This window comes from Silurus meridionalis, chromosome 4 (assembly GCF_014805685.1).
Source record: "Silurus meridionalis isolate SWU-2019-XX chromosome 4, ASM1480568v1, whole genome shotgun sequence".
NCBI classification, from domain to species: domain Eukaryota; kingdom Metazoa; phylum Chordata; class Actinopteri; order Siluriformes; family Siluridae; genus Silurus; species Silurus meridionalis.
In genome coordinates this window covers 10,929,029-11,217,386 of record NC_060887.1, presented here as the reverse complement: position 1 = coordinate 11,217,386, position 288,358 = coordinate 10,929,029, and the positions used below count along the sequence as shown (strand labels likewise).

The 288,358-nt window shown below is 39.6% G+C and overlaps 8 protein-coding genes and 1 pseudogene across 17 annotated transcripts; 2 read left to right on the top strand and 7 right to left on the bottom strand.

The window, feature by feature from the left end:
• Positions 1 to 89,204: 89,204 nt before the first annotated feature.
• Positions 89,205 to 97,047, bottom strand: LOC124384252 (annotated as a pseudogene).
• Positions 97,048 to 114,774: 17,727 nt separating this feature from the next.
• chrnb2 (cholinergic receptor, nicotinic, beta 2) lies at positions 114,775 to 141,489 on the top strand. Its single transcript, XM_046846913.1, has 6 exons — positions 114,775 to 115,102; positions 129,844 to 129,989; positions 133,207 to 133,251; positions 135,994 to 136,103; positions 136,588 to 137,626; positions 140,460 to 141,489. The coding sequence occupies exons 1-6, from the start codon at positions 115,057 to 115,059 to the stop codon at positions 140,607 to 140,609; spliced, it is 1,536 nt and encodes a 511-aa protein (XP_046702869.1). The 5' UTR covers positions 114,775 to 115,056; the 3' UTR covers positions 140,610 to 141,489.
• Positions 141,490 to 143,338: 1,849 nt separating this feature from the next.
• On the bottom strand, positions 143,339 to 146,891 carry s100t (S100 calcium binding protein T). Of its 2 annotated transcripts, none has more exons than XM_046846938.1 (3): positions 144,964 to 146,891; positions 144,055 to 144,228; positions 143,339 to 143,952 (listed from the first exon to the last, which is right to left on the bottom strand). In XM_046846938.1, the coding sequence occupies exons 2-3, from the start codon at positions 144,214 to 144,216 to the stop codon at positions 143,785 to 143,787; spliced, it is 330 nt and encodes a 109-aa protein (XP_046702894.1). In that variant the 5' UTR covers positions 144,217 to 144,228; positions 144,964 to 146,891; the 3' UTR covers positions 143,339 to 143,784. The 2 variants fall into 2 exon arrangements, with proteins under 2 accessions (XP_046702894.1, XP_046702893.1); XM_046846937.1 differs by having other exon boundaries at positions 145,738 to 146,891.
• Positions 146,892 to 147,025: 134 nt separating this feature from the next.
• On the bottom strand, positions 147,026 to 156,932 carry si:ch211-105c13.3 (uncharacterized protein LOC325758 homolog). Its single transcript, XM_046846935.1, has 3 exons — positions 156,777 to 156,932; positions 148,473 to 148,594; positions 147,026 to 148,071 (listed from the first exon to the last, which is right to left on the bottom strand). The coding sequence occupies exons 1-3, from the start codon at positions 156,883 to 156,885 to the stop codon at positions 147,919 to 147,921; spliced, it is 384 nt and encodes a 127-aa protein (XP_046702891.1). The 5' UTR covers positions 156,886 to 156,932; the 3' UTR covers positions 147,026 to 147,918.
• A 7,777-nt stretch (positions 156,933 to 164,709) lies between these two features.
• On the bottom strand, positions 164,710 to 173,213 carry LOC124384212 (toll-like receptor 13). Its single transcript, XM_046846886.1, has 4 exons — positions 170,416 to 173,213; positions 170,043 to 170,251; positions 165,474 to 165,582; positions 164,710 to 164,925 (listed from the first exon to the last, which is right to left on the bottom strand). Exons 1-4 carry the CDS (start codon positions 172,948 to 172,950, stop codon positions 164,914 to 164,916), a joined length of 2,865 nt encoding a protein of 954 aa, XP_046702842.1. The 5' UTR covers positions 172,951 to 173,213; the 3' UTR covers positions 164,710 to 164,913.
• A 121-nt stretch (positions 173,214 to 173,334) lies between these two features.
• pbxip1b (pre-B-cell leukemia homeobox interacting protein 1b) lies at positions 173,335 to 188,358 on the bottom strand. The gene is given in 11 exon segments (XM_046846887.1): positions 173,335 to 176,106; positions 176,108 to 176,621; positions 176,745 to 177,006; positions 177,097 to 177,213; positions 178,767 to 178,813; positions 180,832 to 180,855; positions 180,952 to 181,176; positions 182,428 to 182,737; positions 183,487 to 183,618; positions 184,957 to 185,042; positions 188,260 to 188,358. Coding segments are annotated over 10 exon segments (2,514 nt in total). The 5' UTR covers positions 185,017 to 185,042; positions 188,260 to 188,358; the 3' UTR covers positions 173,335 to 175,283.
• A 5,465-nt stretch (positions 188,359 to 193,823) lies between these two features.
• Positions 193,824 to 197,323, bottom strand: LOC124384250 (lens epithelial protein). Its single transcript, XM_046846945.1, has 2 exons — positions 196,855 to 197,323; positions 193,824 to 194,268 (listed from the first exon to the last, which is right to left on the bottom strand). Exon 1 carries the CDS (start codon positions 197,076 to 197,078, stop codon positions 196,887 to 196,889), a length of 192 nt encoding a protein of 63 aa, XP_046702901.1. The 5' UTR covers positions 197,079 to 197,323; the 3' UTR covers positions 193,824 to 194,268; positions 196,855 to 196,886.
• Positions 197,324 to 200,625: 3,302 nt separating this feature from the next.
• On the bottom strand, positions 200,626 to 235,441 carry shc1 (SHC (Src homology 2 domain containing) transforming protein 1). Of its 7 annotated transcripts, XM_046846900.1 has the most exons (14): positions 235,106 to 235,440; positions 219,010 to 219,054; positions 209,834 to 209,998; positions 208,398 to 208,468; positions 207,629 to 207,692; positions 206,510 to 206,629; positions 205,029 to 205,082; positions 204,645 to 204,696; positions 204,265 to 204,391; positions 203,795 to 203,954; positions 203,233 to 203,290; positions 202,999 to 203,112; positions 201,822 to 202,054; positions 200,626 to 201,604 (listed from the first exon to the last, which is right to left on the bottom strand). In XM_046846900.1, the coding sequence occupies exons 2-14, from the start codon at positions 219,019 to 219,021 to the stop codon at positions 201,476 to 201,478; spliced, it is 1,359 nt and encodes a 452-aa protein (XP_046702856.1). In that variant the 5' UTR covers positions 219,022 to 219,054; positions 235,106 to 235,440; the 3' UTR covers positions 200,626 to 201,475. The 7 variants fall into 7 exon arrangements, with proteins under 7 accessions (XP_046702856.1, XP_046702861.1, XP_046702857.1 ...); XM_046846905.1 differs by lacking the exon at positions 205,029 to 205,082 and having other exon boundaries at positions 235,106 to 235,441; XM_046846901.1 differs by lacking the exon at positions 219,010 to 219,054.
• Positions 235,442 to 240,032: 4,591 nt separating this feature from the next.
• flad1 (flavin adenine dinucleotide synthetase 1) lies at positions 240,033 to 253,730 on the top strand. 3 transcript variants are annotated; one of them, XM_046846911.1, is made up of 8 exons: positions 240,033 to 240,362; positions 241,006 to 241,146; positions 242,502 to 243,261; positions 244,278 to 244,425; positions 246,725 to 246,823; positions 247,054 to 247,243; positions 253,073 to 253,146; positions 253,280 to 253,730. In XM_046846911.1, exons 2-8 carry the CDS (start codon positions 241,030 to 241,032, stop codon positions 253,413 to 253,415), a joined length of 1,524 nt encoding a protein of 507 aa, XP_046702867.1. In that variant the 5' UTR covers positions 240,033 to 240,362; positions 241,006 to 241,029; the 3' UTR covers positions 253,416 to 253,730. The 3 variants fall into 3 exon arrangements, with proteins under 3 accessions (XP_046702867.1, XP_046702865.1, XP_046702866.1); XM_046846909.1 differs by having other exon boundaries at positions 240,981 to 241,146; XM_046846910.1 differs by lacking the exon at positions 240,033 to 240,362 and adding an exon at positions 240,678 to 240,771 and having other exon boundaries at positions 240,981 to 241,146.
• Positions 253,731 to 288,358: the final 34,628 nt, after the last annotated feature.

Genomic DNA, 288,358 nt, shown 5'->3' with positions numbered 1-288,358 from the left:
CATCAAGCATGCAAACATGGGGTGTATTTCTGGATGATAAACATTTGTGTGAGGCAGGTGGATTTAAGATCCCATAGCTTAAATCAAGTTTTAATCTAATTGAGGACAAGCACATTTTTAGATTAACATTTTGTACATGTACATTTTGTACAAATCTGTTATTTTCTATATAAGAAAACACGTCATAAGAAACCATACTGATAGCAAACATAAATATATAAAATTTACTATTTTTTCCACAGTTTTAAACACGTAAACGTTCCAATTTGTGTATATATATATATATATATATATATATATATATATATATATATATATATATATATATATTTACATTTATGTTCATATACTATTATCCAATTATGGAACTGAATATTATGATGCAAAACAAGTATGAAATGTAATCCAGAAATGTAAAAATAGACACTTCAGAAGATTAAGAGCTTTAATATGATATGCAGACAATTAACAGTTTCATTCTGTTGTACTGAACCTGTTTTTTTTTTCTTAATATGTACAATGTCCCACGATCAGAATAGTGCTTACAGTTAGTTTTTATTTTATTTTTGGTGAAGCTACAAATAAATGCATCACCTCTGGTTCGACTTCCAGCAACTCCAGAGCGAAATGGATGTGTGTGTGTGTGTGTGTGTATGTATATATACATGTGTGTGTGTGTATGTATGTATGTATACGTGTGCGTGTGTATGTATGTATACATGTTATATTCAATTGTTGTGTCATTTATATTAATCATTACATGGAGAGTTATAGATTTACATGTAAAATGAACAATGTTCTGGTCCACATCAGAAAAATAAACACCAGCATGATAATCCCTCGCTGATGTATGCATGCGTGTGTGTGTGTATGTATGTATGTATGTGTGTATATGTATATATGTATGTATACATGTATGTGTGTGTATGTATGTATGTATGTATGTATGTATATATGCATGTCTGTGTGTGTATGTATACATGTGTGTGTGTGTGTGTGTGTATGTATGCATGTCTGTGTGTGTATGTATGTATGTGTGTGTGTGTGTGTGTGTGTGTATGTATACGTGTCTGTGTGTGTGTATGTATACATGTCTGTGTGTGTGTGTGTATACGTGTGTGTGTGTGTATACGTGTGTGCGTATATGTATGTACAGTATGTGTGTATGTATATATGTTATATTCAATTGTTGTGTCATTTATATTAAATCATTACATGGAGAGTTAGAGATTTACATGTAAAATGAACAATCCACATCAAAGAAACAAACACCAGCGTGATAATCCCTCGCTGATGTATGCATGTATATATGCGTGTATGCATGCATGCATGCGTGCGCGCGGGAGAGAGAGACCCGCCCCTCTGTCAATTTTTTTAACCCATTGTGGCCCGTGAGTCAAAAAGTTTGCCCATCCCTGGGCTAGATATTGGGACCAGAAGCAGGTCTCCAATTTTTAGATTTTCTGTTAACTCCTGATCCTCCTGTTGGATGACTTCAAACCCTTCAGGTACACGTCCAAGGCCGATCCCAAGCGTGTTCTACAAAAGAAGTTACCCAACACAGAATATTGTCAGCTAAAAGTGTAAAACTGCGAGTAAGGATTGTGCATTAACACAAATATATAATGTCTAATCATTTTTTTTTAATGAACTTTATTTTAATTCATATTTATTTTACTTAAAATGTTAAAATCTATAATGTAGCATTCTGTACTACACTGAAAAAAAGGTTCATAAATTTAACAGTAACAGTATAAATGCAACAGGATAAAACCATATTTAAAAAAACTTGCATTAACCATAGTATTTACAGTGAAAACTGTAATTAGGTTTACAGAGTATAAAGACCATAAATTTAACAGTTAAAAACATTAAAGAAAATTATAATTTTGTCTTTCTATTTTACAAAAGGGAATTACCTTTGGTACATTTGGTAAAAACTTACATTTTTTCATTGTAATGTTTCATGGAATTGCCCTCCTAACAAAGGAAAGACAAATACAATACCGAAAAAAAAAAAAAGTAAAAAAAAAAAATCAAAGCCAGCAAAATTAAAAGTACTGGGAGGAAACACAAACCCACCCCAAAAAAATAAAAAAATTAAATAAAAATAAAAACGGCAGCGTTCAAACCGGGTAACGCGGAAGCAGAATGGCGCCGGAGAGTCAAGTTAACGTCTTTGGTGTCCTTAAATACCGGGAGGTGCGGGAAAAACGCCAAGATGGCCGCCGACCCGGAAATGCGCGTGGCGGAACCGGAAGTGCGCGCTGTGTGCCCTGAAGATCCTGACACTTACTACATAATATATCCCACCCACGACAAAGAGATAATCACTGCTCTAATAATGTCATAATTTTAATAACTTGTCGGTGTAAACGCCGATGCTATGTTCTGTGATACCAGGTCTCCTAAATAAAATCTCTAAATAGCTTGTGCAGTCATGTGAAAAATAAACATTAAAAAAATCATAAAAAAATCATAAAATTACAGTTTGTACATACAGTATCACACATCAAGAAAAATACAGTTGCATAAATTATAATATCATAAAAAATGATGATTATGATCTTCACACATATGCATTCTGTGTATTTCCTTAGAGATTGTTCTTGGTCTAGAACATGTAGACCAGATAATACAGTCACGCAGGTAAGGGTTGTTTCCTTTCCTTTGCTAGATAGATGTTAGTGTTAACACGGTTCTCACACTGCTTTGCACACATTCCTTTGTCTGTTCAGTATTTACGATGTTAGTATGTAAGGTATACAGGGAGTCTTTATCTGGCTCACACATCTCCAGCTAGTATATCCTCTTGTCTAAACAGGAAACAACTTTAGGTCAGCTTTCTCTCTAATGTGTGTATATATACGTGTCTGCTGCCTGCAATAAACCGAAGAAGAACATTTGCTGTGTGCTGTGTGATTCTTCCCTGATATCAGAAAGGCAATACAGGCATCGCAGGTCATATGGAAAACCTCTCCAAGAATTACGTTTCGTTTGGGCATGATAAAAATCTAACAGTTTTGGTGTCAGAAGCGAGATACTTGCAATATCCGAAAGGAGATCACACATCAAGGTAAGTTTTAGGATACTTCCTTGTTTGTCCCATTTGCCAGCCAATAGGGCTGCATATGTGTTCGGGTCTTGGTTATGCATTAATTGTTTAATTAATGATAACAATTTCCTTTGGTGGGATGATTCCGTCGCGACATTGTTTATCTCACCTTAGACGTAATATGCAAGATTAGAGGACGTTTTTTACGGTCTGTCTAATATAGGCGATATTGTCTGAAGTATCCAAAAGAATCCACGATAATGTATATGCCCGAAAAAATAGATAAATGAATAAATGAATTGATAAAAAAAATAATAAAAATAAAATAAGAGAGAGAGAAAAGAGAAAAGGAACTAAAGAAAAAGGGACATTTTGAAAAGACTTTCAAATTTTTCAAAAGTCTTCAATCTTGTTTTGGCTTTATAGTCTATTTTTTTCTCCTAACTTACAAAATATGTGATCCCCCCCCCGTGTGCCTAGCGCAGCTGTATTGTCTGAGTGTTAAGTGTTGTGTGTATTGTCTGTGTATTAAGTGTTGTGTGTCTGTTCTTTGTTCTGTGTTAAGAAGTTGAGTCATGACATTTCTCACTTACTGCCGGAAGAAAATCCCAAAGATTGGATGTATAGGAATATTGCTGGTTATTGGATTAATCCTTAATTAGACCATTTGGCATTATGGAGTGAAATTGTGTCACATCTAAAAACTTTTCCCTAGAGATTTATATGCTGCTAGAGGTTTCTACTATGCTCCAGGTTAAGTTAACCTGTTATGCTCTTCACTGCAACAGGAAGTGGTGCATTCTCAGCACAAAACCCAAGGAGAAGGGCCTATGAGAAAGGGAAAGTTCATCTATTAGGGAATAGATCGTTTTCTAATTTCATGTCCTGTAACTCACCTTTTGCATGTGGTGACACCGACTAGTACTAATTTTTATCATAGCTTTACAATAATTCCAAACTCGCCTTTAAACCTTTTAGGAAGAGATATGATGCACAAAATGGGAATGGAAATTCTTTGGCCTCAGAGACGCAGACGCTTTTTGCATTTGTCTATAGGAGACGTCAATTCACCTGGGCCCGTCTTCCTGAGGGATTCGTTGACTCGTCAGCCGAATTATACTAAAACTTTTTTTACCTAGATGTGCACAAACGTGGTCGTACGGCTGCAGGGATCCTAGCCCAGGAACACGGTGACAGATATCGCCCTGTTGCGTATCTTTCCAAATCTTTAGACAACATAGCGCAAGGGTTGCCCTCGTGCTTGCGTGCAGTGGCTGCTGCGGCTCTGATGGTCCGGGATGCTGAGAAAACGGTGCTGTCACATCCTTTGGTACTGTACACCTCACATAAGGTAACAGCTATTTTACACAACCTCAACACACAACATAGATCTGGTTATGCCTCATTCAGCTGTAGTAGCTCTGCGTGATCTGCTAGACAATATTGACTTAGATGGTTTTGATGACGCACATGATTGCCTTAAACACATTGAACAAGAGACCTCTTGTAGGCCCAATCTTGAGATATGGCCCTGGAGAATGGGATTGCCCATATGTAGATGGTTCATGTTCAAAACCTTCTGATGGTGTGTATTTATGTGGAAATGTGGTTGTAATATTACCTGATGTAATAGTTGAAGCTAAATCATTACCATACACATCACCACAAGCTGCAGAGTTAGTGGCACTTACAAGAGCATGTCAGTTGTCTGAAGGTAAAGTAGTGACTATATACACTGATTCTAAGTATGCTTATGGTGTTGTGCGTGATTTTGCTAAAACATGGAAGCAAAAGACTTTAAAACAGCTGATGGAAAGCCCATAGCCCATTTTAATCTCATAGGCGACCGTTTAAAAGCTGTTCAACTCCCTGCCAAAGTGGCCATAGTTACACATATGCCACCTGTAAAACATTTAAGATACCTGTTGTTTATAGTTGACAGATTTAGTAAGTGGCCAGAAGCATTTGCATGTGCGACAGAGAATCCTAAAACGGTTGTCAAAATATTAACGAAAGAGATCATCTCTAGGTTTGGTATTCCTAGTGTGATTGAAAGTGATAACGGCACACCTTTTGTTTCGAAGGTAACACAACTTTTGGCTAAAAGCTTAGCAATTGACTGGCATTTTAATATTCCCTATCACCCACAGTCAGCTGGAGTGGTAGAGAGAACAAACAGAACTATTAGGGAACATGATACTGATACTAAAGCCTGCATTAAAACACGCCAAAATTGGACTGTTGTTCTCCCAGCAGTACTCACAGAAATGAGAATGACCCCATTTTCAACAAAACTAACCTTTTGAAAGTTTTATGTTCAAGCCTTTCCCGACCCCATGGGTAAGAGGACGCACTGGCATTTCTTCCTTAGGTAACCTGGAAGTGATGGTGGACGACTACGTTTCTGCCCCGGTTGAGAAATTGAATTCTATCAGTGCTGATGTTTCACTAACCCTTCCTCTGCCTACAGATAAGCCAACACACCCTTTTGTGCCTAATCAGCAGGTCCTGATATGAAGTCTTAAGCCTACCAAGGTCGGTGAGCCGAAGTATCTGGGTCCAGCGACTGTTCTAGCTGTAACCAGAACTGGAGTTCTGACTGATTATCAGCCACAGTGGACACACTCAAGCAGGATCAAAACAGCACCCACCTAATCTGTGCACTAATTGGTCTGTTGGCCTAAGAAGCCTGCCTAAGTGAGTATTCAGGACTGAAACAGTTGAGAGCCCACAGAAAGATCCTTAATTTATAGTAGAAAGGGTGCCACCTCCGGGGTGAAGATCTGACTCACTCGACTGTTTGCTTAGCTTACCCTGATACCTGCTCTAGGTCTAAATTATATAACTATATGTGCATAGTTGTAATTTCACTCCGAACTTTTCTTATTCTTTTTGAAAACATAATTCAGAGAGGAAACTGTTACGTATACCTGATAATACTGCTTACAGACATATTGAACAAGCACTGAGAAACAATTGTCTCATGACGTCTTGGAGAACGTGAAACAACTGCTGAACAAAGTTTTTTTGAAAAGATAAAAGTTTGTTTAGGAGTGTTGAACACTATTTTGTTTTAGGATTGATTCTTGTATTAATTGTTGAAATTGTACTTTGTATGTTGCCATGTTTGATGACGATGGTAAGACAGGCCATAAAGGCCTCGATTGGAGTGGTGATGATGAAGAATTATATGCATGTAGGGACCGAATGAAATGGAATCTCTATGTTTTTGTTTGTCTTTATCTTTTCATTTGCAGTTTATGTCACCGATTCTGTTCCCAGGAAGAACGTCCTATGTTTTGGTGTGTGATGCTAAATCATAAATGATTTAAAGTGGCCATTGTTAGTGTTAAGATGGTTCTCACACTGGTTCACACATTCCTTTGTCTGTTCAGTGTCTATAGAATATTTGCGATGTTAGTATGTAAGGTATACAGGGAGTCTTTATCTGGGCTCACACATCTCCGGCTAGTCTTGTCTAAACAGGAAACAACTTTAGGTCCGCTTTCTCTCCAATGTGTGTATATATACGTGTCTGCTGCCTGCAATGAACCAAAGAAGAACATTTGCCGTGTGCTGTCTGATTCTTCCCTGATATCAGAAAGGCACCACGGGCATCGCAGGTCGTATAGAAAACCTCTCCAAGAATTAAGTTTCGTTTAGGCATGATAAAAATCTAACAACAATGAAGGACTGGATTTGAACTAGGCAAGCCCTACCCTTCCCTCTGAGGCCAATCTCTTCAGTCCACCATGACTGAGAAATGCTACAAAGCAGTAGCCACATAACTTACAGCAAGCTCTATAAAATGTGGTATAGCCTTTTTTGTAATAAACGTGTGTCGAGTGTAGTTTGTATTACTACTAAGAAAATGTGAAAAAACGATTGCACAAACAAGTCTCCAAAGCTTAAATTGGAAGATTACACCCATGTTAAAAGTAATAGTATTTAGCAGGTTAGTGTTACCAAATATAGCACTGTTAATATACAGTCAGGTCCATAAATATTGGGACATCGACACAATTCTAACATTTTTGGCTCTATACACCACCACAATGGAGTTAAAATGAAACGAACAAGTTTTCCTTTAACTGCATACTGTCAGCTTTAATTTGAGGGCATTTACATCCAAATCCGGTGAACGGTGTAGGAATTACAACACTTTGCATATGTGCCTCCCACTTTTTAGGGGACCAAAAGTAATGGGCCAATTGGCTTCTCAGCTCCTCCATGGCCAGGTGTGTGTTATTCCCTCATTATACCTATTACAATGAGCAGATAAAAGGGTCCAGAGTTCAATTCAAGTGTGCTATTTGCATTTGGAATCTGTTGCTGTCAACTCTCCAAGATGAGATCCAAAGAGCTGTCACTAACAGTAAAGCAAGCCAACATTAGGCTGAAAAAACTAAACAAACCCATCAGAGAGATAGCAAAAGCATTAGGCGTGGCCAAAACAACTGTTTGGAACATTCTTAAAAAGAATTAACGCACCGGTGAGCTCAGCAACACCAAAAGACCCGGAAGACCACGGAAAACAACTGTGGTGGATGACCGAAGAATTCTTTCCCTGGTGAAGAAAACACCCTTCACAACAGTTGGCCAGATCAAGAACACTCTCCAGGAGGTAGGTGTATGTGTGGTAAAGTCAACAATCAAGAGAAGACTTCAGCAGCGTGAATACAGAGGGTTCACCACAAGTTGTAAACCATTGGTGAGCCTCAAAAACAGGAAGGCCAGATTAGAGTTTGCCAAACAACATCTAAAAACAGTTCTGGAACCACATCCTATGGACAGATGAGACCAAGATCAACTTGTACCAGAGTGATGGGAAGAGAAGAATATGGAGAAGGAAAGGAACTGCTCATGATCCTAAGCATACCACCTCATCAGTGAAGCATGGTTGTAGTAGTGTCATGGCGTGGGCATGTATGGCTGCCAATGGAACTGGTTCTCTTGTATTTATTGATGATGTGACTGCTGACAAAAGCAGCAGAATAAATTCAGAAGTGTTTCGGGCAATATTATCTTCTCGTATTCAGCCAAATGCTTCAGAACTCATTGGACGGCGCTTCACAGTGCAGATGGACAATGACCCAAAGCATACTGCAAAAGCAACAAAATAGTTTTTTAAGGGAAAAAAGTGGAATGTTATGCAATGGCCAAGTCAATCACCTGACCTGAATCCGATTGAGCATGTATTTCATTGCTGAAAACAAAACTGAAGGGAAAATGCCCCAAGAACAAGCAGGAACTGAAGACAGTTGCAGTAGAGGCCTGGCAGAGCATCACCAGGGATGAAACCCAGCGTCTGGTGATGTCTATGCGTTCCAGACTTCAGGCTGTAATTGACTGTAAAGGATTTGCAACCAAGTATTAAAAAATTGAAAGTTTGATTCATGATTATTATTCTGGCCCATTACTTTTGGTCCCTTAAAAAGTGGGAGGCACATATGCAAAGTGTTGTAATTCCTACACCGTTCACCGGATTTGGATGTAAATGCAAATTAAAGCTGACGGTCTGCAGTAAAATCACAACTTGTTCGTTTCATTTCAACTCCATTGTGGTGGTGTATAGAGCCAAAAATGTTAGAATTGTGTCGATGTCCCAATATTTATGAACCTGACTGTATTATTAATATAATAATATTATTGCAGAAATATTACTATAAAACATTTAAAATTAGTAAACCATTAAATGTAACTGAAATTGACTAACTTGAAATTTAGAAATCTTTGAACTAAGGAAGAGTTTCTTTACTTTTAACTGATTACTAACCTTACATTTATGTTGCAAAAATTGTTTCCAAACCTTTTTTTTATTACATAAATCAAACTTACAATGAATTTACAATGCACCCACATAGAAAAATGCATTCATACAGTAAACTAAACTTATTTAGGGAAAAAAAACCTGGTCTGTCTGCTTGTCTCAGATCATCTCTTCCTACTTCTTTAACAGGTGCAGACGTGTTAGATGGCATTCATTTAGAGCCAAAGCTTCAGTCAAGTGAATCAGTGTGTCAACTTTAACTAGGAAGTATTACTGGACAAAGAGAGAGTCAGAAAGAAAGAGAAGAGATGAAAGAAAGAAGGACGGGTTGAGATGAAAGGGTGAGAGGTGAGAAACATATTGTACATCAATTCAATTCAATTCATTTTTATTTGTATAGCGCTTTTAACAATGAACATTGTCTCAAAGCAGCTTTACACGTGGTGATTAAACGTAAATATGTTCTTTGTAAGTATGTTTGTCCCTGGTGAGCAACTGTGGCAAGGAAAAACTCCCCGAGATGGCATAAGGAAGAAACCTTGAGAGGAACCAGACTCAAGAGGGAACCCATCCTCATCTGGGTTGCACCAAATGTCCATTTGAAGCAGATATACAATGTTGCGGGGTACAGTGATGACGATCAGAACCAAACTGCACTCCCGAGTCAGTGCAGCAGACCGCCGACACCAACTACAGTCCAATCCGTCCTCAAAGCACCCGTTCTACTCCGGAATTACATGGAACCACCCTAAGTGTTGATGAGATACCGTCCCAAGCTGCACAGAAGTGTAAAGATCCACGGAGGGGAGAGGGGCCGGAACAGTGGTCACTGGAACCTTAGGAGCATGTTTAACTCGACCGAGAGAGAGAGAGAGAGAGAGAGAGAGAGAGAGAGAGAGAGAGAGAGAGAGGGTGACGGGAAGAGAAGGATATGGATTATTAAGTGTCCCTATTGGTGTATGAAAGTTAATGTCACTGTGCAGTTTGGACTCCGGCAAGACTCGCTATGGCAGCATAACTAAAAGAGAGAACCAGAAGGTAACACAGACATGAGGGATCTCTGGGATAAGAGACGACCCACCACACCACCGTCAACAAACCCGAGTGAACGTGTGAATGTGAGGGGACGACAGCATACAAATATCCCAGTTCACCAAACACTCTACATCCATGTTCCCTCCAGATCTGAGCCTTTACCTAAGAAAAACCTAATGATAAAAGGCTTGACTAAATAAATAAGTTTTCAACCTCGACTTGAACACTGAGACTGTGTCCGAGTCCCGAACACTGGTTGGAAGGCTGTTCCATAACTGTGGGGCTTTATAAGAGAAAGATCTGCCCCCTGCTGTAGTCTTCATTATTTGAGGAACCAACAGATAGCCAGCACCTTTTGATCTAAGTAGGCGTGGAGGATCATACTGGTACAGGAGTTCACTCAGATACTGCGGTGCGAGACCGTTAAGTGCTTTATACGTCAGTAGTAATATTTTATAATCAATGCGAGATTTGATTGGGACCCAGTGTAGACTGATTAAAACAGAAGTGATGTGGTCGTATTTCCTAGATCTAGTGAGGACTCTTGCTGCTGCATTCTGAACTAACTGAAGCTTATTTATGCAATTACTCGAACACCCAGACAGTAAAGCGTTACAGTAGTCTAATCTAGAAGTAACAAAAGCATGAACTAGTTTTTCTGCATCCTGTAACAACATCATATTTCTAATTTTAGCAATAATTTCTAATTTTAGCAATGACATCAGAGGGGTCATAAATAATTTACCACCGTAAATAATTTACCAAGAGCACATTGAAGCATGGTGGAGTTCTTCTGACCAGTCAAGTCAAGTCAGAGGAATTAGAGGAAAGACTGAACAAGAGAAAAAAGGAAGGTTGCTGCTTTGTCACATGACTCTCATTCATTTTCATTTCTATCTTTCTGCCTCTGCCTCTCATTACATTGCCTCTTCAGTCATGTGACTTGTGTATTCATGCACTGTGTTTTTTTTTTTTTTAAAAAAGGTTCTAAAACTTCGCATCCAGTGGATGACTCACTACTAAAATTATAGCTGCAAAAAATCTATACTGAACAAAATTATAAACGCAACACTTTTGTTTTTGCCTCCATTTTTCATGAGCTGAACTCAAAGATCTAATACTTTTTCTATGTAAAAATAAATAAATAAATAAAAGCCTATTTCTCTCAAATATTGTTAAGAAGTCTGTCTAAATCTGTGTTAGTGAGCACTTCTTCTTTGCCGAGATAACCTCACAGGTGTGGCATATCAAGATTCTGATTAGACAGCATGATTATTGCACAGGTGTGCCTTGGGCTGGCCACAATAAAAGACCACTCTAAAATGATCAGTTAAACTGTATTGTAGGGTCCGGAAGCGGGGTCAGAAAACCAATAAGTATCAGGTGTGACCACCATTTGCCTCATGCATGTGGCTCTGTACAGTGAAAACCGGGATTTATCCATGAAGAGAACACCTTTCTAAAGTAACAGACACCATCGAATTGTGAGCATTTGCCCACTCAAGTCAAACTGCAGTCAGGTCGAGACCCCGAAAAGGATGACAAGCATGCAGATGAGCTTCCCTGAGACGGTTTCTGACAATTTGAGCAGAAATTCTTTCTTAATGCAAACCGATTGTTGCAGCATCTGTCCGGGTGGCTGGTCTCAGACAATGTTGGAGGTGAAGATGCTGGATGTGGAGGTCCTGGGCTGGTGTGGTTACACGTGGTCTGCGGTTGTGAGGCCGGTTGGATGTACTGCCAAATTCTCAGAAATGCCTTTGCAGACGGCTTATGGTAGAGAATTTACCATTTAATTCATGGGCAACAGCTCTGGTGGACATCCCTGCAGTCAGCATGGCAATTGCATGCTCCTTTAAAACTTTTGACATCTGTGGCATTGTGCTTTGTGATAAAACTGCACATTTTAGAGTGGCCTTTTTTTGTATTGGATTATCCTGGCAAAGCAGAAGAGCTCACTATCATGCTCTCTCTCTCTCTCTCTCTCTCTCTCTCTCTCTCTCTCTCTCTCTCCTTTTGTTCACCTATTTCATGATATAGTACACAATGGAAGAAACTCCCGACTCTAACTTGCCATAACATCTGTGACCTTATTTCAAAGATTTTCTTGAAGTTGTTAAAAAGAAGGTTTTGGGCATAAGATAATTTATTACATATCAATTATTGTTTGACTAATTAATATCATTCAATTAAAAGATTGGTCTGCTGAGGTTAACATAAACTGAGTTGATTAGGTAAGGGTCTTGTGATAAAAATAATAATAGGAACATTATAGCCATAATAAATTATAGTACTTTGGATTCTTAAGTACATTTGAAGGCAAATACATTTGTACTTTTAACCTAGAAAAAGTGCTCCCTTTAAAACTTCACTTGAGTAATATTTCCCCTCGTGTATCTCTACTTTAACCCAAGTACGTGGTTTGTGTACTTCATTGTCAGGGAACCACCGGCCACGTCTTCTCTCAACACACAGCACGCTCGCAGCACCTCTCCCACCTACTAACTACATGCACCTGGTTCCCATCATCTCGCCCCTTACTTAAGGCCCTCACTTCCAGGCATCCATCGTCCGATTCACAGTTAACTCTGGAAAGCACTCGCGGACTAACTTTCTTAGAACTCTGCCTGTTCTATGGACTTTGCCTGTTCTATGGATTATACCCATTTTCCGGTTCGGCTGCTTTCTTGCTTTGGGTTTTCCATACTACACTGGTAAAAACCTAATTCTATATTAGTGTAGGATGTAGCTGTGACATATCATTCCAAGAAAGACCAAAGTGGTCCATTACACTACACCTTCATATATGGCAACACATTCTCAATGTAGGAAATGCTATTGGCCTGATTAAAAGTCTCCCTAAGTACAAATGGAGCTCCATTTCAGATTATGAAAATCCTTTCTTAGTTGCACAATATTGGCTCCACCTACATTTGTCAGCTGCAAGTGCATACAATGACATTTAATATAAGTCCTATTTTTTTGCATGATCAGCTATAATTAACATAGCATTTTGTACCGCCAGTGGCAGAAATTATGGCTTATGTACAGCCTAAAACAAGAATGATCCGTTAGATTCACAGAATTATATCAGACCAAGTAAGTAAGTAAGACACTTCTTTGTTTTAAATCTGTAGTTAATGTATGTCTGAGGCCTGAGTATGCCATATTAGAGTTCAAAACAGAGCGCACACTCTAACCTGATTGGCGGCTTGCTGCGTGTTTTACCAGTTAAGCTGTCAAAAGTAAAATATTTGATTTTGAAATGTAGTGAAGTTGAAGGCAAAAGTCTCCTTAAATGAAAAATACTTCCTTATATTATAGATACATTTAGAAACTGCTTAAGTACAGCAACAAATTTGTTAGCAAAGGCATTGTCAGGTTTTAGTTGTGGGTGAAAAGGAAGCAGGTTGTACTGCAAGAAGAAAACTCTGATTCTAACCTGTGTGTGATGCTTTTGGTGATTGTTGTAACCAGTGTTGGGCAGTTACTTTTGACAGTAACTAATACTGTAACGCGTTACTTTTTAAATAAAGTAACTCTGTTACCGTTACCGTATGGTGCGTTTGTGCGTTACTTTTTTAAATGAATGCATTTCGGCTGAAGTGTAGACTACAGTCTAACCTGTTTACAGCAGCAACGCATTGTAGGATTGGAGGATAAACCACTGTAAAAACGAAAAAAAGACGCGCTGTGGGCGTGTCTCCGTTTATTCAGGTGTGTGCAGCAGTAATGGCGAGTCGAGGCGAGAGTAAGACGAGTTTCTCAAAGTGGAAATATGCTCATTATTTCACTTTAGTTGAGCATAAAGACAAATGTAAGATGTGTCTTTCTGGTTCGAAGGTCGTAGCTACTACGATAAACAGCAACTCCAATCTGTCAAAGCTCCTCCAGAAACTCCATGCCTCGACGAAGCTAGAAGCTAACCCGGTGTTATATTTTACATTGTTGATAGATTTCATACTTAAGCTGTGAAATTAACATTTTTAAGAACACAACAGCCGAAGCCACTTTAGTTTTTGTTTCTGAATTTATTATTTAGCTTGTTTTGTTATTTATTTCAGAAATACTTGTGATATATTCAGTTTTAATCTTATCGAGCCAATAAGTGCAGGATTCTAACGATATTGGTGGATTTTATTCCCCACGTGTGTGATGCTTAGTTTTATTACTCTTTACAAACTCTTACTGGTCGAAGCAGCACACGTGCACAGAAACCAAGAAGTGATGCAGGTCTCAGTTCTCCAAAGATATCCAAATTGTGTATGCAGCACATTTTTTGTCAGGAACTGTTAAATTTTAAAGTTAGGTAGACCCCTAGCATTTCAGCTGTAAGTCCTAAAATTTGGGTGAGGCGAACCATAGTCTCAGATAAATGTTTGTGGGAATCCCATTTTTAATGATATCTTTATTCAATTTAAAATATAAACTCATGAGACACGTGGCTTTTAACCAATTACCAATTTTCTGGATTGCTCCAGGACTGATTTCATGTATTTATATATGAAGAAAAATTTAATTTCAATTCAGGATTTTTTTCACGGTACTTCATAATCTATAACTTTCTATAACTTATCTTTTTGAGCACTATCAACTTTGAATAATGCACAGTGAAGCTCAAAGTGTCTTCTTTTTAAAGATATTTAAATTGTGTATGTAGGACATTTTTATCAGGAACTTAACATTTAAAGTTAAGGTAGGACATTTTCAGCTGTGAGTCCAAACAGACCAAGATGGCGGCGCGTCTCTCCAGATTTTGCGAATCGGTAGAAATTTCTCCACTAACTGCAAGTTGATTCACTCAGAACAGACTTGCACAACTCTCATATAGCCGATAAACATTACTAGACATCGGTCACAACTACAGAGAGGGACTTTCAACTCCCTCGGGAAATCGCTCGAACACCGTGGACCGCTGATCCAGCTCGGCCAGCAGCGAGACCCCTGCGCCAGCGCCCAGACTGTAAACAAAGGAGGGGTAAGCGAGGCGCCATTATGGATAGGCTAAGGCTAAATCCACATCAACAATCTCTCCCAAGCTTATTCCTTGCTAATGTACGGTCTCTGGTGAACAAAATGGATGAACTGCTGCTCCGGATAACATCACACAAGCGAATTAAGGAATGTAATGTCATGATTTTTACGGATTTTCGGGGATCGCAGTGTTTTTTCCGGGCGGACAGGACGGCAGGGGTGGAGGTCTGTGTATTTATGTTAACAAAGCAAAAAAGCTTTTGCGAATTTCTGGCCAGAACTCGTCAGGGAGCTGCTGCAGGTTTTACTGAAATGATTGGTGGAACCCATTTGCTCATGGTGAACTCTATTATGTGCAAAAAACTGTTGAACTGGAACATTGGATTGGGTTGGAACATGGAAGGCAGTGGATTCCCCACCCAGTGGAAACTCTTCACAAAAGTCCACCATGTGACTGCATCAGGCCAAACCTTCTAAGTCCAAAATCTCTATTCCTCCATTCCTGACTGAGAAGTGACATAATATTACTAAATAGATTTGGGCAATGACTGCTAATAAAAACACAAATAATTAACTTTAAACGAGTTATTTAAAAATAACAAATACCATTTAATTTAGTAAAAATGTAACAAAAAACAAAAAAACTCCATGACGAATCCCCCTAAAAACAAATACAAAAAGAAAATACATTTAAATATAGTAATAAAAATGTTTCCCTCAGTATGTGGACAGCAGCAGAGTCACTGCACTACAACATACTTACATTTCTGTAGATTAGTTTTCAGAAATATTCATTTTTTACGAAATCTGTTATTTTCTTTATAAGAAAACACACATTTCATAACAAACCATACTGATAGCAAATATCATATAATATATAAAATGTACTACTTTTCACACAGGAGTAAACTTGTGAAATTGCTAATTTGTGTGTGAATTTATACACACAGTGCATATATATTTTTCACATTAATGTTCATATACTATTATCCAATTATGGAACTGAAAATTATGATGCAAAACGAGTATGACATTTGATCCAGAAATGTTAAAATAGACACTTCAGAAGATTAAGAGCTTAAATTATATGATATGCAGACAATTAAGTTTCATTCTGTTGTACTGAACCTGTTTTTTTTTTTTTTGTTTTTCTTTTTCTTAATATGTACAATGTCCCACGATCATTAGAATAGTGCTTACAGTTATTTTTTATTTTTTATTTTATTTTTGGTGAAGCTACAAATAAATGTATTACCTCTGGTTCGACCTCCAGCAACTCCAGAGTGAAATGTATGCAGTTGTATTTAAGGAGATCATACTTTGGATTTCTCCTCAGTGCTGCACTCACTCTTTCTAGGAAATCATGGGGAATCCCCGCTACTTTTAGAAAAACAATGTATCTGTCGCCTTCACAGAACACGTTTATTTGTTCTGTCAACACGCCTCCTATACCTGAAGGGGAGCGGGAGGATGTGTGTTGTTCTGCTGTAAAAAAAAGATATGGTATTTAATGTTATAGAGTATTATAAATAGTTGTTTGTTTTTCTATGTTTATTGTGATGCTACAGGAATGAAGGCGGCTGAGATAGACAGAAGCAGTTAAGTGTTAAATGGCCACATAAACATGGAATTCAGTACAAGGGCAATAATCTCTACATTGTGATTTTTATGATTAGACTTTAGGTGTTAAATGTTATTAAAAAAAGCCTGAGATGCTTTAATGTATACACCAATATATTAAGTTAAATAAACATTAAATTGTTGTGTCATTTATATTGAACATTACATGGAGAGTTAGAGATTTACGTGTAAAATGGATGATGTTCTGGTCCACATCAGAAAAATAAACACCAGCGTGATAATAGCCAGTGGCTGACACCATGCATTGGCTGTGTCTTGGGACCAGGATCAGGTCTCCAATTTTAAGTTGTTCTTTCAGTTCCTGATCCTCTTGTTTGATGACTTTAAACCCTTCAGGTGTGTTTCCAAAGCCGATCCTAATCGTGCTCTACAAAAGAATTTACCCAACACAGAGAATATTGTCAGCTAAAAGTGTAAAACTGTGACTAAGGATTGTGCATTAACACAAACATTCATAATATGTCTAATCATGTCTACTTATTTTTTTTTTTTAAATGTACTTTATTTTAATACATATTTATTTAAACAAATCCTGCTTTAGATACGTTAACAACTACGGCAATAAAATGTTATAATGTATAAATAATAAAATCTATAATGTAGCATTCTGTACTGTCTTCTTAACATCAATAAAACAAAGTATATTTTCATACTGAATTTGAATCGAGTCTGAATTACTAGTTACTGCCAGTCTATTTGTGTGAGTTTGTGGTTTCAGGGGCTGCTGTAACTATAAAGACAGGGCTTGGTAAGTTTCCACACAACACACACACATTTACATGGCCGTAGTTTTTGCAGATTATAAACGTTGCAATTTTTGACCCTTAATTATAGAATAATACAATTTAATTAAATTCATTTTAAACTGATTTGTAAAAACAAAATCATGTATTTTTAATATATAAATATGTGTAATAGAGTATTTGGAAATGTATTTATATTAAACAATTTAAAAGTTTTATCAGCCAGGATAAAAATAATAATCTACAATGGTTGTACCTCACTCTCCTGGGTGTTCTTCTGGAATATTTAAAGTATGCTCATTCTAAATAAAGTTCTGAATCAGAGTAGTGCAGTTGTGGGCCGTCAGTGCCAGCAAGTTCTTCTCTGCTGGCCTAAACATTATCAGAAGCACTGATCTACAATTAAAACCTAAATTCTAATATTTGTTCGATGAAATTGTATTAATTTATTCCCAACAATTTATTCTCTTTATTTCATAGAGTTCCTCTTGACTGCACTGCTTCCAGTATGTGAATGTTAGGTTTTTTATTTTTTTTATTTTTGCTGCCATGTCAATCTAATCTGGCCAGGGCCTTCAGAATCAGTAGTGTTGGCCGATGTACCTTAGACTATATTAGCAATGGGTCTGTTTCTTTAACCAATCAGATTTCAAATTTGCCTCACAGGGCAGCTAGCTGGCCCAGAATAGCATCAGCATTTTTCTGTCCTCTGATTGGTTCGTCAGAGCGAAACTGTTACAGCCAAGTTCGATTGGCAAAACACGTCTGTAGCGATCTGCACACATTAATACCTCAGTTAAACTGATGTAGGATGAGAAATTGATTTGGTCTCGGACGTTCTTAAAAATCCATTTTCAAGAAAAGCTAGACATCTAGAAAAGCTAGATCGCCCAACCCTGAAGCTAGCTAGCTTGTCTCAGCCCAGGAAAGGGTTTGTTCGCTACCTCCAGACCAGTGATTACGAGCGGTACCACTGGCTTACAGCCTCTGAAGAGCATTGCAAATTATGAGTATGCATTATGAGTATGCATCTCTGGAGAGTAAGTTGTATTTTCTTTACATTTTTCATGTTTTTGTCATGTTATTAGACAAATATTGATTTTAAACTGCTCCAGATGATGTAGGTGGCATAGTTACGGTTGTAGTGTAAAGGTTTGGAGCTTGCTTTAGTAAATTGTTATTCACCCTCCATATGTAAAATGTCTCTCTCTCTCTGTAATGAAACATGTTGTTATATTGCGTTTTTGTATAGTATTGATGTTTTCTATACTTGCGACATGATAGTGGTGGTATTAAGTGGTGTATTAAGTCAGGTAAGTCCCCCCAGGTACCGAATGCACGGCCCGTCACTGGAGTAGTGTTAACACAACAAAGAACACAGACACTCAACATTGCTGTTGTTCAACACCTTCACTGTAGAATCTTTATGGAAATATAGTTATGTTGTAAATGACATTAGAAGTATGTTTTAAATACCGACAGCAACATCTCATTACAAACAGTAATGATACTCTCAGTTCACAACTATATTGGTCAAGTTTCAAGGTGAAGTTGATGAGGAGATGCTGCCTGAGCTTTAACACACCATATGAATCCCCTCTCCACCATTCTCATCTGTTGATCATGTTCTAAAAATAACAAATACAAAGCAAAATCCAAGCACAATCTTTGAATTGCACACAGTTTAAATATTCGTGTTGTTGGTTGAAATACATTTTATTAAATTTGAATTAGGTTTTTAAAAATGCTTACCTATGTGTTTTCTGACCAGATGTCTGACACCTTTTTTCCAAGCGCCAATCAAACTCATTAATTAACCGGCTCAGTTTGGTAGCTAGCTGAGTACATGAAAAAAGTACCAGGAAATGCAGCTGAGATGCTCTGACAAACAGGAAAGTGGGCAAGATTGTCCTGTTTCACTTGGTACATCCACAAATCAAGTGTACGCTGGAAAGCTGTGATCATGTCGGACATCTGGGTGATGACTTGTTTGCGTCCCTGCAGCTTCTGATTCAGTTGGGCGAGATGCTCAGTTATGTCCAGAGGTGGGAAGTAACGAAGTACAAAAACTTTGTTACTGTACTTAAGTAGATTTTTTAGGTTTTAGTACTTTACTCCACTATTTATTTTTCAGACTTTCAGGACTTTTTACTTTTACTCATTACATTTTTACACAAATATCTGTAATTTCTACTTCTTACATTTTCAAAACAGACTCGTTACTTTAGTTTTAATCCATTGATTTGGTAAATTTTTTATTTTTTTTTCACTGCGTGCCAATTTCAGCCGAACAACCGATTTCCTGTCATTGCATGTCTTTTTTTCAATCCACTGGTGTACAAAGTCCTGTCTCTTACTCACCACAGATGTAGACTAGTTTATGGAGCTAAGAATCAGCAGGCAGAAGGCAGTAAGAAGTTTAGGGTTAATGTGGATGAGACAGAGGGAGTCAGTGATGTAAACATGACTGAGAACAGACACATTCCTGATCATCATCATCTTTTCTCTGCTTGTGTTCTATATGTGGATCTTCAGCCTGGACACATTAATTCGGTAACAACATTTTTAAATCCTTTTGTATATATGTATATAACACTGGTTGGAAGGCTGTTCTATAACTGTGGGGTTTATAAGAGAAAGATCTGCCCCACTGCTGTAGTCTTCATTATTTGAGGAACCAACAGATAGCCTGCACCTTTTGATCTAAATAGGCGTGGAGGATCATACTGGTACAGAAGTTCACTCAGATACTGCGGTGCGAGACCGTTAAGTGCTTTAAACGTCAGTAGTAGTATTTTATAATCAATGCGAGATTTAATTGGGAGCCAGTGTAGACTGATTAAAACAGGGGTGATGTGGTCATATTTCCTAGATCTAGTGAGGACTCTTGCTCCTGCATTCTAAACTAACTGAAGCTTATTTATGCACTTATTTGCACACCCAGACAGTAAAGCATTACAGTAGTCTAATCTAAAAGTAACAAAAGCATGGACTAGTTTTTCTGCATCCTGTAACGACATCATATTTCTAATTTTAGCAATATTTCTAAGGTGAAAGAAGGCGATCCTGGTGATATTATTCACGTGAGACTCAAAGGAAAGACTAGGGTCAATAATCACACCAAGGTCTTTGACAGCCGTACACGCTGAAACAGAAACACCATCCAGAGATGCTACGTAATCTAGCTGCATGTGGTCCTAGTAAAAGTACTTCCGTTTTATCTGAGTTGAGCAAAAGAAAGTTATTAAGCATCCACTGTCTAATGTCCTTTACACACTTCTCAACATTGTTAAGATGATCTCTCCCATCTGGCTTTGCTGAAATATACCGCTGTGTATCATCAGCATAGCAATGGAAGCGAATCCCATGTTTATAATTAATTTCACCAAGAGGCAGCATATATAAAGAGAAAAGCAGAGGGCCTAAAACAGAATTTTGTTTGATGCCAATTACGTTCTAGTTTCCGAGTGGTCTGTTTTAAGGTGTGTGTACGATCATTATACCACTGTGCTAATTTTTTTCTCCCTGATCATTTTGGTCTTAAGGGGAGCTACATCATCTAGAGTATAACGTAAAGTTGATTCTTGGTGTTCAGTGGCCCAGTCGAGCTCTGCGGGGTCAGACGGAGATTTATCAATATCGTAATTTCTGGAAGATTATTGATAAAATGCGCCAACGTGAAAGTACGCTTAACACGGTAACGTGGTGGGGTAGAAATGCAATGACTGAGGCAGATTTTAAAAGAGATGAGATAATGGTCTGAAATAGCTTCAGACTGTGGAATTATGACTAAGTTTTTTATTTTTATTTTTATTTTTAATCCAAACAACAAATCGAGAGTGTGTCCACCACTATGAGTGGGTCCTATAACATTCTGATTAATTCCAACTGACTCTAAAATGGACACAGCTGCTGCTCTTAAGGAGTCTTCCTGATTATCAAAATGAATATTAAAGTCACCAATAATTAATGCTTTGTCTAAAGAAGTAGCTAAATTTGTGATGAAATCTGCAAATTCTATGAGAAAATCAGAGTAGGGCCCTAGGGGTCTATAAATAATAATTAGTGGAACTGACTGACTGGACTTGCTTTCAGACACTGAATATTTTATGCTGGTGAGAGATCTAATATTCAACAATCCTATTTTTTTAGATCAGAGGTGCTGGCTGTGCGTTCAGTCCTATTTAATTTAATGTTAATCAGGTTACTAAAACAGACTTTCGGATAATTCCAATATTTTGGTTTCGCCCGGGGGACAGACACAGTCTCAATATGGTGGATCCTGAGTGACGACTTTAGCCTGTCTGTCTGCTCACTGGCCTTGGCTCTGGACAGTCACTTGTTAACTAGTGCTGTTCTGAGACTATTATCTATACTACAAGAAATGAGAGCAGCACCTTCCCGGGTGGGATGGATACCCTCCCGCCCTAACAGGCCAGCCTTGCCCTCAAAAATGCTCCAATTATTAATGAAGCCCACATTGTTTTTGGAGCACCACTCGGACATCCAGCAGTTCAGCTACCATAACCTGCTGTAGGCTACATCGCCATGTCGCATTGGGATGGGGCCAGAGCATGTTACTGCATCGGACATTGCCTTCGCTAATTTACACACCTCTATATTATTACTCTTAGTAACCTCTGACTGTCGAAGGCATATATTATTAGCTCCTGTGTGAAAAACTATCTTAGAGAACCTGTGCTTTCCTAAGAATCTAAGCTGACCTGCTATGTCCGGTGCCCTGGCTCCCGGTATACACATAACCTGTGCTGCTGGTGCCCCCTAAAGGTCTAGCTAATTTTACTTGCCTCAGAATGGAGTCTCCTAAAACCAGAGCTCTTTCAGGTTTCTCAGCGGGTGCTTTACTGAGGAGAGCAAACCTGTTGGACATGTGAATCGGAGAGAAATGGTGCTCCCTTAGCGTTAGCTTTGGTTTTGTGAGTATGCCGCCGAGTCGTCACCCATTCGCCCCGCTGCGAGCGCTCTAATGCCGGAGTCGGGGGAATATTAACTTCACATAGGGTATACAGACTTTCCCGTGCAGAACCATGACAGCTCTCGCACTCACTACTTCTCTCAAGACTCTGGATGCACTCTTCTAATGCTAAGATCTTCTCCGTCAAAGAGCAAACTAGCTTACACTTCTCACAGATAAAATTATCGCTAACAACGGAGAAAGACCGACTAAACATGTCACACTTTAAACACTGAATGAACTGGATGTTCGCCATAGGAGAGAAATTACGTACCTTAATATGATTACTGTAGTGTGTGTTCGTAGTTCTGTTGAATGTCCTCCGCTCACTGCTTTCAAACCCTCAAACAGGGAAAAAAAAAAAGCGCTCTTCCGAAAGCAAAAATAGACGAGATGGAGCCAACGGAAAGTGAAGGATGCAGGATACATTAGACAGTTGATGCTAGATAACTTTCTTCTGCTCAACTCAGATAAGACAGAAGTACTTTTACTAGAACCACATGCAGCTAGAAGCAAACTTTCCGATTACGTAGCATCTCTGGATGGTGTTTTTGTTTCAGCGTGTACGGCTGTCAAAGACCTTGGTGTTATTATTGACCCTAGTCTTTCCTTTGAGGCTCACGTGAATAATATCACCAGGATCACCTTTTTTCACCTTAGAAATATTGCTAAAATTAGAAATTTAATGTCGTTACAGGATGCAGAAAAACTAGTTCATGCTTTTATTACTTCTAGATTAGTCTACTGTAACGCTTTACTGTCTGGGTGTGTGAGTAAGTGCATAAATAAGCTTCAGTTAGTTCAGAATGCAGCAGCAATATTCCTCTCGAGATCTAGGAAATATGACCACATCACTCCTGTTTTAATCAGTCTACACTGGCTCCAAATCAAATCTCGCATTAATTATAAAATATTACTACTGACGTATAAAGCACTTCTCGCACTGCAGTATCTGAGTGAACTTCTGTACCAGTATAATCCTCCTACTTAGATTAAAAGGTGCAGGCTATCTGTTGGTTCCTCAAATAATGAAAATGGGTCATTTTAAATTATGAAACAGCCTTTCAACAAGTGTTCGGGACTCAGACACAGTTTCAGTGTTCCAGTCGAGGTTGAAAACACATTTATTTAGTCAAGCCTTTTATCAGTAGATTTTTCTTAGGTAAAGGCGCATTGGAGGGAACATGGATATACAGTGTTTGGTAAACTGGGATATTTGTATGCTGTCGTCCCCTCACATTTACACGTTCACTCAGGTTCGTTGACGGTGGTGTGGTGGGTCGTCTCTTATCCCAGAGATCCCTCATGTCTGTATTACCTTCTGGTTCTCCATTTTAGTTATGCTGCCATAGCATGTCTTGCCGGAGTCCAAACTGCACAGTGATATTAACTTTAATACAACAATAAGGACACTTAATAATCCATATCCTTCTCTTAATGTCACCCTCTTCTCTCTCTCTCTCTCTCTCTCTCTCTCTCTCTCTCGGTCGAGTTAAACATGCTCCTGAGGCTCCAGTGACCACTGTTCCTGCCCCTCTCGCCTCTGTGCAGCTTGGGATGGTTTCTCATCAACACCTTGGTTTGTTCCATTAAATTCCGAAATCAGAACGGGCGCAGTCTGCTACATTGACTCAGGACTACTTTTCGCTTCTGATTATCATTACTGTACCCCGCAACATCGTATATCTGCTACAAATGGACATTCGGTGCAATCCAGATGAGGATGGGTTCCCTCTTGAGTCTGGTTCCTCTCAAGGTTTCTTCCTATCGCCATCTCGGGGAGTTTTTCTCCTTGCCATAGTCGCCACCGGCTCACTCATCAGGGACAAACGTACTTATAAAGAACATCTTTTAATCACCACATTATCTGTGTAAAGCTGCTTTGAGACAATGTCTATTGTTAAAAGCACTATACAAATAAAAAATTAATTGAATTGAATAATATACCATGTTTCCTAAAGGCATTAAATGGTAAAAAAAAAGGAATTTATGTTCATCTGCAAATCTGTTGTCTCACAAGATGTTCCAAAACAAAATGGTCCAAGCCATTCTAAAGAGAATTTGACGACAAACCTCAACAAGGTGATTGATGATGTGCTAATGAGAGTAGCCTACCTGATGTTGCTCCAGTCAACAGAGTATCACAGAATACACACCTGGAAATGAACTTGTGGAAATAAAATACCTACCTGGAAGTGAATCTGTGGAACGAGAGACAAACTTATCTGACATGGTAACCTTGTAAAAGGCTTGGATGAGGACTGCCCTGAACAACTTCCAGTCCCTTCTGACATGCCAGAATGTGATGAGACAAATGTTCTTGAAAATGAAGGAGAAGAGGAGATTAATGAGACAGAGGAACAAGCTGATACTGATGACCTAGTCAGGAGATCTATGAGGAATCGTCAGCCACCTAGGCGGCTGGACTACACTGAACTGGGAACCCCCTTAGTCACAGTGGTGAAGTCATTCTTTCAAGGGCTGACCACTGTGTGGAACGACCTCATAAGTGAGAATGATGCATCAGCTTGTCCCCCTGTTTTGTCCCATCCGGTGATAACTGTTTGAACATTGACATGCACAGGGACGTGCATAAGTTAGGAGGGGAGAGTGTAACCCACCTAAGGTTACTGGAGTGCAACTCTCTACTCTGCCTGTGGGTGGCCCATACACCCCAGGTAATTCACTTAAAAAACAAACACGGTGAAGAAGTTGCTCGAAAGCAAACAAGGACTGGTATGAGAAATATTATTTAAAGGACAGAAATTAAAAGAAAAATCTTCTACTATTCTTTTAAAACCAATCAGAGTTATGAACCTGATTCTTGTTGTTTGATACCATATAGACATAGATTCAGATTGTTTTATGTTGTTTAAGATGCTTATAAAAGATCGCTAATCGTGCTAGCTGCATGCTAATTGTTAACATTTAAATGCAACTTCTATTTGGTTTGTCATGCTAGCTTAGCTAAGCTAGACACCACTGTAGGAGATCTTTAATAGTGATTACACTGCTAAAGGTGCCTTTATACTGTTTTGTTGACTTAAAAGTTAATATACAGTGAAACCTCGGGTTACGAATTTAATTCGTTCCGGTACTTTATTCGTAACCTGAAAAAGTTCGTATCCCGATACAAATTTCCCCATAATAATGAACAGAAACTTCGGTAATTTCGTTCTGATCAACCAAAAATATTATTTAAATAAAAATAAAGCCAATATTCACTAATATTATTTACTTTTAACATGTTATATTAAAATCATAACACATAAAAACATACAAAAGAGGAAAACATCTTTACCGGTACTTTCCTTTGAGAAGACTCGCTGCAGGAGACGGCGTTCGTAGAAGGGGAGGAGGAGAGTTATTGTTTGAAGGAGAATCTTATTATATTATATTATTTATATATTACTATATATTATATTATAGAATATTAAAGACAGTGTTATTAACACGAACGCTGAGACAATTGTTGCATTAGAGGGAAAATGAGAGCTGTTTCTTTAAGGCTACTATCAGTTGGTATTGAAGTCCAGAGTGAAATTCATTATGGGTATTGTACTTCGGAAAAGACTGTAACCCTGCTAATCTATCTTCATAAAAACAAGTAAAGTGGTTATGCATCGGCTAATGTTGTCCATCTCATCATTCCACGAGCATCAACTAACGAGTTGTTACGCTGCCGCCGGGAAAAGTTCAAGCGGATAAGTAACACGATGCTCTCGCTAGGGACACAGGACGCTAACTGATGTGACGAGCTGCGTGGATAGAGCAAAAACAACCAACTTGCCTGCGATTTTTTGGTGAGCGACGTTCGTATCCCGATATATTGTTCGTAACCAGGGGCAAAAATTTTGATGAACTGCTATTCGTAACCTGAATTATACGTATGCCGGGGCGTTCGTAACCCGAGGTTTCACTGTACATGTATTTAAAATAAGGGTGATTTAGTTCATTTAATTGTGAATATGCATGTTTGTGTATGTATATGAGGAGCAGTTTGTCTTAGCCGTTAATAAAAATAAATATATTAAAATGTGATGATTAAAATGTTATTAAGATGCAAAAACAGGTTTAAAAAGTAAAAAAAAGTTATCTGGTTTCATAAAAAGGTTTCTGAAATCCTATGATTTATTTTTGTACTATGAGATGGAAGTATATGAGTGATTGTTGTTCATTGGAACTGACTTATGTTATGTGTTGTAATGTGTGACTATTCATTTGCATAATGATTAAAATATTTATTACCTTTACAATTGGTTATATTTGATTTGACATTTGAATAGAGAAGTTGATTAGATTTGAACCGAAATGAGGCAATTGTAATTAATGTATTCTGTACTGTATGTATAGATTGGTTTTTAGAAAGGGATAGACCATCTGAATCTGACCCTAGCGGTCAGTGGCGAGCCAACCGCAGTGAACGGATCAAGAGCCTGATGTGGCCAGCCGTGGCATCTTTGGAACCAGCATCATCCTGTGCCTTCATTTGTGATACAGATAAGAACATACGTAAACCTACCCAGGTAGTGAAAAGAACATACTCTACGAAACAAGTCAAGTCAAGTCAAGTTTATTTGTATAGCGCTTTTCACAACAGACATTGTCTCAAAGCAGCTTTACACAAATCAACAGTCAAGGTGAATGGTGTGCATTTATCCCTGATGAGCAGCCGTGGCGACTGTGGCAAGGAAAAACTCCCTTAGATGTTATAAGAAAGAAACCTTGAGAGGAACCAGACTCAAAAGGGGAACCCATCCTCATTTGGGTGATATCTAGAGTTTGAACATAAATCTTTCAACAATACAGAACACTGGAGAGTGAGAACTAACATGAGTACAGGAGCATAAGATTATAAGTAAATGTTCTTTCTACAGTCTTTGGTATAAAAGTAGGAGCTACTGAGCTCAACATTTGTGATCATCACAGATCCAGAAACAGCTTCTGCATGCCAGAGCCTTTAAACACTCCCGAAGGTCCAATGTCAAAACTCCACACATGTAGTGGTAGGGCTGGGCAATAAATCGATTTTAAAATCGGTTTTCTCTTTAATGTCCGCCGACGCTCCCCTCTGGGCTCCCATAGTTTTGAACGAACTCAGCCCCGCCCCCCTCCCCCCGCGCATTTGCCATAAAGATACACAAACAACATGGCAGCGAGCAGAGAAGAACTCGTTCCCAAGAAAAGTTAAGCAGCCGCATGTTGAAAATACACGGTTAAGCAGCCGCACTTTGTTTAGTGTTGCGCATCCAATCGTACACTTACGGTACGGGTGGTGAAAGCGACCAAAATACATGTAAAGGTGCTTCAGAACGGTGTTTCCGTTAAGAAACAGAAAAATCTGATTATTTAATTCACCATTTTCAAACACTCAAACAGTCATTTTACTGTGGAGTTTTGGAGAAAAGTAAAGGCAAAATCACTCAAAACCTCAGGTGCATTTTCAATCATGTTCGACATTTAAACACTCATAAAACATTTTTCTTTGTAGGTTTGCTCATTTTATGTTATGTTACGTTCTATTTTCACAATTTACAAAGGCAGGGCCTGCATCTTGTATTTTTGGCTTGTTGTTTCTGATTGCACTTTAACCCAAAGTGGGTTATAATCCCAAAAGGGTAAATAAACTTTATTTAATAAAGTTAAAACTAAAAAAAAATTTTTTTTTGTCATATGCAGATTGATTTTAAGCAGGGGGGGAAAAAATGTATTTAAATCGCAAATCGGATTTTTTGTGAAAAAATCAGGGATTTTTTTTTTAGGCCATATCGCCCAGCCCTATGTAGTGGGATCCAATTGGCACTGGTACGTCTCTAGATGGTTCAGGATGTTTGCGAGTTCGGCATCTACTTCTTTAAAGTCCATAATCTTCACGAGGTGGGACGTGACTGGAGCTGGCCAAACCTCAGGATGCCTCGGGATGGGGAGAGAAAGAGAAGCAGTGGAGAGAAATTAGCGTAGCTGCTGTTCATGATATTAACAGCACAAGTTGATAATGTGCATGTGATCAGATGTTCTGGAGCACAAGTGTAGTGGGGCAGTCTAGGTACCGCCCTTGTAAGCGTGACTGTCACCTGAATGACTGGTGTGACAGCCTATTGGCTGCCATTCCAGGCATATTTAAAGACGCCGGGTATGTCACCTGAGCGTGCATGATCCAATCATTGTCGTTTGTGGGCGGGTGCACGCGGCTTTGCGGGAGGTATGTACCTAGCTGTTTGGCTAATGCTGCTGCTACTAGTGTTTATGCACTATTAAGTGTGTCTATTGGTTTGTAGCCAGGTTGTGTTTAGGATTGGCGTGACGTTGCTGTTGGGTACAGGCTGTCTTTCACTCCAGGTATGTTAATTCTAGTGGATTAATGTTTGTTGCGGTGTGACTCGTAACTTATGCTTCGATTATATTGCAGTCTGTGTATGCGCTGATGGAACACCCGCATATTTGCAGCTCATTTTTTTTTGGATAAAACTGCGAGTAACTGAACCTGTTTAACAATCTACTTCTGGGTATGTATATCTAGTCCCTTGAGCATTATTTGGATTGGTGTCTCTGAATGATTTGTCTTTATTTTTGTCTATTTTAGTGGGGGTAATTGTTCACGAGCATTTTGTCACTGTGGACTGCCGGGGGCAAATAAGTTACTTCTGATACCATATTAAGACTGCACTGTTTGTCCTGCTGCTATTTTTATCCCTCTGTGACCATTGGTATTGGATTTGTCAGTTTTGTTCCCTGTTTAATTGGACCAATTTGAGTATTCATGGATCTTTTTTTCAGTTTCTTCTTTGATTAATTTGTTGTTTTTGTAATTTGATTTGAATCCTGTTTGTTTGTTTTCTTTCATCTTGTTTTCCTCTTTTGTTTTTGTTCTTTTCTTGGACCCTTGGTCGAGCCATTGTGTCTAGGTTCATGAGCTTGTGATGCCAACCTAGCAGAGCTCCTGTCTCTTTGAACCTGTGTGGCCAGTAAATGATCCAGATTTGTCATTCATGGTTTGAACTTGATTCAATGTAAATTGTTTAACTGTATGTGTGTTTTGATTGTTTTTATATTCTTGTTTTTGTTTATTTCAGGAGTGTTTAGTGGAAACGAACCTGTGTGCTTTATTTCGAGTCTAAATTTCCCCGTTTATAGAAACGGGGTGGCGTAGTCTGCTTTCCGTTCTAGTTGTATACTAGTGTCGACTTTTACCAACCACCGCCCCGCCACACTTTGGCGTAGTCGGCAGGATTCCACATTTGACAGAGACGTGAATGTGTATACAGTTGTTGTTTTTTTTCTCTTTCTCTTTGAATATTGCAGGATTTTGTTTTCCTTGGTGTGGAGTGGCAGCAGGACAGCAGTGCACGTCTTGTTTTGAACCTAGCCCTTATTGTGGGTGTATTCTTCACCTTTTCTTGGTAAGTGCTTCTATCGTTCAAGTATGGAAGAGGAGTTACACGAGTTAAGGGAGATGATTGCTCAGCTAAGAGCAGACAATGAGAGGTTGCGTTAGGAGCGTACCTCTGTGCCCTTAGGTCCTAATGACTTATCTGCTTCTGCCCCTGGGCCTTCTGTTTTGTCCCAACTCAGTAATGTAGATGTCCCTAGACCAGAACGATTTGTTTTTGTACCACGAGACAGAAAGTGTCCAAAATTTAATGGCAGGGTCGGCCTTAGTATTGAGGAGTGGGTTGAGGAGGCCCAGGCTTGCATGCGTGCCCGTCATCTTTCTGATACTGACAAGGCGTTCTATTTATTCGACCACTTGGAAGGGGAAGCAAGGGACGAGATTAAGTACCGCCCAGAGGTAGAGCGTAAAGACCCAGACAAAATAATTTCGGCTTTGCGGGAACTGTATGGTTGCGCGCAGTCATGTTTCTTTGCAGGATGCCTTTTTCTCGAGAAAGCAACAGGAGGGTGAGAGCCTGTTGGAGTTCTCTCTCGTCCTGATGGGTCTCCTTGAGCAAGTGAAACAACGATCACCTCATGGTATGCCAAATTCACATGTTTTACTACGGGACCAATTTGTTGAACATGTTTTTGATAGTGCTCTGTGTCGTGAATTAAAGCAGTTGATACGTCATCAACCTACGTTAACATTGTTGGAGGTGCGTAGCGAAGCCATTAGATGGGAGCGGGAGGGCATGCCAGGAAGTACAAGGACCAGAAGTCATTCTGTTCCATCAGTTCATGGGCTTCAATATGGGGTACAAGGGGATCCATTTGTTGGGGTGAGTAGATTATCTGGGAATTCGGAAATGGATGAATTGAGGGATATGCTCCAATGCCAGCAAGCACAGTTGACTAAACTTGCGCAAAGCTTTGCCCGTTTACAGGCTCCCTCGTTTCGGGGTCAATCTTCCCGACAGGGACCAGTTATTGTAGGAGGTGTCAAAACCTGGGCATTTTGCCAGAGACTGTGACGAGGTACGTGTCCCTTCTCGCCCTCAGTTTTCCTCACCCTCTATTCAATCGAGAGATGGAGGTAGACGGCCTGGCCCATCAGCAACGTCGGAAAACTAGCCCCCACCGTGCTTCAGGGCCATAGCACGGGTGGGGAGGTAACTGGCTCAAACGGTTCAAATATGTCGCATTTAATGTCATCGTGCCCACACCTTGTCGTTTCAATTGGCGATGTTCGAGTGCCCTGTCTGGTGGATACTGGCTCCATGGTAACTACGATTACTGAGAGTTGTTTTCGTAAACACTTCGAACCATGGGGCCAGGATCGACTCAAATCGTGCCAGTGGTTGCAGCTTAGAGCCGCTAATGGTCTTTCAATTCCCTATATTGGTTATATGGAGTTAACTATCGAACTATGCGATCAAGTAATAACAGAATGTGGTGTGCTTGTTGTGCGGGATCCTCCTGGTGGCTTGTGTACACGGGTCCCAGGTGTTCTGAGAATGAATGTCCTTAGTCGATGCTACCAGGGGCTTTTCGGACAACATGGCCCAGACTTGTTTGATTCACTCTCAACCATAGATGTTCCAAATTCTGTTTTACAGGCATTACAACATTGTCGTCGAGTTGATAATCAGTCACCTGGGGTACATTTAGGAAGGGTTAGAGTACGAGGGCGGAGACCATGTCGCATCCCAGGTGGCATGATGAGGTTTGTGGCAGCAACTTGTTCCGAGCAATACGCCAACAGTACTGTCCTTTTTGAACCCCCAGACGCCGGGTTACCAGCTGGTCTGTTGGCTTCCCCTGTACTGGTGCAGGTTACACGAGGTACTGTTTATCTACCTGTGGTAAATGTGGGAACCACTGATGTGTTGCTTTATGCTAACACTGTCCTTGGTACCCTGACTAATGTTTGTGTGGTTAGTTTGCCTTCAGGAGTTAGTGAGGTCCGGTCGGTGGCGGCCACGGTGCATTCTCCAGCTGGGGAAGTCGTTCTTGGCGTTAAAGAACAAATTGACGCACTCGACCTGTCTGTTTTATCCGAAACCGAACAGGGTCAGGTAAGGGACCTGCTTTACAGGTTTCAGTCAGTGTTTTCCACTCATGAGGGTGATTTAGGATGTACCAACCTGATTTCGCACGATATTCCCCTGCTAGATAACGTTCCCGTCCGGCAGCGATATAGGCGTATACCTCCGTCGGAATATGAAGTGGTGAAGTCCCACGTTAATCAGCTGTTGGAGGCTAATGTTATAAGAGAGAGCTGTAGCCCATATGCATCCCCAATTGTGCTTGTTAAAAAGAAAGATGGTAGTCTGCGTATGTGCGTTGACTACCGCCAACTGAACGCAAAGACCCGTAAGGACGCTTTCCCGCTGCCGCGCATCGAGGAGTCGTTAGACTCTTTGACGGGGGCCTGCTGGTTTTCCACTATGGACTTGGCCAGTGGGTATAATCAGGTCCCTGTCACTGAAAGAGACAAGCCCAAGACCGCATTTTGCACTCCTTTCGGATTGTTCGAATGGAATCGTATGCCCTTTGGGCTTTGCAATGCTCCAAGCACGTTCCAACGTTTAATGGAACGGATGTTTGGGGAAATGTGCATTTTTCCAACATGAGGTAAAGTACCTGGGACATGTTATCTCAGCTCAGAGAGTATCCACGGACCCCAGTAAAATTGAGGCCGTAGTTAATTGGCAACGCCCCACTAGTGTGCAGGCGTTGCGTTCATTCCTAGGTTTTGCAAGCTATTACCGGCGCTTTGTTGAGGGGTTCGCGAAGTTGGCAGCCCCTCTGCATAGGTTGGTAGCTGAATGGGCTGCCGCTAAACCTAGAACACGAGCTGGGCAGGGTTTTTCTAGCTCCTGGACTGAGCAGTGTGAGCAGTGTTTTGATGAGCTGAAGAGAAGGCTCACGTCTGCCCCAGTACTCGCCTATGCTGACTTTTCCTTGCCTTTTATCCTGGAGGTAGATGCCAGCCATGGGGGTTTAGGAGCTGTCCTCTCGCAGGAACAAGGAGGTAAAGTACGGCCAATTTCTTATGCTAGTCGCAGTCTTAGGCCCACTGAGCGCAATATGTCCAACTATAGCTCCATGAAGTTGGAGTTCTTGGCGCTCAAGTGGGCCTTGACTGAGAAATTTAGGGAGTATTTGTTGGGGCAGAGGTGTGTTGTGTATACAGATAACAACCCTCTCAGCCACCTGACCACTGCGGGGCTTGGGGCTGCCGAGCAGCGTTGGGCTGCTCAACTTGCAGCATTTGATTTTGGTATCCGGTATCGGCCGGGGAGGAGTAACCGGAATGCTGATGCCCTTTCCAGGCAGGACCCTGCTAATCATGGTGAAGTGAGAGGTTTGTTGCCAGGGACTGAGGTTCCAGAGGTCCTGGCACAAGTATCCGGGTTAGATCTAGTGATGCCAGCTACCCAGTCTGTAGTCTCTGTGTTTCCTAGTCTGGTGGGTGATATGAAGGCATAGCAGGAGGCGGATCCTGTGATCGGGGAGATTTTGGTGTTCTGGAGACTGGGAGTGCCTCCCAGCTCTGAAGAGCGACGCCAGCTGTCCAAAGCAGCCCTAGTTTTACTGCGTCAGTGGGATCGATTGCTGGAAAAAGAAGGGGTTCTGCATCGCCGTGTGTTTCGTTCTAACAGTGGTGAAGAGATTCTCCAGGTAGTCCTGCCAGCTGTTTTGTATAGGGAAGTTTTGTCACAAGTGCACCAGGGACATGGACACCAAGGGGTCGAACGGACCACTGAGCTAGTGCGACAGCGTTACTATTGGCCGGGACTGACATCCGATGTAGCCCAGTGGTGTCGGGAGTGCGAAAGGTGTCAGGAGCCAATAGCTCGTAGTTTCATGGGTCACCTGTTGGCCTCTAGGCCAAATGAAATCTTGGCCATTGACTTTACACTGCTGGAACCATCTCGCTTCCGGCTGGAAAATGTTTTGGTGATGACTGATGTCTTCACAAAATACACCCTGGCGGTCCCCACTCGGGATCAGCGAGCCAAAACTGTGGCCCGCACGTTGGTATTGGAGTGGTTCTATAAGTTTGGTGTCCCTGGGCGCATTCATTCTGATCAGGGCCGCGGCTTTGAGTCGTCCTTGATACAACAGCTCTGTAGTCTCTATCAGATTGAGAAATCCCGCACTACCCCTTACCATCCGGCAGGTTATGGGCAGTGCGAACGTTTTAACAGGACCCTGCATAATCTCCTGCGTACCCTTCCTCCTTCTCGGAAGGCAGATTGGGTCTCTGCTCTCCCTCAGGTGCTCTTTTGTTATAATACTACCCCTCATCAAGCGACTGGTGAGTCACCCTACTTCTTGATGTTTGGCCAAGAGCCAAGGCTCCCTATCGATTTTTTGTTAGGCAGAAGCCAGGAGATGGTGGCGGGTGAAGTGAATGAGTGGGTGTTGGAGCACCAAACCCGCTTACAGGTGGCCTTTGAGGGGGCTCGAGAACATTTGAAGGTGACGGCCGAGCGTCGTAAGAACGATCGGCAAGTTCGTGATACACTATTGAGGGAGGGTCAGCTGGTTTACCTTCGCGATTATGGCCTGAGAGGGCGCCATAAGATCCAGGACCTGTGGAGCCCAGTGGTGTATCAGGTGGTGAGAGCGCCTCAGGTAGGTGGGTCAGTATACACGATTGCACCAGCAGATGATTTGAGTAAGGTAAAACGGGTTCACCGCTCTTTGTTAAAGACCCGCATACAAAGAGACTCTCCTGTTAGACCTTCAGATGGTTCTGTAGTAGTGGAGGTTCCACCATCGGAGGACTCTCCATCTGAGGAGGTCGATCTGTGGGTCTTGGTACCTGAAACTCCACAGGGTGTTGGTGGGTCAACACTAAGGGACCCAGTGTCTTCACCTGCCCGTGTTCCTCGATGCCTAACCGAAGATACTGCCCGTACAACTTCAGTGGCGCCTGGACCATCTGGTGTGGTATCTTCAGATTTGGGGTCAGTAAGGGAACCTTCACCTGTAAGTCAGTCTAGTAATGGTGAACTTGCCTTGCGGCGGACGAGGCGAGCTAACGCTGGTCATCATTCTAATCTGCACCACCTCCCTCAGGCAGTGGAAGCAGGGAGGAGCGGTGTCTCTACGATAGCTCCTGTGTCTAATGCTGTTTCTGCCCTTTTCAGGCCCTGGTGTTAAGTCAATTCCTGGCCGTAGTGGGGTTTTGTCCATCGTCGGGGCGACGATGCAAGAGCCAGGGGTAGATTGTAGTGGGGCAGTCTAGGTACCGCCCTCGTAAGCGTGACTGTCGCCTGAATGACTGGTGTGACAGCCTATTGGCTGCCATTCCAGGCATATTTAAAGACGCCGGGTATGTCACCTGAGCGTGCATGATCCAATCATTGTCGTTTGTGGGCGGGTGCACGCGGCTTTGCGGGAGGTATGTACCTAGCTGTTTGGCTAATGCTGCTGCTACTAGTGTTTATGCACTATTAAGTGTGTCTATTGGTTTGTAGCCAGGTTGTGTTTAGGATTGGCGTGACGTTGCTGTTGGGTACAGGCTGTCTTTCACTCCAGGTATGTTAATTCTAGTGGATTAATGTTTGTTGTGGTGTGACTCGTAACTTATGCTTCGATTATATTGCAGTCTGTGTATGCGCTGATGGAACACCCGCATATTTGCAGCTCGTTGTTTTTTTGGATAAAACTGCAAATAACTGAACCTGTTTAACAATCTACTTCTGGGTATGTATATCTAGTCCTTTGAGCATTATTTGGATTGGTGTCTCTGACTGATTTGTCTTTATTTTTGTCTATTTTAGTGGGGTAATTGTTCATGAGCATTTTGTCACTGTGGACTGCGGGGCAAATAAGTTACTCCCGATACCATATTAAGACTGCACTGTTTGTTCTGCTGCTATTTTTTATCTCTCTGTGACCATTGGTATTGGATTTGTCAGTTTTGTTCCCTGTTTAATTGGACCAATTTGAGTATTCATGGATCTTTTTTTTCAGTTTCTTCTTTGATTAATTTGTTGTTTTTGTAATTTGATTTGAATCCTGTTTGTTTGTTTTCTTTCATCTTGTTTTCCTCTTTTGTTTTTGTTCTTTTCTTGGACCCTTGGTCGAGCCATTGTGTCTAGGATCATGAGCTTGTGATGCCAACCTAGCAGAGCTCCTGTCTCTTTGAACCTGTGTGGCCAGTAAATGATCCAGATTTGTCATTCATGGTTTGAACTTGATCCAATGTAAATTGTTTAACTGTATGTGTGTTTTGATTGTTTTTATATTCTTGTTTTTGATTATTTCAGGAGCTGAAGGCCTCCAGTGAGGGAAGCTAGCTGTTTTGACCTTTGTGGTGGTGGTGCTTCTCTCACAGAGTGTTTTGCCGTGTCCATTGTATCTCCCTCACTTAGTGTGTGTGTGTGTGTGTGTGGATGTTTGTGCGGAGCATACTTGGGTGAGTGGGGTGTCTTAAGATACTCACTGTGCAGCTAGCCACCCTACTGGTAAGCCTCAGCCTGAAAGTATTTTATTTCTTTTTGTTATTCCTGCCTGGTCAACAGTTCTTTTATATTTTAGCTAATTCTTATTTGAGAAATAAAAGCATTTTTTTTGTATTTACATTCACGTCTCCTGTGTTTAGTGGAAACGAACCTGTGTGCTTTATTTCGAGTCTAAATTTCCCCGTTTATAGAAACGGGGTGGCGTAGTCTGCTTTCCGTTCTAGTTGTATACTAGTGTCGACTTTTACCAACCACCGCCCCGCCACACAAGGTTATGATGTGATGTGTGTTATGTGTAGGCTTTGCTAAAAAGATATGTTTTTAATCTACATTTAAACTGGGTGAGTGTGTCTAAACCCCGAACACTGTCAGGAAGACTATTCCAAAGTTGTGAAAATGCTCTACCGCCATTAGTGGACTTTGCTATTCTAGGAACTACTAGAAGCCCAGAGTTTTGAGATCTCAGGGAGGATGACGGATTGTAGCGTGTTAAAAGACTGGAGAGATACATGGGAGCCAAACCATTTAGTGCTTTGAAAGTGAGTAGCATTGTAATGTAGGGACGATAAGATTGGGGTTATATGATCATATTTTCTTGACCTAGTAAGAACTTTTGCTGCCCCATTCTGAACTAACTAAAGCTTGTTTTTTAATGATGCAGGACATCCACCTAGTAATGCATAACAATAATCTATTCTGGAGGTCATGAACGCATGGACGAGCTTCTCTGCATCGGATATAGACAACATATTTCTTAGCTTAGAAATATTTCTAAGGTGAAAGATAAGTTGCTGTCTAAAATAACTCCCAGGTATTTTACTGTTGAGCTAGTGGTTACAGAGCATCCGTCTAAATGCGGGTTGAGATGCTGGTGCTTCTGTATACTAGTTTTTGGGCCAATGAGCAAAATCTCCATCTTATCAGAATTTAAAAGTAGAAAGTTATGGGTCATCCAATCTCTTATTTCCTTAACACACTCAGTAATCCAAGTTAATTGAGCTGTATCGCCTGGTTTAGATGAGATATATAGTTGGGTATCATCAGCATAACAATGGAAGCTAATTCCATGCCTTCTAATAATATTTCCTAAGGGAAGCATGAACATTGTGAAGAGCAGGGGTCCTAGAACTGAACCTTTTGGCACGCCATAGTTCACTAGCATTAGCCTGAAAAGCTCTCCATTTAAATCTACGAAATGGTAACGATTGGACAGGTAGCAAACACACACACATAAACAACTTCCATGGACTCTTTCTTCATTTGAGTTTTTTTTATTTTGAGTTTATTGTGTGCTGTGCACTCAGGAAGCCTTCTTAGGTAGGCAGGGAATGTAAATGACTGCCAATTTATTTTGTATAATAAATCTTTTCAAATTCACCTGTTTTGTGTTGTCTGTTCTCTGATGACCGTTTACTATTTTAGGCTCCATAGTCGTATCTAGAGCTTCTGATACTAGCCCAGCTTTAATTTCTTAATACTTAAATTAGGTATTATTTACATTAACCTGACAAGTTACATATATCTTTCTGTTTTCTTTGAAGGTTCCAACCCAACCTAACTGAAGCTAACCTAACTGAAGCGAACCTAAACGAAGCTAACCTAACTGAAGCTAACCTAAGCTAAGCTAACCCAAGCTAAGCAAACCTAACCCAAGCTAAGCTCAATGAAGTTGGATGGAATTAATCTAAGCTAAACTTCTGCGCTAGGTGATGCTTGTTGGACAACTCAAGTGATTAACTCAGGTTCATCATCTAGCATTGTTTTTTTAGTGATTGAAGTTCATCTGTTGGAAAACTGGCTGTAAATGTACTTACAAACAACATGATGAGTCAATCGGAGCTTGACCAAAAAAAATGATCAGTGAGAACTTGACTTTGTCTCCATGTACGTCGTCTTATAGATTAATAGGCTGACTATATCACTTAAAGTGAAGAGCTGTCTGGCCGCCCCATGAGCAGGAGATTTGGGGTCATTGGGTCTAAGTCTGCTACATTGGAGGAGACATAACCTAGAGGTTTGCTATTGAGAATTTCCTCTATCTCGATAAGTACTGTTTGAAGAACTTCTTCTGTTACTGTTTGTGCACCTACTACAGTACAGCATTTTTAAGAGATCGAATCTCTCTTTCCCAGCTGCCACCAAAGTGAGGGGCATTAGGTGGGTTGAACCGAAATGCAATCTTTTGTTTGCCGAGATGTTGAAGTTCCTGGCTGCAATTCATTAAGGCATCTCTTAACTCTCTCAATCTTTCCACCCTAGAAGTAAGTGCCCTGGTCGGATAACAGTTCTGAGGGAGTGCTATTAATCTCCTCAGAGCCATGAGGAAGGAATCAGTGACTATAGCTGTGAGGAGTTCGATTTGGAAATGCCCAAACAATCCATACCAGTACTGTAGAAGGGTGGTTTGTGGAGTCTCAAGCGTGCTTTCACTTACGACATTTCATGCAGTTATGTTAAGATTTTTTTAATTGTCTCACGACCTCTGGAAGTGAGGAAATCCACACACATCTCATTTCAGCAAATACTCATTCCGGTCCTGGGTGACAACTTGCTATCATATTTCTGAATGAGTAGTTTGGTGGCTCGATGATGAGGATCTAGAATAATGGGGTGAACTGTCTGGAATTCCAAGCCGGGAAAACCTGGTAATCTAGATTGATTTAAATCACTTTGACGGTGTTGAACTGTGGCTTCAACAAGGCCTTTCCAAGAACTCTACTCACTGGGATCTAAGGAATTTGATGTTTGTGTGACACCGCAAAATACAATGGCTCTTCCTCTCACTTTATCTTGAGGATGGAAAATTTGGCTGTAAAGGAATGCTTTTCAGGTGTTGTTATCTCTGCTGGAGTGTTGCAATGGGATAATAGTGCTCCGCCAAACCTAAGTGTTCAGGGGTAAAGGCATTCTTTTACAGCCCTTGACAAAGTGCAACCCCTCCTTTTAATAGGAGCAGACCATACTCACTTTATAAAACCTATTAAGCCTGTACGCCTAGGACCCCATGGAGGTCCAGCAGCTATCAGAACTAGACTAGGTTGTACTGAAATTGACTAACTTTAAATTTTCTTCTTCAACAGGTGCAAACTTGTGAGATGTCCATCAGTAAGAGCCAAAGCTTCACTGAAATGTATCAGTGTGTCAACATTAACTAGGAAGCATGTACAGAGAGAGTCAGAAAAAAGAGAAGAGCTGGAAGAAAGAAGGACGGGTTGAGATGAAAGGGAGAGGTGAGAAACATGCTGTACACTGGACAGAGAGAGTCAGAAAAAAAAGAGAAGAGCTGGAAGAAAGAAGGACGGGTTGAGATGAAAGGTAGAGGTGAGAAACATGTTGTACATTAGAGTTGTCCCACACTGTAAATCATTTACCAAGAGCACATTGAAGCATGCTGGACTTCTCCTGTCAAATCGAATCATTCTGTTCTGTAAGACAGCAAGAGAGAAGCAAGAGAGCCAGAGGAAAAACTGAGCAAGAGATCAAGGAAGGTTGCTGTATTGGCATGACTCTCATTCATTTTCATTTCTCTGTTTCTGCCTCTGCCTCTGCCTCATGTCGCTCTATCTATCGCTCCATCCCTCCATCCATCTATCCTGAACAAAACCATAAACACAACATCTGTTTTTGCCCCTATTTTAAATGAGCTGAACTCAAAGATCTAAGATCTGACAAAAGGCCTACTTCCCTCAAATATTGTTTACAAATCTGTCTAAATCTGTGTTAGTGAGCACTTCTCCTTTGCCGAGGTAATCCATCCACCTCACAGGTGTGGCATATCAAGATGCTGATTAGACACCATTATTATTGCACAGGTGTGCCTTAGGCTGGCCACAATAAAAGGCCACTCGAAAATGTGCAGTTTTACTTTTTTGTGTATTGTGGGTTCCGAAGGGTCCGGGATGTATCTGGAAACCAGTCAGTATCAGGTGTGACCACCATTTGAATCACGCATTTTGCCCTGTACAGTGAAAACCTATCCAAAGTAAAAGACGTCATCGAATGTAAGCATTTGCCCACTCAATTCAAACTGCAGTCAGGTTGAGACCCCGATAAGGATGACGAGCATGTAGATGAGCTTCCCTGAGATGGTTTCTGACAGTTTGAGAATAAATTATTTGTTTATGCAAGTTGATTGTTGCAGCATCTGTCCGGGTGGCTGGTCCCAGACAATCTTGGAGGTGAAGATGCTGGATGTGGAAGTCCTAGGCTGGAGAGGGCAGCTGAACAGATGTCTTCCTCTCCTCAAATTAAAGAGATCTCAGATTAGAAAGTTTATTGTTTTGTTGCATGGCAGTTCTCGGGGTCTGACCTCATGGAAAGATCTGACTATGCTTACAACTTGCTTAATAATCAATGGGGAACAGGAAATGGCAGCACTGGAGAGCAAAAATCTGCAAAGCTCTGGGCAGGTTTAGATTCAGCATATGAGCACATGCCATACATATAATAAAGTACAAACAAAATCTATAATTACTGTAATGTTTAACAAAAATTTAATATTTTTAATTGTGTTGTGTTTTGTTTCTTCATTTCATTCTTAACTACAAATTCAAAGTTTAGTTAAAATGCAGCCTTATAACATTTACTGTTAAAATAGAACTTTTAACAACCTCAGTAAGTTAAAACATCAGAAATCACACTTTGGCATTCAAAACAATACAAAATAACATTTTAATTTAATAAATTAATTTTATCAATCTATTCAGTTTTGTTTGGTTAATCAAATGCAACAACGTAGATTCAGTTCAAGTAACTCGGTTCAAAAGATTTCGGGTCAATAAATTCATTTAAAAATAATAAGGTCCAGAAGAGTCGGTTCACTGGTTTCGGTACAATTGAGTCTGAATCGATAGATTCACTGGTAAATGACTCGATTCCACAGTTCTAAAAAAATCTGTAACATAAAACATTGTGTCCTTAAAAATATTTCTTTCAGCAGTTTTACTCAAGAAAAATAAACTTTTGTTCTGCTTGTGCAAAACCAGCAGGTGGTCAGAATGTTCCTACTCTGTTCCTGGGTTAGTTTGAGGGGTTCACCTCAGTCAGCTTCGTCTCTGTGGTTTGGCTCGCCATATTACATCATCGTCTTATTGTAATGAACTGTGTTTCAGCATGAAAAAACTCTGACCTGCATATATACAGACAATAATCAGTTCTCAAACATATCAACATTCACTGTTTCTAGTTCAATAACAGAACAAATAGCATTCATACATTTCAGAATCTAATTTGAGGTTTGATCAAGTTTACATTTTATTTTAACAATATGTTTAATTGAGTTCTTGCATGTAGATGATACTTTTAATACATTTAGTACTAACTTAATGCAGCTTCTCACCAAAAAGACTGGATTTTATATAAACCTTTTGACAAAATACATTGTTTCAATGTTATTAAATCTGTACTTGTTATTTATTATATTTATTTTAATCAACTTCATTTAACTTCTGATTCATTTATTTATATCACAAAAATTCAGCTTAAAAATTAAACATGAACCCCCTGTATGTAAAACAGTAAACAGTTTAAATTCAAGACAGTTTAATATTATCTAGAAAAATATCTTGCTTTGTAAAAGATCAACATTACATATAACTAGACAACAAAACACGATTAATAATATTTATACAGAATTAAGTAAAAACTAAGTCGTGACAGGGCCACTAGAGGGCAGTGTGAGACTGAAATTTGACAACCAACTGCAATTATTATTATTATTATTATTATTATTATTATTATTATTAATATTATTATTATAGGGTTTTTTATGGGGGGTATGAATGTTCCTTGCTTTTATCAGCAAGATCAATCAATTCAATTCAATTAATTTTTATTTGTATAGCGCTTTTAACAATGAACATTGTCTCAAAGCAGCTTTACACAGATAATGTGGTGATTAAAAGTAAATATGTTCTTTGTAAGTAAGTTTGTCCCTAATGAGCAACTGTGGCAAGGAAAAACTCCCCGAGATGGCATAAGGAAGAAACCTTGAGAAGGACCAGAATCAAGAGGGAACCCATCCTCATCTGGGTTGCACTGAATGTCCATTTGAAGCAGATATACAATGTTGCGGGGTACAGTGATGATGATCAGAAGCGAACTGTATTCCTGAGTCAGTGTAGGAGACTGTTGACATTAACTACAGTCCAATCCATCCTCAAAGCGCCCGTTCTTACTCTGGAATTTAATGGAACCACCCAAGGCGTTGATGAGAAACCGTCCCATGCTGCAAAGAGTGGCCTCCAGTCGAAGAGAACACTATCCAGAGGCAGGGCTGGATGAAGTGGGAAGATCCACAGAGGGGAGAGGGGCAGGAACAATAGTTACTCAGGAGCAAGTTTAACTCGAGAGAGAGAGAGAGAGAGAGAGACAGAGAGACAGAGAGACAGAGAGAGAGAGAAGAGGGTGACAGGAAGAGAAGGATATGGATTATTAAGTGTCCTTATTGTTGTATGAAAGTTAATGTCACTGTGCAGTTTGAACTCCGGCAAGACTCGCTATGGCAGCATAACTAAAAGGGAGAACCAGAAGGTAACACAGACATGAGGGATCTCTGGGATAAGAGACGATCCACCACACCACCGTCAACAAACCTGAGTAAACGTGTGAATGTGAGGGGACGACAGCATACAAATATCCCAGTTCACCAAACACTCTATATCCATGTTCCCTCCAGATCTGAGCCTTTACCTAAGAAAAAAATCTACTGATCAAAGGCTTGACTAAATAAATAGGTTTTCAACCTCGACTTGAACACTGAGACTGTGTCTGAGTCCCGAACACTGGTTGGAAGGCTGTTCCATAACTGTGGGGCTTTATAAGAGAAAGATCTGCCCCTGCTGTACTCTTCATTATTTGAGGAACCAACAGATAGCCAGCACCTTTTGATCTAAGTAGGCGTGGAGGATTATACTGGTACAGGAGTTCACTCAGATACTGCGGTGCGAGACCGTTAAGTGCTTTATATGTCAGTAGTAGTATTTTATAATCAATGCGAGATTTAATTGGGAGCCAGTGTAGACTGATTAAAACAGGGGTAATGTGGTCATATTTCCTGGATCTAGTAAGGACTCTTGCTGCTGCATTCTGAACTAACTGAAGCTTATTTATGCACTTATTTGCACACCCAGACAGTAAAGCGTTACATTAGTCTAATCTAGAAGTAACAAAAGCATGAACTAGTTTTTCTGCATCCTGTAACGACATCATATTTCTAATTTTAGCAATATTTCTAAGGTGTAACAAGGCGATCCTAGTGATATTATTCACATGAGACTCAAAGGAAAGACTAGGGTCAATAATCACACCAAGGTCTTTGACAGCCGTACATGCTGAAACAAAAACACCATCCAGAGATGCTACGTAATCGAAAAGTTTACTTCTAGCTGCATGTGGTCCTAGTTAAAGTACTTCCGTCTTATTTTAGTTGAGCAGAAGAAAGTTATCAAGCATCCAATGTCCTTTACACACTTCTCAACATTGTTAAGCTGATCTCTCCCATCTGGCTTTGCTGAAATATACAGCTGTGTATCATCAGCATAGCAATGGAAGCGAATCCCATGTTTATGAATAATTTCACCAAGAGGCAGCATATATAAAGAGAAAAGCAGAAGGCCTAAGACAGGTCCTTGAGGAACACCAAACTTTACCTCATAGAGTGTGGAGAACTCACCATTTACATCAACAAACTGATAGCGATCAGTCAAATAAGACCTGAGCCAAGAGAGAGCTGTTCCCTTTATTCCAACAATGTTCTCAAGTCTAGCAAGTAGTATAGCGTGATCAATGGTGTCAAAAGCTGCACTAAGGTCGAGCAAAACAAGTAAGGAGACAAAACCCTGATCAGAGGCCAATAACAGGTTATTTACCACCTTAACTAGTGCCGTCTCTGTGCTATGATGAGGCCGAATTCCTGACTGATACATTTCAAAAATGTTATCCATAAGTAGGTGTGAGCATAACTGCTGTGCTACAGCCTTTTCTAAAATTTTGGATATAAAGGGGAGATTTGATATTGGTCTGTAGTTGGACAGCTGACATGATTCAAGGTCAGGTTTCTTAATAAGGGGGTGGATAACTGCCAGTTTGAAGGATTTTGGTACATAACCAGTGCTCATGGAAGAGTTTATTATTTTTATTATTAAAAAAGTTCATGAAATCATTACTACCTAATGATGATGTGCATGTTAGTGCAGTGCATTTATTCCCTGTTAATTTTGCTACCGTGCTGAATAAAAATCTAGGATTATGCTTGTTATTTTCTATGAGGGTGAAAAAATATGCTGATCTAGCAGCACTAAGAGATTTTCTATAATTTAGGAGGCTCTCCTTCCATGCTATTTGAAATACTGTTAATTTTGTTTGACGCCATTTACGTTCTAATTTTCGAGTGGTCTGTTTTAAGGTGCGTGTATGATCATTACACAACTGCTGCTCTTAAGGAGTCTTCCTGATTATCAAAATGAATATTAAAATGAATTAATGAAGCTATACGTATGTCAATTCCTTCATTGTGTAAGACACCTTTCAAAAGTAATTTCATTTTGTCAAAATCTGTGACTGGTCAGAGTTTAGACAGTTTAGGGACTATGTCTGTCTCTATAAGATTGAGTTCTTTTACATTTCAGCATGAAATGCAGGTTGTTAGAAATGCTAGTCAGGGTATTATACTTGGCTGGGATTTCCTGAAGCAGCATCAGGCGGTTTTGGATCTAGGCAGAGGATTTTGTTGCCTATATGATCAAACCTTACCACTACTAAGCACAGCCCAGCTTGTCCCTGCTCACAGTACAGCCCAAATTTCGGTGGCTACAACTATTCCCCCTTAATATGAAATGCATTGTACAGCCACGCTTATATCTTCTGCCCTTGAAGCCGGTTTAGCAGATGGGTTTAAAGAATAACTTAAACCTTACTCATTTTGTTTTCATTTCTCTCCGTCATGTCTATGTGCAATATGTCGTTGTCATCCATTAAAGATTACTACAAATATAACTTCTTAGTATTGTTTTATTTACCGTTTACATCTCAATGCACTGGCATAACATCAGTGCACGAGGGAGCAGCGCCAGGTTCACTTGACCCTAATCAAAATAAAAGTCCCATTAATTAACACATGCGCACAATGAACTCTTGCACATATTTGGGTATACAACAGTCTCATAATCTAACATAAAAGAAAAATAATAATAATAATAGTACGCAACATAATATAAGATAACTGATGAGAACATAACACCCCCACTTGTTCTCATTATCTCAAGCCATGTATAATGACATCACAAATATTTAGTTTCCAAACAGAAAACATTTGAACTTGAGAATTTGAATTTTTGATACAGATTTTGTCAAAACGTCTGCCACCATGTCTTCTGTTGGGCAGTACACAAATATATTTTTCTTTCACTGACAGCATCACGGATAAAATGATATTTCACATCAATGTGCTTAGATCTAGATCTATTCACTGGATTTCTACTCAGTGCAATGGCCCCCTGATTATCACCATACATCATGGTGCAAGTGTAAACACTACTGTCCATGCCATTAAGCAGTTGAGTTAAGTACATGCTTTCCTGAGTTGTGTTTGCTAGACCAATGTATTCAGCTTCGCAGGTCGACAGTGCCACTGTCAGCTGTTTCTTAGACTTCCATGAAATAACAGTGCCTTGTTCTGGCAGGCTGAAACAGTATCCTGAAGTGCTATGCCTATCTTCTTCAGAAGATTCCCAGTCAGAATCACTGAATGCTATAAGACTTAATGTCTTGTCTGTTTTCTTGAAACAAAGCTCGTAGTCAGCTGTACCTTTTAGGTATCTCAGGACCTATTTTTTCTTCAAAGCTGTTGAGTTGATCTTCACTGCTTGCTGTAATCATCAAATCATCTACCCAGATGATCACTATACTTGTCTCATTTTCAATCTGCTTTCTATACACACAGTGATCAGACTGATTTCTTTCAAAGTTGTTTTGTTCAAGATGATCATTTTAAAGTTTGTACCAGTTCCTTCCAGACTGTTTTAGACCATACAGAGATTTTTTCAACTGGTATACTAACTTGTCTCCCATGCTAGATGTTTCTTCAAAACCTTCTGGTTGTTTTAAATATATGTCTTCCTCTATTGGAGCATGCAGATATGCTGTTTTGATGTCCATCTGATGAACAAAAAAATCATTCTGAGCGGCTATCTGCATTAATACCCATACAGAGGTGAGATTTGCTGTAGGAGCAAATGTCTCATGGTAATCTATGCCTTCAGTTTGGTTGTATCCTTTTGCAACATACCTAGCCTTGAAGGTTTTTATTCTTTCTGCATTTTCTTTAAGGGCATATACCCATCTTGCCCCTACTGTCTTTCTGCCCTCTGGTAGAGTTGTCAATTCAAACGTGTCATTTTCTTTAAGTGAATCCATCTCTTCCTTCATAGCATGTTCCCATCCAGGAGCATCAGGTGATATAAGGGCTTCTCTATAGGTTTGGGGAACTCCACACACTGCCCTGTAACAATAATCGACGCTCACATTGGTTACATCGTCTTTAAAGTCTGTCAGGTAATCTTGTAAATACTTTGGGGCTCTCTTTTCTCTTTTTGAGTGATAATGTTTTTGATTAGCATTGTCTGTTGGGCCTGTATTGTTTTTGTTGTTTTCTGTGTCTACTTTTTCCATAGTTCCATCATGTTCTGACACCTCTGTGTTGTCTGTGCTTTCCTCACTTTGTGGGGCATCGCCGCTGTTCTCACTATCCTGTGTCCTGTCTCTGTAGCTTTGGATTTCTAAGTAATCTTCATTGGTTTGTATCTGTTGTTCCACACTGCTCTTCCTAATGAATTTCACCAATCTACGTTTTGACACATTTTCTGTCTGTGGATTGTATATCAGATAAGCTGGGATATTTTTACTAGACCCCACAAATATTCCCTTCTCACATCTAGGGTCCATTTTCTTTTGATTGTGTTTGTACGCATAGCATTCTGATCCAAAAACCCACATTTTAGAAAGGTCTGGCTTTCTTCCTGTCAACATGAAAAGTGGAGTATTCTTAATTCTGTCATTATAGCATCTGTTTCGGATATGAGTAGCAGTTTGGACAGCATAAGGCCACAGAATCTTTGTTAATCCCTTCTTTATTAGTAGACACCTTCCCATTTCAAAGATGGTTCGCCATTGTCTCTCAGCTGTACCATTTTGATGAGGAGAGTACGGAGATAATGTATCATGTCTTATACCCTTTTCTCGTAAAAGTGACTGAAATGCATTGCCTGTGTATTCTGTACCATTGTCTGATCTTATTCAATTCAATTTAATTCATTTTTATTTGTATAGCACTTTTAACAATGAACATTGTCTTAAAGCAGCTTTACACAGATAATGTGGTGATTAAAAGTAAATATGTTCTTATGCATTTGACTCTACCGTATGGTGCACAGTCTGCAAGGAACTTTTCTGTCGCTAGAGTAGTGTCACTCTTGTTCTTAAGGAAGTGAACAGATATTACCCCTGAAAAATCATCTGTAAATGAAATTGCATACTTATATCCATCTTGAGAAATTGGTTCAATGGGAACTGCTAAGTCAGTGTGTACTAACTCTAGGGCCTTGCCAGCTTTTGTGTCAGTTTTCCTATTTCTGCTGTTGATTAACTTTCCCTCGTTACAGTTATAGTTTGGTATTACCTGTAATTTTCATACCCTCTACCACTTCAGGTAATTTCAACACATCACTAACATTACAATGTCCCATGATCTCATGCCATGTTTTAACATCACAAGTTAGATTCACTTTGTCCCTGGACATCATATCAGTAACTGATGTAGCAACACAGTGTTTGTTGTCATTTACCGTTTTCAGATAGTACAGTCTCTCATGCTCTTCTATGCGGAACACAGCTCCATCCTTGCTTATCAGTTCATTCTGTCCTTCCTGGAAGATCACCTTGGCACCATCTGTTGTAGCAGCTTGAACAGAGATGATGCTCTGTGGATATGATGGTATGAAAAAGAGTGAGTGATCCTGATGCATTTCTAGTTGAGGTCAGTCATAGTCCATGGGCTGCCCCTGTTGTTATAGTGCGGAAAAAAAGATGGCTCTTGGCGTTTTTGCATAGATTATAGGGGCCTCAACTCTGTCACTATCAAAGATGCCAATCCTTTACCCAGAACTGATGACACCTTAGATGCACTTAGGGGTTCGTCTGTTTTCAGCACAATGGATCTGTCATCTGGTTATTGGCAGGTGCTGCTTCATGCCACAGACAAGCCAAAAACAGCCTTCACCACCGGTCGTTCCTTATACCAATTTACGGTCATGCCAATGGGCTTGGTTAATGCACCCCCAACTTTTCAACATCTGATGCAGCTTGTGTTGCAGGGCCTTTCCTGGAAGACTTGTCTTGTGTACTTAGACGATATTATTGTCTACAGTAAGAGTTTTAAAGAGCACATGCTGCATTTACAGGAAATCGTTGATCGTTTAAAAGCAGCTCACTTGAACCTGAAACCTTCAAAATGTTGTTTTGCCCAACCACAGGTAACATTCTTGGGCCACATAGTGTCCTCAGCTGGTTTGCAGCCAGACAAAAAACATTCAAAAGGTTAGGAATTGGCCTACTCCTGAAAATCCTACTGAATTCAATTCAATTCAATTCATTTTTATTTGTATAGCGCTTTTACCAATGAACATTGTCTCAAAGCAGCTTTACACAGATAATGTGGTGATTAAACGTAAATATGTTCTTTGTAAGTTAGTTTGTCCCTGATGAGCAACTGTGGCAAGGAATAACTCCCCGAGATGGCATAAGGAAGGAACCTTGAGAGGAACCAAACTCAAGAGGGAACCCATCCTCATCTGGGTTGCACCAAATGTCCATTTGAAGCAGATATACAATGTTGCGGGATACAGTGAAGAAGCAAACTGCACTCCCGAGTCAGTGCAGCAGACCGCCGACACCAACTACAGTCCAATCCGTCCTCAAAAACACCCGTTCTACTCCGGAATTACATGGAACCACCCAAGGTGTTGATGAGAGGCCGTCCCAAGCTGCACAGAAGTGTGAAGATCCACGGAGGGGAGAGGGGCAGGAACAGTGGTCACTGGAACCTCAGGAGCATGTTTAACTCGACCGAGAGAGAGAGCGCGAGAGAGAGAGAGAGAGAGAGAAGGATATGGATTATTAAGTGTCCCTATTGGTGTATGAAAGTTAATGTACTGAAGTCAGAGCATTCCTAGGCTTGTGTTCATATTACAGACGTTTTATCTGTAAGTTTGCACAATTGGCACAGCCACTGCATGCACTTACTCAGAAAGGCAAAGTGTTTGTTTGGACTGAAGTAGAGCAGGAAGCTTTTGTTTCGCTTTGCCATGCGTTAACCAATACTCCTATCCTTTCGTACCCTGACGTTTCCAAAGAGTTTTTGCTCTTTACTGATGGGTCAAACACGGCAATTGGATGTGTTTTGGCCCAGATAAATGATAACAGAGAAAATGTTATTGCATATGGCAGTCACATTATGACACCCACTGAGAAACAATGGTCCACCTACTATAGGGAGTTTTGGGCCATTGTGTGGTCCATTCGTCATTTTCGCCAGTATCTGATAGGCCATTATTTTCGCATTATTACAGACCACAGGCCACTGCTTAGTCTTAGGCAGATGGTTTTGGATGGTGATCCTCAGGCCGCCAAGCAAGGTGGACTCTGGAAATTTACTTGTACAATTGGACGATTGAGCACAGACACGGTCCCAAACATGCAAATGCAGACGCAATGTCTCGTCGGCCTGTCAGAAATGTTTCGATTGACTCTACACCTAAAGTTGAAGGTGTGAACTTTGTTTTGGCTTGCACCCAGACTGATATAGTTGAGTCACAGCTTACCATACCTCCAACCGCGAACCAGTTGGCTAACCCTGATACCACATCTCAACATGTCTCACCAACTACAGCTTTTATGGCGAGGGCAGAACCGCATTGCTCAATCTCTGCTTCCCCTAACATTTCACTTTTGGAAATAGATTGGGAGGATATTGCTCAGGTTCAAAAGGCTGACCCTTTATTGAGCACAGTGATTGATTGGGTGTTAGCTAAGTGCAGACCACCAAGCTAAAAGGCACCTTACCTTTGATTAAGCAATTTTGGAAAGAATTTCCCAGACTTGTGTTGGTTGGTTCCATGCTTTGCCGCAAAGTTAGACACCCACCAGGTGTTGTAATTTTTCAAGTTGTGGTTTTACAGAACCTTCAGCTGAAGGTATTTGAGAATTTACATGGACACTCTTTTACTGGTCATTTCAATGCACAGAAAACCTTACAGCGGGCCCAGGTTAGATGCTTCTGGCCTTACATGTCTAGAGACATTACAAAATAGTGTCTGCAGTGCCGGGCTTGTGAAGCAAGAAAGCCACAAACACCACATCAGCAGGCCCCTATGCAAAACATAGTTACAAGCATGCATTTTGAGAAAGTGGCAGCTGATTTGACAGAGTTGCCTGTTACACAACAAGGTAACCGGTACATTCTTATGGTAATGGATTATTTTACAACGTTTTTGAATGTATATGCACTTCCTGATCAGTGAGCAACTACCGTGGCTAAATGTTTGTTTGAGGATTATATAAGCCGTCATGGTTTACCCAAAAGTTTGCACACAGACCAGGGTCGCCAATTTGACTCTGATCTAGTTGAAGAATTGTGCTCTCTGCTTGGAGTACGCAAAACACGCACTTCACCCTATCATCCTATGTATGACGGCATGGTAGAAAGTGCTAACAGGTCTGTCAAAGATCAACTTGCTAAATATCTGTACACAAAAGGTAGTGAATGGGATGAAAACTTGAGGCAAGTTGATTTTTCATATAATACAAGTGGACACTCTTCCACTAAACATTCACCATTCTTTTTGGTTCATGGAAGAGAATCTCCTCTCCCTGCTGATTTTCTTCTTGGGGACACTCCAATATTTTCCAAAGCTACACCTGGATCCCCAAATGAGTATGCACATTCTATGCTCATGCGATTGCGTTCTTTATTAGGGGTAGGTAGATCCTAGGGCCAAGTCAAGAATACTACACTACAACTGTCTTAATCCTTATCGGTCCATATTGCCACCAAACTCTAAAGGAAACAGTACTAATGTGCAACCCCCATCCATGGTTGGAGCCCCACCATTCACTGTGCTTTCAGGCTCTCATCCTTATTTGTACCAAGAACCTAGCATGCATGAACCTTTGATGCCACCTACATCTATTCAAACAACACCATGCTCCTAGTGTTGCTCCTAGTTTTGAGTCTCCGGGTCGGTATCGAACAAGGTACGGGCGTTTAGAGCATCTTCCTCAGCGCAATAAAGTTGGGGTCTGAATGTGGACAATGGCGCTAACACTATTAGAACCATGCTAGTAATGAGGTTGACATATTCCACAGTATGGGTGTTTTGAGCAGTTTGAATTATTTCATTCTTAAAGTGTTAATGTTCACTGCATGATATTTGTTACGTTTGTGTTTACGATTGTGGTGATGCGATCAACCAAATTGATTATTTGTGTGGAAATGGTATGTTCCACGGGTATAAAAGGGGATGAGATTGATAGGCAACCAAGCGCATGTCACCAAGCGCGTCATCTGGGGTTCCGGAAGTGACGTAACTTCCTGTGCGCCGTGTTTATGTCTGCGAGTGTGTGGCTGAGGAACATTGCGGATGTGTTGAGTGACACTTTGTCAGCTTTTCACTCGTACACGTCAAGTGTGCGGAGCGGCGTGAGTTCTATTGGCAGTGTCACGGAGGTGTTGCAGCAGGCTTTTCGGGCGTCGTTGAGCTTTGCGTCCTTTCTGCATAATCGATACTGACTACTGAGCAGCTGCAGTAATGAACGCATGAAAAGGAGTGCGATTGTAAAGATTGGGTTGTTTTATTTCTTCATGTTGGTCCAGGCTTGACCCGCTTTTCACTGCCTCTTAACGGATGCATATAATATGAACTAACTATCATATCTCTACAAAGGGGAAATTGCCTTCGCGACCAGACTGACAGCGCTTCCGGCTAGTGAGAGCGCAGCTAAACTTAGCGTGTTGAGTATTTAAGGTTTTGACTGAGGTGGGGTATTTGCATCGTATATCTTTGTATTGTCAGCCCTGTTGTGTTATTCTTTGTTTGTTTGATGTTCTTTCGTGGTTTTTCTGAAGTTGTTGTTTGTAAACTCCTATTTGGGGTTTTTGTATGATTTGATTTGTTTTGTAAATGTGATGTTTTATATGACGCTTTGGTGCTGCCTATAATTGTTAAGGAGAGCCGCTATTATTAGGTGATGCTAACTCCTCTGGCAGCGGCGTTCTTTTATAAATCATAGTGTGCTGTTTGTATGTGTGTAGTTGGTGTATTTGTCTAATGTTGTTGTTCTTTTCCCTTCAGAATTGGGGTACCAGTGCTAGCCAGTGTCTGCGGTGTGTGGTGGTGGTACAGCTGTCGACTTGTAGTGATCACAATTGGGTTTGTGGTGTGGTGTTGTGAGAGAACACGAGTGCGTGCTGTGTTTAGCTAAAAAGGCAGGACAAAGTCCCCAGTTCTAAAGTGGTAAAACAAGAGTGTGCATGGATGGATGATGTTGTGATTTATTGTACTCTTTTAAATTTTTGCATATTAAAATGAATCATGTATTTTTAATGTGTTCTGAATAAATTGTATGAAATATTTCCTGTTGTCTGATATCTGTCTCAGCCACTACGTATTTGCGTGCTTTTTAGTACTTTTGGGTCCCATTTCCAGGGTGGCGTAGTCAATTTACTGCCATATTTGGTATTGGTTAAGCACCTCCCCCCTCACCATGCCACATTTGGCGTAGTCGGCAGGATTTTTGTGGCTGTTGTACAGACTCAGACACTGTGAAATTGTTCGTTTGTGTTTTTTTTTCTAGTGGTGACAATAGAGTGGAGATTCGGTCGGTAAGTACCCCTTATAGTATTTGGCAATGGAGGCTGAATTACAGGAAATGAGAGATCTTGTGGCCCAATTGAAGGCTGATAATGAGAGACTGCGACAGGAGCAGGCGCTGGTTGGAGTGCCTGATCCTGGCGCAGCCTATAGTAGCGCGTCACAACCGGTAACGCCTCGTTCGACTGGTTTAGATGCCAGTGCTGTCGAGCGTTTTGTGTTCGTTCCTCGAGAACGGCGCTGTCCAAAATTTAACGAAGAAGCTAAGGCATGTATGCGTATGCAGACCATGTCTGTAGCCGAGAAAGCTTTCTTTTTGTTCGACCATCTGGAAGGAGAGGCTCGTGACGAAATTAAATATCGACCGAGTACTAATAGAGACAATCCAGAAAGAATTATTGAAGCATTGTATGAAGTATATGGTTGCGTGGACTCCTATATTGTACTTCAAGAGGCTTTTTATTCACGGCGACAGCTAGAGGGGGAAACGTTGCAAGAGTTCTCCCTTGCGCTGTTGGGTTTATTTGACCGGCTGAAACAACAGTCACCGCATGGCATTCTAAATTCAGATGTTGTAGTAAGGGATCAATTTATTGAATGCGTGCTAGATAATGCGTTGCGCCGTGAATTAAAGCAGTTGGTAAGGCGTCAGCCTGCTGCAACACTGTTGGATGTGCGAGGGGAAGCTATTCGCTGGGAACGAGAGGGGATGCCAGGCGGCGCCAGGGGGCGAAGCCAGTCCGCTCCCCTGGTGCAGGGAATTCAATGTGGGGTCCAAGGCGATACTGGGGTGGGCTCTGCGCATGGGGGTCGTTCATCAGAATTGGGTGAGTTACGGGAAATGTTATGTCAACAGCAGAAGCAGATTGATCAGCTTACCCAAATTCTAGCCCGTAATCCTAGTCCCCATTTTCGTAGTCCTTCACCACGCCCTGGTTCTGTGATTTGTCGACGATGTCAGCAACCAGGGCATTTCGCTCGGGAATGTAATTGGCAACGTTCTCCAGCTCCTTTAGTTCCTTCCCAGGTCGATTTGGAATCCAATGACGTAAGGCCGGGTAGGTCCAGCTTTCCTAACCAGTCGGAAAACTAGTTCCCACCGTGCTGCAGGGCCACAGTTCGGTTGGGGGTATGCGTGGCTCTCGTGTTTATGATGACATATCTGCGTCTCGTTTAATTTCCTCATGCCCGCACCTTGTTGTTTCTATTGGAGGCGTCTCGGTGCCCTGTTTGATAGATACTGGCTCCATGGTGTCGACTATTACAGAGAGCTGTTTTAGGTCTGGGTTCGAACCATGGGGCCAGGATCAGTTGCAGTCATGCCACTGGTTGCAGCTCAGAGCCGCCAATGGATTAGAAATCCCTTACATAGGGTATATAGAATTGGATGTTGAACTGTGTGGTCGCATCGTATCCAAGTGCGGGATACTGGTGGTTCGTGACCCTCCAGGTGGAAGCACTAGTGTTCCCGGCATTCTGGGAATGAATGTTCTTAGTCGCTGTTACCATGAGCTTTTCAGACAGTACGGACCCACTTTATTTGAGCTACCTCTAGTGACGCAGGACGCAGAATTGGCTCAGGCTTTCCAAACCTGCCAAAAAGTAGATGGCGTTCTCACGCGTGGAGGTAATGTTAAAATTCGTGGGCGGCGAGTGTGTCGTATTCCAAGGGGCACTCTAAAATTTGTAACCGCAACTTGTGCGTCGGTATTCAGTGATAAGATTGTGCTATTCGAGCCACGTGAGACCGGGTTGCCGGCTGGGTTACTAGCCTCTCCGTCCTTAGTGCGTGTGAATGGTGGTACCGTTTGGGTACCCATCGTTAATGTTGGTGCTCTCGATGCCGTTTTATATCCCACCACTGTTCTCGGGACGTTGCGAGAAGTGTATTTGGTGGATTCCCCTACCGGGCTGACCGAGATATCACAGGTTAAGGCTCAGATCGCAACCTGTGATACAATGTCGGCGTCGGATGTGGGGCACGTCGATAATGTAGAACTGAGCGGGTTATCCGATGAGGAGCAGAAACAGGTGAGGGCACTCCTTCGGGAGTTTCAGAGTGTGTTTTCCACTGGTGACGGAGATCTGGGCTGTACTGATCTCCTGTCTCACGAAATTTTCTTAATCAATGAGACTCCAGTCTGACAGCGTTATAGGCGGATTCCACCATCTAAATACGAGTTGGTTAAGACGCATATTAGTCAGCTTTTAGACACTCAAGTGATCCGGGAAAGCTGTAGTCCATATGCGTCTCCAGTCGTATTGGTAAGGAAGAAGGACGGTAGCCTGCGCATGTGCGTAGACTACCGTCAGCTCAATGCTAAGACGCGGAAGGACTCATTCCCACTGCCTTGCATTGAGGAGACATTAGATTCCTTAACAGGGGCCCGCTGGTTTACTACATTAGATCTGGCCAGCGGGTATAATCAAGTCCCGGTTGCTGAATCTGATCGCCACAAGACTGCTTTTTGCACCCCCTGGGGGTTATATGAATGGAACCGTATGCCTTTTGGCCTTTGTAATGCATCAGGTACCTTCCAGCGCTTGATGGAGCGGCTCTTTGGTGACCAGCAACACCAGTCAGTGTTATTATATCTTGATGACATTATTGTTTATTCTTCTTCTGTGCAACACCATCTGCAGAGATTAAGGATGGTGCTGGATCGCCTACGAGCCGCTGGCCTCAAGGTTAAGTTGGAAAAGTGTGACTTTTTCAGGGAAGAGGTGCATTACTTGGGCCACGTTATATCATCCTACGGCGTGTCTACGGACCCGGGGAAGGTTGAGGCTGTGGCCCAATGGCCATGTCCTAAGACTGTGTCGGAGCTTCGAACCTTTCTGGGTTTTGTGAGCTACTACAGGCGGTTTGTAGAAGGCTTTGCCCAGGTAGCAGCTCCATTGCATCGGGTAGTAGCGGAGGCAGGTAGAGGGAAGATGAGTAGCCGGAGACAGGAATTGGGAGCGTTGTGGTCTGAATCGTGTGAACAAGCATTTCGGACATTGAAGCAGAAGCTTACCACTGCGCCAGTCCTCGCATATGCTAATTTTAAGCTTCCATTTATCGTGGAGATTGATGCCAGCTATGTAGGGCTAGGGGCAGTGCTTTCCCAAGAGGTGGATGGTAAGGTTAGACCGGTGGATTATGCTAGCCGGAGTCTTCGCCCAGCAGAGCGTAATACAGCCACATACAGTTCTATGCGGCTCGAGTTTTTGGCCCTAAAATGGGCTATGGCTGAAAAATTCCGCGAATACTTGTTGGGTCATCGCTGCATTGTACGCACCGATAATAATCCATTGAGCCACCTGGCAACTGCAAAATTGGGGGCTACCGAACAGCGTTGGGCGGCTGAACTCGCGGCCTTTGATTTTGAGGTGCAATATCGGTCAGGTAGGGCCAATCAAAATGCAGATGCTTTATCGCGGTTGCCTTCTGGCTAACAGTTTGTGGAAAACAGTCACCCGGGGAGAGTAGTTCCTGAACTACTGAGGCGGGCTGAGGGAGTTAGTCTGGCAGGAGCTACGGCTGTGATGGCCATGCAGGCTATGCCCGGTCGATCGGGGTCAGACCTTGTGCGACTGCAGGAGGAAGATCCCATTATTGGTGCAGCCCTTAAGTATTGGCGCCGAGGGCGAGGCCCAGGGCCCCAAGAGCGGCGACAGTTATCCAACTTGGTTTTAGTGTTGCTACGGCAGTGGGACCGTTTGGAGGAACAGGATGGCCTGTTATATCGACGGGTCTGCTGTTCAGATGGTGGTGAGAAGGTGTTGCAACTGGTGTTGCCAGCCGACACAGCCCGAGGTTTTGACTCAATTACATCAGTGTCATGGCCATCAAGGTACGGAGCGCGGTGCTACTGGCCGGGGATGTCAGCTAATGTAGCCCACTGGGTACAGCAGTGTGAGCGGTGTCAGCAGGCCAAGGAGGCTACACCAGTGGCTCGGAGCTATATGGCGCACCTGATGGCCTCCCGTCCGAGCGAGATCGTGGCCCTGGACTTCACAGTCCTTGAGCCTTCGCACTGGGCAAGAAAATGTTTTGGTAATGACGGACATTTTTAGTAAATTCACTGTGGCAATCCCTACTCGGGATCAACAGGCGGTGACGGTGGCCCGTGTCTTGGTGGAGGAGTGGTTTTATAAGTTTGGGGTTCCGGGGCGGATCCATTCCGATCAGGGCCGCAACTTTGAATCCAGGCTCATTCAGCAGTTGTGTAGCCTTTACCAGGTGGGTAAGTCACGCACCACTGCATACCATCCAGCCGGTAACGGCCAGTGCGAACGGTTTAACCGGACAATGCACAATTTGTTGCGGACTTTGCCCATTGGAAGGAAGAGGGACTGGGCATCTTGTTTGTCCCAGGTGGTGTTCTGTTATAATACCACTCCCCACCAAGCCACTGGAGAAACACCTTACTTTTTAATGTTTGGGCAGGAGCCTAGACTCCCTGTGGATTTTCTGTTGGGCCGCGTGCAGGAGCCAGTGGCTGGTAGGGTCCATCATTGGGTGGAAGAGCATCAGGCTCGCCTCAAGTGGCCGCTGAGTGCACGGAGAGGCTGCAAGCGGCCGCCCAATATCGTAAGGCTAAGCATGACCAGCGGGTAAGGGAGCAGCCATTGACAGAAGAGCAGTTGGTCTATCTGCGAGAACATGGGTTCCTAGGACGTCATAAAATCCAGGACCTATGGAGCTCAACTGTATACCAGGTAGTTCGGGTGCCACAAGATGGTGGGTCAGTGTATACTATAGCACCAGTGTATGACCTCTCTAAAGTCCGTCATGTTCATCGGATGTCCTTAAAACCCCGTATTCAATGTACTCCGGCTCAATTGAGTCTCCTGAGGGTCAGTCTAAGCTGCCCACACCCTTAGAAGACGAATCTGAGGATGAGGACTTGGTGTATGTGGTAGAATCCCCGCTGGTTCCTCAAGGGAATGTGGAAATGGTTCCAGCTCCCTCAGAAGTAAGGGTTAGTCCCACTCCTGGGGTTGAGGAACCGGGTACTAGGCCCACAGCATTGGAAAGTGAGGTGTAGGATCGCAGTCAGAGCCGGGATCCATTGGGTTGGGACCGCCCAATATATCTGGAAGAGCCCCAAGACGAACTGGGCGCGTTGGGGCAGGTCAGCACTCAAACCCGCACCGCTTACCACAAGCTGTAGGTGGTGAGGCTAATCAGATTTCTGCCAGATCTACCTTGGGGTCTAGTTCTCTGGTTGCTTTGTTTAGGCCCTGGGATTAGTGTTCATCGTCGGGACTACGATGACTAATGGGGGGATAGATTGTGGTGATGCGATCAACCAAATTGATTATTTGTGTGGAAATGGTATGTTCCACAGGTATAAAAGGGGATGAGATTGATAGGCAACCAAGCGCACGTCACCAAGCGCGTCATCTGGGGTTCCGGAAGTGACGTAACATCCTGTGCGCCGTGTTTATGTCTGCGAGTGTGTGGCTGAGGAACATTGCGGATGTGTTGAGTGACACTTTGTCAGCTTTTCACTCGTACACGTCAAGTGTGCGGAGCGGCGTGAGTTCTATTGGCAGTGTCACGGAGGTGTTGCAGCAGGCTTTTCGGGCGTCGTTGAGCTTTGCGTCCTTTCTGCATAATCGATACTGACTACTGAGCAGCTGCAGTAATGAACGCATGAAAAGGAGTGCGATTGTAAAGATTGGGATGTTTTATTTCTTCATGTTGGTCCAGGCTTGACCGCTTTTCACTGCCTCTTAACGGATGCATATAATATGAACTAACTATCATATCTCTACAAAGGGGAACTGCCTTCGACGGACTGACAGCGCTTCCGGCTAGTGAGAGCGCAGCTAAACTTAGCGTGTTGAGTATTTAAGGTTTTGACTGAGGTGGGGTATTTGCATCGTATATCTTTGTATTGTCACCCTGTTGTGTTATTCTTTGTTTGTTTGATGTTCTTTCGTGGTTTTTCTGAAGTTGTTGTTTGTAAACTCCTATTTGGGGTTTTGTATGATTTGATTTGTTTTGTAAATGTGATGTTTTATATGACGCTTTTGTGCTGCCTATAATTGTTAAGGAGAGCCGCTATTATCAGGTGATGCTAACTCCTCTGGCAGCGTTCTTTATAAATCATAGTGTGCTGTTTGTATGTGTGTAGTTGGTGTATTTGTCTAATTTTGTTGTTCTTTTCCCTTCAGAATTGGGGTACCAGTGCTAGCCAGTGTCTGCGTGTGTGTGGTGGTGGTACAGCTGTCGACTTGTAGTGATCACAATTGGGTTTGTGGTGTGGTGTTGTGAGAGAACACGAGTGCGTGCTGTGTTTAGCTAAAAAGGCAGGACAAAGTCCCCAGTTCTGAAGTGGTAAAACAAGAGTGTGCATGGATGGATGATGTTGTGATTTATTGTACTCTTTTAAATTTTTGCATATTAAAATGAATCATGTATTTTTAATGTGTTCTGAATAAATTGTATGAAATATTTCCTGTTGTCTGATATCTGTCTCAGCCACTACGTATTTGCGTGCTTTTTAGTACTTTTGGGTCCCTGGCCCATTTCCAGGGTGGCGTAGTCAATTTACTGCCATATTTGGTATTGGTTAAGCACCTCCCCCCTCACCATGCCACACAATGATATGTTTATGATTACAGTTTGTGTAATATATTTTTTTCTTATTCTTCTCTTTGATTTATTTTTTCCCCTTCAGTTTTGGAAATGAGGACGTTTCTTTTTCCTAAGGGGGATGTAGTGTAAAAGTGAAAATGTATGTGCTTTGCCAGGTGCTTTGGAAGCGTGAGTAGAGGAGCACGGGAATTGTTTGGAAAAAAAAGAATAAAATTGGAAAGAAGAGCTTGTCGGTGTCCGTGAATGTTATTAGAGAAATAATCTCACTTTAGTATCCAAGCACAATTCTTACACTAGCTTTATTGTGGCTGAAGAAATTGCCTGTGCTGCAAAGTCTTTTTCAGAGGGTGCATTTTTAAAGCAGTGCATGCTGAAGGTCTGTGAGCAGGTGTGTCCCGACAAGATACAGACTTTTAAAAATGTCAGTTTATCACGAAACACCATCGCGGACCGAGTTAAGGAACTAGCAGGAAACCTGGCAACACAGCTGGCCGAAGAGACACGCAGCTACATAGCTTTTTCATTAGCTCTTGATGAAAGCACAGACACCATGGATACAGCGTTTATCAGAGGCATCAAGTCGAACCTTTCTGTCACTGAGGAGCTGTTGGATGTAGCTGCCATGCATGGGACCACAACAGGACGGGACATTTTTAATGCGGTGAAGAAGTCTGTAAGTAAAAATGCATTGCCATTGGAAAACTGATGGGATTAACTGCAGACGGTGTGTGGTGAAGGAAAAGCGGGCTTTGTTGGACTAATGAAGGAGACACGAACATAAATTACTGTCTTTATTGATCGTACAGTACCATCAATAAACGTACAACCAATACATCATTCAAATCTGTAAAATGTCTATGATTTTATATATATATATATATATATATATATATATATATATATATATATATATATATATATATATATATATATATATATATATATCCGTGTGGAAACATAGCAAAGGCTCTTAATGATGTCTACACATCTCTGCACTGTTATAGCCTTATAGTATTTTAAAACATGAGTATCTGTACTTCTACTTAAGTAATGGATTTGTGTACTTTTGCCACCTCTGATACTGTTATTATACTATACTGTTTACATGCTGTCTTATGCACCTCTTGACTGTTGCTGTTTTTTTGCACAAAATTTTGTCTGTTTATATTCACTCCCAGGTATAGTTTTTACAGTTCTTCTCATACAGTACTGTATATTCAGAGTATACAGTAGGTTTACTAGTTGGCGCTATCTCAGGTTTGTGTCTTGTTTTGTGTTGTCTTGTGTTTTCTGTCTGACTTGTCTGTCTGTATTGTTTTTTGTCTGCACTGTTTGCACTCGATGCACTTTATGTAGCTTGTTGTTGTTTCGTGTAGTACCAGGGTTCCGGAGGAACGTTGTCTCGTTTTTACTGTGTACTGTGTACCACTGTGTATAGTAGAAATGACAATAAAAGCCTCTTGACTTGACTTGACATGATGGTGAGAATCAGGGTTTGAATCCTGCTTTCTGCCTGCTAGTTGCGATGTAGGTTATGTTCCTGCTTCCTAAATCTTTCTTTAGCTTTATATTCTTGTGTTGTTGGTTTAAAGGTAGATAGACCCGCTCTAAACAAACTTCCCAACCTGTCTTCCTTGATGGTTCAGTGGGTTATATCACGTGTCTTGCTTTTGGTGGGGTTCAGGGTTCGAATCCTGCTTTCTTCCTGCCATTTACAATGTGGGTTCAACTTGTGCTACTTACATCTGTATTCGCTTCCTACATCTTTCTTTAGCGTTGAATTCTTGTTTTGATGGTTTGAAAAGAAAGATAGACCTGCTCTAATCAAGCTTCCCCTCCTGTTTTTTTCTGATGGCTTAGTGGGTTAAGGCCTGGCTAACCTGGCTTTCTGTCTGCTAGTCATGAGGTAGGTTAAATTCCTGATTCCTACATCTTCATATTCTTGTTTTGATGGGTTAAAAAGAAAGATAGACCTGCTATAAACAAGCTCCCCAGCTTGTCCTTCCTGATGGTTCAGTGGGTTAAATCAGGTGTCTTGCTTTTGGTGGGGTTCAGGGTTCGAATCCTGCTTTCTTCCTGCCATTTACAATGTGGGTTCAACTTGTGCTACTTACATATGTATTCGCTTCCTACATCTTTCTTTAGCGTTGAATTCTTGTGTTGATGGTTTGAAAAGAAAGATAGACCTGCTCTAATCAAGCTTCCCCTCCTGTTTTTTTCTGATGGCTTAGTGGGTTAAGGCCTGGCTAACCTGGCTTTCTGTCTGCTAGTCATGAGGTAGGTTAAATTCCTGATTCCTACATCTTCATATTCTTGTTTTGATGGGTTAAAAAGAAAGATAGACCTGCTATAAACAAGCTCCCCAGCTTGTCCTTCCTGATGGTTCAGTGAGTTAATGCTGGTCTCTCGCTAATGGCGTGAATCAGGGTTTGAATCCTGCTGTATCCCTACGAGTCACGATGTAGGTTTGCTTCCTACGTCTGTCTTTAGCATTATATTCTTGCGTTGATGGTGTAAAAGAAAAGATAGACCTGCTCTAAACAACAGTTGCAGCCTGTCCTTCCCGGTGGTTCAGTGGGTTAAGACTGGTATTTCGCTGTTGGTGGGGTTCAGGGTTCGAATCCTGCTTTCTGTGTTTCTGTCTGGTCTAAATTTCTTGCTTTGAAGCATGAAACGAAGGATAAACCCCCCAAAAAAAGAAGGTGATTTGTGGGACTTGATGGCTTTGTGGTAAAAGCCTTGCCTCTGAGCTCAGGGGTTGCCGGTTCGAATCTGACTTGTCCCCATGCTGGGTAAGCTGTGTGGTGAGCAGTGGAGTGGTTGACTGTGAACACTGTCTGTGAAGACCTGCTGCTTCACAGTCTCAGAAAAAGTGAGGGTGATAGGTTTTTGGCAGAATCTTTCCCTATATATGCAAAACTAAGTCGATACTTTTTTGGACGTTTTTGCTTCATAACCACCTGTTTCAGCTTCTCAGATGCCCGGGGGGGCAGATGCCCGGATATTGCCCCCCTGCTTCAGGATACACTCTCAGAAACCGTCCACATCCAACCTTCCACGCACCCATTTCTGGCACCTTCCTCACTATGGTCACCGGAACCTTCCACGCTCTTATCTTCGAGCCCTGGCCGGGGTTTGAACCGGCAACCTCTCAACCCAGAGGCAAAGCTCTTCCATTTGAGCCACAGGATCTCCGCCAAGCACCTGATTTTTAGGTCCTTTTTTAGTTCTTTTTTTAAAACTTTTTAAACAATTTAAAGGAAAGCTCAGCAGTAGGAATCGAACCGGTGAGTCAGATAGCAGTAACCACTTCACTGACCATTACACCAACACAGGAGAGGCAAACAAGCCTTTGCTTATTGGACTCTTGGCTTTTCTATAATTAGGAGACCACTGTTTTCAATTAGATCATGATGGTAGAGGGTAAAAACTTCTCCTTCCTGTACATTCTCTCAGTAACAGGAAGTCTATGAGAAGTAACTCGGGTACCAGAACCACATCTCCAACACCTGCACCACTGATATACCATGATTTACCAGCAACCAATTTTAATGACCTTTCATTGTTCTGTTTTTAAAAACTTCTTATAATGTTCAATATGAAACTAGAGGTAAGAATCGAACCAGGAAAGTCTTACATCAGAGACCAAGACATTAACCACTACACCACCACCGGGCTGGGAGCAACAGGTTTGCTTATTGGACTTTTGTCTTCAAGAGTCTAAAAAGATACGAGAGGTGATTTTTCTTTTTTCTCCGTTCACGACGTTAGCATTTAGACCGCAATTAGATGTCCATTTAAGGCATTGGGCAGAGGCCCTTTTCCAGTGTAACCTACAACCAAACAGACGAGAGCTATGGGCCTGGCACGAGCGCACTATGGCAGATTGCTACTGTTGGGATTGGAACTTGTGACCTTTTGACTCACAGACCAAAGCCTTAACTACCAAGCTACTACCACCACCCTACGAGAAATGAGTCAACTGTACAAGAACCACAAGTCCAACACCTGCACCACTGAGGTAATTCTTGTACCATGATAAAACACAGTCAACCACAAGACTCTCTTGTCTACCCTCGTCACATCTCGCACTGCACCACACTGTCGGAGATCCTCCAGCACTGCTCGACTGGTACCACCTTCTCTCAGGATGAGAGGTAAGTATACTTGAAGGCTCTTCTATCTCCTGGCACCGGGGTGGTGGAATGAACGTCCCCTAGATGTATGAACAGCGGAGTCTCTGGCTTTCTTCAAGCAACAGTTGTAGACCTACCTCTTTCTGAAACACTAAACTAACACTTTTCATGTTTGCTTTGTTCTTACTCAACAGAGTTGAACTTTTTTCTACAATAGTTTTGGCTCAGTGGGTGTAGGTACGTACCTCCCTGATGGTGCCAACTGGAGTTAATTTTGTGGTCTATTTTCTTCCCCTGTCTATGTTTAGAGAAAAGCTTTGCTGATATTAAAAAGGGGTGGGCTGCTCCCAGCTATGATGGCTCAGTGGTTTATGGCCGTTCCTCTGTAAAAGAGGGGATCAGGGTTCAAGTCCTGGTCTCTTCATTCAGCTATGATGGCCTAGTGGGTTAAGCCCAGAACCTCCATGATTGTATTATTCAGCTTTTGAGGCCTAGTCTGGGTGTTTTTTTTTTTTTTTTGCATTAGGTGCTTGCTTTGCTCAGAGGAAAGATAAACCAGTACAACAGGAGGGTTTGCACTCATTGGCTGTGATAGCCTAGTGGCCTAATGTTAGTATCCCCACGAGGATGAGTTTGAGAGTTCGATTCCTGTTCAAACTGGTTTCTGTGTTGGTAAATTAAACTCCTGAACCAAATGAAAGGTTACCCCACCAAAAAAAAACACTTCTGTGTTTTGTCTGTCCTGGCTCAGTGGGTTAATGCTTGTGCCTGAATATAGACTACACTGATGATAAGATTTTCAATCCAGTCCCACATGCCTTCTTTCTTACTGCGCTGTCATTAAACAAAGGATGAGCCCTCCAAAAAGCACACATGCTTGTCAGCAGTGGTGGCTCAGTGCGTTATAAGGCTTGTGCCAGGCTTCCCAGCCATTCCTTCCTGATGGTTTAGTGGGTTAACACATTTACCTCAGTTTTGGTGGGGATCAAGGTTCAAATCATGCTTAGTTCCTGCTAGTTACGATGTGGGTTTAATGCGTGCTTCTTACATTTTTCTTTAGCGTTATATTCTTGTTTTGATGGGTTGAAAAGAAAGATACACCTGCTCTAAACACATTTTCCAGCCTGTCCTCCCCGATGGTTCCCCGAAAGCTAGTGCCTCCCTGATGGAGGAGATCAGGGTTTGAATCCTGCTTTCTCCATACTAGTCATGATGTGGGTTAACTTCTTACATCTAACTTTAGCGTTATATTCTTGTGTTGATGGGTTGAAAGTATACATAGACCTGCTCTAAACATGCTTGGCAGCCTGTTCCCACTAATGGTTCAGTGGCATAAGACTGGTTTTTCGCTGTTGGTGGGGTTCCGGGTTTGAATCCTGCTTTCTGTCTGTTCTGAATTTCTTTGCTTTGCTGGTATGAAACGAAGGATAAACACCACAAAAAAAATTTTTAGTTGTGGGACTTGATGGCTTTGTGGTAAAAACCTTGCCTCTGTGTGCAGGGTTTGCTGGTTCAAATCTGGCTTGTCCCCACACTGGGTAAGTTTTGTGGGCTGTGGTGAGCAGTTTGGTGGTTGACTGAACAAAGGTTGTGAAGACCTGCTGCTTCACAGCTTCAGAAAAATGGAGGGTGAAGTTTTGCATATAGGGAAAAAGTCAATACTTTTTTGCTTCATAACACCCTGTTTTCACCTTCTTAGACACCATGGGGGCAATTGCCCAGGTATTCGAACCAGGGAAGGCTTTTCTTGATAGATTTGCTAATGGCATTACTTAAAAACTCAAAACTATGTTAAACATGTAAATAAGCAGGAAAGACAAAGAGACACAGACACAGCTTTAGAAAGAGTGAGAAACAAATAGAGAGACAGCAAGAGAGAGACATATACAGTGAGACAGAGACATTTACTAAAAGAGACACAGAGACAATTAGATAGAGAAAATAGAGAGACAAAGATAGCAAGATATACTCAACACCAGCTCCATCACCAAGAAAGCCCAGCAGCGTCTCTACTTACTGAGAAGGCTGAGGAAAGCTCATCTCCCTCCCCCCATCCTGACAATGTTCTACAGAGGGACCTTTGAGAGCATCTTGAGCAGCTGCATCACTGCCTGGTTTGGGAACTGCACCGTCTCGGATCTCAAGACCCTACAGAGGATAGTGAGGGCAGCTGAGAAGATCATCGGAGTCTCTCTCCCATCTGTTATGCACATTTACACCACACACTGCATCCACAAGCACACAGCATTGTGGACGACCAGACACACCCATCACACACATTTTTCACTCTCCTGCCATCAGGTAAACGGTTACGAAGCATTCGGGCCGCCACATCCAGACTGTGCAACAGTTTTTTCCTGCAAGCCATCAGGCCACTCACTACACAGAACTGAAAGGAAACTCTCACACACACACACACACACACACACACACACACACACACACACACACACTCATTCAATGTGTGTTACTGGACTGTATAACCTGGATTTAACACTCGACACACGCTCATTACTCATCTCAGCCCATTCCACCATCATTTATTTATTATTATTTATACTCTACCGTACTACACTGTTTACATGCTGTTTTTTGCACCTTTGACCCTATTATACCGTTTACATGCTGTTTGTTGCACCTTTACTGTTTCTTATTACACTAAACTGTTATTCTACTATACTGTTTACATGCTGTCTTTTGCACCTCTTGACTGCTGCTGTTTTTTGCACAACAGTGTGTCTGTTTATATTCACTCCCGGGTATAGTTTTTACAGTTTCCTCATACACTACTGTATATTCAGAGTAAACAGTAAGTTTACTAGTCGCCGCTGTCTCAGGTTTTGTGTCTTGTCTTGTGTTGTCTTGTTTTCTGTCTGCACTCTCTGTCTGTATTGTTTTTTTGTCTGCACTGTTTGCACTAGGTTGCACTCTATGCACTTTATGTAGCTTGTTGTTGTTTAGTGTAGCACCAGAGTTTCGGAGGAACGTTGTCTCGTTTTACTGTGTACTGTGTACCACTGTGTATAGTAGAAATGATAATAAAAGCCTCTTGACTTGACTTGGAAGTGTTTATCCACGAGCGACTCTTAATGATCTCAGTTATTAAATGAGCAGTAGTAAGTTAAGGGCTTGCTCAGGTGCCCAAAACTGGCAACTTAGAGTTGTTAAACATGTATCATATTTACAGCATGTGATATATATGTAAGAATATGTACAGTGATTAATTATAAAGGCTATATCAGTGCATAGATGTGTAAACATTAGAGATGAGCTGGATACTCGGCTGAAACGAGTATCCGGTACGAATAAAGCACTTCTGCCGAGTACGAGTATTATACGAGTAATACGAGTCAATATCTGTGCTCGGATTGAATGAAAATCATCATTGGGTAGCTGATTGTGTCAGCGTTCTGTGATAGGCTAGTCACAGCGCCCCTCCTCTACACACATACAGATGTACTGTGTTCCTCTGTCCCGCGCTGCTCACTCACAGTCACACACAGAACAGCTCTCTGTCTCTCCCTCAGTCACTCGGGTTTGCGGGTCTTTTCCGTTAACGTTTATGGTTTCTTCAGCTTTTTACTTCGGGTTGTAACGTTAATAATACGTACTTACTATACAGTAGAGTTCTGGTAAACGTGTGTTCGGTCAGACGTATTGCTTGCTTGGTAGAATGCGACTCGCATCGCGTCTCTGCCTGTCGGAGATTTTTTTTCTTTTTTAAACCTTCAGCTGTCTGAGTGTCTGACACGTTTTTGCTGTATTTCATAAAAAAAAAATAAAGGTAGTAAGCTAGTGTTATAAATATTACAAATTAATTAAGCTACATACACACTAGGGATGAGCGAGTACAGCATTATCTGTATCTGTTAACCATATGAATTATCTGTATCGTGATCAAAACCATTGATCTGAAGCTCAATCCTGATGCTGTCCTGTAAATATTTTTCTAATCAGCAATAAATATAACAATTTCTGATCCACCCATATCAATTGCATGCTTAAAATTACATAGCGGTTAAAGCCCCGCCCATTTCACGACAAGCTCCGCCTACTTCCGGGTTAGGCCACACACACACACACACATACACACACACACACACACTCCGAGTACAGATACAGATAATTCATATGGTTAACAGATAATTCTGTACTCGCTCATCCCTAATATATATATATATATATATATATATATATATATATATATATATATATATATATATATATATATATATACACACACACAGTATATTTATATATACACATACATACATACATACATACACACTGTCAACAGATTTAAGGTCAAGGCAATTTCACTTACAAAGGTGTTATGCCAACACATGATGCCAAAAGATTTTTCTTGGTATATATTTTTCGTCTGTGGAACTGTAATGAAGAAATGAACATCTCCTTCCAAAAAGAATACCATCAATCAGTGCTTTCATGATGAACACTTTGTCCTAAAAAAAAAAAAAATCCTATAGGTGTTCAATTGGGTTGGTTCAATCTCATGAAGCCATTCAGCCGCACTGTGGATGAAGAGGCTCACGACAGGATAGAAACGCTTCACCATAGCAGCAGTCAGATGAAGAATATTATTCTATCGATTTGCAGTGATGACTCTTTTTAAACAAAGTGGAGCCAAACCAGACCTATGAAATGCACCCTGGAGTATAACAAAGCCATTGTTTGTGTGTTTTTTCCTTTAATTTGTCAAACATCTGAATTTATATGTTTGTGGGGTTGTTAGATGTTAAAAGTGACCTGACTAAGCATTTTTAAATAAGCTGATCTAGATGATATAAAGTCCTCCTTCTTCATCCCGCTCTCTTTCTTTACTTCTCTATCTTCAGGACCAGCCAGGGTTGTGTGCACATTATTGTAGCCCAGACCAAAGAGTGCAGTTACACACTGGACCAGAGCAGCTGTGTTTCCCAGCATCCGTGAAGTGGTGCACCACTACTGCACCCAGCGTCTGCCCTTCACCGGAGCTGAGCACATGACCCTCCAACACCCTGTACCCCGTACACACTGATCATCTCATACACAAACACACATCTTAAATGTCCCAACCTAATACTCATCTTTCCTCCCTGTATGCATGTGTCTATGTTTTTTTTTTAAGAGAATGAGACTTCCAGTAGTACTGTGTTCCCAAACACTTATAGTAAGTCCTTTACTAACTTTTAATGATCCAAAAATTTAATTTTCTTTTTCCAAATTGCTTAAGTTTAGAAACTTCATTTAGTTTCTAATTTGTTTGGGAATAAGTTTCCTTCACATTCTTTTTTTTTATCTCCTCTTTCCAGTGCCTTCTGGACCCTGCAACTGTCTTAGGCTTCTAATTGTCCCTCTACTTATAGTGGCGCTATTCTAATGACACTCCCGAGGCAGCAGAGGCACTAATTAAACTCATTAGCTCCCCCCGATGACTGCAACCACACACTGCAAAAAATTGACTCCGTAATTATGATGACTACAGAATTACCTCCTAAAATATTACCTTGATGACTGTGCGTATATAAGAACCAAATCTTGTTTCTGTTGCTCATTTGTCGAGTCATTGTTTCCTTTGATGTCTCGTTATTATAAGAAATCCTCAAGTATTGACAGCAGGACAATCGAGTTGGCTAATGTCAGCTGTTTGCTCAGTGAACTGGCTCAAGTGATTGGCCCATTTGCTTGTATGTCCTTTTCTGTTGATTGAGCAGTCATGTTTGTGTTGTTAAGGTTTTGTGTTGCATATGCACTCAATGTTGACTAGTGCCAGGGGCCGGTGGCTGCTGCTGGTGAGTGCACCCCTTCAAATGATTTTACACATTAAATATACTCGATATGGATGTTTTCCCCCAAGCAGGAACGTGCCCATGAAGTAATGATGCAATTGCAAGTTTAGAAAATTGTTACCTTCGTACAATTTAAAATCATGCAAAGCCTTAAATAAAGATATTGTGATTGAAAATATGACTGTTTCATATATATAATGTTACGTATAAGGCTGAATATTAATCTCTCTTTCTCACACACTACACTGTCACCCAACCTGAAATGCCTCACATGCAGAATTGGTTGTGGGCATCCCCTAGAACTGTGAAATCAATGACACTGAAACAGGCCGTTTCTATCTCATGTGTGTACAAGATCACAAACACACAAACACACCTCTCCACCCAAACACACACACAAAAGCTATGTTCACAGATGTCCAGGAGGCATGAGATGAAAGCCTAATTGAAACACAGTGTTTGCGTAAAAAAGCGAAGTGTGTGTATGTGTGTGTGAGAGAAAAAGAGCCTGCACACGTCAGATTGTTTTTGCTTCATTAGAGATGACAAGGTTGCAATGCTGAAAAAGTGAATGAAAGCTGTTACTACACTGTAGTAGTGAATAAGAGAGGAACAGATATGTGAAATACACTGAAGAACTAGCGATGTTTTTCCATATATGACCTTATTGACTAATTGTTTTTAGACACTTGGACTCTCTTTTTTTGTCTCATCCTGCACTCAAAGCTAAAATTGGAGTTCAGGATTCTTGCTTTGATGATTTACATTTGTAAATCATCGTAGTCTTTTTCTTTCAGTTTCCTTTACTGATAAATATTTACTTTTACTACAGAAAAGTAGATCCATTTCAACAAAACGAAAATAAGAAAAGACCTTGGCCAATATCTCTATTTCTCCATTCTCTGTCCTTAGTTTTATTACACTTTAGAAACTGTTAGTGGTCAAAGAATGGAGCACGTGCCCTGTGACACACCAGGAAGCGGACGCAGATCTTGGTTCAGCACAAACAGCTGTTTTCAGCTTGTGCTAACAGGGCTTTGTTTACAAAAAAAAAAAAAAAACAAAGAAAAAAAGAATTTGACAGTCAAAAAGTTGTTTTGCACAAAGCAGCGATGAGGAAAATATTCTTGGAAGAGTAACCACAGAGACTTGGAGATCTGCACAGTGTACAGTGTTGTTATCGTCAGTTTGTTTTTATAAGAGAAATGCTTGAAAGGTGTGTGTGTGTGTGTGTGTGTGTGTGTGTGTGTTGTTGGGATTGGAATAGCCACACATTAATATGAGTGGCCATGACTGTAAAACAATAGCTTGTCTGGCTACCTGGCCATCAACATGAATGCCAAATCAATAGCCAAACATGTATAACGAATAGCTAAAGGTCAGCTATTAATGTGAAAAGAGACCGTGTATGAAAAGAGTGTGGCCAGGTAGCCAAACAAGCTATTGCTTTACAGTCATGGCCATTCATATTGATTAACAGGTAGTTCAGTTTATTCTAAATCAAGCAGTAGTTCTTAATCCTTATATGGAAATACTTCATACTTGCACAAACACACAAAGCAAAGTGTCCGAAAAAACTTACGTCCGCGATGCCGAGGGGGAGATAAGCTGAGAGAGAGAGAGAGAGAGAGTTTGTAAATGGAAAAATAGGGAAATTAAAAAATACCGCGACCGGCGGCACGGCACGAAGCCGGAAAAAAAACCCGGAAGATCCAAAACCGAACCCGAAACCAAAAACGACAGAAAAGTCTCAAACGTGAACGGCCGAAGGGGGCGTGGCAGGTGCTTTCTCGGCCGCTTTCTCTGAAGCTCACGGTTTCAACTCCTTACCGAGAGAGCCGTGCTCCTTACCGAGAGCCGTGCTCCTTACCGAGAGCCGTGCTCCTTACCGAGAGCCGTGCTCCTTACCGAGAGCCGTGCTCCTTACCCTGCTCAGTAAGGAGTTGAAGCCGGGAGCGCCGCGCTCCCGTTCATCGCATAACATTTAAAAAAAAAAATGCATATGTGCACTTACTAACAGCAGAGATTCACCAGTATACAATACAACACCTGTAGTATCTGTAAGGTTTGATTTTTCCACCACTTTCGCGAGTTCTTCTGCGGCTGCACAGTGCCGATCGACATAACTGACGTTAAAATTTCTATTTTTCCCCCCTTGTGCTCGAGATATTAGGGTTCCGCGACATAAAAAAAGTCGACATAACCGATAAAAAATGCGTAGAAAAAGAATTTGGCGGTTCCACTTCAAAAACGTCGACTTAATAGGGTTGTCGAGTTAACCGAGGGCGAGATAACCGGGTTCCACTGTACCTCTGATTCGACCTCCAGCAGCTCCAGAGCAAAATGGATAGAGTTGTATTCAAGAGCATCGTATACTGGTACTTTCCACTTTGCTATTTGAACCTTTTCTGTAAAGTTTTCAGGAATTCCTTTGTCCTTCCTGTGAACCACAAATGTCTCTTCTCCACAGAACACCTTCACATCTAATTTGACCACTTGTTGTCTACCACTTTCAGGCTTGAAACCTTTGGGTGAGACTGGAAAACATATATGGTATTTAATGTTATATAGTATTATAAATAGTTGTTTGTTTTTCCATGTTTATTGTGATGTTACAGGAATGAAGGGGGCTGAGATAGACAGAAGCAGTTAAGTGTTAAATGGCCACATAAACATGGAATTCAGTACAAGGGCAATAATCTCTACATTGTGATTTTATGATTAGACTTTAGGTGTTTTATGTCATTTTAAAAATAAGCCTGAGATGCTGTAATGTATACACCCATATATTAAGTTAAATAAATATTAAATTGTTGTGTCATTTATATTGAACATTACATGGATATTTAGAGATTTACGTCTAAAGAGAATGATATCCTGGTCTTCACTGCAGCAAACACCAGCCTGGTAGTATCCTAGACTGGATCCATCGCTACTGCTCGCTTCTTTCACTAGGAACAGGTCTCCGAGTTTTGCTTCTTCTGTTAATTCCTCGTTATAGCCTTTGACAGTGGTGAAACCTTTTGGTGCACAGCCGAGTGCAATCAAAAACTTGTCCTACAAAAGAATTTACCCACCACAGAGAATATTTTCAGCTAAAAGCATAAAACTGTGACTAAGGATTGTGCATTAACACAAACATTCATAATCTGTCTAACCATGTCTAATTTTTTTCAAAATGTTCTTTATTTTAATACATATTTATTTAAACAAATCCTGCTTCAGATACATAAACAACTACAGCAATAGAATGTTAATAAAAGCTAGCTGGCCCAGAATAGCATCAACATTTTTCTGTCCTCTGATTGGTTGGTCAGAGGGAAACTGTTACAGTTCGATTGGCAAAACACGTCTGTAGCGATCTGCACACATTAATACATCATAGTTAGACTTTTTTTACACCCACAATGGCTGATGTAGGAAGATAAATTGATTTACGTTTTTAATGGTTTTGTCATGTTATTAGACAAACATTAATTCTAAACTGCTCCAGATGATATCGGTGGCACGGTTGCGGTTGTAGTGTAGATGTTTGGCGCTTGCTTTAGTAAAATCTTTTTTTTTTTTTTTTTTTTTTTATAGTATCAATGGTTTCTATAATTGTGACATGATAGTGGTGGTATTAAGAGGTGTGTTAAATCAGGTAAGTCCCCACTGAAGGCCCAGGTACCAAATGCACGGCTTGCCACTGAAGTAGTGTTAACACAACAAAGAACACAGACACTCACCATTGCTGTTGTTCAACACCTTCACTGTAGAATCTGTAGGAAAAGTACTAGTTATGTTGTAAATGAGATTAGAAGTATGTTTTAAATACCGACAGCAACATCTCATTACAAACAGCAACATTTCATTACAAACAATATGAACACAATGATGAATTTAAAGTACACTTAAGTAGAAACCGTATACTTTACCTTAAAATTTAGTAAAGTTGTTTTGCTTCTCTTTCAGGTAATTGGAACGGAAAACAGGAAGAAATGCACTGAAGTTTTCATGTAGGAGTAACACAACAAAATGTAACTGCTGGCAAAAACCCACATCCTCTCCTTATGCTGCTACTACCAAGAACAACAGAGGTAATAAAATGACCATTAACCATCTTCTTTGTTACTAAGGGTCACAGACATAAAATTGCAGAATACAAGTCCGATCCAGTAAATAATTCACAAAGAATCTCTCCCAAGGACAAGTGAGCATTCAACTGGGTTGACATTGAAGGACTGGATTTGAAATAGGCAGACCCTTCCCTCTAAGGCCAATCTTTTGATTCTGCCATGACTGAGAAATGCTACAAAGCAGTAGCCACATAACTCACAACAAGCTCTATAAAATGTGGTATGATTTACTATTGATTAACATTATTAAGAAACATTGAATATGTGGGCTTATCGAAATTAAATTCAGATTGAGTTCACACTTCTCGTATTCTTAAGAAACCATAAAATGTGGAAACCACTATCGGTGTGCACTGATCAGGAGATTGTACGCACCCCAGCGTGTCAGTAAAAACGCGGTACAGAATTCAGAACACTCAAACTATACTGTGTTTAGAGATGAGATACTGCAAGTCATCCAATCTTGCAATCCCACCACCTGTCCTCTGGATCCAATCCCTTTCAACTATGCTTCAGACCATCACACAAGATCTCCTGCCCTTCATCTCCACAATCATCAATGGGTCATTAACATCTGGCTATGTACCAAATACCTTCAAGCAAGCAAGGGTCAGTCCCATCTTTAAGAAACCTGCTTTGGATCCATCAGACATCAACAACTACAGACCGGTATCACTTCTCTCCTTTCTTTCTAAATCTCTGGAACGCACTGTTTTTAACCAACTCTCTGTCTATCTCCCACAGAACAACCTCCATGATCCTAATCAGTCTGGGTTCAAAGCAGCACATTCCACAGAGACTGCCGTTTTGGCTGTTTCTGAGAAACTGCATGCTGCTCGGTCAGCCAAGCTGTCATCTGTACTTATCTTCCTGGACCTTTCTGCAGCATTTGACACAGTCAACCACAAGACACTTTTGTCAACCCTCAAGAGCCTCCTACCTGGAAGGTCGCTCATACCAGGTAACATGGAGGGGATCCACATCTGCCCCGTGCAGACTCACCACTGGTGTCCCACAAGGCTCGGTACTTGGTCCCCACCTTTTCTCCCTCTATACCCACTCCATTGGTGAAGTCATATCCTCATATGGGTTTTCTTATCACTGCTATGCAGATGACTCTCAACTAATCTTTTCTTTTCCTCCATCAGATACCACAGCTTCCGCTTGGATATCAGCATGCTTGACACCAACTAAAACTCAACCCCAGCAAAACAGAACTGCTGGTCATCCCAGGTGATTCATCTCCAGGTCAAGATCTCCAAATAACACTTCATGACTCTCTGCTCTCCCCTTCAGCCACTGCTCGTAACCTTAGGGTAACTATGGACAATGAACTGTCCTTCTTCCCACGTTGCTAATGTTGCTCGTTCTTGTCAATTTTGTCTCTATAACATCCGAAGGATTCGACCATTTCTGTCCACACAGGCTGCCCAGGTGCTTGTTCAGTCTCTTGTCATTTCAAGACTTGACTACCGCAACTCTCTGCTGGCAGGTCTTCCCCTGAACGCTATTCGTCCACTGCAAATGATCCAAAATGCAGCTGCACGACTCAATCAGCCCAAGTTCTCCCACACCACCCCACTGCTGCGCTTCCTTAACTTGCTTCCAGTAGCTGCATGTATAAGATTTAAAACACTGATGCTTGCCTACAAGGCCAAAAATGGACCAGCACCATCTTATCTCAGTGACCTCATCACATCTCGCACTGCACCACGATGTCTGAGATCCTCCAGTACTGCTCGACTGGTACCTCCTTCTCTCAAAATGAGAGATATAGTCCCTGACTATCTTTAAGCGACGACTGAAGACCTACCTCTTCCTGAAATACTTAAATTAGCACTTCCAAGCTTGTAGAATTCAAGGGTTATATTTATATTAAGTTTGTAATCTTGCGTACCAGTGTAGATTTATTCATTACTAGAGACTCAAAGCACTTTTGTACGTCGCTCTGGATAAGGGCATCTGCTAAATGCCACAAATGTAAATGTAAATGATTGTGTGTGATTCTTGCTGTCAATTGCTAGCTGCTGTTCGGTAGGCAATGGTTTTAGTGTCTGCATGCCATTTGTGTCTTATCTGGAGATTAGGTAAGGTGAGTTTAAAGTTATTTAGGTGAGTTTAAAAGTTATTTTGGTTGCCTGAAAAGAAAACGGTAATCCTGAATGCCGAACTGAAAACATTTGAGGAAACAGTACGGAAGAGCACCAGAAACAGCCGAAGTCACGCCGGAGGGTTGGTGAGCTTTTGATTTGCGCGACTGAATATGAGCATGCGCAGAAAGCGGTAAAGCCATTCATTCAAAGGATTACCGTGACTAAAGAGTTACGGCAGGATGAGGACATTGTGAACCGGAAAGCATTCAATGATCGGTCAACTCAGGACGCTAATGGTAGGATGGAGGTGCTTTGGAAAAAGTTTGATGCAACTTGTGTGCTAGTAAGACTGTTTGAACTGTTAGACTGTTTGGTAATTTAAATAATAATGTCGGTGTATTTAAAGTGTACGAATTGTGTATATTTGTGTTAATGCACAGGATGAGATTTGTTTGTAATTATGTATATCTTTCTGTTTTCTTTGAAGGTTATCAACCTAACCTAACTGAAGCTAACCTAACTGAAGCTAACCTAACCGAAGCGGACCTAACCGAAGCGGACCTAAGCTAAACTAACCCAAGCTAAGCAAACCTAAGCTAACCTAAGCTAAGCTAAATGAAGTTGGATGGAATTAAGCTAAGATAAACTTCTGCGCTAGGTGATGCTTGTTGGACAACTTAAGTGATTACCTCAGGTTCATCATCTAGCATTGTTTTAAGTGATTGAAGTTCATCTGTTGGAAAACTGGCTGTAAATGTACTTACATGTTGAGTCAAATGTACTTACATGTCGAGTCAATCGAAGCTTGACCAAAAAATTATCAGTGAGAATTTAATTTCGTCTCCATGTACGTCGTCCTATGGATTAATTGGCGGATTAGATCACTTGAGGTAAAGAGCTGTCTGGCCGCCCCATGAGCAGGAGATTTGGGGTAATTGGGTCTAAGTCTGCTACATTGGAGGAGACATAACCTAGAGGTTTGCTATTGAGAATTCCCTCTATCTCGATAAGTACTGTTTGTGCACCTACTACTGTACAGAGGGCATTTTTACGAGATCGGATCTCTCTTTCCCAGCTGCCACCAAAGTGAGGGGCATTAGGTGAGTTGAACCGAAATTCAATCTTTTGTTTGGCGAGATGTTGAAGTTCCTTCCTTAAATCTCTCTCTCTTTCTGACTCTGTCTGGAGTTCCAAGCCTGGAAAATCACTGGGATCTAAGGAATTTGATGTTTGTGTGACACCGCAGAATACACTGGCTCTCCCTCCCACTTTATCTTGAGGGGGTTTTAAGGGATGGAAAAATTGGCTGTAAAGGAATGCCTTTCAGGTGTTGATATCTCTGCTGGAGTGTTGCAATGGGATAAGAGTGCTCCGCCAAACCTAAGTGTTCAAAGGCATTCTTTTACAGCCCATGACAAAGTACAACCCCTGTAATAGGAGCAGACCATACTCACCTTATAACACCTATTGAGCCTGTACGCCTAGGACCCCATGGAGGTCCTGCAGCTATCAGAACTAGACTAGGTTGTACTGAAATTGACTAACTTGAAATTTGCTTCTTCAACAAGTGCAAACTTGAGAGATGTCCATCAGTAAGAGCCAACACTTCACTGAAATGAATAAGTGTGTCAACATTAACTAGGAAGTATTACTGGACAGAGAGAGTCAGAAAAAAAAGAGAAGAGCTGGAAGAAAGAAGGACGGGTTGAGATGAAAGGGAGAGGTGATAAACATGCTGTACATCAGAGGGGTCCCACACTGTAAATTATTTACCAAGAGCACATTGGAGCATCCTGGAGTACTCCTGTCAAGTCATTCTGTTCTGTAAGACAGCAAGAGAGATGCGAGAGAGCTAGAGGAAAAACTGAGCGAGAGATCAAGGAAGGTTGTTGCTTTGTCACATGTTTTGTCACATGTTTTGTCACGTTTTTCATTTCTCTCTTTCTGCCTCTGCCTCTCAATCTTATGCCGTTTCTCTTCAGTCATGTGACCTGCGAGTGATACACTGGTGACAAAGCTGCTCTATCTATCTATCTATCTATCTATCTATCTATCTATCTATCTATCTATCTATCTATCTATCTATCTATCTATCTATCTATCTATCTATCTATCTATCCTGAACAAAACTATAAACGCAACACGTGTTTTTGCCCCCATTTTCAATGAGCCAAACTCAAAGATCTAAGATCTAACAAAAGGCAATCTTGGAGGTGAAGATGCTGGATGTGGAAGTCCTGGGCTGGAGAGGGCAGCTGAACAGATGTCTTCCTCTCCTCAAACGAAAGAGATCTTCTCCTCAGATTAGAAAGTTTATTGTTTTGTTGCATGGCAGTTCTCGGGGTCTGACCTCATGGAAAGATCTGACCATCCTTACAACTTTCTTAATAATTCATGAGGAACAGGAATCTGCAAAGCTCTGGGCAGGTTTAGATTCAGCATGTGGGCGCATGCCATACATATAATAAATTACAAAAAACATATATATAATTATTGTAATGTTTAATAAAAATTTAATATTTCAAATTGTGTTTTGTTTTGTTTCTTTTATTAAAGTGTTGGACTTCAATTAAATCCTAACTAAAAATTAAAAGTTTAGTTAGAATGCAACCTTATAACATCTACTGTTTAAATAGAACTTTTAACAACCTCAGTTAGTTACAAACATCAGAAATAACGCTTTGGCATTCAAAACAATACGAAATAACATTTTAATTTAATAAATTAATTTTATCAAAGCTATTCATCTTTGTTTGGTTAATCAATTTCAACTCCGTAGATTCAGTTCAAGTAACTCGGTTCAAAAGATTTTGGTTCAATAAATTAATTTAAAAATAATAAGGTCCAGAAGAGTCGGTTCACTGGTTTCGGTACAATTGAGTCTGAATCGATAGATTCACAGGTAAATGACTCGATTCCACAGTTCTAAAACAAATCTGTAACATAAAACATTCTGCCTCCTTAAAAATATTTCTTTCAGCAGTTTTACTCAAGAAAAATAAACTTTTGTTCTGCTTGTGCAAAACCAGCAGGTGGTCAGAATGTTCCTACTCTGTTCCTGGGTTAGTTTGAGGGGTTCACCTCAGTCAGCTTCGTCTCTGTGGTTTGGCTCGCCATCTTACATCATCGTCTCATTGTAATGAACTGTGGTATAGCATTAAAAAGCTCTGACCTGCATATATAAAGACAATAATCAGTTCCCAAACATATCAACATTCACTGTTTCTAGTTCAATAACAAAACAAATAGCATTCATACATTTCAGAATCTGATTTGAGGTTTGATCAAGTTTACATTTTATTTTAACAATATGTTTAATTGAGTTCTTGCATGTAAATTATACTTTTAATACATTTAGTACTAACTTAATGCAGTTTCTCACCAAAAAGACTGGATTTTATGAAAACATTTTGACAAAAATTGTTTAAATGTTATTAGATCTGTACTCGTTATTTCTACATTATTACATTAATTTTAATCAGCTTTATTTAACTTCTGTTTAATTTATCACAAAAGTTTTAAGGCTTAAAAAAGAATGAAGTTTAATATGATCTAGAAAAATATCTTGCTTTGTAAAAGATCAACATTACATATAACTAGACAACAAACCACGATTAATAATATTTGTACAGAATTAAGTGAAAAGAAAGTCCTGTTAGAGCCACTAGAGGGCAGTGTGAGACTAACATCTGACAACCAACTGCAGTTATTATTATTATTATTATTTTATTATTATTATTATAATAATAATAATAATAATAGAATGTTCCTTGCTTTTATCAGCAAGATCAGTCCAGTCCTATTTTATAATATGTATAAGATGAGGGTGTGCTGATTTTTTTTTAACACCCAGATAACATCAAACCAATTATTGGGAATTTAATCATTTTATCTCTTTGGGTTTAATATATGTGTAAATCTTCATATAATAAAAATAAAAGTTAGGTTCTATATTTGTTATTATTTGTTCGGACTTTTCCTTCCTCAGCATCGCTTGAATTTTCCTCCTGTAGCTCAGAGAGACACCATGTTCCAGGTGGATGATGAAGACCCTCTGCCGGGATGAAGCGAACTGTACGACCCCTGGAACAGTGAGTTTCCGAGCTTTATGGATTTTATTCTCTTTAAAACACAGAGTTTATCGTGTATTATAATTATAGTTATTATTCTTTCAGCTTCTCAACCCAGCCATTAGGGGGGCACAAGCCAGTGCACTCTTAGTGCCGGTCCCAAGCCCAGGTAAATGGGGAGGGTTGCGTTAGGAAGGGCATCCAGCATAAAACATGTGCCAAATCAAATATGCGGATCACAAAGGAGAATTTCATACCGCATCGGTCGAGGCCCGGGTTAACAACGACCGCCACAGGTATCGTTAGCCGACAGGGTACCGGTGGAAATTGGGCTACTGTTGGCCGAAGGAGGAGAAGGAGAGGAGGAAGACGTCTACAGAGACGGCAGGAAAAGGAGCAGTGTAGGAGAGTAGAGGTTCGGGTTGGTACTTTAAATGTTGGTACTATGACGGGTAAAGGGAGAGAGATTGCTGATATGATGGAGAGGAGAAAGGTAGATATGCTGTGTGTTCAGGAGACCAAGTGGAAAGGGAGCAAGGCCAGGAACATTATAGGTGGATTTAAACTGTTTTATCATGGTGTGGATGGGAAGAGAAATGGTGTAGGGGTGATTCTGAAGGAAGAGTACAGTAAGAGTGTAGTGGAGGTGAAGAGAGTTTCTGATGATCGTGAAGGTGGAAGTTGAAGGGATGATGATAAATGTCATCAGTGCCTATGCTCCACAAGTTGGCTGTGAGATGGAGGAAAAGGAAAGATTCTGGAGTGAATTAGATGAAGTGGTAGATGGTGTACCTAGGAAAGAACGATTGGTGATTGGGGCAGACTTTAATGGGCATGTAGGTGAAGGAACAGAGGTGATGAGGAGGTGATGGGTAGGTATGGTTTTAAGGAGAGGAATGTGGAAGGGCAGATGGTGGTAGATTTTGCTAAAAGGATGGAAATGGCAGTGGTGAACACGTATTTTAAGAAGAAGGAGGATCATAGGGTGACGTATAGGAGTGGAGGAAGGTGCACACAGGTGGACTATGTGCTATGCAGGAGATGCAACCTGAAGGAGATTGAGACTGTAAGGTGTTGGCGGGGACAGTGTAGCTAGACAGCATCGGATGGTGGTCTGTAGGATGGTTTTGGAGGCGAAGAAAAAGAGGAGGAATGTAAGGTTTGAAAGAAGAATAAGATGGTGGAAACTGAAGGAGGAAGAGTGTAGTGTGAGGTTCAGGGAAGAGGTCAGACAGGGGCTCGGTGGTGGTGAAGAGGTGCCGGATGATTGGGGAACTACTGCAGGAGTGATGAGGGAGGCAGCTAGAAAAGTACTTGGTGTGACATCTGGAAATAGAAAGCAAGACAAGGAGACGTGGTAGTGGAATGAGGAAGTGCAGGAGAGCATTAGGGGAAAGAGGTTGGCAAAACAGAAGTGGTGAGAAAAGTAGGCAGGAGTACAAGGAGATGCGGCAGCAGGTAAAAAGGGATGTGGCGAAAGCCAAGGAAAAGGCATATGAGGAGCTGTATAAGAGGTTGGACACTAAGGAAGGAGAAAAGGAGTTATACCGATTGGCCAGGCAGAGGGACCGAGCTGGGAAGGATGTACTGCAAGTTAGAGCAATAAAGGATGGAGAGGAAATGTGTTGACTAGTGAGGAGAGTGTGTTGAGAAGGTGGAGGGAGTATTTTGAGCAGCTGATGAATGAGGAAAATCACAGAGAGAGAAGGTTGGAGGATGTGGAGTTGGTGAAGCAGGATGTAGATAGGATTAGTAAGGAGGAAGTGAGAGCAGCGATTAAGAGGATGAAGAATGGAAAGTCGGTTGGACCAGATGACATACCGGTAGAGGCGTGAGATGTTTAGGAGAGATGGCAGTGGAGTTTTTAACCAGATTGTTTAACAGGATTCTGGAAGGGAGAGGATGCCTGAGGAATGGAGAAGGAGTGTGCTGGTACCGATCTTTAAGCATAAGGAGATGTGCAGACCTGCAGTAACTACAGGGGAATTAAGTTGATCAGTCACACCATGAAGTTATGGGAAAGAGTAGTGGAAGCCAGGCTGAGAGAAGAGGTGACCATCTGTGAGCAACAGTATGGTTTCATGCCGAGGAAGAGCACCACAGATGCCTTATTTGCTTTGAGGATGTTGATGGAGAAGTATAGAGAAGGACAGAAGGAATTGCATTGTGTATTTGTGGATTTAGAGAAAGCGTGCGACAGAGTGCCAAGAGAGGAGTTGTGGTATTGTATGAGGAAGTCAGGTGTGTCAGAGAAGTATGTGAGGGTGGTGCAGGACATGTATGAGGACAGTGTGACGGCAGTGAAGTGTGCAGTAGGTACGACAGACTGGTTCAGAGTGAAGGTTGGACTGCATCAAGGATCGGCCCTGAGCCCTTTCCTGTTTGCAGTGGTGATGGACAGGTTGACGGACGAGGTCAGACAGGAGTCTCCTGGACTATGATGTTTGCAGATGATATTGTGATTTGTGGTGAGAGTAGAGAGCAGGTTGAGAAGAGCCTGGAGAGGTGGAGATATGCGCTGGAGAGAAGGGGAATGAAAGTCAGTAGGAGTAAGACAGAGTACATGTGTGTGAATGAGAGGGAGGGCAGTGGAGTGATGCGGTTGCAGGGAGAAGAGGTGGAGAAGGTGGAGGAGTTCAGGTACCTGGGGTCAACAGTGCAAAGTAATGGAGAGTGTGTTAGAAGTAAAGAAAAGAGTGCAGGCAGGGTGGAGTGGGTGGAGAAGAGTGACAGGAGTGATTTGTGATAGTAGGGTATCTGCAAGAATGAAAGGGAAAGTTTATAGGACTGTGGTGAGACCTGCGATGTTGTATGGCATAGAGACAGTGGCATTGAGTAAAAGGCAGGAGGCAGAGCTGGAGGTAGCAGAGCTGAAGATGTTAAGGTTTTTGTTGGAAGTGACGACGATGGACAGGATTAGACATAAGATTATTAGAGGGACGGCCCATGTAGGATGTTTTGGTGACAAGGTGAGGGAGGCGAGATTGAGATGGTTTGGACATGTGCAGAGAAGGGACATGAATTATATTTGTAGAAGAATGCTGAAGATGGAGCCACCAGGTAGGAGGAAAAGAGGAAGGCCAAGGAGGAGGTTCATGGATGTGGTGAGGGAAGACATGCAGGCAGTTGGTGTGAAAGAGTCAGATGTAGAGGACAGGGTGGTATGGAGACGGATGATCCGCTGTGGCGACCCCTAATGGGAGCAGCCGAAAGAAGAAGAAGAAGAAGATTCTTTCAGCTTCTCCCATTAGGGGTCGCCACAGTGGATTATCCGTCACCATACCCCCCCTCCAAACCATCTCAATCTCGCCTCCCTCACCTTGTCTCTAAAACGTCCTACATGCGCTGTCACACAAATAAACTAATTTCTAATCCTGTGCATCCTCGTCACTCCCAACGAAAACCTCAACATCTTCAGCGCTGCTACCTCCAGCTCCACCTCCTGTCTTTTACTCGATGCCACTGTCTCTAAACCATACAAACCATCGCAGGTCTCACCACAGTCCTATAAACTTTCCCTTTCACTCTCACAGATACTCTTCTATCAGAAATCACTCCTGTCACTCTTCTCCACCCACTTCACCCTGCCTGCACTCTTTTCTTCACTTCTCTAACACACTCTCCATTACTTTGCACTGTTGACCCCAGGTACTTGAACAACTCCACCATCTCCAACTCTTCTCCCTGCAACTGCACCACTCGACTGCCCTCCCTCTCATTTACACACATGTACTCTGTCTTACTCTTACTGACTTATTCCTCTTCTTTCCAGCACGTACCTCTAACTCTCCAGGCTCCTCTCAACCTGCTCCCTACTCTCACCACAAATACCAATATCATCTGCAAAGATCATAGTCCGTGGAGACTCCTGTCTGACCTCGTCTGTCAACCTGTCCATCACCACTGCAAACAGGAAAGGGCTCAGATCCTTGATGCAGTCCAACCTCCACCTTGAACAAGTTTGTCATTCCTACTGCACACCACTGCTGTCACACTGTCCTCACAATGTCCTGCACCACCCTCACATACTTCTCTGACACACCTGACTTTCTCATACAATACCACAACTCCTCTCTTGGCACCACTACTCTTTCTCATAACTTCATGGTGTGACTGATCAACTTAATTCCTCTGTAGTTACTGCAGGTCTGCACATTCCCCTTGTTCTTAAAGATCGGTACCAGCACACTCCATCATTCCTCAGGCATCTTCTCACCTTCCAAAATCCTGTTAAACAATCTTGTTAAACACTCCACTGCCATCTCTCCTAAACATCTCCATGCTTCTACCGGTATGTCATCTGGGCCAACCGACTTTCCACTCTTCATCCTCTTAATTGCTGCTCCCACTTCCTCCTTACTAATCCTATTTACTTCCTGCTTCACCATCTCCACACCACTCAACCTTCACTCTCTCTCATTTTCCTCGTTTATCAGCTTCTCAAAATGTTCCCTCTCCTTACTAGTAAACAAATTTCCATCTCGACCCTTTATTGCTCCAAATTGCAGCACAACCTTCCCAGCTCGGTCCCTCTGCCTGGCCAATCGGTTCAAATCTTTCTCCTTCCCTAGTGTCCAACTTCTCCTACAGCTCCCAACTTCCATACCTACCCATCACCTCCTCATCACCTCTGTTCCGTTCACCTACATTCCTAGTTACACCATCTTCCACTTCATCCAACTCACTCCAGATGTTTTCCTTCTCCTCCATCTCACAACCCACTTGTGAAGCATAAACACTGACATTTATCATCGAATAAAGATCTATAACATGGTATGCTTATTATATACTGTCTTCTCATTACAAGTCAACCTAAAAAAATTGTCATTGCAGTTAAATTGAGCCTTAATAAAAAATATATATATTGACAGGCAAATTGTACATTAATGTAATAATTAATTATTTATTGATTAACAGACATCTGTGCTTGCAGTTTCTTTTTAGGCCCATTTACACTCTTTCCTAATAGTGTCTTTCATTTTGTAGCATTCCAGGCAGTTTGTGTGATGAGCTACAGATTTACACATTTACAAATTAATACTGAAATTACACTACTACTACTACCACTACTACTAATTCTTCTTCCTCTTCTTCTTCTTTCGGCTGCTCCCATTAGGGGTCGCCACAGCGGATCATCTGTCTCCATAGCACCCTGTCCTCTACATCTTCCTCTTTCACACCAACTACCTGCATGTCTTCCCTCACCACATCCATGAACCTCCTCCTTGGCCTTCCTCTTTTCCTCCTACCTGGTGGCTCCATCTTCAGCATTCTTCTACCAATATAATTCATGTCCCTTCTCTGCACATGTCCAAACCATCTCAATCTCGCCTCCCTCACCTTGTCACCAAAACATCCTACATGTGCTGTCCCTCTAATAAACTCATTTCTAATCTTGTCCATCCTCGTCCTCCCAACGAAAACCTTAACATCTTCAGCTCTGCTACCTCCAGCTCCACCTCCTGTCTTTTACTCAATGCCACTGTCTCTAATCCATACAACATCGCAGGTCCCACCACAGTCCTATAAACTTTCCCTTTCATTCTTGCAGATACCCTACTATCACAAATCACTCCTGTCACTCTTCTCCACCCACTCCACCCTGCCTGCACTCTTTTCTTTACTTCTCTAACACAATCTCCATTACTTTGCACTGTTGACCCCAGGTACCTGAACTCCTCCACCTTCACCACCTCTTCTCCCTGCAACCGCATCACATCACTGCCCTCCCTCTCATTCACACACATGTACTCTGTCTTACTCCTACTGACTTTCATTCCCCTTCTCTCCAGCGCATATCTCCACCTCTCCAGGCTCTTCTCAACCTGCTCTACTCTCACCACAAATCACAATATCATCTGCAAACATCATAGTCAGGAGACTCCTGTCTGACCTCGTCCGTCAACCTGTCCATCACCACTGCAAACAGGAAAGGGCTCAGGGCCGATCCTTGATGCAGTCCAACCTTCACCCTGAACCAGTCTGTCGTACCTACTGCACACTTCACTGCCGTCACACTGTCCTCATACATGTCCTGCACCACCCTCACATACTTCTCTGACGCACCTGACTTCCTCATACAATACCACAACTCCTCTCTTGGCACTCTGTCGTACGCTTTCTCTAAATCCACAAATACACAATTCCTTCTGTCCTTCTCTATACTTCTCCATCAACATCCTCAAAGCAAATAAGGCATCTGTGGTGCTCTTCCTCGGCATGAAACCATACTGTTGCTCACAGATGGTCACCTCTTCTCTCAGCCTGGCTTCCACTACTCTTTCCCATAACTTCATGATGTGACTGATCAACTTATTCCCCTGTAGTTACTGCGGGTCTGCAAATCTCCCTTATGCTTAAAGATCGGTACCAGCACACTCCTTCTCCATTCCTCAGGCATCCTCTCCCCTTCCAGAATCCTGTTAAACAATCTGGTTAAAAACTCCACTCCCATCTCTCCTAAACATCTCCACGCTTCTACCGGTATGTCATCTGGTCAAACCGACTTTCCATTCTTCATTCTCTTAATCGCTGCTCTCACTTCCTCCTTACTAATCCTATCTACATCCTGCTTCACCAACTCCACATCCTCCAACCTTCTATCTCTCTGACTTTCCTTATTCATCAGCTGCTCAAAATACTCCCTCCACCTTCTCAACACACTCTCCTCACTAGTCAACACATTTCCCTCTCCATCCTTTATTGCTCTAACTTGCAGTACATCCTTCCCAGCTCGGTCCCTCTGCCTGGCCAATCGGTATAAATCCTTTTCTCCTTCCTTAGTGTCCAACCTCTTATACAGCTCCTCACATGCCTTTTCCTTGGCTTTCGCCACATCCTTTTTTACCTGCTGCCGCAACTACTTGTACTCCTGCCTACTTTTCTCATCACTCTGTCGATCCCACTTCTGTTTTGCCAACCTCTTTCCCCTAATGCTCTCCTGCACTTCCTCATTCCACCACCACGTCTCCTTGTCTTGCTTTCTATTTCCAGAGGTCACACCAAGTACTTTTCTAGCTGCCTCCCTCATCACTCCTGCAGTAGTTGCCCAATCATCCGGCACCTCTTCACCACCACCAAGCCCCTGTCTGACCTCTTCCCTGAACCTCACACTACACTCTTCCTCATTCAGTTTCCATCTTATTCTTCTTTCAGTCTTTACATTCCTCCTCTTCTTCTTCGCCTCCAAAACCATCCTACAGACCACCATCCGATGCTGTCTAGCTACACTGTCCCCGCCAACACCTTACAGTCTCAATCTCCTTCAGGTTGCATCTCCTGCATAGCACATAGTCCACCTGTGTGCACCTTCCTCCACTCTTATACGTCACCCTATGATCCTCCTTCTTCTTAAAATATGTGTTCACCACTGCCATTTCCATCCTTTTAGCAAAATCTACCACCATCTGCCGTCCACATTCCTCTCCTTAAAACCATACCTACCCATCACCTCCTCATCACCTCTGTTCCCTTCCCCTACATGCCCATTAAAGTCTGCCCCAATCACCAATCGTTCTTTCCTAGGTACATCATCTACCACTTCATCTAATTCACTCCAGAATCTTTTCTTCTCCTCCATCTCACAGCCAACTTGTGGAGCATAGGCACTGATGACATTTATCATCACTCCTTCAACTTCCACCTTCATGATCATCACCCTATCAGAAACTCTCTTCACCTCCACTACACTCTTACTGTACTCTTCCTTCAGAATCACCCCTACACCATTTCTCTTCCCATCCACACCATGATAAAACAGTTTAAACCCACCTCCAATGTTCCTGGCCTTACTCCCTTTCCACTTGGTCTCCTGAACACACAGCATATCTATCTTTCTCCTCTCCATCATATCAGCTATCTCTCTCCCTTTACCCATCATAGTACCAACATTTAAAGTACCAACCCGAACCTCTACTCTCCTACACTGCTCCTTTTCCTGCCGTCTCTGTAGACGTCTTCCTCCTCTCCTTCGGCCAACAGTAGCCCAATTTCCACCGGTACCCTGTTGGCTAACGATACCTGTGGCAGTCGTTAACCCGGGCCTCGACCGATCCGGTATGAAATTCTCATTTGTGAATCGCATATTTGATTTGGCACATGTTTTACGCTGGATGCCCTTCCTAACGCAACCCTTCCTATTTACCCGGGCTTGGGACCGGCACTAAGAGTGCACTGGCTTGGGTTACTACTACTACTAATAATAATAATAATAATCATCTTCATAATAATAAGAACCGTGTTTTGATTGGCGCTTTATCTGCTTATCACCAACATACAGTTTCAGAAATTATGATTACGTGACATAGCCTAAAGCAACAATGATCTGTTTGATTCACAGAATTATATCAGACCAAGTAAGAAAGACACTTCTGTTTTAGAACAAACTCCGACCCCATATGCACAGCTCTCACAAAACATCTGAACAGTCTGTAGTTAATGTATGTCTGAGGACAGATTATGCCATATTATAGTTACAAACAGAGCGCACGCTCTAACCTGATTGGCGGCTTGCTGTGTGTTTGACCAGTTAAGCTTTTATCCATTAATAAATAAAAAGAAACAACTGATTTCACAAAATATAGTTGAGTCAAAAGTAAGATATTTGATTTTAAAATGTAGTGAAGTAAAAGTCTCCTTAAATGGAAATACTTCAGTATATTACATATACGTTCTGCTCAAGTAAAGCAACGAAATACATTTACTTTGTTACTGTCCACCACTGGTTACTACTTCATAGAAACGTAGCAATGTAGCAGCAAAGGCATTGTCAGGTTTTAGTTGTGAGTGGAGAGGAAGCAGGTTGTACTGCAAGCAGAAAACTCTGATTCTAACCTGTGTGATGCTTTTGGTGATTGTTGTAACTGTAGAGACAGAGCTGGCTGAGTTGACACAAAGCAAACAAGCATGCAAACATGGGGTGTATTTCTGGATGATAAACATTTGTGTGAGGCAGATGGATTTTAGATCTCATAGCTTAAGTCAAGTTTTAATCTTATCGAGGACAAGCTAATTGTTAGATTAACATGTATGTGCATAATAAATTGGGTTTTCTTTTTAAAATAGGCATTATTTCAAAATATATTTTGACAATAATAAGTTATAATTTATATGAAAATAGTTTTGCTAACGGTCATTAAACCTTGTGTTGCTACAAATGGGAAAGTTTGCAAACTTTATAATACTTATTTTCCATTCATGCAAACTATTTAATCTGATATTGGATTTTGCCATCAAAAGCATCAGAAAGCATGACAAACACCTACACTGGAACACTGTTTTAAATATTTTTAACCTCTTAGTCGTCAGCACCGCACCAGCACGACGATATCCCATTGTATGCATTGTTGCTGTTCATGTTGTAGAAATGGACTAAGAAGTGACATAATATTACTAAATAGATTTGGGCAATGACTGCTGATAAAAAAACACAATTGATTAACTTTAAACGATTTATTTAATAAACAAAACATTTAATATTTTACATTAAAATTTTAAAAATGTAACAAATTTAAAACAAACAATTCCAGCAAAACAGCAAATGGGTGTTGGGGATTTTATGGTGAAATCTCCCTAAAAACAAATACAAAAAGAAAAGACATCTAAATGTAGTAATAAAACAGTTTCCCTTAGTATGTGGACAGCAGCAGAGTCACTGCACTACAACATCATTACATTTCTGTAGATTAGTTTTTAGTTATATCCAAAATTCTTTTAATAAAATCCATTATTTTCTATATAAGAAACATACATTTCATAAGAAACCATACTGATAGCAAACATAAAAATATATAAAATTTACTACTTTTTACACAGGTTTAAACATGGGAAAGTTCTAATTTGTGTGTGTGTGTGAATTTATACATACAGTGCATGCATATATATATATATATATATATATATATATATATATATATATATATATATATATATAATATGATATGCAGACAATTAACAGTTTCATTCTGTTGTTCTTGATTTTTTTTTCTCTTCTTAATATGTACAATGTCCCACGATCATAACAATAGTGCTTACATTTAGTTCTTATTTAATTTTTTATTTTAAATTTTGGTGGACACACAAATAAATGTATTACCTCTCGTTCGACCTCCAACAGCTCCAGAGCGAAATGGACACAGTTGTATTCCAGGATATTGTATGCAGGTCTTCTTTTCTTCGCTATACACACTTTTTCAATAAAGTTACCCGGAATCCCATTCTCCTTCCTGTAGACCACAAACTTGTCGTCTTCACAGAACACCTCCAGATCTAATTTTCCCACTTCTCCATGACCAACAAGGGACTGGGAGGAAAATGTTTGTTGTTTTGCTGGAAAAAATATATGGTATTTAATGTTATATAGTATTATAAATACAGTGGAACCCTGTTATGTCAAGGGCCTAGGGCAGGGGTGGCCAACCCGCGGCTCGCGAGCCGCATGCGGCTCTTTGGCCGGTTTCATGCGGCTCTTACGTTCATATCGATTTTTGTGTGTTTGATTTTTAATGTGCGTGTTCACTTTGCTTAAGTTCAATACGGTATTTTTAAGACTTAAATGAGCTTGCCCCTACTGGGAAACTTTGCGGTATATCAGACCTTGGCATGAGGCCAATCATAAATTACAGGGATGCACCGAGAATTTTCAGAAATACCTAAATCACCGAAACAACACGGCAGAAACACAATTGTAATGATGCAATAAAAAAGCGCAGCCAGCACACGGTTATCTGGAGAAGAGCCAACATGTCTACGGTGTGCGGAGAGCGATGTGCAAAACATGCAATGCTGAAATTTCAAGAGGGGGTGTATCTGCAAAGAGTTTCTCCAAGTCGGGTTAAATTTATCACCTGAAATCCAAACATCCCGATTGCCTTCTAAATATGAGAAGAACGCGGCGCAGAACAGTAAAGTCAATCCGAGCATGCGCACTCCGTCTGTAGTGGACGTTTTTAAAAAGGCAGGAAAGTTTTCCAGTGATGGTGCCAAGGCAAAAGGCATAACAAAAAAAAATATGGATTTCAATGCCTTTTGAATTGAATTTTCATTTCGGTGCATCCATGAAATATTATCGTTGGTGTGGCCCTCTGACACATTTCAGGTTTCTCATGTGGCCCCTTGTAAAAATTAATTGCCCCCCCTGCGGTATATTCATCTCACGCACATGCGCATTTGACGAAAATACCGTATTGAACCCAAGCGAAGTGAACACCCACATAAAAAAAAAACACAAAGTCTGTGTTTTCTACCCTGAAACACGTGAAATCAAAGCATCAATCTGTTCTGACTGACACCCATGTGAAAGAATTGCTTCGAGTGGCAACAACAGAATACGAGGTAGATTTGAAGGGGATTGTTCAAGGCAAGGATGCCAAAAGTCCCACTAAGTAACATGCATAGTCAAAGAAAAACACTATTGTAAATTATTATATTTTTGTTTGTGGACTTGGTTAAACAGAGTTTGTGTGTGTGAGACAGTGCACACAATGTTCATTGTTGAAAATGACTGGCCTGTGGTCTTGGAACTTTAGGATTCAATTTCTGTCATTATCATGTTGGTGTGTGACATTTACTATAAATTTGGCTGGGCAGAGGTGTGTGTGTGTGTGTGTGTGTGTGTGTGTGTAAGAGGAAGGGATGGGTGATGTTCATGTGTGCCTATGTGTATGATGTGGCTCTTTGCGGTAACACATTAAAAAATGTGGCTCTCGGTCTCTGACTGGTTGGCCACCCCTGGCCTAGGGGGACGCCAAAATGCGTCGAGATAACCGATGATCGAGATAATCAAAACCCAATATGGCGGCAATATATTAACGTGCTTGAAATTTCTTTATGTACATGATGTGCGTTATTAAATGAGAATGTGCATGCACGTGTTTTTTGAGGTTTTTTTACACAACAGCGTTGCCGCGATTTGATTGATTGGTCATGCGGATCGAGATAACCTGTAATGCGGCTAAGGAGGCGGAAGCCAAAGTAAACGTAAACAGAGTTTATTGAGAATACTTAGGAGATAATCCACCAATACTTGTAGCGAAGCAGTAATATCAAGTGGTGCGCTCCGGGTGCGCGGTCCACGAAGTTCTGTGAAAGCAGAGACAGATCGTGTAGAGAATCCACGGATCCGCGCTATGGAAAGCGCAGCGCTGGGCAGCAACGGATAAACGTGGTGCAAACAGCGTGAACATGGAAAACACCAGGATCGGGGTAATCCGGGGTGCCGTTGAGAGAATGCGGAGTCAGAGCAGAAGGGTACGTAGCGGGATACGTATACGCGATTACACAGACCGCCATGAACCAACACATACGATCATGCACAAACAATAACGGGCCGCGAGTGTGTGGAGGTGAGGGGCTTAAATAGGAGATAGGATAAGTGAGCGAATGAGAGTCAGGTGTGTGTGATCAGCATGACTGCGACGAAAAGAAGCAGGGTGCTTCGGGGAATGCCACCGCCGAAGGGGGCGTGGCAGGGGGATTCCTGACATAACCGACGTTAGGTGGCAAATTTGCCCCCCCCTTGTGCTCGAGATATTAGGGTTCGGCGACATAAAGGAATCGACATAACTGATTAAAAAATGCTAAGACAAAGTGGGAATTTGCCGGTTCCACTTCAAAAACGTTGACTTAATAGGGTTGGCGTGTTAACCGAGGTCGAGATAAGTGGGTTCCACTGTAGTTGTTTGTTTTTCCATGTTTATTGTGATGCTACAGAAATGAAGGGGGCTGAGATAGACAGAAGCAGTTAAGTGTTAAATGGCCACATAAACATGGAATTCAGTACAAGGGCAATCATCTCTACATTGTGATTTTATGATTAGAATTTAAATGTTTAATGTTATTTTAAAAAGAAGCCTGAGATGCTGTAATGTATACACCCATATATTAATTTAAATAAATATTAAATTGTTGTGTCATTATTTATATTGAAAATTACATGGAGAGTTAGAGATTTACATGTAAAATTAATGATCTCCTGGACCACTTCACAGCAGTAAACGCCAGCATGATGGTATCCTAGGCTTGATCCCCCGCAACGGCTTCCTCTTTTTACCAGGAACAGGTCTCCAAGCTTTAGGTCTAACGTCAATTCCTGATCATGCCGTTAGATTATTGCGAACCCTTCCGGTGCACATCCAAGGGCGATCAAAAACGTGTCCTACAAAAGAATTTACCGACCACAGGGAATATTGTCAGCTAAAAGTGTAAAACTGTGTCTAAGGATTGTGCATTAACACAAACATTCATAATGTCTAATCATGTCTACTTATTTTTTCAAATGTACTTTATTTTAATACATATTTATCTAAACAAATCCTGCTTAGGATACGTAAACAACTACAGCAATAAAATTTTTATAAAATCTATAATGTAGCATTCTGTACTATCTTCTTAACATCAATAAAACAAAGTATATTTTCATACTGAATTTGAATCGAGTCTGAATTACTAGTTACTGCCAGTCTATTTGTGTGAGTTTGTGGTTTCAGGGGCTGCTGTAACTATAAAGTCAGGGCTTGGTGAGTTTCCACACAACACACAATCATTTACATGGCCGTAGTTTTTGCAGATTCTAAACATTGTTGCAATTTTTGACCCTTAATAAGATAATACAATTTAATTCATTTTAGTTTTTAAACTGATTTGTCAACATTTAATAATGTATTTTTAATATATAAATATATGTATAATAGAGTTTTTGGAAATGTATTAATATACCTCACTCTCCTGGGTGTTCTTCTGGAATATTTAAAATATGCTCATTCTAAATAAAGTTCTGAATCAGAGTAGTGCAGTTGTGGGCCGTCAGTGCCAGCAAGTTCTTCTCTGCTGGCCTAAACATTATCAGAAGCACTGATCTACAATCAAAAAATAAATTCTAATATTAGTTCAATGAAATTGTGTTAATTTATTCCCAACAATTTATTCTCTTTATTTCGTAGAGTTTCTCTTGGCTGCACTGCTTCCCGTATGTGAATGTTAGATTTTTCTTTTTCTATTTGCTGCCATGTCAATCTAATCTGGCCAGGGCCTTCAGAATCAGTAGTGTTGGCCGATGTACCTTAGACTATATTAGACTATATTATTATATTAGACTATATTATTAATCATTAAATTGCACACAGTTTAAATATTCTTGTTTTTGGTTGAAATACATTTTATTATATTTGAATTAGGTTTTTAAAAATGCTTACCTATGTGTTTTCTGACCAGATGTCTGACACCTTTTTTCCATGGCCAGTATGTCAATGTCTGGTTTTGGGTCTTGTGCTGAGGCAATCCATAGAACAGCATGGAGGTTGTCATCAGTGATTCTTAATCTGTGCTTGGTCTTGTTTAGATTCATGATTGAAAACATCTGCTGGCACAGATAGGTGCTCCCAAACATAGACAGAACACGGGCAGCATGAAGTCGAAGCTGTGGCATCAAACCAGGGGGCAGGTGATGGTAAAAGTCCTGGATTGCAGCATCCTGGAACTTTGCTCTCAGGCCACTATCGCTTTGAAGCTCTATCAACTCCGTCTGAAGATGTTGGGGTGCAGTGCAGACGTCGGTGGTGAAAGGATTGGGAAAGATGGCAAAGCCTGAGTGCTGTCCTCTAAAGTCAGAGAAGCGCCAATCAAACTTATTAATTAACCGGCTCAGTTTGGTAGCTAGCTGAGTACATGAAAAAGTACCAGGAAATGCAGCTGAGATGCTCCTGACAAACAGGAAAGTGGGCAAGATTGTCCTGTTTCATTTGGAACATCCACAAATCAAGTTTATGCTGGAAAGCTGTGATCATGTCGGACATCTGGGTGATGACTTTCTTACGGACTTCTCCACCGCTTCAAAAATGTTTCGTCCTGTTGTCCCATACATGGCAACTACATCCAACAGCTCCTCAGTGACAGAAAGGTCCAACTTGATGCCTCTAATAAAAATGGATAGCTGCGCTGTATTGATGTTGTCTGTGCTTTCATCAAAAGCTAATGAAAACTATGTAGCTGCGTGTCTCTTCTGCCAGCTGTGTTGCCAGGTTTTCCTGCTAGTTCCTTAACTCGGTCCACAATGGTGTTTCTTGATAAACTGACATTTTTAAAAGTCTGTATCTGGTCGGGACACACTTGCTCACAGACCTTCAGCATACACTGCTTTAAAAAAATGCACCCTCTGAAAAAGACTTTGCAGCGCAAGCAATTTCTTCAGCCACAATAAAGCTAGCTTTTACTGCCGCATTGTTTTTGTTTGTGGCTCTCTTGAACGCATCCTGCGATCGAAATTTGCCTTTTAATTATTGCACAATTCTTTTGTTTTTCTTGAAGTCTCACTTTGCCATACTTCGCGTGTTTGGTGTCAAAATGCCACCGTAGATTGTACTCTTTGACAACCGCCACTGCCTCATAAAACAAAAGGCATACCGGTTTTTCTCCTTGAAGCACGGACATATATTCGCCTTCCAATCTTTCTTGAAACAGCCTTCCATCTGCATCAGTTTTTCTCTTCCTGGACATTTTGGAATCGTTGTATTTCTTAATTCGGAAAATGGCACTGATGTGGAAACCCTGCAATCTAGAGGTGGGATGACATCACTTAATGGGTAACATGATCAGCATGCATTATGGGAAATGTAGTTTATAAATGTAGTCAATGCACCCTTTTGCACCCAAAGCAGTAGCCACATAACTCACAGCAAGCTCTATAAAATGTGGTATGATTGACTAATGATTAACATTATTAAGAAACACTGAAATGTGAGCTGATCGAAATTAGATTCAGATTGAGTTCACACTTGTATTCTTAAGAATCCAGGATGTAAATATTTACCTTACAAAAGCTGTAGTACTATTAAAATATCATTAAATGCAGTTTTAAAAATTCTTATTCATACAATATCCATTTGACTACTTTTATAACATAAAATGATTAAAGGCTCTAGAAATAATGTAAACCTACAAAACATCAACACACAACACTACAGCAATCTTTTAAACATGATTAAGTACTGCCCTGAAAAAACTATTTCACATAATAGATTTCTACATATTCTACAACACAAATTACTAACTCCATTTACTAAAATAACCTAGTTAAAAGGTTTAGATACCCCAAATGCTTAATACTGTCTGATGTTACATGAAAGATGAACGTTCTGTTTTTGTTGTTCATTACTCTCATTTGATTTGAGACATTAAACAAAGTCCACCAGGTCCTGAACATGCTTTGAATTTTCAGCATCCAAATATCTGACCATGACCCTCATCTTTTAACACTAAGGACAATAATAAGACTCATACACAACTATTACCCGAGTCTCTCAAATGTCCACATTATTTAAAAACAAATTTCCAAATTTATTCAGTCAGTGGTAGAAAGGGGATAAATATGCAGAACATGTCAAAAAGCAAATAACGTGCAAGAACTGGTTTAATTTTTTTATACGTTTTAAATTTCAGATTAAACAAGACACTTGTGAACAATAATCACAAAACAGAAATGTTTATGATTTATGTAATATCATACAGTAATTAGCATCTAAGGTATCAACTTTTGAACTGGACTATTTTTGTAAACTGAGTTATTAGTCTGTGTTGTGGAAAATATGTAAAAACGTATACTTACCACACACAATAATGCAAGGTGTCACAGGCAGGTTTTCCAACTCTACATCCTTTGCGAGGCTTGTCTCTTCTACATAATGAAGAAGCTTATCTTTCTCATCAAAATAGGAGAGAAGTAGAAGAATCATGTCTTTCACATTCTTGGAGCAACCATTTTTCTGTCCTGTACATTTTTGTGATAGCCTGTGCGAGATGCTTGTTCTTGATTGCACAAACATTCCTCATGAATGATAAAATCATCTTTGCATCATGCTTATGCGTCATGAAAGCAAGGACCGGATACATGCTACTCGTGTTTAAAATCACACACTGATTAAAAAACAGTTTAATCCAACTTACCAATGTGCCCATACACATTTATCTTAAAGAATATTTCTACCAATTTGTAGTTCAGCCCCAACAATGCTTCGCAAGTATTGCAATTTCGCCACTGCTGAAAAGCGCGAAAGCAAATGCTGCCTGGCGCCAAGGTGCAACGTTTATTATGATTGGATGATTCTTAAAGGTTACCTTTTCTAATGCTTGTTGAATTTTTCCTACCTTAAAACACACTCCTGAGGACAGAGACAACTTCTTTCGGCTGCTCCCATTAGGGGTCGCCACAGCGGATCATCCGTCTCCATACCCCCTGTCCTCTACATCTGTCTCTTTCACACCAACTACCTGCATGTCTTCCCTCACCACATCCATAAACCTCCTCCTTGGCCTTCCTCTTTTCCTCCTTCCTGGTGGCTCCATCCTCAGCATTCTCCTTCCAATATAATTCATGTCCCTGCTCTGCACATGTCCAAACCATCTCAATCTCACCTCTCTCACCTTGTCACCAAAACATCCTACATGGGCCGTCCCTCTAATAATCTTATGTCTAATCCTGTCCATCGTCGTCACTTCCAACAAAAACCTTAACAACTTCAGTTCTGCTACCTCCAGCTCCGCCTCCTGTCTTTTACTCAATGCCACTGTCTCTAATCCATACATCACAGGTCTCACCACAGTCCTATAAACTTTCCCTTTCATTATTGCAGATACCCTACTATCACAAATCAATCCTGTCACTCTTCTTCAACCACGCCACCCTGCCTGCACTCTTTTCTTCGCTTCTCTAACACACTCTCCATTACTTTGCTATGTTGACCCCAGGTACCTGAACTCCTCCACCTTCTCCACCTCTTCTCCCTGCAACTGCACCACTCCACTGCCCTCCCTCCCATTTACACACATGTACTCTGTCTTACTCCTACTGACTTACATTCCCCTTCTCTCCAGCGCATATCTCCATCTCTCCAGGCTCTTCACAACCTGTTCACTAATCTCACCACAAATCACAATATCATCTGCAAACATCATAATCCAGGGAGACTCCTGTCTGACCTCGTCCATCAACCTGTCCATCACCACTGCAAACAGGAAAGGGCTCAGGGCCGATCTTTGATGCAGTCCAACCTTCACCCTGAACCATTCTGTCTTTCCTACTGCATCTCACAGCCGACTTGTGGAGCATAGGCACTGATGACATTCATCATCATCCCTCCAACTTCCACCTTCACGATCATCACCCTATCAGAAACTCTCTTCACCGCCACTACACTCTTACTGTACTCTTCCTTCAGAATCACCCCTACACCATTTCTCTTTCCATCCACACCATGATAGAACAGTTTAAACCCACCTCCAATGTTCCTGGCCTTACTCCCTCTCCACTTGGTCTCCTGAACACACAACATATCTACGTTTCTGCTCTTTATCATATCAGCTATCTCTCTCCCTTTACCAGTCATAGTACCAACATTTAAAGTACTAACCCGAACCTCCACTCTCCTACACTTCTCCTTTTCCTGCTGTCTCTGTAGACGTCTTCCTCCTCTCCTTCTCCACCGTCGGCTAACGATACCTGTGGCGGTCGTTGTTAACCCGGGCCTCGACCGATCCGGTATGAAATTCTGATTTGTGATCTGCATATTTGATTTGGCACATGTTTTACACTGGATTCCTAATGCAACCCTCCCCATTTATCCGGGATTGGGACCGACACTAAGAGGGCACTGGCTTGTACCTTCCTAATGGCTGGGTTTCCTAAGGACGGAGACAAAACAGATAATTGAAATTTCAGAAATATCATTTCACACACCCTAAAAATGTTTAAATCAATTTTAATTACAGCAAAACAATATTTCAGTTCTCAAAATCAAATAGACAAATGTCAAGGTGGACATTTTTAAGCGTTTTAGGCAGACAATTTAAGCAATCAATTTTTTTTAGAAGTCGTTATATTAGAACTTTACACAGACAAAGATGATTTTATCAGACATATGTTAAAAATTTTTTTATGTCCTCTGTCCTGCATTGTGGTTTTCAATTGCACACTGCACAGGGGTGTCAAATATGTTTATGTATTTGTAATAAGATATGTTAGGAGGGCAATTCCATGAAACATCCTTACAATTAAAAAATTTAAGTTTTTACCAAAGGTGTTTTGACATCCATAACATGTTTTTTTCCTTTTAGTAAAATAGAAAGACAAAATTTGAATTTTTTTTAAATGGCAAGTAATACAGTATATTGTTAATTTTACTGCAATAAACCATATTTTTATATGTTTTTAACTGTTAAATTTATGGTCTTACTCTGTAAAACTAATTACAGTTTTTTCACTGTAAATTCTAGTTATTGCAAGTTTTGTGAAATACGGTTTTATCCTGTAGCATTTATACAGTATTTTACTGTTAAATTTACGGGCATTTTTTATACAGTACAGAATGCTACATTATATATTTTATTAACATTTTATTGCTGTAGTTGTTTACGTATCCAAAGCAGGATTTGTTTAAATAAATGTTTTAAAATGAAGTACATATTGAAAAATAAGTAGACATGATTAGACATTATGAATGTTTGTGTTAATGCACAATCCTTAGTCACAGTTTTACACTTTTAGCTGAAAATATTCCCTGTGGTGGGTAAATTCTTTTGTGGGACAAGTTTTTGATCACCCGCGGATGTGCACCGGAAGGTTTTACAACAATCAAACGGCATGATCAGGAATTTAAAAGAGTCAAAAGAGTGAGCCGTTGCAGGGGATCAAGCTTTGGATATTATCATGCTGGTGTTTGCTGCAGTGAAGAGGTCCAGGATATCATTCATTTTAGACATAAATCTCTAACTCTCCATGTAATGCTCAATATAAATGACACAACAATTTAATATTTATTTACCTTAATATATGGGTGTACAACATTACAGCATCAGGCTTATTTTTAAAATAACATTAAACACCTAATTCAGGGGTGGCCAACCAGTCAGAGATCGAGCGCCACATTTTTTTTTTTACAGTGTTACCGCAAAGAGCCACATCATACACATGGGCACACATGAACATCACCCATCCCTTCCTCTAACACACACACACACACACACACACACACACACACACACACACACACACACACACACACACACAGCTCTGCTCAGCCAGATTTATAGTAAATGTCACACACCAACATAATGACAGAAATTGACTCCTACAGTTTTAAGACCACAGGACAGTCATTTTCAACAATGAACATTGTTTGCACTGTCTCACACACAACTCTTAGTTTAAATAAGTCCACAAACAAAAATATAATTTACAAGCGTTTACAGCGTTTTTCTTTTACTATGCATGTTACTTAGTGGGACTTTTGGCATCCTTGCCTTGAACAATCCCCTTCAAATCTGCCTCGTATTCCGTTGTTGTCATTAGAAGCAATTCTTTCACATGTGTGTCAGTCAGAACAGATCGATGCTTTGATTTCATGTGATTGAGTGTAGAAAACACAGACTGTTTGTGGGGTTTTTTTTATGTGCGTGTTCACTTCGCTTGAGTTCAATACGGTATTTTCGTCAAATGTGCATGCGCGCGAGATGAATATACCGCAAAGTTGCCCAGTACGGGTAGGGGCAAGATCATTTAAGTCTTAAAAATACCGTATTGAACTCAAGCGAAGCGAACACGCACATTAAAAAAAACACAAACACAATACAACTTCAGAATGAACGTAAGAGCCGCATGAAACCAGCCAAAGAGCCGCATGCCACCCCTGACCTAAAGTCTAATCATAAAATCACAATGTAGAGATTATTGCCCTTGTACTGAATTCCATGTTTATGTGGCCATTTAACACAACTGCTTCTGTCTATCTCAGCCCTCTTCATTCCTGTAGCATCACAATAAACATGGAAAAACAAAACAACTAATACTATATAACATTAAAAACCATATTTTTTTCCAGCAAAACAACGCACATTTTCCTCTCAGTCACTTGTTGGTCATGGAGAAGTGGGAAGATTAGATCTGGAGGTGTTCTGTGAAGACGAAAATTTTGTGGTCTACAGGAAGGACAATGGGATTCTGGATAACTTTATAGAAAAAGAAGAAAAGAAGACCTGCATACAATATCCTGGAATACAACTGTATCCATTTTGATCTGGAGCTGCTGGAGGTTGAACCAGAGGTAACCTCATACTGTCCACATACTGAGGGAAAATGTTTTATTACTATATTTAATGTCTTCTTTTAGTATTTGTTTTTAGGGATTTGTTTTTGGCCTGATGCAGTCACATGGTGGACTTTTGTAAAGTGTTTCCACTGGGTCAGGAATCTTCTGCCTTTCATGTCAACCCAGTCCAATGTTCCAGTTTAAAAGTTATTTGCACATAATAGAGTTCACCATGAGCAAATGGGTTCCACCAATCATTTCAGTAAAACCTGCAGCAGCTCCCTGACGAGATCTGGCCAGAAATTGGAAAGCTTTCCTGACACCTTGTTGCAGCAGTCAGGTGCTGCAGCCATCACTTCCTACACTGAGTATTTTATACTGTTTAAAACAGTGTTTCAGTGTAAATGTTTGTCATGTTTTGTATTATTGCAAAATCCAATATCAGATTAAATAGCTTGCATAAATGGAAAAGATTAATTAAAAAAGTTTGCAAACTTTCGTATTTGTTGCTACATATGGTCAATGACAGTTACAATTAAAATGAAAATAGTTTTGCTATTATATTATTGTCGTAAGATATAAAAAAAAAAATGCCTTAAAATTGAAAACTAAACAATTTATTATGCACATGCATGTACAAAATGTTAATCTAACAATTAGCTTGTCCTCGATAAGATTAAAACTTGACTTAAGCTATGAGATCAAAAATCCACCTGCCCCACACAAATGTTTATCATCCTGAAATACACCCCATGTTTGCATGCTTGTTTGTTTTGTGTGAGCTCAGCCAGCTCTGTCTCTACAGTTACAACAATCACCGAAAGCATCACACACAGTTTAGTCATAGTTTTCACCTTGCAGTACAACCTGCTTCCTCTCCACCCACAACTAAAACCTGACAATGCCTTTGCTGCTACATTTCTATGAAGTAGAAACCAGTGGTGGACAGTAACGAAGTAAATCTAATTAATTGCTGTACTAAAGCAGTTTCTTCACATATCCGTAATATAGTGAAGTATTTCCATTTAAGGAGACTTTAACTTCACTAAATTCCAAAATCAAATATCTTACTTTTGACTCAACTATATTTTGTGAACTCAGTTGTTTCTTTTTATTTATGAGTGGATAAAAGCTTTAATGGTCAAACACCAAGCAAACCACCAATCAGGTTAGAGCGCGTGTGACGGTCTTGCCCGGGCAGTCGTTTCTGCTGAGCTGCACAATGGAGAACAGGAAATAAGGGAACCCGCATGGCGAATTAAAAAAAACCTTCCACAGCATAGTCTCATTATATCTGCTTCCTATAGCTTTTTTTTTATCTTTTTGAATCAATTAAACCTTTATGCGTTGTGATCGTATAGTGTACAAAACATTTTCAATGAATTGATCACAAATGAGTGAAAAACTTAGCAATTCAATTCAATTCAATTGGATTGGAGGGTAAACATCCCCACCTAGCGGCGAACACAGTTCAATTTTAACAATTAGCGAATACATTAAACACATTAATACAACACATCTTACAACATACCTGCACAATGGAGAACAGGAAATAAGGGAACCCGCATGGAGAATTAAAAGAACAACAAAGACAATGCACAATCAATTATGAGTGCACTTCCTATGCACAATCAATTATAATTAGGCCTTGTAACACAAACTAAAAATAACTAAATATAAAACACCACATTTGACGCCAAACATAAACAGTTCACAAACAGTTAATTGCAGAATAAATAAGCAATAAAGCAGTTAGTTATGTGTTTTTCATCAATTTAACATTTAATTCTCCAGCTGCTGAAAACGTGCGACTTACCCACAGCATAGTCTCATTATATCTGCTTTGGGCGGTCCCTATTTCACGTGCTAAATGCCATCACGCAACAGACAGATGGCGCTGTCCCTATTTATGCATTAATGTAACTATTTTACACACCGTTACACATGCGCTCTGTTTTGAACTATAATATGGCATATTCAGTCCTCAGACATGCATTAACTACAGACTCAGGCTCTGTTCAGATGTTTTGGTGAGAGATGTGCATTTGGGTGCAGAGTCTGTCTAAAACGAAGAAGTGTCTTACTTTCTTGCTTGGTCTGATATAATTCTGTGAATCGAACAGATCATTCTTGCTTTAGCCTGTCACATAAGTCATAATTTCTGCCACTGGCAGTACAAAATGCTAAATTAATTATAGTTGATCATCCAAAAAAATTTGACTTATTATATTAAATGTCATTGGATGCACCTGCAGCTAACAAATGCAGGTGGAACCTATATTGTGCAACTGAAACATTTTCAAGGATTTTTATAATCTGAAATGTCGCTCCATTTGTATTTAGGGAGCCAATAAATTTCCTACATTGAGCATGTGTTGCCACAGGGGTAGGTGTAATGGACCACTTTGGTCTTGCTTGGAATTATATGTCACAGCTACATCCTACACTAATATAGTATTAGGTTTTTACCAGTGGTGGATGAAGTACACAAACCATGTACTTGAGTTAAAGTTGAGATACACGAGGGGAAATATTACTCAAGTGAAAGTTTAAAGGGAACACTTTTACTGGAGTAAAAATACAAATGTATATGCCTTCAAATGTACTATAATTTATTATGGCTATAATATTCCTATTATTTTTTTATCACAAAACTAACAAATCAACTCAGTTTATGTTACCCTCAGCAGAGCAATCTGTTAATAGAATGATATTAATGAGTCCAACAATAATTGATATAAAATGAATTATCTTAAGCCCAAAAACTTCTTTTTAACAACTTCACGAAAATCTTGCAAATAAGGTCACAGATGTTGTGGCAAGTTGGAGTCAGTAGTTTCTTACATTGTTTATTACTCTCAAAATGTTCTGCTTGTTGTCGAACTGATGCTGTATGTTGGTGATAAGTAGATGCCACCAAGCGCCATTTAAAACAAGGACCTTATTATTATTATTATTATTAGTAGTAGTAGTAGTAGTAGTAGTAAACGCATATAATAACCCAGCCATTAGGGAGGCACAAGCCAGTGCACTCTTAGTGCCAGGCCCAAGCCTGGATAAATAGGGGGGGTTGAGTTAGGCAGGGCATCCAGAGTAAAACATGTGCCAAAGCAAATATGCGGATCACAAATCAGAATTTTATACCGGATCAGTCGAGGCCCGGGTTACCAACGACCGCCACAGGTACCGTTGGCTAACAGGGTACCGGTGGAAATTGGGCTACTGTTGGCCGAAGGTGGAGAAGGAGAGGAAGAATATGTCCACAGAGATGGCAGGGAAAGGAGAAGTGTAGGAGAGTGGATGTTAGGGTTGGTACTTTAAATGTTGGTACTATGACAGGTAACGGGAGCGAGGTAGCTGATATGATGGAGAGGCGAAAGGTAGATATGTTGTGTGTTCAGGAGACCAAGTGGAAAGGCAGTAAGGCCAGGAACATTGGAGGTGGGTTTAAACTGTTCTATCATGGTGTGGATGGAAAGAGAAATGGTGTAGGGGTGATTCTGAAGGAAAAGTACAGTAAAAGTGTAGTGGAGGTGAGGAGAGTTTCTGATAGGGTGATGTAAGTGAAGCTGGAAGTTAAAGGGATGATGATAAATGTCATCAGTGCCTATGCTCCGCAAGTGGGTTGTGAGATGGAGGAGAAGGAAAGAATCTGGAGTGAATTAGATGAAGTGGTAGATGGTATGTATGTAAGAGTGGCGGAAGGTGCACACAGGTGGACTATGTTCTATGTAGGAGATGCAACCTGAAGGAGATTGGAGACTGTAAGGTGTTGGCGGGGGACAGTGTAGCTAGACAGCATCGGATGGTGGTCTGTAGGATGGTTTTGGAGGTGAAGAAGAAGAGGAGGAGCGTGAGGACTGAGAGAAGAATAAGATGGTGAACACTGAAGGAGGAAGACTGTAGTGTGAGGTTCAGGGAAGAGGTCAGACAGGGGCTCTGTGGTGGTGAAGAGGTGCTGGATGATTGGGTAACTACTGCAGGAGTGATGAGGGAGGCAGCTAAAAAAGTACTTGGTGTGACATCTTGAAATAGAAAGGTAGACAAAGAGACGTGGTGGAATGAGGAAGTGCAGGAGAGCATAAGGGGAAAGAGTTTGGCAAAACAGAAGTGAGATCGACAGAGTGATGAGAAAAGTAGGCAGGAGTGCAAGGAGATACGGCAGCAGGTAAAGAGGGATGTGGCGAAAGCCAAGGAAAAGGCATATGAGAGAATGGACACTAAGGAAGGAGAAAAGGATTTGTACCGATGAAGAGTGGAAAGTCGGTTGGACCAGATGACATACCGGTAGAAGCATGGAGGTGTTTAGGAGAGATGTCAGTGGAGTTTTTAACCAGATTGTTTAACAAGATTTTGGAAGGTGAGAAGATGCCTGAGGAATGGAGAAGTAGTGTGTTGGTACCAATCTTTAAGAATAAGGGAGATGTGCAGACCTGCAGTAACTACAGGGGAATTAAGTTGATCAGTCACACCATGAAGTTATGGGAAAGAGTAGTGGAAGCCAGGCTGAGAGAAGAGGTGACCATCTGTGAGCAGCAGTATAGTTCCATGCCGAGGAAGAGCACCACAGACGCCTTATTTGCTTTAAGAATGTTGATGGAGAAGTATAGGGAAGGACAGAAGGAATTGCATCGTGTATTTGTGGATTTAGAGAAAGCTTACGACAGAGTGCCAAGAGAGGAGTTGTGGTATTGTATGAGGAAGTCAGGTGTGTCAGAGAAGTATGTAAGGGTGGTGCAGGACATGTATGAGGACAGTGTGACAGCAGTGAAGTGTGCAGTAGGAACGACAGACTGGTTCAAAGTGAAGGTCGGACTGCATCAAGGATTGGCCCTGAGCCCTTTCCTGTTTGCAGTGGTGATGGACAGGTTGACGGACGAGGTCAGACAGGAGTCTCCCTGGACTATGATGTTTGCGGATGATATTGTGATTTGTGGTGAGAGTAGTGAGCAGGTTGAGAGGAGCCTGGAGAGGTGAAGGTATGCGCTGGAAAGAAGGGGAATAAAACTCAGTAGGAGTACGACAGAGTACATGTGTGTGAATAAGAGGAAGGGCAGTGAAGTGGTGCGATGCAGGGAGAAGAGGTGGAGAAGGTGGAGGAGTTCAGGTACCTGGGGTCAACAGTGCAAAGTAATGGAGAGTGTGTTAGAGAAGTAAAGAAAAAAATGCAGGCAGGGTGGAGTGGGTGGAGAAGAGTGACAGGAGTGATTTGTGATAGTAGGGTATCTGGTGACAAGGTGAGGGAGGATTGAGATGGTTTGGACATGTGCAGAGGAGGGACATGAGTTATATTGGTAGCAGAATGCTGAGGATGGAGCCACCAGGAAGGAAGAAAGGAGGAAGGCCAATGAGGAGGTTTATGGATGTGGTGAGGGAAGATATGCGGGTAGCTGATGTGAAAGAGGCAGATGTCGAGGACAGAGTGGTATGGAGACGGATGATCCACTGTGGTGACCCCTAATGGGAGCAGCCGAAAGAAGAAGAAGAAGAAGTTGGCCAGGAATGGAGCGGAAGCACCGGCGAAGACCAGAGGCAGGGCCAAGACCGGAGGCAGGGCGAAGGCCGGAGACGGAGAAACGGTTCCAGCGGCGACCGGGGACGGAGAGATGCCTGTAGCGGAGACCGGGGACGGAGGGACGTCTTCAGCGGAGGCTGGAGGTGGAGAGACAGCTCCGGCGTAGGACAGGGGCCAAGCTGGGCCAGGCGGAATCCCGAGGCTGAGCGACCTCCACGGCAGTGACCTGAGACCGAGTGACGCCCTTGGCGGCGATCAGGGCCGGATTGACGCCCACTGGGAGGTCTGGAGCGGAGCTACGTCCGTAGCAGAGATCGGAGTACGAGTGATGCACTCGGTGGAGACCAGGAGCAGAAAAACGTCTCCGGTCGTCTGACGCCATGATGACGCCTTCAGAGGAACTCGGGAGTGCTTTGTCATGCTCCCAAGGACCTGGAGATGTTACATCACCCGCAGAAGAACCCGGAGGTGAGACGTCGCTTGGAGAGAAACGCTGAGGCATGACTTCGCCTTCAGATGGTCTAGGAGGTGTGGTTTCGGGAGACTCTGGGCTAAGATGTCTTCGTCGGAGGAGTTCAGAGGCGAGACGTCGCCGACGGAGGAGCTCGGGGGCGAGCCGTCGCCAACGGAGGAGCTCGGGGGTGAGCCGTCGCTGGCGGGGGAGCTCGAGGGCGAGCCATCACCGACGGAGGAGCCTGGAGACCTTGGAGTGGAACTGAGCTCGCCTGGAGACCTTGGAGCGGAACTGAGCTTGCCTGGACACTGGAGCTGAGAGAGCTCTCAGAGACATGCTGGAGCTAAGAGGAGCTCTCTGGGACTCTGTGGCGCTGAGAGGAGCTCTCGGGGACTCTGTGGAGCGGAGAGGAGCTCTCGGAGATGCTCTGGGACAAAGAGGAGCTCTCAGGGATGCTCTGGGACAGAGAGGAGCTCTCGGGGACGCTCTGGGACAGAGAGGAGCTTTCTGTGGAGACCTGGAGTGGAGCTGAGCTCTCCTGGAGGTCCTGGAGCGAAGCTGAGCTCTCCTAGACACACTGGAGCGGAGTCGAGCGCTCTGAGGAGCCCAGGAGCGGAGTGAAGCTCTTTTGGGGAAACTCTGAAGCGGAGCGGAGCTCACCGGGACATTCTGGAACAGAGAGGAGCTCACCAGTAGGCCCTGGGGCGGAGCTGCCCTCACCTGGAGGCCCTGGGGCGGAGCTGCTACAGCAGAAACAACTCACCCACAGCAGGTCTCCATTACTCACACAATGTTTTTAATGACTAGGAAAAAAAAATGACAGTGTACAATACAGCTGTCAATCTATAGATTCTCCCATAATGAGTACATAAAGATTAGAGAGGTGCCTAACCCCAATCTTATAGTACAGTGGTCCCCAACCTTTTTTGCGCCATGGACCGGTTTAATGTCGGACAATATTTTCACGGACCGGTTTAATATTGGACAATATTTTCACGGATCCGGCCTTTAAGGTATGGCGGATAAATGCAACAAAATAAAATTATACGACTGGCATTTTCTAAATATAATAATAAACGTGAATCCACTGTGTTGTTTTTTGTTAATTTTGCCAGCTTGGGGGTTTGAATTAAGCGGTAATGTATTATGTGTTAGCTGCCTGAACAGAACCTTTAAGAAGGTAACGGATGAAGGTAAGACATGTGAACGAGGCATCATGACATGCATCAAGAGTGAGTCATAGACAAATGTGTCTATGACGGTAATTTTCCAAAATAAAACATTGTTCAGAATCAGATAATAAATAAAACGGAAATAATCTAAGTTATGTATTCTTTCTGTGCGGCCCGGTGCCAATTGACCTGCGGCCTGGGGACCACTGTTATAGTAGACCAAAAACATGCCTGTTACACCACACACATGCCGAGTACACACCACAGGTGCAATTGCAAAACCTTTTGTGACCTTCTACTCCAAGCAAATCAACATCATTTGTCACAAGTACATCACTTTTTTCATTCAGGTTCCCAAAGTCCATACTCGTGGAATCCAGCATGTCTGGCACACAATTTGCCACATCAGGTAAGTTTGTACAGTTTATATGATGATCCTATTCAACAGAACCATCAGGATTACTTAATAACCAATTAGCAATTCTGTCATCACTGTCAACATCACCTTGAACATCGGTTTCATCATTCACATCATCATCGTTTTCAACCTTTCCCTTAGGGTCATCAACCAGTAGGAAGCTCACAGATAACAAAATATGTCTATGGACTGCCCTCACTTTATCCGAGTTAATGTCCCGAATCCTGTAAACATTGATATCAGGATACACAGTGATGACCTCATATGGAGATGACTCCTATTTGTCAGCACCTTTCTCGTACCCTTTTAATCTCTGTTCGCAACCAGTTAATTTAGAAGCACGTTTTGAAACAGGACGTAAATTGGAAGGCGAGGAAACCTGCCAAACATAAGAAAGAACCTGTCATCTCATGTTGTAACAGAGGGAAAGTTGCTGTAGCATCTATGGCCATTTAGAGTTTGCTTTAGGGGGAAATGTCCTGATCATGTTTCCAAGAGTCCTATTGAACCTCTCAGCAATGCCATTGCCCATGGGGTGGTATGGAGTTGTGTGTGGCTTGTCTACACCTTCCATGGTCAATAGTTCCTTGATTAGTTTGCTCTTAAAATTAGCTACTTGGTCAGAATGTATTCTCTTGGTAAATCCATAGACTAGAAAGAAATCATATCAAAGCTTATTCTCAACTTGTTTGGCAGACTGGTTCTGGCATGGAAGTGCATGAGCCATTTTTGTAAAATGCTAAGTCACAATCAACACATCCATAGACTATTACTGACCTCTCCTAACCAAAAGTCAATGCAGACTTGTTCCAGGGGTTCTGATGTACGGATACTTTCTAACGGAGCATTGGGTTCTGAGGTTTTACCAACCACACATCGATGACATTCTTCACATAATCATCAATATAATATTTCATGCATATCCAGAAGAATCCTTGCCTTGCTAGCAACAGTGTTCTACCACATCCTTGATGGCCTGCTGCATCATGAATTCCATGAACAACTTGTGCTTTCAATAAACCAGGCACAACAAACAGGTACAGTTTATTGTTAAGCTTAGGATCTCTTTTCACCTTATATAGCACACCATTACGGACAACTCGTTTCCAAAGTGTTGGGATGCAGCTTGAGTTCCTGAAAGAGGAACGTCTCTAGGTTATGTATGTAACCCTAGTTCCCTGAGGGAATGAGACACTGCGTCCCCATGCCACACTGCCGGTGTCCCTGCAGTACTTCATTCTCCTTTACGGAAGCTGGTGTGATTACACATGTGATTCAGAGCGTGGACAATGCGGAAGGGTTCCCAAAGAGCTGCGATGCAGCATCTCGTTCCCTTCGGGAACTAGGGTTACATACATAACCTAGAGACATTCTCAGTCATGTTTACATCACTGACTCCCTCTGCCTCATCCACACTAGCCCCATATTTCTTTTTGCCTTCTGCTTTGTCGGCTACCTAGGTACTTAAGAGCCAAGAAATTATACACCAGTGGTACATTGAAAAAGATTGCAATGACAAGAAAAAGGTTGATGGGCTGAAAACAACACACAATTAAAAGATAAAAGATTGATCATGTCACAAATAAAATAATAAAGTAAAGAGCCTGCTTTAAAAATGTAAGAAAAAAAAATACAGATATTTGTATAAAAAAATTGAGTGAAGTAAAGTACTAATAGCAGAAAAATCTGCTTAAGTACAGTAACGAAGTATTTGTATTTCGTTACATCTCACCTCTGCTGGTCACAGTATATTCTATTTGTATAGAATCTTCATAACATTTCCAGTACTGCTTCCTTCTGTTTAGAATCCAGATGTAGAAGGAGACTTCAATCAAAGTGATGTTTGGCCTTCTCACAGTTTTAAATCAAGATATGCCTGCAAACATTCAACATGCCCTTAGTGTTAACCCCTCATGGGCAAATCATTCTGCATGAAAATATTGTCATGGAACACCTTAAAATCAGCTTTAAGTTTTCTTTTCTGCCTTCGATGCTGATCTGTTAAATGTGCTTAGGTTGTTGGCATACAGTTGTCCCTCATTTATTGCGGTAGTTATGTGCCAAAACCAATACATGAATGCCACCCCAAAAATCTAAAATACTTTGCTCTTCCTGCCGTATAATAATTTTGTACACAACACAATGTGTTCTTTTTCTCAGGTAAATATATGATACAATGTCCAGTATTTTATGTATTCTTTTTCCTTCATTTTGTAATTAATAATAATATTTTTATTACTAAATTACCTTATTTCAACACAAAACTCCATAAAAACAATTCACTATAAGTTTAATTTTTTTGTGAAAAAATCGGGACCATTCGCGAAACAAAATAGATATATGCCAAATTGAAAATCGTGATAAAGTGGGACTGCGAGATTCAAACCGCAATAAATCGAGGGACGACTTTAATTTGTTTTAATTGACCCATTTTAAAAGGCCAGCAGTTTAAATAATTAGCAGCATCAACAGCGGGGTGATGTCATGACCAGAAAGCTTAAAAGCACATGGAGTGAAACCAGCACTAGCTTCTGTTGTTCAGGAAATGCTCTGTGTGTTTATCTGGAGAGTTTTTCCTTCTTTCAGCATGAAAGCGACCGAGAAGACAAAGCACTGCTTTCGTCCCGGCATTCATCCTCATCCCCGATATTTCACGGGGGGATACGCACCAGCTATGTGTTGCTTGTCTGGAAGCAGAGCATGCTAGGTCGGTCCTCGAAGGAGCCGACTGCATAACAATGCAAATGCTCAGCTCCTGGAGAGCACTCTTTGAGGAGGGTGCTCCCGCTCCTTGTGATTCTTTCGACAAGACAAGACAAGTAAACCTCACAGAGGGGTTTGAGACAGGCTCTTCCCTTTCACCTCCTTCACCTGCTGGGTCCAGTGCCCGATTGCAAGGTTCAGAAACACTCCGTTCGGCGGTTTCTTCCCCTTGCGAGGAGAGCACTCAAATATAGTTGGACTGAGGTCTGTTTTAAAAGACTGATTCCTTTAAGAGACTATCTGGCAGGCTGGCAGGCTCTGCCAGATGTGTCTCGGTGGGTCCAGCGCACTGTAGACATAGGCTATACAATTCAGTTCAGGTCTGGCCCGCCACGGTTCAACGGGTTGTTAACCAACTGTATCCAGTGCAAGCACTGGACATATACATCCACAGAACAGAACTGTGGAGGAAGTTGAAGCAACTAGTTGTCTGCTATGGCCCTCCGAGGAGAGGTCTCCCTGCGAATAAGCAGACGCTCAGCAGATGGATTGTGGATGCTATTTCTTCTTATGATCCTCTGGTCTCCCCGCTCCTTTCGGGTTCAGAGTGTGCTCCACTTGAAGTGTAGCTGCCTCTAAGGTCTTGTCCTCTGGAGTTTCCCTCCAGGTTATTTGCAACTCTGTGGGCTGATCTTTTTTAGGTTTTATAGCCTCAGTGCCACTTCTGGCCCCTCTGTCCTTAACCCTAGCTGTGCCCATACCCACTAGCCAGGGATTGGTCAGTCTGGCTTAATTGGACTCTTGTTCCCAAAGTGTTTTTTGACGCAGCTCGAGTTCCTGAAGGGGAACGTCTCTAGGTTACATATGTAACCATGGTTCCACAAGACAAGAAGCTGCATCTTTATGCCACACTGCCTGCATCCCTGCAGTGCTTCCATCCCTTTTGAGAAGCTAGCGCTGGTTTCACTCCATGTGCTTTTAAGCTTCCTGGTCATGACGTCACCCCACCGGTGACGCAGCACTTTCCATTGGATTGATTATACACGTGATTCAGAGCGTGGACAAAGCAGAGGCTTTCCCAAAGCATTGATGCAGCGTCTTGTTCCCTCTGGGAACCATGGTTACATACGTAACTTGGAGACTTTCAGTTCAATTTCAGTACAGTTAGAGGGAAGAAATGCAAAACATAAAATTGCTTGTCGTTTTTTATTAACATAGTTTATTATTATTAACATTAGTGAACATTTTTACAGTTAACATTTTGGAAACAATTTTAAATAAAATGCCTGCTTGGTTAATGCAATACACTTTTTTTAAATATTGATTAACTTGAGTAATTAATAAAAAAGAAATCCAATCTAGTTTCAGTTCATCTCAAAACTTAATGGTTCAATGGTATTTGTGGAAATTTGTGCTCATTCAGCCACAAGGGTGTTAATAAAGTCAGGTACTGATGTAGGTGAGGAGGCCTGGGGTGCAGTCAGCGTTTCAATTAATCCAAAAAGGTGTTCAGTAGGGTTGAGGTCAGAGCTCTATTTTGTATTACTAATAAAAACACACCCAGTTTACTTAAAACTAAAATGTGGAAACCAATTACAATAAAAAAACAAAAAAAAAAAACTCTATAGCTTTCTGCCTCTACCTCTCATTAATATATGTCGGTTCTCTTCAGTCATGTGACCGGTGTATTCCAGCATTGTGGTTTATTTCTAAAAGGTTCTGATACCTCACTCCACCGGCTGACTCACTGCTAAAAGTGCATAGCTGCAAACATGTGTGCGAATAGTAAATGGACATGTGTAACTGTCTAAGAATGAGTCACTGGTGACAAAGCTGCTGTTTACCAGTAACCCCCTATGCCCAGTATCTATCTATCTATCTATCTATCTATCTATCTATCTATCTATCTATCTATCTATCTATCTATCTATCTATCTATCTATCTATCTATCTATCTCTGACAATCTCTCTCCCCTGCTCTCTTTCTCATAAGTCATAATATTTTATGTCTATCATATTTCTCTTTGTTTGTCCACCTATGCCATTATATAGTGCAAGCATATCAGATACTTTGAAATTATACAAAATAAGCACGATAGTTAGAAGAATAATATCATTGAATTCAGAATATGATTACAGAAGAAAAGGCCATGTGACAGAGAGAGAAAGAGAATGTGAATACATAATTTTTCCAGGAGCTACAGTTACTTATGGTACACTGAACACACCATTTTGGATCCAGCAACTCTAGAGCTGCTGAGTGAAAAGCAAGAGGCATGGCCATGCTAACAGGCACGGTGCATGATATGTGCATCCGTGCCCAAGCCATTATGAGAAAGATACTGATGTAATCCCAATTACACACAATTCACAGCGCAGGGGGAAACTAGATGTGCTGCTTGAGGGGACACAGCTGAAATCTACAAATGATGTTACTGATCGAACACATTTTAGAAACACTCAGGGCTAGTCACCAGATTATATTGTGATTCATAAACACAAAACAGGTGCCAACAATGGGATATTAATGAATGGATTCTACACCATTTGTTTTCAAGGAAGTTATTGGAAATGCAACATGTAATCAATATTTTTATAGTCATAGTGGAAAGTAATGGACAAAATTGCACTGTATGCTGTATAATTGTATATGACTATATACTGTATAACTGTATATGACTGTATACTATATATCTGTATATGACATCCATTCTTTACCTAAATATTTACTCTAGCAACCTGGAATACAGCATTTATTTTTTTATTTTTAGACATCTAAGAACCACTGACTTTCCAAGAAAAAAGCTCCAATTTTCTCCAGTAGCATAAAGCAATTTGAATCAGCAAGCATAATGTGGTCTTTAATGGTTTCTCCAATGGATTAATGACGACTGTTTAAGATTTAAATAAAGCTTGTGGGTTCTTGTTTAATGTTGTGCTTTCGTCAACCAGAAATGTTCACAGAATCATTGACGGCAAACACAGCAAATGTATTACGTTGGTTTAAAAATGTTTTTGCATCAGAGACAGTTCGAGTCCTCAGAGGAAACCCACTGGAGAGGCAGAGCTTGGGACATTTCTCCATCTTCACATCCACATCTCAACCCCCTCCCTGTTATCTCTTCATCTATCTGTGATGGACTGATTTGATGCTTTAGCAATGCCTGTTCTTTGAGGAAATCGTGAGAATCAGTGTGCTTTGATTTCTTCGATTTCAGAATTGAATCATATTTAGTGCCCAGGAATGCAATAGGCTGTAATTCACTTCCTAATCATAACACCAGGGAGCTGATTAATGTATATAATATACCACAACCACAATATGTAATATAACCACATCCAGCCTACAGTTTCTAAACAAACAAACCTTTCTTTTAAACGCATTTTTATTCACATTATTTCTCCTCACATGATTTGTTTATTTGTTGTTTAATTTCCCTTAATGAATTATATCTGATTTTCTCCCAGGAATAAATCATTTTTAAATATATTTTTTTCGCATGCTCATGTATACTTAAGTTCCCTATGCAATTTTCATGGCATGTTAAAATGCATCATCATGTGCTTTCCATATCTCATTCATCCTCCTCCTCATCATGCTCATCATCAAAAAAAAAAAAAGAGTCGACTCATTCATATTGAACCGACTCGTGCATAAAACGGTGCACTTCTCGCGCGTCACGATTAACCAACCCATCATCTATACTATACCTGGCTTCTCGGAAAACACTCATCTCCCTGGTGTTATAAACTATGCTAAGTCCAGGGTCGACCTAAAGCCTTCTGAATTAGGATAAGAAAGCTGTAGAGGCATCGACTCGAGCTCTGTCTCTTTATACACCGCAATCGCTCACCGATCCGAGCGCGCGCGCAAAAAAAAAAAAAGAAAGAAAAAAAAGAAAGAAAAAATTCATCCCCATTCCTGCGACCGATGTCTTCCTCATCCGAGCCGACATGGCTGTATGGACGGCGTTGTGCATACTGCTGGCTACTGCAGCAAGTAAGTCACAATCTGTTATTTTACAGATTAAAGAGATAATACTAGGAATAACAATAATAATTAAAAAAAATACGTGCGTGTCCTATTTTATTTGCGCGCGCTCACGTCTGTGCGTGTATGTGTGTATGCGCGAGTGCGCGCCTTCGAGCTTTTCGATGCATAGATTCTCACACTGATCGGCTTTAATGTCATAAAGGGGAAAAAAAAGAAAACGACGTGAAACAAACATATCATTTACATGGGAATTTAAATGAACAAACAAACAAACAAATAAATAAATGCATGATTTATATCTTTGCATGCAGGCCTGGAGGAAGAAAAATGATTTCCTAAGTTGTAAATTTCTTTTTTCAATGAATATTATTCTGTGTGGTGAATTGTATTTGTTTGTTTGTTTGTTTAATTTATTCATAAGAACCATAATGAACCATAACGTCCTGCTGTGTGATCCAGTGTGTGATCTCTCTCTCTCTCTCTCTCTCTCTCTCTTTTGTGTGTGTGTGTATGTTGATGAGAGGCATCCTCCAGGCATCCTTCAACCAGACGTGTATTAATGACTTGGACAGATTAGATCACGTCTTATTTAGGCATGTCTAACCCCCTCAGTGGCCTTAAGAGTGTGTGTGTGTGTGTGTGTGTGTGTGTGTGTGTGTGTGTGTGTGTGTGCGGGTGTGCCTGTGAAGAGTTCGATATTTGGATGTTGGCATAGACGTGTGTCTATGTGTGTGTGAGTGCGTTCACACATCAGCTTGTGTTAATCAGGGATGTTAACAGAAAGTCATTGGCAGTATTGAACAAGACAATGAATAATTACTTGTGCAGTGTGAATGCTGCAGATGTGGACACACACACACACACACACACACAAACACACACACACACCAAAAGTCCAGCTAATTTACAGATTTGGTTAATTGAAAGAACGACTCAGTAAACAGAGGGAATAAAGTAAGAGCATCAGTGTACATCCTGTAGGCCTTCATCGTGCATTCATCTTCATGAGTCTTTCTCAGAGAGAATTTAAGGAGGCAACAGAGGAGACAACCTGCGAGGTTCATTAACTAGCAGACTGAGTGCAGCTATATTCTCATTAACTAGCATCAAGTCAGCAGAATTCACTTGATGGGGTTAATGAGCTCAGCAGAGTCATGAACATGCATGGAGGTCTATATTCTTGATTATTCACAGAGACAGTGCCATTCTGTCTCTAATCATCCATGTTTGTATGACAAAGAGACAGAAAATCACTATTTACTCAATTCTTGTTTTATTTCCTTTATTTTGACCGGTTCTCATGAGCACTCAAGAAGAAATGGATCCATCGTGACAAAACAAAAAGAAAAAGAAAACGTGGGTTTTTTATATGAAGCGGCCCACAGCACCATTGCAATATCTCTTCTACATAAACAGTACACTTTGCATAATAGATGGCCTTGTATGGGCCTGCATATCATCATCCATTTCATTTGCTGCTAAGCCCTTTGAAAGGAAATTGCCTAAAAGATTGCTGTGCTTCATTCTTATATCTGTACAAGGCTTCTTTTTCAGCTGCTACCGTTAGGTCTCGCCACTAGAAATCATCCGTCTCTATACCACCCTGTCTTCTCCATATGGCTCTTTCAAACCAATAATATCTGTACATATATGACAGATATACGAATGGTTTGTTGCAAAATTTACGCAGGATTTCTATACACCAACGATTCATAGAACTGTATAGATTATTGTACCACTTTGGAACCATGATGATAGCTTCAGACTGCAGTTGCCTAGAACAGTTTTGCACTCAGGTCTCCATCAGTGGACATTTGATGAAGTAGACTTCATGATAAGACTGAAATGCATTTCCCGGTTGCAATCTTTGTAACTAATGAGTACACAGTTATAGAAGAGAATTATTTATAGTTGCACTGTCACCAAAAGGAGGATTTTGAGGGAACTGGTACCTCTCAAGGTTCCTTCCTCATATCATCACTGCCATCAACTCTGGTATTCTCCTTTAGGGATAATACATTTATATGGATAAATGCATTAATTCAAATGTTATATATTGTTCTGAAATAAAAGTGCTGAGTTAAGTAGAAATATGAAATGACCTCCATTCTAAATCAAATCGAATCAAATTTTATTTGTCACATACACATACATGCAGAGTACGACATGCAGTGAAATGCTTTTTACGACATGCTGTACTTACACATTTTGTATTGGCACACACGTTCAAATCCGGGCTTATGTCTACAGTAGATAGCAATAAAGCACACAGAAGAAGTCTATAATGACAGCTCAGGCAAACAGTAGAAACACTGCAAAACTCCAAGTGCTCTATCAAGTGCCAAGAAAGACAAGACAATCTAAGAGTGGTGTCTTCACAGCCAAAGCAGGGATCAATACAGACTTCCTGTCATCTAAATTGCCATCTTTAAGTACTCTCATTAAGAGCAATTAGCATCAGTGTTTCAGTTCTGGCCCTGCCGCGAGGGTTGTGTGTTTTCCGTATGCTTTCTTCAGATGAAGCTATGCAGACTGGTGGGGGTTCTGGGTGGATTCTGCCTCCGGATGTAGTGAAGATGAATTGCTATGGAGTGACGTACAATCTTAATCCATCATAAATCAATAACAGGGGCAGACAAGGTCAGCACTTGTGTACCACCCACGGTTTCGTCCATCATCAGTTCGGCCGTTCTCTCCACACATCATTCTTCTCAGAGACAATCAGAGTGCAGCAGCTTTTATCTGCTCTGTATCTCTGAATCTTTGCTCTGTGTAGAGCGCATGTGTTTTCGTACTGCACCAGATAACACTGCACATAAACACCACTATGGTAAATGGACACAAGTTTGTGGACACCTGACCTTCACATTCATTAGCGCTTTCTGCAATCTCTCAACATTCCACATTTAGTCCCCATGTGGTGTTCAATTAACCCTCACTCTTCTGGGAAGATATTCCGCTAGATTTTGTAGTGTGTTCACGCAGTGTTGCGCTATTTCAGCCACAAGGGTGTTAGTAAAGTCAGGTATTGATGTAGCTGAGGTGAGGAGAATTGGGGTGCAGTCAGCGTTCTAAATTATACCAAAGGTGTTCAGTAGTGTTGAGGTCAGAGCTCTAAAACTGGCCAATCAAGATCTTCCTCTCTAAACCATGTGAAGCATTTCTTAATGGCTTTGTGCACAGCAGCATTGTCATTCTGAAACAAGTTTGGGTCTATTAGTTATAGTGAAAGGAGAATTTTATTCTACCACAATCAATGACATCCTAAACAATTGTGTGTCTCCAACATTGGAGTATTAGTTGGGATAAGAACCACATAAGGCTGTAAAAGTCATGTGTTCTGATAATCTTTGTCCATATTTTGTGAATACAGAGAAGACCAGGAAATACCATGAATTGGACTTGATACACTGATAAAAAAACAAAAACCCTTGGCATTCATCACACATATTTATTCATTTAGGCTTTTCTGATTTTGTGCATATTGACAGTTTCCAAAAGCATATTTAATGTGTTTTTCAGTAGAACGGTTTTGATCTGCTTATGCTCATGAAAACTGAATTAGTACTTTATGTGGAAATGATTGAAACTGCATTACTCTTTTATATTAGCTGTAAGTTGATGAGTTTTGCTGTTTCTCTCCCACCGGAGATGGAGTTGTTTTATCACAGGTATAAACTGGAGATGTACTGATCCAATACTGAGTGTCAGCAGACTCATACTAGCTTATACTGAATACACTTAGGACTGCTTGCCTACAGTATATAGTATATAGCAATTTTTATAGTATATATAACTTTTAATAATTCTTCCTGCTTGTTAGGGATCTACATCTAAATTAGAATGAAGGGACATCAGGTGCCACCCACATAAGGATGGGTTTCCTTTTGAGTCTGGTTTCTCCCAAGGTCTTTTTCCTCATACCATCTCAGGTTTTTTCCTTGCAACTCTCACTGCTGGTTTGCTCATTGAGGATAGACTTATTAGGAACTAAACTTACAGCCACTAAAATTTTAATTACAGTTTAATAACCTGTTTATCTCTGTAAAGCTGCTTTGGGACAATGTTTATTGTTAAAAATTTAGATTCTTCTAAAGCTGCTTATCTTTATAATGTTTATTGTTAAAAGTGTTACAAAAATAAATAATTGATTAGCATTAGGGCAGATAGTTGCCTAGAACTCAAGATCGCTATCATGTTTATTGAGCTGCTCAACTAACGTGTTTTTAACATTAATCACGCTTGAGAACAAGAAACAATTATTCCTCAAACATGCTACTAAAAAGTGTTGTACTGCATGGTCCATGATAGCATTATTGTATACTACAGGCCTACAGGGTCATTATCTGTATACAGCTGATGCAATTGCACTTTGTGCATGCATTTAATTCCAACTGTCTCTTCTTCTGAGAGGAATTCAGAGTTACTGAAGGTATGGGGGGGGATAGGTCACCTTCTGTTCTATATTTAGCCCCTATTCCATACACAAGAGTGCACAAACACATACACACTCATACACACTCACAGACACACACTCCTTATTCTCTTATGTACACCAAATCTGCTCTTTCAAAGGCATTTCTTGACTCCCTATACTGCAGCTCTGCAGCTTTTAGCTCTGATCAAAAAGGAACTTCCTGTCAGCTAATCTCAATTGACTTTCCTTAAAGATCTGTGAATAACTGTAAAAAAAAAAAGATCAGAAATAATGAAGGTAAAAATTCTGTTTACAGTTAATAGTGCTGTTTAACCATTACTTTATGAATCAAAGAACATTTTATTAACAATGTTAAAAGTGTTATTTTTGAAAAAAATATACAGATGTTTAAAGAAGCCTGATTGTAAGATGTGTAGAGGGTTTGGGGCCTTGCTTAAAGGGCCAGGAGTGGGACCTTGGTGGTGCTGGGTTTTCGACTCATGATCTTCTGATCAAAAGTCTAATGTCTCAACCAGCATCTTTATATACTGTTGAACAAAATGTTATGGAAAGGGGTTGAAACTAGAAATAGTCTCAACCCGCAGTCATGTGTCCTATAATTAAATGGTCAGGTGTAAAATAGAAAAAAAAGGCAAATTTAGAGATACTGAAAACTTTATAAGGAACACTACAGTAATACCTTTTCTCTCAAAACAGCCACAATGTTTAATGGCACTTTATCGATTTTACAAGCTTTTGGAGAACTTCTTTGGAGATTCTGCTCCATGCTGAAATGATTACATTATGGAAATTCCTGCTGATCTTTTAGGTGCTCTTTCATGCTGTGACTCTCTTCTACCAAAATCTCAAAAGTCTTCTACTCGATTAGGACCTGGCGATTGGAAGGCCACTGAAGACAACTGAAATCATTGTTAATGTTGTGTTCATGAAACCAGATTCAGATGGCTTTTGAAATGGATTTATCCATTAGAAGATAAATTGTGGGCATATATGGATACACATGGTCAATTTATTTTTATTTGTATAGCGCTTTTAACAACAAACATCGTCTCAAAGCAGCTTTACACTGATAATGTGGTGATTAAAATGAATAAGATGTTCTTTAGTGGCGACTGTGGCAAGGAAAAACTCCCAAAGATGGCATAAGGAAGAAACCTTGAGAGGAAGCAAAACTCAAATAGATTGTAGCATTAAGTCCAAACCATTCCAAAAAACACTCCTCATACTATTACACAACTGCCACCAGCCTGGACTGTTCACACAAGGCAGGTTGTGTCTATAGCTTCAACTGTCTTTTCTTTGCTGACAGAAGATATACCAATGTAATAATTGACTGTCTTAACCCAGCCACTTTGATATATTGTGCATTCTGAAATGTTTTATTTTCTGCTCACCACGACAAGAGTTGTAATCCGAGTTACGATAGCATTTCTGTCAGGTCAAACCAGTCATTGGAGAATGGCCATACTTCTTTCATCAATACAACATTTACACCTGAAGACCACCTGCTCACTAAATGTACGTTTTGAATGGCACCATTCTAGTTAACTCTAGAGACTGTTCTGTGTAAAAAAGGAGATCCCAGGAGATCAGCAGTAGTAAAAATACTCTAAAGAGCCCACCTGGTACCAACAATCATGCCACTGAGATTACATTTTATCCCATGCTGATGGTTGATGTAAACATTACTTGATGTTACTAGTCTGCATTTGCATGATTTTATAAACTGCACTGCCACACATGATTGGTTCTTCAAATAACTGCATAAATACGTAGGTGTATCCACCTTTTTAATAAAATACTGTGTATATGTACACAATTTGGATATTATTGAATAGCTTATGATTTAAGCTGGTATATGACTATTGTACTGAACATGACTCTAAATCACATTAATTTACAATAAGCTAAATTTGAATACTCTTTGATTCCTTGTTGATGTGATACTAGTTTTTGTTTAATGTGCTAATTTTAAAATAAATTTCCCAGCACTGGGACAAATGAACTGTACAGGAGATTAATAAGTCTGTTCTGCCATGATATATGCTACAAACACACTCTTTCCAGAAACGTAGCTCACGTTTAGAAATGCTGGCACTGATATGCTGTTACACTGATGGCAATAACATAGGCCATGATAATGATTAAAAATGAATGTGTTTTATTTAATGCTGCGGTTGGCATTTAAAGCTCAGTGAAGAATGTCAGGGAACAATTTGATCTTCGAGGGGGTGGGGAAGCTACACTGCTCACATCCTTATTTAACCTTTTTATGCATTTGGTCCCAACCGGAATGAGCCTTTTAATAATATGTGCACACAAACACATTAATCTAACCAATGTATCAGATTGGGAATGATGTGCAGACTTATATAGTTTAACTTCTGTTTATCAGACTGATATACAAAAACCTACTCACTATTATCTTTTTTTTTTTTGGTCACTTAGTTTTAGTTTTTTTTTTAACATTGGACTGTTAAACATGATAAAAAGTAATATATGCAACATGAGGTCATTTTAAAGATAAAGTCAGAGTTTAAAGTGTCAAGAATCTTCTGTTGTGGTCACTATATTGGGGAATGATTTTCTTACTTTGCTGCACAACACAAACATAACTAGAGCTAAAAGATGGCAAAAAAACCAAAAACTCTTACTTTGAAAGAAAATACACGGTACTTCAGCAAACCCAATAACATACAGATGAACCTTTATGTCTTATCTTCCCCCAACCACACTGCTGATTCGACTTAAACCGACAGAAAACAGATCCAATTTCTCATTCCTGATTTGCTGTCCCTGCCCTAGAGAACATCTAAAAAGCACTTAAGAGGACATAAGTGTGGGTAGAGGATATCAGTGTTTCAGTGTTTAGTTTCATCAGGAGGAGAAAATCTCCACATTATTATAGGGACATTATGTTGATTAACAGCTAACTAACATTTGCTGTACAGCTATGTTGATGCATGACAGACAGGAATTAAAATGGTGCCTTCTTAGTAAATGCTATTACAGGTAGACTCCAACTTACGACGTAGATAGGGACCGAAAAACCGGTTGTAAGTCGATCAGGTCACAAGTCTAGATGAGTGACTACTCTATGATGCATTCTGAAGCAGACATAAAGAGGCACTGTAAACACATTTACATTTTTTTTACATAGCACATAGCAGAATTTTTCAATCTTTAAAACATCAGTGACACAACACAAGAATATTTAGAAATTCAGCTACTTTACAATACATAACATGTTTAGTGGTGTGGCATCTTTTAGGGTTGAGTGAAGACATCGATTTTTGTAGAGTACTGATTTATGTATGCTATCATACATTATAACTATAAATTAGGCAGTTAGTTAGCAAGCTAGTACAATGAAACCTGTTTAAAAGTATATGACCTAAATCCCTTGAAACACACTGTACATGAATACATTATGGAAAGACAGAGTTTTTCTTATCAGCTTTAATATCAGGTTACAGAAATAGTCTTTTTTTTCCCCGTGCTAAAACTAGCACTAGACCAGTCATTTCAGAAAGGCCCAAACAAGCCCACACATGCCATATACCAATTTATCTCCCCTTCCCAATTCCAGCAAATCCAATATCTACACATTTTTTTTTTTCCTATGGCACATACAATCCGAGCACATGTGTAGACACAACCAGATGCAGGAGAAGTGAGTGCCCCACAAAAATAAATCATGTCCAAAGTGCTATCGATCTAAAACCTTTTATAGTGCATTTGAAAAGGGGAAATCGCTTTAGAGGGGAAAGAAGAAATGGACATGTCAAAGGTATTTGGTGGCTATCCCTCAAAGTTGCTGTCATCAATTTTGTAAGAACACTTTGGGTTAAACTGTCCCGATATATCTATCAATATATTGCATGCATCGATCAATAAAATAATAAATAATAAAAACAATCAGCTAGCAATCAGTCTGGCCCTGTTAGAATATTATAAAGTAAGCTGAAAAGAAAGTTGCACAGTTTGATGAAGAAAGGTGTTAGAAGTCTATGGTGTCATTATAATGTAATGGCTTGATGTTTGTAACATGTAGTGTACAGCACAGTGAAATTCTTTCTTGGGGTCCGAGTGCAGAGTCAGCCATGTTACAGTGCCCCTGGAGCATGGAAGGTAAAAGGCCCTAAGAGTGTCCACTTGGCAGTACCAGGGCATGAAACCCCAACCTTTCGATCAGTATCCCAGAGCCTTAACCACTGCGCTACCATGGTGAAATGAAAAAGTGAGTATCTAAAAAGAAGGAACCAAGAGTGAACAACAGTGTCACTTTTCAGCCCTGAAGAGCTTTTGTACTTTGTTGCTCTGCCTAAAAACTGTCATCCTCACAAACTGTAACCTTACACACAACATTGTAAGTAGAAGAAAAAACAGTGCTTTCCAGCATCAGTTTGGGTAGAAAGCTGTGACTGCTTTAAAATATTTTGAAAACCAGTACTGATCCTGCTAAATAGCTAATTCTACCAATGTAACTCTAGTGTCATTTCAACCTTTATGATAACATTAACCTATATTTTTTTAAATAGAAACCTTTTAAGCAATTTCTGTTGCTGATTTGTTTTTCTTTTTTGAATGTTCAGACTTAAATTGTTTTTAGAGACCAACAACTGGACTAAGAGAGACAATTCAAAATATAACCCATCCATCCATGTTTTTTTACTGATATTTTGTACAGCCTGACAAATATGCCCATAATGTGGTTAACCAGCATTCATAAGAATTGCATGAGGAACATTCTAATAATTTATTTTCCATCTATAATTTGGGTAAGAAGCTGCAGATGATCTTTAATTTCCTGTTATAGAAGCAAAACTGAAGGGTAACAAGGGTGAAATGTGATGGTTAGGTCTTCATGAACTTTTAGACATGTAGGTTCCATTAATGTGTTATGTTGTTAACCTGAATCATACACAGAGATTGTTTAATATACATTTGTATAATTAGCTTTCATCTTTGCTTCATATAAACTTGTATGAACATAATATCATAACATCAGCAGGACACAAAGGGCAGACAATTTTGTAATCACTTCCTTAAAAGCTGACCAAAGAGTTCATGGCTGAGTAGTTTTAAGTTTAATGCAGGTTTTCACCTGACTTTTAGAACATTTTCATTGTAAGCCTTAATGGTGTTATTAGCATTTTTTTTTATTAGGAATTTTTTATAGAGAATAGGACGATGAGTATGATTCGGACACATTCGAAGATCAGCTCAATGTAATGCTTCTTTCAACCACTGTACATTAGGGTGTAAATGAGGTGCTGGTAATTGTTTAAGCTAATGTCCAGTAGTTGACTAATGCAATTTTATTTTTAATAGAACACATTCACATAAATAATATAGCCACTAAGCAAATGTAAACGCTATCAAGTCCGATTATGAGGATTCTTCCCAAAGGTAAGTTTGACACAATAATTAAATATTAACACTGATACTTCAGGCATATTGTGTGATATACTGCTTGATAACAGAAACATTTAAATTAGGTTAAAAATGTTCTTCTTGGACTTGATACAATGTTACAACTGTTCTGATATGTAAACTATTTTTGCTTTGACATTTTGTACTCTCTGCTAATCATTCGTCTTGCATATTGTATGATAATTACCATGTATGACTAATAACTACAACAAAATGAAAATGGCTAGTTGTTTAGGGTAAGGAACATCATTCTAGACCTAGCGACATGCCAGGAAGCTTAAGAGGTTGTAAATCTTGAGGCATACGGCAAGGGACACATTGTATTTGGAAACATTTTTATGTGACCTTATTATCTATACCGGTATAGCCTTATGTTGATGTATAACCTTTTCAGGTTTATAGTTAGAATTGATTAGAGTATACTCAATTCAATAGCAATAAGCAGGTCAGGAAATGAGCTCTCCTTCTCGTACGCCTTTGCTGAGACAAGACAAGGCATGATGTAACACAATCAGTTGTGTGGTTCAGATATTTTTGGCCTTTTGTTTTTCTTATTAATACTTATATATAAAACATATATATAAGCCCCCTTCCAACAACCCTGTCTTCTTCTTGCTGATTTAATTTTCCAGTTTTACTGTGTGAGTTAGAGGAACTATTTTATCACTAGATTCATCTTTTCTTTCCTTGTTTCTTATATATCCAAATGTCATATGAGATGACTGAAAGTAAATGCAGGTGCAGATTATTTAATTTATATATGCAAACTATCAGGGAACCACCAGCCACGCCTCCCTCCAAGGCTCAAACTCTCACTCAGTCTCTCCCTGCTCTAATCACCTACACCTGTTCCCCATTACCCTTCCCTTTAATAAAGTTCCCCCTCACTCACTGTTAAATCTACTCGTTGCTATCATAGATCTACTGGACTACCGAAAACAACATGAAACAATGATCACAGAGATAAACATGTGATGCAGAGATAAACATGAGAGCGGCAAAGTGAGACTTGCATACATGTGCCAGTTAACAGTGAAACAGAAAACAGGTGCTTGTAACAAGTGGCATTTGATTTGGTCATGTGATGCAGGCATGGACATGCATTGGCTGCTGGGAAAGATAGTTCATGATCTATAATCTTGGTATACAGTTTGCTTTAACAGTGTTTTCTTGTAGTGGTGCTAATGCAAATTGTATGGCAAAGTTTAAAGCATTTTCACTGCATGTCATTTTATTTAATTTCATTTCATGAAGAAGTCTTACTTAAGAATGTGATACGTGTACATTACAGGACATAAGTTACATGTCCCAGCTAGCAAAAATTATAGTATAGTGCCTATTTATCAGAGACAAAATTGGCATATTGAACCCCTGACCTATTCAGTAACCCAAAGTCTTTATTTGTAGTGTTTTTTGTTTAGTTAAAAAATAAAAAAAAGAACTTAATCATACTCTATTTTTTATTGAAACTAATTCTTCTAATGCAAAGTGTGCAAAAGAAAACCTTTTCTGGTACTTGGGCTCCACATACTCTATTACTCACCATATTACTGCAAAGCCCAAACATTGCAATGCAAATAGCATTCAAAATTGTAACATTTTAAGATTTTATAGTAATAGTAATATGGTAGACTAATGTTTGTGATTATTGTAATTAAAACTGCTATTGCATTAAGTTTAAATAATAATCACTGCTTTGGATTCATTTAGGCTAATTTGCATATGATACAGAATGGTTGTATAATAGCACATGCATGACAAATTTTAGTCTGTTGCCTAATAGATTTCAAGTCAAGTAGGCTTTTATTGTCGTTGCAATCACATACAGTACAGTACACAGTGAAACAAAACAACATTCCCCCAGAACTAAGGTCCTACATAAAACAATATAGATTAACACAATGTAGTGTCCTAGCAAGATTTTTTATTTTTTTTTAAGTGCATGTGTGCAGCATTTAATGCAAAACAACACAAGACAGTGAGACGGTAAACATTGCAGCAATGATCCTTATTATATTTTTTTATGAAGATCCCATTCCTCATTTGCTAATATAATAACCACTACTTTTCTGGGAAGGATTTCCACTTGAGTTTGAAGCATAGATCTGATGTCAGGGACTGATGTCAGGTGAAAAGGCCTGGGGTGCTTTTAAATTCATCCCAAAGGCATTCGGTAGGGCTGAAGTAAAGGCTCTGTACAGGAAAACTAATATTTTAATGAAAATAACTTTCTGTACACGTGAATTGTCAGGCTGGAACAGGTTTGGTCTTCATAGTTCCAAAAAAGGGAAATTGTAATACTACAGCATGCCAATTTGGGGGCCACATTCTTTTGACCATACAGATCTCTCACTCTGCAAATTAATATCATAGATGTTGACCAATAGGCCTTTTAGCTTTTATGTCTATCCAGTCTAAAGTGTTGGAAAACAGATGTTAAAACATATGGATTTATTACATTGTGCCTCAGTCGCATCCTGTCTCTAAAAGACAACAGAACAGGGCAAGTTGAAAAACACAGGGGAAGACTAAAAATACAAGAAAAATTGTGTTCATAGACTCCAAGAGTTATAAATAAAGCTTGCACCATGCACATATTATATAATTTGAACTAGTAAAACACACACACACACACACACACACACACACACACACACACACACACACACACACACACACACACTTTTGTCACTGCATACAAACACTCATAAAGGTGGTAGGATATATTCTATCCCCAGGACCTTAATGCAGAATACAATACAGAAGCTCCATACAAATACTGACTTCTTGAGGTGCAGATAGTATGACAAATTAAAACGCTGGCAAATGATAGGTGCGATAATTAGGGATTCTGTGCAGACTGAACATGACAGCCATCTGAATCTGGGTCTGAGAAGCTGCTGTAAGCTGAGTGTACAGACGGAGAACATGACAGCAAGAGAGGCTAGTTTATGGTGCATGATTAGGCTCTTCATTGATCTGCTGTGTTAAGCCATCACTCATGCATACTGGACAGAGAGAGAGGAGAGAGAGAGAGGAGGAAAAGAGAAAGATTGATGGTCAGGGAGAGAAATGAAAGAGGTAGGATGTGCACTTTATATCGACTCTGAGCATGTATAAGCCTTATATGCAAAAGACAGAGTGAGAGAACTGTAGCGTGGATACCCCTGGGACTGGACCACATGCTGCATTCTGCCTTGACAAAAGAGGTTTTAGTTGGGGTGGATAAAAAAAAAATAAAAAAGGGAGAGATCCAAACTCATAGCTCATATTTAGTAAGAATTGTACAATATAAAATGCTTTACAAGGTAAAATACTTCACAGGTGTACCCACTGACACTACTGTATTTGGCTTTCCATGATTTTCAGCATTTCAATAAATGTTATTACAGTGGAACCCGGTTATCTCGCCCTCGGTTATCTCGACAACCCTATTAAGTCGACGTTTTTGAAGTGGAACCGCCAAATTTTTCTAAGCATTTTTTATCGGTTATGTCGACTTTTTTTATGTCGCCGAACCCTAATATCTCGAGCACAAGGGGGGAAAAATTTGCCATTTAACGTCGGTTATCTCGGTGCAGCCGCAGAAGAACTCATGAAGTGGCGGAAAAATCAAGTCTTACAGCTGCTACAGGTGTTGTATTGTATACTGGTGAATCTCTGCTGTTAGTTAGTGCACATATGCCTTTTGTTGTTAAATGTTATGCGATGAACGGGAGGCGAAAGCCGCGATTGGCGGCGTGGAACGTGTGATGACCATCCAAAAGCATAGAATGAACACCGGCAGGATCGGGGGGGGGATCCGCGGTGCGCTTTGGGAAGAAAAGAGCAGCCGTTGAGAGTGTCGGTGGGAAGACACGTACCGGGATACGCATGCGCGATAACAACGACCGCCGTGAACCAACATATACCAACAATAACGGACGGTGAGAGTGTGGAAGTTTAAATAGGAGCTGGTGATGATGATAAACGAGCACCATACGTACGATTGAACCCGGGAGCTTCAGAAGAAAGTGGCCGAGAAAGCACCTGACACGCTGAAGGGGGCCGAAGGGGGCGTGGCAGGTGGATTCCTGACAGATAAACATGTACTGTATGTATTTTTATAGCATGCCTTCATCAAACAAATCGCGGCAACGCTGTTGTGTAAAAAAAACCTTCAAAAACACGTGCATGCACATTCTCATTTAATAACGCACATCATGTACATAAAGAAATTTCAAGCACGTTAATATATTGCCGCCATTTTGATTTTCGTTTATCTCAATCATCGGTTACCTCGATGCTTTTTGGCGACCCTCTAGGACATCGACATAACCGGGTTCCACTGTATTATGCCTGGTATATATTTTATGATTTTGGGCTGCCCCAGATTGAATATGACCAAAGTGAAACAATTGTAACAATTTCTTTGGTCCTAAATGGTGGCCCTATATCATACTATGAGAGAGGTTTAAAGATGGCAACTGTCTTAGACTTGCAACCAAGAATAGGCTGTAAAAACCTTAGGATGACCATCTCACAGTTTGCTTCAACCACCTACATCTACTGACCAGCCAATAAAAATGCAACATGATATACTGATTTATGTATGCTTACCTCAAGCGCTCTTTGCACATTTGGTATCCCAAGTTGGATTCTTTTTCCCAGCAATGAAAATGGGGGTGGGGTCAATATTCTCCTTCTCTTTCTGCATCTTGCTCTGTTTGTTTACCATTGCTGACAATTGTATATTGACAGTATATGTTGACAATATGTCATTTTTATAAACCAAATTTGAATAAAATAATTGTTAGCAAAGAATGATGGATGTAGTCTTGCACCTCCGAGGTTTCTTATTCAATGTTAGTTGAGATGTATTATCTATTCATAGGTAGCAAAGGAGCTGACACAGAGGAGCGTCTGGTTGAACATCTCCTAAATCCTGCTCACTACAACAAACTGATTCGACCAGCAACAAATGGCTCAGAGTTGGTAACTGTGCAGCTGATGGTCTCACTGGCACAGCTAATCAGCGTGGTGAGGACAGCTTTCCATTTCCTATTGTAAAATGTCCATATTTTTTCCAAAAGTTTCATATTGCATTAAATACCAATATATTTGGTTATATTATATACAAAGCAGTTTAACTTAATTTTGGGTACTTTAACGCAACCTAACTTTACTGAACTTTACACTACAACTAAATAACAATTGAGTATAAGTGAGGTCAGTATAGAAATTTTGCAGTCATCTAATCTCTACTAACCAGCAAATATAATAAGAAATTCCTGTATATAGTCATTTAAAAACAACAACAAATCAATACAACAAAGAAGATCCAGGACTGTTGAGCGACTGAATCCTGTATCCGACACAAATGGGACAAAATTACTCTCCCAAAAATTCAGCATCTACTCTCCCCAGTTCACAGACATATACAGACTGTTGTTAAAAAAAAGAGAGAATGCTACAGAGTGATAAACATGGTCCTATTGCAACCTTTTGGAGACATGTTGTGGCAATCAAATTCCAAATGACCTTACTTTTATCTAAACATGGTACATTTTCTCACTTTATAAGCGTTTATGAGGTTTGCAACTCATTGCATTTTGCTTTTATTTGCATTCTTTCCAACTGTTAAAAAAATAAATTAATAAACATTAAACACTAAGAAACAAAAAGACACAAAACCCAACATACACACACACATACACACAAGTATTAATTACTGTGAACATGAAACAGGTGCACGAACACATGTTAAACACAGGAAACGTAGTCTCTACACAAACTTGACAAGTAACATATAAATCTGAGTTTAAACTGGAAAGTTGCCTTTCTGGAAAAAACTGTGATAACCTACAATGACGCATAATTAAAGTAATGAATGAATTATTAGGAAGCTACTGATCTATTCAATCTATTTCATTGTTGGTTGTTAGTCTCATCATCATCCCTCTTATTAGGACAGGGCTTTCTGTATATATTTGTTTCTACAGACACACTGACATGCTTGGAAGTTAGAACTATTACATAAGATAATTAAATTAATATTATTGTATTTTACCCGTAATTGACGTCAGACTCCTCGGGTTACCCTTTGGGTGACCTTAGTTTGCAAAAAGTATTTTCACACATAATCGCCCAAATGGATTAAAATCAGCCAAGGGATAAGAGAAAAAGGATTTTGCATCTAGGACCCAGGGTTTTCAACACCTCGGACTAAACCATAAAATTTTGTGCTTTAGTGCCACCATCAGGCCAGTTAGCTTAATCTTGATTGCCTGAGTCGAGGAAAGAAGGTTGGTTTGCACAATTTGATAAAATACAACAGGCTTTTGTGTTTTGTGAATAATTATCAAACAGTATATAAAACCAAACTGTTTTAGTATAGGTATACAGGCCCCTGCTTAAACCCTAAATAGATCCCCATTAGTTATTGTCAGACTTTTTATTGGCCTCGCATGTTTTCGATCATGTAAAAACACTTCCATTAATAGACTAGAAACTCTAAATAGTTCACAATCGTATCACACCATTATTCACACAGGAAATCCAGCAAACACATGGCAGTGTTCTTCTCAGGCAAGCTAGCTCTCCTGCTAGCTCTGGAACAATGAAGGCATTAGCTATTAAGGACTTCATTAGTATTCACATATCTATATACAATCTTAATTAAAATCCCTAGAAACCATTCTTCTCAAATCTTGATTTATTGCAGCCATCACCTGGGAGATGGACCAAAAAATCAATCAAGCTAGGGCAAATCATTCATCATCTACTCAGTGCCCCAAGAGTAAAATATGTAAATGCCCACATGTCTGTGGCAACCTCATCACTTGGCCAGTAACCATCCTAAAATCACCAAACACAACATTAGTATAAATACTGGTAAGAACTCATGCTGGACAATATTTTAATATGTATTAAGTCTCACACTACAGAACTCCAGGAAGAAGATGAAGGACCCAATCCTTATTAGCAATTGTTCTATTTATCCATCAAAAAAACTTCCCTATTTTATTACACTTATCAAAATCTCTATCTGCTATTGATGTTGGTACTTTATTTTATAACGTGCAGGAGATTATTATTTGATTTTGAGTGAAATTCACACACAACAGTCTCCAGGGTTTATACAGAATGGCGGGGAAATAAAAAACTGAGACATTTTTGTCAGTTAGAAAGGCATATTGGTGTAAAGTGCCAGAAAGAACTTTCAGCATGTAGACCCTTTGCTTAAATATTTTTTTTATGGTTTGGGTGACCTCGTGTCCAGTGCAGCCTTCTTAACTGACAGAAGAGGAACCTGACATGGTCTGCTGCTGTTGTAACCCACCAACCTGATGGTTTAAACATTCTGAGATCCATTTCTGCTCATCAGAATTGTACAGAGTGGGAATCTAAATTACAATAGCCTTTCTGTCATGTCAAACCAGTTCAGCCATTCTCTAATAATTTCTCTCATTAACATGACATTTCTATCTGCAGACGTGCTGCTCACCAAATATTCTTTATTTTTCGCACCATTTTAAGTAAACTCTAGAGATTGTGGGTAAATATCCCAGGAGACTCACACTTTCAGAACAAAATCAAACCAGACCACACAAGCAACTATGCTAATTTAAGGTTTTTTCGCATTGCACTGCTGCAACATGATTGGCTGATTAGAAACCTGCATGAATGGCTACAGCCAGTGTACAACAATGTCAAAAAACAATGAACAAAATTACTGTGGATTGTGTTTACATAAATAAGGATCCACATTGGTGTGTAACAGAACACTGACACAGAGTTGGCTTCACTTCTTCACCGGCACTTTTACTTTAATGCTTGCTGAACACTGTCAGGCTAATTGCATTAAATGTTGTATCCTCTGTACCTTTAGTGCACTGTAAATCACAAGGTGTGTTACCTAGGATGCAGGCTTAAAGCTAATGCTCTTTAATGGTTCTCTAGAGGTTTAATCGGCTCTAAAAGGGGAATGAATTGATATTTTAAAATGTTGCCCTACTGATTCTATGCTTAAAACTACACCGTCAATAATCTAATGGATTTTGTCCCTTTCTGACCTTATTCATGCTGTTTTAATGTAATTATTGTTAGCAGGATATCATACACAATATATACATCTAATTAATGTGTCTTTTAGATTTTGTTAATGCAGTTTTGCTTCCTATTTTACAATAATTGTATTGTTGTACTGTGACATGTTTACGGAACGATTTTCTTACACGTCTGTGTGTGTTAACAGCATGAGAGAGAACAGATCATGACCACTAACGTCTGGCTCACTCAGGTCAGTCTCTACTTACAAACACATCAATATTCCTTCACCTTTACCACTGTTCATTGTTTGTGCTCACAAAAATACACACACACACACACACACACACACACACAACACACACACACACACACACAACACACAACACACAAGCATGCATGAATTAACCAAGTGTCAGTAGCACCTGAGCTTTGGCTCACACACTTCAAATACACACACACACACACACACACACACACACACACACACTTAGAGCTAAACAACTTGATTATGTTCTTCATGGTTAAAAATTCGGCTTGGCAGGATTGTTGCCTGCTGTCAATAAAGCACTGCTCCACTGCCTCATAGCAGTGATTGTCATCTATGCTGCTCAGCTCAGATCTGTGTGTGGGTGTGAAAGCTAAAATCAGATTATTTTAATGGCTCTTTTCTGACAAAGGACAAGCAGGCTGTATGCTAAATGATTACTAAGAATAAATTAGTATTAGTAATAATAAATGTTAATAGACATTCATTACCACCCCCAATTCCAGAGTATCTATGACACTATTGCTTCAGGGAGTTTTGTAGTCAAGAGAATATGATCATCACTTTGTAAAAAAAACAATACTGATCATATCAAGATTAGATACAATTTAATATAGTTAGTTTAGGTATGCTTAGATTAGATTAGATTTGATTTGTTTAGATTAGATGATCATTACAAAGCCAATTTAACATAATAGACAGTGTAGCATTGGGTTATGTAGAATTGAATTGGATTAGATTAGATTAGATTAGATTAGATTAGATCAGATTGGACAATCATTACAAAGCCAACCTAACATAATGGACAATATAGCACTGGGTTAGGTAGTGTTGAATTAAATTGGATTATATTAGATTCGTACAGATTGGGCAATCTTAGCAATGCCAGCAAAATATAATAGACTATGTAGCACTGGGATAGATGGTGTTGATTAAGATTATATGAAATTAAATCAGATCAGTGATTTGGATTAACATTACAAAGCCAGGAAAACAATAGATAATATAGCATGGGATTAGGGCGTGTTGAATTAGATTAGATCGTTTACATTTATGGCATTTGGCGGATGCCCTTATTCAGAGCAACTTACATTTATCTCATTCATACAAGTGAGCAGCTATTGAATTAAGGGCCTTGCTCAGGGGCCCAAAAGTGCCAGCTTGGTGTGGCTGGAATTAGAAATCACAACCTTCGGATCCAAAGTCCAATGCCTTAAACACTTAGCTACCACCACCCTGGTTAGAGCAGATCAAATCAGACAGAAATATTATTACAAAGCAGAACATGATTACAGCAAAACATTAAGTATTGGGTTATGTAGTGTAAAGAGAGAAGGTAGGATGGCAAACATGTCAAGTGTACAAGCAAACATGTCTTCAGAGATGTATTTAATTTAATTAATCCACGGTGGTCCAGTAGAGTTGACTGTCGTTGCAAATTGAGTTGTGTATAATCAACATGGATCCAGTAGAATCCAAAAATCTTGCAATTTAACTGAGCATATGGTGCAAGTTGAAGGATATGCTGAACTATATATAGTTTGGGTGCAAGGAAAAATTGTTTGGCAGAAGGAGGTCTGTGTCTTTGTGAGAAGTTCAGCAGATTGACAGCCATGGGGAAGAATCTGTTCCTTCGCCTGCTCCCAGATGGGACAGGACTGAACAATTTATGGCTGCAGTGAGATGTCCTTGATTATGCTTCTCCCCTATATAGTATGTGTGATGAATGTTTTGAATGAAAGGTTAAATGGTGTCGGTGATGTATTGTGTTGTATAAGTGGTATTCAGTTCCTACTGTAAGGCCTCCCGGTAGAATTTGTGCAGTTGCTGTGCCACATTGAGGTGCAGTTCATCAGTATTCCCTCAGTGGTACAAAAATAGAAGTTCACTAGTATCTGAGTAGGCAGTTGAGTTTCCTCAGTCTTCTCAGAAAGTACGGATGCTGTCACACCTTCTTTATCCTTGGAGATGTGGACACCCACTAACATAAATATCTGCTGGTAGTTCATGATTTTTCATGAAGTTTGAGGGTGGTTTTTGGCACACCAAACCTCCAAATGTTGGACTTTTTTCCTTTAGGCCATCCAGTCATTGTTTCTGGCCTACCACCATTGTGACATTGAGACCATCCTTCACAATACCTGGTGATGACAGGGGTGAGGATGATAGGAAGGATATCATTGAGGGTTGTGGCTATGGCAGTGACATGTTTCAGCAGTTGCACAGCGTCAGCTGTATGACTTGTTTAAAAGGCCTTTTCTGTTGTTATATTTTTCCGTATTACTTACCTCAGAGATGTTTCAGGGAACTATCAACCTAAACATATTGTTTATTCGAAGTACTACCTCTGCCAAGCAGTCTGCTGGTATGAGCTTCACTTTAGTGTTTTAGCATAAAAGTGTTTAAAAATAGACTGTAAGATGTTGATTAATTTTCATTCTGGGAAATTGTACCAAGACACTAGAGATTCTAGACATACCTACCAAATGGCAATTCAATATCCTGTTTCAGAAAAACACTAAGATGAAATCAAAATCAATCACATTGGACCTTCAGTGGCTTGTTTAAAAGGTTGTAAAGAATAACTAGACTTAAAATCATGTCGAGCAAGCACACTAAATCTGTCCATGAGCAGTTGAACAGCTTTCTTTGGATTCTTTTTAATATGTACTATTCTCCCTATTTGATTTTAAGTGAATGATGGTGGATTTTGATTGTTTTGCTCAGGAGTGGCAGGACTACCGTCTCACATGGGACCCTGATAAATTTGACGGAATGAAGAAGGTCCGTCTTCCCTCTAAACACATCTGGCTGCCAGATGTAGTCCTCTACAACAAGTGAGTGACTAAATTTCTGTCATCTCTGTGGTATGTGTCCATTCCTACAGTTTACACTTTAACGCTTTTTACCAATATGCACTCACTTATACTTACTGTTTCCAAACTCTTCTCATCAATTGAAACACAAAAACATGAATATGCGCTGCATTTAAATAACCACAATATGAAATGATTTAAACTAATGGTTGCCAGAAATCAATTCTTCATACAGTTCACTTTTGAACAGTTGCATCAGTATATATAATTACACATTGGGAATAACTGATTCCGTTTTTGATTACTCAAGAAATTCTGGATAAAATCCTGCACCATAATACATTTGGTGCAGGATTTATACAAGTACATATTCTTGCAAAAAAGAAAACATGGGTACTATGACAGTATACTGACCCACTGGCCCAGCAAAACATTTCATTTGCATAGGCCGCCTCTCTTCACTCTGCTGAGGAAAGTTCACCCACATATTCTCGTTTTCTTCCAGTGCTGATGGGATGTATGAAGTGTCCTTCTACTCCAACGCTGTGGTCTCCTATGACGGCAGCGTGTTCTGGCTGCCACCAGCAATTTACAAGAGTGCCTGCAAGATCGAGGTGAAACACTTCCCGTTCGACCAGCAGAACTGTACACTTAGTTTTCGCTCGTGGACATACGACCGCACTGAAGTGGACCTGGTGTTGAGAGCCGATGTGGCCAGCATGGACGACTTCACACCAAGTGGAGAATGGGACATCATTGCACTGCCTGGGCGCCGCAATGAGAATCCATCAGACCCAGCCTACGTGGCCATCACCTATGATTTCATCATCCGCCGCAAGCCACTGTTTTACACCATCAACCTGATAATCCCATGTGTGCTGATTACGTCACTGGCTATTCTGGTGTTCTACCTACCTTCAGACTGTGGTGAGAAGATGACGCTATGCATATCCGTGCTGCTAGCGCTCACGGTTTTCTTGCTGCTCATCTCCAAGATTGTGCCACCTACATCTTTGGATGTGCCACTTGTGGGAAAGTACCTGATGTTCACTATGGTGCTTGTTACCTTCTCCATTGTCACTAGTGTGTGCGTGCTCAATGTGCACCACCGTTCACCCACTACCCACACTATGCCACCATGGGTCAGAGTGGTCTTTCTTGATAAGCTCCCTGCCCTACTCTTTATGAGACAGCCCAGGAACAGCAGCGAGCGTCAAAAGCTACGGCAACGCCGGCGTGCCAACGAGAAACTCGGCATCTCTGGTCAGGAGAGTGGCGAGGCATGTACGTGCTATGTCAATCGGGCTTCGGTCAAGCAGTTTGGAGGAGAGGCAGGTGAAAGTGGTGGCGAGTCCACAGAGGGATTGAATGGTCTAAGGGACGGAGGGCGTGAGGGCACCTCGGCTTTGCCACGGGCAAGGCAGCAGCCTCCTGCTGCTCTTCCCCAGGGCCTCCTGGGCCAGGCATGTCCAGGCTTTGATGAAGCGGTAGAGGGAGTGCGCTTCATTGCCAGCCACATGAAGTGTGAAGATGATGATCGCAGCGTGAGTCATGATCTTATATATTGCTTCACTTTGTTACATCTTTCATCACTTTTTTTATTTAGCGATCCTTTGCTAATTAAGGCTTACATATACAACTTTTATAAATTATTATTGTATACCCTTTGACAACTAGTCCTATTGATCACACCTCACTATGAAAGTGCTACATCTGATGGGGCCTCACTTAACTGGATACATGTAGAATATATTCCTTGGATAATTAAAAGTTGTAGATTGGAAAGTGGTTTTACTCTGAACTTTCCTTTTTTTTAATTTCTATGGTTTGCATATGCCCTTCCTAATGCAACCCTCCCCATTTATCTGGGCTTGAGACCGGCGCTAAGGCTTGTGCAACCCTAATGGCTGGGGTTGGTTCCCTGACCGGGGATCGAACCCAGGCTGCGGCGGTGAGAGCGCCGCATCCTAACCACTAGACCACCGAGTACATACCGAAATTCTGCTTCGGCTCTATTGATATTTGCAGTGAGAATTTACAAAATATAAAAACCTTTAATTATCTAAAGAATTTTTAAAGGATCTCTTTACTTCAGAGCTTCAAAATGCTCTGGGCTCCATCTGCTCTATTCCTGCCAAAACAGATGGCACTGGAAGGAGTGCCAAAAGAGATGACTTGGCAATGATATAATAGTGCAAAGACCAAACTCTTGTAGGTTTTGGGGAAGTGCTGTAAAATGATCGTGCAGTAGCTTTTGTCACTACTTAACTAATTTAAAATGTTTTTCAAACCTCTAAATAAATATAGAATTATTTCATCATCATTCCAATTATAGTAAACTAGTAAAACTATAGATACAGTTGGAATTAATAAATTATTAAGACACCTGACCTTTTCATTTGCATGTGGATCTTCCCCAAACTGGTACAATGCTAGATCATTATATTTTACTTCCAGAAACCCAAACCTGTTCCAGCCTGACTTTAAACAATAAGCCTGCACTTATAAATGAATGGGCACATATTTCCCACAGCCACACTCCAAACATCTTTCAATAAAAGTGGAGGATATTAGAATAGCAAACCGTGAGTAAATATGGAATGGGACATTCAAAAAGCACATACAAATTCTGTGGTCAGGTGTTTGCTCACTTTTGTCGAAATAGTTTGTCATTTACAAAAGTGTATTATTTATATGCAAATAATAACAAAGATAAAACAGTATATTGCAGTTCAGTCACATAATATCGCAATACATTGTATACTTATTAGAATATGGCCTTTTGACTATATGACATAGCTCTAAAGAATTTTCAAATGTGAAAATGTATCCTGGTTCCCTCTAGGATTGAGATAAGGAAATGTAGGAACAATAACAACTTACTGTAGTTGTTACAGTTTGTTTGGACAAAATAGTAGCACAAGGGGTTAGAGTGGTTATTGCTTTTAATGGTCAAGTGTAAAGGTGGTTAGCAAACAAAATGCCACACACACACAAACAGAGAGTTTAAGGGTGACAAAAAGACTAGACTCACACAGGCAAGAGAAGAAATGACAGACAGTGCCAAAGAAATAAACATGGGGGAAAAAAAGTTTTACATTTTGCCAAGGTGATTTCATTTGCAGAATTGCTTAACTCAAGTTTTTTGGGGTTTTTTTTGACTCTAGAGACTGTTCTTGGAAATTCTAGATACTGAGTATTTTCTGAACTACTCAGTCCAGCTTATTTAGCACCAAACTGCCAATACATTTTGTCCCATATTACTATTTGATTTAAGGATCAAAATTAGCTAACGATCTTGACCCATATATGTAGCATTTCATGCATTACGCTGCTGAAACATTGTAGCCTAGAAAAAGAATTGCTAAAGCTCCAAAAAAGTAAGAGAGACTAGAATGAGAATGAGAATGAGAGAGAGAGAGAGAGAGAGAGAGAGAGAGAGAGATTATTATCATTTTAAATTATTTAATTAAGAAAAGGACTTACTGTGACCAGGATGAGCATGCTGCAGATGTAAACAATGATCAGCTCAAAGTCAGTCAATTTTATTTCTTAGAGACTCCTAAAACTTCTAAACCACACCCCTTAGTGCCACACACAAATTACTGATTGGATAATTGCATGAATAAAATGTTGCACAGGTGCTCCTATTTAAGTAGTTAGTGAGTGAATGTTATAAGTGCACTAATTCAGGCAATGTCCATACTAATTTTCTTTCTTTTGAAAACGCATGTTTCTCTCTGTTTTGGCCTTTCGTCCACATCGAGACGAGTTTTTCACATCAAGTTTTTAATCAATTAAATCTTCCAAAGATCTTCCAAAGAGGATACATTTGAAAATCGGCGATTCCGCATCATAGTGTGAACGGTGAAAACGGAGGTTTACAAAAATGATGACGCATTTTTTAGTCACGTGACATTGCCTTTCCTAAACATTGCAGCGAAGTTCCGGAAATGTAATAAATGTTTGTCTGATTTGACGCAGGTTGAAGCACCACCTCTTTCACACCGGTGATCTCCATCCCAACCCGTTTTCAGCCATATTCATAAATATAATATTTTCCTTCATGAGTTCATTGTTGTCCTTCCCCTGATCCTGATTTTTTTCTCCTACACTTTTCTCCACCAGTCTATCTCTCGTTCACTTGAACACTTCCCTCAATCAATGTGTAATCATGTAACCTACCCTCTCACTCTTTTCATTTCATCTCAACATATCTGTCATTCTACACCCTTTCTTAATTTTCTTTTTTTCCCATTCATATTCTCTTTGGAGCTTTCTTTTCATGTTTCATCCCATTTTTTACATTCTGTATCACTTCTTCATATTTCCCCAAATCCCCCTGGGTTTACTCTGCTGTTATTCTCTCTTCCACAGGTGAGTGAGGACTGGAAATATGTTGCCATGGTGATCGATCGCCTCTTTCTCTGGATCTTCATCTTTGTGTGTGTCTTTGGCACAGTAGGAATGTTCCTGCAGCCGCTCTTTCAGAACTCGTCCAAAGCTATCATCAACACTCCTGGCTGACCAGTCAGACATTGCCACCTCATAGAACGAATAGAGGAGGGAGGAGCGAGCACTCGTGCCCGAGGGTGGAACTTAGACTGGGACTTTTCAGCCATAAATCCTCTAAGGTTTTTTTGGAGACCTTTTTGGAATATCTAAACACAATCAATAACCACTCAGCAATTTTTTTTAATGCAAAGCACCTAGCATTCAATTACCCTTCCTCTTCTCTTTTGAGTGACACAATCAGGGAGAGAGACAGACTGACAGACTGACAGACAGACAGACAGAGAGAGCACACTTCACTCTGCCAGCAAACCAATGTTATTCTCCGCAAGCAGCCTGCTAGATTGAGCCATCTTCACCCACGAGCTCCACCATGCGACAGCAAGCGAGCATACAAACCCCTTAAGAGACTAGTGACTGCTCATTACTGCAGGAGAAATGGGTTTAAATGAAAACACCTTTTATTTACTCTACAATATTGCCAGTATGATGGTATGATTTGCCAGTATATTTTCCGAGTTTATGGTCTACATGCCTGAGGTCATTGTTTCTGTACGAGAACACACCTGAATGCTTATTTTCTGTCTGAATGCAATATTGTATTATTCTATTATCATAGCGAGAATGTGTTTAAAAATGAACCGCTCATGACCATACGCAGTGATCGCGGGAGAAATGGATTGCGACGAATGATAGAGCGGTGTAGATTCTTCATGCACAATTGTGATAAAAAAAAAGAAAAAAAAAAAGAAAGCTGTAGTGAAATATGAACTGTTGCCGAATGTTGCAGGGGAAAGAGTTTTGAAAATGGAATTGGAAGAAAAGTGTGTAAGGAAGTCTAAATAGGTCAAAAATATATCAGATCCATTAAAGTTGATAGGCATCTTGGATTCTATTAGGCCTTTTGCTCTTTTCCTTCTCTCCTATAATCTTTCTCTTCCTTTCTTTCACGTTTTGATTCCATGTGCCGCTCACTTTTGTGTTGCCATTTGCTACGAATGAACTCCAAAGCAAACACAGTGTATTATTAATGTTTTCAGACTCTCTCATTTGCGGTTGTGGGGTAACAATACACCCCTGCACTATGCTTGTACCATAACCTTTGTCTGCACAGCTGCCCTTCTCTACATTCGACTAATTCTATCTCATTGCTTCATTCGTATCCCTGTTTTCAAAGTTACATTAGAGAGATATCCTAATGTCATTATACTCTGTATTGTGAAAAAATATCAATAAGAATTTTAATCACTCACTCGCCTGTGAAGTATGATTAGGATTCGCCTACAGAAAGTGGTTTTTACACAGTAATAGTCTGTTACTATTTTTCAGCATTTTCTAAGCCTAGTGTTTCTTAAAAGCTGAATATAGAATGAAGGCGGTCAATGAAAAAACATATCTGACAGCATTTACAGAAAAAGAAATCCAATTCAGATGATTCATTACATTCGTCCTCAGATTCTACTGCATATATACATTTCTGCATCATCGCCTTAGAGATATGAGGCCATGTTTCCAGTCTTCTTAAATAACCTTAACCTTTCTTAATAAAAAAAGTATATTGAGAATTCTATTATATCTATATATTATTCATTTTATCAACATTAGCAAACAAATACTTTCAAGTGTTATGCTGCCAAATAAAGATGCACCTCTACGCATTCATTAAACACATTTCCACTTACCTACAATTATGATTTATGAATACGTGTGTCCTACTTCAAAAGTTTATAAGCTGCTTCTTGGAATGTAGTGAGCACAGACTTTGTTTCCCTAAAACCTTTTAGTTCCTGCATTAGAAAAAGCTGCACTAGTAAATGGAAATGTGCGTTGAGGTTCAGTATTGGAACTGCAGTGTGGGTTGATCCATATTAATTTAGAGTTAACATGTCACAGACTAATATTTAGCCAACAATAGATTTTAGCTAGTCCATAATGTTTTTTTTTTCTTTCATATTTCTATCTAAATGCTTCTTATATAAACCTAGTAGACAAAGCAAAGAGAAATAAGTGGAATTTCACATAACAAGTATAAACAAGAAACTTAACACTAACCCTAACTACCCTTCTACCCAATCATTTAAATTATCCCTACTCCCTTAATGGCCCAAACCACTTAAACTCTTTAAAAAAATCATAAAATTACTGTAATTCAACTGTACTAAAAAATAGAGCTAACCTTCTATTCAAGTTTAGTAATAAAAGTTGTTCCCCCTCTGGGATTAAATCTATTAGCACTATTGTATTTGCACATACACTATATGGATACCTATATGGAACCTTCACTCTTCTTGGAAGATGTTTTGCAAGATTCTGTAGTGTGATTGTAGAGATTTGTGCTTATTCAACTACCAGGCGTATACAAAAGTCAGATACTTATGTTCAATAGGGTTGAGGTCAGAGCTCTATAGCAGGCCACTCATGATCTTCTATGACAACCCATGTAAACTATATCAGGAGCATTGTCATGCTGGAACAGGTTTGTGTCTCCTAGTTTGAGTGACGGAGAAATATATATATCTTAAGACATCCTATACAATTGTGTGAAAAGAAAGACAATTGATTGGGATTGGGAAAAAGTGTCCCAATATTTTGTTCATAAAGTGTACTATTTCCTCTACGTGTTTGTAAGCTGTGGAGCCTGTTATTCTTAGTCTGTGAAGGAATATTAGAGATATAACAGCTGTATCTTCTCCCAGTTACAAACAAAAACTTGTCACCCCTAAGCATTTCACACAGGACACTAATCACAGTGAATTTAAAATGTGATCTTTATTATAATGCTAATAAAGATGACATGGCTTGGTATTGAACAGACACAAAAAAGTTTTTTTTAATAAAAATGAAAGGAAGAAGTCCAATATACAAATTTTCAACAATGACCACCTTTAAAATCGTTTTTTACTCCTTCTAATTTACTTCCGTATGACCCAAGCTCACCAACAGATGTGTTTTGTGGACGAATATGTGTAGAATTATATATTTGTAGTGTTAGAGAGCATATATATATATATATATATATATATATATATATATATATATATATATATATATATGTGTGTGTGTGTGTGTGTGTGTGTGTGTATATATATATATACGGGTCTACATATACCATTAACTGCCAGCTCTTCTCTCTCTTCTTTCATTCAGTGGTCATTTGTTAGTTTTAGTTCAGAGAGAGATGAGACAGCACCTACTCCTTTTTAGCACCTTTCTCTGTATTGAACTCCTGAAAGAAGTCATTGCAGGCCACGGTGAGCGCACCGACCAGGATGACAAACTCTGTAAAGTCCACCTCGCCATCATTGTTCGAGTCCAGGTCACCCATCACCTTCTCTACAGCATCCTTGTCCTGTGCATTCTGTAAATATGTGAGAGCTTTACTTAATTAAATTTAAAGTTTTTTTGTATAGTAATTTTTTTTTAAAACAAAGCCTACACATTATACATAAAATCGTCTTACCCCCAGATAGTTTCCTAGCTCTTGGGTAAGCAAATCTTTGAGCTCACTCTTACTAAGTGTGTATTTGTCCCCTTCATTACCAGAGTACTTGTGAAAGGTCTGGATCATCAGCTGCATGGCGCTCTCCAGGGTGGTGGCGTTCTCCGAGTTCAGGTTAGACATTCTGGGTCAAGACTATTAAAAAAAATATACATATAGATTTAGGTGACATTCAAGGAAACTGAAAGAGTTAAAGTCTCATAAAATTCAGTTTCTTGACTCTATGAAGGTGTCAAAAAGGGTCCAATTTGTGCTAAACAGTAGCAAAAGGGAACGATGGTGCCAGAAGAGGGCTTTAACTAGATGAGGGAAATGTGAGTCTGCTGATAAGAGTGAAATCTTAAACTGAGAAACACACTTTGAACCTAGAGAGCAGAAGAGGAAACTACACGGTTGAGTGTAAGGTGAGCTCAGTTTAAACTTCACTGCACTGGGGTCAGATAAGAAGGCTCACCCACACACACACACACACACACACACAAGAATAACAATTACACCCAGGGCAAGTATATTAGTCACATTTGCATTGAAATTGTGCTATTTAATAATTAAAAAGTATTTCAAATAGCAAATCATTATAAAATGTATTAAATCTAAAATTATTTAGACTATAAGAAAGCAGAAAACCTGATCTAATGCTAATCACATGTCTTTCAGTATTTAAATCCATTTATATTACATCCCACCAAACTCAATCACTTAAATATATAACTACATAAAGTACATAACTATTGTATGGAGTTATGTACACATACATCAAATATATATATATGCATATAACATTATCAGTGCCACATTTCTCAGTCTCTGTCATCCATTTAACCATCTATCCATCCATACATCTATCCATCCATCCATTCATCCATTTACCTGTGTGTCGAAAGAGTTTCTTTGTAGAAAAAAGGAATCTAGCGGCTTTGTAAGGGAAATAGATGTAGACTGTGCCTTATATACCTCTCGTGCCCTCCTCTCATTCACGCCCTCCCCTCCTTCTCTGTCTCCTTCTCCCCATCTCTTCAATACCTCTGCCCACCTGTCACTATTCTCTCCTCCCTCTCTGTTTACACTCATTCATTCATCCCATGTTCTTGGCCTCTAAAGACCAAAAACACATCATTAAAACATGAGGCTCAGATCACAGGCTCGTCTTTATTTTCCATCACTACTACGGCCGTAAATAGATCGTTTCCTTATATGGAAAGCGAAACACGTCACGAAGGTGTAGTTATACATTCCAGTGCTTGTCACATTAAATTTTTAGAATGTGATAGTGCAACATGCTGATCTAAATGATTAAGAGCTGTAATCGATGTCTTAATCACAGGCATCTTTATTAAAACCAGGCCATAAAAACGGAAAGGACAGTTTGGATTGATGGGTAATAATTCTGTTTCATTTCTGCATTTCTAATGAACCAAGTAGAAAACTGTAAAACAATCAATCTAGATATCAAATAAAAAAAATTATCAAGTAAACAAAGCTCAGATATATGTGATAAATTTTAACTAGCCTAAGGGCAGAATTGTATTATTCTCTGAGCTGTGGCCAAAAAAACCCTTATATTCTGTAATATTTCATTGGACCACCATTTGCTTTGATTATGACTTGAATTCACCAAGGCATCCTTTAAATAAACGTATTTACCCTTGCATTGCTTCTGTCCAGAACTGCATTCAGTTTTCACCAAGATCTTGTATTGATGATGCGAGGGTCTTTTCCAGCACATCCAAAACATTCTCGATGGGGATATGGTCTGGAGTCTATGGAGACCAATCCATGTGTGAAAATAATGTCTTGTGCTCCCTGAACCACTCTTTTACAATTGAAGCATAATAGGAGGAAAAGAAAATTGCTTATTCGGTATATTCAGGTAGTCAGCTGACCTCATTTGCTGAGCTACTTAACTTTGCAAAAAAGCTGGACCTGAACAACTAAGGCAACCCAGATCATAGCACTGCCTCAACAGGCTTGTAGGTACCAAGACTGATAAGTGTATCATGGTTTCTGTCCATCACTCTAAAACAGGGTAAATCTGGACCCATCACACCAAAAGATCTTTGCCATTGAGTCCAATCTTTATGCTAACCAGCAAATTGAAGCCTTTTTTTATTTATCAGTCTCACTGATCAGCCATTTTCTTAGGGCTACATTGATGTCCCCAGAGTTCTCTTTATATTGTGCATGTAAAAGTATTTTTAATTCATTATTAAACACAGCCATGAGTTCTACTGTTGATCTTGTTATTTTTGTTGTTGTTGCTTTAACAGTTTCACTTTTGAAGTGATATCTAATCACGATTATTCATTATTTATGTCTGACCATATTTCTTCCTCAAAGATGATGGTTCACTAATGTCCAGGTTGCAATAATGCATTAAACAGTTCTTAACCCAATTTTAGTAGTTTCAGCAATCTCATACTTATTCTTATACAATATTTTGGCCCTTCTAAAACAGAGTAACACCTTTTCCACACCCACAGGATACGTCTTCTGACAAGCTACTCACTGAATCAGTTAGGGTTAAGTAACCAGTTACAGCTGAAACATATTAATCACCGCAGCAATTATCCCACTGATGCTCTTACTTATTTGCTCAGTTAAATCCAAACAGTGACTTCTTGGCTGAACAGTGGACATCACCTACTTTTCCCCCCACGAGGATCAGTCAAAAAATTCCTGCAAGATCACAACTCCTGTTCTATGAAACGTAATTTGAGTCCCACCAAAGTGAAAAATAAGCCCAAGCTAAAAATAGAAGATTTATGACTTTAAAATGTACATGCAATATCTACAATGTGCAAAATAATAATTAAGGCATCATATTGAAGCATTAGTGCTCTGTCCAGATACTGAAGGATTGAGAGTAATGTTAAAAACACTATATCAAAATATTGAACCAAACCCAAAGACACACAAAGCAGCACAGATGAGGTGGTGTTTAATTTAAGTTGTTTATTGTGATGGCTGGAGGTATCAGGTAGCAAGAATACAATAAGTGTGTTTGTGAATGTGTGTGTTGGCACATGCCAAAATAAAGTCTCCAGATGCTAATGAACAAATGAAAAAAAAAAAAAAACAACACAGTTACTACATTTATGCATGGCAAAAGTTGTCTTAATGGGGTTTTTTTTTTTATTGTTGCGACTAAATGAATAATTATGATGTCAACATTTTCTGTAGGGTCAAAGTTTATATGCAGTTATGTAGTCTATATAAAGCTTTCTATTGTAAATATGTTACGCTTAAAATAAAAATGTAGCTGCAAAGTAGAAGCAAATTAAGCTTGTAAAAAAGAAACTATGAATAAACTAATGCCAGACGTTCAAGCTGAATAACTGTATAAAGGTCATGTAGCGTTGGTCACATAATTTGTTCCCAGAAAAGCGGTGATTTTTCGTGCAATTAATCATTTTGCATGGATAATATGATTTATTATATATATCATTTTCCCCTTTTTCCACATTTCCACAAAAACAACTTTGATCAATTACCTTTTTTTTTATTTTCATGCAATATCTCCAAAGTACAAAACAATAATTAAGGTTATTGAAGCATCAGTGCTCAGTCCAGATACTGTAGGACTGTGAGTGATGGTTGAGGGCAGTGTACATCATTTTGGCATATAGTATGTAGTAAATTAACACTGGATCTATTACCATTTAATCTCCATGGCACGGTGTGTTAGTAATGATTGTAGACATGTCAGTTCTGAATTAGGCAGCTGTGTAAAAAAAAAAAAGAAGCAAAAAAAAGAAAAACATACACAAAGTGAGTTACTAGCAATACTGGAGTACACAAAGATGAAGTTGGTCAGCTGTAGAGGTCTTAGTTGGTGGTTTGAGGTTTAGCTTTACTTTCACTCAGAGAGTTAGCCAAGTAGCCAATGAGGGTCATGTACTCCTGGAAGCTGACCTTCCCATCCTGGTTCTCGTCCAAACCTCGCATCATATCCTTTACTGCTGATGAGCTGTCTGTGTCCTTTGTCAAACAGAGAAAATAAAATTTAAATAAGAGTTAGGAGATGAGAAAGAAACTTCAGGAGAACCAGTAGTGGAGATATTACGTCAAAAATGAGTTGTCAAAGTATTCATCTACAAAAGTTTCAAGGGTATTATTAATAAAAAGTGTATCATGAATTAATTAATGGTGAGTGGCTAATACCATAGCATAAAAAACTCCTCTCACCCCCACCCACAAATAATATATACCATAGCTTTCTTCTGTATTTTGTAAATTCTGTGAAGTGTATATGTAGTTTGTAACGATCTAAAAGTATGTGAACATCCAATTTTGTATGAACAAGATGAACAAGCACCGTATCCACATTGTAAACATTATATTAAAATTTTTCCATGTGTGAACACAAGAAATCATCTTACAGACATGATGTTCCCCAGTTGACGCTGGACCAGCTTTTGGAAATTGCCCTTATTGAGGCAACTGTCTTTTCCAGCTGAACCCAAGAACTGTGTAACAACGGTCTTGATAGCTGACTCCATTTCTAATGCAAAAAAAATAAAAAAAGGATTAGGGAAAAGAACAGGAGAACAGAAAATAATACATAAACTGACCAAGACCGGTGATTGACCAGAAGGAAGCATAAGTATTGGGAAAGAAAAGTTGTTGTTTTTTTTAGATAAATATGTTTTTTTTTTAGAATGTTTTATTTAATTTTGCAGTTTTTAGTTTGGAGATAAATGCTATAAACTCACCCACACCCCTGTATATATGGACCTTAAACTCTATTCATTAGACTGCTATATACTGCAAATAGACCACTTAGGCACCTCTGATTAGATGCTAACTGCATTTTATTGGCTCTGTACATGTGCCTTGCACAATGACAATGAAGTTCAATCTAATCTAATCTAATAAAATCTAAACGCCAGCACTCTTCTTCTTCTTCGTCTTTTTCTTCTTCTTTCAGCTTCTCCCATTAGGGGTTGCCACAGCGGATCATCCGTCTCCACACCCCCCTGTCCTCTACATCTGTCTCTTTCAACCCAACTACCTGCATGTCTTCCCTCACCACATCCATAAATGCCAGCACGATGAACATCTGAGTGAATATTTGCAGAGGCTCTGAGTAGCTTATAGTAATAGGAAGGTATGGCCAAAAAAGTCTGTTTCATAACGATATCATGTGATGTCTCTTTGAGTTCATAAGTATATTGACCAGTTTAAAAAAAAAATAGTGTACTTTAACAATTGCTTATGGAATATAAAAAAAAAAAAGTACATCAAGACAGACCACCACCATATTAAATAAAGAGTGCTTCATAATTTGTGGCAATAAAAAGAAAGCAGTGTTTCAATTCGTAGGAAAATGTAATATTACATTTTAAAATGGTTGCTCTATGTGCTGAGAGCGAGCTAAGTATTTCTCCACTGTTCAAGCAGGAAAAGCCATCACATTGGTTGCATTCTTTAGCTTGGCCTCAGGCAGGCCGATCCATATACATTGTTAAAGAGAATGACTTGCCAGCACGAACTAGACAATGGTTTAATGATTGGGGTTTTCCATAACAAAGCTAGACAGCCTAGAACCGGATGCACTGGCCCACGATTAGTCATCTACTGTGTACCTTTCCATATCTACCACTGATTCTGCCTATTGTAGCACAAAATTCAGAAACAAGTTAGTAGAAAGTAGACTGTTTGTGGCCCTATGATGCCTTGGTTTCTACACTTGTTCACTTTCGGAGTCTATGAATGGCCAATGCATGTCAGGAATCGGATTTTGATCTATTGGATTATAAAATAAACACTATGCCTTTCCTAGTATCTGGCAAACCTTGGCAGATCTGCTAGCTCAAACAAATGAAAAATATTTGGTATACACAAAAGGCAGCACACTACCGGTGCATAGCTTTTTTGCCCAGTATGTACCCTATAAGCACTATTTGGAATGGTTTCTGTCACTGAAGACAGATGCGAGTCTTTCCCTTGTCTTCATGGTCGATATGTGAGCTGAGTTGGTTTTGAGTTAAAGTATGGCCCACTGTTTAGTGTGATACACTACCCCTATCATGACATGCCATGCCATAAGAAGCTTGTCCTCCTCAAGGGGATTACTTAGATGCGTTTTACTCTAGAAAGTCTCCTCTGCTGATACCAGGGGGTCAACTTACACTCTCTCCATTTCTACCTTGCCTCTCTCAGTGTCTTAGTGGGCAATGCCAAACACTTTTCCAGTGACCCATACACATCATGACATTTCAAAGTAGGTTATTCAGGTGATTGTCAGCAACCCTGTTGATTGTGTTATGTAATAGGATTCTAGGAAGGACCAGGGTTCCTTGTCATTCAGAATCAGCGCCGACTCTGAGGTGCTATACAAATGAAAGTCAAGGCATTCAGTTGATTCTCAACACCCCAGGGGAGTCACAAAATCCACAGTGACACACGTAACTAGGTTCGGAGCGTCATGGCTTCAGGGAGGCTTGCATGTGAAAAATGAGAGACCAGAGGAGTTCAGTGATGCTAGAATAGTTAAGAAGCCTGACGGAGGTTGGGGAAAGCTCAGCAAGTCCGTACTGAGACACAAAAGAACTTGTGATCTTGAACAGACACTCAATCCTCTTGGGCCACCAGCATGCTACGAGCTCATGTTACTTGAGGAATCGCCCGTTGCCTGTCTATGTTACTGTCTACTTTTGACAAAACACACACACACACACTTAGTCTACTTTGGCGCTCATCCTTGGAAAAGCAAACCACACTCACTTCTTACCTCGAACAGAAACACAGAGACCTAGAGACCCAGAAAGACAGACACACACACTCGCACACACAATAAAAAACATGGAAACAACAGACACCTCACTTCATATCTTTATAGCATTGTATTTTATTCGCTAGACCAAGCAGATGCACAAATGACTGCATTGTGGTCAAACTCACACATACACACCATTTTATTATAAAATATATGCACTTTATAGTATAGTGTGGAATGCATTTTATTAATTTGCACTTTATATGCAAAATGAAAAATATTATACAAATCACAATGCCTAGAAAGCCATAAACTTCTAGTTCTACTCAATAATGCGTGTATGTACGGTCTCCACAAAAAGTATTGGAACAACAGGGCCAGTTCTTCTCGTTGTGCTACACACTGAAGACATTTGTAGTCGAGATCAAACGATGAATATGAGACGACAGATCAAGATTTCAGCTTTCACTTCCTGCCATTTTGTATTTGATCTCAAACTGTACCGCAAAAACCCAAGCGCCTCGACGTTGATCATTCCAATACTTTCGAAGGGGACGTGCACATACACATGCAGACCTAGCTCGATAACACGTGTGTGTGTGTGTGACTTTGAGGTAAAATTCCACCTAACAGATGTCCCCACATGATCACTGAACACTGAACGATTAACGTTAACACGACACAGCGGTGCCTGCCAATTACTGCTGCACCTCTATTAACCTAATTAGAATTAGTGGACACAAAGAAGAGTGAAGAGAAGGAAGAAGGCAACCAGAGACACTAGATTCATCTTGGGCACCGATCTTATCAGCAAGCCTGGAGCGCATTATTTAAAGATGCACAGAAAAAAAAACCACGATGTGTTTACTGTGGTGTCATGGTTCTATGACGTGAATGCGTGCCATGCAAGCAAATGTGTCACTTACAAAGTGTCATTTAGTTCTAAATAATTACTGAGGCTACAAAAGCAGGGATGAGTGCAGACAATGGCGGTTTGCTTATTCAGAATGATTGATTACTTCCATGTGTGATTAGTCATTAGTGTGGGAGACACACACTATTCTCGTCTAATGAACGCTTTTGAAATTCAGTCACAATTTAGACATACAGTCTGACACATAAAGTATACAGTGTGAGGGCTTGTGTAACCCAAGCGCTCTAAACATGCTGAATCTAATCGCCCTGATCTGAACTTCTAAACATACGAAAGGCCCTGAATTCTGTTGTATTAATAAACCATGTATCTAAAAGTATATTGGCATTGAGTAAAAGACAGGAGGTGGAGCTGGAGGTGGCAGAGTTGAAGATACTGCGGTTTTCATCGGGAGTGATGAGGATGGACATTATTAGAATCGAGTTAATTAGAGGGACCGCGCATGTAAGACGTTCTGGAGAGATGCGATTGAGATGGTTTGGACATGTGCAGACGAGGGACATGGGGTATATCAGTAGAAGAATGCTGAGGATGCCAGTAACGAGGAACAGAGGAAGGCCATGAAGAAGGTATATGGATATGATGATGGAAGGCATGCAGGTTTAATTTGTAAGAGGCAGATGTAGAGGACAGGGGGGTATGGAGATGGACGATCCGCTCTGGCGACCCCTACTGAGAGAGGCCACAAGAAAAAGTTATTTTATTATTTAACTACTGAAAAACAACCATGAATTTAAATCCAGACCTGTTGACAGAAACTGAGAATTTGTCCATTTTAAATGCACAAATTAACATATATCTATTTTTATAAATATATACTGTGGATTATTTTGATTTAAGATTAAAATAATGTAATTCTTTTGTAAATTATGCCACCTGATTCCCACTTGTCCATATACCTGTTACAATCGCTGAATTAGGGAACAGAAGAGGAGGGTAAAAGCCAAGTAGTATTGGAGTAAAAATGATTAGTAATTCTTTAATAGATGTTTCAAGCTGTATATTTATCTCCGGGATGTATATTAGGGATGTAAATCTCTTAAAAATATGATAAAGATTAATGGAATTTCAAAAGAATGTATATCTGGTGGGTTGGAAAATGGTTTAAAGTATCATGACTGCCGCCTAGTGGTTCTTTGTGTTATGTCTATATTACCCTGTTTTTTCCTTCCTCCTACTCCCAATAGCTACCATTTCAGTTCCCATTAGAGATGGGCAATACCACCTTTCTTTTGTTTATACCAACTATTAAGAGCAGTTTTATCAATACCAATACCAATATCTGTACTTTTCAAGTCATTTTTGAGTCACTTCACCTTTGCTACTTATTAAAAAAATATTAATCATTCATTTAAACACTTTTTTTTAATATCTGTGTGACACCAACCATATTCAGACTGTCACATTATGTTTTCCTTTTTAACTTTATAGCATTTCCCTTAATGGGTTTTTGTGAAGAAACACGATAATGTTGATATTTTCCCGCTTGAGCTTGTTGCATTTATTTTCGAAGAAATAGTTCCTATTCAGACTTTCACACGTTTTAATACGAAAATCGATCTTCTCCATACAAAAATCAAGATCTCCCTGCAAAAACATAAATTCATTGAATGATATACATTCACCCAGATAAACATAGGTTCATCAAATATGAATTTAAACGTTAAAATTCTCAACCTATTTATTTCTGAAAGCTGCTCTGTGACAATGTTCATTGCTAAGTGTTATACAAATAAAACTGAATCAAATTGAATTGTGAGACTGTAAAAGTGAATGGATGAATGACCAAATATTAGATGAATAAATAAGGCTGAACATCTTATTTTCAAAAGTTTAAATACTAAAAATAGTGGGGAAAAAATCTAAATAGTCATTAAAACTTTTGCATTTTTTATTCGAAATGTAATACAATTTTTTTTAATCAACTTGTATGCCCACCCATTTCCTTCATGTAGCCTCTGAACACTGTTGTACAAACTCCCAGTTGTAATAACACAGCTGACATGTCTATTCTAATTTTAACTGCTTGGTCGAACATTTAATTTCCCTTTATATAATACTATAATTTTGTAAAATGCCATGAATTTTTTTCCCAAACTGACTCTGGGGACAAGTTCGCAAATCTGTTGAGTGGGCATGAATGGAAGTTAAACGCAAGTTCAAGTGGTTTCTGCTCAAAAGGGTTAAAGGTTATATATGTGGAAGGTTACCACAAGTAAAAAAAAAATGTTTTGGCTAGATATGAGCAAATTACAACATTGCAAATAAACCAGACTTTGTTAATAAAACCTGTTTGCTCGGTTTTATAATGCCTTGTTAAAGGATCCTGTAAGCCACTGGATTTTCAGCACTTTATAGTATATTTTGTGATTCTCCGCTATCACTGAATCCATTGCTGCATTATGTTGCACTTTTTGAATGAGTGGCATTGTTAAGAAATCAGCAAGACCAGTTCCCCAGCTTTATGCCTCATGGGGCTTGGCTGATTTGCAGTGCAGCTTAGTTTAACCTGAACAAACACCTGTGGGGCGAATGGGCTGGGCTTAAAAGGATTGAAACAGGTTTGCAAAAAGTTTCAGAAAAACCTCTCTGGCATGCTGAATACTTTCCCAGGGTGCACAAACTGCCTGTGGTAGACATGTCAGACAAAGTGATTTATTTGTCAGAATGCGTTTACCCTAACCTCTATTTTTTCAAATCTTTATTTCAATGGTCAGTCTGTTTCTTAAACGATGGTTAATAACTAATACGTTGGTGACTTTCATTCAAGAATGGAAAGTAAGAATCCCAGTATATCACCATTGTAATTACTGATTTTAAATAATATTTTCTCTGAATAAGGATTGATTTAATTGCTTTTGTGAGCCAACACTAAATTGCCAATTGAAATCACATATTAAATGGTGCCATACATTAAGTACAGATGGACGGAAAGTATAAAGACCCATTCAACACCCCGGACCCCATTCCCGAACGCGTTCTTCAGCAATTTGTCCTACAGCAGCTTTTCTGTAGGATTTGAGCCAGATAGGCTCGCCTTCGCTCTCTACATATAACACATAACACACACATAACTCTGTCAGCAGGTAAATGGATGTCCTTCCTTGGATTACTTTTTTTTAGGTATTAACCATTGCATAATGGGAAAACCCCCAAAAGACCTACTGCTTTGGAGAGATCAGTTTGGTTGTTGTAAAACTTGCTCAGATTCTCACCCATTTTTCTTGCTTTCAATATGTCAACTTTGAGAAATGATGGTTCACTTGTTGCCTTATAGATCCAAGTGCCATTGTAATAAGATAATCCATGTTACTCACATTAACAGTCACATTATAGTGGCTGTTCAGTGTATGTGGGCAGGAGTACTGATTCTAGTGGTTGATTTTTTATTTTATTTACAATTCTATGCTGTTGGAAGTCTGCATGTTATATGTAAATACACAAGACACCTTATAAGGATCTAATTTGAAAGAATGATCTATGAACATTTATTTTGAACCGATTACCCTTTTTCAACTCTTTTGTAGAGCATTGCAACTGAGCAATTCTCTTCTTAAAAAAAAAAAGAAATACAAAAAATAAAAACCCTTTAAGATGCTTTAAGTGTGTTAGGATTTCAGATGCTTTACAAACAACACAAGCCAATTTATATTAGGATAATAATATTAAACTTAACTTAAATAACTTAAAAGTATGCTTTTTTTTCATCTCTCTCCAGTGGATCCGTAGCCCATTCTTATTCTGCTTCAAATTTCACTTCTAACATTGAGTACTTGGCAAATGTGCTTAGCATCTGTTATAACTTTGCCACATGTCATATTGTCCTCTTCGGATCAGCACTGGAGACTTAGAGATCTAAAGCAACCTCTCTACTTCTCAAACTGTTTATTTAGTTCGGCTTTGGTTTCTGCACACCCTTAACCCTTTAAAGCTTTGAGCCATTAGGCATTCCTCAAAAGGAGAAGTGTATATCTTTTATTATAGATGAATTAAAAGTCAAAGAACGGTCATACTGCCTTTTTTATAAAACGTATATGGATATAGAAAACGGATTCACAACAACGGGAATATCAATGGCTTTTTTTTTTCATGCCTGTGACTCATGCTTGCCTGGCGTTGTTCCTGTAGCATACAAATGGCTTGAATCAGGACATAAAAAAAGTTATAAGAGTTACAGCTATAGGTTAGACACCGTTTCTCGGAAATCTGCGCACAATCCAACCGAGTGGTCATGGAGCTCGGGTTCAGCTGGAATCTTTTAGACATGATTCAGCTAGTAAAGGTTTGGGGGGGGATTACAGGGTCTACAGGAATGAAAAGCAGACTGTAGGGAGTCTGAAGGGTTATCGAGGACCCTTCCACACACCTCTAGAGAATGAAGATGGAAAGTGGCATAGGGTGGATCAAAGACCAGTGGCATTTCCTGTAGACTGGTGATATAATATGGAGATTTTTCCTGTGGTGGTGGTGGTGATAGTGGTGCGTTTTAATCCCTTTTCAGCTTTCTCCTCCTGGTAATGAGAACCTTCAGCTTCCAGCTCTGGAGTGGGTTATAACATGAGAGCTGGAGGTGCTGGGGTTTAAACTGTCCAGGGATTAAGAGCTTTTTTTTTTTTTTTTAACACACATCACCATTTAAAAGAAGGAAAGAGAAAGCGAGTTTGGTTGTCACACACACGGCTGGTTAGGAGAAAAAAGGCGCTGAATTAGTAAAGAGCTGCGGGTTTCTGTTTCTCCTCTACTCTGAACAATCCGGTTCTCTCGTTTCCGAGCTGAGGAACCGGACACCTCAAGACATGACACCACGGCCTTGGACATGTACTATTAATGTTTAATACAGTTGAAAGCCCTTATCATAAATGCCACCATTTATATGACACGCGAACTGGACTAGATATAAGTAGCAGAAAGTTTTTCGCGCGCATGCGCACAGTTGAACCAAGACAAAATTCCATACTAAATACAAAAAAAATGAGTATTAGTGTATATATAAAAGTGTGTGTGTCTCTGTTTTAATAAGTCAGAACTTACTGTAGTGATGAAGTTTTCGTAGTTTTGCCTTGTTCTGCCTGTGTACAACGCCCTTAAGTGTCTCTTTCGTGAATCCCGAAGTCTTTCCAAGTCTTTTTTTTTTTTTCATTAAATAACTGGGCGTGTGCGCGTACAGAACAGGGGTGGAGGAGAAGAAAGGAACGGGAGTTTATATCCGTGTGTAAATGTGTGTGTCTGTGTGTGAAGTGCTGGATTACACCAAAACAAGTCTTTAAAAATAGCTTGCAACTTGTAGACAAAATGCAGATCTGTGATGAATTGGGGGAAAAAGAATATAATAGCCTAATCCCCCTTTTTTTCCACTCTCATAAACAAGTACAGTGCTTGTTCTAAGCTGCACATTCCATATCTAATGTGTGTGGCAAGTGGAAACATGTAAAGTCAGGTTTATACCAAAAGATTCATTTTGTAACCAAGCTTAGACCATTCTCATGGCACCACACCTTAAGTGTTTCATCAAGAGGTTGCCCAAGAAGTTCAACCTGGCAGCACAAGGACTGTACAGTTGTGTAGAGAGACAAGACACAACCATGACTCCTTTTTTTTCTCATGTTCAAACTTGTATATATGGAAAAAAAAAAAACAGTCAGTGGATTTGATTTATTTGAAATATATGTGTTGAGAGAAAGTGCTAAATGTATAAAACATACCAAAAAATGCACATACCTGAGACATGAGCACTGCAATTTATAAGCCAATACAGATCCAGTCCATCTTTGAGTTAAATTATAGTTTTTATTATTATTAATATTATTTTATATAAATAAGATCATTCAAAATTGTATTTTGGATAGGTAGAGTTTCCAAAAAGCTGTGTCTAATAGAAAACACTTTTAGAAATCACTTTCAAAAACAGAATAATAGAAACTATTTGGTAAAAGCTGCATTGGTGATTGCTAGTTGGTTGATTAACCACCAGGACTACAGGAAACTCATTGTTTATATATTTTATAATTTCTATTTTTTATTTTTTGTCTAAGGAGCACATGAGCTGGTCAATAAGTCCTGATGAGTACCTCAAAGTCTGCTGGGGTTTGGTGTTTGGGGCAACAATTTCATTTTGTTGGAATATTTGGGGAAAAAAAATACATTGGGCAGTTTTTCATTTAGTGATTAAGAGACCAACCTTTCCTTTTTTCACGTAAAATATGGCGTTGCGGCTAGGATATTTTATATTGCCCTCTAGTGAATATATAGGCCTATTAGCTTTGATTACGAATACTGTTTAGTACATCAGTGCATCATTCAAATCATCCTAATGTGTATATTATGCGTTGGTGGATATATTATATTTATTTATATATAACTAAAATAATATAAGTATAAGATGATTATAAGGATTATACCCAACATGTATTAGGATTTCTGTAGAGGCTACTTCAGTTTCTACTGCATCTCAATACCATAATCAGTTTTCAGAATTGATCTGTCATCAATTTAGCTTTAACAAAAGCAGCTCCTGAATAAAGTTCTGGATTCAATTCGAGTTTAAATCTAATACAAATGCACTTATTCTAGTCTGTAAATGTTTGGGTAAAACTTATGCACCACATAAGCAATTATTCTCAACAATTTTCTGTTGGCAGCAATATAATACTCTATCCACCTATCTTTCAATCTAAAATCACTCATCAGTGTTTGCTCCTTTTCCTTATATGGGACTGTCTTTATAACAGTTGGCCTTGTGGTTTCTCAGAATCATCATAAGTTGCTATTTCTGTTCTGAAATTCAAGGGAGAAAAGTACAGTGGTGAGAGAATGTGGGTTTAGATTTGCTACAGCAGAAGTGGGGAAAATAGTGTTTTACAACATTAAATGTTTATTAAAAAGTATAATTCTGTCATTCTTGAATAAAATATAAAATGGATTAGTTGTGTGTGTTGTTATTAGAAAAGAGTCCATGGGTGGTAATGGCTCTCTGCTTTGTATCATAGTGTAGGCCCAACATAGCTTAAACAGCAAACGGGATCAATTTCAACACAATGTATGCTATTTATTCAAAACCTGACCCTAGGAAAAATACTGTATATAGACCCACCTCAATAATCCCCAGGACAGACACAAAACCTATGTTTTGGACCAACATATTTGAATTATATACGAATCACATTATTGGATCCTCTTGGAGCCCGCCCAGGTCTGGTCTGGGATATCTTCTCAGGTTGTCTCCTCAATACACCTGAGCCAAATCAAGAAATGTATAATAATTAGCTGATCTGTTGGCTCAGGTGTACAGCAGGAAACTAGTCTCTGCTTTGGTGTCCATGTCTAAACCTGAGACCAACTCCGATCCTGGAGAATAAGAGTTAATATAATTTGGAAACTGTTTCAATATATCCAAGCCACAGGTTTATTAGGTGTCTTAGCAGTTAATCCATCAAGCTCTATGAAACCAGACCCCTCCTGTACTCATGTTAAGCTTTCAGCCATGGTTCCAATTAAAGGGCCTTGCTGTGGTGTGAGCTAGGTATCGCATCTGTGCTTGGTATGTGGTTCAAGCCATACTTCCCTGCCCTAAACTGAGAGACTAGAATGTTTATTGCAGCTGCATTTGGAGAGACATTTGAAAGGGAAAACAAAACAATGTAAAAGCAAGAAGCCCCTTATTGCAGTGAATGTTTAACACCTTCATGCACTACCAAATCTTACCAGAAGAGGTAAGTGTTCAGCTTTGCATTCCTACTTTTTATCCATGTGGAACTCTTAATGATTTCTGTCTCTTATGAACAGTGGAAGCAATGCTAATTTATTAGCATATTAGGAATGCCACATTTTTTTATTTCACTTATAAAGTTCCAAGTAGATTTACATCACATTTAAAATAACAGAATTTAGTAGACAATTATCAAGAGTGACTAACAGAAATGCTTTTTAGTCCCCTTCAAAATCATTCTAATGTTCATTTTAAATTCTTAGGGTCTTAGTAAAAAAATAACTTGTGTATCCTTATGAAACTAATTCATATCTCTAGCAGAGGTTTTGTCTTCATATTACTGAGAGTAAATACTACCATGCTCACAAGAAGCCTGTGCTATTAAAGTATAATTCTGACCCCAAGGCTGAGCAGGCCGCAGCCCTTATCAGGTATTAAAGACTACATAAAGGAAAGTGTCAAAAATAAAAAAAAGGATTTTAAAGGTCATGTTGCTAGAAATGTATCTAAACCAGCTTAGTTGCTTTTTTTGTTGCCTGATGCAGGCTTTCTGAAACAGAATAACATCTTTTCCAAGACCACATATTTTCTGACACAAAAATAAGTTGGTGATTACATCAGTTAGGGTTAAAAAAGACTTGTTGCCAGCTGAATTGTATTATTTACTGCAGTAATAATCCAATTGAAGGCCCTTACCTATTTGTTTAGTTAAATCCAGTTGGTGCCTATACTCACCAGGCAGTAAAAAATATTTTTATAAATAAATCTTCATGCCAATATTTAGTAAAAGTATAAAATATTTATTATCCAAAGTGTTATAGTTATTAGCACTTTTATCCATAAGCGTATATCTTCTTAAAATCTGCTATTTTTTATAAAATTTCTACTTATCAAATAAACTATTGGCTAATAAACCACAGCGTAGTCCATGCAACACTGTGCTTTATTTGGAATGTGTGTCTGTCAGAAAAGCCAAATAAGACTGCTTCATTACACTTCATTACATTTTAACAAAAATATTTTTGAACATTTTATTGTCCTAGGATTTCCAAATACTTTTGGGACACCAGAAAAATCATGTTGCATGTTTGTTGAATCCCATTACAAAGCCATGGAAATTAATATCAAGTAAGTCCGCCCCTTTTGCTTCTATAACACAACCTCCACTCTTCTGGGAAAGCCTCCTTTATATTTTGGAGTCTGGCTGTCAGGATTTATTTTTCTTAAAGCACAAGAACATTATTGAGGTTTGGTTCTGATGCAGGGCAAGATATCCAGTTGACTGGTTTGGTGCTCCAGTTGATTTTAAAATTGTTCAGGGAGGTTGAAATCAGGGCAATTTGAAAGTCCGGAGTAGAACGGGTGCTTTGAGGACGGATTGGATTGTAGTTGGTTTTGGCGGTCTGCTGCACTGACTCGGGAGTGCAGTTTGCTTCTGATCATCATCACTGTACCCCACAACATTGTATATCTGCTTCAAATGGACATTTGGTGCAACCCAGATGAGGATGGGTTCCCTCTTGAGTCTGGTTCCTCTCAAGGTTTCTTCCTTATGCCATCTCGGGGAGTTTTTCCTTGCCACAGTTGCTCATCAGGGACAAACATACTTACAAAGAACATATTTATGTTTAATCACCACATTATCTGTGTAAAGCTGCTTTGAGACAATGTTCATTGTTAAAAGCGCTATACAAATAAAAATGAATTGAATTGAATTGAATTGACTTATGTTTTCCCCACAATAACTTTGGCACAACCATGTAACCATGTAAGTGTTTATGAAACTCACTTTGTGCACAGGTATGTGTAATGCTGGAACAGGTTTGCACTAAAACCCTTAAATTCCAACAAAGTAGAATTCTAAATGAAAAAGCGTATTATTGTAGACAATTATGTATTTCCAACTTTGGTATATTTGCCTATATTGCTTGGTGCCTTGATCATATTTTAATAACACTACCTTTTAAAACAACAAATGCAAACGACACATTTACAGCAGCTTACAAATGTCTTATTTCAATCAAGCAGTTGATGGTTAAGGAGCAGCAGTTCAACACTCCCTGGATTTGACCTTATGACCTTTTCGATCAGTTTTACTCCTTAACCACTTCCCCACTGTTCACCACATACTTCATCACAATGCTTCCCTCATCAACCTCAACATCTCCACTCATTACTGAATACTCACTTTTTTAGCACTGATCTGTACAGGTTTGGCTGCATGTATAATTTAACATATAAAATGCATCATTATCGTTATGCTAGAATGTACATTTGTGAACTTTCTGTTGGATTTTAATAAATACACTATATTGAAAATATTACTAAGAAACCAGACTTCCCCAACCATATTTGGTTCTTCCTCAAACTGTTACCACAAAGTTGGAAGCAATTGTATAAAATGCCTTCGGTTGTAAAAGCATTACATTTTCCCTTTTCTTGAACTAGTAGACACAACCTGGTCCAGCATGAGAATGTCTCATCCAGCTCCATGAAGATATGCTTTACATAGGTTCAAGTGGAAGATATATATTGCTATAGAGCTCTGAACTCAACCCTATTGAACACCTTTGAGATGAATAGAAACATTAACTGCACCACAGTCCTCCTCAACTCACCTACACCAGTATCTGACGTTACTAACACCCTTGTGTCTGAATGAGCACAAATTTCCACAATCAAAGTCTAAAATATTTCTTTCCCCTAAAAGTATGTTTACTTCAAGCAATAATTTGAAGTGCAGGTTTTTAATCAGTATTTCACATCGTTCTGGAGGAATACAGTTTTGTAAACCTAAAATGTAACCTATGTAAAATGTACTATATAATGAAATGTACCAATGCAATCTCTTCAATAAAGAGGAAATGAGAGAAAACTGCTTCTCTAAACTAGGGTTGAAATAGTAAATATATAGTGAGGTACTTATGTTGTTCTATAGCCATAAAAAAAAGCAGAACTGAAAACATATCAGTAGATTGAAAAGAAAAAAAAAGAAAAAACAAGAAAAATGACAAGGGTTCAGATATTTATTGAAGCTTATTCAAAAACATAGAATTTGTATTTAATTATCAAATAAAATTTAATTCTGGACTTATTCAACATATTGTATATGTATACAAACATTCCAAGCTTAGCAAAAGAATAAACATTAGTAGATAAAACAGAAAATAATTCTAAAAAGTGAAGTATGTTTGCAATCAAGCTTGGTGGGTCTTTTCACTCACGTTTACATGAAATACTATTTAATAAAATGAATTTGTTAATGAATTTTGTTCAGCTCATTGTTAGCAATTGCTTCTTCATATAGAGGTATTTACAAAAAAATCTGAATGCCTTTCCACTTTTTTTATTTATTTTTTTTTGGAATAAAATTCCAAATAAGTGGTAAATTCAGAAAGGCAGGCAAATAGAAAAAGAAATTGAACTGTACTGAAAATTGAAGGAGTCTGTTGCACAGTCCTTAAATGAAGTATGGAAGTGTATCTGGTGCGTTTTAGTTATGAGGTTTTATTCTAGTAATGCTTAAAATGTATTCTTATGTTATATACAGAATTCATGCCCAATGACTGTATATAACATAAAACTACATTTTCTGTGTGAGATACCATCCAGACCATGATTTCAGAACTCAGATAAAGGATAAAAGACAGAAGTTTGAATGTGATTGGTTCGTTTTAAGCACATCCACATACCCCATTAATAAAAAGTGCTTTATTTATTATTTAAAAATTATTTCTGACATGATTTATCATGGTTTTATGTTTTACATCGTAAAAAATGCTTTCGTGACAGAGGTATGTAAACTTTTGCTACCATACATAGAGTGTATGAACAAAGGTTTGTGGACACCTGACCACAAGATTCACCTTCACTCTTCTGGGAAGATGTTCCACTAGATTTTGGAGTGCGCTTTTGGAGATTTGCGCTGCTTTAGCCACCAGGGTGTTAGTAAAGTCAGATACTGATTTAGGGTGAGGAGGCCTGAGGTGCAGTCAGTGTTTTAATTGCTCCCAAAGGTCTTCAGTAGGGTTAAAGTCTGAGCTCTATAGCAGGTCATTCAAGATCTTTCACTTAAACCCATATAAACAATATTTTCATGGAGCTGGCAATCTATACAACTGTGTGCTTTAAATTTTTTTGGTAACAGTTTAGAGAAGAACTACATACGGCTGGAGAAGTCAGGTGTCCCAATACTTTTGCCCATATAGTGTATTTAAATGACCTATTAATAAAAATCAGTACAATGCTTCATCATATTATTACAGCACAATGTTTACAAATACAGCACAATGTTTACAAATATATATACAGTGGAACCTCGGGTTACGAATTTAATTCGTTCCGGTACTTTATTCGTAACCTGAAAAGTTCGTATCCCGATACAAATTTCCCCATAATAACGAACAGAAACTTCGGTAATTCGTTCTGGACAACCAAAAATATTACTTAAATAAAAATAAAGCCAATATTCACTAATATTATTTACTTTTAACATGTTATATTAAAATCATACCACATAAAAACATACAAAAGAGGAAAACATCTTTACGGGGTACTTTCCCTTTGAGAAGACTCGCTGCAGGAGACGACGTTCGTAGAAGGGGGAGGAGGGAGAGTTATTGTTTGGAAGGAGAATCTTATTATATTATATTATTTATATATTACTATATATTATATTATAGAATATTAAAGACAGTGTTATTAACACGACGCTGAGACAATTGTTGCATTAGAGGAAAATGAGAGCTGTTTCTTTAAGGCTACTATCAGTTGGTATTGAAGTCCAGAGTGAAATTCATTATGGGTATTGTACTGGAAAAGACTGTAACCCTGCTAATCTATCTTCATAAAAACAAGTAAAGTGGTTATGCATCGGCTAATGTTGTCCATCTCATCATTCCACGAACATCAACTAACGAGTTGTTACGCTGCCGCCGGGAAAACTTCAAGCGGATAAGTAACACGATGCTCTCGCTAGGGACACAGGACGCTAACTGATGTGACGAGCTGCGTGGATAGAGCAAAAACAACCAACTTGCCTGCGATTTTTTGGTGAGCGACGTTCGTATCCCGATATATTGTTCGTAACCAGGGGCAAAAATTTTGATGAACTGCGATTCGTAACCTGAATTATACGTATGCCGGGGCGTTCGTAACCCGAGGTTTCACTGTATATATATATATATATATATATATATATATAAATAATATTTATATAATATTTATAATATTTATATATAAATAAATAAAGGTGCAACATTTAATCAAAAGTGATCAGCATAAATTTAACCCCTGTTGTTCATGCATTAATGCATAATGAGTAATGAATAATAAACTGGACATTTATAGAAATATCACAATGGTCAAATGTTGTTAAACAGATTTGCATTATTTTATACTATTTTCCTTTTCATATAGCATAGAGATTTAAATGTTGTTGTCCCCTTCATGCGGTCCATGGTTTTAAGGGGCATCCTGGAAAAGAAAAGGAAATGAAGACATAGGATTTTGTTGCTATTATAATTATTGTCATTATTAATACTGCTACTACTACTACTGATCACTACATTTTCAGGACAGTGATGTCCTGTAGTTCTCATTTTATCCATTATCACAGATCATACCACACTTAGTTCTGGTCCACTAGAGTTCTTATATTCCTTATAACCACCCTGAAACTTTTTGCTGTGTGTGCATTATGCTTCCCGTCCGTGTTCGCACTGTAAAAATTCCACCTCCCAAGTTCAATATCATTATTAAATCAGAGATCATTATAGGAGGTCATTTTAACAGAAAATAGGCACTAAATGTGGAATGGGTTGTTCAAAAAGCACATACAAATCTTAGGGACTGGTGCCCATAAACCTTTGTCTATATAATGTATTTTTATGACCTTTATCCGTCTGGTCTTTCATGCATGCCAACAATTTTTATTAAAGAAGAGCAAAAACTAGCATCAAATCAGAGACATATTGATCATGTGTAGAATCCACCAGAAAAGGGCAAAAGAGTGATTGCCTCACCATTTCACCTTCAGCAATGTTTCTTCTCAGACGTTCCCAGAAGTGTATCCTCTCTGACTTGTCCTGTGGCCAGTCCAAATACGTGCGTGATTTTACCAGCTTGGCCAAGCTATAAAAAAGAAAAAAAAAAAAAGAATATTGTTAGATATATAATCTCTCTCTCTCTCTCTCTCTCTCTCTCTCTCTCTCTCTCTCTCTCTCTCTCTCTCTCTCTCTATATATATATATATATATATATAAATATATGTGTGTGTGTATGTATTAGATATCTATATACAGGTCCATAAATATTGGGACATCGACACAATTCTAACATTTTTGGCTCTATACACCACCACAATGGATTTGAAATGAAACGAACAAGTTGTGATTTTACTGCAGACTGTCAGCTTTAATTTGAGGGCATTTCCAAATCCGGTGAACGCTGTAGGAATTACAACACTTTGCATATGTGCCTCACACTTTTTAAGGGACCAAAAGTAATGGGCCAGAATAATAATCATGAATTAAACTTTCAATTTTTTTATACTTGGTTGCAAATCCTTTACAGTCAATTACAGCCTGAAGTCTGGAACGCATAGACATCACCAGACGCTGGGTTTCATCCCTGGTGATGCTCTGCCAGGCCTCTACTGCAACTGTCTTCAGTTCCTGCTTGTTCTTGGAGCATTTTCCCTTCAGTTTTGTTTTCAGCAAGTGAAATGCATGCTCAGTCGGATTCAGGTCAGGTGATTGACTTGGCCATTGCATAACATTCCACTTTTTTCCCTTAAAAAACTCTTTTGTTGCTTTTGCAGTATGCTTTGGGTCATTGTCCATCTGCACTGTGAAGCGCCATCCAAAGAGTTCTGAAGCATTTGGCTGAATATGAGCAGATAATATTGCCCGAAACACTTCTGAATTCATTCTGCTGCTTTTTTCAGCAGTCACATCATCAATAAATACAAGAGAACCAGTTCCATTGGCAGCCATACATGCCCACGCCATGACACTACTACAACCATGCTTCACTGATGAGGTGGTATGCTTAGGATCATCAGCAGTTACTTTCCTTCTCCATATTCTTCTCTTCCCATCACGTCTCATCTGTCCATAGGATGTTGTTCCAGAACTGTGGAGGCTTTTTTAGATGTTGTTTGGCAAACTCTAATCTGGCCTTCCTGTTTTTGAGGCTCACCAATGGTTTACATCTTGTGGTGAACCCTCTGTATTCACGCTGGTGAAGTCTTCTCTTGATTGTTGACTTTACCACACATACACCTACCTCCTGGAGAGTGTTCTTGATCTGGCCAACTGTTGTGAAGGGTGTTTTCTTCACCAGGGAAAGAATTCTTCGGTCATCCACCACAGTTGTTTTCCATGGTCTTCCGGGTCTTTTGGTGTTGCTGAGCTCACCGGTGCGTTAATTCTTTTTAAGAATGTTCCAAACAGTTGTTTTGGCCATGCCTAATGCTTTTGCTATCTCTCTGATGGGTTTGTTTAGTTTTTTCAGCCTAATGTTGGCTTGCTTTACTGTTAGTGACAGCTCTTTGGATCTCATCTTGGAGAGTTGACAGCAACAGATTCCAAATGCAAATAGCACACTTGAATTGAACTCTGGACCCTTTTATCTGCTCATTGTAATAGGTATAATGAGGGAATAACACACACCTGGCCATGGAGGAGCTGAGAAGCCAATTGGCCCATTACTTTTGGTCCCTTAAAAAGTGGGAGGCACATATGCAAAGTGTTGTAATTCCTACACCGTTCACGGGATTTGAATGTAAATGCCCTCAAATTAAAGCTGACAGTCTGCAGTTAAAGGACAACTTGTTTCATTTCAAATCCATTGTGGTGGTGTATAGAGCCAAAAATGTTAGAATTGTGTCGATGTCCCAATATTTATGGACCTGACTGTACATACACATTATATATATATATATATATATATATACACACACACACACACACACACACACACACACACACACACACACACACACGTGCGCGCGCACGCACACACACACACACACACACACGCACTTAGTTATTACAAATCTGAATGATTCTGCTTTTCAAGAACCATTCACATATATTACTGCCTTGCAAAGTGAATAAACAATTCTACTATTATTTATTTATTTTTATATTTATGTGTTATTAAATATACTTGGTCATTTAAAGATTGAAAGTCATGTCTGTCAGGATTTTTTTTTTTATTATGAATTAATGTTTTTATTAGAAATAAATAAATCACTTCCTTATTAATAAAAAAAATCATATATAAAAATGAAATTTTTTTTTATAATAATCAGAGATATTTCATCTCATTTAAATTTAGTACATAACCTCAGGTAACAAAAAAAAATTACTCCTGATTCAGAGAATCTATTCTTATGTTTGTGTAATAAATGTATACATAAATGAAACATGAATAAAGAAATTAAAACTACTTATTCAAGCCACCCTTATAGATTTTAACCTTTCATTTACACAGTAATTATCCAGTTTTGCAGTTGGGACACTCCTGTAAACACAAAGATTCCTTAGATGAGAATGAGTCTGGTTCCTCTCAAGGTTTCTTCCTAATGCCATTTCGGGAAGTTTTTCCTTTGCCACAGTCGCCATCGGCTTGTTCATCAGAGACAAACTTACACTTATAAAGAACATCTTATTGATTTTTATCACCACATTATCTGTGTAAAGCTGCTGTGAGACAATGTACATTGTTAAAAGTGCAATACAAATAAAATGAATTTAATTAAATTGAAGTGATGTAATTGGATTACAGAAGATTCCTATATTTGGATCAGCATAAAGTCTCATCCTTGGTTCTCATCGATCCTTTAAGAAAAATCTTGACAACACCCTTACAGCTTTGAGAAAATGCTCTATACAGCTAGATGCTTCAGATTTGTCCATTTTTCTTTTAGATTTTAGTGTACTCCATGAACTTCAGGACAGGACATGCACAGCAGGAAAACTCCATTGGGACTGGCATCGGATTTATTGTGCATCTGTGCCTTTATTTAGTACTTTCTTAGCTATTAGCTGCTGATACATGGCATCTTAAGCATGACCACAGCTATAATGATTTATTAATTCATTATTATTAGGTATGTTTATGTATATATTTATTACCCCCAGATATTAGTGCTTTCACGATTGTCATATGTGAAGAAATGCAAAACTCTTGCATTGTTGTGTCCCTTCAGGAATAAAGCACTTCATATACATTTCATACACTGATTTAAAAACTTAAGTAACTTAGGTCAGGGTGCTGCTGGTGTTAATTTTCCTCTGCACAAAATTATATTTATATTCACCTTTATCATTACTTGTTAGTCACCTCCTAATTTTTATGTGATTCATACAAATTAAAGGATCTTACAAAACAGTTTCAGTGTGCCTTGCTATCAATTCAATATTCTGGAAGGATGCATATGATTTTACACAATATATCACCATAACTAGTGGTTTGATAATGGTGGTGGGGAATGCTGCCTAAAAAACTGTTCCAAAATCCCTGCTTCTATAAAAATTTAAAGTAACCGTAGGTGACAACAACTAAAAAAATATATTTTTTTTTACATAAAATATTGTAATATGGAGTGGGGGAAAAAAAATTTGAATAACCAGTTGGGGTAAGAATAAGAACTCCTTAATTACTTTCTTCAATCATTAAGATTTACATTACATGTGCGTTTGGCCCTTAACCAGATAGATTTAGATTTATTTCACTCATACCTTTGGCAGTTGAGGGTTAAGGTCCTTGATCAGGGGCCCAGTAGTGGCACGAACTCATGATATTCTAATCAACAACACATCTTAACTACTTAGCTGCCACTTCCCTTTTTTTGGAAATGACCACTTCCACAACCTAAGTTTAACTGAAAAATACTCAAAATCAGTAACTGATGATCATTAATCATGGAAGGGTCATAAGACCAACAAACTGCTATTCAACATTCTACATTCTATAAATCAATAGCCTGGAAAATGTAAATTTTGAGAGATAAAAAAAAAAGAAAATCTGAGAGCATGCAAAAGGACAATGATCCCCAAAACACAATCAAATCCATCAGCTAGATGCTGTGTATAAAGCAAATGCCTTCAAGCATCAATGAACTGAAGCGATTTTGGAAAGAAAAGTGGGCCAGAATTTCGCCAAAACATTGTGAGACTGATAAATGCTTGAGGTTATATGTTTGTATAAAGAAGTTGGTGAGGTGCACACAATTGTTTTTTATGTTCTCAAAAACCAAAAAGAAACTCGTCTAATAAACTAGTTTCTAATCCTGTCCATCCTCGTCACTCCCAATCAAAATCTCAACATCTTCAGCACCGCCTCCTGTCTTTTAGTCAATGTCACTGTCTCTAAACCATACAACATAACAGGTCTCACCACAGTCCTATAAACACAGTTTTATTGTCTAAAGGCTAAGATCACAAAATGTAGAAACCAATTTAGATATGGAATTTAATCCTAATAAAACACAGATCTACTCAGTCTTCTTGCTTTTGCTAGGAGCTGCTGAATGATTGCAGTGTTACTTTCTAAGTCTGCTGTCTATTCTGTGAAAGTTTTACCGGTGAAAATTGCTGAGCTCAAATAGGGAGATGTGCTCGAGAAAGATGAGAATGAGACGATGTTTCTCTTCTTCAAGCAGCCGGTGCGTTGCTATTCTCATCTCCAGGCCGCACCAGTCACTTCGCAGATACTGACGAGTAAGAACACACACCGTGCGCCGGCTGCTGTAGATACACTCTGCGATGTTGTCGACAATTCCCTTTCCCACCTGAAATAAATAAATAATGTCTAAATCTTTGGTATTTGTTTGATCACTCCTAGAAAATGAGTTTTTTCAAGGCAATTAGTTTTAGGACAAAACTACTAATAAAGCCAGATTGCTATGGCCTGTTTAAAAGGTACACTATATGAATAGATTGGTAAAAGTCTTACCTCAAAGTCTCTGCTGTGCAAGCAGAGTCGCAGCCTGGGGTGGCCTTGTTCCTCTAACCTTGGAGCCAACTCCTCCAGGACCCAAGCTTCATCACGGCTGCTGAATGACACGAATGCATCATATTTCATGTCGTCTTCTGGATCATCCAGTCCCTGCCTTTGCCTTCTCCTCCACCAAAATTTACCAAACCTCCTCTCCATATATCCTCTGAGGCGAAGGATTAAGACCACGCATGGCCAGTAGGCAAACCGATAGCAGAGAGCACTGACCAGCAGCAGACTGATGATGTTGACGGTGCCCAAATAGCACAAGTACTGCACATCTGTCTGGCACAATTTTTCCATGGTGGACAACAAATTCAGTTTCTGGTAATGCCAGATGCATTGCTGCTGTTGCAGATTGATGACCTGTGTTCGTGTGCTCTGCGCCCATTCCAGGAACCAGCCCATGTCACAGTCACACTGAAAGTCCACTCTGTCAAGCACCACAGCACTCAAGACTGGCAGGGCATCAAACATCCCATCCTTCAAGGTCAAAGGGTTGGCACTGTAGAGATTCAACAGTTCCAATGATTGCAGATCTCGGAACATCATCTTTGTCAGAAAGTTCAGACGGCAGTTGTAGAGTACTAGGATCCGTAGGCGTTTTAGATTCCAGAAGGTCATTCCGGGATTGGTGTGGTTTGAGAAATTAAGGTTGATGAGTTTAAGACGCTTGAGATAATGCAATCTGTTGATTCCTGTGTAATTGATGAACAACTGCTCAGGGTCAGCTGTAAATTCTAACAATTCTAGATTGGTGAAAAAAGGAACTAAAAAGTCGATCTTGTAAAAAAAAAGGCGGGTATTTAATTTAAACTCTCGGATGGACTCCAAAAAGGGAGTATAGTTGTCCATGTTGAGCTCCAATCCACTTAGTTCAAATGTCAAGTTTTTTTTGGGTCTTCCCATACTTCCGAAAGAAAACGCAGTCCCGAAATTCGCATCAATGCTAAGACGCTCCAAATCTTCTGGAAAACCATAAAACAGTAAGTTCAGGGGTAACTTATAGACGTATTCCAACCTTCCGAATGAAAGTTCACGCAGCTTCTCCTGATTCCTAAATATCCCCTCTTCGATTTTCTCAATCACATTTTCATCAATAAGCAGGACTTCCAGAGATCGAAGAGATCGGAAGTCATCGGTTGCGAGCGTTTTGATCTTGTTCGTGGAAAGTTTGAGAATCTTAAGACGATACAACCCACTGAACGCTTCGGGTTCTAGAGTTGTAATGGCATTTTTAGAAAGTAGTAGTTGCTCAAGTAGAGGGGTGCAAACAAACTGGTGCGTTTTCACAACGGTTAGATGGTTCTCCATTAGATTCAGAGTAGTTACATTCCAAACAGTCCCGTTTGCAGCATCACAGAACGCAGCTTCAGTTAATGAAATCCTATACAACTCCATTGTCTGTGTTCCTGCTATGCTTCTCCAGAATCCTAGGTCCAGTTGCTTGACATTTGAATAAAATATACTAAGTTCTTTAAGCTCTGTTCCACAATCTTCGAAATCTTCCATTGACAATGAATCAAGGTGTACATAGGTCAGTTCGAGAGAGTGGATATTTAATTTAGAAACTAGTTGACACATGTCTTTGGACTTTAAAGCATATTTTTCCGTGATGGATCCAGAAAATAAAATCCTGCTCAAGTTTCTGACTCCAGACTCCCAAATTTGTCCCAGCCAAACACCATTAAAATTTAGTGAGAAACTTGAAAGGTTTCGAAACACTGCCAGAGAATCGGCCTCTATTATTTTAATAGGGTTTAGACTAAGATCTAAAACCCGAATTCCTGCAAGTACAGCGAAAGGCCAAGACGAACATCCTTTCTGAGCACTTCTGATAGAAGTGATCCCGCTGGTCAACACCTTTAAAGATTTCAAGCGGGACATTTCATTTGGGATTTTGCATAAAACATCGCCAAGTTCTTTCACACAAACGCCATCCAGAGAAAAGTTTACTAAACTGACCAAATGCTCAAATGTCGTATTGGGAATGTTTGACAAATTAATACCTTTCAAGTGGATGACTTCTAGATTCTCCAATCCAGCAAACACAGACTTGTCCAATACAATGTTGCTGCAATTGGAGTCATTGAAATAAACATACAAGTATTTAAGGTTGGAAAGGCCTGAGAAGGCACCCGATTCAACCCTCCTGAGATTGTAGCCATGTATTATTAGAAATTCAATCGTTCCAAGGTGAGAGAACGCACTAGCTGGAATCATTGTTGAATCAGTGAAAATGCAGAGAAATCGAACTCCTGTCGCAACCTCCGAAAGATCCCTTTGGAAATCTAAACCTTTGCATTCGGCGTAGGGACCGAGCCCAGGAGGATAATGGCACAAGGCACCGATGTCATTGAGGAGATGCTCTTTAAAAGTCTTGCAGTGCTCATTAATGAGAGCAGTGACTACAGTAAACATACTAAAACACAGAACGAATCTCGAGCAGAAACGCAGAGTCGAACGCACAGGTGTTAGTTTGTACATACCCATATTTTGAGCCAGAGATTTCCTTTTTTTTTGTTTTTATTGGGGTTTATTCAGTGCAGTATTTAATCCTTGCGGTTGCATAAAAGGTCAGACTGAACAAAATCTCACGTATTGAAACCTCAGAGGACTGGGTGGGTTCTTTTTTGTTTCCCCTTCAGTTTTATTTAAATCATGTAGACTGCATTTGAGGAAGGACCCGCACTGGGTAAGTGACTCTCACGCAGGAGCCTAGTAAACTCAAGAGCATCAAGAGGAAACGCACTTGGACTGAGTTTTCTGGTGCTACAGGGGTATAAGATGTTCTAAGAGTAAAGAAATTTCACTTGCATCTCGACCAGCTTGTCGATTAAATTTTTTTAAAATCATACATTAGTTAGAGACAGACAGTTTGGGTGAATTTGGTTTTATTAGTGAAATGTGAAAAACAAAAATAAAATGCACAAAGTGTAACCTTTCACACAAACGCTTTTAGCTGGACCACAGAGTAAGCGGAACTGAAAAAGTGTAGCACGCTGCATTTTAAAATAGCTGTTTTGCTTGTCCAAAAGCAAACAAAAAAAAAAAAAAAAAAAAAAAACAGCAGCAAACAACAAAAGAATGCCAATAAAGATGGATTATTCTATTCCCTGATTCTATTGCTAAGCACAGACATCTCAGCATTATCCAAAGTACTCTGTATATATTATTGTATTTCTTATTGCCTAAACACTACTGAACAGGTTCACTATATGCTCTTAATGTAAATTCGTGTTCAGCTCTGTGCTACACACTTGCTCACTTTTCCTTAGTGATTATCATTATAAGACATTATTACAGCTTTGTATTGCTCAGAAAATAACTGCAAGACGGACTTCTGGTGTCTGTTTTGCATGTATACATATGGAAAAAAAAAATATTCTCACTTGGTATGCATTTTAAAATTATTATTCTTTTTTTGCATGTGTAAACAAGCCAGAATGTAAAGTGCAATACCCGAAAACATGAGCAACAAAACTGCTGACAGTGCAATTCTACCCTACATTATATCAACCAGGTTGGGTGGAAAAATACCAATTCCTTACTTCCTTAAGTCTCAGACTTTAAAAACACCAAACTAGATATTCTCACAGAAACAACAACAAAAGAATAAATAAAGGTACCAAAAATTGTAAATGTGGTCCGTAATATTATAGAATTATAGTAAAACAAAACAAAAAAAAAAAACCCTACATTCAACCAATATTGTAAGAATCTGTTTTCTTAAAATGCTGCATACAGAATACTCTTACACACTAACCCTGCCTATAGATGAATATACACTATATGACCAAAAGAATATGGACACCTGACTGTCACACCCATATGTGGGTTTTCCCAAAAGAAAGTTGAAGGCATAACAAGAACCCGAACATCAGGAGATTAGTCTCATATACATTGCATTTCCAAGCTTGTTAGGAAACTGGGGTCAGAGAGCAGGATCAGCCTTGATAAAGCGTCCCTGAGGCAGAGAGGTTTAAGGGCCTCGCTCAAGGGCCCAACAGTTTCAGCTTAGCTGTGTTGGGACTTGAACACCCAAACACAAACTACACCCCAGACCTGGACACGAGGGGCAAAAATCACTGTTCTTTAACACAAATCCCCATAGACAGGTTTTAATATATAGTGGAATTTAATATATAGATGGAGGCTAATATAAGAGCAAAGTGGAGATTATTACAGCAAAGAGGAAATAAATCTGAAATTTACTTTTACAGCATTTGCCAGTTGCACTTAATTGCCTGAGTGACTTACAATTATCCCGTTTCTTTTATACACCTGAGCGGTTGTGGGTTAGGGGTCTTTGCTCGAGGGCCCAGCAGGGGCAGCGATGGGATGGGATGGAATGATGTTCAAAAAGCACATATTGGGTGCTTTAATAAGGTGTCCACAAATGTTTAGCCATATAGTGTACCGTAAAGCAATAACGAAAACCCTTTGATTGCAACGAAAACGCAAATGTTCATTCTTTTTTAATATGGTCGACAGAATTGTTTTTTTCCTGAAATTACTGGACCACTCAGACAAAACTAGGAAGTGGCTCCCTTTTACACACATTCTTGTTATATTAACATTTAGGGGCACAGTTGCCTGATTTGCTTGTAAATCTAAAGTCATCGGTTATGCACAGGGTATTATGTTGCAGGAAGCGTGATGTTCCCTCACACACTCTGATTACATCTACAGCCAGGAAACGCATGAACAGTTGCAGTGCTTTGATGTCCTTGTTTTAAACCGAAGGGTGCAGCAAATGTGGAACTACAAAGCAAAGCCCCAACACGTAACCCCTTTAATCAAGAGCCTCTTAATAATGCAACCCGTTACCCCTTCATTCTTTTCTTTCCTCGTCCCCCTCTTTTTTCTTCGTTCCCCTCCTTCTCCTGAATCATAAATTTTACCATTGCCTCTACTGCAAATCCATCCATCACATTCTCTAGCTCATCATCATCATCATCATCGTCGTCGTCGTCATCATCATCATCAGCCATGTCTTCCAATATGTCCTCCACGTCCTCCACAAACTCGCTAAATGGTATCTGGTCATGGACGAAGACTCCGTCAGTGAAGAACTCGCCAATCAGCTTGTTGAGTTCCTCTTTCCTGGAAATTTGGTCCTGGTTTCCTTGAAGTTTCGTCAAATAGCCCGAGACGAACGCCTCGAAATCTTGTTGAGAAACAGGAGCGAGCCCCTCTGCGCGTGCGCATGCCGTCACATCGGCGCACCCTTCTGTTGACCCGTAAAAGTGATGGATCTTTTCCCTCTGCTTAGCCCAGTAGTCAACGTGCACGTGGTCTTTGCTCCGCTTTCCGTCGCTGTATAAATGATGCGATGCCTCGTGTTTGTTTTTTCCGCTCATTTTTTCCTCCTTATGGTTCTTACGGTCCTTGTTTTTTTTCTCCGCCTTCCATTCCTCTGCTCGGCCTCCACGTTTAGGTTTGTCTTCCTCTTTCCCACCTCGATGCTTCTCCTCCCGTTCTCTTCTTTCCCCATTTTCGTCGTGATGATCTTTCTTCCCTTTCCTCGTTTTTTCCTTTTGGCTTTTGTCACTTTTGTACTTGTCATCGCCTTTCTCTCGCTCATCCCACCGTTCCTTTCGCTCTTTCCACTCCTTTTTTTCACTTCGCTCTTTCCATTCTTTGTCATTCCGACTTGCTTGCTTGTCCTTTTCCATTCTTTTCCTCCTTCAAGTCTTTATGCTCTCTCTTTTGCTTCCATTCTTTACCTTCTTTCCCTTTCTCTCTTTTCTCCCCCCTTCCTTCAACAAATTCGCCATGCTTCTCCTTTTCCCACTTTTTCTCTTCTCTCCACTCTCTTTTCCCAGTTCTTTCCTTAGGCTCTCTTTTCCCATTATCAAGTTTCCATCTTTGGGTATCTTCTTTCTTATGGTCTTTTTTCCCATTTCTCCCTTCTTCCTTGAGCCTCCCTTGCTTGACGTCTTCTTTCTGCCAATCTTTGCCATCCTTCACGCTTTTTCCTTTGCCGTCTTGCTCGGTTACCTTTAGGTTTTTGTCTTTCTTCCATTCCTTTTTTTCTGCCTTAAGCTCTTTCTCTATCCTCTCTTTATCCCAAGCTTTTTTATCCTTTCTCTCTTTCCTCTCCAGACTACCACCAAGTACCTCTTCATGTCCAGCAGAGGGCGGTCCAGCTTGCACATTCGCTAAAAGAAAGAATGAATGCAGTTTAATGGACAAGACAAACAAAACATGATATTTATCCATACTTTATCAGCAAATAATGATTTTCTTGTTGTTGTTGTTTTTTTTTTTTTTTTCACCTGTACCCTGAGTGAGTTCGGTAACTTGATCTCGTAAACGCTCCAGCTCTTTCTGCAACACTGGAAGCACTTCCAGCTCCTTATTTACTCTCTCGTTTTCTTTCTTCACCCTTTCACTCTCTTGCTGGTACTCTTTCTGAAAGGCAGGCAGTTTATCCAACTCTTCTTTCATCCTCTGGTTTTCTGCTTCCAGCTCCTCCCTCCTCAGTCTTTCCTTGGTGCTTTCTTCCACTTGCAGTTGTGCATCCTTGATATCCACTTCCTGTTTCTTTGTTTAAATAATAGGAAAAAATAAAAAGTCTAGAAAGAATGTACAATGTACAAGACACACAAAACAGATGAAAATGTATGGAACTACCTGAAGCTGGTCCTCTAAACTTGCAATTTGGTGGTTCTCCTTGGCTAGTTTGTCCAGTATATCTGGTGGCTGGACACCTCCAGGGGTGCCTGTTTGTGCATCAGCATTCAACCACTCCTAACACACACACACACACACACACACACACACACACACTCCACCAGCTTTAATATGATAAACTTTAAAAATATGAATACCATGTATGAAATAAATCAATTGTATACCATAATAACTTTCTTTCGTCTTCTCCCATTAGAGGTCGCCACAGTTCGATTTGGCACGTTTTTACGCTGGATGCCCTTCCTAACGCAACCCTCCCCATTTATCTGGGTTTGGGACTGGCACTAAGAGTGCACTGGCAACCCTAATGGCTGGGGTTGGTAATACAAACCCCAAAAATTCAAAGCTGATTTGGGATTTACACCCTTCCAGCTCCTTGAGAACGGGCATTGTGGAACATTCTCCACCACGCAGGTTATGCCAACTGGAACAAGTGACAAGTTGATACGCATTCATGTCTTTGTCCCAAATTGGATACTATATAGTATATGAAAAGCAAAGACGCCAGTGGTGTACTGCATTATAATAATTAGCACTGTGGCTTTTTGCAAAGTAAGACTTAAAAATCTGCAATTGAGGTGTAAAAAAAAGTTTTTAAAGCTATTTTTACACAGTAACTCAGTAAATTGCCAGGTATCCACATTACAAAATGATGGAAATAAAATGGCACAAGATTATGAGTACTGAATTTGTATTTAGTAGGTGTTCATGAGAACTTCACCATCAGCTATCATTAGGTCTTTATAGATTTTTCCAGCAGAAACTATAGGAGTGACCATACTAACAATTTGGTACATTTCTAAAAGAAATGATCCACTAGCAATACTGGAACGAATGCACGAAAGGCCTGAAAGCCACAGAACACAATTAAAGTGGATAATTGCAGAGCTCTTTTCTTGGTAAAAGAATTCTGCAGTCAAGAAATGCCTACATGAATATAAAACACCTAGCTAACTACTGGTAACACTCAAAAACAATGGACAATGGAGATGAAAGGAAAAGGAAGGGCTTATGATCCGAAGCATACCACATTATCGGTCACACATTTTGGGGGCAGTGTTATGATATATGGAGTATGTCATATATGGATACCAGTGGGGCTCACCAGTAATTACTGGCGTTTATAGTGAATGTGACAGATGTATCAGAAAAAAAGTCTGGCTATTCACAGTACAAGCGTATAATAAACCAAAAAACCTTGCAAAGCATCTCGAAAAGGAAACAAAATTTGCTGAAGCCCATGAGTTCCAGACTTCAGGGACTCACGAGTATTAAAATAATCATTATATTTATAATGTGTATAATTTGTCAGAGGTTAAAGCAATATTTTTGTTAAACCACTTTCAAATCCATCAAGGTGGTGCACAGAGGCAAAATCATATCCATATACATGTCTAAAATATGCCACGTATGATATTTGATGCATAATGTTCTCTTCCCGCAGCTCACAAACAAAAATTCAGAAAACCTTTCATTGTCATTTTTCGTTTTTAAACAAAATATCTTAACCCTCTGCAGCTAAATGTAATTATTAGACTGCAGTTTCTTAGTAATGACACTTTTACAGGGCGCACTTTCGAAAACAGGACAACGTGAACAAAAGAACTAACCTTTTTCTCTTGTGGATATTTCAGGTCCATGGAATCAGCATCCCCCTCTAAAAAAATATAATTGAAATAATGATAATCTAGCCAAGGTCATCACAGTGCCTGGTCTATGTAAAATTAAGTAGGAATCTTTCATACATGAACATTTTAAGCATGTGAGTAAACATGCAAACATAAAAGCACACATGCAAATGATCAAAAGGCCAGGTCCATATACTTCCAAACCTGAAAACTAAAGTAAAATGAACTTGATTTATACTTATTTTTACATTTAGACTTTCATTTCCACATGACATCAACGAGTTAATGCTACATGCGATTTGTACATTCAGGTCATACAGATTGTACAGAAACAGCAATGATATGGACACGCATTTAGATACAATATACCTTCGAAATACACAGAATTGATTTGCTCAGGCACAGTTAGTATGTGCAGATACAGTCCATTGGTATAGAAATACTAACTGTAGCTCATCTTTAGCACATCTTGTAGCCTCTTCTACTCCTTGAATCAATAATTCATAATACAGCAGTGATATCGGTTATAGTGTGTGTGGTGCGGATGTAAGTGTATGCCATGTTTTATTTCTGTCCAGAATACTGCTGCCGGTAGGATATTTGCGGTTGCTGAGCATTTCCTAAACCAGAAGTGAAAAAAAAAATCTGTTGCTACAGGCCAAATAATATCAGGCCAATAGTAGTCCCTCTTTATAAATGAAAGACATTCAAATAAATAAACTGTGTAGCAAAAAATGAGCTAGCGTGAATAAGTATATGATCACAAAATACAACTATATGGATATATACCCAATAAAAAGCCCAGTGAGATACAAGATACATGCATCATAGTGCTTCTCTCCACTTGTCAGTATTTTAACAACAGTACTTGCTTTATGTGCCTCTCCACATTACATTGCAAGGCAAACTTAATTTCTTTAAGGTATGGCCTTGACATCAACAACAAAGTTTCAATTTTTAGAAAATTGGTGGTAGCTCAGTGCTACTGGAATTTGAATTTCAACCTTCCAAACAGAAGTTCAATTATTTAACCACTGAGCTACCACTTCCCACACCTCACATACTTAAGGTTAGACATGTTCATGAAGAGACTGCAGAAGAACACACACACACACACACACACACACACACACACACAATTCTTGAAACCACTAGATGTTCTGGAAAAATTTTCCAACTTGTACTGAATACCAAGTATAGTAAAATATGTATAATCTACAGAAAAAGAATGTACAGTGATTTTTAATGTTAAAGTATTTAAATCCTCCCATGTATAAAATTGCTGAGCAGGTCTTGTTTTTGGATCAGATCTTGGAGAAGAGCATTTATTAACAAGGGCTTCAGTCAGAAAGACTGCTCGACTGGCTTGTGTCTGAAAAACAGCAGTGACTTGAGTGATATCCACATTTAGATTTATAAAAACATCAGCACATACAGTTGGATATTGTGGTTGGACCGAACGCATACATTCAAGGTGAGTGATTCTTGCATATTAGTGAACCATGTAAAGAAAAACGGATCAGCTCAAGCTCTTCAGGTGACCGAAAATGGTTTCTTCCACAATGATAAAAAAAGAAATCCCGATCACGCCACCATACATACGCTTAATGAATGATGACAATGAAAATTAGGGGGGATAAAAATAATTACCCCTGGCCTTCACAGTCACCAGAGCTCAACATCTATAGGAAAATCATAGAAAGCACTCTCAAGCATTATTACCAAAATGCCACCTAAGGGTATCTTGGTTAAGAAGAATGGTGGTGGTCCATGGTGGCCTGACCTTATGTGCTACTTTTCCCACATTTGTATTATAAGAATTTGGCTTTAACAGCAAAATCCAGTGGTTAACTTACATAAGCTGTTCCGTTTTCTTTTTAGTCATATGCACATGAAACTGAGGGATCACCCAACTAAAACACAATGCCAATCAAACTGATTATTTCCTATCAATCCCTTATCAATTAGAAGCCATGCATTCAACTTACTCCAATTCTCACAACCGTGCAAACACACACACACACACACACACACACATACAACCTACCGTCATCCAGATCAAAAAGTACACCTGCAGAATAATACAGCCATGTCTCAGAAAGCCCTTTAACTCAATTCAAGGAAGTATATCATGTTTTAGAGATGATGTTCCATGTTCAGTATTTACCAGAGAAGAATATGGTGCCGAGGCCTAGAAGAACGAGGGCTCCAAAAATGCACTTGTTCAAGGTGAACCCGATGTCCCCATCTCCATCTCTCTGCGGATGTCTGAACTGCTCTTCCTCACCCTCCTCCTCTTCCTCCTCACCCCGATGGTACAAAGGGGGCAGGACGGAGACATTCCTCCTCCTAAGTCCGTCACCCTCGTTCGCCTTCTCTTCCGGCTTAAACTCTGCAAGGAAAGAGACACACCTTATTATATCGTGATTAGAATACAGTACATAGATTCATTATTTTGTCACTGCTTATTGCACTTATCATCTAATCGGCCAATCACATTGCAGCAGAGACATGCAGTGGCACATCTGTTAACAAAAAGACCAATGTTGATAAGAGAAGTCAGATGAAGTCAGACAGACAGATTTGAGCCGACAGGAATCTGAAGCGAACACAGACATGCTTTTTGGCTCAAAACGTCCCTGTACGATCCAATCAGTGTGTCCCCTACCATCAACCAAGCATTTCCACCAGCAGAACTGCAACTTATTGGTTGTTTTTTGTTTTCTTTCTTTTTGAATGAGCACAAATCTCCAGTATAACAGGGAGGGTAATGCCAGTATTCCAGTTCCGAGTTAATATTTCAGTAACGTGCCTAAAACCTCAGTAGTGGCCAACACTGGATTTATGCGTTGCTATAGAGATGAATGTTTTATTGCCTTTGCAAGCTTTTCGATTGATTAATGCATCATTAGTGCAATCTTCTCAGCAAGCCGTACTGAAATGCTTTTTTTTTAAAAATCGTGCTCTCTGCCATACTGCTTGTGGACCAAGGCGATACTCGTACACCGAGACTAGGGCTTCACAAGATGTGGTCTATTATTTCTATTTCTGGAATTCCTCAGGGCTCCGGAAATCAGTGTGCCTGTGCAGTTGTTCCACATCCAGCAGACACCCAGTTTCTTGAGATGAGAAGAACAATAAAAACCGTTGATATATGTGCCACGTTTTGTATTTGCCTTCGAAACAATTTTGCAAATCGTCTACTTCAGGGTGCCTGGTTTGATCCTGAGCTCAGGCTCTCTGATTTACTGTCTGTATAGAGTATTGCACAGTATTCACCCAGGGTATGCAGGAGTTTACCTCAGATCCTCCTGTTTTCTTCCGCCTTTCCAAAAATATCTGGTGTCCCATCTGGACTGTATTCCTGCCCCACACTATGCAGGTGCACACAAAAAGCTGACACTTTGCACATACAGCTATGTACACAATGCCTTCTGTAAATAATGTCCGTTTCCAGGCATTTACATGTGCACACAACACAGGCAATATCTGGAACATAGCCAAATCTATTTTATATTTGCTATAAGAAGAAATGGGTTCAATAATTTTCACTTGTTAAGATTTTTACTGCGTAACACAGAAAATATGCACAAGGTAGATCATTAAAATTTAGGCCATTTTTGGTGCATGACTTATTCCTTACCTTCTCTTAGAGTTTTCCTCAGCTCACTCTTCTCTTCCCCTTGGGAAAACTCCAACTCATCATCTTCTGGGGCTCCAGGAATTGAAGAGTACACAGGTGATGGGCTGATGTGCGTGTACGAGTCAGAGAAGGATTCGGTTTCAATAAGAGGTTGGTTTTTGGAGGTTTCGCCAGATGCTCCTCGCTCAGCAGGGTCTGGGGTTAAAGAAGTCAGGTTTTCGACATGATCAAGGCTCCGGGACGGCGCGTCCTCTTTCACAGTGGTACTGGGTAAAACAGCTACATCTTCATTGCCCTCTAGTGGCGTCACCTGGTAGACAATAAGAGGAAACCTGAGGCCCATGCAAAGTTTTTATGCATTCAAAAAAGGGAAGCAATTCATTTATATATTTATTTTTTTCTTAAAATGTACACCATTACTAAAAACATTCTCTTACTCATTTAAAAAAAAAAAAAAAAAAAAAAACAGTTTCAAATTTAATCAGTTTAAAAGTTTCTTATTTATTAATGGCAATGCAGCCTAGCAGGGATTGTAAGATTCATTGTAAAGGTTCCTGGGTGGCCTGCTATAAAGATTTGACAAAAACCCTGTAAAACACATTTGGGATGAATTGGAGCGCTGACTGCACCCCAGGCCTCCTCACTCTACATCAGTACCTGATTTTACTAACACTCCTGTGGATGTATGATCACAAATCTCCACAAGCACACTCCAGAAATCTAGTGGCACATTTCCAGAACTGTAAATGGGAACTAAATGTGGAATGCCATGTACAAAAGGCACATATAAATCTTGTGGTTAGGTGTAATGCAAACTTATTATTATTTTTGCTATATCCATAACATGTACATCTTTATTTTTTTCATAAATCTACACTGTATTTTGTGTCCATTACACTGTTCCTGCACCTCAAGTTGTTCCTAATGTATCTTAAGTGATCATGTAAGTGTTGCATTTGTGCTTCAATGACTATATTTTTCAACCTTATTCTATCCTTCCTGGAATAAAAAAATAAAATCACTAGCATTCAAGTGAAATGAAAAGTATGTGCGACAAACCTGTGGAGGATCAGGAGGGTGGGTTTGCTCTGCTGGTGTGTCTGAGAGGGCGGATGAATGTGTGAGAACCGATTCTGCGTGCAGTTCTTCCTGCTCTTCAGACAGCGGACCCATGCTCTCTACACCAGACTCCTGTACAAGAACATAAATTAAACTTTAATTGATATTCCATAACCCATTTTCCTCAGCCCACTCGATAACCCATTTTCTCACCTAATATTAACATCATTAAGGTTTTCATCCACTCATTATTTGCACTCAAGACCTGAATGAGTGGGGCAGAACTTAAAAAAAAAATGAAGGATTTTTTAAACTTTATATGGTAATGTAGATAAAATGGTGCATCAACAAGCATTGAAAAAGCTTTTAGGGTTTGCTAAATGCCAATACTGCTAAACTCCATGTACCTTTGGTAGCGTTTTCTTGCCAAATGTGGTTCTTCTCCAAACTGTTAAACACAAAGCTGCAGGCACACAATTGTATAGGATGTCCTTGGATGTGGGGCAATAAAATTCTTAATGCACTTAAACTTGGACTGCACCTCTCACCTACATCAGTACCTGACTTAACAAACACCCATGTGGCTGATGAACACAAAATGTTCATACTGTAAACACACTCTAAAATCTAGTGGAACATCTCCCCAAAATACTGGAGGAAATTCTAAGAGGAAATTGGGTCTGAACATGGAATGCAATGCCCAAAAAAGCACATAAAATACTTATGACTAGGTGTCCGCAAACATTTGGCAATATAGTGTATTAACCTCCATCAGGCAAGGATGGGGGTGTCACAAATTTACCGTTCTCATCAGCAGTAATGCCAAATTGAGAACAAAACCAACATATGATCAGCAAATACTCTGGAACCAAAATTAACCTCTACTAAATTTATGTAAAAACCAAAACGTAGAGAAAGAAAGGATCTGCTCATGATCCAAACCGTGAACCACTATCATGACGTGCATGACTGCCTCTGAAGCAGGCTTAAAGAATCTTTATTAATCATCAAATCCGTTTGCTTCATCATGCCGCAAGGCAATGACCTAAAATCCACTGCTACATCATAGGACATCACCAAGGGGGAAAAAAAAGGTAGCAAGTATTAGACTGACCAAGTCGATCGATTTGATGCAGTTATATCCAGCAAAGGATTTGGCACCAAAGTTTGTCAAAGGATGTCGGACACATCTAGACGTATATTCCTAAATATCAGACAATTCAATCTGAAAATGTGATCTATTTTCAGATTTATCTGTTGATCTCAAAGAGAAATAGCTTTTGCTGTTTCAAGACTTACAGAGGTTACCATATTTAGTGTGTAGATTTGTGTAATGATTTATGTAGTGTGCAGCATGTCAACGATGCATGAATTCCTCAAAAAAGTGTATGAAAGAAATGAAGAGCGCCCCCCATCCCAAATAAATAAAATAAAGAATTGCCAGGCCTACCATAATTACAGAACACACACCTTAACATCTGGAGGAAGAATGGTCCAACTGTTGCCATTGGTGTTGCTGTTGTCAGCCATCGCCCCCTGATGGCCCTGTTCAGCCACTGCAACACAACACAAAAGAAATCAACTTTACTTTTTTTTCTATCCGGCTCGAAGGACCAAATGTTAGGAAGGTTTCCTATCTAGCTCGAAGGACCATATAAGAGAGTTTCACTAGCTGGTGTGCGCTGATCAGGAGATTGTACTCCCCCCAGCGTGTCAATAAAAACACGATACAGGATTCAGAACACTCAAACTTTACTGGGTTTAGAATTGATCGTGTGTGGTTCTTGCTGTCAGTTCCTAGCTGCTGTTCGAAAGTTGCGTGATGCCGAATGCTGCTCTGTGTTCTGGCCTTTTATACTCTTGATGGAGAACGGTGCACTTTGTTGTGTCATAGGTAACTTATCATGATTGGTAAACTGTATGTATGCCTCTAGTGGTGAAGCGTGGAAATACAACTGAATGGGAATCCTTTCTTACACAGGGTAGGTAAAAGAGTGACAATAATTTCCGTGCTCAATCACGTATATGAATGCTGACTGACAAAACGCTTCATTCTCCAATATGCTCATGAGGCGGAAATGAAAGGAAAATTAACAGACCTCTGCCACAAGTGACAAAGTCTATAAGAACAAAAGATTTGGGACACCTGACGTCTCCAGGATATGTAGTTCTTCCCCACTGTTACCACAAATCTGGAGGCACACAATTGTATAGGATGTCCTAGGAAAATGTAACGCTTCCAAATCCAATCAGTTGAACTTTGAGACCCAGACTTGGCTTTTTGGAGACCCAAAGCCAGCTCCGTGAACATCTGGCTCAGATGTGGTGGAGTGGAAGATCTTGAGTGGCCTGCTATAGAGCTCTTTGGCCCTTTGGAATGAATTGAAACACTGACTGCACCCCAGGCCTCTTCACCTCACCTACATCAGAAACAGACTTCACTAATTACCTTTTAGCTAAATAAGCACAAATCTAGGGGAACATCCATCCAGAAGAGTGGAGGTTATTATAACAGGAAATGGGGACTTAACGTGGAATGATTTTGAAAAAGCACACACTAATGTGCTCGAGTCTTCAAATCTTCATTGGTAGTTATCTCACTCTGTGCTACACTGGGCCTTTCGTTAGACACCAAATGTTTTGGCAGGGACCGGGGTAACTAAGGCGGTCACAAACAGTACAAATAAAAAGAGAGCAATTTAAATGCGGAAGCAGCAAACTCTTGGAAAAACTAAAAAGTTAGACTTGAATAAGATGGGGGAACAAGAAAAAAAAAAAAAACTACAAATCGGTGCCTTTTCCAAATAGGTCACTGGTTTGGGTTGTTTTGATCTCTACAATTCAGTACAAGACAATCATTATGTTACTAAAATTGAAAAGTTTAGAATAGTATGAAGAAGATATCAAGCATAATTTATAGATGGTTAAAAAAAAAAAAAAAAAAAGCTCAATTTATTAAACACCAAAAAACTAATCAGGTACTTTGTGACACACTTCACGCTGCATTAAGGATCTTTTAAATCCTTGTCACAGTAATTTGGGTCTGCTAATAGCAACTCCCCCTTGAGAGGTGAATAAATGTAGCCCGAGGATGTGATGGGAACTCAGTATATAGTGGAATTAGAGAAGAGCTAAAAATAAGCCTTTAAGAACAGCTGAGCTGAACGCTTAATGAACAGAACTATTTAAAAAAAAAATAAAAAAAAGGAACGCTGAAGGATTATAGTGGCGTTCTAGCTTCTATATTTTTCCATCTTAATTCATCTGAATGATAAAGTGAACTGCCAAATTGTATCCCTAAACTGAGCTCTGTTTAAAAGTCATGAATGACAAATGACGTATTTTATGTCTGTTTACTTAAAGATGTTTGCACTTCCAGTTAATCTTTAGCTCAGCTGGAAAACTAAGTGGCTGTGAAAAAGAAAAAAGAAAAAGAAAGATATTGAATATCAAATATTGAATGGTTAGAATGGATACCGAGTTGGTTTTAATAGAATTTGTAATGCTGTAACACTGTGGCTATTGATGGCATGTCATTTCTACTTGATAGCACACCGATAGCTGGTAGATCACAGGATTTGTGTCTACTGGACACCAATGGGAACCATTAGGACATCATATTCAACATGTAATGAGGTTCTACACTGGTTTCTTTGGGTTAATGACCTGCTTTTATACTCAAAACTTCAGCATGTTTGCATCTACAAGGATGTATTTTTGCACCTTACACATTCAGACGTTTACGAGATATATACAGGTTTATTTATTACAAGTTTACTGCTCTATATTGCACTGACTGAACTTTCTTCATTGCATTGACAAAAACACTTGAGAGAGAAGAGAAACGGTATTTCGATTCCTCTGTCTGCACATATTGACAAAAAAAAACCTTGAACGCTTAAATGCTGTATACCAACACAGCACGAGAAGGAAGACCTTTGGTGATTTTTTTACTGATAAACAACTGATGGTTTGTAGTGGGATTTGCAGTGGAAATGCATGCACTCTAGATGGGTTAGGTTTTTTGGGGGGTTTTTTTGGAACAAGGCTCTGGCAACACAGATGGCGGAACTGTGAGTGACAAGTGTGTGTGCGTGTACTGGGATGTATTCAAATGAACTGTTTTTAAACCATGAATGGACCATGATGGATTCCCAAAGCAGCTCAGATGTTTTTTTAAGCCAAAACCTATACTGCACATATCTATGCAATTGATATGAAAGAGCTTTTTTCCCCCCAAATGCAGTTCTTTGATGTTTTTGTTGTTTCTTTTTTTTTTAATGACCACCACATCTATCATAGGGTTCATTCTCCTCCATTTCGTCCCAAATGCCCAAAAAAGGTAAAAGTTTGTCTTAACATGAAGTCTGGACCCGAAGGTACCTGCTCCAAAGCTCAAAGCCAGCTACATACTGTATGCGCACTATTCAGCCAGTGGGTCATGACGTGAACAGGCTATGAATATAAGTTTTTTTCCCCAAATGACAATAAACCCTAATGAAATTCGGACAACGTTCCGAATTCCAATCAGATTTGTATTCCCTGTATAGGTGACCTAAGTAGAATGCAAATGAACAGCTTTCTACGCCTTTTGTAGTGCACTTCAGGGCTGAAAGAGTCTTGTTTTGTATGCACGCCACGCCGGAAATAAAGAGAAAGTTTGCGGATATGCGAAAGAATGCAAGTTACACGAGATAAACCGGTTCCATTTATAATAATAGGTTGCATATGTGTGTGTATATATATTTATATATAAGAAGTCTTGTTTCTTACCTCAAATCCTTTGAAATCGTATGAATCTCACAAGTTCCAGCTAAATTTCAGCTCCTCTCCTGGCTCTCGCTGCTCTAAAACCCCGCCCACCAATCGCAGCTGACATTTTCCTAAACTCCCCGCCCCTTTATCGACAGTGCACCAATCACAGGCCGGCATCGCCATACTTCAAACACAATATCTGACAAGCACAGGTGTCAAGAAAAACAAACCGATCGAGTCCAAAATAATTGTTCCAAAGCTCTAGAACAGGGATGGGCAAACTTTTTGACATACGGGCCACAATGGGTTCTAAAATTTGACCGGCCGGGTCATACATATACATATACATACATACAAACAAACACACACATATATATATATATATATATATATATATATATATATATATATACAGTACAGACCAAAAGTTTGGACACACCTTCTCATTCAAAGAGTTTTCTTTATTTTCATGACTATGAAAATTGTAGATTCACACTGAAGGCATCAAAACTATGAATTAACACGTGGAATTATATATGGAATTATATACATAACAAAAACGTGTGAAACAACTGAAAAATATCATATTCTAGGTTCTTCAAAGTAGCCACCTTTTGCTTTGATTACTGCTTTGCACACTCTTGGCATTCTCTTGATGAGCTTCAAGAGGTAGTCACCTGAAATGGTCTTCCAACAGTCTTGAAGGAGTTCCCCGAGAGATGCTTGGCACTTGTTGGCCCTTTTGCCCTCACTCTGCGGTCCAGCTCACCCCTAAACCATCTCGATTGGGTTCAGGTCCGGTGACTGTGGAGGCCAGGTCATCTGGCGCAGCACCCCATCACTCTCCTTCTTGGTCAAATAGCCCTTGATGCCTTCAGTGTGACTCTACAATTTTCATAGTCATAAAAATTAAGAAAACTCTTTGAATGAGAAGGTGTGTCCAAACTTTTGGTCTGTACTGTGTGTGTGTATATATATATATATATATATATATATATATATATATATATATATATATATATATATATATATACAGTGAGGAAAATGAATATTTGAACAAACTGCTATTTTTCAAGTTCTCCCACTTAGAAATCATGGAGGGGTCTAAAATTGTCATCGTAGGTGCATGTCCACTGTGAGAGACATAATCTAAAATAAAAAATCCAGAAATCACAATATATGATTTTTAAACTATTTATTTGTATGATACAGCTGCAAATAAGTATTTGAACACCTGTCTATCAGCTAGAATTCTGACCCTCAAAGACCTGTTAGTCTGCCTTTAAAATGTCCACCTCCACTACATTTATTATCCTAAATTAGATGCACCTGTTTGAGGTCGTTAGCTGCATAAAGACACCTGTCCACCCCATACAATCAGTAAGAATCCAACTACTAACATGGCCAAGACCAAAGAGCTGTCCAAAGACACTAGAGACAAAATTGTACACCTCCACAAGGCTGGAAAGGGCTAAAAAAGGTCCACTGTTGGAGCAATCTTTTTTTTTATTTTTAGATTATGTCTCTCACAGTGGACATGCACCTACGATGACAATATCAGATCCCTTCATGATTTCTAAGTGGGAGAACTTGAAAAATAGCAGGGTGTAGTATTGCACGCGAACAACGTCAATGGAGCTGAAGTGCGACATCTTTAGGGGAAACGTGGGCATTACAGGGGAAATCCAAATTGAACAATGTTTACCCGTACCAATTTTAATAGAATTTGGTCACGTTCGGCGGGCCGAATTAATAAACCGTAGTTTGCCTATGTCTGCTCTAGAATCATAATTATAACATTTGCACCACAACCAGCAGGTTCTATTCCTACAAACATGACCCTACTGAACTCTCCAATGTGCCTCCAGGACACTTACTCATGCTTTACTGATTTTACTACCAGAAATCATCTTGTATTATGTATACTTGAGCTCTAAAATGTCCAACCCTTCTGTGATTAACTCCGAATAACTCTTCATAACGCTCTGCTCGTAACCTTGGTGTAACTATTGGCAAACATCTTTCCTTCTCCCCACATGTCGCTAATGTGGCTTGTTCCTGTCGAGTTCTTTTCTACAACATCTGAAGGATTCGACCATTTCTGTCCACACAGGCTGCTCAGGTGCTTGTTCAGTCTCTTGTCTTTTAAAGACTGGACTACTGCATCTCTCTGCTGGCAGGTCTTCCCCTGAAACCTATTCATCCACTGCAAATGATCCAAAACACAGCTGCACGACTGCCCAATCTGCCCAAGTTCTCCCACACCACCTCACTGCTGTACTCCCTTCACTGACTTCCAGTGGCTGCACGTATCAGATTCAAAACACTGATGCTTGCCTTCAAGGCCAAAAATGGATCAGCACCATCTTACTTCAGAGACCTCATCACATCTCACACTGCACCATGCTGTCCGAGATCCTCCAGCACTGCTCGACTTATACCACCTACTCTCAGAATGAAAAGTAAGTATACTTCAAGGCTCTTCTCTGTTCTGCCACCGAGGTGGTGGAATGAACTCCCCCTAGATGTCCGTACAGCAGAGTCATTGGCTATCTTCAAGCGACGATTGAAGACCTACCTCTTCCTGAAACACTTAAATTAGCACTTTCCAAATTTGCTTCGTAGAACTCAAAAGTTATATTTATATTAAGTTTGTAATCTAGTGTACCAGTGTAGATTTAATCATTGCTAGAGAGTCAAAGCACATATGTAAATGTAAATGTAATATAATATAATTATAAATATATATCATTGTAAATTCATAATATGTTCTAGATTAGCTTCGATATACCTGAATACTACCTGTACATACATCGTGTAATATTTTGGCACGATTGTACATGCAATGTACATCTCTCATATTATAAATGTGTCTTATGCTGTACATGTGCATATCTCGTATATTTAATCATGTAAATAAACATATTGCATGCTGTAAATATGTCTCATATTGTGAATGTACATTTCTCATATTGTAAATATACAGCTCATACTGTCAATGTACATATCAACTGCTGTAAATATACAAATCTCATACAGTAAATGAACATCTCATACTGTAAATGTACAAAATATAATGCTGTACATATATCAAAATGAAAATGGACAGCTCTCATACTCTAAATGTATGTCACATACTGTAAATGTACATCTCTCATACTGTACATATATCATACTGAAAATGTGTCACATACTGTAAATGTACATATACCATACTGTACATATATCATACTGTAAATATACATCTCTCATACTGCAAATCTATGTCACATACTGTAAATGCACATATATCATACTCTAAATGTATGTTACATACTGGATATTTTACATATACCATACTGTACATATATCATACTGAAATATACACCTCTCATTCTGTAAATTTGTCACATACTGCAAATGTACATATATCATAGTGTACATTTATCATAATGTAAATATACATCTCTCCTACAGTAAATTTGTCACATACTGTAAATGTACATATATCAGTGTACATATCATACTGTAAATATACATCTCTCCTACTGTAAATTTGTCACATTTTATCCTGTAAATTTACATACCCCATACTGTAAATGTATGTCTCATACTGTAAATGTACATATATCATAGTGTACATATATCATACTGTAAATATACATCTCTCATACTGTAAATGTATGTCACATACTGTAAATGTACATATAAAATACTGTACATATTTTTATCCTGAAATGTACATACCTCATACTGTAACTGTATGTCTCATATTTTAAATGTAAATATATCCTGCTGTAAATGTACATATCATACAGTAAATGTACATCTCATTGTAAATGTACATTTCTCATACAGTAAATGTATATATCTCATACTGAAAATGTACTTCTCATTCTGTAACTGTACATATATACTTTAAATGTACATATCTCTTAAGATAAATGTTTGTCTCATACTATAAATGTACATATCCCATATTGCTCTTCATATTGTGATGCACACACATCTTACACGCATTTAAAATGTAATTTTCCCCTCTCATACATACATATTTTTACTGTACTTGCTCAACAGTGTCTGCACATTTCTACACCCATAACCTTTATATTTGCTTGTGGTACATATATTTACATATTATCTGCGCTTCTGGGTTCGCACAAGGCTGCCTTTTTTTTGCACTTCTGGTAAACGCTATATAAGAAGAACACAAGGCTAATTATTGTTCCATGGGATCTAATGTAAAAGCAATAGAGTTATTTTAGTGTTTGTGTGTATTGGGATTGAGTACGGGGCACCATGCACGCTCTATGCCACTCTGTGTGGGTGCCAAATCTTTTGAGCGAGAAAGAAGCCAGAGAAAACAAGTTCACGTGGTATAATAGACCAGTCTATGCAAATACCAGCCTGAGGCTTAGTTTGCACTGAGCTTGTGAACAAATGTTCCTAGTGCTGATATATTTAATCTATATATATTTTTAACACACACACACACGGAGACAGACACACACAGACACACACACACCTGCACACATTTCTTATTGTCACTAATTGCATACGTGCTTTTAATCTAAGTGACATTTTGCATATATAGTGCATATGCAGTGGGTTTAAAGTTGATAAACCCCTTAATTTATGGCTTGGTGGACTATTTAATTACGAAAACATGATTTAAATGCAGAATGCGATGCTCAAAAAGCACATACTACACTTATGACAAGGTGTCTGCAAACTTTTGGCAATATAGTGTTTAAAGAGAATAGACCATAAGGAATAATTTAATACATATTCATGGAAACATTACTTAAAACGTAAGTCATGTAAGTCATGATTACTGTGTTTAGGCCAGCAGAAAAGGCCTTGTGTAAACACCATCATTGTAAATGTAAAGTTGTCTCATAGCCAATCTACCTCAAGGTTTAACTGGTTTGCATTCTGAGATGGTTTTCTGCTTACCACAGTTGTAAAAAGTGGTGATTTGAATTTCCATAGTCTTTCTGTCTGCTTTTCTCCTCACAGAACAGCTGCGGACTGGATGTACTTTTTAGTACCATTCAGTGTAAACCATAGATTGCATTTGCATGGTTGCAAATGAATCCGAAATCCCTGTCATGATACAATTGATATGCAATAAAGGAGAGTAATTTATCATTATATATCCATATTTCTGTTGCTAGGTCTTTTTCTGTTTCCAAATATTTTGTTGTTATTTTGGCTTTTTATTATTATTATTATTATTATTGTGGAATAAATCTTTTTTTTTTTATGTACATGGTGTCTGCTTTATAGTGAAAGAATACAGATTGAAATGAAAATAGTACACGAGAATAGTATTCCGTTATACCGCGAGGTCTTCGAGCACAGATATATCCTAAATCGATGGGAGTTGAAATACTAAAACGTGTATATTTGATCTGTAAAACACAGTGATACAGTGGTAAAACAGCAGCACGGTGGATAAAATAGAAAATAATCTTGTCATATACTCTGTACATTACTATTGTGCATGTTTTATAGCTTATGACAGTAATGTATGCTCTGCGTATACGATATGACATTGTGTGGGAGACAAAAGTAATGATTAAATGAACGACTGGCCAAGCTTCTCTCTTGTTCTTTTTATTATAATTTTTTTTTAAACAATGTAATCACTAGGCGTTAGAAAGTTTACATCCTGATGCTACCACAGCCATTTGTAACTGGAGAAGAGGCTGTGCTCTCTGATTGGGAGCCTCAATTAGAGCAACACTAGCCAATCATGAGCATCTGTGGAGAAAATATGCAGCTGGCTGATCTCAGAGAAAGAAGGAATAGCCTTCACCGTTGCTGGTTAACAGATGTCATATGCTATGGATAGCGCTAGCAGGTAAACGTGAAGCGGCAGGTGAGTGAAAGGGCTTCAGAATCATCATTTCTTTTAGCACAAACCCTAAAAGTATTGCATTTGGATCTGTGCACAGGGAGGCCTTTTTCTTTATGTCATGTTCAGTGCCCTCTATGATGGGTCTGCTTAACAGAACAGGCTGGAAACCACTTCAATCAGGGACACTGGAAAAGAAGCAGAAATCCAAAGACACAGCTCAACTTATACACTTAGATTAATTGAACATTGTTTTAAATTAAAAGCATGTAAACTGTTCAGGACAAGCAGAGTTACAATCAAAGCAAATTTTTGCTGAGGATCTTGCTTCAAAACCCTGCAGTGGTTCTCTGACAGTCCCAGATATTCCTTCGGAATCATGCCTTTGTTTTACTAGAACTCCATCTAGTGGAACAGTCACAATCTAAACGAATTTGTATAATCTTAGGGTGGGGGAGATACGCCCAAATATGGGTTTTTCTGGCCTCTTTCATTGAAAGGACCCTATCTCAAAAGAATTCTTCAGTGAAAGAATTCTTTTTAAACACGCAGAAATGTGCAAAGTAAGCAGTCTGTAGGAAAAAGACAGTGGTTCAGTTTTGGAACTTGGTGAAATACCCAAGCTAATAGAATGCAATGCCAAGGCTCCAATGTGGTTATAGTATTTAAGATACTTTTCCAGATCTGGACAATAAACAGGATTAGGGTCCGGGGGGGAGGATAATGGGTCTGGCTCTAGGTAGCATATGTACATTAATGAAGAACATATGCAAATTATCTGCATATTACCCAAGGTGATCATTTGCTTTTAATTATTTCCTTGATGAATCTCTGTTAAAATAGTATTATATTGCATTAATGTCAGAGCAATATATTATTATGACAAGCAGCACATGACTATAATGACAGTGACTGATGATTTTAAGTTTCAGATAGTTCACCTTTTTATACAGATAATTAACAGCATATATATATATATATATATACAGTGAGGAAAATAAGTATTTCAACACCCTGCTATTTTGCAAGTTCTCCCACTTAGAAATCATGGAGGAGTCTGAGATTGTCGTCGTAGGTGCATGTCCACTGTGAGAGACATAATCTAAAAAAAAATCCAGAAATCACAATATATGATTTTTTAACTATGTATTTGTATGATACAGCTGCAAATAAGTATTTGAACACCTGAGAAAGTCAATGTTAATATTTGGTACAGTAGCCTTTGTTTGCAATTACAGAGGTCAAATGTTTCCTGTATTTTTTTACCAGGTTTGCACACACTGCAGGAGGGATTTTGGCCCACTCCTCCACACAGATCTTCTCTAGATCAGTCAGGTTTCTGGCCTGTCGCTGAGAAACACGGAGTTTGAGCTCCCTTCAAAGATTCTCTATTGGGCTTAGGTCTGGAGACTGGCTAGGCCACGCCAGAACCTTGATATGCTTCTTACAGAGCCACTCCTTGGTTATCCTGGCTGTGTGCTTCGAGTCATTGTCATGTTGGAAGACCCAGCCTCGACCCATCTTCAATGCTCTAACTGAGGGAAGGAGGTTGTTCCCCAAAATTTAGCAATACGTGGCCCCGGTCATCCTCTCCTTAATACAGTGCAGTCGCCCTGTCCCATGTGCAGAAAAACACCCCCAAAGCATGATGCTACCGCCCCCACGCTTCACAGTAGGGATGGTGTTCTTGGGATGGTACTTATCATTCTTCTTTCTCCAAACACGTTTAGTGGAATTATGACCCAAAAGTTCTATTTTGGTCTCATCTGACCACATGACTTTCTCCCATGACTCCTCTGGATCATCCAAATGGTCATTGGCAAACTTAAGATGTGCCTGGACATGTGCTGGTTTAAGCAGGGGAACCTTCCGTGCCATGCATGATTTCAAACCATGACCTCTTAGTGTATTACCAACAGTAACCTTGAAAACGGTGGTCCCAGCTCTTTTCAGGTCATTGACCAGCTCCTCCAGTATAGTTCTGGGCTGATTTCTCACCTTCCTTAGGATCATTGAGACCCCACGAGGTGAGATCTTGCATGGAGCCCCAGTCCGAGGGAGATTGACAGTCATGTTTAGCTTCTTCCATTTTCTAATGATTGCTCCAACAGTGGACCTTTTTTCACCAAGCTGCTTGGCAATTTCACCGTAGCCCTTTCCAGCCTTGTGGAGGTGTACAAATTTGTCTCTAGTGTCTTTGGACAGCTCTTTGGTCTTGGCCATGTTAGTAGTTGGATTCTTACTGATTGTTTGGGGTGGACAGGTGTCTTTATGCAGCTAACGACCTCAAACAGGTGCATCTAATTTAGGATAATAAATGTAGTGGAGGTGGACATTTTAAAGGCAGACTAACAGGTCTTTGAGGGTCAGAATTCTAGCTGATAGACAGGTGTTCAAATACTTATTTGCAGCTGTATCATACAAATAAATAATTTAAAAATCATATATTGTGATTTCTGGATTTTTTTTTTTTTAGATTATGTCTCTTACAGTGGACATGCACCTACGATGACAATTTCAGACCCCTCCATGATTTCTAAATGGGAGAACTTGCAAAATAGCAGGGTGTTCAAATACTTATTTTCCTCACTGTATATTTTACAATTAACTTCTTACAATGGCTTAATATTTCAGATTTCATTATAGAAATGTAATTTACACTGGTATTATGCATGTTCTTGAATTCAGCAGAAGGCAACCCTTTATTACCATCATTCTCATCATGCTATTAAAAAAGCAAAAAGGAAAAGGAGAAAAACAAAGCCCTCACATACCTGTATTATCTTTGGTTTCTCTTTTCTGTGTTTCAATCCAGGATCTCTTTGATGCACCAGCAGCAGAGCAGGAAATAAAAACACTCTTTCAGAGATTGGATCACAGCATAGGCCATGCTCCCCCCCTGCAGGTTTTTTCCATGGCCAAAGCCGTACGCCAGGTCTCTCAGATTCTGGCCCAGTGAGGGAGGTACTGCCTGCGCCAGGGGGCGCTGAGAATGCATCCTGTGCTGATTGTCTACCGAAGACTGGAAGTGATGGGCAAGAAAGTTGTGGAGGGTACCATGGATTTGCGTGATAAAGTTCCCCAGCTTGTCGTTGTAAAGTGGGACCAAATTTTGTGACTTTCTTCTTCACCTATCAATAGCAGCTGTTACCTGCACACACCGTCTCTAAATGACCTTACCTTTCTTTTAGTCTCTGTTATATTCAGGTCTGGAACATACCAGTGGACCAGGCACATTCTATGCTTCTCCCACATTATATTGTACAGTCATTAAACCTATAAATCTCCCTATTGTGTATCTTTAGCTCATCTTTTGTGCTGGGAAACTATCCAGAATCCCCTGCCTCACATCCCCCCCACCACACCCCGCCCACAACCTGCTACACATAAAGCAAAATGATAATTTACCCTAACACATGCTTGGTCTATTCTGCCCCCACTGGAACCGGTGCCTTTTGTTCTAATGTGATTTAGGAAGCAATTTATGGGCGTCATTGGTGCGTCCACTGCATCCAATTCCTGACTCGTGCAAAAGTGAGTTTGAATACTCACATTGTTCTGTCCTTCTGATGTGAGGAGGAGGTTTGAAACGGAAGAAATGTACACACACGAGAACAGGAATATAATACAGTCAACTCCAGAATTATTGGCCATTTTCAGGAAAAGCTGAGCCTGAGGAGATATCACTTTGTAAAAAATATTTGTAATGTACATTTTCCAGACCGGTTTCAGAATTATTGGCACCAAAATAATACATTTTGGATTTAGCCTAAAATAAATATAATACTCAAAAATAAATAAATAAAAAATGCTAATGGAGGTTCACCTGAGGTAAATTCAACTGATCGGATATTATTTGGAAAGGCACACACCTGTCTACATAAGGTCCTACAGTTAAAAAAAAATTTATAAAATAAAATGGTTTGGTGCTTTGGTTATGGTTCTGCTTGATTAGATAACATAAAATATATTTTATATTATTTTATAAAAAATAAAATCGAATAAATCAAATTAATGTAATACATGTTTTTATGTAAATTCACTTGATTAAATACAATTTTAATAAATGGAGAATTTTATTAAAGTTTAATTTGTTAAACCCCATTTGAGTAATACAGATGTGTATGTGTGTGCTTTACATTGAATATTTATGTTTTAAAGATATAATCTAGACTGTTCAACTTATTTCCGCATACTTTAAAAAACTTTTTCATTCCTTTCTTCCATCCTTCATTCATTCACTCTCAATTCTCCAAATGTGGAATTGTCAGGATTTTCTCCTTTTAAGTGAAATTCTTGAAACTGGACATTAAAACGCTAAAGAATTCATAGCGCTAGAGGAAGTGGCTAGCGGCTAACCCTATGGATTCTTTAGCGTTTTCATGCATGCGCAAAATTCTTATTTCCTGTACGGAGTGAGTAGCCACAGTGACACTGCGCTAACTCTAGTTTATTTGTATATTATTTGTATTTGTATGGCATTGTTGTGCAAGTTTAAAAATAATCATTTAAATTAATGCATTTAAAGAGCCTAAACAAACTTGCAGTCCACCACTTAATGCGTTCCTGAGAGGAACTCAGATTTTACCTATGTTCTGCACATAAAAAAGGATTGCATTCAGTACACGAGTACCGTAACCCTGTACCGGCGAATTCGGTCTGAATATGTGTACCGTTACACCCCTAATATATATAAAACTGCCTCTGCTGTCCATTCACCACTGCTCCTTCCTTGGAGCACTTTTGATAGATACTGACCACTGCAGACCAAGAACATCCCACAAGAGCTGCAGTTTTGGAGACGCTCTGATCCAGTCGTCTAGCCATCACAATTCGGCCCTCGTCAAAGTCGCTCAATCCCTTACCCTTGCCCATTTTTCCTGCTTCTAACACGTCAACTTTGAGGACAAAATGTTCACTTGCTGCTTAATACTGTATATTCAACCCAGTAACAGGTAATTTGATGAGATAATCAGTGTTACTCACTTCACCTGTCATAGAATACATAATATATATATGGGAGGTGTTTATTTATTATAAATAGGTATGTGGGAGGCCTAAAAATACGACTCTTTAATTAAGGATCATTTATATCAAGCGGTAAATAAATCAATATTCATCCAGTTTTGCCCCGATTCTCAAAAAAAGGGTGCTGTGATTTGCTGACAGAGAGATGGTAATGGTACAATAATGTGCAGATACTGTAGCTCACATAAAATGTGAAGAAGGAAAAGACAACGCAGTGCAAATGATAGAAAAACACACTGAACTCATTTGAATTGTCTGATAATGCATTTATATATGCAATCTTTAGTTCCAGATACATATGTAAACATGTATTTTCCCCCAAATAAAACCATTAAAGGCATATTAAAATAAATCCAAAAGAAAGCATACAGAAAAAAAAAATTGTTCTTGTAAGGCAAAATAAACCTTTGGCCAAGATAATGCAAAATACATAAAAAAAAAAAACAATTCACACACACACACACACACACACACAAGAAGAAAAAGAAAGAAAGAAACCACTGTCGCAATAAGTCTGCACTTGACCCTCTAACAGTTACTTTTCTGAACACAAAAGAAGTCACACATCAATTCTGGTTGCCTAATAATACAAAAATCTTTGAACTTGAGTGGTACATTTGGAAATCAACTCAAACCCTGCTGCAAATCAATAAAAAGCAGTAAAACTCACTATCACCGTTGTTTTAATAGGATTCCTGGTTTCTTTAATCGATGCAGACATTAATAACTGAGCTGTCTGGCCTTATTCAAGCCTGGATCTTGGTAAAGCATACAAGTATTATAAACACTGACATCTATGAGGGGGAAAATTATATATATATATATATATATATATATAAAATTACAAGCAAGAAAAGGAAACAAACAATATCTAGGTTCAATGAGTCACGGCACAGCACTAAAACATGAGCATTATTTACCAGCAAAATTACGAGAATGTGCAAGAAATCGACAGAGATTGTCATCGAATAAAACCTGGACCGAACCGAACTACACTCGTGGTTTTTCGGCAAGAAAACGCTCTGGACTGAGAACGCTGACGAAGTTTTCGTTACTCCGACTGCATCCTAATGATGTGGTTTTGAGGGAAAAGGCACAATTCAAACAGGAATACAAAAACAGGAAAAAATGGGGCGTGTTCTCTTCCAGGATTATAGGGCAGAGCTGATCAAATGTTTCATATTAACTATCCTATTGCAACAGAGTGTCAGATTTCGTTTGTTTTTTTTGTTTTTTGACTCTCATTATTCTTGAATTTCAAATCAAGTACACAATGAACCAGGCAAACGCAGAGAAAAACGTGAAACATACAGCTTAAAAAATAAAAAAACCCAGAAAGTTTATGATACAGATGCTTTCGAAAGAATGACATCACCACAAAAGAATATGACTCGTTTAATATGGTACTTTTTTTTTTTTTTTTTTTTGAGTCTTGTTAAGCTCTGTATATAACCGATCCCAGTATCTTTCCGTCCGTTCTTGCCAGATTGAATGGGTGTTGAGTTTTTTTTTTTGATCCAATCCTTGCTGGGGTCAACATTTCAGTGAAAGTAAATGTTTTTTTTTTTTACTTCATTATATCTATAATCTACAGTATATCATCTATTTCTCTTTGCATATAGGATACGTGGCCTTGAAACACTCCCAAATGGTAAAAGAATTTATAACCAGTATAAACCAGAATGGCAGGTTTCAAGCTTAGAATTGGTCTACCTGTTTAAATCTTGACTATTCTGAAAAGTGTGTTAATTGAAATAAATCTATCAAATCAAGTGGTTCCCGCTAATGTAATATATATACACACACACACTCCATGACACGTGTGACATCAGCATCAGTGCCTGGCTGTGTCAGATCTGTCCATAATGATTCTGCATGATCATGTTTTACACACCGGTGCTCTGAGAATGAATCAATCAATAAATGCATCCAAACTACCAGTCTTTCAAATCATTCCCTTCACTTCTCTTCTGCAGCACATGACCTTTTGAGTTTTACCGAGCTCAGCTCATCCACTGAATGCTTAGACATGTTACTCTGAAATCACACACACCATACACGAGTCTTTCCAGATTTTCTTTTTTGGCTCAATTTTCCCCCACTGGAGTCTTGTATTTATCCTTACAGCTTAATCTGACGTCTGCAAATTTCTCTTGGTCCACGAGTCCAATGATCAATCGCTTCGAAGCTTCAAAATGGACTGAGAATATACAGAGCACACGTTTCTTTTTTTTTTTTGGTTGCTCATCCTCTCTGCAAAAAACAAAGCGTGAGACGATCTCTGAAGAAAAAGAAAAATCTAATTACAAGAGTTCGAGTAGGAAGGAGACACCATGGCAGAAGAAGAACAGTGTATGTGGCAGACACTTAGGCTCTGCGTTCCACTGGTTGCTGCAGGCACACTTCACTTCCTGCGGATACAATCGGCAGCCGGTTGTCCATGTGATAACTGATCAGGTGACTGACGCTTTCGAAGCGATGGTCTTTGGTACGAACCTGGAAATGCAGACAAAAGAGGGAGCATGAGACAGAACTCGAATTGAGCTGATAAACTATCTATAATTACATTAGAAATACTCAAAAAATTTCATAACCCATCAACACATGGTTGATGGTAATGATTAAAGCTCTGTAAGGTCATTTTCACTTCCCCACCCCCAACCCATTCCCCCTCTAGCTGAATCATTCCCCTCCTTAAATCAGTCATTCTTACCACTCCCTCTGGGTCCACCAACAGCAGGTGTTTGGGCTGGCCTCCCTGCTGGCCTGTGAGCACGTACTGGCCTGGCGTGGTACTCGACTCGCGCACCAGAAAGTCGCCGTCTTTGCTCAGCAGCTTCTCGGCCTTCTTGCGGCTCAGGGGTCCATGAAACCAGGGTTCACTCTGTAGCTGCTGAGCCATAGGGGGCACTGTGCCAGACACGCTGAGGGCATCATCAAATGGCTCTGTGAATACGCACAATACACAACCATTTAAACGTGACGGTGTGCTTTAACAGGAATATAGGGAACATGGAGTGGTGTGAGGAGCTGTTACTACTGATATTAAATTCATTTCTAAATTTACTTGACACCTCATACATGTAGTTACATTTAATGTTGTGAAATGTCCAAGACAAGTAAGTTCTGTTTTTACTTATAGCACCGCTCAACACTCGTTTCCTCACCAGTCTATACTTTTTTTCAATATATCTTAAAGGTTATAACGCAAATAATGCAGAGAATCCTGGTCTGATTAGCTACGGAAACTGTTACACCCTTATCTATGCATAAAATTGTTAAATAAATGTCTTGACACAAAAAAAGTTAACTAGATCAATCAATCAGCTGCTTTCCTTTGCTTAGTAACAAAAAATATATTAAATCTTTCGCTTTTATTAGAGTTTACTATTAGATCATATGGCGCCCAGTCATAACAGTCAAATCAGCACCTTTCGGCCAATCGGATTTGAGAATTCAGCAGCGCTGTGGTGTAAACCCCGTTCACAAGAAGTACAACAGATCCTGCTGATGTATAGTTCATAAAATTAAACAACTTCTTTCGGCTGCTCCCGTTAGGGGTCACCACAGCGGATCATCTGTCTCCATACCCCGCCCTGTCCTCTACATCTGCCTCATTTAAACCAACTACTTGCCGATCTTCCCTCACCACACCTCTTTTTTCTTCCTCATTTCCTTCATCCTGACAGTTTCATCCTCAGCATTCTTCCACCCTCCTCTGCACATGTCTAAACCATCTTAGTCGCGCCTCCCTCACCTTTGTCTCCAAAACGTCCTACATGCGCGGTCCCTCTAATATACTCGTTTCTAATCCGGGTTATAAATTAAAACTACAAAAAAAAAAAAAAAAAAAAATCAGGAGCTCAGTGTTTAAAGGTAATTCGACTCACTCATGTCGAACGCGTCTCTGTGAGCACTTCCGTTAGCTGCGGCCGCTTGGGGGCGGGACTTATCGACATTGACATATGACGGGTCGTCAAACAGACCGCCGTCTTTAGCTCCCACTAAATGAGATGCGAAGAGAGAGAAAATAAAAGAAGTAGTACTGTTTATTAGAGCGATGCTTTCAGCACAGGTAACATTCTGATGGCAATGGGGACAAAAGCGATAAAACATATACTGACCTGGTAGTGGAGGCAGAGGTTGCTTATGGATGTCATTTATTCCAGGCTGGCCATAGGGCTGCACACACAGAAAGAAACAACACATTAGGTTGCAAAAGCTCACCGTCATTTTGTTACGTCTTGCCCTTCCTGGAATAAAATCATGGACATTCACAACACGGTACTAATGTGCCCACTAGCTTTAATCATGTGCTGAAGCACAAACTAATTAGCCATTTAACACATTCACGCTAGTCACCACTGTGGGGCGCTGTTCAGTAACTGGGAAATTGGGAGGAAAAAAGTACAGAAACTGTCCGTGTGTGCTTCAGTAGTAGTACAAACTAGTGGAAGTCAACTATAGTCAGCTGCACATTGTGTAAGACTCCGCTGAGAATACGGTTTTACCCTTTTTTTTCCCCCTAGTTGGGTGTAAAGATGTATGGAATACACACTTGTTTCTTTTAAGTCTTGCTTTGGATGGAATTTGTAGCCTCTCTACAGCTGTTAAGTGAATGACACTTATTCTCATAGTCTACATGAACACACAGAAAGGCATCAAACAGGTCGAAAAGGGTCTCACGATTGTAGCTCCTGTGCTGTGTCCAGGGCGAGTTCTCATGTCCACGAGGCCTCCTGGGGGTGGCTGTTTCCCGGGAAAATTATTATAGTATGGAACGTCTATGGGAGGAGCAAAGTCCTCTTCTTCCTCCTCCCATGCTGAGCCATCAAAAGGAGCCATTCTGAGGGAGAGAGGGACAGATTCATTTAGCAGGACTAGTCATCATTTCTGTTTTCTAAACTGCATTCAACTCTCTGTGTAGCCGATGAAAAAAATAAATAAAATAAAATAAATAAATAACAACAACAATAATTATATTAGATTTCAGTGTCTTCAATACACATTGGAACTGTCCATTGTGCACATATTCGAGTTACATAAACAAACAATCATGATTTAGATATGCAGCTGTAAAGACAGCTGTATACTATCCATCTCAGCAACAAAGAGCAACGCTGTGCTTACATACACAACCTCTCAACCACACACACCTGTCATGTGGGGTGACGAGTTTAGGGGGGTTCTTCAGATACTGCTTGAAACGTAGCTCAAACGCCTGTCCGATGGTGCTTATCACTTCCTGCGCCAAGCCCTCAGAACACTCCAGGATGTGACACGCTATCAACACAGGAAGTCAGAGCAGGATCGAGACAAAATGCTGTGCAACAATATAAATAACATTGTGATTTTGCTAGCGTACAAAATAAATTATAATAAATATATATTTATTTTGATTATGATTTTTTTTCCTTTAGTAATCAGCACACAAAGAAGTCATATTTGTCTTTTTTTTTTTTATTAAATACAGCTGAAAAACTGCTAATAAAATGTATCAGAAAAGAAATAATCACAGGTAATAGTTTAGACATACCTCTCTGATTGACAGGGTCTTTGGCTACGTAGGCTACATATTCTGCGGTATCCTAAAAACAAGAGAGGAAGACAAGGATGAAGAGGAAGATGCGGGTAGAGAACTTACTCTATGTTGAGACAGATTTCTTTTTCAGAAAGTATAAATAAAAGGAAGAAGGGGAAAAGTCAGAAAAGAAAGTTCAATTTGAGCTGCAAGAGGATCTACTCATCACGAGTCCAGAGCGAGGGAAACTACATATGAGCAAACAGGAATGAGCTCAAACCACAGGGGCAGGACAAGAGACACAAATGGGTACAAAACGAGAGAAACAGATGCAGGAAGAAGAAAAAAAGATGGGCACGGAAAGAAAAAAAAGACAAAAGTGAAGGATGTGGGACTCACTGGATCTCCTCCTGATGCAAAAGAGATGGACTGCATGTGATGGTTGGCGATAATCTGCAGGGAGAAAAAAAGGTGAAGACGAATGGAGAAAGTATGGGGTGATGGTTAAAAAAAAGAAAAAAAGAAAAACAAAATAAAAAAACGTGTGAGAGGTGAAAGTGGCAATATAGAAACAGGGAGGGAGGGGGGTAAAAACAACAGCAAAAAAAAAAAAAAAAGCACACAATGAGTGTGTAGGGAGTCTGGGGTTTAAAATAGCAGACATTAAGCATCAGAGGCATCCATTTATATGTATGATTCACAACGGCAAGTGAGACACTACAGACATTCAATCAGCTTCTGTCTCAAGATTACACTCATCCCAGGTCCTTGCTCAGGAGTGAATGGGTGAAAATAGTGAAGCTACATTCATGCACATCTGCGTAATCATCGTCATATGTTTAAAACCTGACAAATTCATTCGATCGTAAACAACACAAGGTATAAATTACTACAAGAATTACGGTATTGAACTTGTTTTTCACTTACAAAGGATTTGCCATATTGATTAACACAATCTAAACACAATCAGGCCTACCTAGAAAGCTCAATTCTGCTGTCACATATTAAAGGCTCATCATAGTTGTTTTTTTAATATATTATTTTCTCATAGACTATATGAAAAAAGGTTTGTGGACTCCCTTACACGTGTAGTCCCCATTTGCTGGTATACGATGTGGTATCAAAAATTTTCAAGACACGGCAATTATGAAACACGCCAACAGATGGCAGCACTAGGCTGCACACACAGTCACAGCAAGCACCGAACTTAATAAATTGTGCCAAAAGACATCGTCCTGTGTTATTCTGACCACGTGTGCACGTGGTCACTGAACTCCTTCGCTTGTGAGTTTCTCACCGGAAATCTCCTCTCTCGCAAGATTTGGTTTCGGCCTCTGCCTGAAGATAAAGGTCTTCGTTTTGGCACCGTTGCGAAAATCCGGCACGAATAGCAGAAGGTGCTTGACACGCTTCGAAAAGAACACTTGCAGGACGCATTCCAGAATTTGCTGGAGCGCTGTATTGCTGTGCAAGGGGACTATTTTGAAGGTGATGGTGTGTAAATAGAGATAAATAAAAGTGCTTTCTTGTAAACAGAGCTAGTCTCGAAACTTTTTGATACCAATGCGTAATAAACCGCACCCTTCTGGGAAGACGTTCCACTGGATTTTGGATTTTTCCAGCCAATGTGCACAAGGGTTAATGTTGAACAGGTTTGAGTTACATAGTTCAGCGAAAGGAAAAACTACCACATCCAAATACATCATATACAATTGTGTGCCTGCATCTTTGAGATAACAGTTTGGGGAGGAAGCACATATGGATGGAAAAATCCGCTATCCCAAAACTTTTTGTTCATATAGTGTAGCCTTGCTGGAGAAAACCACTTCTGGTCCTTAGCTGGCTTTCCCCTTCTTATCTTTCTCGGTCTACTGTCTGACCTGTTTGCAGTCGGTTGTCAGTAGGTTTAAGCTGTTCGTCGACACCGTGAGGTTGATTGTCATTCCAGCAAAGCGGAGGTTACTCTTTCCTAGGATGGAGATCAGAGACCGAGATGTCGGCTGGAGACAGACAGAGAGACAAAAAAAAACAAACAAAAAAACAAAAGAGTGATCAAAACACAATCATTAACACCTACACCACAGAACTTAGTCAGATGCTCCACGATAGCACAAATTGAACAATAACTGTGTTGCAGCTGCACGCTTTAGATTAATGCGGTCACTTGAAAACCCTTTGTTTTTTTATAGTAACAACGTGCACAGGGACTTGCATGGCAGACGCTGTACATTACCACGGTTAACGGCAAAGGTTTTTTTTTTTTTTTTTTTTTGCAAGAACCTGTTTACGGTGCATTTCTGGAAGGCGTCTCCAGAGTCAGCGCTTTAGAACAGTTCGGGGTTAAGCTGCATCTTTACGCTTTCCAAGACGCGAAAGATCTGCCATCGTTTGTGTCTTGTTAACGAGATAATTATAATTTTTTCCCTCAACATCAAGATAAATAGATTTCATGCAAGTTACACAACTTACACAATAAATGGATTTAAATGTAGGATGGGTTCATTAATTAGGAGGGGGAAAAAACAAAGTGGTAAATATTACAGAGCAAATAAAAAAAAAAAAAAACAGCTGCAGAAATCGCTCTGGAAGTTTCCAGATCGCATTCTGGCTCTTTTCTCTCGTGCTGGATGTCCAAAGGGTCAGACCCTGGATGCCACAAAAATGTCGCAGTCGGTGCTATAAAAGTGCACAGATGAATTGACTGTCCCCGAAAAAAACAAACTCTGAACAGAGCACAAAAAGAGAAAAAGAAAATGAGGTTTCTATTCTATATCTATTTGGAATGAATCTTTTTCTGTCCGACTGTTATGGACAATCGACGTGCCCTTTGCAGTTAAGATAGTTTAATCGTGCTACGTGTATTTTATGACCCCGAAGAAGAGGTTTGTAGTCTTGTCTAACACTGAGAGACGGTGTGCGTGTCGGCTGCTGTATCAGCACAGTGCAGAGAAGTGAGCGGTGATTAAATGCCGGGTGAATATCAGTTTAGCGCTGAATACCTTCCTCCTGCGTTGAGCTCCTTTGGCACCTGGTACTGCCTCACACACCACTGAGATCGCCTCTCTGAAACACACAGACATGCAGAGTTACTCGCACACAAACACAGGCAATGGGTGTGTGTGTGTTAATCAGATTATTAGACAAGGTTTTCCATCAAGGCTTTTTTTTTTTTTTTCCATTCCCAGATTTCACAGTCTTGCACAAAATTAGATTAGATCTCTCTCATACACAGTACACGCACAACAAACACACACACACACACACACTCCTTTCTCCCTTTCAATAAATTAAACAGGATCATGTTTGCATTTAAAAACAGCCTGGTTTATTCAGTCAGCCGTTCTTTGGAACCGGACGCACAAACTATAGAGCTGAGCAAATGGTAGAGACGACTAAACAAAATAGGAGAAACCGCAAGGGTTCCAGAGGCTTCCAGATGTTTCTATAATAAGAGTATGTGGCAGCAAGGCACGAGTGATGGCACTCAAATGCCTCCTCTCTTTCATTCACATACAAGCACACACATATCAGTTCAGCAGAGGGCATAAAAAGTGAAATTAAAAGAGAAAAGACATCTCTCTCTCTATCATGATTCCGCCCCCTCTCACCACGACAGAGGAGAGGCATATGAGAGCAGGCGATTAATATTTTATTAAAGGAGAGCCTTTTATCCGCCAGGTTTGCAGTGCGTCTGAAGCGAAAGCGCACACAACCAGCCTCGTCCCTTTGATGGAAAACAAGCGGTTTTATCGCGAGGGCGGGTTTTACCTGGTAACCTGAGTTCTGGTGTTGAAGTCCAGCGCCCTCATTGACTGCAGCACCTCCACGCAGCCCATGTACTGCAGGAAGGAGAAGAAAAACGCACAATGCGATGTTAGGCCACACCACTTCCTGTATCTACCCACACAAAAACCAAGCACAGAGATGCGATAAACAGCATCTAAGATACCAACAGCAGCTCCTGTCTTACTGAACATAAAGGTATACACCTAGATATAATAATAAAAAGCAAACAGAAAAGACAAAACATCCCTAATTACAGATTAATGCTAGTCATCGACTAAACCGTAATATAGCGAGTCACTATTTAAAAGGTTTTCTCCAGGTCTTGGCTCGATTTGAATCTGACCCCTGCTGAGGAAGGAATATATTTCTAAAAGGACTTTTTAATTCAGACTGGTCTATAATCAAAAGATTTATTTTTTTATATTTCTCTGTAAATTGGGCTCAGCTAATCCCCACCCACCGACACTCTCCTATCCAGCAACAGCTACCCGCCTGGGAGCATGAACACCAGCACGTGTTTCCTCAGAGATATAGAACCTACATCTATTCGAACAGCTGCTCTCCACCCTCTTCTACACACTGGCGCTCGCAGGTGCCTACGATTGGCTAGTGTTGTGCTGTGACTAACAGGGGATTAAAAGTATGCCACTCCTCCCACCCGGAGCCTATTTTGCGCTCCTGGAGACAAACGGTTTGGGCATCCTTGAAATTCAAAATCCAAATGATTCCTAAATGATTGCATGAACATTTTTCTGAGAGCACTGGGTTAGAGCACTAACGCTGTAAGTATATCGTATTACAATCTCTTAACTATGGCCTTATTTCGAAGTTGAGGGAGATTTTCAGCACACATAGAGATCAGTCTTCTGCTAGGGTTTGGATTTAGTCAAGAATGGAATGGCAAACTATTTAATGGAGCTCTGAGACATATTACATGGCTTTAGTCATATGAATGAAAAGGATGCACCCTGTTTCAGTGTAATGACACGAAGCCAAGTTTCTTCGGCAGCTGCTGTCTGTACATCATGAGTCAGAGGATCAGTAACGCGCACAGAATGAGACAAAATTCCAGCGAGTTAAAGTAATCGTGAGAACTTTTCTTAAACAGTTATTATATGTAAATTCTATGAAAATATTGATTGAAGATAAAGGGATTGAATCATCGGTTTTGCAGGACTCTGTAAGGGCATTTTAACAGCTTAACTTTTAAAGGTCCCATTGGTGTGGCTGTAATGTGGGCTTATTTCATTTTTATATTTTAGTTATATAATCAGAATGAATTTGATTTGGCAGTTGTACTATTAACGCCTACTAAACTGAAGCAATGATGTTTCACAACAAAAGAAAAAAAACTTACTGAAAATAACATAAAACAGAATATTTTAAAAGTCTCAAGTTTTGAACTAAAATCATCTTACCCTAACCATGTAGCTGACTCCGGTAGTGCTGACCACGTTGTCCGAGTGCAGCCATCCTCGCGTGGGCTTGTTGACAAACGAGCCGTGGCGCGTCCACTCGTCGCCCCCGAGCTGGCCCCCTTCCACACGGGCCCTGCGTGACGCACCACCCAGCCGGTTCATGTCCTGTGGAGGACGAGGAGGAGGAGAGGGAGCCGTTAGAGGAAGGAGGGTAGGAGTGGGAAGAGGTGGAGGAGGAGGAGTAGAAGCAGAAGAAGAGGAGGAGGTGCTGGGGGTCTCCTGGGCCCTGTTGGATGCCTTCAGGCCTGGGAGAAGGGTGGCAGACATGCCAAGTCGCAGGGAGCCCATCCTGGGAAAGAAGGAGCACAGCGTAGTGGGGCTGTTCTCAGCCGGCCGGGGGGATGTCGGGGGCAGGATAGGGGCGAGCGATGAGGAAGACAGAGATGAAGCAATGCTTAAAGGAGTTAAAGGGGTGAGTGGAGCAGAGGAAGGGAGAGAAGGATTAGAGGCTGTCTCGTCCGTAGAGCTGAACGAGTCACTCCGGAACGGGGTGTATTTCGCTTTGGGGACGAGTTCCATTTTCTCGTCGATCAGTTCCGCTTCGAATCGAAAAGGTCGTTCAGGGTCTGTTCAGGTCTCTCCAAGAGTCTCTTTCAAATAAAATACAAACGGGTCCCATCTTTTCTGTTATAGTTCTTTTCTTATCTCGATCCACTGACCACTTCATCTTTGGGCCAAAGGGAAAAAAAAATTATAAAACGGCTCAGTTCAATTCAAAAGCGAGTGTGAACGTGAGAAACAAGGAGGAGGAGAAAGACTCTAAATTGAAGAGAAGACTTCCAAGTCTTCAGACTATGACATCAGTGTAGTCACACAGTGTGGGTTAAAGTCTGTGTGAAAGTGTTTGCATCAGATCTCAGTCTGCATAGAGAGAATTATAATTCACATTGTATATTCGCATCATTAAGAGCACCAAAAGCTCCGCTGAAGAAGCATGATTGTCTTCTTGATATCAGTTGGTTGGTGTCTGGTGTTTTTTTTTTAATAGTAAAATGTGAATGACTTAAAAAAAAAAAAAAAAAAAGTCTCTGATATTTGGGGGTGTTTGGGTTTCTATGAGTGAAGCTAAACTACAATCGCTCGTATCTGAAAGAGTCCCATAAAAAGCTATTACCTGCAACTGAGTCTCTAAGAGAAGAGGCTTCCAATAGACAGGCAGATCAATATTTAAAAAAGGAAGTGTGAAAGAGAGAGAAAGAAAGAGCGTGAGAAACCACTGAACACTGTCAGATAATCTACCTCAAGTTTGAGACGAACCTGGTTGAAGAATTGCCCACATCCAAGCACATAACCTCTCAGTGCTTCTGTCTGTCGCCTGTCATGTCCTGGTTAATAGCACTATAAACAAATCGTCTTGATCGAAATTCTTAAGAACGTAAATGATAGAAATCAGTCCTTGTGAGAAAAGAATACTGTAAACTTTATAACATAGTATTAGATCAGGAACACAAAAGGTTCGAAAGCACCAATTCTAGTCTGGATCGAGTTCGCTCGGCTGACCTCCTCCCGTTCTCTTTCGAGTCACGGACACTTATATTCCTTCTTACTTCTCATTCTCTCTACTTCTTCCTCCAAATGATTCTGGGTCCACTGTCGTCCAGCTGTATCCTCTCTCTCTCTCTCTCCTCTTCCTCCCGCCTCTTCCAGATCACTTCTGGCTGAGCTTCTCGAGCTCCTTCTGTACTCTTTCCCTTCGGCTGCTCCCCTTCCCTGTCCCTCCTCTCCTGAAATCCCTCCCTCAGCCTCCAGACTGTGCACTGGGCACCGTTCTTCCTTTCCTCCTCCTCTTGTTCTCGCTCCCTCTCCCTTTCCCTTTCGATCACGCTCGCTCGCTTCTTCCAGATGATCTCTCTCTCCCCCGTCCCCCCGCCCACGTATTCTTTCCCGTTCTCCAGGCTGACACTATGACCTGACCTGACCTTCCTTCCTTTTTTTTTTTGGTTTAAAAAGTACAGCGAAACGGTCTAATATTCGATTTCAGTGACTGTTTCCTGCTAGCCGATAACCCGAATTCTATTACTCATAGACCGAGACTAAAACAAAGCCCCAAGTTACATAGCTAAACTGTTGAAGATAATTTTTAGACATAGAAAGATGACCGATTTAGAAAAAGGTAAACTGATCTTCGAGAGCCCTGAAACTGTTCTACCAATGCCCTAGAAATCAGATCAAAATATGGCTATTATAAAAGGTAATGCAACGAGAGCACCATTAGTGACTTTGCGCATCTGTATGAGCCAAGGTGTATAGACTGTCACCTTCCAACGTCTGAAACACGAAGTACCGACTACCGAGCGGCCTGTCGGTGTGAGTATAATGAGACTTGATTGGCTTAATAAGAAGTTCGGCCCTAAGAGATCTCGGCCAGATGACTCGTTAGAGGCGGAGTGGAAAAATTAATCGCGCGGTTATTATCTTAAATGACACCTCCCACCCGGGGAACGCTTCCATCGAATGCAGCGGGCCTTAATAAATCAGTTTCCTGAGGAAAAAAAAGAAGAAAAAAAAGAATCCCACGCGGAACATAGCAGGGTCACATAAATACTAATGAAGCATCTGGCTAAGAAACAGCAGCCTATAATGGCCGACTGTTTGGATAAATTACGAACAGTGTCCGTGTGTACGGGCAGAACAGTCCTACAAGCACGAAGCACAGTCCAAGTCCGCTGCATATATTACCAAAACCTCAAAAGCACTTTCGGTGACTGTAACAGTAGCCACACTTCCTATCCATGCTCTTCAGACTGTCAGGTCCTCCGAGTCTTTTCCCATTTACACAGAAACGAGTCAGGCATCAGCACGACAATAAATCCGCGTCAGATTGTTTCTGAAACCATAAGCTTTAGATTGTAAGTCTGATTGTTTTAGCAGAGCACCAATAGCTATAATCAGTGATATCGATTATATAATTGTTACAAGTCAGTACAAGTGAAGACGGACGGCAAGGCGAGAGCCACGTGCAAAGCCCCAGAACCTTGCAGCCGTGTGATATTTGAGACAACACTACGCGGCTCTCGGGCTCTGGTGTTGCTGTGGCGTGTAATAAAGTTGAACGAGCTTGTTACTAAGCTTCTAGTGTCTTTTCAGTGCAGCTCTAAAGAGGCCCGCTAAGTGCAAGAGCTTATGGACCTGGCTGAGGAGTTGATTAAATGCACCGACGCCTGTACAAATACACGGCACGGAATATAAATTGATGCGGTCCTGACGTGTGAGACGGGACTTGGCGCACGTATAGAATACATATACACATATACCACTTTAATTCTTAACTTCTTTAAAGCTGCTTTGAGACAATGGCGAAAAAAGCGCTAAATAAATCAATCAAACAGGATCATAAATCACAAATCGTGTCCTTAGTTTGTGAGCATTCATGACAGGTGCACCGTGTATAGGAAAGGGGGGGGGGGGTTTACAAAAACATCGGATACATAACAGTACAAAGAACCGAGCCTTGCACGGGGTCAAACCACGGCAACTCGAACGTAGCACCTGTTCATCAAGAATATGGCAGAGTCCCTGTTCCTTGATGAAGCCAAAAAGGTGGATTTGTGAATTATGTGCCAACGTGATTAAGGTGTAAGAAGTTCTGGTTCATGAGACAGCTATGTTTGCCTTCACAAGCCTCATCTAGCAGAGATGGGCATTGCTGGCACTCCAGAAAGAAGATGAAACCTGAGTTCAACTACAACACAAGTCGATCATCAACATCACGATGGCAAATAGGTATAAATCATGACTGCCTGTACTAAATACTAGTGAGGGCAAATCTAATCTAATCAGCTGCACAAAATTAAAAAAAAAAAAAAAAAAAAGAGGAGAGAAACGGTAGACAGACAGAGCGATCTCAAAGAAAAGCACCTTGTAATCTGCGTGTTGGATCTAAATCGTGAGAGACAGACTGACCTTAAAAGTTTACACTAACTTGAAAGACTTCACGCTTGCCAGCTTGTTGCCATGGTGACACGATGCAGCGCAGATTTGTGCCAGACGAAAACCTTGAAAGAACCCAAACAGAAGGCGAATTCCGCCAACACGCAACCTGTCAGCCGTGGCTCGGCGGATCGGGACTTTTACACACGCCGCGCTGGTTTAATACGCGCACGCTGAAGAGGGACGGCAAAGTCCCGCCACTGTCTCTGCTGCCATAAAGTTAATCAATGTTGACATCTCGATGAAGACAGCAGCAGACACTAGTAGAGACTCTGTCTGTATGGGCAGCGGTCCGGCGAGGAAATCAAAGATCGCTCGAGAGTACGCACGGGCGCGTGCTTCCAGCTGAAACAGAGCATCGCAAAAGGAAAGAAATGACGGGGAAATGAGCGCGATGGGTGAGAACGTCTACCTCTGAAAACTTTTGCATAAGAGAAACCTGGTTTTTCTGCATATCAGCTGTAAAGTAAACCCAACAATGATACCAAGGGTGTCTGTACAACACTAAACACATTCCATATAATAAAACACTGTTCGATTCGCCTCCTGTTTATTTCTCCTGGGATGTGCCAAAAAAAAAAAAAAAAAAAAAAAAATTACAAATAATTAAATGAAGTAAAGACAAAATATCAATTCTTGAGTCTCTCAATTCTAAAAGGAAAGTACTATTTAGCTATGGCTTTGCTAAAACAATATCTTTCCTATTCATTTTGAAATTCTCTCCCTCAGTTTCCTCCCTGGCAGCAAAAAAAAAAAAAGAGCGCTTGCTTGTTATCCGTTGACTTGCTTCCTTTGGCTAAAAAATTACAGAGTCATGGTTAGGCTCTCCTTCTTCTCCTTGTTTCCGTGCAGATCCCTCTCTTCCCTCTTTTCTGTGGAATGAAAACAACGATGTGTTCTCCCTTTGTCTCATCTCCTTCCCCCACGCTCACTCATCCTCCTCGCCTTCCAACCTCCAACTGCATTTGAGCAGTGCAGCCAACTGTCCTCTGTTCTCCTCTCCTCCCTGTCTTGCACTCTCTCTCTCTTTTTCTCTCTCTCCCGATGCACGTTCACACACTGATGCTGCTGCTGATTCCTGTTTCCACCTCCCTGCCTCGTTCTCCCAACCCCTCCCTCATTTCCTCCCTCACAGACTCCTTGCAGCGTCAGTCATTTATGAATTTGTGGTGTGTGTGTGTGTGTGTGTGCGCGCGCGCGCGCCAAGTCTCCCTCTCTAATGCACACACTTATGATGGGGGTCGGGGAGAATAGAGAATATATGGACGCTGCCACTGATGGTTGGATGGAACAAATGGAAGGGGGAAAAAAAAAAAAAAAAAAAAAAAAAGTCGATGCTCCTCCCTTGGTAACCTAAGAGCTAGAAGGACAAAGGGAGGCTCATTGAGGAGGAGTTCATTCCTCTTTCCTTCCTCTCGTTTTCACATTTCCTGCTCTCTTGTTTTTCAGTCTCCACTTTTAACTTCCTTTGACCTCTTTCACACCTTGAGATAGCACGTGTCGTTTCCTAAACCGAACAGAAAAGCACGCAGGTTCCCAAACGATCCCAGGGTTAAGCGAAAGATTCTCTGTTCCACGCTTGCAAAGTACCCACACACACACATTCACTCTCTCAAGCAGACCAGATGCTACATATCAGTATTTCAGATAAGCAACCTAAATATAGGATGATCTGAACTACAGCTCCCAGAGCGCACCAGGTGAGAGTCTTCACGCAGCACAGAGGAATGTGTTTGGAGCTGTCAGAGGAAGCCGTGTCAGTTTTCATTCGGCTCTCATTCACGTCACTATGCTGTACTGAAATATCCTGCAAGACTGCCAAGGGGAACATAAAACAAACACAGAGAGAGAGAGAGAGAGAGAGAGAGAGAGAGAGAGAGAGAGAGAGAGCGAGAGAGCGAGAGAGCGAGAGAGCGAGAGAGAGCGACATTCATACATACATATTTGAATATCAATGTGCAAACCTTTATCTTTAATTTAATGGCTTTTTACATCCAATTTGTTAACTATTTATTTGTTCAAGTTTATAAGGGCTTGACAAACTTACAAACATGAGAAGTGTCATTTTTAATCCAAAAATCCTTTGAAGTCTGGATCACATGCACATCACCAAACACTGTTTTTCATTCCACTGGTGATGCTCTGCCAGGCTGTTACTGCAGCTGTCTTCATTGCCCCCTGGCAGCCATACATGCCTATGCCATAAGATCGATGGTATGCTTTCACTCATGAGCAGTTCCATCTCGTCATACTCTTCTCTTCGCAGCATTCTGCCGCAAGCTGTTCTTCGCCTCATCATTCATAGAAATTTCACCTTAGAACAGCAACAATTTCTTTTTTTTTTTTCTTTCAGATGTTTTTGACTAACACTAATCTGCTCATCCTGTTTTTGAGGCTTACCAGTGGTTTACATATTGTGGTAAACCCTCTGTATTTACTCTGGTGGAACCTTGTTGGCTTTGACACGGGCACGTGTTCTTAATCTGACTGACTGTTGTCAAGCGGTTTTTTTTCATCACTAGGGAAAGAACGTTATCCGGTGTGGCCACAGCTAATGTGAAGGTTTTTCCTTTTTCAGCCGGATCATGGCTTCACTGGCGATGACTGAGCTTCACAGCGACGGCTAACAGCAACAGCTTCCAAATAAACTCTAGACCTTATGTGTGTGAGGCGAATGAGGAAATGATGATGGAATAACACACACCTGCCATGAAACAGCTGAAAAGTGTCAAATTTCTTTGTTTAAAAAAAAAAAAAAAAAAACTAAAATTTAATAAATAAAAAATAATAATTATTTAAAAAAAAAGGGGGGGGGTCCTACAATGGTGGATATTTAAAAGGTGCTGTAAATTCTACAAAAACTAACAATTCATAATATCCAGATATTTATGGGCCACTTTAATAGGTAGATGGATAGATAGAAAGACAAATGCAGGGAGGGAGGGGCAGATGGAGAAACATGGAAACAGAGATGAGTAGCATAGAAAGAGACAGAGGTGAAACGGAGCGCGAGAGCTAGAAAAAGAGAGCGAGTGCTGCAATTCTTATTCGGCAGCAATTCATACAAAACAACATACATCATCAATACGAACAAACATGAAACTGAATCATTGAAAAAAAAAAAAAAGAATGTTGATTCAAAAGAAAGAGTTTGCAGGGAAAAAACTCCAACAGCTTTCACCTATGAAACACTTACAATACGAGTATCATGACGAGATACAACAATCCACGAGGCTTCATGCAGTGAATAAAGTTCTGCTGCCTACATATCGTTCGAAAAAGCAGCAGTCCCATTCGGAAATAACACTGGAGAATACATTGAGAACAGACACACCAACTAACCTTTATAGAGTTCATGCTTTTAAAAAGAGGCATACGCACACCCTTTGGCTACTCGGGTTGACGGAACTGAGATACCAAACCCCTCCGACAACGGAAAAAATTTATAAACCAATAAAGACAAAAAGGAAACAGGGAAATGATTCTGTCCGGAATGAGACCAAAACCAAAGACCAGATGAGAACAGGACACCAGTAAACCAGCCCACGACTAGGTTCTGTGTTTAAAACCAAGAGAAAAAAAAAAGAAAAAGAAGAATGAGTGAGCCAGGAGTGAGAATACACACACAGGTGTATCACCATGCGGTCCGCTTCCGGATGCTTTCCCTCCACCGGTGTGCATGCAGGACTGTGACTCTGGGCATTGAGGCTGATTTTCACTCTGCAAAACCTGCACAAATCTAGAATGTGTAAATAGTGTTGAGGTTGTGCGGTTTTAACGAGGGACTGCGCTTACAGGAAGTAGCTCACAAAAGCAATGATTGATCATGGTCTGCTCTGACCTATATTTTTAGTTCCCTACAATACTTGTGAAGTGTGCTTAGGTTTCTGAGAAGAGCGTGTCGCAGTGATATGCATAAATAAAACACATTTTTAAGCAACACTCCAGCGAGCCTTGTCTGTAGCCTATTTAAGTTTACGAGATGGCTTACTTTTCCTTTACATGGCTTTTCGTGTTCAAACCCACAGATGGCGTTTTAATGCAATATCATTTGAAGAGGCAAATTCTGTGTAAATATCAAACTAAACAACGATTTTCTAGCTTACTATGAAGCAGATTCTTATTTAGTGATGCCCACTAACCTGAGTATGCTCTTAATTATCTAGCAATGCAGCTCATTGCATTGGTAGATCATTTCTCTTTTTCATTTATTTATGGATTTCCATTGGCTGGATTTCCGTCACTGTCATTAGGGCGCAATGTTTAGTCCATTCAACCAGCACGGAGCACCGTGTTTCCCCTTCGGACCATTATTACCGACGCAACACCCGCTAAAATCTGGACCACCCCGGGGGTCTCATTTATAAACGTTTCCAGCCCCGTTTTGTGCATACGCCACTTTCCATTCAAAGTATCGGCATCGCCAGTTCCCCTTCTCACGCGACTTCTGTGTTTCCACATTGTGCCTACGCAGGGCTCAGATTTTTTAATTTATTTTTTATTTTTATTATTATAAAAAAAAAAAAATTATATATATATATATATATATATATATATAATTTTTTTTTTTTTTTTTAGAAAATCACAACCTCTGTGCGGAAAGTGGGGTAAGCACAAAACGAGGATGAAAACGCATGTAAGTCACTTTCCACGCAAAGGCTGTGATTTAAATAAAAAAAACTTGACGGTAGCTGCACCCCTACTAATCATAAATATGACTCAATTGAGCAACGGACTTCAAAGCTCATCAATTACATCACTGAGTCTCTTTAGATGTGAATCTACAAGCCGACAGCACTTGTGGGATACTAGAGACACTAACTAGATTACCATGAATACCATATTGCTCATGTGAATGCCCTTACGTACGATTTTACGCTTACATTCATTTAAATCCAGCTGGATAAATGAGGCCCGTTGCTTTTCCATTGTACCTTAAATGTTGTGTCTATTAGCTCTTAATAAATGAGGAAATGTGTATAAAGAGACTATTCAAGTGGGGAAAAAAGGTCACTTGGGCACATGTAAAATCAAACGAGTTTATTCTCCGAAAGAGCAAATTAGACCTAAGTCAATAATGAACAGTAAACCAATAAGGTCTGGGAGTGAGCTAAGACATTATCAATTATCAGCCTCTATGCCACAGGAGACTCGTGTGTGTGTGTGTGTGTGTGTCAGAAGCTTACCACATAGTCCATTGGACAACTCTCTGCTTTTGTATATCTGTTTCCCTAGAAATACCACAAAGCGCAGACAAACTCATTTTTACATACATATATATACAAACACACATATAGTCCCATACCCAAGGCACAAATTGTTTAATAATCTCAAAAAACAGAATTGGCCTCCTTTTTACAGTTTTGTGTGTGTGTGTGTGTGTGTGTGTGTGTGCATATAGTGATGATATAATGAATCACATAATACTCACCGTGCTATAACGGGACCTTTTTTTTTTTTTTTTTTTTAAAACAAGATTACCGTCAAAACAGTAAGTAAATCACGTAAGACACCGGAAACCTGTCGGTTCACTGCGTCACCGTTATGATGAGAAATGCATCTCGGAACGCTCAGCATGTTTACCCGGAGGTAAATGGGCTTGGATGGCAGAAAACCACCTGAGATTGCACTACTATCATCCAAAAACAGGCAATGTGCATTCAGAGATGCTTTTCTGCGCACTGCGACTGTAAAGAGCAATGAAGTGTTACTGTGGTCGGATCAAACCCTCCCAAGCCCCGCGAGTAACAGCGTTATCAGATAACAATTGCTTCTATTGAAGTCGAGAATAAATAAATAAATCCTGCCTTACTGAATCGTCACTTCATGGTAGTCACCTATTGCTTAATGCTCACAAATAGAGTGGAGCTGATTCCTGTGGGATTGAGAAAGAGGAAGGAATTTCATTTGCCGCTTTCGTACCTGCACTGTGACAATACATGCTCACAAATTCACACACGCAAATAAAGCAGCGGCTATTAATGATAACTGCCACACAACAGCCTTGAATGCTGATGTGCTGAATGCTGCTGAAGTGTGCGTCTGTGTGAGAGATATATAGAGACTGAAATGATCATGCCCAGACACACCATGGTATGAGAAGAATTATCAGATTTGAGGAGGTGGTGTGTATTTGCCCCCGCTTGCCTGCCTTTCGGTCTCAGACACAAAGAATAACAAGAAACTCAAGCTCCGGCCTGTGAACTCAATGCGAGTGCATTCGGTGCACAGTCTCTAAAGACAGTTACCAACAGCAACGCTTCCGGTACATTTTGTGCCCCTTTGGAAAGACTGTATTTCTTTTCAGTCGCATAGATGAGTGTGTTTTACATGGTTGAGAGTGAGACAGAAGCAAAATACGATCGTATGCACAATCAACGATTGTACGCTAAGCAGTCACAATAGAGAATTAGCACAATGTAATACAGGATCGGCAGAGATGGCAAAAGTACACATATCCTTCAATCTTTAAAAAAGTACTGACTGCACTTTTTCACTCAAGTTAATGTAAAGAAGTTTGGGTTCTGACATGTGCTTAAGTAAAAAGTAGCCATTACTGCTACACGTTTTAGTGTCATGCTGCTAACTGAACGTCACATCATAATTTTGTTATCTAATGAATGTGTCCAGGCTGAACAACCACCATATAGAACACAAGAGAAGGTGATGATGTTAAGGAAGGTCTCTGATCTCAGTCATGTTCACACCGCTGACTCCCTCTGTCTCATCCACGTCCGCCATACTGCTCATTGCCTTCTGACTTGCTCATTGTTAGCTTTGTAAACTAGTCTTCATCTGTGGTGTGTGAGAGCCAGGAAACAATACACCGCCGGTAGATTGAAAAAGCCGCACAATGACAAATAGGTTGATGGGCTTAAAATGGTGGCAATGAGAACAAAACATTTTTGATCATGTCACCAAATTAATTAAAACTAAAGTTTGAGTTGTCAGAAAAATAAATAGTGAAGTAAAGCCGCACCCACTGAATTTGAAAAATATTTTTTATTTTTAACATAAATAAGTCTACATTGTCTACATTGAAACTAATGAACTTTACACAGGCTTTAAAAAACGACAGTGTCTGTTACATGGTGTAATGGGTGAAATATGTTGTACTTCCTTTAGGAGCATAGCGGTATTTTGGGAATAGCCTGCCACTGCATTTTTCCGAGGTTCAAAATGTGGGAAAAAAGTAGCGGCTTATAGTCCGAAAAATACGGTAAGTATTTGCACTTCGTTACTTCCCATCACTGGTGATCGGTCGGCACAAAATACTAAATACAACCAGAATGAATGATGCATAAAGAGAACAGCACTTTGTTCTTATCAGGTCTTGAAAAGTATGAAACTAATCAAATAAAAACAATTATATATACATATATGTATGTATATATATACACACACACACACACACACACACACACACACACACACACACACACACATATATATACATATATATATATATATATATATATATATATATATATATATATATATATATATATATATATATATATATATATATAAAAAGCATTATTTTAACTTAAATAACAACAAATGTATATAGTTACTATTATGGCTCATTCCCACAATGTTAATTTGGTAATCATAATGTACATGCATCATCAGTCCCATGTGTTCAAGCATGACAAACCCTGACTGTGTTATGTCTGAAAAGGCGGTGACAAATGCGATGCTTAAAATGCGTAATTTCTTTTCCTTAAACGTGTTGCCTTATAAAGCTCCTGAGTGCAATTGTACCATTCTAAAAACCTCAGACCGTCAAAGACAAGATTAAATTGTGACTTCGGGAGGAGATATCAGGCTGCAAGACTGCACTGTGGAGTAATGTGGATAATTGAGCTAAAAAAGTCCCTGCACTTTGATATCGGCTGTTCTGTTCACCTGATGTCGAAAGTCCGAGCGCAATGTTGTCAAGTTTAACACAATGCGCAGTCGACTCCTGAACACCTGCACGCTCATGCGGAGATCTAATCAGCCAATCGTGTCGCAGATGTGCAAAATATTCAGCTCGAGATTCGCGTGCACTTTTTATTTTTTTTAACACTCCTATTCCTTCATTCTTCTGGGACAATGTTTTTGGAGTGTGCTTGTGGAGATTTGTGCTCATTCTGCAACAAGAGTATTAGTAAAGTCAGCTACTGATGTAGGTGAGGTGAGGAGGCCTGGGGTGCAGTCAGCATTCACATTCATTCCAAAGCTGTTCAGTAGGGTTGAGGTCAGAGGCCACTCAAGCGCTTCCAACCATATGTTTATGGAGATGGATTTGTGCAAGTCATGCTGAAACAGGTTTTAGATCTCCTAGTCCAAGTGAAGGGAAAATTTCATGCTAATGCCTCCAAAGGCATACTACACAATTGTGTGCCTCCAATTTTGTGTTAAGAGTTTGGGGTTAGAACCTCATATGGTTTAAAAAAATGTCAGATGTCCCAATACATTGTACACCAGCAAAAAGCAAAAATGTGATTTATTTTAGTAGTATTAAGAACTACAGTATTACTTACTGTCGTATGGTTAATAGAGCTAATTAAGTAAAATAAATAAATAAATAAATAATAATGCACGCTAATACACTTGAGAGCTGAAAGAAGCGATTGGTTAAAAATGTTTGATCATTAATTACAAGGTTGGATTGAAGGAATAGGATGAAAGAATCGGTTTTGATGGCTGCATGCACTTTCAGCTGGAGTGGGCAGAACCTCAGCATGGCCTTCATTCTTTTCTAAGATCTTCTATAATTACAGGGTTAAATGCACGAGGAAGTCTGGCTGGATTTAGTGCTGGGAGGAATTTGGAAATTCGGTAGCCGGGAGGGTCAGGACTTCTCTAAACGAAAAACGTTGGAACGGTTTGAATCCGTTTAAAGCATTCCCTGAATAATATTAAGCCTGTTTTCTTGCAGGTTTTTTTTTTTTTTTTTTTAGGAAACCTGTTTAATTGTGAAAAAAGCTAAACTCATGATTTCTCTCTTGGAGATCTCTCATTCCTCACTATGGCAGCTCAGTAGTTCCATTGCGTGAGCACGAGGTTGTCCGTTTCAATCAAAGCCAACAATGAGCGTGTGAACGAAAACCCTTCTACGGCCCTCAAAATCAATTAAGTCACAATGTCAGCCGAGTTCATTTGTCTTTAGTAGATCTTAAAGCACCTACGGCCACCGCAATGTTATCACACGCTGCCTGCCGTTCCTGAGCGCAAACGCAACACACCTTACGCTGCGGATGATTAACAAAGTCGCTCTGAACTCTGCGTGAACTCCGGTTGCGGGCGTTTCCCACGCTGAAAGTGAAGACGACGAGAGCCTGAAAACGCTGTAGACTTCAAACGGGTTTAACTTTTAAATGTGGGCTGTTCTGTGCCCTCATTGTCAGACAAGAAGAAGAAGAAAAAAAAAGTTGTGTCGAGTTGCATGCATACCACACACTCTTTGCACTACCGCAAGAAAAAAGTCTACTTTCTCCAGTGCCTTAATCACTCTTACACCACTCTGCAGGTCTCTCACAGCTGTATGCAACCCCGGCTGTGAAGTAGGATATTGAACGAGCACGAGAACCGCTTTGGGAGAACTTGCTTTTGTAAATTGATGATATATTAAAATCCAGAGTCTCCCAGAGCACAAATGCCAGTTCTATTTTAAACCCTCTCCCTCTTCCAAGCGCACACACATTGAGTTGGACTAAAACAGTCTCCTTCCTTTCCTCCTCTTCACGCCCTCTCTTCAAGCTAAGGAACACAAGGTGCAAGGTTGATTTCTCACCCTAAATGTCTTTGCATATATAATGCTAATCATTAAAAGCTAGCATGCCATCATCAGTGTTATTACTGATTTTTTACTGACGTTTTTCAAATGCTTCTAAGATTACCCACAATGCCATCTGACGACATGCTAATAGGGATGTGATGCAGCACGGCTTTACCATTACCGCTCGGTAGAGATGCATAATACATCCAAATATCGTGATCTGGATATCACCAAGCACAATTCACCTCTTTCGTGTTGCTTTTCTTCGTAAGGTTGTAAATGAGGAAACATCTGTATGCACAAGCACAATCATTCCCCACAATAAGGAGAGCACAAATGGGTTCTTTTTGCCAGCAGTGGGTCGACCCAACTGGCTAACCGTAACCTCAAATAACTTATTTTTCCCAAAAATCAGTTCTGATTGGCTGCCTGCCACATGACGAACACATCTGTTGATCATTTTCATTTATTTTTGCAACTCACTGATGAAACCGCGAAGCTCTTGTAGTAGAAGATTTATTCAAAGTACAGTAGAAAGAAGTGGTACAAGAGGCTGCTTGTAGCAAAAGCAATCACACTGTACAAGAGCTCATCACTTTGCTCTGCTTCTCTCCACACTGTGTTTGCAGTCAACGAAAACTACACTTCTTGAAAACCCGTTTGAACGTGGATAAATTTGAAAACGGCAAATGGAGGCTTTCGGAAACCGCAACGCATTTTTTTTTTAATGTGTGGAGGCGGAGCGTTTTTTTAGTGTTAAGGTCGCCCAAGTTCCTCCATATCTTACCAAGTAGTTATTCTAAAATCCACTTAAGATATATTTGATCATTTAGATAAATAGGACATATGCACGGAAACATCAGCAAAATCTCCTGATCATGTGAAAATGGTGTAGTTTAATGAAGTGTTATTGACTGTTTGGGCACTTCAGCAAAGTCGCACTGGCTCTGTCCTGTGGTGAGTCGCGAGCATCATGTTGCGCTATCAGCTCGCTCATAACATGGTGATGGATTCCATTAAAACGCTGCGAACAAACACAATCTGAAAGCAGCAAAAAACAACAGCGGTAAACGATTACATTTATCATCACTGTTTTTTTTTTTTTATCACTGTGGTTTTCAGCGAATGATTATGATCAATGATTATTATCAAGACTGTTAGCTCGCTGCGTTTCTCCGTTCCATTCACTTTTTACTGCATGTTTACTACAAAAGCAACTTGTGTTTTCAAATGTGTTTTACTGCGTCTTCACTATATGTTCAAATGCTTCTGTTCAATGTTTGTATATTACACTCCTCAAACAGCAGCCACTATAAGATTTAAATAGTCTAAATTATATATATTATATAAAACTTTCGGCTTCTTATATTATAATATATATATATATATATATATATATATATATATATATATATATATATATATATATATATATATATATACACACACACACACACACACGATTAATTGAATTATCAAAATAATCTTTAGTTGCAGCCCTACTTCAAACTCTTTTTTGTGAATTTAATATGTGCATTTTTCCTCCGATATGGTGGTCCATCCATCCATAATACAGTATATCCATCGACTGATAATCCAATCCCTGAACTTCACTTTCTGAAGATCCCTTCTTTCTCTCAAAAGAAAAAAAGGAAAGACTTGTTTTTTTAAACTAACAGTGAAACAGTGATTATTTATGTCATTGTAACTGCTCTAACAATGGCCCTCTGTGATCTCAGCACTGACAAATCAGCACCAATATCTCTGAACCCATCACAAATATTTCAGCGTGAATGCTTTCATATGTTTTATAATGGAATGATCCTACAACGATGATCTAATTTCTTCTAAACTGTCTACAGGAAGACCCAAAAAAAATGTGTTCCAAGCACCCTTGTAACAGTTTCCTGTCCTTATATGTTGCGACAGAAAGATCGGTAAAATAACAGATCATTACAGAGGTGAAAAAAAGAGCTCAGAGCTAGAGGAAGACACAATACTAGTTCATGTGGAGCACTGAGACTGTCAAGCGTTTCAGAAAACAAGTTCGGGAGATCATTAAGCGAAGGTATATTTATCTTTTCAGACCCAGTAAGGGGGGGGGTCAATGTTTAGATAACAGTGTAACAGTTTTAGCACTTGGTTGTTAAACCACCCACAGAGCTCACAAAGTTTTTAAGTTCACTTGTGCCTTTTTTCCTTTGCGAGTTTCGCCTGGGCTCGATGTGCAGCTTGATGATCGTGTGGGCATCAAAGCATTGACACACTGCACACACTGACAAAGGAAACAACAGTAGATCAATATGTATTAAGGGAAAAAAAAAAGTGCGACAATTAAAACACTAGATGCAGCATTGCGAGTACAATGCTTTCAAGGTCAGTAATATCTTTAGCATGAGGCTGATACTGTCCTAAATGTCTCAGAAAAGAAAAATACACTGATAGCATGTGACACACTATATGGGCAACAATCTGACCATTAATCCTCACTTTCCTTTATAATAACCTCCACATTCTTCGGGGAAGATGTTCCACCAGATTATGTAGATTTGTGCTCATTCAGCCACAAGGGAGTTGGTAAAGGCAGGTAGTGGTGTAGGTGAGGAGGCCTGGGGTGCAGTCAGCGTTCCAATTGATCCCAAAGGTGTTCAATAAGGTTGAGTTCTATAGCAAGCCACTCAAGATCTTCCACTTCAACCCATGAACAGCACATCTTTACAGAGGTGGCTTTGGGCATGCTGGAGCTGGTTCAGTGATGGGAAAATGTAATGCTACAGAGACATTAATGCAATTGCGTGCCTTCAAATTCGTGGTAACAGAAGAACAGGTGTCCCAATACTTTTGTCCATAAAGAGTGTGCCCACATACAGATTATTATATCTGTACTTTACACAGTCTTACTTGCAGTGAGGCTGCTACTGCACCACTAAGTAGGAGAAATAAATAAAACCTACACACACACACACACACACACACACACACACACACACCAAAAAAAAACAGGCAGTGGGATGGAAAATAACCGAGAGGATGTTGTGTACTTAAAATGATCCCACACATCCACAGAAAGGAAAGGAAGTCACTTAACACTTTCTGGCCACATTTTCATGGCCACCACATCGACACGGATGATCCGGAGTTAGGTGCGTGCTCGATGATCAGTTACACGATATGTAGACTTATTGATTTTATTAAAAAATAAATAAACATTTTATTAAATATATTAATCATTACATACCACAATTCCTTTACACCATTGTTTATGCCACAATAAAAACAGCTTTTTTTAAGTTGAAAAAGATCCTCCTTATTTGAATATCACAGTTCACATTCGCCTGAAATATAATTTAAATTAGACCATTTATTCCCTTTTTTAAATAGCGCTGTTAAAACTGTCGCTCTGCTGAAGCCTTGCACAAGAATTAAAGCCACAACCAGTGAGGGGAAGACAGGAAGTGTCTTATCCTGTGTAGCTATGTGCAATTCGGGTCCCAGGCGACCCACTTACTGGATAAGATTATGCTTTGGAGGTAAAGACAACAAAAAAATTGCCGTTATTTTTAGCAACTAGAACGTTAAATGGATGGGAAAGGAAGAGAGAAAGAGAAAAACAACTCTGCAATTGTGTTTTTTTGGCAAAGTCCACAGTCCATTTGAGTCGTCTTTGGTGTCAGAGACAAAAAATAAGCATTTAAAGCATTGAATGACGAAGACAATTGAATAGCTCAATGATCTGTGCTGTAGATTCACTCAGCTCATTGCACTCAAACACAATGAGAGCTGATTAATTAAACTAATCAGACAATTAATTTGATTGGACAAAAGTATTGGGACGCCAATCACACTCTCCGTTCGCTTACACTAGAAGAATCAAACATGTTCCAGCATGACAATGATCCTGTGCACAAAGCCTGCTCCATGGAGATGCGGAACACCTTCGGGATGAATTAGAACACTGACTGCCCCCTCCCAGGTCTCCTCACCCTACACCAGGACCTGACTTTAGTAACACCCTTGTGGCCAAAGGATCACAAATCTTGCATGGTCTAAAATCTAGTGGAACATCTTCCCAGAAGAGTGGAGGTTAGTATAACAGCAAATGGGGATGAAATGTGGAATGTACATACAAATCTTATAGGCAGCTGTCCACAAACCTTTGTCACTCTGTAGTCCCCATAAATGGCTCACATGGTCACTTGCAACAATAAATAGTAGTAGATGTGGTTCAGTTTATTCTTTTGACACAAACTGTTTCAATATTGGAGGATACTCAGCATTGTAAATGTGAACCAGAGCTTTCAGACATGTGCTGCACACTGAGGTCAAGTTGGTGCTGAAGTTGCTACAGTCGCAGGCTCAGGAGCAATCACTGGTACTGTGTTCGACACGCTGATTATTGGCAACGCAAGGAATCAATCACTAAAACAAATGCTTTTCTCTCATGCCAACCTGGATCTTGTTCTCTCTGAAGCCATAGAGCTTTTCTGTCAGATGCTGGCAAGTACACTTTGAGTACAGTTTATCAAGTTGATTGATTATAAGGTGATTGGATTCAGTTTCAATGGGAGCCATAGAGTCCATTATTGGAGATTAAAAAAAATAAAAAAATTCTCTCAACATTTATTGAGTGTCCATCCTTATACCAGTTTTTTCTTTTGGATTGCTTCACCATATGATGATCGGAAGACCGCTAAAAAGAGCTGAACCCTGCATCCAACTAGCAATCAGTGAAACAATAGGCATCAGGACTGACATTTAAAACGTAAACATCTTGGCACCAGCCAATAAACCAGAAAATATCAAATAGATACAAAGCATTTCTACACAAATAATATAGCTTGTAAATTTATTTTCTTAGCAATTAAGGTTCTTTTTTATTAGATTTTTTGTTTTTTATTATTATTATTATTATTATTATTATATATATATATATATATATATATATATATATATATATATATATATATATATATATATATATATAGAGTCTAGCTAGCTAGTTGTCAGTACCTTCGGTGAAGTGTAGCAAAATCTTTGCTAATGTTGTCAGCAAAAATTTAAGTAGCAAAAAAAAAAAAAAAAAAAAAAAAAAAAAACTTTCAACTCGCTTGATCCATGATGTTGGCTGGTTTGCAGTGCTTTGAGACAGCTGTGAGGACAGACAGCTGTGCTTCCCCAATTTTGAAACCACCAGCTTCATTACTATAAACGTCTTTCACTGAAATTCTTTGGTCAGGCAAAATATGTCACGTCAGAACATGTATGCATATTGCTGATGATATTTAAATATATTTATATATTTATATATATATATATATATATATATATATATATATATATATATATATATATATATATATATATATATATATATATATATATATATAAATAAAAGTCTCTGCACTAAAAATGTCTCTGCACTGCATGTCACTTAGATACCTGTCTGGTTTACTATTTACTATTTCACAAATGCTCTGATAAATAAAAATATAAAAAAATTAAAAGTTTTACTTTTTTTTGTAATTAGATTGTGTGATGCTTTTCTGGCTGAGATCCAGGTACAAACACAAATAAAGACCTGTCAAATAATCAAATAGTCAGGAATATAGTCAGATAATGTGCAGAAAAAAATGAAATCTATTTACTTTGCATTTGCTCTGCCATAAATAGAATGTAATATCAATGCTGAAGAAATGCACTGTTAAAATATAAAACTGCATTAAGAATAATTACATTTTAAAGCCCAGCACCACCAACCTGCCACTTCTGGGTCCTTGAGTACCAACGTTAACACTCGACTGCTCCGTGACATTATAGTAATTCACTCTGAATAAGGGCGTGGGGCAAATGCGAAATGGCCTCTATTAATGCCACATCATTGTACAATATTAATAAACAGTGCAGCATTTAGAGACCGACAAACTATAAGTAAACATGAAAATAAGATTCAGCGCAATAGTGAAGATGGTGTGCCTTGATTACTGGTGAAAGGTGATCCCAAGCTGGAATCTGTTTTGCCTAAACCCAAGACATGTTCCATATTGTGGAAAGTGCTGAATGAACAATTTTTGGTATATAACTGAAATCTTGCAATTATAAGCTTAAAGCTTTAAGCTAAATTTAGTAAGAATAATCCATGACCTCAGTAATCACTACAATATTCTGTGCAACTCAAAAAAACAACATGAAAACTGCTTTCTAATTGATTTGCTTTTTCTTTAAGCTGTAACCTCAACAGCTCGTCGCTAGTGATAGCGAAATGCAGACTATGTTTATATCAGTCACCTGCTGTGGTGTGGGTCGCCAGCTGTTACTTAAGACCTCGTGTGCTGCGACAACCCGCGATTTCAGAGACACTCTAATGGCTGTGTAGAGCTTTAAGAGTAGCGACGCAGTTGTGCTCGTTGCTGTAGCAAGAACGATTCATCTAGAATGGGGAACTTTTTTTGCTTTCCTATTGTGTTTTGATTATGCTGCTGGGGCTCGAATGTATGCTTGTTCAAAAAGATATTTCGAACAGCACTGTGGTCTGTGAGGCACTTTTTATGATCTGCCTCATCTTTGTAGGTTTTCAAATGGTCTTTGAATATACAAAGAAGACCATTATGATGATCACATAGTGAATTATTTTGTCTTACGTATTACAGGAGCATAAGATTTCCCTCATTTACTACCAATGATAGTTCATTAGTGAGATTATGGTGTAACACAAGGCAAATACCACAACTACTACTACTAATAATAATAATAACAGTCGGGCGTTTGTAGGTCGAGGGCCACTGTGTACATATATATATCAGTGGTGGGCGGTCAGGGCGATCAAAGCCTTCCTCAGAAGTACTAACCTACATTTACAACCTAAATTCTAATATTTGTTTCTATGAAATTTTATTAATTTATCCCCAACAGTTTATTCTCTTCATTTTGTAGCGTTTCTCGTGGCTGCACTGCTTCCAGTACGTGTATGTGGAAGTTAGATTTTTTTGTCCAATCATATTTCAGCCTCTATGTGCTGCCATGTCAATCTAATCTGCCCAGGGCCTTCAGAGTCTGTTCTGCTGGCCTTTTTACTTGAGAATATTACCAATGGGTCTGTTTCTTTAACAATCCGATTTCAAATTCACCTCACAGGGCAGCTAGCTGGCCCAGTATAGCGTCAGCATTTTTCCTTCCTCTGATTGGTTGGTCAGAGGGAAACTGTTACAGTCAAGTTCAGCTAGCAAAACATGTGTGTAGCTCTGCACACATTAATACATCTAAGTTAGTCCTTTTTTTTATGCCTACAGAGGAAGAGAAATTTATTTGGTCTTGGACATATTTAAAAATCCATTTTACAAGAAAAGCTAGACATCGTGAGGAGGTCGCCCAACCCTGAAGCTAGCTAGCGTGTCTCAGCCTGGGAAAGGGTTTGTTCTCCACTTTCAGACCAGTGAATACGAGCGATACCACTGGCTTACAGCCTCTGAAGAGCAGTGCAAATTATAAGCATGCATTATGAGTCTGCATTTCTGGTGAGTAAGGTGTATTTTATTTAAATCTTTATGTTGTATCTCATGTTATTAGACAAATATTGATTCTAAACTGCTCCAGATGATGTAGGTACACAGTTGCGGTTGTAGTGTAAAGGTTTGGAGCCTGCTTTAGTAAAATGGTTTTCACCCTCCATATGCGAAATGTCTCTCTCTGTAATGCAATGCGTTGTTATATTGCGTTGTTATATATAGTATCGATGGTTTCTATAATTGTGACATGATAGTGGTATTAAGAGGTGGATTAAGACGGGTAAGTCCCCACTGAAGGCCCAGGTACCAAATGCACGGCCCGTCACTGATATGATATGAGTATATATATATATATATACACACACACACACACACACACACACGTACACACACACACACATGTACACACACACACACACGCACACACACACACATGTACACACACATACACACACGTACACACACACACATACAGGCTGCTAAATTCTCAAATCAGAAGTTGCCAATTTGTTCTCTAGATCCACACATCAACACTAGTATCACCTACAGCCTAATTTATAAGGTTCATTTGTCAAATATTTAACAGTTCCTATAGAAATATATATATAAAATGTATACTCATTAAAACTTGAAGCGTTGTGTTAGGAAACAGTTATGTAACATATATGGGTGTAGGCTCAGGTGTCAGAGCTTTGTAGCAGCCAGTTTCTAGACACAGAAGAGTCTTCAGGAGAAAGGAGTGTTTCCTTTATACTTGTACAACACGCTATATTTTTTTTTTTGTTGGCCTAATTAACATCACAAGAGGTGCACAAGCCTTTATTAAAGCTGCTCTACCAGGAACTAACTTGCCTCATTAATAAGTAAAATAATATAATCCGTTTAGCTTCGGGCCGTGTCACACTGCTCTGGCGTAGAGAATTTGCTTATAACACCGTCGGGTGTTTTTCCTTGCTTGGAGGACTGCAATTCTGTGCATTCAGGCATTCTAAAACATTTCTTGAAATGAAAGTTGTGTCTGGAAACCTGGAACACAGTGAGAAAGCAAAGTAAAAGATAAGTAATTCCATGGAAGGGGGATGGAGTTGGAATGCTGGTGGGGCAGCGTGGGGACTGAACGCTGCTTTAGTCATGCTTAAGCTGCAACTGACACCCATGAAAAGCAGATTTGCTGATCCTGGCTATGCAGATACGGTAAATGCTATTAGGAACCCATACTGACCAAGATATTTGTTAAGTGACGAGTAAAAAAAAAAAAAAAAAAAGACTTCTTTGTAGTAGATAGGCAGACAATCTAAAGAGCCAACAGCCAACCCCACAATGACTTACCAATAATTCTCTTTTTAAAATACAGATTATACTTTTTTAACACTTCAAAGATTTATATAATATAATAGGACACCCATCAAACAGATCATATACTATTACTTGCATTATTACAGCTATAAACAGTTACTATTGTTTCTCTCCCTTGAAATGACCAGTAAACCACTATAAACTGTTCTTCCCCGAACTGTTACCACAAAGGTCAAGGCACACAATTGTATCCGATGTATTTGAAAGCATCATTAAAATGTTCCCTTCAGTTGATCTAGGAGACCCAGACCTTTTTTCAGTCTGACCGTGCCCCTGTACACAAAGCAAGCTGAATGGAAATATGCTTTCCATGGGTTGGAGTGGAAGATCTTCAGTGGCCTGCTATACAGCTCTGACCTCAACCCTATTAAACACCGTGAACTGAATGCGTGTCACCTTTACACAGACTGAGTAAAGTGGAATGGGATCTTATGATCAGGTTTCCACAAACTTTTATCCATAGCGTGTATATATGTAGAAAAAAGCTAAAAGCTATGGCAGATGATCTTGCAAAACTACCCTCTAAGGCTTTTTTTTTTCTCTGTTGAATCCATTAATTTATTCACAGAACCATCCTCAAAAAATCCTCTCGAGTGTTTACTGTTTTGTTTTGGATTTCCACCATTGAAATATTTCAATACATATAACCAACGTTCTGCTCTGGCTGTTTTTTTTTTAATATGGGGGTCTTCTGACTTAAAACAACCTGCAACCGATGAGATGGAACAGCCAGTGTGAGTGATAAGAGTGAGGAAAATTGCTTTCCATTACTTTGTGCTGGCGGTTTTAAAGGTGCCTCTTTTTTAACTGTCGGACATTCAGAGTGTCTACAAGTCTGTGTGTGAGAAAGACCAACGATAACTTTAAGGGCATCTAATCTATTGTACCTGGTGCACACTTACACAGAAACAGGAATGAGTTTGAAGCAGTGTAAAAAAATTAATAATAATAATACAAACGAGTCTAATTGTGGTCATGCCTGGACCTGAAGGAAACATACCTACAGCATTAAACATGTACCACCGAATATCTGCTCACGGCTTCCTCTCGATCAAAATCGAATAAATGAGATGAGATGTGCAAAAAGCATGTTGGGACAACATTACTGGAAGCTTTAAGGAGACGCGACGTGCTTCATTATTGCTAGCGCAAGATGTAAACCTACATAAATCACCTGAACAAAACCAAGTTTAGTTTAATGATGGAGCCTGTGGAACCGCTGGTAGTGAGAAACCGTTGAAGCAACGTTTTCTAGAATAAGACGTCGTAATTAACGCGGTTTGACTCCGTTCTAATATTTGAACATAGTCGCACCATCGTCATCGTTACAGCTATACCTGCTGAATTGAGGAACTCGCTGATAACGGTCGCCTGATCGCATTGGGGGGGAACAGACAAGCAAACCTTGTGTTTAATTTCCTTGTGTTTAATTTCATCATGTTGGTGATAGTTACATACGGCTGCACCCTGCAAACAATTAAACATTTGTGTGTGACATTTCCTAATTCTGCTTCAGCTGCAGGCATTGTTCTTACATGCAAATTTTCTTGGGTGTATATATAGGAATGTCCCCACCCTCCTGCACATTTTCCTGAATATCGCCTTTGAGAGGATAAGTGACAGCTCAAAGGTTAAAGCTCTGGATAACTGATTAGAAAATTGTTTGTCAAGCATCAGCACTGTCAACCTACGACCATTGGGCCCTTGAGCACGGCCCTTAACGCGCTTTGCTCCAGGGGTGCTTCCTATCCAAGCTGGGATGTGTGAAGAAGGAATTTCACTGTGCTCTAATGTATACGTGACAAACCTCTCTTTCTTTATTGTCCTCACATGCTGATTTCTGATTGGAGAACGAGCGTGCGCTCTGATCACGTCTGATACACATTTAAAACACATATAATATGGTGTGAAAAAATCATTCTGCAATCAACCAAAGGTTTTGTCTGAATCGTAATGACGATCGGTGAGCAAACAAAAGTAGGTTTGTTTTCCTCCCTTGTACAACAAGGTTCAAGACGACTCCTGAACAAACAAAACTCCACGGCACTGTTATGTCTCTGCACCAGAACCCTTAAAAACCTTTATTTTAATCACTCATTTGATATTTTTATTGGAACCTCAGGAAGATTAGTAGGGTGGGGAAAATGGCAGAGACATGTTCACTCAATAGACCTGTGTTTTTCTTTCTTTTGGGGGTTCTGAGACAATTATACAGGAAATTGCACTCAAATCTCTATCATATGGGTCTGTATGAGAGGTGAGAAAACATCTAGGGACTAAACAAAACCACAAAAGGATTTTTTTTTCATTATGTCATAAAAAAGTGGGAATATTGGAGTCAAGACAATCCCACATGGCTTCCTAGTCAAGTCAAATTTATACTATACGACATAGTCGTACAACATGGGAGACCTTACTCAACTTAGGACACATGTACAGGATGGATATATATATATATATATATATATATATATATATATATATATATATATATATATATATATAGTATAAGGAGGCATGAGGACTGGGATTCATACCAGTCAAGAGTGAACAAGTCAAACAGCGGATTGGAAAAAGGCGACAGCGAAACTTTCTCAACTTTCAAAACATCTTCATGAGTAAAAAGAAACTACTGTAACTCTTTCTCTACAAACTTACCCACACTCTTCCTCTTTGCAGTCCTCGGGTCTCCTATATCCTCCTTTCCCGAACCTTTTTTTTTTTTTTGTAACCTCAACTTCCTGCAGTGTTACATTGAAGAAGAAAAAAAGTTTACAGTCCGGTGACGAATACAAAAAAAAACCCCGCTGCCTGTTTTTTGCCGGCTGTGTTTAAAGTGCTAGAGGGGGAAAAAAAAGGACATGAAAACTTTTTTGTCGTCTCTCTGTTTTCTATTAACTCTTCCTTTTCCTCCTTCCTATGCTCGCCACCCTTTCCGAAGACCAGAGACACACATACACACGCGCGCACACACACGCACACTTCCGCGATCCGCCTGCGTCATTCGGTTTGGCGTACAGCGCGAGCGCCTGCACCTGGCCCGGCCGAGCGCGCGGCCTTCACTCGTTTGCGCAATCGCAGAACAGCGCGCGTGAGCCGTGCATTCCGTGATTCTCTCGTGTTTTCTGTTCAAGCACCCTTTGCGAATTGATAGAAATCAGCAAATAATATTTTTTTCATATGCCCAAAGCATAGACTGTGATTAAACTACAGAGTAAAGGAGAGTTTCGTCAATTGATTTGTACCAGGATTAATGAGTGATACTCTGTAACTGTAACTCTTTAGTCATATTTCAACATCTGTCTGGTGAACATTCCTAAAAAAACAAATATTCAGGTCAATTCATCTGTATTTGTTTTGCACTTTTCTCAGTGGACATGGTCTCAAAGCAGCTTAACAGAAATAAAAGCGGTTATAAAAGTATATGTAAGTTTGTTGCTTATAAAACATTACTATCTGTATCCCTATTAAATACTCACACTGTCTATACTTTCTCACATTGTCTGTAGTGTCTTGTATAGTCTGTTTTTGTCTTGTCTGTTTTGTCTTGTATAGTACAAGCTGAATGTATAGTTTTTATTTATGTCTGTACTTTAAAAGTTACTAACAGCTGGAACCAAATTCCTTGTGTGTGTCAACACACTTGGCCAATAAACCTGATTTTGATTCTGATAGTAAGTTTGTCCCTAATGAGCAAACAGGTTGATTTATCATACGTTTGTAATCTAGCATAGAGACTCAAAGCACTTTTGTATGTCGCTCTGGAAAACTTCCTGAGATGGTATGAGGGAGAACCCTGAGAGGAACCGGAACCAAAAGGGAGGATGGTTCCACATGAACAGTTAATAGATCCATAAGGTTACTGTGGAGGGTTCAACTCAAGAACTGTGAGTGATTTAGACTGGAATGGAGTTTGCTTAGGACAATGTTTAAGAACTACAATCACCATAAAGTGTTTTCCAATCGAGTCTCCATCAGACCACAGTTAAAAACTTCAATAATGATGGAACTATAATGAATGGAAGATGAGGTGTTTCCTTTTAAAACTTGTTCCTCTCAAGGTTCATCCTTTATTTCTCCTCAGGAGGTTTTTCTTGTCATTGGTGCCACTGGATCACTCAGTAGAGATGAACTTACAAATTATTTTATAAATGAAAAATGTATATTCATAATCTTTTAATTTCTGTAAAGCTGCTTTTAATTTGAATTGAATTATACATACATAAACACATAATACATAAATCATGCAAAATACATAAAAGGCCACAAAAAATCTGAAGACAAAACATTAGAAAAATAAAACACAATCATTAAATATCCAAATTAAACAGAAAGTTGACATGCTTGATCATTCGAGGGTGGGTGTGACATTTAGCAAATAAAATGCACATTTCAGTCACTGCGTTATTAGATTAGATAAGATTCAACTTTATTGTCATTGTGCAAGGTGCATGTACAGAGCCAATGAAATACATTCAGCATCTAACTAGAAGTGCATAAGTGGCCTATTTACGATAAATACCAGTATGAATAAATACTTAAGACACTCTAGGGAAAAAAAACAACATAAGCTTCCCCATGTTTTTCTTTCTGAGGAGTAATTCTTTCTTCTGAATAAACCAGATTAATTTCTGTGGATTTATAACATTCACATACAGCATAAACTACACTAGCATCTAAACTAGTATCATAAGCCTTTGTTAAAAATAAAAGCGTCAGTCGCTTAATATAGGGTCGTAGTACCTGTCACTGTATGAATCTTCTGGATCTCGGCAGTGTCTCAAAATGACACACACTGTATTCAGTCAGCAAAGAGCATGTGATGATCAACAATCTATACTTTCTGTTCTTAGTTCATTCTGACCTGCAGTTTCCAACTTTGATTTTAACAAGTGTGAAATGGAAACATGATGAGAACAAACAGTACAAGATAAAATAAGGTTAAAACAAACAAACATAATACATTTGGGACACACACTTGTTCAGGGCTATCATAAAGGAGGAAGGGGGCCGAAGAGAACTCTCAGAGTGTATTGCCACTCCTAACTGTGGTTATTTGTTTTCTTGTCCAGAGATAGAAGTTTGAGCAGCTAAACAAACACCTCACTTACTGCAAAGAGACACTTATTCTAAGTAAGTCTGCTTTGTGTCTGAACTTTTTCACACCAACCCAGCATGGATTAGTTACTTATAACAACATCCTGTCGTGTTTTATTCCTTAATTATTATAAAGTTTTTGGTCAGTAAAACTAGATATTTTAGGAGTTTCAGACATTTTGCACTTTAGTTCAGCTGCTTAGGCTCAGGGCTGTCTGACGAATGTCTAGTCCCTGTGTAAATACACTCTCCATGGGCCTAATTCCGATTTCTAAAAATATACCTAGGCCCTTCTTAGAGCCCTCTGTGACCAGGAGCCCTGTATAATCATTTAAGATATTCCAGAAAACACAAAAATGTACGCTCTATTGTTACACTATATACTTATAGTTGGACACTATAAAAGTTTTGGGTCACCTGACTTTTCCAGCCTTATGTGGTTCCTCCTCAGGCACACAATAGAATGTTTCGCTTTTTGTAATGAATCGTATAAAACGTTTGCATGTGGTATATTTAAGTTTTCTCTTGAGTTGAACTGCAAAACCCAAACCTGTTCTAGCATGACAATTCCCGTGTGCACAAATCCAGCTTCATGGAGATATGGTTTACATGGTTTGGAGTAGAAGATCTTGAGTGGCCTGCTATAGAGCTCTGACCTCAACCCTAGTGATACCATTGGAATGAATTGGAATGCTGATTGCAACCCAGGCCTGAGTAAAAATGGTTGATGAATGTAACTTCAAAGTAGATGCAACGAATAAAAAAGCATCTCACTGAAGTCTTGAGGTTGTGAAAATTAAGATTTCACTTATTCCCTTTATTGTTTAAATGTTTGACAAATATTTGAGCATATAAAATACCTAAAGACTACACTGACAGCGAAGACTAGTTAGAGTTTTTTTTATATAAAGTGTGGGGCATGTGGGTAAGTGGGATTTAGGGCAAATTCTGCAAAACCTATAGCAATGAAATGGGTTTTAGATGCCAACAGGGATTCTGGTACACCCTTTTTTTTTTAAATACTTCCAGAAAACCAAGAATGTCAATACCAATACCAGTATTTTTTATTTTATATATATATATATATATATATATATATATATATATATATATATATATATATATATATATTATATTAATATTAAATAAACTACAATGCAATACAAACACTTTTTATTTATTACATTTATTAAAAAAAAAACATTCAAAACATTATTATTCAAACTACATTCCTAACTCTTTATGTTTTTGTGACAGAACAAGACAATGTTGACAATTGTTCCCCCTTTAACACGTTTCCTTTATGACTAATCGACTCGATTAGTTGAGATTTATGACTCAAATTGAATTCTCAGAAGGTACAAATGACTGAATGATCACAAGATATATACCCGAGTGACAGAATACTGAAATGTGTTTACAATAAACAGAGGACCAGCGCAAGACAAAGTAGCTCCTATTCAAATCTGTTAAAATCCTGGCCAGGATTGATATTTGTATGTGATAAACAATAGAATAGCCATTATTTGTCACATATACATTAAAGCACAGTGAAATTCATTCTTCACATATTCCATGATATGGTGACCCTGAAGAGGGTTAAGGGCCTGGCTAAAGGGCCCAAGAGTGGCAGCTTGGTGATACCGGGGCTTGAACCCCCAAGCGTCCGATTGGTAACCCAGAGCCTTGACTACTAAGCTACCACTCCACCTTCAAGCTTCTCAATACAATGGCAGTATTGAATTAAAGTATTAAAAGTATCACTACTTATATGAGAGTTGTTAAACGACATAAGTAGTGAAACTCCCAAGGCCAACCCTTATTACAACAAATGATTTGAAATTGAAAAATATACAGTGCAGCAATGGGAATGAGGAGTACAGCCCCCTAAAAACACCTGAAGTAAAACTAGTACACCATGGTCCCAATCTGTCACTCCAGATATTCATAAGTGAGCTCTTGTGACTTGGGTATCACAATAGAAACAGATGAAAGAGATGTGTGTGTGGTTTTTTTTTCTGTGACTGGGCTCTCTTCCTTACACAGTGTTTTGGGAAAAGGCTTCAGTTTGACCACAACCCAAACCACTTTAAAGCTTGCTGCTTCTGAGGGAATAAAATGAAAGAAATTGTTTTTAACATTGCTTAGATATAGGTGTGTCCTCAATACATTTTCTGAAAAAATATTTTAAGTAAGAAAGCTTTACTTTATTAGACATAAGAAAAAAAGGGAGATAAGAAAGCATTATTGTTACTTAGACATAATAATGGGGCACATTGAATGCATGTGTGTAATAATAGGTGGGATTTGCTGAATATAGGCGGAAAAACGTCACGACACCCTCACCCAGGAAAAGTAGCGGCACTTCCGGGTTGAGTGGTAAGTCCCGCCTTCCTCAATGTTCATTGGTCCATGCAGAGGCGTACTGCGTCAGGTCCGGCAAACGCTGCATCCGATTGGCTGATTTGAGAGGAGCTCAAGTTTCCTTACAGGACATGATCGTATTGTTTTGAAGCATCTGAGCGGAGGGCAAGGGTCCATGGTCAAGTCAACAAATTGTAGGACTTTGTTGAACGGTTTATACTCTGTTCTTTTTTTATTATATTCTAGTTAGTTATGTTCTAGTATGATTGACTGTCATTGGACGTTCCAGTGCCTATTAAATCTTCATGACATGCTGTATTATAGATACATTGACCGCTGTAGTAATTCAATGCCCTCTGGTCTAAGCACATGCTTATGTTCAAGAAGATGCACCTCTCAAGGCATGATCTTGGCATGATTCACACACAGTGATCATTTATCACCTGCTAAGAAGGTAAGGGAGTCCAAAAAGCAATGGTAAATAATCCATAACTATATCTTATTTGTAATTTGTAACATCATTTAAAAATCATAACTCGTCTCAGCTATACTGTCTTTCTGATGATGATGATGATGATGATGATGATGATATGGATCAAAATCAGGTTATGCGTTCAAATCCCTGGTCATATGAGGTTAGGGTTTGTGGGAGAGGATTTCTCTTCAGTTGTATTTCCACGCTTTACCACTAGAGGGAGATTCTAAGGTTACCTCCGTGACGTCACAAGGCACCTTTTTTAATGAAGAGGCCAGAACACTGAGCTGCAGTCTGTCATTTGATATCATGTAACCTACTGAATAGCAGCTAACAGATGACAGCAAAAATCACATCACACACTGTTAAATGTGGAGGCCTTTTGATTGTAGGTAGTAAATGATTTCTGACTTTGGGGCCCCTGACTGCTTGGGCCCCTGGGCCTTTATACAGTCAATCAAGTTGCCACTGTTCTGCTTGAGCAAGACCTTTAACAATCTTTTTGGTCTTGGATGAATCTAACAGCTTTCACTGTTACAGGATATATTTTTGCGATTACTCTAAGCATTCATAAACACAATTGTTTCTTACCCCTAGTCTTCGCCCCGTCTGAATGCTCCAGGCTTTACCTCGGCTGTGCAGAGCCATGGAGAGGATTCGTCGCGTGGGAGCTCACCTCAGCAGCATGGCTCAAAACGGCAGCACCGAGAACGGAAAAGCCGTCACCGCCGCCATCATCATCGTCGGCGATGAGATTCTCAAGGTGAGACACAGAGACAAACCCGCTACGATGTGGCACTCCGGTAATTACCATTACACACAACGAGCCGTGGTGTACTATTGTGTTTTGCATGAAAGAGTGAAATGGTGATAGTTTGAAAAAAAAAAAAAGGATCTGTTTATTTAAAACCCCCACACAATTTTAGCTTCATGTCTCTCATCATGAGTTGTGTGACATTTCTAGATTAATTTCATGATGTATTTTATGAGCATATATCCAAATAATTATTTAGTTACTGTTTTCATTTTCATATTTTTTTTTTTTTTTTTTTTTTAAACCTTGATCTTAAAGTATTTAAAATACCAGTTCTATTTAGCCTGCCATTATATTAGGCTGTATATAGCTTCAGATTAGACATTGAACAGCTTTGCATGAGAAACACATCAATGTAACCATCATCCCCTGTCGTTGTTTGAAAAATCTTAATCTGTATGGTCAAGCTCGCTTTGGGTCTGTGAGCTACCGTATTTTTCGGACTATAAGACGCTACTTTTTTCCCACGTTTTAAACCCCGCGGCTTAAACAAAGAAACGGCTAATTTATGAATTTTTTCTAGGTTTTTCCTGGTTTCACAAACTTCAAGCCAAAAAACTGAACCCCATAACATTAGACCAATGAAATTTCTGAACGGAAACGAAAAAACGCACTTAACCTGTGTTCTGAGCTGCACGGCATCAGGAGAAAAAACTTCCACCGGGTGATTTTTAAACGCACGACGATGCCAAAAGATAAACTCCTGAGAGAAATAGTTGTAAAAGGAAGGAGGAAGACAGTAAACAAAGACTTTCTTGGTCGGCTACTGTTTAGATACAAACCGTTGTAACGCGTTGAGTCTGGGTGAAAGGAGAGCTCGCTTCTGGCATGCTATTCCCAAAATACTGCTATGCTCCTAAAGGAAGCGCAACATATTTCACCCGTTACACCGTGTGTAACGTGTCTTTCGTTAAAGCCTGTGTAAAGTACATTAGTGTAGACAGGTGCGGCTTATTTATGTTAAAAATAAAAATATTTGTAAAATTCAGTGGGTGCGGCTTATATATATGATCTTTATAGTCCGTAAATTACGGTACTTTTACATTACGGTACTTTTTTGCAAACCGCTGTACTACACATTTTATGCGAGAAACCTTTATCAGCTGTTCATCTGCTTTTTCAGTTGTTGTGCTTTTACTTTTACGTTTATTTTTAAATGCATAAAAATACTAATGATAAAATTGTCTGTACGGTATGCAGTGATTGAGCAATAAATGACTGGAAACAGTCCTTTTATCAGGGATGCAATGTTTATACATTTTTAATTGAAATAACATTTTTAAATGAATATTTTAATGTCTTAGGGTCACACGGCAGACACGAACAGCACTTTCCTGTGCCGCGGCCTGCGCAAGCTGGGAGTCAGTGTGCAGCGCATTTCGGTGGTGCCTGATGTGCAGGAGGTCATCGCTAAGGAAGTGGCCGCGCTCTCACCAACGGTAACACACCTGATCACGGCGGGTGGCATCGGGCCCACGCACGACGACGTAACCTTCGAAGCGGTGGCCCTGGCATTCGATGAGAGTCTGCATGCCCACCCAGACCTCACACGCCTTCTCGAGCAGTTCTTCGGTACTGTCGATTCTACCAGTGCCACAATGAAACTTGCCATGGTGCCCTCTTCTGCAAGGCTGAACTACGGCCGCGATCCTCAGAGCGGCGAACCTCTGCGCTTCCCACTCGTCAGCGTGCGCAACGTCTACATGTTCCCTGGCATTCCTACACTCCTGGAGCGAGCATTCAATGGCCTGGAACACCTGTTTGCCAGCCCGGGGACTGCTTTCCACACGCGTGAGGTGTTCGTGGATGCTGACGAAAGAGAAATCGCGCCCATCCTGACGAGGCTGCAGTCAGAATGGGGAAAGCAGATCGCGCTCGGATCGTATCCCGACTGGCTGAGTAACTACTTCCGTGTGAGGCTGGTGCTAGACTCGGATAGTGCCAACAAGGTGGAGAGGGCACAGGCCCAGCTAGAGGAGGAGCTGCCTAAAGGGAGTGTGGTGCCGCTGGTCAGCGATCCGGTAGCCGTTGCTCCTCATGAGGTCTATTTACTCGCCTTGAATGGTAATTATTGTAAAACCGATTCATGAATAGTTCCCTTTGTTTGAGTGTGCATACGGAAAAAAACAGCAAGTGAAGAAATGGGATAATATCAGCAAAGACAGAAATCGCTGATAAATAATGCACAACAGACTGGTTGTGTTCTGTGTGGTTTTTCTCATGCTCAAAGTCTGGATTTGGAGCCGGTTAAAGTGTGTTTTCCATATATATATATATATATATATATATATATATATATATATATAGAAGAGAATTGGACAGTGACGGCTAAAAGAAAATTCTGCGGTCAGATGAGTCCAAGTCTGACATTTTTGGCTCTAACAGGAGAACTTATGTAAGACGAAGAACAGGAGAGAAGATGTGGGTACTTCTACTTAACAAACTACTTTACACCCACAGTCAGACATAGAGGTGGATGCTAAAAAGTTTGGGATTGTTTTGAAGCAGGGAAGATTGGAGATTAATTACAAGTGAAAGGAATACTGACCAACATTGCTTCCATTACATACTTCAATGCCATTCTGTCTGGACTTCGGCTAATTGGATCCAAGTTTGTAATACGACAAGATAATCACCCGAAACATACGTCTAAGCTCTGTAAATGTCATTCAGAGAGCAAACAGTCTGTTAGAGTGCTATCTATCATGAAATGGACAGGCAGATAGAAATCTCCAACTAGCGAAGTATTTTAGCTGAACGTAAACAGTATTCATGCCCACAGAGGATTTTTCAGTAAAGATAAAGTATATCTATACATTTATTTATTGATTTTGTCAAAGTAAATCTTCATACTGTTCAATTACCTACGTTGTTGCATATAAATGAAAGGAACATGCATGTCTCTCTAAAACCGTAAAATACTGGGTGTTCCCTGTGTGTGTGTGTGTGTGTGTGTGTGTGTGTGTGTGTGTGTGTGTGTGTGTGTGTGTGTGTGTGTGTGTGTGTATATATATATATATATATATATATATATATATATATATATATATATATATATAATTTTAATTACACTTTTTCAGGCTCACCCCTTGGGGAGAAAGTAGCTGCAGCTCTGAGGACGATTGAGAAGGCACTGGATCATTACCGACTGAATGAGATCTGCATCGGCTTCAACGGTGGCAAAGACTGCACGGTGCTGCTGCATCTTTTCTATGCTGCCCTTAAACGGTGAGGAAAAGAGAAATGAGAGTATCAGAATTGTGACATTTTCAAACAGCCCATAAATACACTTTTTGATTGATTTGACTATATACAGTGGTGTGAAAAAGTGTTTATTCCTGATTTCTTTTTTTATTTTTTGGCATGTTTGTCACACTTTAAAGTTTCAGATCTTGAAACTAATTTAAATATTAGTAAAAGATAACACAAGTGAACACAACATGCAGTTTTTAAATGAAGGTTTTTATTATTGAGGGAAAATAAAATCGAAAACTACATGGCTCTGTGTAAAAAAGTGTTTGCCCCCTAAAATTAATAACTGGTTGGGCCACCCTTAGCAGCAACAACTGCAATCAAACATTTGCGGTAATTTGCATTGAGTCTGTTACGGTGTTGTGGAGGAATTTTGGTCACTCATCTATGCAGAATTGTTGTAATTCAGCCACATTGGAGGGTCTTCGAGCCTTTTTAAGGTCATGCCACAGCATCTCAATAGGATTCAGGTCAGGACTTTGACTAGGCCACTCCAAAGTCTTCATTTTGTTTTTCTTCAGCCATTCAGAGATGGACTTGCTGGTGTGTTTTGGATCATTGTCCTGCTGCAGAACTCAAGTTTGCTTCAGCTTGAGGTCACGAACAAATGGTTAGAGATTCTCCTTCAGGATTTTTTGGTAAACAGCAGAATTCATGGTTCCATTTATCACCGCAAGTCTTCCAGGTCCTGAAGCAGCAAAACAGCCCCAGACCATCACACTACCACCACCATATTTCACTGTTGGTGTGATGTTCTTTTCCTGAAATGCGGTGTTACTTTTACACCAGACGTAATGGGACACACACCTTCCAAAAAGTTCAACTTTTGTCTCGTCAGTTCACAGAGTATCTTCCCAAAAGTCTTGGCGATCATCAAGATGTTTTCTGGTAAAACTGTGATGAGCCTTTATGTTCTTTTTGCTCAGCAGTGTTTTTTTTGTCTTGGAACTCTGCCATGCAGACTATTTTTGCCACGTCTCTTTCTTATGGTGGAGTCATGAACACTGACCTTCCCTGAGGCAAGTGAGGTCTGCAGTTCTTTGGATGTTGTTGTGGGGTCTTTTGTGACCTCTTGGATGAGTTGAATCTGTGCTCTTGGGGTAATTTTGGTCACTCCTGGGAAGTTTCTCCACTGTTCCATGTTTTTGCAATTTGTGAATAACGGCTCTCACTGTGGTTCACTGGAGTCCCAAAGTTTTAGAAATGGTGTTATAACCTTTTCCAGACTGATAGATCTCAATTACTTTTTTTTTTCATTCGTTTCTGAGTTTCTTTGACTCTCGGCATGATGTCTAGCTTTTGAGGATCTTGTGGTCTACTTCACTTTGTCAGGCAGGTCAGAGAAATTAAACGCAGGTGTGATAAACCACAGCTTCAACAGGGGGCCAAACACTTTTTCACACATGGTCATGTAGTTTTGGATTTAGTTTTCTCTCAATAATAAAAAACCTTCATTGAAAAACTGCAGTTCACTTGTGTTATCTTTTACTAACATTTAAATTAGTTTGGTGATCTGTAACATTAAAACGTGACAAACATGCAAAAAAAAAAAGAAAAAGAAATCAGGAAGGGGGCAAACACTTTTTCACACCACTGTATTTCTATTTGATGTGCAATGCATAAGAGTCATTAAGCTTGATCCATCTCTTTAAACATGACCAAAAAAAAGTTATGTGAAGAGAACTGTTGCAAATACCTAAGTTTACCAGTATTCACGTTATGGTGCTGGAACCAAGGTCCAAGTACTTGGCTTCATTTAAAGGTATGACAACAGGAAATCCTTGACCTGCAATAAAGTACGGAACAGCGACTTGTTCCTAGAATTCTCTCTCTTTTTTTTTTTTTTTTTTTTTTGAAAAGCGCTTCTGCATTTTGTAGAACAGGCCTGATTTGGCAGTTTTATTTCTAATAAAGACCCATCCAGTTTCCGTTTTCACTTCCTTTCTTTTTTAACATATAGATACATTGTGAAACTATAAAAAAATGTTGGGTTTTGCTGTTAAAAAATTTACCTCTGTAATCAGCCCCTGGGCAATGCTATTGTTTTTTCCTTTATTTTTGAAGTTTTAGTTGGTTAGAAAATGCTACAGATTTATACCAAAAGTCCAGCTGTTTGACAGATGACCTTTGTGTCTATTATACATGCATGGTCATACCTTACAAATACTTAACAATAAGGAAAGATCAGCATGTGAAGATTTTCAATGTAGAGCATAGAGTATACACTACACAAGCACAGCATTTATATTAGCTAATAACCCTGCTTCATTCTCAGCCGCTATCCAGACAGCAAAGACAAGGTGAAAGCACTGTACATCCGAATCGTCTCCCCATTCCCAGAGATGGAAAAATTTCTACAGGACACGATAAAAAGGTAAACCTTTTAGAATTGATTTATTTAAAACTGAGAACCTTGCTTTCAGTGTCCTTTTGACCCAAATGGGAAAAAAGCGGTCTGTTATAATGCATTTATTATTAGTTGCGCATTGTCCACCCATACCACAGTTCTCTATGCCTGTACATATGAACCGAATAATAAAGAGGAATCGAATTAAGAATTTAATTAAGATAAGTAGAGAAAATACTTATGTATGTGTTTTTCAGATACGAACTGGACCTGTTAGCTGTGGAGGGAAACATTCGTCAGGCTCTTATTGATGTGCAGGAGAAGAGACCTGAGCTCCGTGCTGTTCTCATGGGCACCAGACGCACTGATCCATACTCGCACACCCTCACCGCCCTCTGCCCCACAGACCCAGACTGGCCTCCCTATATGAGAGTCAACCCATTACTGGTAAAAACAAATACATACAAACACATTCGCACAGTATTCAAAGTCAGAAACTTTCAGAACGGCTTTGTCACACCAACATCAAAGTCTGACAGACTTTATCTCTGTAGTTATAATGTATTTATTGCGTGTTGCTCCCCACCCCCCCATAAGATTTTAGCTGTAGAATCTTGACATAACTCTACTTTCTTCCTGCTTAACAAGCCCAAATTATCCCTGCAAAAAGGCTTTCAGCACCTTTAAAATGATCTCCAGCTCCACCTCCTGTCTTTTACTCAATGCCACTGTCTCTAAACCATACATCATCACAGGTCTCACCACAGTCCTATAAACTTTCCCTTTCACTCTCGCAGATACTCTTCTATTAAAATCACTCCTGTCACTCTTCTCCACCCACTCCACCCTGCCTGCACTCTTTTCTTCACTTCTCTAACACACTCTTCATTACTTTACACTGTTGACCCCAGGTACCTGAACTTGTCCACCTTTTCCACCTCTTCTCCCTGCAACCGCACCACTCCACTGCCCTCCCTCTCATTCACACACATATACTCTCTTACTTCTACTGACTTTTATTCCCCCACTGTCCAGTGCGTACCTCCACCTCTCCAGGCTCTTCTTAACCTGCTCCTTACTCTTACCACAAATTACAATATCATTCTGTCTGACCTCGTCCTTCAAAGTGTCTATCACCACTGTAAACAGGAAAGGGCTCAGAGCCGATCCTTGAATCAGTCGTTCCTACTGCACACTTCTCTGCTGTCACACTGTCCTCATACATGTCCTGTACCATCCTCACATACTTCTCTGACACACCCAACTTTCTCATACATGGTACACTTTCTCTAAATTCAAAAACACACAATGCAACTCCTTTTGGCCTTCTCTATACTTCATCATCAACATTCTCCTCATTCATCAGCTGCTCAAAATACTCCCTCCACCTTCTCAACACACTCTCCTCACTAGTCAACACATTTCCATCTCTATTCTATTCTATTGTAACACATCTTTCCCAGCTCGGTCTCTCTGCCTGGCCAATCGCTACAAATCCTTTTCTCCTTCCGTAGTGTCCAACTTCTCCTACAGCTCCTCATATGCCTTTTCCTTAGTTTTTTCACATCCCTCTGTACCACATCCCCCTGCCGCATCTCCTTGTACTCCTGTCTACTTTTCTCATCACTCTGTTGATCCCAATTCTGATTTGCCAACTTCTTTCTCCTTATGCTCGCCTGCACTTCCTCATTCCACCACCACATCTCTTTGTCTTCCTTTCTATTTCCAGATGTCACACCAAGTACCTTCCAAGCTTTCACTTCTGCAGTAGTTGCTAAATAATCCAGCACCTCTTTACCACCACTGAGCACCTGTGTGCACCTTCTTCCTCTCTTATACGTCACCCTATGCTTCCTTCTGCTTCTTAAAATAATAATTTACCACTGCTATTTTCATCCCTTTAGCAAAATCTACCACTATCTGCCCTTCCACATTCCTCTCCTTAAAGCCATACCTACTCATCACCTCCGTTTCCCTCACCAACTTGCCCATTAAAGTCTGCCCCAATCACCAATCTTTCTTTTCTAGGTACAAGTCCACCACTTCATTTAACACACTCCAGAATTCTAAAGTCAATTATAAAAACAGAAAGGCTACTTTTCACTATACTATTAGGATTCCAAACATAGAGCAATAAACAGTCTACCATGTGCTAATCATATGTAATTTTTCATTAGCAAGATAAGTTCATTCATATAAAATGATTTCAGTTGTAGGTTGAAACCACATAATATGGAAAGGTTCAAGAAAAAAAAATGTATGCCATTGAAAGATGCAATATGGACCCAACAATAAATAACTCCTGTGCAAGTTGTACAGTATAAAAAACAAAATAGGTACAACACCACTATTACAACCTTTCTAACACTGTGGATACAACAATCACCTTGCTACAAGTGTAGTACCTCTTGTTGTGTACTTGTAACAGGGAAAAACTAATGTAGATATTATGATATTCATAAATTACATGAATATGATTTACAGTTGAATGCAAACGTTTGGGTAACTCTCACCAGATTAAATAGTTTGTTGCATTTTTAAAGTGTGAAGAATTAAGCACAGACTTAATAAATAAAAAATAAATACAAAATAAAAAATAGAAATGCCTTCAAAATCAAGTCAAATCATTCTTCTTATAAATGTGCGAAACTATTTATTTAAAGCTAAGTCGATATAAATTGTACCGAATAGCTTGGTCTTTAGATATAAAACTATAACGAATCTTGGAAGGATCCGAAAAAAACAAAAAAAAAACGCGTGGACACTCCGAAATCATATTGGTTACCTAGTGCTAGTAATGTGGAGCTCTTCTAGGTAAGTACTTAGCTATACCTTGCAGAATGGTTTCCAGTTTCCAGAGATATTCCTGGCCTGTCTTGCAAGCACTGCATGGTTAAGATCTACTCCCAGATTTCAGTCTTGTTTAAGTCTGAAAAATGTAAGGGGAGAGTATAAAAATCTCTTTTCAGATTTAGTTTCATGACTGATAGTATTACATTTACTGGTGTAAACTGGAAACTATTATTTCATCTACCCCTGCCACTAGCTACAACACAAACCCAGCATGTAATAGATCCACCCAGTTGCATAACACTTAGCAAGTTTTTTCTTTTCATTCACATGATGAGGTAAGGTTTCATTCTGATGACTCTTCCATGCAGATCATGTTTGTGCAAGCAATGCAGTGTCAGGTAACCTTCCTGCAGATCCTTGTTATTGTTTGTGGATTTTTAATGTACTTTTCCCATTCTGCCCAGTGTTCTATCTGCCTGTCTATCAAAAGGTTTCTTTCAGATTGTGCCTCAACTGGGTGCTTAGTGAAGCACAATATTTAAAGAGTCAAAGAGTTTATGGTCTACAATTGTTCTTGAGGCCTAACAGTTACATTCTGGCACTTTATAACGGTAGGGCTTGGTCTTGACACTGCAAAATTTGTATATCAGAGGCATAAGAGGGTGTGGTAGAGGTAGATTGGGTCAGACATTAATCTGGTTGTTTTAATGCTTTTGGTGGATATCCTGTATTGGTGACTGAGAGGTCCAACAATGTTCTCTGCTCCTTTCACTTTTTCTGTTACACTGCCTGAGTTAAAATCAATATGTGGCTTTTGCATTTTTTTTAAAATACAGTTTTATACATAAATACCCTGAATTAGGGTTTTTATATAGTTATAATAAGCAAAACATCTAATAAAAAACTTTATCTTATCTATCAATTGCAGTTCAGGACGGTCTCGATGACACCTTTATGTTGTGAGGATTAGGAGTGGAAGTTTACCTCATATTTTTGTGAATACGTCAGAAATCTTGTGTACTGTATGTCAGAAATGAATTAACTGAAGGCAGAAATTCCTCTTATTGAAAGCATTGCCATGGAAATGTTGCATTGAACGCTTTTTGTTGAATGCCTGTACATTTATTGCGATTAGAAAAAGTTTGAGGTTCATTGATTAACAATTGTGTGTTTATACATCTTTCAACAATTGTATAAGCATTTGTGACTAATTAGTACACAAATTAGTCAAACATTAGGCACACTTGTAAATATTAACAATCCGATTGTTAATATGCACCACATTACGGTTTATCAAAAGCAATGCATTAAACGCAGGTCGAAAATGCCGAAATGTGGTTATCCAAGCACCCCCCCATGTGGCTGATAGGCGCACTGCAGCGTTAAAAGTAGTGTAAAAATAGTGTAGAACAGTGGTCCCCAACCCCCGGGTCGTGGACCGGCACCGGTCCGTGGGTCAATTAGTACCGGGCCGCACAGAAAGAATACATAACTTACATTATTTTTGTTTTATTTATTATCTCAATTCTGAACGATGTTTTATTTTGGAAAATTACCAGATTCTCTCCCTTACATCTGTCTATGACTCACTCTTGATGCATGTCAAGATGCCTCAGTCACATGTCTTACCTACATCCGCTACCTTTTTAAAGGGGCTGCTCTGGCCGCACATCATACACATCATACACATACACATCACACATCATACATTACCGCTAAATTTAAACCCCCAAGCGAGCAAAATGACCAAAAAACAACACAGTGGATTCACGTTTATTATTATATTTAGAAAATGCCTAAATGTTTTTTGGTGGTATCGTTTTATTTTGTTGTATTTTTCCACCACACCTTGAAGGCCGGTTCGTAATAAATATTGTCCGACATTAATCCGGTCCCTGAAAATATTGTCTGACATTAATCCGGTCCGTGGCGCAAAAAAGGTTCGGGACCAATGGTGTAGAACACCGGTTGCAACCCAGTACCGGGTCGTGGAAGAGTCGCCGAGTCGCAAGACCATTATGGGGGAAATGTCTATAGATATGACACTGTAATTATTTCATAGACTGGAAATTTTTTTTTCTGTAAACAGATGAGTTATTTTGACATTTTTGGCAACGAGAGAAGAACTTATCTAAGACAGAGAACATGAGAGAAGATGTTAGCAGACTTCCTCACAGCCACAGTCAAACATGGAAGCTTAATGGTTTGGGGTTGTTTTGGAGCAGGGAAGGATGGAGATTTATTCCGGTTGAAAGGTAAACTAACCCAACATGGCTACCAATCGATAAGTCCATACTTCAATACCAAACAATTCCATCTGGACAGCGTCTAACTGAAACCAAGTTTCCCCTCCAACATGACCTGAAGCATACATCCAAGCTCTGTAAGCATTATTTAGAGAGCAAACAGTGGGCTGGAGTGTTGTCTATCATAGAATGGCCTACCCAGTCACAGCACCTAAATCCTAATGAACTGCTCAGGGATGAACTGGAAGTGTTTCAGCTGAATGTTTAGAGAAACAAACTGTCCGGATGCCAAGAGTGTGCAAAGCTGTTATTCATGCTATAAAGAATTTTTCAATGAAAATAAAGCTGTTGATTATGTTTCTGTAACAACATTTTTACATTAATGCATATATTTGGCAAAGTAGATAGTAGAAGTAAATCTTCATACCATTTAATTACCAGGTTTCTTGCATATAAACAAAAGGAACATGAATTTATTATTCAAAACGATAAAACGACTATTTGCTGTACATTGATCTATCTGTCAAAGTGATGAGGTTTAAAGTTCCCACAGACTGTATATTGTGTCTGATGATCACTTTGCATAGAATTAACAGTGCGGTGTTGAATGGAGAGATTTCACCAAGAGTAGTTAATGATATGGATATATTTTTATATTTAAGAACGTTTCATTTCTGCATTTTTCTTGAATCTTTACAGGAAGCCAGGCTTTCCATGAAGCCTTCATTACAATTGCATGATAAAGAAATTGCACCATCCTTGAATTTTATTTTGGTCATTAGGGCCTAAAATACTGTGATTCTAATCTACTTCTCTAAACCACCAAATAAAATCAGGTGACAAAAAACTTTTAATATACATTTTAATATGAACTAATTTTTTCTGCTGTATATGTTTTGGAACCATAATTTGATGTTTGTGAATGTTTTCCATAGGTGTTTATCAATCTCTCAAATGTTGTTGTTCTTACATTGATATTTGAGGACTTGTTTTGTCATCTTAAGTCATTCAAATATGCTGATGTGCTCATGTGATCATTGTTTACTTGCATCATTTATTTTTGGCCCAGCTGAAGCAGATGAATAGATTGTCTCATGTTTGTCTCAAGAATAGTTTTAAATAGATTTGAGTTTATTTGAGTTTATCTGGGTGTCGACAAGTAAAAACATAAAACACAATTGGTAGACCAGAATGACCAAAGCTTGTATGATGTATGTTGTCTCTTGCTGGCCCATAGGATTGGACATATCATGACATCTGGATGTTCCTGAGGACCCTTTATGTCCCATACTGCATTCTATATGACAAAGGGTGAGGCTCTATTTACCACTTCTGAACACTTTTTTTTATGTACACACGGCATTTTTTCACTCATTCAAAATGCGGCCTTTGTCTCTCAAATCTTTACTTATTGTTCTTGTCATGTCTTTTATGTGTTTTGTAGTTACACTTCACTGGGGAGCATGGATAACACTTTTAGGAACCTTTCTCTCCAAGAGGTGGATGACAGGGGTGTAACACATTATAGACCTGCTTATCAGCTGGAGAAAGAAGAAGAGGAGCGCAGCTCGAGGACATGATGTCATACAAGTGTAGGTTCGGATGCTCACAATGAGGGATTGAGAAGGCAGGGAGAAACTGGAAAACATACATCTATGAATCTTCAGTAACCGTCCTGCCCAGGGTCAGTCACAGTGGCTCCTGAGCCAATCATAGCAACACTGGGTGAATATTTCCCCCGAATGGGATGCTATGATGCCATGACATGTATGAGATATAATCTGCATATTAAAAGTGCTTGTCCTTTTAATACTTGACTGAATTTTGTGCTTGTGTTTCCATTAAAATGGAAAGTGACCAAAAAACTGAACGGCTAAATAAACATTTTAACAGTACATCTTTGTCATCGTCTGTATGCCATCATTGGTTTCAGTTTCTGAGAAGCAGAATGTAAAGGCTTCTTGTGAGAATTACATTTGAGTGCATTGATAAGATTAATTAATTTTTCAGAAACCCTAAAACAAACATATTTATCAGTGGTAAACAACAGAGTGTTGTATTTATTATAGAATAGAAGCCATGTAATGGAATTTTTCAGGGTAATTCAGACACTTGTCCATTTACTGACCCAATTCTTGATCTGGCTCTGAGAAACTGAGGCTGATTGTAGAAGTGTCTTGTTTGTTTTTACAATGATTATTGGAATGAATCTGAACTCTTGCAGTGCTATATATCAGACTTGCTCACCTCTTACTGAGCATTGCTAAATGTCAGCCATGCCATTACTGACCTACAACAAATATTGTAGTATCCCTAAAGCGTTTGGTTGAATCTTATGGATTTTAGGCTGTTTTTCCATTTACGTACGCTTTGTCTTCCATCATTATTACCTGTGCGTGTGCTTTAACTAAGTTTCAATATAGGCCACAATACAAAAAATGTCCAGACGTGCCTGATAACATGACACCTGCTTAAAATGCACCCTGGATGCACTATTGTTTACTTCGTGAATACAACATCCAAGCTAAATGGTCTCATTCCATTGAACAAAACTGGCTACGCTGAAAACGTAAGGAAAGTGAAGGATTAATAGGCAAATAAGACAATGTTCTGTGGACAGGTTTTGTGTACCTGCATACTGCTGAAGAATCCTCTTGAGTTGTGTGCAAACTAATTAGAACAAAGCATAACATGTTAGGTTACACATTAGACATACAGTATGTCTAAAAAGCTGATATATATATACACCCTGCTATTTTGCAAGTTCTCCCACTTAGAAATCATGGAGGGGTCTGAAATTGTCATTGTAGGTGCATGTCCACTGTGAGAGACATAATCTAAAAAAAAAAAAAAATCCAGAAATCACAATGTATGATTTTTTAACTATTTATTTGTATGCTGCAAATAAGTATTTGAACACCTGAGAAAGTCAATGTTAATATTTGGTACAGTAGCCTTTGTTTGCATTTACAGAGGTCAAACGTTTCCTGTAGTTTTTCACCAGGTTTGCACACACTGCAGAAGGATTTTGGCCCACCTCCACACAGATCTTCTCTAGATCAGTCAGGTTTCTGGCCTGTCGCTGAGAAACACGGAGTTTGAGCTCCCTCCAAAGATTCTTTATTGGGTTTAGGTCTGGAGACTGGCTAGGCCACGCCAGAACCTTGATATGCTTCTTACAGAGCCACTCCTTGGTTATCCTGGCTGTGTGCTTCGGGTCATTGTCATGTTGGAAGACCCAGCCTCGACCCATCTTCAATGCTCTAACTGAGGGAAGGAGGTTGTTCCTCAAAATCTCGCAATACATGGCCCCGGTCATCCTCTCCTTAATACAGTGCAGTCGCCCTGTCCCATGTGCAGAAAAACACCCCAAAGCATGATGCTACCACCCCATGCTTCACAGTAGGGATGGTGTTCTTGGGATGGTACTCATCATTTTTCTTCCTCCAAACACGTTTAGTGGAATTATGACCTAAAAGTTCTATTTTAGTCTCATCTGACTACATGACTTTCTCCCATGACTCCTCTGGATCATCCAAATGGTCATTGGCAAACTTAAGACGTGCCTGGACATGTGCTGGTTTAAGCAGGGGACCCTTCCGTGCCATGCATGATTTCAAACCATGACCTCTTAGTGTATTACCAACAGTAACCTTGGAAACGGTGGTCCCAGCTCTTTTCAGGTCATTGACCAGCTCCTCCCGTGTAGTTCTGGGCTGATTTCTCACCTTCCTTAGGATCATTGAGACCCCACGGTGAGATCTTGCATGGAGCCCCAGTCCGAGGGAGATTGACAGTCATGTTTAGCTTCTTCCATTTTCTAATGATTGCTCCAACAGTGGACCTTTTCACCTGCTTGGCAATTTCCCCGTAGCCCTTTCCAGCCTTGTGGAGGTGTACAATTTTGTCTCTAGTGTCTTTGGACAGCTCTTTGGTCTTGGCCATGTTAGTAGTTGGATTCCTACTGATTGTATGGGGGGGACAGGTGTCTTTATGCAGCTAACGACCTCAAACAGGTGCATCTAATTTAGGATAATAAATGTAGTGGAGGTGGACATTTTAATGGCAGACTAACAGGTCTTTGAGGGTCAGAATTCTAGCTGATAGACAGGTGTTCAAATACTTATTTGCAGCTGTATCATACAAATAAATAGTTTAAAAATCATATATTGTGATTTCTGGATTTTTTTTTTAGATTATGTCTCTCACAGTGGACATGCACCTACGATGACAATTTCAGACCCATGATTTCTAAGTGGGAGAACTTGCAAGATAGCAGGGTGTTCAAATACTTATTTTCCTCAGTATATATATATATATATATATATATATATATATATATATATATATATATATATATATATATATATCCCACTTTAATTTCCGGGACAGCGCCATCTGTTTTCTGTTTTGTGCTTCGCCCCTTGGACTCGGATTCTTTGTTCTTGCCATCTCTTGGATCTCAGACTATTTGTGGACTTCTCTCTTGGTATTCAGGTTGGCCGTTCACTCGGTTTTCTCTTTCACCCTCAGACTGTCTGTTCAAGTGCCTTTTGTTCTCGGACTTTTAGTATTTCTAAGTGCTCATAAATTTTAAAGTTAGTTTTTTGTGCTTTTTAATTTAGGATATTCTGTGTTTGTCTGCACCTTCTTAGTAAAGACTGTTATAATGCATCCTTTGGCATCCTCTATTTGGGTCCTTTCACTCACCGTTTCTGACTGTACAATCTGGCTAGACATGGACCTAGTGGACAACCTCCAGGCTCAACTGACATCACCCATAGCACCAGCCATGTTTAGATTTCCATAGTGGAAGAAGCATAACCCTCACCTGAACTGGACCAGTGTTAAGGTGCTGAAATGGGGGGGGTCACGTGTCATGCTGGTTGCTCAATTCTATCTCCCTGGTCCCGGTCCTCACCGTCCTTGCGATTGTGTCATTGACCTTCGTCCAGCTGGGGCAGGTTTTTTGTCGAGAAGAAGAGCTTCAGACTCTGCATTGACTATTGCGGCCTAAATGGCATCACCATCAAGAATCGCTACCCCTGCCAATGATGTCCTCGGCCTTTGAGCCTCTTTAGTGAGCTACTGTTTTTACCAAACTGGACCTTCCCAATGCATACCAGACTGTATGTATCTGGGAAGGGGATGAATAAAAGATGGCCTTTGACATCCCCTCAGGCAATTATGAATATTTGGTCATGCCGTTCGGAGTCACTAACTCTCCAGCGGTATTCCAGGCCCTGGTTAATGACGTCTACTGCTTTGTGTTTGTCTACCTGGATGACATATTATTTATCACCCCATCTCTGGAGAAACACCCTCTCCATGTACGTGCAGTTCTCACTTTGGTAGTTATCTAGGGTTTTAGTTCCATCGCGACTCCCCTGCACCGACTGACCTCCACTCCTCAGCCGTTTTCCTGGAACGCAGAAATGCATGCTGCGTTAATAAAATTTGTGCCGTTAAAATGAATTTGCGTTAATGCTTTTTCAATGTGTTAATTTTGACACACATATATATATATATATATATATCCATTGTGTCAGTTATTTTCTCATTCAGAGTTTTCTGAAGCTGAGGCAGAGTTGTTTTCACAGTGCCCCCACTGTTGTTTTCATCAGTGTTTAAACTGTTCTCAGTTCTTGGTGTACGGAATGCTGAGCGTGGAAGAACAAGTCTACAGTAAAAAAAGGAAAGATGAAAAATCTCTCAGCATGGTGCATATTGTTTCTGTAAAGCTCGGCATTGCCTGTTAGCAGAAAATCACTGACCAGTAGGAAGTGGAGATGCTTCTCTGTGTGTGAAAGCTGATCTAGTTAAAAGTCTCTCTTCTTTAGCACAGTGATTTCCTGCTCTTTCTCATGAATAAGGCCTTCAGCCTGGCTCTCTGCCACTTTCTGATTTTTCTCAATCACTTAGAGTAGCTTAGCTTGACTTCTCTCAATGGAGCAAATCAGAGCAGTAAAGACCTTAATGCTGTCTGCTTTTTCTTTCTCTGTACATTTCTAAAGCAGGAAACAAATTGCTCTCATCATATACTGTATCACTCGGTAGTGACCTATTGCTGAATGCAGTTTGTTCATTTTTATGAAATAAAATGAAAAAAAAAAAGTAGATTTTGGTTTGATATGAATATTATATGAATTATATCAGGTTTTTTTTTTATATCAGGAGTGTTTAATTTCGTGGATCAGCTTTACTTGATCCTTAATCACACATTCTGACTGTCCACTCGATAAAACAAACTTTTATCGAGTGGACAGTCAGAATGTGTAACATATATTAAATATCAATGTTAAAATATAATAATAATAATAATAATAATAATAATAATAATAATAATAATAATAGTTAATGCCCAGTATCTATAAACTGAAGCAAGACTTACTGTAACCAAATGAATTAGCAGGAGGGGCAGGTCAGCGAGGAAATGTCCAGTAGCTAATTAAACTAATATACAGTTATCGAGCCAAACCATATGATAGCTTCTACATCTCCATGGATGCGCAATGAGGCGCTTCCGAGCAAAGAATGCAATAACTTCAGATTCGATGCCATGCGCTAAAATGCTCCCCTGCCACAGACTGCCCCCACTTATCTCATGATTATGAGATACTAAGTCATAATTATGAGATCAGGATCTCATAATTATGAGTTAATAATAATAATAATAATTCTGTGATAAGTCATAATTATGAGATAGTAAGTCATAATTATTATCCTTTCTGTGATTATTTTTGCAATGTGCTTCCGTAAAAATCTCAGGTTCTGGAAATTTATTTTGCAATCAATCATGGTAAGGGGGCAAACAGTTTTTTGTGCACAATTGTGACAAATGTATTAGGCCAATAAACACAAGTTTTTAGTGTTACTAATTCATTGAAAGTTATTTGCTTTGTATAGCCATAAATCCATAATAGGAACTCACACCTAGGGTTGACAATGTCATAGTCAAACCCTCTTGAAATATGCCAAATTAGATACATTGTGGGATCATGATCACAGGTAAAAACAATAAGCAATTATTTGAGCTAACAAAGGAATACAATGGCGACATCTGGCGGGCAAAAAAAAAATTCTAACAAAAAAAGGTGCAAAGACCCCAAGGGTTGCCAACAAACATTAAAAAAAAGTGTAATCTTATTTAATCAATTATTATTATTTTTTTTTACATTTTCTAAGTCCATATCCTTCTCCAATGTTTAAATGACCTGTATAAACCGGATTATAATAATAATATAATTTACAGTGTTATATCCTGTCTAACATCCCCTTCTGTCCCAGGTGAAACCTTATAGTTCTATTTAGTGATGTTTAAATCGATAAAATGTTTGAAATGATTAGATTAAACTGCACTATGCAAGCCTGAATGTGTCTAGTGTACTTAATTACAGTCTCAATTACACTATCAAATAAATTAAATGATCTGGTTCATTGGGTAACTAAAGAATCAATAAAATTTTTACACAGACCCACTTGTTGACTAACTTTCAAAAACAAAATTGTCATTGACTCATTACATATTACACATTTAGGTTGAAGAATTAAAACAATATATAACTAAAATGTATATTTATTTTCTTTAAATGCTATATGATGTAAGTGTATTGGTCCATGAAGCTATGGTTTACATGGTTTGGAGGAGAAGATCTTGATTGGCCTGCTCTAGCGCTCTGACCTCAAATCTATTGAACACCTTTGGGATTAATTGAAAAGCTGAATGCACCCCAGACCTCCTCACTTCACCTACATCAGTACCTGACTTTACTAACACCCTTGTGACTGAATAAGTATAACACTTCAAAAGTGCACTCCATATCTAGTGGAACATTTTCCCAGTAGAGTGAAGGATATTACCAGGTATTGGGAACTAAATGTGGCTTACAGTATGTGGTGGGTTTAATCAGTAGTGTGACAGGTAACTGATTTTAATTGACAGAAAATGGTTGATCTGCAGGAGTGAATGGGTTTAGTACTTTCTAAGGCCCAGGTTACTGTTGTGCTAGTTTGCTTTTACAGTTGGCCAGTTAACCCACAAGGACCAAATCACAGAGGAGGCCAGGCCAAGATAATGAACTGAATAAAGTTAGTACCTACAGTATTGGGGTGGACCAGGTGGGAAGGAAAAACTCACACTTTCAAGCCCTGTAGTGCCCTGTCCCAATCTCCCTGCATATTAGTCACTCTACACTTCCCCTTCACAAAGGGTTCACTTTTCCACTACACTGTTTGGAAAACAAATCAAAATAATCCTTTGCTAACCATTCCTTTCCATATCATTGTAAATGGTGTATCATAAGTGTCTTTACTTAAAATGGAATATAATTGACTTAGCGCCCCTATACAATTGTCCTATACAATTGTTTGCCTCCAGCTTTGTGGTAACAGTTTGGAACAGAACCACATATAGCAGGAAAGGTCAGGTGACCCAATACTTTTTGCAATATAGTATATGTAAGGTCTTCCTTGAAAAAGACTTCATGTGAATTGAAGTATATGTGTTCTAACAGTTGTATATACTTTTCAGCAGTGATGTTGTCTTTTTAGGGGTGCAAGCTGCCCATTTCCTAGGTACTAATGTGCAATCTATCTATCTACCTACATACCTACCTACCTACTTACCTACTTACATACCTATAAATAGCTCTCAAGTTGCCTGTCTGGTGTTTAAGGCAGGACTCATACGATTGTCAGTGCCATGACAGTACATATTCTTTTGTACACTAAGGGTGTGTTCACATTTGGTCCAACAATTAAGTCCACACCTTGTACCACAAATAATATAACATTATTAATGTTGGTTTCTTGCAGTAGATTTTTTTATTCTATTATTTAAATAGACTTAATTAAATATTAGTGGGGTCAGTAGCCTAAAGCAGTCAGGGAAAGTTCCAGTTTGGGCCAAATCACTTACTATTTTATTTAACTGTTGTCCACCTGATCTTGCTGCATTCTTTAATCTAAATTTGGCTCTCAAGTTGCCTGTCTGGTTTCTAAAGGCAACTTGAAAAAGGCCTCATAAGAAAAACAGATGGTAATGGCATGACACATTCATTAAACTAAGGGCGTATTCACACAGTATTTAAATACCATACCTACTACCAGCACTGGGTTGGTTCAGGGAGTATCTCATGCGTAATCCTAGATTTGGTTTCACTTTTCTAAGACTACCTCTTATGAATTAAATAGGATCTTTTGTGTAAATTATGTGAATTTTGTATTTTGTTAATTGTTTGTAAAATACCTAATATTTCGCTTTGAGCATCGCTTGAGACTTTTATTTGCCATACCAGTGTAACTTTTTCTTCTGCTGAGCTTTTCTTTTTTTTTTTCTAAGAAATATACACTTTCATATACCACTGAGTTTGTTACCACTGAATTATTACTTTGATACTTATAATCTTATATTAATACTTTCATTCCTATTATATGATGTTATTATAAGGACAGATTGGCTTTTTGTCAATAGAGTAGGAGCTGCATGAATCCTGTCCTATGAAACTCTCAATATATTAGAGTTGGTAACCAGACAGTTACCAGACAGGTCATCGCTTTTTCTTTGCCTCCTGCACATGAGACCCCTTCAGTGGTGGCTAAGGACCCAAGGGTTCTCACAGAAGGTCAATCCCCTCCGTGCGATCAAGGTCACACGGCGAGCCCTACATGCCTTAGATGTTTGGAGAGATCCAGGGTTCCTATCTCTAGGCCCCATGCTGTTAGTTCCTGGTCGTCGCGTAATGCTTACGACAGATGCATCTCTCACGGGGTGGGGAGCGGTCATGAGTGGCCGCTCCACCCAAGGTCTATGGGAAGGGCCTCGTCTACTATGGCACATTAATTGCCTAGAGATGCTGGCCGTGCTTCTGGATCTGAAGCATTTCCTCCCAGAACTCAGAGGTCAACATGTGTTGATCCGTTTGGACAACACCTCGGTGGTCTCATACATCAGCCACCAGGGGTGTCTGTGTTCATGCCCCCTTTACAGGCTGCCATGCCTGATCCTCCTGTGGGCCCAAGGGAAGCCCTTCTCCTCGAAAGCAGCATACATCCCGGGCTAGTTGAATGAATCAGCAGATCCCCTGTCGAGGCAGGGGTTGAGACCACCACAATTATGATTCTAATACTAATACTTTTAGTGAAGAAATCCTTTTAGTGAAGTTCTCACTACTAAACTGTGATGGAATACTCTTTTCAGATATCTGATTAATTTGGTCACTGTACTAAAAAGGAACCTGGGATTGTTTTGGTTGTTTTCTATGAGTTTGCTCAGGTTCTCGGCACTAGCTGCATTTAGCGCCTGTTTGTACCTGAGCAGACTGTCTTTATACGCAAGTCTAAAAACCTCTGATTTCGTTTTTCTCCTCTTTCTTTCCAGATTATTGACTGCTCTCTTGAGGGCATGAGTATGACTATTATGCTATGGTGTAGGTGGTTTTTCTCTAACCTTTTTTAACCGGATGGGGTCAGAAGTGTCTAAAATGCTAGTAAAGATAGAGTCTATGAAGTTAGTCATTTCGTCAAGATAATTTGCATTTAGGGGTTTAGTAAGATCTTCAGCCAGATCAGGCAGGATACATATGAATCTGTCCTTAGTGGTCCGAACAATAGTCCTACCAAGTCGATAACGTGGTTAGACACAACAAATCTGCTCTACCGGCAGTGTGTACAATATAAGGTAATGGTCTGTGATATCATCACTCTGAATTAAAATATCTATATCAGTGACATCTGCTCCATGGGATATTATTAAGTCAACTGTGTGATTAAACCGATGAGGCAGTATGGTGATGTTATAGACACTGTCCTCATACATGTCCTGGACCACCCTCACATACTTCTCTGACACACCTGACTTCCTCATGCAATAACACAACTCCTCTCTCGGCACTCTGTCATACGCTTTTTCTAAATCCACAAACACACAATGCAAATCCTTCTGTCCTTCTCTATACTTCTCCATCAACATCCTCAAAGCAAATATTGCATTTGTGGTGCTCTTCCTCGTCATGAAACCATATTTCTCACAGATGGTCACATCTTCTCTCATCCTGGCTTCCACAACTCTTTCTCATAACTTTATTGTGTGACTGATCAACTTTATTCCTCTGTTATTACTTCTTTATTCTTAAAAATTGGTACCAGCACACTCCTTTATTGTGTTCAAATAAAACATTTAATAAAAATGTATGTTCTACTAATGTGCTAATTTACAAAACAGATTAGAATGACACCTACTTCCTGTCAAATGACAAAATGGAAGTTGTGAGTAATATTAAAATAGCTCAAGTACGGGGATCATCATTTTACTAATAAGGGCTTTACAGAATTTCACAATGAATCATTCCACAATAGACTTAAAAAAAAGAAAAAATTATAATAAAAATACAAACAACAGAAAAATTGAATTAAACTAAACATTTTTTGTATTTGACCTCTTGTCTTAAATATTTAGAATTAAATGAATCAAACTCTGGAGAGAAATAGAGAAAAAATACTGTCTACTAATGATCGCACAAAATTACAGTAAATGTTTCAATTTATAAAGTGGAAATTGATACACACTTAAATATTCTGGTGTGGAAATAGAAATCTATATAACTAAAGCTACTACATAGATATACTGTATCTATTTTTGGAACCCAACTCAGTCAATCAAATTAAAAGCACTGTTGTATAAAGATTCATATTCTAGCTGTAAATAAGTTTATCAATTTCCTGTGTATGCTAGCACACCACTAATAGAATACAAACAACTATGATCATCTTTGGCTACATCTTTGCAGGATTTAGCATGTCATCATAATCATGTAGTGTTATTCACTATTATATATTTACATTACATATTGTTTGTATATTACAACCAAATTAACTGTTTATATAATGTTAATAAGCATTTGAACAACCCACAAATGTTCTGGAACATTATCCGTTCCACAATATGCTTCATTTTAGAAAGGATATTGTGAAACAGATAATGTTCCAGAACATTTGTGGGTTGTTCAAACCAGACAGACAACTCAAGGACCAAAAGAATGCAGCATCACCAGGGTTTGTTTTTGTTGATAGGCAATCACTTGCTCTTTGCTCAGGATGGTCAATACTTTAATAAAAATGTTAATTTTAAGTAAGTAAGTGATTTTTTTTTGCTCTAGATTAATGACTTCTTCAATGTTTTATAGGTACATTAAATCATTAGATCTATTCAAATAACACAAAACTTATCATGCTATTTAGATTACAATTAAGAATGAGTAGACTATGATTTATCGAAAAATGAAGTTCAACATTTTGTATAAAAATGTATTTAAACAGTTTCTTAAAACTTAAAACATTTAGATTTTAATTTGTTGGTGTTTTCTGAATCATTCTCTTGTTGTGTCACCTGATCAGGTATCACCATCACAAAAACAAACACCTGATCAGGTCACACAACAAGAGAATGATTCAGAACACACCATCCTGAACAAAGATTAAGTAATCGCTAAGCAACAAAACAAATACTGGTGTTGCTGCATTGTTTTGGTCCTTGAGTTGTCTGTCTGGTTTTAAAGGTAAAGCTCATGGAAATACATTAAACTATGTGACGCATTTCCTCACAAACCAAAATGTTTTACAGCTTTGTGACAGTTTGTATGCAGTAATTTACAGTGTAACTGCTAAATGCTGCATTAATTTAACAAATCATTACAATGCCATAAATGTCACTGTTGTTCACTTAGAAATTCCATTAACACCACTAATGTTATCACCACAAACACAGCTTATCACCACAAACAAGCTGGTGATGTTTTGGGCTTGTTTTCTATTTACAGGATCTGTAAAACTTAGTCATTTAGAAAAACATTGACTTTTTATATATTCTTAAATATGTGAGGCCATCTTTCCAGCAGTTTAAGGTGATTCGAAAACAAGTCTCACAACATTAGGATGATCCAGAACACACCAACAAATTGACATCTGAATGCTAAAGAAGAAAACACGAGTTTTAATGGTTGCAAAGTCAAATAACAAGCATCGAACTAGTTGAAATGTTGTTGTCATCAGGAAATGAAATCAATGTTGTAAAAAAATTTTTTGACCGAGTTTTAATTTTCAAATTCATCTGAGAGGCTGATAAATTCCTACAAAAATGTTTACTGTACATATTATTGTTGCTAAAGTGGGTTTAAACTGAAATTAACGTATTTTTTATTATTCATATTATTCAAAACAATTATTAAAAACTGTAAAACATAAAAGGAAATGTGTGACATTTTGACAGCGATGCACAAAAAAGGCCAGTATTTGAATGCATGCACATTATATATATATATATACAGGGAGTGCAGAATTATTAGGCAAATGAGTATTTTGACCACATCATCCTCGTTATGCATGTTGTCTTACTCCAAGCTGTATAGGCTGGAAAGCCTACTACCAATTAAGCATATTAGGTGATGTGCATCTCTGTAATGAGAAGGGGTGTGGTCTAATGACATCAACACCCTATATCAGGTGTGCATAATTATTAGGCAACTTCCTTTCCTTTGGCAAAATGGGTCAAAAGAAGGACTTGACAGGCTCAGAAAAGTCAAAAATAGTGAGATATATTGCAGAGGGATGCAGCAGTCTTAAAATAGCCAAGCTTCTGAAGCGTGATCATCGAACAATCAAGCGTTTCATTCAAAATAGTCGACAGGGTCGCAAGAAGCGTGTGGAAAACCAAGGCGCAAAATAACTGCCCGTGAACTGAGAAAAGTCAAGCGTGCAGCTGCCAAGATGCCACTTGCCACCAGTTTGGCCATATTTCAGAGCTGCAACATCACTGAGTGCCCAAAAGCACAAGGTGTGCAATACTCAGAGACATGGCCAAGGTAAGAAAGGCAGAAAGTCGACCACCACTGAACAAGACACACAAGCTGAAACGTCAAGACTGGGCCAAGAAATATCTCAAGACTGATTTTTCTAAGGTTTTATGGACTGATGAAATGAGAGTGAGTCTTGATGGGCCAGATGGATGGGCCCGTGGCTGGATTGGTAAAGGGCAGAGAGCTCCAGTCCGACTCAGACGCCAGCAAGGTGGAGGTGGAGTACTGGTTTGGGCTGGTATCATCAAAGATGAGCTTGTGGGGCCTTTTCGGGTTGAGGATGGAGTCAAGCTGAACTCCCAGTCCTACTGCCAGTTTCTGGAAGACACCTTCTTCAAGCAGTGGTACAGGAAGAAGTCTGCATCCTTCAAGAAAAACATGATTTTCATGCAGGACAATGCTCCATCACACACGCCCAAGTACTCCACAGCGTGGCTGGCAAGAAAGGGTATAAAAGAAGAAAATCTAATGATATGGCCTCCTTGTTCACCTGATCTGAACCCCATTGAGAACCTGTGGTCCATCATCAAATGTGCGATTTACAAGGAGGGAAAACAGTACACCTCTGAACAGTGTCTGGGAGGCTGTGGTTGCTGCTGCACGCAATGTTGATGGTGAACAGATCAAAACACTGACAGAATCCATGGATGGCAGGCTTTTGAGTGTCCTTGCAAAGAAAGGTGGCTATATTGGTCACTGATTTGTTTTTGTTTGGTTTTTGAATGTCAGAAATGTATATTTGTGAATGTTGAGATGTTATATTGGTTTCACTGGTAAAATAAATAATTGAAATGGGTATGAATTTGTTTTTGTTGTTGCCTAATAATTATGCACAGTAATAGTCACCTACACACACAGATATCCCCCTAAAATAGCTAAAACTAAAAACTACTTCCAAAAATATTCAGCTTTGATATTAATGAGTTTTTTGTGTTCATTGAGAACATGGTTGTTGTTCAAATTAAATCCTCAAATAAAATTAATCCTCAAAAATACAACTTGCCTAATAATTCTGCACTCCCTGTATGTATGTGTGTGTGTGTGTGCACATGTGTGTGCACGTGTGTGTATAGATAATCTGTTTTTCTTTGTACAAAAGCTCAGATATTCCGTGACTTTTTTCTTTTTCCACTGAAGCACGTGCTCAGGTGGCACTCTGGTTGGTCTAGTCTAACATGTATTGTCAGATTTTATCCAAACCTGCATTTGTAGATTTTAGATTAGCCAAAATGGCACACTGCCATTAAAAAAAGGGGAGTGGGGCACATACCCTAGAAAGAGAAAATATAACTCTGTTTTCATGCAAATTGATGCTGATACTATTATGTTACTGATAAATGCATCAAATTATATCCAGCTCTTTTTTCCTGTTTATAAATTACAAAAAGGAAGACAAATAATTATAAGTTAATCACCACCTTTATATAGGTGTTTGTTATGTAATAGATGCGTACCCAATAGGGATGTTACCTGGATACAGTGACGTGTTTCAAGGCTTCTTATAAACAGTAGGGCTCATAAGATTTTTTTGTTCTTACATCAGCTGAGGCAATAAGGTACGTTCAGTAAATAAGAAACTATATATAACAACATTGATCACATTTACTGAGATAGAAGAATGTTAACATTATAATTTAACACTGAAATGTTATATATTAATATATATTAATATTAATAATAATATATATATATATATATATATATGCATAAATATTTGCATATACATATTTATGGCTTTTACAAGGGATTATATTATAATCTAAACACAAAATATCATAAATACTGTAAATAAATAATAGAGATCCAGGGTAAGAAGCTCAATGTAAAGTTAATATATAATAATAATATACAATAGTTAACCCAGTGTGCTAGCCCTAAATTAAATAAGCCCCAATTATTTTTTTTCCTTTTTTTCTTACTCAGCTTTACACAATTATTCTACATAACAAGCTTTATATTTACTGAAAAAAAAATACTGATTCACAGATAGTTTCAGTTAGATTTAAGAAACTGTTTAAATACATTTTAATACAAAATGTTGAACTGCATTTTTTGATAAATCATAGTCTACTCATTCGTAATTGCAAACTAGAAAACATGATGAGCTTTGTTTTACTTAAAAAAGGTGATTTTTTTTTTAAAGCTTTGATTACTCTGAACAAAAACAAACACAAATTTCAACACATTACTTTCACCAAATTAATTGACCAAATCATTATAATGCCATAATTTTCTACAAATTGTGCATTGTAATTCAATTACCACCACTGATTGTTCTTGTGACTTCAGTGGAAGCTACAGGGAGCTTGACTTACAAAACTGGTGATAATTTTAAAGGCTGACTGTTGAAACTTGTCATCATCCTCCATCACTTCTTTAATTTGTGGTAAGTACATTCTAGTACATTTTTGAGACTTCTAATACTGCTTCTCCTCTCTTTTTTTAAAGTAGGAGTAATTATAAAAAAAAGTTTACAACAAGGGAATCTATATTAAAACCTTCATATTTGCTAAATTACTATTAGTTCATACATATTAGTTTATTTGTTTTAGTTGTTTTAAAATAAAATGTTAAAATGTAATTTATAAAGAAACATAGTCTGCTAATTATTCATAACAAACTTTGGTTTCTTGTACTAGATATAATGTTTTAATAAACTCAATACAAAATATCAGTGGGGTCAATAGCATAGGGTGATTAGGGAAACATTCCAGCTGGTGAGTAAAATCACATACTTAAAATAAAAATGTTATTGAACAGTTGACCATCCTGAATTGAGATCATGTAGTCACCAAGCAAAAAAACATGCATTATTGTGGCATGATTCAATTTTTGACCTTGCTTGTCTGGTTTTCATTTACGGCTCATAGCAATGAAAGAGCACGCATTTCTGTTTTACCATTTTAAATAATAAATATGAATAAATAAATATTAAATAAATAGGAAAGCGAAATATGAAATATGACTATTATAAAAAAATATAATAATAAATAATAATTTTATGATAATTTAAATGCTAATAAATTATTGATCATTTTTAATCACTAAACATTTGTTTTACTGATGTGCCAAGTCTCAAATAAAGCACTATAAACTGTCCATGTGGAAACATAGTGTAAGTTTTGTTTGGTGTACGTAATTTAACACACCATAATTACTTTAAAACATTTACAAGCTTATTTTGACTTCATGCTCTATATGGAGTATGGTTTCACTAATAAACGTACATTTGCATCCATATTAGTCCACATCCATGCTGATTAGAGTTAAAAAAAACTTGAAAAGTGTTAATTTAAGGTACATTCAGAACAGATAAAAATGTGCAATTAAATTTTGATTGCAAACTCATGACAATCATGTAAATAATCATGATTAAATATTTTAATCGCTTGACAGCCCTAATATACTGCATATATATATATATATATATATATATATATATATATATATATATATATATATATATATACAGTCATCTCTTCATCGTGTATCTAAATACAGTACAGTACAATACTAAATATTATATATATATATATATATATATATATATATATATATATATATATATATATATATATATATATAATATTTAGTATTATTTAGTATCGAGATACACGATGAAGAGATGACTGTTTAAAAAATGATTTCATAAAAATGTGAAAAAAAGAAAAATAGGCAGTCTCATGGTTGTTTTAACAGAAATATTTGTATCACATTCTCTTTTTTTATTTGCAGAAATGAAATTAAAAATTATGAAGCAAGATGAAGGGAAACTCTGTTTTGTCTCCTGGAACACACGTGGTATTAAAAACACAAAGAAGCACCCCAATAAGCTCTCAAAGATATTAGATATAGTCAACAGCCTTAACGCCGATGTTGTTTTTTTGCAAGAGACACATATTGGGCCAAACTGTTGGCAAAAAATATTGCGGCAAGAAACTGTGACAAATTATGAAGGCTGGAAATTCTTCTACACTGTACACTTATCTAATAGCAAAGGAGTCGCCATACTAATAAAAGAGAACATACCATTTGAGTACATAGACCATGATGAAGATTGTAGTGGAGGTTACTTTGTGCTCAACTGTCGTCTGCATGGTACACTGTACACTCTTGTTAATGTGTATAATCATAAGCATGACAGAATTGTCTTGGGGAGATTGACCGAATACCTGATAATGCGGGATAACGGTGTGCTAGTGGTTGGAGGAGATTTCAACACATATTTGAATAAAGACATAGACTGTGACCCGCCAAGACAAAATACGTCACCATTAAAAGCAGTTTTAGATAGGTTTACTAGCTCATTGGAAATTGAAGACACTTGGTCATACAGACATGGAAACAATTTAGATAATTGGAGATTTACATGCAAACAGCGTCAGAGTTATTCCAGAATAGACATGTTTTTCATGAGAAAAGACACAATGAATAACGAACTGAGCATTAGAGTTCACACGGAAACCATTTCCGATCATTATCCTCTTGTCCTACAACTTCAAATGCAAACAAAACAACCCAAGACAAGCAAGATGCCTCAAAGCAAACAGGACAACCCAAATTCAAACAGGACAACCCAAAACAACCCTGACAACACCACAGAGAAGATTAGTGTAGCAGAAATTCTGTGTGCTTTAAAGTCTTTAACTTCCAAAACACATGGCTGCCAAACGAGCTCTAAAACGGTCTTCACTCTAAATTCAACAGAATACATTAGACTGAAGAATACATACAATGACATATTAAAGACAAATACATTACCTGCAAATTTTACCAAAGTGGAAAAAAATATTTTTTCCAGTGTTATTACCAAACGCCTTGAGTTATACGGTATTAGTCTGAAACAAACCCTAAACGTACTTCCAACAAAAACAAAATACAACAGATCATACCTTGAGAAAATGGCTGAGGATCTTGACCGTAAATACAAAGATAAAGGTTTAAAATTGTATGCGTTTGCCCCAAAAATAAACGTAAAAATTCTGAATTGTTTTAAAGACTGAAGGCATTCATAATTTACAGTCTGGCTGTCCACTAAATGAAGCTATCGTCTGGCAACGCAACAGTGCCACTATGATTTAGGAATAAAAGTTCAACTGTAATGTAGTGACATGGTAATTTTACATTAAATTTAAATATCATGATTTTAAATGTAAATTTTAACACAAAAATAAACTTAAGCATATACATGTGAAAACATTTAAAGGGTTTTAACAGCAAGCAAAAAAATAAAGCTGTTCTTCCCTCTCTACAGCACCTACATCACAAACTTTGTAAACTCTCTATAAATGTCAATGCTGCACATCTAATTTAATGTTCTGACAAAATGCTTATTTCTTATGTACAACTTTTTCTGGCCTGTCAGTGTATTTCTTTATTATATTTGATTATGATTACTAATATGATTTAGTTGATTGTAATTATTTGTTTCTTATTTTATTAAGTACAGGTTTTGATTATTTGAACATGCTTACATTATATTATAATGATATTTTCCTTTTGCTATTGTAAGAAAAGGCATTTGAAATGCACTTAAATCATGTCTGCCTTCATATTTGGGTTGAATATTGAAGAACCTTGCACAGAAAGACAGAGGTTAAAGATCTATCAGTCACTTTTTTCCCTTAGGTATCCTAGCTATATTTGATATGCATGATGAAGTTGAGTTGCTCATCAGGGACAAACTTACTTACAAAGAACATATTTACTTTTAATCACCACATTATCTGTGTAAAGCTGCTTTGAGACAATGTTCATTGTTAAAAGCGCTATACAAATAAAAATGAATTGAATTGAATTGAAAATGAATATGTATGATGTTGGAATGTATTTGTATGCTTGTTTTCTTTAAGATATATTTTAAGATATAAATGTTGTAATTTATTTTGTTATGTCAAAGTTTGTAAAGTATTACAGCAATGTAGTGCTCTTTGCAGTCATATATATACTGTGTATGTGTATATATATATACATACAGTGGAACCTCGGGTTACGAACGCCCTGGCATACGTATAATTCAGGTTACGAATCGCAGTTCATCAAAATTTTTGCCCCTGGTTACGAACAATATATCGGGATACGAACGTCGCTCACCAAAAAATCGCAGGCAAGTTGGTTGTTTTTGCTCTATCCACGCAGCTCGTCACATCAGTTAGCGTCTTGTGTCCCTAGCGAGAGCATCGTGTTACTTATCCGCTTGAACTTTTCCCGGCGGCAGCGTAACAACTCGTTAGTTGATGCTCGTGGAATGATGAGATGGACAACATTAGCCGATGCATAACCACTTTACTTGTTTTTATGAAGATAGATTAGCAGGGTTACAGTCTTTTCCAGTACAATACCCATAATGAATTTCACTCTGGACTTCAATACCAACTGATAGTAGCCTTAAAGAAACAGCTCTCATTTTCCTCTAATGCAACAATTGTCTCAGCGTTCGTGTTAATAACACTGTCTTTAATATTCTATAATATAATATATAATAATATATAATAATATAATATAATAAGATTCTCCTTCAAACAATAACTCTCCTCCTCCCCTTCTCTGACGTCGTCTCCTGCAGCGAGTCTTCTCAAAGGAAAGTACCGGTAAAGATCTTTTCCTCTTTTGTATGTTTTTATGTGGTATGATTTTAATATAACATGTTAAAAGTAAATAATATTAGTGAATATTGGCTTTATTTTTATTTAAGTAATATTTTGGTTGTCCAGAACGAATTACCGAAGTTTCTGTTCATTATTATGGGGAAATTTGTATCGGGATACGAACTTTTCAGGTTACTGAATAAAGTACCGAACAATTAAATTGTAACCCTAGGTTCCACTGTATACTGTATATATATATATATATATATATATATATATATATATATATATATATATATATATATATATATATATATATATGTGTATATATATATATATATATATATATATATATATATATATATATATATATATATATATATATATACTGTATATGTATATATATATATATATATATATATATATATATATATATATATATATATATATATATATATATATATATATATATATATTACAAACCTGATAGAAGACCAAGAAAGATCAGAGGAGGCAGAAATACTGAGTGCCATTTAGTCTTTGACTGAATTAGAAGACCTTCCCCTTGATGGAAAGGATGTGAAATATAATTTAAAAACAATTCATGTGAACTAAGCGAGAGCTTAAAAATAGAATACAATTCATTGTTGGAGAACAAAAAGAAACTTTAGCATCTGAATCCTTTTTATAATTTAAAATACATACACATCTTTAATTTGCAGTTTTCAATGTAGCGAATTTAGCTTGCAAATAGGGAAGTATGTATGAGTAATTATAATGGGTTATAATTAATTATAAATATTTAGATTTCATCTTAGAATTAACAGTAATAGAATCAACATTACAATTATTTGATCTGTACATCCACTAAGCAGACAGTAAAATATTTTATCAATTCTAGGAAAGGTTATCTCCCCGGCCAAGAAAGAAACAACTCCCTACTTTATACTGTACTAGTTGTAATTTAGCATGTCGCAGAATCAGTATTTAGTGACTTCAAATTGTGCAGCACTCACAGCTTGGGAGTGGAGCATGATCAATCGGCTCTCGAGAGGAACGATTGTCCTTGCTGTAGCCGTTTGACTATTCACACCCTCCGCTCCCAGAGATCACTCTTCGAGAAGAGTGCTCACCCTCGGGTCGGGTATGGAGACGGATGAGTCCTCTCCAGCCCCCCCTGCCGGACCATGCTCCTCCACCCCGGGGAGAGCTCCCGCTGAGGTGAGTTTTTTTCTCCGTGCGCATGGTGAGGAGCTCCATTTTTCTTCCTCCGAGAAAGCGATGCTAGCGATCCCGCGGGCTCCTCACAGACGGCGCTGTTTGAGGAGCTCCTAGAGCCTTGTCCAAGCTGGAGATAGCTTGGCCGGGTGAGAAGCAGAAGCAGCGTGTTCCCAGAAAGCTGGATAAGAGTTTACTGTGTCTTGGGAGACCCCAAATACAGCCTGTTCTTTCTCCCCGCAAGGTTCGCTGTACGCGGATATTATTTGGTTTAAGGATCGTGGCTATGGGGAGATGCCCAGAGTTGAGGATACGCTAGCTAGCTATCTCTCCCCAGGTGTTGCATCACTGAAGGCTCCAGTATTGCCTACAAGGCTGTTGAAAGCCACTTCGGCTTTAGTAGGTCAGGTTGCACTGAGAAGGTCTGGGGCCAGCCCCGAGGGGTTGGTTCCCCGATCGGATGCTTCGGCACAGGAGGCCATGCTGTTAGCCCTGCTTTGGGGCACAGCTTTCCTCCAGCGGGCGTCTCCCTCCATTTCCGCCCGAGGGATCGCTGTGGGTGAGGGAGACTCGCCGACTCTTCGGAGGTTCCAATGGCTGCAGGGCATAGCTCCAGCTGCTCTGAGTGGGTCAAAGGCCGACCCCGAGAGGTTAATTCCCTTGATGGATTTCGGCAGCCTGGGAAGGGCTGCTGGATGTATCTCTGTGGGTCCTGCGTACGATCGAGGTGGGCTACATGATTCAGTTTGGGTCCTCTCCTCCCCTGTTCAACGGGATGTGTCCCACCATGGTGGGATGCAGGCAGGCTCTGGTTCTGGAACAGGAAGTGCGCACCCTCCTGAGGAAAGGGGCTATCGAGTGGGTTCCCCCCTTGGTCAGAAAATCAGGCTACTACAGCCAGTACTTTGTGGTTCTGAAAAAGGATGGTGGATCCAGGCCGATCTTAGATCTATGCTCCTTGAACCGCTCACTCCTGAGGCTCAGGTTCAGTTTGCTTACCCTCAAGCAGGTGGTGTCATAGATCAAGTCCGAGGACTGGTATGTCACGATAGATCTAAGGGATGCCTATTTCCACATAGCCGTCCTTCCTGCTCAAAGGAGGTTCTTGAGGTTTGCTTTTGGGGGCGAGGCTTATCAATATCGGGTCCGTCCCTTTGTCCTTAGTGGTTGAAATAGTCCTACCTAGTCGATAACATGGTGAGACACAGCTAATCTACCAGTTGTGTGAACAATATAAGGTAATGGTCTATGGGATATTGAGATATTGTTGGGATATTATTAAGTCTAGTGTGTGATTAAAATGATTAGTTGGTCTAGTGATGTTTTAGACACACAACAGAAGTTGTGGTATTATATGAGGAAGTCAGGTGTGGCAGAGAAGTATGTCAGGCACCACCCCCACATACTTCTCTGCCACACCTGACTTCCTCATACAATACCACAGCTTCTCTTTTAGCAGCCTGTGCGCTTTCTCTAGATCCACAAACACACAATACAACTTCTGCTGACCTTCTCTATACTTCTTCATCAACATTCTCAAAGCAAATATTGCATCTTTACTGCTCGTCATGAAACCATACTGATGATCACACATGGTCACCTTTAACTTAACATGGTCACCTTGGGGATACCAAGATGGCGCCGGTGAGATCGGCTGCCGTCACGACTGCTCCGGCTACGATTTTTCTTTTTTGTTTATTTTTATATTTTTATTTAACTAGTTTTATTTCCATCTACACAAGATGGACACCATTAGATATGACAGAGACACTCTTATATCTATTGGTGTACAATACACTCACCTTTCGCCGCTTTTAAACCCGGACCCATGCTGGCCGAGAGAGATCCTGAGGGAGAACAAAGGACGCGACCCGTACCGGCGTCCGAGAGGGAAACGAGCCGGCGTCAGGAACAGGCTGAGGGCACGCGCACACCGCGCTCCCTTACCTAGTATCCTGTTAGCCAACGTCCAGTCACTGGAGAACAAGCTCGGCGACCTCAGGGCAAGGGTCAAGTTCCAGAGAGACATTCGGGACTGCAACCTTCTCTGCTTCACCGAGACATGGCTGAACCCAGCGGTACGGACCACGCCATCCAGCCGGCCGAGTTTTTCTCGGTTTACCGCATGGACAGAACACTGGATTCGGGAAAGTCAAGAGGAGGTGGAGTGTGTCTGATGGTGAACAAACACTGGTGCGACAGTGCGAGCATTGTTCCTCTTTCACGCTCCTGCTCACCAAACCTGGAACTACTGTCCATCAAATGTCGGCCCTTCTATCTACCTCGGGAATTCAGCTCGGTCATAGTCAGTGCCGTTTATATTCCACCTCAAGCGGACACGGACACTGCAGTATGGGACTTACATGAGACACTAACTCTTCACCAAACACAGCATCGACGCTGCGCTCATTGTGGTCGGAGATTTCAACAATGCCAACCTCAAGCGCGCACTCCCGAACTTTTACCAGCACATCACCTGCCCCACCAGGGGCGAAAGAACACTGGACCACTGCTACACAACACTTAAGAACGGCTACAAGGCACAATCACGTCCACCGTTTGGGAAATCGGACCATGCCGCCATCTTCCTCATGCCTGTTTACAAACAAAGGCTGAAACAGGAAGCTCCGGTTCAGAGGGAGGTCGCGCGCTGGACTGACCAATCGGTGGCCGCTCTGCAGGACGCTTTGGATGACGCAGACTGGGACATGTTTCGGCGCAGCTCTGATGACGTCAACATGTTTACGGAAGCGGTTGTGGGATTCATCGGGAAACTAACGGATGATACGGTGCAAAAAACCACTATCCGAACATTTCCCAACCAGAAGCCGTGGGTGGATAAAACTATCCGCGACGCTCTAAGATCCCGCTCCGCTGCCTACAACACGGGGCTCGCCACCGGGGACATGGATGAATACAAGGCTGCATCTTACAGTGTTCGCAGAGCGGCGCTACGGGAGTAAACTAGAGTCACAGTTCCAACAAGGTGGCTCTAGAAGCCTGTGGCAGGGACTAAGGACAATAACGGACTATAAAACACCATCTTCCAGAATGGTGAATGCGGACGCTTCTCTGGCAGATGAGCTAAACACCTTCTACGCTCGTTTGAGGCTGCAGCTAACCATGCTAGCGGCGCTAGCGGCACAACCAGCGTGCACGCCGAGAGAGCCGGAGAGGTAAACACATTCACCATCTCGGAGCATGACGTGAGGAGGGCATTCAAGAGAGTGAATACCAGGAAGGCAGCAGGACCAGATGGAATCACAGGTCGGGTTCTGAAAGCCTGCGCTGACCAGCTAGCACCGGTGTTCACTGAGATATTCAACCTCTCTCTGGAACAGGCTGTTGTCCCCTCATGCTTCAAACAGTCCACTATTGTCCCTGTCCCAAAGAAACCCCAGCCTGCCTGCCTCAATGACTACCGCCCTGTAGCTCTGACCTCAGTAGTGATGAAGTGCTTTGAGAGACTGGTCAGAGACTTCATCACTGCATCACTACCAGACACACTGGACCCATTACAGTTTGCGTACCGTCAGAACCGTTCGACTGAGGACGCAATTGCACATCTTCTCCACACTACAAACAGCCACCTGGACCAAAGAAATGGGAATTACACAAAGATGTTGTTCGTGGACTACAGTTCAGCATTCAACACCATAATTCCCTCCACACTCACCTCTAAGTTGGAGGTCCTGGGACTCAGCCTGCCGCTGTGTCAATGGATCTCGAACTTTCTGACGGACAGACCACAAGCTGTACGGGTGGGAAAACACACCTCATCCACCCTCACCCTCAGCACTGGAGCTCCCCAGGGTTGTGTTCTGAGCCCCCTGCTGTACTCACTGTACACACATGACTGTGTGGCCACTTCCAACTCCACAACCATCATCAAGTTTGCTGACGACACCGTTGTGGTGGGCCTGATCTCCAACAACGACGAGACGGCCTACCTACAGGAAGTTAAAAACCTGGAGAGATGGTGCCAGGAGAACAACCTTCTCCTGAACGTCAGCAAGACTAAGGAGTTGATCGTGGACTTCAGCACGAAGCAGGAGCGGTCATACCAACCGCTAAACATCTGCGGGACTCCAGTGGAAAGAGTGGACAGTTTCCGGTACCTGGGTGTTCACATCACACAGGACCTGTCTTGGTCCTGTCACATCAACACCCTGGTGAAGAAGGCCCGGCAGCGTCTGTACCATCTGAGATGCTTAAGGGACTTTAAACTACCCTCTCAGGTGCTTAAGACTTTTTACACCTGCACCATCGAGAGCGTTCTGACGGGTAGCATCACTTCCTGGTTCGGGAACAGCACCATGCAGGACAGACGAGCCTCCAGAGGGTGGTGCGTTCAGCGAACGTACCATCCACACCGAGCTCCTGACCTGCAGGACATCTACAGCACACGGTGCAGGACCAGAGCCAGGAAAATTGTGAAGGACCTCAGCCATCCCAACAATGGACTCTTTTCTCTGTTGCGTTCGGGGAAACGCTTCCGCTCCCTGAAGGCGAACACAGAGAGAATGAGGAGGAGCTTCTTCCCGCAGGCCATTCGGAGTTTAAACCAGGAAACACCCAGGATCTAAAACTGGCCCACTCTCCATCATCACCATTTTTTTCCCTGCACAACCACACTTTTCGTATACGGCACATTATACACTGGACTTGCACAGCACAGTGCACTTTACATTCCATCTCTTTTCATATTTTCTTTTCATTTTCTTTTCATATTTATTTCATATTTTTTTATATTCTCTTTTCTTATACCACACCATCCCGCACAAGGACACTTTACACCACACCTCACTGCACACGGACACTCATGGTCAATCATAACTTGTTTACTGTTGTTTACTGGCTAACTGCACACTGCCATAAACATTTTCTGTGTACATTTTCAGTGTATGTGTATATATATGTATATGTATGTGTATATATGTGTATATGTATATGTACGTATATATACATATATATTTATATATATTTATATATCTCTACATCTTATTTATCTGCCTTCTCTCTTATTATATTTTTCTTTAAATTTTGTTATTATATTTATATTTTTTATTCTCCTTTTTTACCCTATTTTATTCCCTCATGCCGGACCGTCGTCAAAAGCATTTCACTGCATGTCGTACCCTGTATGTATGTGTTTGTGACAAATAAAATTTGATTTGATTTGATTTGAACTTCATGTTGCGACGGATCAAGGTGTGACTTATCAACTTTATTTCCCTGTAGTTGCTGCAGGTCTGCACATTTTTATTCGTAAAAATTGGTACCAGCAAAATCATTTATTGCATCCTTAATTAAAAAAAAAAAAAATTATGCCCTACTTATGTACTAATTTACACAACAGATTGGAATGATAGACACTTACTTCCTGTCAGGTAACAAAATGGAAGGTGTGAGTAATTTTAAAATAGTACAGGGGATTTCCTTCCAACAGATATAGACTTAAAAAAATAACAAAATAAAAATACAAATGACAGAGAATTTTTTTTTTGCCGGATTTAGCATGTTCATACATTCCCCAAATCATAATTATGTAGTGTGTTATTTGATATTATATATTTACATTACATATTTTTTGTATAATACAGCCACATTAATTGTTTATATAATGTTAATAAGCATTGGAAGACCCACTGGAACAATATCCATCCCACAATATCTTTTTTACAAATAAAGCAGTACATTCGTAGTCATCATTCACTGTGCGAAACACAGCTTATCATCACAAACATACTGGTGATGTTTTGGGCTTGTTTCGTATACACAGGATCTGGAAAACCTTTTATAAATTCTTAAAAATGTGAGGCCATCTTTCCAGCAACTTATGGTGATTTGAAATCAGGTCAAACAAAAAGAGAATGATCCAGAACGCATGGAAATGACATCTGAATGGCTAAAGAAGAAAAGAAAAGGAGATATAATGGTTGCAAAGTCAAATTACATGCATCGACCTGGTTGAAATTGTGGTTGTGGGACTATAAGAAAGCTGTGCACAAATAATCACAAACATCAAGAAACATCAAGTTTAAAAAACTGTTTAAATAAATATTAATACAAAATGTTAACCTTCATTTTTCGATAAATCATAGTCTATTCATTTTTAATTGCAAGCTAAATAACATGATCAGCTTTGTTTTACTTAAATAGATCTAGTGATTTAATTGACATACAAAACATCAAAGAGTTCATTACTCTAGAGCAGAAAACATCCACTTACTTAAAATGGACATTTTTATTTAAAGCATTGACCATTCTGAACAAAGTCACTCTCCCTGACAAAAAAACTCTCTCATATATCCTGCCCTGCGCTTCTACCCAAGCTTCCGCTGGTTTTACCTCGCGAGCCTCGCTTCGCGTTCTCAGTACTTTGTGGACCGCGCTCCCTGAGAGCACCACGGTCTCATCTCTCACGCTCAACTCAGCTCCTATATCGGCCGGCTTTCCCTGCATCTCCTAGAATAAAATCTGCCTTTCCGTGCACTCCGGCGTTCGCCTCCGTTTCTGCTGCATTACACCAACCTAAACTAAGATCAAGAGGTCCCAAAGCAAAAAACATGGCCGCATATGTACATGATCCAATTTTGGATCTCAAGTAGCCTGTTTGGTTTTTTAAGGTAGGACTCAAAGAAATGAGAGATGTGTCATGACATTACACATTCTACTGTACAATAATAGTGTGTTTATTCTTTTTTAACTAACTGGAGCTACAGGTATCCTGTTCTCTAAACAATAGATTTCTATAAAGACCTCATATTATACAATTTCTTTACCTGTTATGGAACTCCAACAGAACCAAGTTATCTGGTTTTCCTTATTAGGTTACAAAACATACTGTAACCACATTACAGTACTGTCCAGCTCTGTTCTGTTGCTAAGTATAGCACACTCTCAGGCCATTTCTAAAGCTGTCAATTGGTTTTCCCTTACCATTCTATTCTCAATAACTATTGCAAAATTCTTAGTTCATACTTCATAGTTCCCAAAAAGGACGGTGGGTTGCGTCCTATTTTGGATCTACGTGAGCTGAGCTGCTTACTCGTGAGACTCAGGTTCAGGATGCTGACTCTCAAGCAGGTCGTGTCTTAAATCAGATCCAAGGACTGGTTAGTCATGGTAGGTCTAAAGGGCACGTACTTTCATGTATCCATCCTTTCTTCCGGAGTTTCGCTTCGATGAATATGTACGACGATAAGATGTATTTATATGCATAAGATTTATATATTTTTAATTTACAGTGTTAATAATATATAAGTACTGTCATTTATTTTGGTATGCCAGAGGACAAGATGTGTCAAGATTTGTAAATTATTACAGCAATGTGGTAGTGCTTTATGCAATCATTATATATACAACAGGCAGCTTTTTTTCTAGACCAGTGCTATTTAAAATGCATTCGTGTTTCCAGTGTTTATGAAAGAATTGCTTTCATAAAATAATTTTCGTTTTGAAAAGTTTGATTTATTTATTATGGGTGTGTGATGGTGACAATAAACATTATGTATAATTATGTGCACGTCTGCCCCGTTGTGTATTTAACTGTTACTTCTATCTTATTTTTAAATGAAGACTTTTAGTTTTAGTACTGAACAACAGTCAGACAGTAATTATCAGCCAGGTATTAGTAAAGATAAATATCAAGTAGTTTAACTACTTTAACAACAGCAGAACATTTGACTGTTTAATGATCTGGAGTGCTCAGGTGTGTGTTTACACCTTGTAATTATACTATATAGAACTTCAGCATCAAGCTCAGAGAGGAAATTGCTGCTGTTCAGCATTCTGGGAAGGGTTATAATTCCAAGCTGCAGTTCCACATTATTTAGTGAAGAGGATTGTTACATAATGAAGAGCATTTAATCTAGATATCCTCCAGCAAGTTAATGTTTCAACAAATACAATCCAGTATCAGTGTTTTATAATCAGAAAAATCCTTGAGCTACATTGTCTGAATTAAATACATCTATTAGCACAATTAATTTATTTTGCTATACAAGCCAGTGCACTCTTGATGCCGGTCCCAAGCCCGGATAAATAGGGAGGGTTGCGTTAGGAAGGGCATCCAGCGTAAAAACGTGCCAAAAAGAATATGCGGGTCCGATTAAGAAATTCATACTGGATTGGTCGAGGCCCGGGTAACCAATGACCGCCACAGGTATCGTTAGCCAACAGGGTACCGGTGGAAATTGGGGTACTGTTGGCCGAAGGAAGAGAAGTAGAGGGGGAAGACATCTACAGAGATGGCAGGGAAGGGAGGAGTGTAGGAGAGTAGAGTTTCGGGTTGGTACTTTAAATGTTGGCACTATGACTGGTAAAGGGAGAGAGGTAGCTGATATGATGGAGAGGAGAAAGGTAGATATGTTGTGTGTTCAGGAGACCAAGTGGAAAGGGAGTAAGGCCAGGAACATTGGAGGTGGGTTTAAACTGTTTTATCATTGTGTGGATGGAAAGAGAAATGGTGTAAGGGTGATTCTGAAGGAAGAGTACAGTAAAAGTGTAGTGGAGGTGAAGAGAGTTTCTGATAGGGTGATGAACGTGAAGCTGGAAGTTGAAGGGATGATGATAAATGTCATCAGTGGATATGCTCCACAAGTCGGCTATGAGATGGAGGAGAAGAAAAGATTCTGGAGTGAATTACATAAAGTGGTAGATGGTGTACCTGGAAATGAACAATTGGTGAATGGGGCAGACTTTAATGGGCATGTAGGTGAAGGAAACAGAGGTGATGAGGAGGTTATGGGTAGGTATGGCCTAAAGGAAAGGAATGTGAAAGGGCAGATGGTGGTAGATTTTGCTAAAAGGATGGAAATGGCAGTGGTAAACACATATTTTAAGAAGAAGAAGGATCATAGCTCCAGCTGCTCTGAGTGGGTCAGAGGCCGACCCCGAGAGGTTAATTCCCTCGAGGGATTTTGGCAGCCTGGGAAGGGCTGCTGGATGTATCGCTGTGGGTCCTGCGTACGATCGAGGTGGGCTACATGATTCAGTTTGGGTCCTCTCCTCCCCTGTTCAACGGGATGTGTCCCACCATGGTGGGATGCAGGCAGGCTCTGGTCCTGGAACAGGAAGTGTGCACCCTCCTGAGGAAAGGGGCTATCGAGGTGGTTCCCCCCTTGGTCAGAAAATCAGGCTACTACAGCCAGTACTTTGTGGTTCCGAAGAAGGATGGTGGATCCAGGCCGATCTTAGATTTATGCTCCTTGAACCGCTCACTCCTGAGGCTCAGGTTCAGGTTGCTTACCCTTAAGCAGGTGGTGTCATAGATCAAGTCCGAGGACTGGTATGTCACGATAGATCTAAGGGATGCCTATTTCCACATAGCCGTCCTTCCTGCTCAAAGGAGGTTCTTTCTTATCAATATCGGGTCCGTCCCTTTGGCCTAGCACTCTCGCCCCGCACCTTCACAAAGTGCATGAATGTGGCTCTAGCCCCGCAACGGCTTCAGGGCATCTGCATTCTAAACTATATCGACAATTGGTTGGCACTAGCTCGATCAGAGCTTCAGGTGGTCCGGCACCCAGATGTCTTTCTTGCCTGCATGAAGGAGCTGGGGCTGAAACTGAATGCAGGGAAGAGTATGCTTTCTCCATTGCAGAGAACCACCTATCTCGATGTCATATGGGATTTGACTACTTTTATTGCGCAGCTTTCCCCTGCCCGCATTGTGGCCATCCTTACGGCCGTTAGGAAGGTCAGAGAAGGACAACCTTTCACTGTCAAGCAGTTCCAAAAACTGCTAGGGCTCATGGCAGCTGATAATAAGGATAAAGTCTATGTTGTTTCCTATTTCTTCAAGATAATTTGCATTTAGTTTTTTAGTGAAATGTTGAGACAGATCAGTGCTCCTTGTCAATTGGTTTTCCCTTTCCCATAGTTCCCAAAAAGGACGGTGGGTTGCGTCCTATTTTGGATCTACGTCAGCTGAGCTGCTTACTCGTGAGACTCATGTTCAGGATGCTGACTCTCAAGCAGGTCGTGTCTTAAATCAGATCCAAGGACTGGTTAGTCATGGTAGGTCTAAAGGGCACGTACTTTCATGTATCCATCCTTCCTTCCGGAGTTTCGCTTCGATGAATATGTACGATGATAAGATGTATTTATATGCATAAGATTTATTTATTTTTAATTCACAGTGTTATTAATATATAAGTACTGTCATTTATTTTGGTATGCCAGAGGACAAGATGTGTCAAGATTTGTAAATTATTACAGCAATGTGGTAGTGCTTTATGCAATCATTATATATACAACAGGCAGCTTTTTTTCTAGACCAGTGCTATTTAAAATGCATTCGTGTTTCCAGTGTTTATGAAAGAATTGCTTTCATAAAATAATTTTCGTTTTGAAAAGTTTGATTTATTTCTTATGGGTGTGTGATGGTGACAATAAACATTATGTATAATTATGTGCACCTCTGCCCCGTTGTGTATTTAACTGTTACTTCTATCTTATTTTTAAATTAAGACTTTTAGCTTTTGTACTGAACAACAGTCAGATCGAAATTACCAGCCAGGTATTAGTAAAGATAAATATCAAGTAGAACATTTGACTGTTTAATGATCTGGAGTGCTCAGGTGTGTGTTTACACCTTGTAATTATACAATATAGAACATCAGCATTAAGCTCAGAGAGGAAATTGTTGCTGTTCAGCATTCTGGGAAGGGTTATAATTCCAAGCTGCAGTTTCACATTATTTAGTGAAGAGGATTGTTACATAATGAAGAGCATTTAAGATAGATATCCTCCAGCAAGTTAATGTTTCAACAAATACAATCCAGTATCAGTGTTTTAAAATCAGAAAAATCCTTTAGCTACATTGTCTGAATTAAATACCTCTATAAGCACAATTAATTTATTTTGGTATATAATAACCCAGCCATTAGAGAGGCACAAGCCAGTGCACTCTTGATGCCGGTCCCAAGCCCGGATAAATAGGGAGGGTTGCGTTAGGAAGGGCATCCAGCGTAAAAACATGTGCCAAAAAGAATATGTGGGTCATGATTAAGAAATTCATACTGGATTGGTCGAGGCCCGGGGTACCAATGACCGCCACAGGTATCGTTAGCCAATAGGGTACCGGTGGAAATTGGGGTACTGTTGGCCGAAAGTAGAGAAGTAGAGGGGGAAGACATCTACAGAGATGGCAGGGAAGGGAGGAGTGTAGGAGAGTAAAGTTTCGGGTTGGTACTTTAAATGTTGGCACTATGACTGGTAAAGGGAGAGAGGTAGCTGATATGATGGAGAGGAGAAAGGTAGATATGTTGTGTGTTCAGGAGACCAAGTGGAAAGGAAATAAGGCAAGAAACATTGGAGGTGGGTTTAAACTGTTTTATCATTGTTTGGATGGAAAGAGAAATGGTGTAGGGGTGATTCTGAAGGAAGAGTAGAGTAAAAGTGTAGTGGAGGTGAAGAGAGTTTCTGATAAATGTCATCAGTGCCTATGCTCCACAAGTCGGCTGTGAGATGGAGGAGAAGAAAAGATTCTGGAGTGAATTAGATAAAGTGGTAGATGGTGTACCTGGAAATGAACGATTAGTGAATGGGGCAGACTTTAATGGGCATGTAGGTGAAGGAAACAGAGGTGATGAGGAGGTTATGGGTAGGTATGGTCTAAAGGAGAGGAATGTGAAAGGGCAGATGGTGGTAGATTTTGCTAAAAGGATGGAAATGGCAGTGGTAAACACATATTTTAAGAAGAAGGAGGATCATAGGGTGACGTATAAGAGTGGGGGAAGGTGCACATAGGTGGATTATGTTCCATGTAGGAGATGCAACCTGAAGGAGATCGGAGACTGTTAGGTGTTGGCGGGGGACAGTGTAGCCAGACAACATCGGATGGTGGTCTGTAGGATGGTTTTGGAGGCGAACAAGAAGAGGAGGAGAGTGAGGACTGACAGAAGAATAAGATGGTGGAAACTGAAGGAGGAAGAGTGTAGTGTGAGGTTCAGGGAAGAGGTCAGACAGAGACTCAGTGGTGGTGAAGAGGTGCTGGATGATTGGGAAACTACTGCAGAAGTGATGAGGAAGGCAACGAGAAAAGTACTTGGTGTTACTTCTGGAAATAGAAAGGAAGACAAAGAAACGTGGTGGTAAAATGAAGAAGTGCAGGAGAGCATAAGGGGAAAGAGGTTAAAAAAACAGAAATGGGATCGACAGGGTAAAGAGAAAAGTAGGCAGGAGTACAAGGAGATGCGGCAGCAAATAAAGAGGGATGTGGCGAAAGCCAAGAAAAAAGGTATACGAGGAGCTGTATGAGTGGTTGAACACTAAGGAAGAAGAAAAGGATTTGTACCGATTGGCCAGGCAGAGGGACCGAGCTGGGAAAGATGTGTTGCAAGTTAGAGCAATAAAGGATGGAGATGGAAATGTGTTGACTAGTAGAAGGTGTGACAGCAGTGAAGTGTTCAGTAGGAACGACAGACTGGTTGACAGACAAGGTGAAGGTTGGACTGCATCAAGGATTGGCCCTGAGCCCTTTTCTGTTTGCAGTGGTGATGGACAGTTTGACGGACAAGGTCAGACAGGAGTCTCCATTGACTATAATGTTTGTGGATGATATTGTGATTTGTGATGAGAGTAGAGAGCAGGTTGAGAAGAGCCTGGAGAGGTGGAGGTACATGGTGGAGAGAAAGGAAATGAAAGTCAGTAGGAGTAAGACAGAGTACATGTGTGTGAATGAGAAGGAGGGCAGTGGAGTGGTGCAGTTGCGGGGAGAACAGGTGGAGAAGGTGGTGGAGTTCATATACCTGGGTTCAACAGTGCAACGTAATGGAGAGTGTGTTAGGGAAGTAAAGAAAAGAGTGCAGGCAGGGTGGAGTGGGTGGAGAAGAGTGACAGGAGTGATTTGTGATAGTAGGGTATCTGCAAGAATGAAAGGGAAAGTTTATAGGACTGTGGTGAGACCTGCGATGTTGTATGGTTTAGAGACAGTGGCATTAAGTAAAAGACGGAGGCGGAGCTGGAGGTAGCAGAGCTGAAGATGTTGAGGTTTTCGTTGTAAGTGACGACGATGGAAAAGATTAGAAATGAGTTCATTAGAGGGACAGCGCATGTTGGACGTTTTGGTGACAAGGTGAGGGAGGCGAGATTAACATGGTTTGGATATGTGCAGAGGAGGGACATGAGTTATATTGTTAGGAAAATGCTGAGAATGGAGCCACCAGGAAGGAGGAAAAAAAAGAAAGGCAAAAGAGGAGGTTCATGTATGTGGTGAGGGAAGACATGCAGGTAGTTGGTGTGAAAGAGGCAGATGTAGAGGACAGGGTGGTATGGAGACGGATGATACGCTGTGGCGACCCCTAAAGGGAGCAGCCGAAAGTAGAAGAAGAATAAGCACAATTAATGTTTGTAAATGCAGTTGTGGGCAAATTGCAATCATTTTGACAACCATTAACGTTTTATATATTCTTTAAAACGTGAGACTCTCTCTACAGCAGCTAAAGCTAAACTAAAATCTGGTCATGGAACAAGGCAATGACAGAAAACACACATCTGAATGGCTAAATAAAAAAAAAATTTTAATGGCGATGTCAAAGTATAGGCTACAAACCTGTTTAGCAGTGGTGGGATTAAAAGATAACTGTATATACTGTAAATGAATGCCCTTAAACATCGGCAAAGGGAAGCAAATATGTAAATTGTTTTTTCAAACTCAATGTAAAAGACTAATAAACTAAGCAGTGTTCTTTATTGCAGTGAGCAGGGAAATTGATATAGGTGTGACCTTGGGGGATAGAGACACCAAGCAGAGATGAGGGTGCTTTTGTTGATATGTAAAACAGTTTAAGTTACCAACCTGTATAAATCACGAGGGTGCACGTGTACTGTATATTTGTTTCAGATGATGTACTGAAAAGTAAAAGTAGAACTTAAAATAAGGTCAAATAAAATCAGTTTTGTTTGGTGAACCCATTGTCTTAATCCTCTTAATCCTAGTTGAAACAAAGGCTTGGTATATGAAGATATTACATAAATCAAAATGAGGAAGCACACGGGTAGACAAACATGAAAGTGAGATATTTAAACATAAACCAAATAAGGCATGAGAAAACTGACTAATCACAGACAGGGGTGGAAACATAGCATAAATCAAAACAAAGATGCGCATGGCTAGACAAACGTGAAAGTTAGTTGTGGGAGCTGGCATGTGACAATCTCTGAAAATTACACACTTTCTAGACCACTATTTAAATGTATGCAAATATGGAATAATACATATGTATAACAGATCAGATTTTCTCCAACTCTTATTCTTAACACAGAAGTACTGTAATCCAAATCAGCTTGAATGTAAAGTTTTATTAAAGCAAAAAAAAAAAAGCATGTTTAAAAAAAGTTTGTTTAAATATTTATACAATTCTGTGTGCCATTCAAGTTGTTGCTTTGTGTTAAATGTATCAAATTCCATCCAGCTGCTTTTTCTTTTTTGTTAAATTTATAATTGAGCACTAAATAATTATAACTTAATCACTAATTTTTAATAACAAAAGATTTCTGTCAGGAATTCACCTGCCACGCCCCCTTCGGCGGCTGTCATTGCCTCTGCGTGCTCCTGAGCTCTCCGCTTCATTGGGCACACCTGAGGCTCATTTACCCGCTCATCACCAGCCCCTACTTTAACCCCTCATTCACCCACACTTCCTGTCAGTTATTGTAGGTTGATGGTGGAATGTGTCATCGTGTGTGTATCCCGCTACATACCTTCGTCTCGGACTCCTCACTCTCTTCACGGCTGCGCTTTCCTTCCGAAGCACACCCCGGACTACCCCGATCCTCCCGGTACTGCTTTCTGTGTTTACACTGGTTGGATTACGTTCCTCTGTTCCTGCCCAGCGCCACGCTTTCCTAAGCGCAGCA

Excerpts from the sequence above, each read along its gene's own strand:
- chrnb2 (XM_046846913.1), top strand. The coding sequence starts at position 115,057 with ATGGCTGTATGGACGGCGTTGTGCATACTGCTGGCTACTGCAGCAA. Across the intron at positions 133,252-135,993 it reads CTAACGTCTGGCTCACTCAG|GAGTGGCAGGACTACCGTCT; the intron begins GTCAGTCTCTAC and ends TGTTTTGCTCAG. Across the intron at positions 137,627-140,459 it reads GTGAAGATGATGATCGCAGC|GTGAGTGAGGACTGGAAATA; the intron begins GTGAGTCATGAT and ends TCTCTTCCACAG.
- shc1 (XM_046846899.1), bottom strand. The coding sequence starts at position 210,412 with ATGGAACTCGTCCCCAAAGCGAAATACACCCCGTTCCGGAGTGACTCG. Across the intron at positions 207,693-208,397 it reads ACCAGAACTCAGGTTACCAG|AGAGGCGATCTCAGTGGTGT; the intron begins GTAAAACCCGCC and ends TGTGTGTTTCAG. Across the intron at positions 204,697-205,028 it reads TTGCATCAGGAGGAGATCCA|GATACCGCAGAATATGTAGC; the intron begins GTGAGTCCCACA and ends TCTTGTTTTTAG.
- LOC124384250 (XM_046846945.1), bottom strand. The coding sequence starts at position 197,078 with ATGCATTCTCAGCGCCCCCTGGCGCAGGCAGTACCTCCCTCACTGGGC.
- flad1 (XM_046846909.1), top strand. The coding sequence starts at position 240,997 with ATGCTCCAGGCTTTACCTCGGCTGTGCAGAGCCATGGAGAGGATTCGT. Across the intron at positions 241,147-242,501 it reads TCGGCGATGAGATTCTCAAG|GGTCACACGGCAGACACGAA; the intron begins GTGAGACACAGA and ends TTAATGTCTTAG. Across the intron at positions 243,262-244,277 it reads CTATTTACTCGCCTTGAATG|GCTCACCCCTTGGGGAGAAA; the intron begins GTAATTATTGTA and ends ACACTTTTTCAG.
- LOC124384212 (XM_046846886.1), bottom strand. The coding sequence starts at position 172,950 with ATGGGTATGTACAAACTAACACCTGTGCGTTCGACTCTGCGTTTCTGC. Across the intron at positions 170,252-170,415 it reads TGCACAGCAGAGACTTTGAG|GTGGGAAAGGGAATTGTCGA; the intron begins GTAAGACTTTTA and ends TATTTATTTCAG. Across the intron at positions 165,583-170,042 it reads GAGCTCAGCAATTTTCACCG|CTTGGCCAAGCTGGTAAAAT; the intron begins GTAAAACTTTCA and ends TCTTTTTTATAG.
- s100t (XM_046846938.1), bottom strand. The coding sequence starts at position 144,216 with ATGTCTAACCTGAACTCGGAGAACGCCACCACCCTGGAGAGCGCCATG. Across the intron at positions 143,953-144,054 it reads AGCTAGGAAACTATCTGGGG|AATGCACAGGACAAGGATGC; the intron begins GTAAGACGATTT and ends ACATATTTACAG.
- si:ch211-105c13.3 (XM_046846935.1), bottom strand. The coding sequence starts at position 156,885 with ATGAAAAAAAAAAAAAGACTTGGAAAGACTTCGGGATTCACGAAAGAG. Across the intron at positions 148,595-156,776 it reads ACGAAAACTTCATCACTACA|AAATGGAGTCAGCTATCAAG; the intron begins GTAAGTTCTGAC and ends TTTTTGCATTAG. Across the intron at positions 148,072-148,472 it reads AACTGGGGAACATCATGTCT|GACACAGACAGCTCATCAGC; the intron begins GTAAGATGATTT and ends TGTTTGACAAAG.